This window comes from Sebastes umbrosus, chromosome 20, assembly GCF_015220745.1.
Source record: "Sebastes umbrosus isolate fSebUmb1 chromosome 20, fSebUmb1.pri, whole genome shotgun sequence".
NCBI lineage: Eukaryota > Metazoa > Chordata > Actinopteri > Perciformes > Sebastidae > Sebastes > Sebastes umbrosus.
This window is the reverse complement of record NC_051288.1, coordinates 12,623,898-12,845,500: the sequence shown is the minus strand read 5'-3', so window position 1 is coordinate 12,845,500 and position 221,603 is coordinate 12,623,898. Positions and strand designations below refer to the sequence as shown.

Genomic DNA, 221,603 nt, shown 5'->3' with positions numbered 1-221,603 from the left:
TTTAGAATATTTTAAAATCTGTCTGGAGCAACAAAACATTTGATCATTGTGATGAAGATAACACAGTTTATAGTCTAAGTATGTAGTATATAAGTCTAATGCAGTGAGGGACCATGTGCAAATGTACTAACGAATATTAGGGCCACATTGAGGGAAAAAAAGTCATATTACGAGAAAAAGTCGTAATAATACGAGAATAAAAGCGTTATAATACGAGAATAAAGTCATAACTTTACGAGGAAAAAAAGTCACATGAGAATAAAGTCGTAATATTACGAGAAAAAGGTCGTAAAATTACGAGAAAAAAAGAAAATAGGTCAAATTACTACCTTATATTACTATGACATTGTTCTCATAATATTACAACTTTTTTTATTGTAAACCTATGTTTTTATTCTCGTAATATTACGACTTTATTCTCGAAATCTCAGATTTATTTTTTTTCTCAATGTGGCCCTAATTCTCCGTCGTACCATAGACCTACAACAATGATAAATAAAAATAAAAATGTAAACAAAAAAAGCAGTTATTCATTTCCATGTGTATAAATCCACAAGGAACTACTGGAGAGGAGCTAAAGAGCCTCATGTAGTCTCATGTAGCTGACTGATTGCTCTCTGTGCAGCCAGGTGTGACGTCAGTGCGCAGGTGCGTCCAGGTGCGCAGGGACCGTCTACAAAGTGCAACCCGGAAGAGATGCTCCAAAAATATTCAATAACTTCACTGGTTATACTACAACACTTATTTTGGGAAAAAAATGTTTTTTTTTTTTGCATAATTTTGGTGATTTTTCTTTGGAAAAATATTCAATAATTTCACTGTTATACAATGTAGTGCCACCAAAATCACTTCCCACACAAGGGTCTTATACTACAACACTTATTTTGGAAAAAAAATGTGCTTTTGAATAATTTTGGTTATTTTTCTTTGGAAAAAATCCTTGAAACTGTTGTACCAGATTGTTTATCTCAAAATAATCTTTTAAAATCTTATGTTGTTGCATAATATCCAAGTAGATCCAATCCTAGAAAATGTGTTGCAGAATGCAACTTTTGTTGTAATACACAACACCACATGGTTTGCATGTCCAAAGTCCTACACAAGGTTATGAACAAGCCTTTCTTTTTTCAAAATAAGTGCTGCAATATAACAAAGAGGAGACCCTTGATGTGTGAAGTGGTTTTGGTAGTATTACATTATATAACAGTGAAGTTATTGAATATCTTTTCCTATAAATTCCCCCGAAATTATGCAAAAGGCCAAACTTATTAGTGTTGTAGTATAACCAACAGGAGACCCTTGATGCGTGAAGTGGTTTTGGTTGTATTAAACTATATAACAGTGGAGTTATTAAATATTTTTTTTAAAAATCACCAAAATTATGCAAAAGAATTTTTTTTCCAAAATAAGTGTTGAAGTATAACCAGGAAGAGACCATTGATATGTGAAATGATTTTGGTGAGACTACACTGTATCATTTTTACCTGTTGAAATACCTTTAAAGGGCCAATACAACGCATAACATGCAGATTCAACTTACCAAAAAGTGATTACAGCTCCTATGGTGTCACTTAAAGGTTATTTATTTATAAAAAATTACTTAAATTTCATTCATGAGGCCTATATTTGACAGATTAAAGCCCATCCCAGTCCTTCATAAGGCCAGCTGTTGTTGCTGTTTTCTATGGCTAGCTATCTTGAAGACGTTTACAAAATGATATGGATATTCCCAACTTGATCTCACTATGAATATCCGTAACTTTACGTTGGTTAACTTATAGATTGTGTCTGAAGACATATTATGTCCTCTGTCTTCTGACAGTACAAGAGGAGAGAGGAAATGGGTTGGGACTGGGAATCACGCCCCTTTCTGCAGAGTTTAACTGTAACGCGTCCAAGCTGAAGTTAAACTGAGCATCTGCATTTCAACGGTTCACACTCTGAAAGACGACTGCCTGCCCTGTTTCAGCCACTTCTCTTCTGTCAGTGTGAGGGGAAAATACAAATAACTCCTTCAGTAGCATTTTTACAGGTATGTTTTTTAATTACAGCTTTTACAATCATTATCATTATTATCATATTATATTCAATTATCATCACTACTCTCCAATAATATGAATTTAAATCATAACACAATTTTTTTTCAAAATGTACACATACAAGTAGCATATCTTAAATGTCCATAATTTAAAACATATTTCCTTTTTCAACCTTAAATTAAATTACAGTCAGTCTTAAAACTAGGTATGAAATGAACGTACAGTTTAATACACACACACACACACATACATACTGTACATACATACATACATACATACAATAGCAGTATCATAAAAAAATGATAAAAAATAAAATACACACATTTTACAAAGTCCTGACCCAAGCTTTCACATCATTAGATGATTGATATCATGACGTTCACTCTAAAATGGTTGATTTTGGCATGCATATTAACACAAATGCTTAACTCTTTTTTTTCCCACTTTGAACAGGATTTTGTCATAAAGCACTTTGCTAATTGTCTCATTGTCTGTCCTATTCACATTTGTGCATCTCATGTCTGTTATGGCTTAAGAACATATATTTCATTTCCCCCGTGTGTGCACTCATATTCTCCCTTTTGAACCTCCCTCTCCCCAAACTCTACTGTATTGTGATGTTACTAGCCAGAGTATGTTCTATTATCAGTCTAAATCATAGATAGTAAGATCACCTGAAAGGATGTGTGACGGGGTATCTGTCTCTCCATCTGAACAGGAATGCAGTTTCCAATTTTAAAAACTATAAATTCATTGTGTCAATATCGCAATCTCACACTCAAAAAACAGAAGATGTATTCACAATAGGCGATGGTCACTTTCTACAGGCCACTTTCTACAGAATCAAACAGCATCATGCCACAACTATGGATCAAGATGGGGTGAGAGAGATAGAGAGATAGAGAGAGAGAGAACAAGAGAGAAACAGATGGATAAACAAACATTCACTCATTATTTTATCATCTTTTCAGAAATCATTCACTCAGTGTCTTTGATTCTTCGAGACATCTCGCTCGAATGTTGTTGGTCATCTTCTAGTGTCCATTTTTGATTTTGATCCTTAGATTTTTTTTTTTTCTTCAAAAATGTGTTTTTCTTTTTCCTCCCCGTGGGTTAGGATAGAGGTGGGGCTCTACAAAATGGAATAAAACACAAAAGAATCGTGAAAGCTCCCGCTGAGATGAGATGTTTGATTTGGTGTTCACACGATCTATATTTAGCTACAGATATAACCGTCAGCGAGGGCGCTTTTTTCTCACCTGGTGTGCTTATGTTTTAGCAGGAATATGTTCTCACGGACCCCGACTCTCCTCTCGGACCTACTGACAGAGAGAAGAAGGTAATTAGTAAATATAAACTGTGCAACTATGAGACAAGCAGACCTAGAATGCAGTAGTACAAAACAAACACTGGATTCAAAAAAGCCACTAAAACATTTATTGTAGATATTTTGCTATTAATCCAAAAGGCTTATTTAGCTCTAACTATTGTGGGGAACAGTGTTGGTATTTGCTTCTGAAAGGCCATAATATGCGTGCTGAAGAAATAAATTTCAGCGACATGTTTGTAGGAAAACAAATAACACTATTCTATCTTTGAACTCAGATAGTGTTACTGGAGAATCACCTCTAATGTGCACACTGGACACCAATGAGTGACCGTCTGGTCTAAAATACTGCATGGTTATTTGTGTTGCCATGCAGATTCCCCCCCCCCCCATTTTTTTTGTTGCTCTTTTGGCATTATTTATTCTCCATGCTACATCTCAACATCAGCTCTTAAACTCAGTCTTTAAAACGCTTTCGACCTTGGATTTGGAGACCCCTAAGAAATCAAATGGCTGCTAAATCTCCATATTTTTAATGACCACCGTTGTCACTTTTTTCACTTGTGTGAAGTGTAAATAAACAGATAACATCAAGTAACACTAATTAATGTGCATGCAGTACCATCTTCTGCTGCGTTTCTGCATCACACATTTTTACTTTAAGTATGTTTTGATGTAGTTTGTTAGTATACAGTATGACTAGTTTAACATTTCATAATGCACATTGTTGTTTTCTCTCACAAATGTATAAAGGTGCTAAATGCGAGATTGGGAGCATTTCTATTGCCTCTGCATGGCTGTCAACATGGCAATGGCTGAAGCGTGATTTCCGCACGAGGAGTCTGCACGGCCAAAGTGACGTCACAGCATCAGACACGGCCCCTTCGCCTGTCCATGCACATTACAATTTGAGAAAAAACCCACAGAGTACAAAAGATCCAAATGTTTCCTCGTCAAGATTCCACGCCAGCTCATGTCCGTGCGACCGTCCTTGCAGTTTATTATTATTATCATTACACTTCTGCAGCGGCGCTGTAGGTCGGGACGGCGTTATCAGCTGTAACCGGTGCCAGTGGGGCGCGCTCAAATGCACGAACATGCACTAAAAGCACGCACAGCCGGCCTGGCTATGTCAACAAAGCACAAAGAAGCTCGGATTACAACACAGACAGAGGGAGAGACTTCATTCTCTGCTCAGGTAGACATTGCTACTCTATATCTTTAAATAGCAAATTGTTGTTTGCTGTTATATTAATGCTCTGGATGTCGTATAGAGCCCCTTTAAACAGGAAAAAAACACAATATAATGCGTGAACCCGGCAGTGCTGCTTTCATGTTCATTCAGCCGCTGTGAGCTGCATCTCCTCACCTTCACTCTGAACTTTTCTCAGGGTGACGGAGGGGGTCGAGATGGCGGAGGCACGGAAGTTGGCAGGTAACGTTTCTGAGGAGTCGGAGGTCACGCCGCGGAGGTCCTTCTCTCGGAACATCTTCCTCCATGACGGTGACCGTGTAAATGTTTTCGTGCCGTCCTGTGGAGGCAATGAAATAACACCGGTGATTAAAAAGAACAGTGTTCAGGATTTTATTCATTATGCATTAGTGGGGTTTAGCAGAGTAGTATTTGACAAAGCAGGTTTTGTTGTGACAATACACCACAGTTGCACAGTTTTTTAGTCCTATGAGCTGTAACTAAGCAATTAGCAGTGGTGTAAACACAGCTGAACCACTTTGACATGCCAACAATTTGCCAGCAGTGGTACATGCACTGATGTCATAAAGGCTCTCTTTATAAGGAAGAGAGATATTTCAGTCTGCTATTTTACCAGTGAAAGGAAATTATCCTGTCATGACACATGTTTAACAAAGTGCAAAAAATTGAAAAGTTTGGATCAAAGGCCCTTTCGTCAAGTAAAATAGTCTTAGCCAGGGTGGTTACAATCAACACACACTCCCGCCTCCTGGCAGGAGTGATTATCTTGATTGATTTTCTACTGACAGTCTGCTTTGTCGCACCTCATCTGGCCTCCTATCTGTTCCCATGACGATGAGAGCGTTGTACTCCTTGTCTAGGAGCTGCCTCGCCTGCAAAAAGATAGACAAAGGGAGTTTTAAGATCATAATTAAGATCATCTAAGAGTTAAAGATTAGGATTATCTTGGCATTAGGCAAACAGGAGGTGTGGCAATGAGAATTTCTGACGACAGTTGTGAGATAAGCGCTCCGTGTCTACAATAAAGGTGGTGTGCTGTGGGGTACCTGTGTGTTCTGATTGGGTATCTGGAGGAGGAGGCCCAAGTCGGTGAAGTCAAAGGTGTCATCTAGCGCCAGAAGGGCCCCGTGCACCCCGCTTTCTAATAGGTTGTCAGCAAACTCTTTCAGACCGATAGCCTGCACCCAGCACATCACTCGCTCATTGGACCACACCATTACATCTTTGGAGAAGGACACAGAAAGGCAGTTATCACCGGTTTACTACAGACCAAAATGCATGTGTAAATGCTCTGATATTATGTCTGAAGGGTAGATTTGGCTATTAAAGGTACAGGCCTCACCTTGGTTCTGGTGTTGACTCTCATCCCTCCTCCTCTCCAGCTCCTTCCTGTCATAGTTCAAGCGCTTTAAGCACATGATACCATAGTGAAGACTCACCCTGTAAGAGAGAAGGAACACATTGCTCTAGTTTTCATCAAAGCCTAAGAAGAGGGTGCAAAGAAGACAGATAATGTGTATAAACATCAGACCTGTGGAAACTGTCCACCATCTTCAGCTGGCCCCTCAGTTCTTTCTTGGTGAGGTGATCGAGCATTCGGGCATCCACCAGTGACTCCATGAAGTAGGAGCGGTACTGTGGCAGACCCAGGCTGGGCAGCCATTCGTTTCCCACCCACTCGTGGTTCATGTCTCCATAGGCCAGGATCTGGAGGACGGAGGTGGCATCAGTAGGGTTGAATAGAGTCAAGAAAACACAAAGTTCCTCTGCCGGCATCTGTCTCTACCTCCTTTGCAACACTGCAGGGCTGTATATACACTGCTGGCCAGCAAGCAATCATGCAAAACATCCCTCAGTTGTGCCAGTTAATGCATCACAGGTAACAGGAAACATGGGAATTGTAGGCGAAATTGGCAAAGATCTGTGGTGGTACCTTCTCAGGGATGTGCATTATTTCTATACTGTATGTTAGAGTTAGACTGGAATGCATTGTGATAGATTGGTACCACTTTCTAACAAGGCAGCCTTTACAAAGGGGTTATAAGTTGTCACTAATTACTTTATTAATGGTTAATAAATGTTATGATATGTTTCTTTATTTGAACAGGGACGATGCACAAAGAACATTAACCTTATATAAACCAAGGAGAGGTATGATGTACCGGGTTTTCGCCGTAGTTCCTGGGCAGGTAGGTAGAAATCATTTACTTATTCTTTACAGATTAATTATAAATTATAAATAAGAACAATTTGGGATTTGCCAGATTGTGGAAAATCCTCCTTCAGCCTGACACTTTTTGTCATTATAGCTAGGTTTTTAAGGGTTTGAACACCCAGTCTTAAATGGACTGTTTAACCACTTACAAACTGGAAAAGAGCTACAGGGTGTATGGACCAGGAATACATTTACTAAGAACTTATTAGCTTTAGCTTTTTAACATTGACCAATTAAACCTGCAGTAGGCAGGATATTTTTTGGCATCACTGGGCAAAAAATCCATAATAATCTTTCAGCATATTGTAATTCAAGTGTTCTGATAGAAAACTAGACTTCTGCACCTCCTCATGAATCTGTTTTCAGGCTTTAGAAAATCTAGCCCGTGGCTCTGACTGGTTATTTTCCTCCGGTCTGTGAAATCTTGCAGTTGCCACTAGGAGCACCGGAGGACACAGAGGCACATGATTTTTTTTTGTTTTTTTTTAGATTACCTGTTTTATGCACTACAGTCAGGATATAGTGACTGTTTTATAACTGTAAAATTGTTTTAATCATATTTGCTCCAATTCTACCCACTGCAGCTTAAAGTTCAGTCAATTAGAGGGACTTCCTGATGCATTAAAGTGCTAGCTAAAAAAGAGGGACATTTTATACAGACTGGCGACCCTAAAGTTGCTATAAAGCATGAGCGACTTTTGGGTTAGCAGGGACACAATGCCAGCCTGAATAAAAGTCTTATAATCGAAATGTTGGTAATTTTCGCTGCTGGTCCCAGAGCCCTTCTGGTTTCTAATATAGCCATCTGATGAGGAACAGTTTCACCTTCAACTGACAGACAACAGAATCAGCTAAAGTGTGTAACCCTCTGCTCTCCTCATGTGATCACACATGGGGGTGTGTTTGGCATAAATAGTGTTCATTACTCAATAAGTTATGTCTGTGGTTAAAAAACTATTGAGTCTTAATATTTCGTCATATCCCAAAGTGTTATCCTGAGTAATACATCTGTTCCTCTTGACGTAACACCAGACTCAAATTAACCCAGCTGCCAGAAACTCACCTGGTCCCAGCTGAACTCCTTCTGCTCCTTTTGTTTCAGGCAGAGAAGAAATGGGAGAGAAAAGGGACAGAGAGTTGCAAAGAGAGGGAAAGATCACCAGGGCAGGGGGGGGGGGGGGAGTGTGTTTTTGTTTGTGTGTGTGTGTGTGTTATGGTGAATCAGAGTCAGAGGGAAGGCAGAGGGAGGAAAAGTTTTGTTAGTGAGTGAGAATTAGTTGGAAAAACACTACATCAAAACAGATTTTGAGGGAATAGTAAGGGGAAGGTGTAGCCAAACATGCCTAATCAGAGACAAAGAAAAAGAAAAAAGCAATGTGAGACCTTTGGTCATATGGCTAAATATTTAGAAACCAAAACATAAACATTTAGTTATATTAGATGCCTAAATACAGAAAATATAGTGTTTGTATCAGAAGTATTAAGTGCAACATCCATAGACAGAGTAAATCGATATCCTAAAATATTGAATTCTCTTTTGAGATTTGATATGAAATGTAATATTCTTACTGGCTTGGTGGCAGCAGTGAGAGACTCCATCTCAGCATGTGTCATCCAGATATTACTGGTCGACTGTAATGACAGTAAACAAATGCAACATCAGCCTTCTTCCTTACTGTGTGAACACGTGATTTTATGTGCAGATGTTTATGGTCACATCATGCTTTTTTTTTTTACGGAGCCTTACAGAGCGAGTGCTTGCAGGTGCAGATGGACTAGTGAGGGAGACCATTTCCTGGATGGCCAGGCGGAGTTTGAGCCGGTGTAGAGGGTTGCTGATGCCGATCTCCCTCTGGATCTCCGTGTCCGACAGGTTAGCCATGATGGCGCCGCTCTTCACGTTGGCACGACATGCTGCCACATACCATGCTGGCATCCCAACCCACAGCTGGATGAACAGAGAGAAGATGTGAACGGCAACACTTGGAATGATGAGACAAAAAAGCAATGTTTAAGTGTCACTTTTCTATTTGTTGCACACAGATTGTGAAGCCCTAACCAATTAGATTTATCCTAGTGAAGACACTGAATATCTATATAAGCTTATTAATGACATGTCATGACGTACCTCAAGCCACGTAACAACAGTCGGGCCATCCCAAGAGGCAAAAGGTAGACCCTGACGACAGGCTTCCTCTAACAGGTCGTGCCTGGCAAGGAGAGTGGAAAACAAAAGTTTTGTAAAGATACTTTTCTTCATATCTCACTTTAGACTTAACGTTGTGAACACGGGACACAAACCAACAGCTGATTGTAAAGTGAAAGTGAAACTTAACGCACGGGACACGATACAGAGGTCTCCTGGATGAAAGCCTTGTGTTTGTTTGGCACATCCATCTCCTCCCGCCCGCCTGGTGTGTGTCTTTTCACTCTTTAAACTACGTCACCAGACTCACTGAGCACTTTCTCTAAGCGTTTAATATTGCCACGGATGAGTTTACATTGTAGTTAATTGAAAGCCCGGTGCGTTTCATACAGGTGCTGAAGGGTGCGACAAAGCATCTGTGATTTACGCCTTGGGAATAAATAGACTGACTACAGGAGCGTTCAAAGATCTGTGAATAACATAAGAAGCGTGTGGAAAGATGACTGATCTCACTTCTTTTTGCTGCGGCGGTCTTTCTCCACCGTTCCAGTCCCAAGTTTAGCCAGGCCTAACGGGTCAGCTGAACCTAGGTCATCAGAGGGTGTGGAGGCTGGAAAGGTCAAAGGTTAAATATAATAATTACTTTATGTTTCAGCGTCAATGTTGATGATGCTCTAACTGTAAACAGAAATATCTGACAACAAAACGTTGTTGTGAATGACTAGTTTCCAATCTGTTCACGTACCCAGTGAAGAAGATTCGCGCCCAGGTGCGCCGATCCTCCCCTTTTCCTTTTTGCCAAAGAGGCGACCAATAGATGACTTGATGCTTTTCTTTTTGCTGGCCTTGTGGAGGGAATCCTGGCTAGCAGTGGTGGAACCATCAGCAGAGAGACTAGAGGGACGGAGAAAGAAAAAAACAGGAAGTTAAGTCAACACAGACACGGAGCGTATCTGGGAGCTAGCCAAATAAACTATTTATGAGTAAACCTTCTCGAGAGTACCTGCGAAATTCACGGAGGTCATCGAGGCCTGCCCCCGGGTGAGTGTGTGTCATTCTGTCCAATCGTAGGGCTCGAGGAACAGGAGGAGGGGTGGAGTCAATCAAGGCGAGTGCTCTGCATTCTTCACCATCTTTGCTATTCTGCAGGGGGGGAAAGAGATGAGGTGAATTTACACATAAATGATCCTCATCTGAAGCACATTTGTGGCTCATATCTCAACCTCGACACACTACCTGTCTGTCAGTCTCCCTGGCGGGGGAATGTGGCAGGCGGGGGGTGGAATGTCCAGAACTGGGCGGCGAAGGAGACGCCAACGTGGAGGAGGTAATGGAGGGTGTCATGTATCCCCTCCCGACGCTGTCCCGTCCTCCCAGCGAGGAGGGTGGAAGAGGCGGGGCATCGAGGGCCACGCTGCTGACCCGGCTCTCGATCTCTTCGGCCCTCAGCTCTGTGCTCTCCTTTTCCTCCTGAATCAGCCTGAGAGGAGAGGAGGAACGATTTTTTTAAATTTCAGATCTTTATTCTATCAGAAAGCCCACATCATTTTGAATGTAGGCTAAAATATTGGCTGCGCAAAACTGTAATAATACTCACTTAATCTCCTTGTTGATGGCCTCCAGTTGCTCCTGTAGCATGATGGCCAAAGTCTGTACATCTGTCTGTCCGCTGGGGGAGAGCAGCTCCGATCCGAACAGAGTCTCCCTGTCGTCCTCGTCGTCAGAGCAGCCTCCGTCACCACCTTCGTACCCGGGACCAAGCATACTGCCGCTGTCCCACTCTCCATACTGGAAAGAGGAAGAAATGCAGGAAATTATCCTCCTAATAAATTATAATTATAATATATCATCATCATCATTATCTCATTAGCGTGAGATCAGCACCTTGCTACTTTCGTCTCTAGGAGCCCCCCACCGTCCTCGGTGTGTCCGCCGAACCACCACCCCGGTAGAGGAGTTGCTATAGCCGGACGGGAGCGAGCCTCCGCCCTGGGGGTATCGCAGCTCCGAGGCGCTCCCTGGAAGGGATCTTCGAAAAAGGGTGGAGGGAAGTGAGCTCACGCTGCCCGCCCTGTGGTGAGATACAGAATTCATTTGTTATTTTATTGAAGATAACAATGTTCCCATTTCATGGGTGTGAAATCATGACGTTATCACACAGAAAGGTATTCCTGGAAATAAAAAAATGTATCCATATGAATAAAGCATATATATATATATAGGTTATTTGAATATTTGTTAGGCAGAACAACACCCTCTAGGTACAGTATAAATAATTACATTTTAAAATAGATTTTAGTGAAAGTTCATTACGACTCAACAGGGGAGTAAACACTAATTTGTGCTCAGTAAGGGCTGTGTACATACAGCATCCCTTGGGAGACTTTGTTTTTATTTGGGTATTCAAATAATGTAGGACATATTGTATAAATAAAGTCCTTTAAAGGTTCATTGTGGCTAACCTGGAATAAGAAGAGCCGGGCCTGCCTCTCAGCTGATCCAGCTCCAGCTGGATTCGCTCCAGCTCAGCAAGGAGCTGTTCCTAAAGCACAGAGGAAACAAGACTATAACTTGCTTTTTTTTTCCCCCAAGGAAAAAATATTTGTAAAACATCACATCTCTTGTTTGTAGGGATAAGTGCAATTCTTTAGAACTTTTGATATTTAACAATTAAAGGTCAACGTCCTCAGCAAAAGTATAGAAGAGAATATTCAGTACAGTAATAACAGTGCATAACAGTAATATATAATATATATATATATATATATATATATATATATATAATATAACAGTTCTGTTGAAAGTTGGATCATGCACAATATTTAAAAAATGATAACACAGCTGAAAAAGTGAATACCTTATTAGCTATAAGATCATCTTGGATTTTCTTCATATTGGACAGTTCCTCTGAAAGAGCGTTCTAGCAGAGCAGAAGAATGAATATGTAACTTTTTTCTTATTTTCCATTATTATCACAAAATATTCCGCACCACTAATTAGTCTCCTCGTTACCTTCTCCTCTAGCGCTGCCATCCTCTCTTTGAGGTGGAGCTGCAGTCTCTCATTGGACTCAGACAGAAGCTTGTCCACCGTATCTGAGAGGCGTTTGTTGTGTTCGTCATTCATCTTCTCCCTCTGCCTCGCCTAAAATGAAACGGCCATAAAAGAGGAGCTTAAGATAACGAAAAAAGTGGACGGCAAATTAAAATTTTGCTTAAAATGTGAAGTGTAGCCAAATAAAAAAAAAAAGAGTTTACCCTCTGTAGCTCTTGGTTCTTCTCCTCGAGTTGAGCTTCCATTTGTCGTAGTCGCTCCTCAAAGTTTCCATGGCGCTCCTCTGCCTAAATTAGAAGAAACATAATTTCCAGATGCCAGTTCTGATGCATGAGTGGACTGAAAATAGATCCAAATAAAAGCTTGAGGATTTTTGCTCAAAAGAGGCATGATGATCTGATTATTTGATCAACTGATAGAGGCAATGGCAGCATAGTATACAGTAAATAGTATACTTTAAATGTAACTATCAGCACTGAATCTGATGGCAGGTTATCTGGTCAGACAGGTAGAGTATGTGATTGACTACCTTGTTGAGAGCAGCAACCCTTTGGGCGAGCTGGGCCTCGATCTCAGGCAGCGTCTCGGCCCTCTGCAGGGTCTGCTGGAGCTTCTGCTTGGCTTCATCCAGACGTTCCTGCAGCTGTCTGTTCTTCTCTTCACTCTGGACACACACACCACAACACAAATGTACGGTATGTGTGATTGAAGGTCAGTTACATAATGAGTCTTGCACCTTATATAATCGTTAAAGATAATGGCACTCGCATACCAGATCCATTTTTAGATTTTTAAATACTTCAATATAACTCCATCAAACACAGCTATTTTTATTGGATACTGTATTATATGAGCCATCCTTACCTGTCTGTGCAGTGATTCCTTGCTGGCCAGCTCATTTTCCAGCTTGTCTTTGATATCATGGAGAGAAGTCGCCTCCCTCTGGGCGCTGAGGTACCTGCATTCAACACCAAGACACCATCGAATTATTAGAGCTGCACTTCTGGGCCAACATAACATGATACAGTATATGTGATTATACGCAAGGGCGTTCCACTGGGAATTGATTAATTCACTAAAATACCACAGAACCGTGTCTTCTTACTGTCAAACGGCTAAAATCCAGATGGGAGAAGCTCTAAGTTGATCATAATGTTAAAATGCTCATCTGAGTTGCCTTCAGGTATTACTGTGCGCTCACAGCTTTAAGCTTTACAAACAGTAGCGAGTTTTTTTGCCCCTCAGGCAGCATAGAAGCTGCCCTACCCTTCTTGCCTGCAGACACATTTTCAGGTAAAAAATGATTTAGCTGTTTTTATTTACAGATAATTCTCCTGAATAGATGCTAGAAACGGATCATCAATCAAAGATAATGCAGTAAAAATGTTGCTCTTTGTAGTAAAGATAGAAATAAAACATAATTTATTGATTTTAGATGTTCATTGTTGACATTGGAAGTAGTGAGACTTTCTAATTGTGTACATTTTTAAAGGAAAAGTAACTTTCCGCCATTATATATTGCATCAGTTAATAAAAGATACAAATGTAACAGACTCAAACTACTCATTTATGATCTCAAATCCTTGCTTTCAAATAAACTGTGTGCTATAAAAGTCCGCTTTTCTTTGCTTTTCACTCACAGCCGCACTCTTAATAAGAATGTGATGCAAATGTTATCATGTAAAACAGCTTTAGACTGCATAAAGAGGTGTCAGGACACATTTGCAACACATTTCCAGCCAACAGGTGAACCATATGGTCCTTCTGCTGTGTTCATTACAGCTGATGTATGAAATTCTGGTTCCTAAAGAAAAAAAAAAAGGCGCGAGTCCTCACTAAAACTTAGAATAGGTTCCTCAAACACAGCGAAGGTTACCTGCGTTCTAGTGTTGTAATCCTTTCCTCCATGTCCTCCCGTTGGCAAAGGGCCTAGAGGACGTAAAAATGTATCATGAAACAAGATAATGTGCAGTTCAGGCTTTCAAGATATGCATAGGAAAACAGTTTTTATTACACATTTATGTGATAACTAATGGTCATGTAAGTAATACCTAACAGGAGGAGAACGTTTTAATGTGTGGATGGCCTGCATAGATAGTACACTTATGCAGAAGTAGACTTCTGTATCTGCAGTAACACCAATAAGCAAAAATCAACCTCATAACTGTTTAATTTCTCTTAATTTCCCTTTCAAAATAATGCATATTAATACTACTCCAACATATGCCCATTGTGTTCAAATATACATTTGGAACCCCGGGAATCGAGGGAGCTCAGGGTCTTGGCCGGGAAGAGGCAGATTGGCCCTACAGACCTCTTTCACTTCCCTTTGGAGCTTCTGATTGGCCTCCTCCGACTTCGTCACCTCCCTCCTGGCGGCCGCAAGCTGTTCCTCTATTTCCCCAACCTGACGTGACACCACAAAGGGACACAAGATGACACAGATTGAACCTACGTGAGTCAGTGTTAACCGCCACAGCACCAAGTGTAAATAGACACGACAAGTGATTCATTACACATGTCTGTCTGGTCAATGTCAGACCCTTTAAAAAGCATCACTTACATAAGTGTGACATGCTGAGAGTCTGACGCAGTAAACCGGAGACAGAACGGGCTTCTTGTCAGTCTTCTCTTAAATCCTTTTATCCTCTGACCAGACAGTCAAACGTTTTGTAAGTTAGGTATCTAAATACTTTTGATTACACATGTCGGACAGTGCTACATATAGTACGTCTATGATCAAATTCACATGGCGTCTTATTGTGCACTATACAGTATAAGTATGGCTTCTCGAAGCAGCTGCAATAGTCTGACTGGCCACAAGAGGGAAGAGGGAGACTAGTAGACGTACTGTACATAGATCCCCTCCTTCTTGGTATATACTGTTGGAAATACTTGTGTAATAGCTTGTCTCTACTTAATGGAGTACACTAAACTAATAAAACAAATGCACCGTTACAGTACAAATGTGCACACATACACTTGTATTTCTATCTTGTGAAGACCCTTATTGACTACATCTATCTAGACGCTATTCTGTCTTTCAGAGGTTGTAGCATAGCTTGTCGTTAAGAACGCTAAATAACGCTCCAAAGTTATGCAAAATTTTGGCGAAGAAAAACTCAATTTTCAAAGGGGTCCCTTGACCTCTGACCTCAAGATATGTGAATGAAAACTCTGAGATGAACAGAGAGAAAACTGTATATTATTAGATAAAACTGCATAATTTGCAGAAGTAAAAAAGTATTGAATCGCAATATATCTTATCGCAATACTTAGCATATCGCAAAATGTTTAAAATCACAATAAGATCGTATCGTGACTTAACTATCGTGATAATATCATATTGTGGGGCCTCTGGTGATTCCCACCACTACTACATCTAGTCCTCAGTGCTAACCAAACACTAACCTTAAAGGAATAGTTCGACATGTTGGTAAATGCTTTTATTTTCTTTCTTGCCGAAACTTATATGATGTCTGTACAGTAAATATAAAGCTACAGCCAGCAGCCGGTTAGTTTAGCTTAGCATGACGACTGGAAACAGGGGGAAACAGCTAGCCTGGCTTTGTACAAAAGCCGAAATGTAATTACACGTTGTGGTTCTGAAAATGCTGAACTATTCCTTTAACACTCAGCCCTTACTTTACTGCTAATCTTAACTATAACCTATTAGTTATTTTTACCTTAAAACAGAAATTTTCTGATTACAACAAAGATGATGGCATATCTAGAGTAAATTAGAAGTTGATTGTGTTGTTGGTATAAAGTGAAAACATCATCAAGCTAACATGATTGCAAACACAGCATATACCCAGCAAACTATTTCTCAATTTCATTACACTCCATCATACAGATGGATACAATCGTTATATATTAACTGAAACATTTCAGCTTAGATTTCACATTTAACCCTGATGCCACATGCAAACGGTGAAATATCCCCTTGAAGATGTGAAGATGTATCCGCATACCACCTCACCATGACAGATATACAGAAACATGCACTCACCTGCCGGCACATGAGGGCCAGCCTCTCCCTCAGCTGGGAGAGTTCAGCTCTCTGCCGCTCGATCTCTGATTCTCGCTGTCTCTCCAGCTCGCTATCCTCCAGACCAGTGGAGGGACCATTGGGTAGTCGCTGGAATGATGACAATATAGAACAAAAATGAGAGTGATGAAGAGAAATAACCCGTTAGAATCAGTTGAGGTTGTAGCTGAAATAAATGACATGTGGATGAAGTAAGACTTTACATTAAAATCACACTGACACACACGTTGGTACCCATACATCTACTTTTCTACGGACTTTCTGGACGCTAACACATACACAAAAACAACTGGAACCAACATGCATAAAACCCTCCCTTACATCTTTCCCGCCGTCCACCCCTTGTTGACGTCTTTTAATTTGGTCTCTTAAAGAGATTACCTGGAAAAAGGGGAGACAAAGTGGACAAACAGGCGATGCAAATGAATGTTTCTTTCTTAACACCAAGCTCAAGCATAACCTTGAGACACAGAAAAATCATTCGCTCTGGACTTTACCTCTGTAGAAGATGCTGCAAGTTGGTCCTCTAACGCGGACACCCTCTCAAGGGCCACACGGAGCCTCTCTCGGACCTGTGGGGCAGAGCAATGACTGACCATCATGGCGTTTGCAAATTAGGATTTGCTTAAACAGATTTGCTCTTTTACTCTCCCAAAGTAATTACATCCTCTTGACCTTCCTCATAACCTTGATAGAAAGCGCAAGAAAGAAAGAGCAGTTCATAAGAGGCCAAAACACTGACATCACTACAGAAGTTCTTGAAAACAGGTGTATAAGGTATTTCCGTGTACTCCATTGTCATCCAGTTGATCCCACTCCAGCATTTTGGTTGTGATCATCCTGATGAGACAATAAATGAGGCTGATAGAATTTATTCACCGATGCCTGTGTTTATCAAACTGCTATGAATACTCTAAAGAGCTTACTTCTTCAGTAAGAGTGAAAAATAATTTAACAAGTAACTTACTCTTACTTGCAACGAAGTGTCGGAGGAACCTTTCAGAGTACCACATGATCAAATTAATGCTCAGAGCAGGAGTAGGATTTACCCTTCTTGAGAAAGCAATGTCTGCATCTGGTGAGCTAAATTATCCTTTTCTGATATATATTACTTAACCATAACCAATGATATATATACATACGATACATTCAATCCAAAACATATGCTAAAAGGTGCGTGTCAGTGTCTGTACTACAGCCGTCTAAGACCCCAATAGGCAGTGGTGGAAGAAGTATTAACAATTCTTTAGTAAAAGTAGAAATACCATGGTCTAAAAATACTCCATTACAAGTAAAGGTCATGAATTCAAAATGTTACTTAAGTAAAAGAACAGAGGTGTTATCAGCAAAATGTACTTAAAGTATCATCATGCAGAATGGCTCCTTCCACTAGCATGTAAGAGCATTTTAATGTTGTAGTTCGCTAATTTGGAGTTGATATTACATACTTTGTATATTACTGCATTAAATCATATGAGCATATTATTATGTGTTTTTTTATGTAAAAAGTAACTATTAGTGGAGTGTGGTGGAGTAAAAAGTACAATATGTTCCTCTGACATATAATTGGAGGAAGTATAAAGTAGCATAAAGTAAGTAACTGAGTAAAGTACGGTATGTCCAAATTGTGCTCAAGTACAGTACTTGAGTAAAAGCACAAATGCATATTCTAGCCCTGCTGACAGACTACAAAAGACATTTGGATCTTTCTTAAATTTAAGAGTATTTCCAAGTCAAAAGCAATGGCATCAATAGTTTTTATTCTTAAACCTGCAATAACAGATTTTTTTTGGTCCACCTGATGGCAGCAGAAACAAGAAAAGAAACAATACTGACATACTGTATCGCCTTTTAAGCTAATGTGACATGTTAGCAAACAGCCTATTTATTTACACATCCAGCAGATATTGAGCAATATTAGCATGAATTAAACATTGTGTTTTCTGGTCACCTGATGAATGTCAATCTAATATTCACTCTCCTTTTTGCTCTGTTTTTGGTCCCTACCAACTCCTAAGGGAAACATGTGGCTCTTAAGCTGTTAAATGCTCCACTACGTTCCCTACCTAGCCGATAACTTTATCTGTCCGGCGTTTAAAAGTCTGTTTTTGAAGCTTTTTTTGTGGTTTATGACCATGTGACCCTTTAACATATAAGTAGTCATGTTAATATAAATACACTGATCTTAACTGCTTTAAGTTTGTGGGTAGGAAGTAAAAGTGAAGGATTTTTACTTTCACTTTTAACAGTTTGATAAGGCCCTGATCTACAATTCAAAGGCCACCAGTTGGACCAACCTTCTCATCCAGAGCCTTGTGGTGCTCAAACAGAGACTTGAGGGCCTTGAGGACTTCCACCTCACTGGAGACCCCCGCCGGGGACTGGGCTTGTCTTTTCACCACCGTCATCCTCAGACTGCGCTCATGGCGAGACACCAGACACTCCAGGTGTTCCAGCAACAACTACAGGAGCGAGCGGGTTGAAGGGAGAAGGAGACAGTGACGGAGGTGGCAGGAGAACGCAAAGAGGTGAACAGAGAGAGGTAAGGAAAAGGGAGTTTTGAAGGACGGGGAACACAGAGGATGAGGACGGAAAGAGAATAAGAGACAGGGAAAGGCTCAGAGAAGATGCAGAGGAGTGAAGGGTTTTAAGAGTGACAATGAGAGAGGAGCACCGGGTAGTAGAAAGGGACAAGGAGTGAGTGGGAGAGATAAGGAAAGCAGATATGGACACAAAAAGGAGTCACAAAGGGAATATGTGGAGGAGAAAGAGGGAGAGAAGGAGGGGGAAAAAACCCCCCAGAAGCAAATGAAACAGTGTCACACCCACACAACCACAATGGGTGAGGAAGATAACACAGAGGCTGTTACAGTGCTAATAAGCAAAATGGCCGCTAAACATCTTACACGTGTGTTGTTTCTCTCCGCCTTGAGCTCAGAAATCTCCTCCTCCCTCTCCAGAAGCTGCTCCCGGCAAACGTTCAGCTCTTTAGTCAACACAGCAAACTCCTGTGGAACACACAAGCTGCGTTCAGGGGCAAAGAAAACAAACTGTTTAAATGTATGGTTTTAATAGTTTAACGTCGGTGGTGGCGTCTGCTCAGCCGGCTCGAGCTGCGATGAGAGTTTGAAAGGAGCAAATGATAATTCAGGCCAGGCAAATCTAGTGAAAATCAAATGGAGTTGGCTGCGCCCAGCACATATAAATGGACACATAGCACTAAAAATATGCATAACCCTCCAGAAACACACTGCGTTGAACACCTGAGACCAGGAACGTAGGGAGACGTACGTGATGTAAACCTACATAACAATCATGTAAATCACATGACACAGTTTCCAGCACCTTCCTCTCTCGCGCTCATCCTCCTCTGTGAACTCGCATTCATGGATGGATTACATCACACTGTTACACAATGGCTCTGCACCGGAATGCACAAGAGAGACCCCCAAAAACACAGCATCGATATGTCATTCACAACACCGCTGGGAATACGTTTGCAACTCCTGCATAGCGCTTAAAGAGGAGTGCAAACAGGAGAGCGTATGTGATCTTCTTAAACAACACTGGTACAATCTATGGTGGATTTCTTTACGTCTATAAAACACCTTCGAAGCCTTTAGTTTAGAGGAAATTGCGGTTTATGAGAAAGACAGTGGTGTGCAGATGTTTACAGTCAGGATTACCTGCATTATGAATCAAAAGCAGTTAAAAAAGCAGACATGAAATTAGTCTGTGTTTGCGTGGAGGATGGAAACGAGAAAGAGCCAGAAACAGATCTATACAGATGGTGACACAGTGGGTCCATTGGCTCTTGGCCTTATGGGATTGTTTCTTGTTTGGATAGAGGTCAGCTTCTCAGTTGGCTTCCCTTATCCACTTATTGTTTCTATTTCATCTCACTCTCTCTCTATTGGCCTCTGTTTATTTAAATGAATTTGCAGCCCCTGCTCTATGATGTAAGGAAACTAGGTGTTGTAAAAATAGGAAATACAATTTTGAAAGGCTTTTGACTAGAGCTGAAACGATTAATCGATTTGTTGTCAACTATTAAATTAATCTACAAATATTTTAATAATCGATTAATCTGTTTGTGTAATTTTTTTAAGAACAAATTTGAAAAATTCTCTGATTCCAGTTTCTTAAATGTGAATATTTTCTGGTTTCTTTACTCCTCTATGACAGCAAACTGAATATCTTTAAGCTGTGGACAAAACGAGACATTTGAAGACGTCATCTTGGGCTTTGGGAAACACTGATTTTCTGACATTTTATAGACCAAACAACTAATCGATTAATCGAGAAAAAATAATCGACAGATTAATCAACAGTGAAAATAATACTAAATATCTAAATGTTAGTTGCAGCCTTACTTTTGAATGGTGTGTTAGCTGCAAATTGATAACAAAATACAGGTTTGGTACACAACGTCATAAACACCTGTACATTCAAATGCAATTCAGTAATGTAGGCCTTTAAAAAAACTAACATCACAGAGTTTATAATGTTTATTTGTTTGTTGAAATAGCATTGGTATTTAGGGCTTCAACTAGGGATGGGACGATATAGGATTTTATCGCAGATCGTGATAAAAAACACTCACAATAAGTAGATTGTGGTGAATTTCTATTAACGGGATAATCGTGAATATCCTCATTTGAAAAGCGGTCTATCATGGTAGAGAAGTGAAAAATAGAGCCTGATTTAAAACATATTATCATGCTTAAATATATCCTTTATGAAAGCAGGGGAAACTTGATGATTTAAGATTACCTTATTTAAGATTGTTTGATTGTGTATTTTCACTAAAAAGGATGTAAATTTAAAAAAAAGATGTGTGTCCCATCTGTGATGCAATAAAAAATATTTGTTTCTTAGCAAAATGTAAGGTAAAGTGATTCCATTTGAAGAGTTTTAAGCATATTTTGATGATTATCAGGATAATATCGTGAATTTGTTTAGCCAGGATAATCATGACATGAATTTTTCATATCGCCCCATGCCTAGCTGCAACTAATGATTATTTTCATTATTGATTGAGTAAATAAATAACTTGTTAGTCTATCAAATGTCAAAAAATTGTCATAGATACCCATTGCAATTTCTTAAGTTGACAGCTTCATATTACTTGTTTTGTTGGACCAACAGTCCAAAACACAAATATATTCAATTTACTATCACATTAGACAAAGAAATGTAGCAAATCATCACAACTAAGAAGCCAGAACAAAGGAATGTGTGGCATGTTTGCTTGAAAATTGACTTAAACAATGAATCAATTATCAAAATAGTTACTGACTATTTTTCTGTCAATCATCTTATTGATTAATTGTCTCAGCTCTAGAGGTGATAATAGAAAAGTTAGTTTGGGTGTTGTTTTGTCATTATCTTGTAATTTGTACGGAGAAATGGGAGAGCAATATACTAAATCATATTGTACTTGATTCCATATGTTTTTACGAATGTGTATCCACTTCTTGTAAACAAGCACATGTGAAAATGTTATGTGTTGTGTGAGGAATAATGAGACGTGACTCAATATGCTCCATGTTCAGCGCAAGTCTGAAAACCTCTAGTCCCTTTTCTGTCTCAACGTCAAAATTAGATCTAAAAACTTGGTAAAAATACCTCTCTGACTTGAAATAATGACAATGACAATATCTCTTGATATTGGATTAATACGGGATCAGTCGAGTCACAGACGGCGTTTATCACAAAGCACAACGTGCACAACGTGCACAAGGAATCTGACTGAATTGGATTTGGTCATTTGTGCTGACATATTTTAAAAGCTGGAGAAAACATAAAGGGACCTCACACATAGTGCCTGAAAAGACAGCGACAAACTACACATACTGTAAACACAGTACACACATTCAGAGCCGGTGGGTTTGAGAAAGCTGTTCATGCATTCCAGATATTATTAATAAGCAATTTCACCCAATAAACTAAAGAGAATTGCTAGAAAATATTAATTTAAGTTAAGCTGAATCCATTAACATATTATCTCCCAGCATCATTAATCATCCACTAACAACACGGTCAACAAACATAATGAAAGCTGATTACACAATAAGAGGAGAAATTGCGGATGCAACTTAGACTAAACAGCCAGAAGATGATAGGAACATAAACCCTCTGCATTAGTAGGAACGACATTAGTGAGGAAAACTCTCAAGATGCAGTGGGGGAAGTATTTAACAGCCACTTTCTAGCGTCTCTCTGCATGAACTGTCACTGCAAAGGCTTACTGTCTCATGAGCTCGCTTCATGATGACACAACGCACTCGTACATAACTAGACACTGATAGCACAGAGGATAAACAATGTTACCTCACAAGGAGGACACACTTCTATCAGCCAAACTTTCACTTCCAAACTAGGCTGACTGCTCCACACGCATAGGCACAGATTGTAAACACACACATACACACAGGTGTACCTGTGGAAGAGCGATGGATAGCTGCCTCTGGAGTGACTCCTTCTCGTGGCCGAGCTCGCGGAGGCGGAGCTGAGCCGTGCCCAGGCAGTCCTGTGTCTCCCTCAGGTTCTCCAGCAGCCTCTCCCTCTCTGTCAGCATGTTGACCATTAACGACTCCAGGTTCCCCGTGCTGCCTCCTTCGTCTCCTCCGCTTCTGGCCTCCCTCCCGCTGAAGCCTGCTCCTCCTATCGCACCTCCGGGGCCTCCGACTCCGGTCCCGGCAGGTGAGGAGGGGCCCCCACCAGTCCCACTTCGCCCATCCTCAGAAATGGTGGGCATCACTTCACACATCATCATGAGACCGTGGCGTGTGTGTCAAGTTAATAAAGAAAACTAAACGGGGGGATTGTGCGTGCAAAATGTCTCTGTTAATGCCTTGGTGTTTAATGAGGTTGTACTAAAAGTTTAAAGTACAAAATATAAATCTCTACATCTTCAGTTTTCCAAAAAATATCATTCCTTTGGTCTGCATATCTTCCTTTGTTTATTGCCTCTGTACGTCTTTGCTCACTCGTCTTTCCTTCACAAAGTCCAAACCTGCATGGTGTATGATCAGAATGCTTATGTGTTCCTGTGTTATGCAAGAGGAAGGAGTATCTACGGGGAAGCCGTGCTGTGGGTGGCTGGGATTGGCGGAGGGTGAGGAAGGGAAGGGGTTACGGGGAAGGAAGGGATAAAAGAGGGCCGAGGCTCCTAAATTGTGTCCACGAGGCAGAGCTCCTCACAGCACCGGGGGTGAGAGCTGAAAAAAAAGAGAGCAAGCACTGCATTAGATCTCCCTCAATAAACTTCACTGTGCATATAACAAATGAGAAAGGACGTTGCAAAGAGTGAGCTGGTAGTTTGAGACTACTGAAGTAAATGTGACAGTAATGCCAACTGATGGTTTGCAATTAGCATTTCTGACAAAATAAGGAATATGTTGACTTAGTACATAATAATGCGATCACACTTACAATAAATTAGGAATTCTGGATGGATCCTCTGTGAACCGTTAGGATCTCAGGTTACAGTGAATTAAATGAAAGATGCATTTGAGTAGCATGCACACAGAGTCGTGCGACTTGAAGAATAAAACTGTTCAATGCTGCATGAAATTCTCTGTGTTAAAGGAATAGTATGCCTTTTGGAAAAACTCACTACGAGTTAGACAACAAGGTTGATACCACTCTCATGTCTGTCCGTTAAATATGAGGCTACAGCCAGGAGCGGGTTAGCTTAGCTTAGCACAAGGACTGGAAACAGCTAGCCTGGCTCTGTCAAAAGTTAACAAAATCTGCCTACCATCGCCTCTAAAGCTCAGTAATTACATGTAACATGTAATATCTTGCTTGTTTAATCCGTAAAAAAATGTGAAGTGTGGACCTTTAAGTTGTGGTTTTACGTTTGGCTATGTGCCGGACTGTTTCTTGGCCGGGAGCAGTGACTTCCTGAAGTCAGGCTATCTCAAAGTGACGATACTTCAGGCACAAAACCCCAGGTGTTCTAAAACCTGTAACTTTTACACTTTGTTATTGTTTTCTTTTCTCCAAAGCCAGGTTAGCAGTTTTTATGCTAAGCTAAGCTAATCGACTGCTGGCTGTAGAGTATATTCAATGGACAGATTAAAGAATGGTATTGATCTTCCCATCTAACTCATGGCAAGAAAGTGAAAAAGCGAATTTCCCAAACTGCTGCTTTAAGGCAGGCCTATTCAATTGGCGGCCCGTGGGCTGAATCCAGCCCTTTAACAACCTCAATCCGGCCCTTCGATAATTTATGAATATGAAAGAAGCAGGGCTGTCAAAATTAACGCGATAATAGCATTTTAATGCAAAATCGTTTTAACGCCACTAATTTCTTTAACGCATTAACGCAATCGATCTTTCAGAGGTTGTAGCGGGCTCAATTTTAAAGCTAGATAGATCCTGGCATCATATGAAACTACAAAACCTAAGAAATCCACTGGTACCAACCATGTCATACTAGCTTGTTGGGAAGGAGGCTAAATAACGCTCTAAACATAAACTAAATTTTGGCGAGGAAAAATTACCATGGCCATTTTCAAAGGGTTCCCTTGACCTCGACCTCAAGATCTGTGAATGAAAATGGGTTCTCTGGGTACCCACGAGTCTCCCCTTTACAGACATGCCCACTTTATGATAATCACATGCAGTTTGGGGCAAGTCATAGTCAAGTCAGCACACTGACACACTGACAGCTGTTGTTGCCTGTTGGGCTTGAGTTTGCCATGTTATGATTTGAGCATAGTTTTTATGCTAAATGCAGTACCTGTGAGGGATTCTGGACAATATTTGTCATTGTTTTGTGTTGTTAATTGATTTCCAATAATAAATATATACATACATTTGCATAGAGCAAGCACAATTGCCCACTCCCATTATGATGAGTATTAAATACTTGACAAATCGCCATTTAGGGTACACAGAAATGTGCTATTAATTGCGTTTAAATATTTTAATCAATTGATAGCCTTAGAAAAAAGTATTTTAAATAATAATTATAAGAATTTCTGCCAATAAAAGTTTATTCCTGTTCATCAACATTACCACACACGCTATTGACGCTGTTACAGACTGTTAAAAGCAACATCATTTTGTTTTTATTTGAGTAACCTGCTGACATTTTAAGTTTATGGGTGTTTATTAGTTTGATTATTAGACGATCATTATTTAATTAGTAGGCTAATTAGTCCATTAGTTATGCCTTGTTAAGCACAGAAATGCTTATTTTTCTTAAAAAGTTTTAACCCAGGCTGTTCAAGCAGAGAACATTTAGGAGAGTCAAACTGAATACAAAAACATGTTAAATGCAACATTGTGTTTATTAAAACAAAAACCTACCAAGATTAAATATTGTTTTCACATTTAAATTCCTAGCTTTGCAGATCAGACAGGAAATGTAAATGTCCGGCCCCTTGGCACTTTTTATTGATCTGGCCCTTCTAAAAAAACTAATTGAATAGGTCTGCTTTAAGGCATCAGTCACTATGATCTTGGTGAGATCTGTGTGTCTTTAGCAATGATGAAAGTGTTAAAATGCTAATCTTAATGATTTAAGCAGGATAACAACATCTTCAATTTGTTCTCATTCTCAGTTTTTCGAACAAACAAAGTATGTGATTGTGATTCAGATATGTGGTTTCTCTCCACCAAGCTTCCTTTTAGGGATGCACCGATACCGGATAGGTGAAAATGGAGCCGATCTATTCAATTCAATTCTATGTTTATACACTATATACATTATATACTGGAATTTTAATATCCGTTTAAGCTTTGACCAATTTGTTGCAGCATTAACAAGGATTTTACTTGATTTACTGTATATTCCTGTTCATTTTGAAGATTTTTTACCAAGTTGCTGGTGTACGATTATTCATTTAATGATAAATTACAATTCAGTAAATGCATATCTATGTATTTATTTGGTACATTTTGTTTTACAAAGTTAGGAAAGCAATGTCTAAGTCAAGCCTGATGTCACCTTACACATAAAAGAACAATCCCAGTCACTTCCACACGCTGAGGTATACAGCTTATCAATTAAACACTGGTATTGGATCGGTACTCAGTATCAGCCGATACCCGACGCCCAGGTATCGTTATCGGGACTGAAAAAGTCAGATCGGTGCATCCCCAACTTCCTTTATTGTAAATTGTCTGCGCAACTTAAATTACCTTTAGGCCTCTGTCTCATGCTGCAAACTGTGGGCCAAAATGGTATGGATTCAAGCAATCAGCATTATTATAGCGCCTCGTGTCCCTCTCTTCTCTCCTACCATATTCTTCACTGTCTAGTCTACAATACTCAGGGGCTTGCACTGGCCTTTATACTTTTAAGTGGTTTGGACTGATTTAGTGCCCCATGCAGGCTTCTGTACGTCAGTGAGACCGGGCAGTGCAATAAAGAATCTCTTTGTCCAACTAAAATCATCCATTTTGTGAATCAAACGTATTTAGCGCACGGGGCCGAGCAGCAGCGAAAACAAGTCGTGTCAGTGGTCGTATTATTATTATTATATGGACATCCAAAACCAAAGATGGGGACTGCTTGCTGGTAATTGGAGGCCTGATACAGCTCTAAATTAGCTCCTCATGCTGGTGAGCTGGCTCGAGTACTTGGCAACCTCACCGTATGTCCCACTAAAAACCAACTTCCTTCCTTCCCCGCGCCACTGACGGATAATCGCTGATGCACGACTGAACCGGCATTTCCTTAAAAATACAGTTTAAGAGTTCAAAATGAAATTAGATTCGAGACATGTTTCAGCTTCTGATTGCTACTTTGTGATCCCAAATATCCTCCTGAAATCCATTTGGATCAAGATCTTGAAACACCTGAAATACTCCCGCTGAAGTATACAAGGTGGACTGTAAAAAAAACTTCCAGCCACTCATCTTGGGATAATTACTCATCGTCATTACCAGCAGCTCTTCATTAGCTCAGCAGGGGCAACAGAAAACAGGATAATGTAATTACTGCAGTGCAGACTAACTGTATATATTGTACAGTAATAGTTCACTGTATTCCTACTGTGTCACACGAGGAGAGACAAAAGCATTCGTCGCTGGAGTCCTGATTCAGTAAACATAACTGTGCAGCCTGCAGTTTTGACTGAAGCGTCAGCTGTGAGGTCACTGGGCTTCAGGACCCAGTGTGTGTTTATGAGTGTGTGTGTGTGGAAGAGAGAGAGACAAACTAGAAAACAAATACAGGTCTAGTGCATCAAAATGACACTGTAGGCTTGTTATCGTGCCATAACGTTACAGCTTTACGAGCATTATCGAGACCTTTTCGTTGAATAGTTGCCATTGTGGCTGCCATAGAAATGAGTGAAACGAGCATGGGGGGACTGGCAGAGAGGCGGCTTGAAAACAATGAGCCGGTGATAATAAGAATGTAGAGCTAACAGTACATTATCAAGCAGCAGCATTAGAGTCATTGGGGGGGTGAGCTCATGTCACAGTGTCACCACAATGAAATCGATTATGTGTGTGTGTGTGCACATGGGGGTGTTTTCATATATTACGATTGCCCACATCATTATCATCATCATCACCATCATTATCATACACAGTCACACTGAATCCAGCTCGCCCACCCTGTGAGTGGACAGACTTGGCTTTACAGTATCTGGTTGTGTCCAATTAGGACAAGGCCCCCCCAATTAGGCGTAGTGTATCATGTTACTAAATATTCCCTGCCTCCAAAAAAAAAAAAAAAAAAATGGGAAAATGCCATATAGCCTTGTGTGTGTGTGTGTGTGTGTGAGAGAGAGAGAGAGAGAGAGGGAGCAGTAAAAACAGCTCTCCTCCACCAGACACTGGGGCGGTGGAGAGAGGTTTGCAGGCTCCCACAGCACCACAATTAGAACTGGCTTTTTTTTTTTTACATCCTGTTACATGTTAAAGCACAGTGAGAGAACATTTTGCATTTCTATAAAAGCTTATAATAATGCCCTACATCATCCCTCCATCCTAATACCATGAAACAGTTACCCCCCTGGCCAAGAAACGCATCATTGGAATCGATAAGTGATTGTCAGACAGCTGGGTATTGAGGGGAGAAGAAAAAAGCACCAGGGTCTGGACTAATAACGCGCTTTAATTTGGCATGGCACGGCACGGCACACATACTGGGCTAATGGGGAAATGACGAGGCTCTCTCTCTCTCTCTCTCTCCCTTCCTTCCTCTCCAGATGACAGGTCTGTGAGGCTGTACCTCCATTTCTGGATGTATGTATGTATGGAGGAGGAAAGACCAGTCGATGATGATGAGAGGCAGCACGCGAGCGCGCACGCACGCGCAGATCTACATTCTTATAGTAGAAAAAAAAAAAAAAAAGCTTACAGGAGTGGGATCTCTAAAATTGTGGCACTTCTTCGCGCGTAAAAACGCATTATAGGATGAATCTTTTTCGAGATCCGACTGTGTGGAAAGAAGCATCACGTCAGGCAGGAGGAGGATGGGCCAAAAAAAAAAAAAAATTCACATCTCACATTTTCAGTAAAGGGCCTTCTTCATCTTCTTCTCTATAGAATTATTATTATAAGCAACTCCATATAGATATAGGCCCTAGTACTGTGACAGCAGGGAGGCGAGCTGAAGGGGGGGTTTGGACTACAAAGCTCCCAGAGCTTAGTTACAGCCATGATTAATTACAAGCAACACATAGTAAGGCCAATATACAGTGATCATCATCTTCATCATCTTCCCTACACTGTATGCAAGCGAGCAAGCGCGCCCTGAATAAATCGTGCTGCCAACACACCTGTCAATGCCTGACACTGACACAGGCACCGAGCGATGCATAGTCTACCTCACATATATAAGCATCTATAGTCAAATAGCACCCTTCATCCATCCTCTTCCACATGCAAACCCTCCTCAATCCTGCACAACACAATGTTGTTATGCATTTATCACATTAGTGCATGCATCTTCCATTATTCCCCCCATCTCTCTCTCTCTCTCTCTCTCAATGGAAACTGGGTTGCGATGGGGCGGTGTGTGAAGTTGCATCCCTTACCACAGCAGTCATCATCGCGGGTTAGCCTGTAGTGTCCATGTTTGATGTTAAATATCCCTTATAGGTCCATCACCTCGTAGGATCGCACCTCGGTGTCCGTGCCACTCATCCAAAACTGGACTATTTTTCTCTTTTTTTCTCTCCACATGTAAACGGCGAGGAGAGGAGAGGAGAGGAAAGAGGAGAGGAGAGAGGAGAGGAGAGAGACGATACGCCACCTTACCACAGACTCCCCCTTCTGTCGGATTGGGAGGTAATGGGTCTTAAAGAAACATTCTCTCAGCATTCTCCGCATCTCTCTGTGTGATTTACGCGCAATCAAACACCTGATTAATTATACAGTGTGTGTACATATCAGAGGCAAACTAAAAGACAAGATATTTTACATGCATCTAGTCCATGTGTTGCCTTTTCAGCTGCAGCTTGAGTAAAAAAAAACACTCATTTAATAGAAATACAGTAAATATTCATATGCATTCTTTTGTGCATCATAAAGCAGTGCTATATCTGCAAAATAATGTATATGTGAGGTGATGCTCTGCAGGCCCCAACTTCCAGACCATGAGGAAAAACCTCATGTGGATATTCATATATAATATTCTGCTCCATTCTGATCCAAAATGTCACTCAAACTTTTATCAGCAATCATTTTGTGGAAGTAGTTTTTCATATATCACCTATTTTTTGGGGGTCATATTTTTCTGCTGCATGCAGTTTGAGATGTGAATACTCAAACTGCATATGCAGATATGAAAAAAAAGGACAAGCTTTTGTTTAAAATGTAATCAGGAATGTCTGTAGTGTGGTAGGAAACGCTTTCCAGTAATATTCAATCATAAAGTGAATGTTATTACATGTAAATGTAAAAAAAATTATAGCTTTTTTTAATAAGGAATTGGTCACATCTATGGATGCTGATTGAATTAATATGCATATTGCATTTGTAAACAGATAAGCAGGTCTCTCTCTCTCTGTGTGTGTATGTGTGCATATGTGTGTGCAGCCCAGTAAACATAAGGTGGTGCTGTCTTTAAGAGAGAGAGAGCCTGGGAAGGGGTGATGTAATGTGTTCTCAGACAATGATGTCATCGACTGAGACACGGCAAGGATTTAAAGTGACAAAGGCATTTTCACCGGCTCTCTGTGTAGTTCTGCATCAGGGCATGTCGGAGAGAGCAGCACCTCAGCACCCGGGGGGGGACTTTCATTGAGCAAAAAAAGAAAGAAAAAAGAAAAGGATGTATGAAACATATGAGCGAGTCGGTGTCTCGATGTAGCACACAACATGTTTATTAATCAGGATATTTGAGATGCAAAACACATTGTGTTACAGGGGCAATAACAGGGTTATGTTGCCATCCACGAGCAGCGATCATCTCTTAATTTCTGTCATGTTAGATGCATGTTTTGAGAGGAATGAAAGAGTTAACCCTCAAATACTGGGCATGTATTCGACTATACATAAGGTATTTGGTGTTTCCCATCAACTGCAAGAACAATACTAGATTTGCATTTTTTGTTTCCATGAAATATTGTAAGACTATTTTATTTATTTGCATCCATTTCAAACCACGTTATGAATAATGGAAATGTTCAAGTTAACCAAAGATTGTGACTATTTCTGACATTCTATGTTCCCATTGTACCATTTCTAATCCAAAAGTTAGGTCCAAAAAATTACTTCAATCACTCAAAGTCCTCTTCTTCAGTTGTTTTCCTTCACCATAAATCACTTAGCTGTGTTCTTGTCCTTCCCAAGTTCGTTCATTTGAGCTCCTTTAAGCCTTCGCTCTTCTTGCCTCTACAAACTTGTCCTCAATACTGTTACCCGTGCCTTCCCGAAAGAGGCGCTCCGAATCACACTCCCGCCCTCGTACACGGAGCTGGATGGAGCGTTCTCCTCACTTAAACTACGACCTTTCCTCGGCTCTTCATCTCTCTCTTGGTCCACCTTCCCGTCTTTGGACTCTTTCGCCCCACTTTGTTCTTCTCTCGTCTTTGCATGTTCATCATCCGGGGCCTGATCTGAAGGAGCTCCACGGACAGTTTCTCTAACTTCCAACTGGCTGTCTCGCCTTGATGTGTCTTCACACGCTGCTTTGTCCTGGGTTGAATCTTGGAGTTCATTATTAATTGAGAGACTATTTTCATTAACATCTGAAGGAGAATGTAAGCTGGGATCCTTGCTCCGTCGGATAGAAAATCTCCCAACATTATGGGTTGTTTCATCCGGCACAGATTCAGTGATCATCAGTTCTTCTTCTTCTTCTTCTGGCCTGGATGACGTTTGGGCGTTTGAATTCCCGCCATCGTTCTTTGCAATATCTGTGTCGGAGATACTAATGTCACATGCGATCTTGTAGAAGAGTGAATGGTTCTCTTTCATTTTCTCTAAGCTTTCGCTGACTGCGGATGACATTTCATTGGAATCGATTGCGTCGTCACTGCCCGCTGGTTGGTTCTCGATGTCCGATATCTCCTCGTTGCACGAGTCTACGCCAGGGACCTGCAGAGGTATGAACCCTTGCCACTGGTTGGTGGAGAGGAACCACTTGGCTCTCAGATCGGAGGATGAAAAATCACTTTCATTATCATCAGCGGCAGGTTCTTCAAGCTTCTGCTCCTCTCCATCCTTGCAACTAGTAAATCCCTTGGCTCCCTCCTTCTGGTAGACGGTCATAGAGGAGATGTGATAGGGTGAAGCTGGACGTTTTATTTTTGTTTTGGCAACCCCTGTTCTGCCACTGGGATCTTTCTGTTGTGTTTTGTTCCCAAATTTCACTTGACATTTAGATTTTTTCACATGTCCGTCTCTTTCATCTTCATCCTGAGATGTTCCACTAGAAAGCTGAAGTTCTGCAGGACCTCTGATGTGATCACAGCTCCCAAAGCCATCGTAGAATCTATGGTCTGAAAACAGAGCAGGGTGTGCATAGGTAGTGTGCTTTCAGCTGATACTTCTATTGCCAGCCCTGTCGCCTACAAATTACGTTCCCATACAACTAAATTGCATTCTCAATTACGTTTGGAACATATTTTGTCTCGGATTACATTTGTTTTGACGTATCAGAAATACTTTTGTCTCTGCAGATCGCCGCAGCAAGTGACGTAGTACAACATGCTACACGCAGAGCAGGTGACGTAGTATATCGAGCGACCGTGAATGAAAATACATTGAACATAAATGTTATTGAATAATAACGGGTTTAACAAGCAAGAAAGTCCACTACTGGCAGGTGAAAGGGGAGGTGGATGGGTCCAACAAACATCGGACTTTCCCCCCAGGAGACCTGTGTTCGTGTCCTGTGTGAAATGTAGTAATTTCTTGCGTTTTCGTTTTGTTTAGAAGTAATTTTAAGCCAAATTATGATGTTATTTTACTAAACCTAATCCAGTAGTTTTGTTGTCTGAACCTAACTAAGTAGTTTTGTTGCATTTTCATTTAGTTTTGTTTCCATTTGTGTTAACGTTAATCACGTGTTTAAAACAGTTTAAAACTGCGACCATAATCCAGGAGAAAATACGGTTCCCTCAAAACGTATTTTTGTTATGCAGTTTAGTTGTATGGAAATGTAATTTTGTGGAAGACAGGGTTGCTATTGCTATATCAGATTTGCAATAGCTAATGTATAGCAACTTACTTACAATCCTTAACTTATTGATTGTGTGTTGTAAAATACATACCTGATTTCAGCCTTTGTTTTCTAGCTGTGTCAGGGGGCACCTGATGAACTTCCTGCCCCTCCCCCCTGATGGGCAGTTGATCGTGTGTAGTAGCATTTAGTCTGACTGCGCTGATAGACGGACAGAAAGAAGAACCAATTTATGGTGACTTTCATACTGTATACGTAAAGCGCACGTACATGCATTTAAAATATAAAAAATGACAAAAAAACATCCCACCTTCTTATGACTCTTTCACGTATCCGTTCAACACGACGAAGTTTGGCCTCTCGCTGCTCAGTGGTCAGACAGAGTTCAGGGTCCATGTCAGAGGTCAGGAGGGCAGAAGGCCGTTCATCCATCTGTTGAAGCAGTGTCACATTAAAATGCACCCCAGGCTCTATTTAACAGCTAAAAAAAACAGACCTAATATTGTATTATTAGCTTAGTACTTCATGACTTTCCCTACATAAAGTATAGAATTGCTTATAAACATGTTTTTTAACTGATTGATTTCACAGAAAATGTCAAATCACTTCTGCTTGGGCTGTCAGAGGCCTCAGCTGTAAAACATGGTTAAAGCTTAGTAATCTTAAGAAACTAGCAAGAGTAAGCTAGATTTTAAAAATGATCCAACCAAAAAACCCAGTCCAGTGTTGCTAACTTTTCTCCAATGAAAGTAGCTAGAAGCACTAGCTCCAAAAGTCGTTATCAACGTTAACAACAAACATGGATTGTTAGTACTCACAGCTGTCAAGCTGGATGCTTGCGGAAGACTCCGATGATGTGCAATGAGTGCACGGGCGGGTGCAGAGTGTGTGCATGCAGGCTGGCAGGCAGGTTAGGTAGACAGACAGGTAGGCAGGTAGGTAGGTAGGTAGGTAAGTAGACATGCAGGTAGCCCTTCCAATCGTTACATTCGGCTGGCCTATTACAGTCCTGCGACGGCCACGGATACCAGAGTTTTTTTCTTTTCCGTTTGGTCAGAGCATTTGATTTATTGATTGCTGTCAGGATGTAATGAGAATTTCAACAAATATAACAAAAAATGTATTTGAAGATTACCAACTCAAACTTTAAATAGTAAATCACAAATTTATGCCTATTTGAATTTCTCTAATTTGAGTTTTGCATTAATTTTTCATTGGAGGCCTAAGAAGGAGTTAGACAAGTCTGGAGTCTGATTGACCCAAAACATACTGTAATGTCACTATGTTGGATAACATACCTAACATAACATATCGGAACGAACGAACGAAATGTACTGTATTGTATATATTTCCTGTGCAAGCTCAGTTTGTGTTATGGGGAAGGGTTACCACTTCAATACCTTTCTACATATTAGGGTTTAATGAGGTCAAAAGAAAAGCAACAAATATATTTAAAGAAATGCAATTAATATTATTGTAATTTTTTGCACACAGTAGTGGTATCTAGGAGATGCCAAACAATGAGGAAGTAAAGCCAATGTCAACAAAACACTAGAATTTTAGTTTATTAATTAGCATATGAATTCTTGAGTTATGGCCAAAAACGTGTTTTGAGGGATCACAGTGACCTTTGACCACTAAAATCTAATCAGTTCCTTCTTGAGTCCAAATGGATGTTTGGGTCAAATTTGAAAAAATTCCTCAGGGCGCTCCTGAGATATCACATTCACAAAAAATGATACAGACGGATGTACAGATGGATGGAAAACCCGAAAACATAAAAACATCTTATTTTGACATTGTATCAGAATACGATGAGATGATATCAACTATAATGGACAAGAGAATTTAAAATGCATTTATATAGCTCCTTTCTAGTCTTCCAACCAATCAAAGCACTTTACACAACATGTTAGCATTCGCCCATTCACAAATACATTCATACACTGATGGCTGAGGCTTCGGGAGCAATTTGGGGTTGAGTATCTTGCTCAAGGACACTTTGACATGTGACTGGAGGAACCGGGGATCGAATCGCCGACCTTCCAATTAGTGGGCGACCCGCTCCACCTCTGAGCCACAGCCACCACAACACGTATGGTGTGGTATGATCTTTCTGAATACGCTGTGCTTTAATCAAGTATTTGATTATATTTTTCATTCTTTCTTACCCTGACGTCCAAGCTCTCACTTCCATTCCCCACACCCGCCTGGTCTCGAACTTGACTCCTCAAGGCCTCTGTGGGCTCGGCTGCTCTGCTGGCCTCTGAACGTGACTCCTTCTTGGAGGACCTCAATACTCCCTGATGCTGCTGCTGCTGCCTGCTTGTCTTTTTAAGGGGTTGATCTTGGTGCATCTCTGCCGAGGACCAGTTTTGATCAGGACCCTCCAGCACCAGACGCCTGGGCAGCTTGTTCAACATTTTTTTGCTCTGCTCGACCAACCTTTGCTGCATCTCAAGCGGGATCTGCTCGGGCAGTGGGTTGTTGAGCTCAGGTGGGGGATCCTCAACAGAAACCCGCCTGGCCACAAGAGAGGACGGCAGCACAGCTGTAACAACTCGTGTCACCCTTAGAGGAAAGGGGGCCTGAGGAAATACCAAGATAGATTAGTATATTGGTATATAATAATGTATTGATTCAGTCTGTCATACCGATTAATGATTTGTCTAACCTCCTCTCTTGTCTCTGAACTTTGACCTGGAGTGGGTATGGGCGGTTTCTTCCTATTAGTCAACCTCTCCTGATTCCTTTTTATCCGCTCAAGCTGCTCTTCTTCAGTCATCTTCATCTTCTAGAAAAGATATAGGCCGTTTAGAATGAGTCATTTATGAACCCTGCACCTCAGCAATATGCATGTATAAAGCAAGAACCAGAATCCATGTATTTGCATATCAAAAACACTATTATTACAGCGGTGTGTTTGTGCAGAGGTGTATGCGTGCATACGGCTGCTTGCATCTGCATGTTCATATATATGTATGTATGTGTGTGTCTGTGTGTGTGTGTGTGTGTGTGAGCATGAGAAAGGGGGGTTGGGTGGCAAATGTGAGAAGACTGAGCTGCTGCACTGAGACACGTGCCTCTGCCTCCCCCTCTCGCCTACAACAGGCACTGCAACATGCCCTAATTGCAAGCAAGATGAGAGAATCAAAGAATTGGAATTTGGCTGTGATTGCAATGAGGGAAAATCTGCTCTGACTGCTTCTATATTTGGAGCGTTTGGGACCACATTGCATACATCCAGATATAGTTCTAACCAGCAAACAAGACATTATGAATAATCAAACCTTGATTGATTGGTTCGTTGTATCTGGTGGGATCCACTTTGAACCAGATTCTACAGATGAAATAGAAAGAGAGGGAAGAGGAGGAGAAAGAGGGAGAGAGAGAGAGGATGGGTGGGAGGAGAGATAGGAAATATGAGGGTGGGAGACAAAACAAATCTGGGCTCTGAAAAAACACCTATTAAAGCTCTTTAATATTAGATATGTCAGGAAATACGAATCTACAGGCTAGTGTATTATCACTCTTTCCATGTGCTCCATTTGTATTGAGTATATCTGCACCAACCGCATGTGTCTTTCTGTGCTTTCACATTAAGGAGGTCAGGCTGGCTGTTTCCTCTTCTCTGTACAGGATCAACAGTGTGACTGTAGATTCCCTGAAACATAAGCAGAGAAACACATGTAAAACATTTTTAAAGGGAAAATTTATGCGGATGTCCTATCAGTGCTGATGGTAAATGTAGTCCACTGAAGAGAGTGTGCGTGCTATATTGATCGAGAAAACTGTTTTCCCCTGCTGCAGAGCCTTGCCAGCTGTGCCTACATGAACCAAGATGCATTACGTGCGCGTGGTAAGTTCGCTACATCTGATAAATGAATGATTTAAACACACAAAATGTCAGTGAAGGAGATATTCTTACTACTAATTGCAAATTAATCGCACAGGTACTGCATTTAGCATAAAGAAATATGCTCAAATCATAACGTGGCAAACTGCAGCCCAACAGGATACAACAGCTGTCAGTGTGCTGACTTGACTAGGACTTGCCCTAAACTGCATGTGATTATCATATAGTGGGCATGTCTGTAAAAGGGGAGACTCGTGGGTACCCATAGAACCCATTATCATTCACATATCTTGAGGTCAGAGGTCAAGGGACCCCTTTAAAGATGGCCATGTCAGTTTTTCCTCGCCAAATTTTGAGTGCAAGTTTGGAGCGTTATTTAGCCTCTTTCGTGACAAGCTAGTATGACATGGTTGATACCAATGTATTCGTTAGGTTTTTTTAGTTTTATATGATACCAGTATCTTCTAGCTTTAAAACTGAGTCCGCTACGATCTAAAAATCGCAAGTTGCATTGATGCGTTAAAGAAATTAATGGCGTTAAAACAAATTTGCATTAACGTGTTATCGCATTAATACCACACATAATACCCACAGCTACCAAAGCTAAAGTAGCACTGTAATTCTTCCGTATACGTATAAGTACGTCACTGCCACGCCACTAGTACACAGAAGAATAACAGATTTTGCAGCTGTAGAACTGCACCTTTCTCAGTCAATATACTGTAGCACGCACTGAGGAATTTATTGCGACATTTACCATCAACACTGATTAGACATCCACATAAAAAGTGACATATCTCCTTTTAACGTGATAATATTTGTCATTGATACTGTCTTTATTTCCCACCTCATATGGGGACTCTGTCCAGCCATGGCCTTGATCCTGTAGTTCCTGGGGTAACGGCGGGCGTAGTGGTGGCTCTTGTTCCACATCCTGCAGGGATAATTGTCACAAGGGATATCATGGAAGATCTTGCTCTATAACGATTGATACTGCATGCCTCGACATATTTTAGGGATGTAGCATCAATCCTTGACATGGTAGACAACACAACTGGTCATTCCAGCAGTCAAACCGTATTTTTAGAGTCACTAATAATATCTGGATGAAGGCTGGCTTGCAAATGCTGCTGTTCTGTTGATCCACTATGGTACATTTTCACTGAGCAAAGTAGCCTTACATCATGACAACCTCCACGGAGGAGAGCAGAGCAGATAAAGCCAATACATCACAAATAAATTAGCTGTAATTATGTTGTAGAATTTAAAGCAATGAAAAACCAAATGCTGAGGCCATACAGTAAGAAAACACCTGTAGGACTCAAAGATCTAGTCAGCACATGCCAGCAGATGGATTTAACCTTTGCATTGAGTGGACAACAATTCCATGTTTGTTCATAAGAAGAGAGTAAGCGTCAGGGTTCGCTGACAAAGGAACAATGGACAGGAATCGTACTGTACCATTGGCAGTCCACTCTGCAGCCTCTCTGTGGGAGAGCCAGGGGATCCAGGATGTGGAGACGTCGGCTGGAACACTGAGGGGGAGACAGAAAAGGTCACGGTGTTGACACTGTTCATCTTATTGTCAGGTCTCATGTGCATAATCCAGATGAACCAGGTTACTTTGCGTATTGGTGGCCCCAAATGGAAGCAAGAAGTAATTGTTTGGACTTTCAAGACTTAAAAAACGTTTTAATTTTTTTTTTTTTTTTAATATCATTATTAGTAATAATTGTATTGTTTTTTATTTATTTTTTATTATTATTATTATTTATTACTATTATTATGTTATATATTTTTTCAATTAATGTTTTGTTTTTAATTATAATAAATAATAATGTTTGCTTTGTCTCCTTGTTTGTTTTTGTTTGTTATTTGTTTTTCTTTGTATAATATCTCTTGGTTTTTTATATGTCCTTGTACTTTTCTTCACCTGTTTTATAATCACTTTATCACACAATAAAATTAAAATTAAAAAGAAATCCCATCCATATCTTTAAAACCAATAAAATTTGATTACCAAAAACAAAAGACTTTAAAACCAAACCCACCACCGCCACCACAAAACATTGTAACAACACCTTATTTTTGAAACCCGTTACACTCCACATGCATAATTATACAGTCTAAACTTCCACACGAGCCACAGCTTACTGTGGTGCCTCTGTAGACCCAGCAGGAAGCGGAAGTGATCCCTGTTGATCTTTAGTCCAGCCAGAATGTCCTCCATCATCCACAGCTCTCTCTGGGCCTGAGACTGGTCCTGATAAAACGAAACAAAAGACATTACACATTAAATATCTTCAGGTATGAGCCTTAATGATTTATAGAAATACATGTGACTTTAAGGTCAGCTGCTAAAAACTACAAACACACACCTGCGGCACTCCAAAGTTACAGATGTGCTGAAGGTGTGAACGGATAACCGACAGTTCACTCTCCATTCTCTCATATTGACTCCACACCCTCTCCATTTCCTGCATTAAAAGATAAGATTTGTAAAAAATAAAAAAAAATAAATCAACAGTATAATCTACAGTTTATGTACATCCAATAAACTACTAATGTAGTGCCATTGTTTGTCTCATTCTGGATCCCTGCCCCCGTGTTTAATACACACCAACGATACGTCACACATTCTGGCCCGGATTGTGACCAGCTCTTCCTGGAGCAAAGCCTTCTGGGTCAGTGCTTCTTCCTGGGCCCTGGGTCCCTGGCTTTTCCACTCCTCCAGCTGCAGTCTGGACACCTCTAACGCACACTGAACGCTGTCCTGTAACAGGGAAAAAATGTCTTTATTATTTTTTATTCTTAACCCAGTCACAATTATACTGTTGGTTATTTATTATTTTAAATAACCACAAATTTGTATTCTTATGGAGTAATTACTCACCTTATCCATTTGTAGCTGAGCCAGTTCTATAGACAGAGACTGGAGCAGCTTGTCACACCCACATAACCTCGTCAACACAACCTGAAGAGGGAAAATCAAAACTGATTAATGATCAATGATGATGATGATTAATAACCACACCATACTCTGGTGACCGTTAAGAGCCATATGACAACAATGTGAATACTCACGTCTGCATCACTTTCAAGAGGCCTGATTGGTGGAATTTCCCTCGGGTCAGGCTTCGGGCCCTGAAACGCATCAAGGTTATTATTTTGTTAAACAGTACTTCTTTAAAACAGTGCTTATTTATATTGCTTCTTCCCGTTCACCTGCTTTTGTCAGTATGTGATTGCAAATGGAATTTTTATGAAATAACATTTGAATATGTTTTTATGAAATCCTTTGTGCCGACTAATGGTTTAATGTGGGTTAATGCTTCAATGTTAAGACTGAGCGGTTGTCTTTCAAAAGAGCACAGCAGAAGCTTCAGCCCTCTGGATGAGACAAACAGAGGCCACAGCCATTGGACATGTTTTTTTAAGAACATTAAATATACATTTGTAATTTAGCAAACAGCTGCGTCATGTTAAAACTCATTTCATGTAGCATAATCATGGCAGAACTCATTACAATTAGACAAATACACAGATATAACTGCAGTTAAACAATAAAAACAATGAGCACAATATATGATTTATCAGTCACAAATAAAAAAATGGACACAATAAGCATTAGTGAAAAACATTGTTACTCTTTAGAGACAACAACACAAAACATTGTTGAGGAGACATACTGTACATACACGAACAACACATCACAGGTTTAAAGTTGTACCACACAAGACGCCATAAGAACACAGAGCGCAGCGTGATGGGACTGTACCATAGCTGGCGGTAGCACACAAACAGACAAATTGCTGCGGTGATGGTGATGATGGTGGTGGTGGTGGTGGTGTGGGTGGTGGGGAGCGTGTGCGCCTCTCGTTGAGGGGGGCAACGGGGGCAGTAAGTCTGCATGTGCCCCTGTGGAGTAGCTCTGAAGGAAGAGACAGTATGTAGATGATAAGGACAGAGAACATTATAGAAAACATACCATGCTACTGTACACCGCTGCACACTAGCCTGGATGTTTAAATGTATTGTTCACACTATAATCACCTTTCCTAAAGGTCGTCTCCCACTCGCGATGTGATGGACAGACCCGTAGGTAGGTGTAGGCTGTAAACAATGAAAAAGATAAGGTATGAGTAACGTGAGCTGTTTGGTGATACAAAACTATTTTAAAAGGGCAACTCCAGTGATTAAGTATTTATACCTTGCATAGGTTTTGCCACCTCTCCGTGACCGGAGTGTTGGGAGTGGATTTGAACTCTTGAAGCTTAGGGGAGGCAGGTGCGTAGTACAGAGTTTGCGGCGCCATGCCCGAGTCATCGTGAGGTCGAATGTCAACCCTTCCCACTGGTGTGTGAGGTCGTGAACCCAGTTGACCTCTTGAGGTCAAAGAACCTGTTCCCATGATGTCTGTCTGCATGGGTGGTGTGTTTTGGCCGGGAAGCGAGTCTTCCTCTTGGTACGGACCACAAGCTCTTCTTCTGCTTAAATCAGGAGGGCTGGGTGTTCTGTTTGAAGAGAAAAACAGAGCAGAAATGCCAAAGCTAGGACTTTCCTTGTGATGATTTAGTAAACCTCTAGGACTTAAATATGTGCCATTCACACACATGGATGATTTTGACAACCTGCTGTGTCTCTGATGCACGCTCCGCCTCCCCCTCTGCTCCGAGCGCGATGTCCCCATCCTCCCGCTAGTGAGATGACTCGGTTCGCTCACAGTCCTGCTGACGTTCCTGTGTCTTTGGGAGGGATCCTCTCCATCAGACGGGGGTTTAGGGAAGTCCACTGATTCACTGCTGCCACCTATCTGTGTGAAATCCTGATAACTTGAGCAACGCCTGAAAGGATCAGAGATGAAGCAAATCATGAAAAATGTTTAATTTTCGCTGTATTACACCTCATGTCTGCAGTGAGCAGTGCCGTACCTGTTCAGGGAGCTGTTTGGCTCCATTGCAGCAGACTGACTGAGGGCTCGGACCCATCCCAACATGTCCTCCTGAGTGTCGGCGCTGAAGAAATAAGAGCGCATTCCCTGGTGCACCACCTAGTTTTACAGAAATCATTCACAATGTTACACTGCTAGGATTCCCCTCATAAAGGATCAATGATCCATGGTTGAGTTGAAGTTAATGAATGAATTAAAACTAAGTGACCACAATACTGAAGCCCAATTAAAATTCTTGCTTTAAATGCCTTAAAAAATGCTTTAAGTCAGTGGTTCCCAACCTTTTTCCTGACGACCCCTGACTAAGTGTAATTTTATGCTTATTTCATACTATATTTAATGCATAACAATAACAGTACAGAAAAACTCATAAATTGTACAATCAACCCAAATAGTAAAGGCAATAACTGCAGGAAGTTTGCCTAAAACAAGCCATTTGGATGAATTTTGAGCAGTGAATATTGTGTGAATATTGCAACATTCCATTATTTTTAGGAATTTATAATGACATGAGGCATTATCTTATTAAATATGTGCTAATTTACATACATTTCCATAGCAGAAATCTGAACATTAAATAAAGCCAGGTACAAAATTCTTGTCTAATTTTGTTGGCATATTATATTCAGAGGTTTTTACAGTGGGAATTTTGGATGTCTTTTTTTATCACTTCATAAATCATAAAATACTGCCATAAAACAGCTATAAAAAATCCATGTTTAAAGGAATAAAATGTTGCAAATCCCATTATAAATGATATATGAACAAGCCCCTCAGTAAAAACCTTCAGAATATAGATAGGAATGAAACTGGAAAGTTTGGTGAATGTAAGTGCTACTGAAGTGGGGATTTCTGGCTCAGAGAAAAAACTCATTTTGAGAAAATGGCCTTTAAAAAGGTATTGTAAAATTTTAATTCAATACATTTTGCAGGACACTACAGGGGAATAGGGTAAAAAATGATAGATATCACCATTAAATGTCCCCAGTTTATTACTTAGAATAAGGCAATTATGTTTTGTATTACACGTTTTCTGAAATGTTATGTTTCAATATCCAAATGAGGCATCATGTAATGCTAACTTTTGGTGAATATAGGAGAAATGTACAGACGCAAATAGACGAAGTGAAGTAAAATAAACACCTAAATGTGTATTTTGGATTTTTGGTCTGAAAGAAAACATGTTATGGAAGCAAAATAGCCCAAAAACTCAAAACTGATCAGTGCATGAAAAACCATGTTTTTCCTGTATTGTCTTGCCTTAATTTGCACTGATTGAATATTCCTGTATAAAAGTTTATTTTGGTGATAAACAGCAGCTTTAAAAAGTAAGACTTCAAATCAAATGTTAATGCATTCATTGATGGAATGAGTAACCGAACGGTGATACCTTGAAGGTGAACTTTCTGTTCTTGCATTCTCGTGGTGTGCAGAACAGGATTTTGTAGCTCGGGAGTGGGATGCTGCCCAGCACAGATTCTTCTCTACTGTCTGCCGGGGGACAGAAAAGAAGTGAACAAAAGAAGAGATGCATTGTTGTGCAGTCTGAGCACATGAAAGGGTTTCATTCCAGACTGCTGCATGCTGGGCTACACGCTGTGTACCTTTATAGTAAAACACACAGTAGTTGGAGAGGACGAACCACCTTCTCTTCCATAACTTCAACCCAGCGCTGTCCTGCAGAAGATACATTCATTAGGAGCTGCTCTTTGCTTAACTCAAACACTCTTCTACATGCAATAATGAGGTTATGAATTGTTGAGCAGATCGTGTTTGGAAATTACTTTTTTGTTGAGCCATCCTCTGATGACTACAGGACAGTTGGGGTCTCTCTTGGCAGCCTGACATCTTTTCCCAAACGTTTGCACCCTTCCATCTTCCTGTTACACAAAGAGGGAATAATACATTTATATGCATTAACAGTTTCACAGTAAGCCGTCCACATGTGCACATTATGATAAGATAGAAAAGGCGAACTTAAAACAAACCTTGACAGGAAAGTAGGAAATGGTGGCCACGCTGGACGTTTGGCTTACTCTGTCCTGGTCATCCATTCTGCAGTGGAAACACAAATATTCATATGGAGACTGCAGTTGAAAACAGCGAGATAGAATCCCATAGAAAGGAAAGGAAGATGAGATAATTACAAGAGGATCACAGTCACAATCTTTTGTCAGTATTGTCAGAGCTGAATGCTAAAGTCACATCATAACCCCCTAACTAAGGCCTAACGTGAACTTTAACCAGGGTATTTCATATACAGTGTGTTTATAAGAAAGCATTGCTTCATTCAAGGTCATACAGTATTTTATGAGGACAGAACATGTCAAAATAAAAAATGAATGAATAAATAAATAAATATTATATTAAATGTACCAAAAATATAATAATATATATAATATAATAATAATATTAAATAAGTGTAGGCATTAATTAATTAATAACATGTTTCTTTATTTATTTACCTTTGTATTAATTCCCCTACCATCTACTCTTCTATTTTATTTTCCCTTTTATTGATTTTGTATTAACTTTTAGATTGATTCATTTATTTTATTTTATTTTTTGCATTTATTTTTTTATTTAAAATTAATTTTAAAATATATTTAGTCATTATTAAATTGTATATATTTATTCTTTTCTGCATGATTTTCCCCCTTATTTATGAAGAAGCAAATTAAAACAGAAATATCAATTTAGGTCACATTTTATCAATTAATTAATGCCTACATTTATTATTAATATTATTTTTGGTACATTTAATGGCATATTTATTTATTCATTTTTCATTTTGCAGGTTCTGTCCTCCATAGTATTTACTTAGTGGTACAAACACACAAAAAAATACACAAAATATCTAAATTGTAATGGATTTTTGAATGAAAGCTCCTCAATCAAATAAATAAACCACATAATAAAAAGATCCACATACAGAATGTAAAGTTACAGTTTACCACAACCTCTTAACAAACACTTAGTTTCTGTAATACCATTCAAATTCAAAAAATATGACAACACATGTTACGTGACCAGCACTGAACAACACTTCTCTATCGAAGCTCTGCTTACACATTTGAATGAACTGGTTGCTCTGAATGAGGCCTTACCAATACAATCTGAACCAGAGGCTCCCTTTGTAGAAGCAGTCAGTCACTCCCATGAACAGCACCCTGTAACCTCCCGGCACACATTTGCCACATTCCCATATAGTTGAGATTTTTTCCCCAGTCAACTGTTCATCCTCTCAGAGACTTGGTGTTGTGACTCTCCCACTTCCAGCATGAAACTCTCCCACAATTCTATTCTGAGCCACAACAGGCCAAAGCGCATCCCCACCACGCAACTGACAGGTGACAGCTGCATCGCCATGGTAGCAGGGAGGGGCCCCGGGACTGTGTGAAAACCAATCTGGCAGCAGGGACGGGCTGGTATGAGAGACGAGATTTGGAATGTGTCCCGAATTGGGACAGTGGACTGCTGAGGACAGAAAACCAAAATAAAAAGATCGCGGAGCCGGGGAAGTAAAGTGGCCTGTTGAAGACAAATGTGTAGGGAGGGGTGGGAATCACTGTGTCAAAGGTTTGTGTGTTTCTGTAGAGGCACTTGACCACAAGGTTTTATCAGCAGATTTGTTTCTGTACCTCAGGTCACATGATAGCATGTTTCTTGCACCTGCACCTACTCTACAACCCAGAATTATTTTTTTATATAATAAACTTTGTTGCCATATGTTATTCAATTTTTCGCATTTTCTGTCATTTAACTTACAAATTACTCACATGCTTGGCCAAAATGTTTCTACATTTTGTGTTTTTTATTGCTTTGCCAGATCCTAAAAATGAAATATACTGAAATAATATAATATATGAAATTAAATCTTATCTATCTTCTTAAAGTCCTTATTTTTATGTCTCAAATAGTATATAAAGTACCATTTTTCTACCAAGTACCATATGAATTACAGCAAACATCTATTCCTCTACTACTTTCTTACTGTATTTATGTATATATGTATGTAGAAAAGATAAGTATGTCTTAAATTTCAATATGTATTTTTTTTTAAATGTCTACTTTATGCCAAACTGCCTGCTGTACGTGTATACTATTTCTTAAATTTAAATTTGTATGTTTTGAACACTACATAGTCTTTAAACATTTTGTATGCTAAACTACTTTGTGTGTGTATGTATTTGCTGTATTTGTAGTTTTTGTATGTATGTATACACTCACCGGCCACTTTATTAGGTACAAGGTGTACCTAATAAAGTGGCCGGTGCTAGTACCGGGTGGTCTTCTGCTGCTGTAGCCCATCTGCTTCAAGGTTGGACGTGTTGTGCGTTCAGAGATGGTATTCTGCATACCTTGGTTGTAATGAGTGGTTATTTGAGTTACTGTTGCCTTTCTATCATCTCGAACCACTCTGCCCATTCTCCTCTGACCTCTGACATCAACAAGGCATTTTCGTCCACACAACTGCCGCTCACTGGATATTTTCTCTTTTTCGGACCATTCTCTGTAAACCCTAGAGATGGTTGTGCGTGAAAATCCCAGTAGATCAGCAGTTTTTGAAATACTCAGACCAGCCCGTCTGGCACCAACAACCATGCCACGTTCAAAGTCACTTAAATCCCCTTTCTTCCCCATTTTGATGCTCGGTTTGAACTTCAGCAAGTCGTCTTCACCACCTCTAGATGCCTAAATGCATTGAGTTGCTGCCATGTGATTGGCTGATTAGCTATTTGTGTTAACAAGCAATTGAACAGGTGTGCCTAATAAAGTGGCCGGTGAGTGTATATGTATAATGTAATCACATAATTTACTATTCTTATTTAGATTTAAAACTGGTTCTCAGCTACTGTAAGTTACACCTGCTGCCTTAGCAAAGCTTCATTTTACAGTTTATCTAAACTGTTATTGTTGATCCTCATAAAACAGCAGTACAGATGAACTTGAAGATAAAAAATCGTGAGAAAGATCTCACATCGAGCCTCCACGAGCACTCGTGGGTGACCCAGAGGTTTGATGAAATGGAATAGCTGCCGCAGTCTGTGTCGGCGTCAACCACAATCCTCTACAAGTGAGACGCGGAGTAAACGAGAGAAAACAATCAAGTCTTTGTAGGAGATGAGAGCAGAGACTAACAACCTCATAGCCGCTGGGAGGGTTACGTGGGTGTTGTGAAATATTTGGAAAATCTCCTTCTTAATCAGCGGGGGTCACTTGCTCGGGGAGGAGAAGACTTAAAATGCTAAAGAGGGATGGAGGGGAGGACAAATGGTGGGTCTGTGTACCACACAGAGTGCGCTTTGTGGCGCCCAAGGACTCTGGAGCATCATGTGAAGTCGTAACACAGAGAATGTTGAATCAAATATCCTCCCTCTCCATCAACATAAACATTTGCATGTCTCCTACATTCTCATGTCTTTTAATGTCAATGAAATCATCACTATACGTTTGACCTTGATAAGTAAAGTAGTGACGTAAAGTGCTGTAACAACTACTTATTTGACTGCCTGAGAAGATTGCTCCAAGAGGATACTGGATTATTGTACACAGCATATTTAGACAGTAACGTTGGGCTATAGGAGGCCCACAAGTAGCTGGTTTAAATACAGCTTGGGATATCACAGCTTGGCAAAGCTGAGATGTCCCCCAGTGGGCCTGTAATAGTTCAGCCAAAGATGACACATCACACCGCTGCTTCACAATACTGTTAACCTTGAGCAACAGCAGTCTATTTGTTCAATGTAGAGCTGCAACGATTAATCGATTGGTTGTCAACTATTACATTAATCACCAACTATTTTGATAATCGATTAATTGCTTTTAAGAAAAAAAAGTCTCTGATTTCAGCTTCTTAAATGTGAATAATTTCTGGTTTCTTTACTCCTCTTTGACAGTAAACTGAATATCTTTGAGCTGTGGACAAAACAAGACATTTGAAGACGTCATCTTGGGCTTTGAGAAAAACTGATCGACATTTTCTGACATTCTATAGACCAAACAGCTAATCAAGAAAATAACCAACAGTTCAATCAACAATGAAAATAATGGTTAGTTGCAGCCCTGGTTCAGTGTTTAAACTGTACTGTAAACTTATCAAATTAATGGAAATACAGGATTAATACAGCAATGCTGAAATTCACTCAAATATATTTCTGTAGGGATAGTTTAACTATTCAAATACTACTCAGAATTGCACAAGACATAAATCATAATAAAGATGCCACATTGCTGTACCTGACTAAGTGTGCCCGCCTGGCGGCTGCTTCAAGCTCCATCACTTGGCATCTCCTCAGGCTTGGCTGCCCTCTTCCTGGCTATCAAAATCTCCTGTTGCCCAAACAATCAAAACCCTCTCCCGCTGTACTCCGCTTCTCTCGTTCTCACGTGTGAACCTCTCTATCCGTTTCTCACTCCTTCCCTCCGCTCTGACTTGAAGCTGCAGTGTTTGTCCGGTGATCTACCTACGCTGACTGTTAACACTCTTCTGTCCTCTAACAGTGCACTCTCTGTGAGCCCCTTCTGCCCCCCCTTCTTCCACTTCAGTGTCCCTCCCTCTCACCCGTCCCCTTGACAGCCTTTCTGTCTTTTGCTGAGTGGGTTTGTGACTTAGGAATTTACAAAAAAAACAGCTGTTCTCCCATTCTACTTCTCTGTCCCTTTGCATTAATCTAATTTCATTTCTCGGCTATTTGGATCTAACTTCAAGACGATTAAAGATCTGGATGCTAGCCTTGTATCATCACCCTTGATAAAGGCCTGACCATTCAGAGTATGAAGGTGTAACCCACTCCTGGGTAAGTGCACCTCGCTTTAAGTTCGTTGGGAGCTAATTTTTGGAGTGCAATAACCATAAACACGACAACAAAAGTTAATTCAGTTAACGGCAACTTTAGTTAATAGAATAGCAAAACAAATGCAACATTTACATGGATATGAAAAATACAAAAACTGGGCTTTAAACCAAAAAGTGTCCTTTAAGGAAGCTTGGTTTGGTGATCACCTAAAGTCATTATGCGTATTTATCCTTATGTGGGATTCCCCCTCAGTTTCAATTAACCCTCTAAGTCAGTGTCTGATGACCATATGGGGAACATTGGTCAAGGTCAATTTTGTTTGAGTTCAGATCAGAAGGACGTCTGATCTGTCAGATTCTGATGAGTCAGAGTGCACTCTCTATAAGGCCCTGTTCACACCTGACATTAATATGCGTCCTGAGTGATCAGAGGACAGCTTTAAGTACGTCTGTTCACACCTGGCATTAGAATGCGTCTCCACATGTGTCTCCAGTGACCACTTGTGATCAGATGCACATAAACACGTAGTAAACACACGGCTAATACAGCAGACGTTGTGACAAAATATTACAGGAATGTCAGTAGCAATATCCTATATATTCGTGAATTTTGTGTACAATTTATTAACATCAAAATAAAAGGTTATTGTACCGGCGGGACCTCAATAACGCCGACATCGCTGACCTTTACCAGGCAACAGCGGGGTACAGAGCTTCAGAGTTGTGGATGAGAGCGAGCGGGCGGGCGGGTATAAGCTCCGTGCAAAGCACCGGAACAAAAACACAGACACATCTCCAACAGTATGATAATAATGCACTTTGCGTGCCTCGTCTGATAGTCTGTAGATAAGACATATTTTAATAAAATACAGTTGTAGCGACAGAATACAGTAGAGCACAGAAGCTGTTTCCATGCTGCGAGGCAGACAAGCACTCGCATCTGCCTGTCTATTCACACGAGGCGCGCAGAGACCCGCGGATCCCAGCGGGACGTCAGTTGAGTAGGCGGTCCTTCAATGTGGCTCAGGACACATTCACGTACACACTGCTTAAGAATGTGGCCATATGTGGCCCAGACCACCTCTGAATGTGGTCTGAAAGATCGAATTACAATGCATCCTTGAGTGCGTTCACACCTGTACTTAGAGCTGGCCACTTGTGATCGGATCACGGATGTTAATAACAGGTCTGAACAGGGCCTAAGTATATTGTATGTTCGAGTTGGTACCAGTTCAGGTGACTGGCACGATCCTACCACAAAGCAGATAATTCATCTCGCTGTTTCAGCGGCGATGTAGATCTGGGTTCCTGGAAACCAAGCTAGGAGGCTCGTCATCTTGTGGAAGCGTTGGATCTTCTTCCCTGGATCTCCTGACCTGCAATTAAAAAACATTGTTATAGTCTCTGCTCTGCTTTCCTTCATATTTCATAAATGTTTCTCTTATGTTGTACAGCATCATACTAAATCATAACAATATCAGTGTAGGCGCTGACTGAAAATTATCTGTTACTCAAGTTCAAATTCTCATATGACATTAGAATTATTTTGTTCTAACAAATTATGCTGTAGAGCAGGTTGTCCACCAATCGGAAGGTCGTGGTTCGATCCCAGCTGCTCCGGGTCACATGTCGATGTGTCCTTGAGCAAGACAATTAACCCCAAATAGCATAGCCATCGGTGTGTGAATGAGTATTTAGATTAGATCCTGATGGGCAAAGTTGGCACCTTTAGCAGCCTCTGCCATCAGTGTATGAATGTGTGTGTGAATGGGTGAATGCTGACATGTAGTGTAAAGCGCTTTGAGTGGTCGGAAGACTAGAAAAGCGCTATATAAATGCAAGAAATATATTGACACAATACAAATATCAGGCATGAAAATAGAATTGACTGTTTCAGCTTAAAAGTAATAAAACACGTCTTACACATTAAACCTACAAACCTCTCTGTGAAAGCTAAATTGTATTTTTCTGTATAAACACAGTTGACAAATACTCTTAGCAGTAAAACTAAATTTCGTAGTTCACTATTTCATATCAAAAATACTGCTCGTACACCACATTATAAGAATTTACCATTTTTTCTCTTTAATAACATAGTGAATTTTACGTCACTTACACTTTAATCGTAAAATATGTTTCCCTTAAAGACACTTGATATTCACAAATCACAGTAAAATGCTAGAATAGGCTTTATACATGGAAATAACTTTGTAGCTAACACACAACAAACCTAGCATAACAGCAATGAGAAGCAAAACGTTAGTTTACCTGAGGCAGGTGAAGTGCTGCTGATTGAGAGGAAACCTGCACTCCTGGTGGTGTCGTGGCTTCTGCAGGGAGACCGTCTCACTGTTATTTTGATAACTGCTCGATTTCAACAACCAGCTCGACATAGTTCCTGTGTTTCTTAATGTTTGTGAAGCTCATGGAGCAACACCTGTAGCTCCACATGGCCACTGAGAGGGACTCTCTCGCGCCATCGCGGACTTCCGGTTTGTGCTCGCAATGAGGCGAAACTCCTGTTGTTGTTTTACATAAGAGGCTAGATGGCGCCATTTTGGACTGAAAACCCCAGTAAGTCCATGGATGTATAAAGAGACGGCTGCAAATCAGAGGATCTTTTTATTTTTAGGTAAATCAATTTCCAAGTAAGAACACTTAAAGGGACTGTTTGTAAGAATCAGAAATGCTTAACAGCTACACCTGTGGCCTTTAAGTCAACGAAAGTCAATGTTGGGCTCGAGTTTGAAACAAGCCTATTATAGCCTTTTTCCTAACAAGTGCCTTTAATTGTATTTAGTGTGACTATTCCTATGTCTGTAACCTGTTAAGTCTATTCATCTAGGCAAAAAATAATGTTTATTAAAATGTATGTAAAAAATACAACCTAAATAGTGCATTAAAACAAATCAGTAAGATAATGGAAAAGAAAGGTGGAAAAACAGCTATATAATGTATCTTTAAACAGTAAATTAACTGTAAAATACTGTGAAATTAATAATTTAAAAAAAACAGTTCAAACTGTATTTTTCATTAACAGTACAAAGCTGTGAATTTCAGCGACAGTATAATAATGTTAATTTTAAAGTGACATAAAGGCAACCCTGCTGCCAGTTCTTTACTGTTATTTTACTGGGAAATTCTTAACAGTGTAGTTGTCACGGAAACGGAATGATGAGCCAATAAGGGCTGCAGACTTTCTGATTTCTCACTTTGCACTTGGACTTCGACACGAGTTAAAAACCTTTTGCATTGTAACCTGTGGAAAGTGAACTCTTGGAGTTTTAATCTGCTGTAAAACTACTGGATCTTGTTGGAAAACAACTACTGGATATCTCTTAACTACTGTGGACAACCAAAGAGCTGGACAATGTCCCCCTACTGTCCACTGGTCGGAGAGGAAGAGCTGCTGCTGCTGCTGCTGCTGGTGGGAGCCACTCTGGACATCAACCGAGCTGACAACTTTTATATTTATTATAATATGTTTAATTATGTCTGATTCGTTGATTCATCTCCTGGAAGTCATTAAAAGTGTTATCAGTATAGAAATCTAAATGTAACTTTGAGAATTTAAATGTTGACAGATATTAGGCTGTTAGTACAGATTTGGTGAAAACAAACACTTATTGATGATTTCTCCTCAAATATTGTGCAAATTATGATTTAGTGTGTTCTGATTTATATTTCAGCATTACTGTTACAAGGGTAACTTTCAACTGTGTCTCAGTATTATCATTATTATTGTTATTTTTTTATTATTTGGTAAGTATACAACAAGTATTATGTATAATACTCATAATATTACACGTTGATATAAATAAAATAGGTAAAATTCTGAACTAAAGAATCTTTGACAAACATGCAGGTTATTTTAACGTACAAACACAAAATCTATAGTCAATATATCTAATGCAGCATTTCAATATCAGACATAATCCTGTTGTCTCAATAAGTCTAGACTTTAAAGGTTTCCACATTGAGGCAAAAGCATTTTCCCAGATGGTAGGCTCTTATTTAAGTTTTCTGCCGCACTGAGTCAGCGTCTTGTGGAGTTCTTCTTCAAATATTCCCAAGATAGAAACTGAAGTGCCTCGACTTACATGTAGTACACAAGAAAGATGGTGCTTCACTAATCCAGCTGTAAGAAAACAGGTGTAGGGGTGCTTTAAGGTGAGAAGAGTGTGATTGTTTCTCAGTCGTGAATATTATCAAAAAACCTAGACAGGGAGGAAAGCTCTCAAAGGAACAGTGAAAGCTGATGCTCGGCGGCGGGGCCACTACTGATGCCTCAGGAGAGCTGGCATTATTGCTGTACAAGAGGAAGATATGAAAGGCATTTTAAGAGCTATGATAAGAACAAGGGGATCGGAGGAAAGTCAAGTCTAAATATACTCTCACAGGGAAGCAGCCTTAAGGTCTGGCTGGTTGCTGGGAGCATGCTATTGTTCAACATCGACACGTGCTGGAACTACGGCGTAAAACACTCAAACCACTGCTCAACACTCAAATAGTAATCTTGCCATCTTATAATTAGTATCTCACATGTCCAGGCCATTTGGTTTTCACCCGGAAGGTTGTGACCTCCGAAGCCCAGGATGTCCAGTTCTCACAGGGGGACGGATCAGTCTGCCTACAGATATTTACAACCCGTCCCATTTAGCACACTACACAATCAGCCCTGTTGACTGGCAGCTGTGTGGCTACTTATCGTCTCCTGTTACTGAACAACCTTTGGGGAGAGACAGTGGTTTCAATACTCATGGGAAATGTAGTTCTTGACAAAAGACAGTTAGATAGAGTCCATATTAACCTTTAATATACAGTATATGGAGCCCCAAAAGTGTTCAATATTAAATAAAGACAAAAAAGATTTTGAAATAAATAATTTATGAATAAATAAAGGGAACTCTTTAAATGAACAAATAAATTGTGAAATAATTTAATAAATTGTTAAAATTCAACCAAATTCTATGAAAGTTCATTAAAGTAAAAAAAATAAAATCTATAGGAGATAACAAAATATAATGCAATATTATAGAAAGTCATAAGATTTTTAATATTTCATTTTAATATTCAGGAAATGAATGATGTATGTGTACAGGAAGGGAAGCATATTACATATAGAGTTAGTATAAATCCATTTAAGCATGCAGTCATTTCATACTATGAATAAAATGTTTTACCTTTTGTTGTGTCCAAACAACAAGAATCCAGCAGGTGGAGCTATTGGATAATTAAGAGATTTTGATATAAATAATCTAGGAATAAATAAAGGGAACTCTTTAAATGAACCAATAAACTGTGAAATAATTTAATAAATTGTTAAAATTCAACCAAATTCTATGAAAGCTCATTAAAGTCAAAAATACTCTATGGAAGATATCAAAATATAATGAAATATTACAGAAAGTCATAAGATTTTTACTATTTAATTTTAAAATTCAGGAAATTAATGATGTATGTCTACGCGAAGGGAAGCATATTACATATAGAGTTGGTAAAAATCCATTTAAGCATGCAGTCAGATCATAATGTGAATAAAATGCTTTACCTTTTGTTGTGTACAAACAACAAGAATCCAGCAGGTAGAGCTATTGGATAATTTTCTACATCACTTATTGCTTTTACTGACAGATTTACAAAAAGTACTCAAATTAATACGTTATGTAGGTATAAAATGTGGCTAAAATACATAGAAATTCTTTATGAGGTTACAAGACAACTATGTTATAGCAGAATATACACAGTACATAGCCAACAGAAGCCAACATGTCTGGCTTGTAATGACTCACTTCTAACAGAAGATGATGCTGTTGTCTTCAGTATAAATGTAATGAAATGTATAAAGTATTAAAAGTAAAAATAATAATGACATAATATGGCTCCTACTGTATGGTCAGTAATTTTATAATAGGATTAATGTTACTGATACATCATATTTCAATGTTTTGGGTGAGATCATTTTAATTACTTTATATACTGCTGTGTGGTTTAATCTATAAGAATGGTATCGTATTGTATACAGTAAACTCATCACAGGTTTTGTGTAATCAAAGTAAATGTAGTAGAGTAGCAAGTCAAATATTTCCCTGAAATGTGGTGGAGTAAAACTATAAAGTAGCATTAAATGCAAATACTAAAGTACTGTAAACGTGCCTCAAAATTCAGTACTTGAGTAAATGTACATGGTTGCAAATTAGTGCATTAATACATAGAAACAATAAAGAAATTAAGTATTACGGGAATCCGCATGTATTAGTGTTTTTGAATATTGTCTTCATGGATTAAAAGGCACATTATGTGATAGAAAATAAACAAAACAGTAGCTGGGCTGACTAAATTTGAACTTTTTTTGATCATGTTAAACATACAGTGTGTTTACATCAGTAACGTTTGTTGTGGGGTTTCATGATTTGTTGGGGTTAACGCTTAGCAAACAAACTTATATTTTTAACCATGATGATAAAGAAAAAACATGCGAGTTAACTCTATCACAAATTATTCAATACAATGTGTATGAGCAAATCTGAAGTTTATATTTGGGGTTACAAATACAGTAGAGGCCCAATCACCAAATGTTTTGTCGTATGGTGAGAAAACACTGTAATTTTACGAGTTCTACCGGCTCATGAAGAAAACTGGTAAAAAAAAGTCACCTGTTGAAATGTAAATGTGGTTACAGTGATACATTGCAATGGAAAATTGTTGTGCAATTCTCTATGTAAATGTATTTGTATTCCCTATAAAATAAAACTCTCCTTTCAATACAGCCAGTTTTAAACTATACTGGTGGTGTCAAAACCCCCAAACAGTTGCAGCAGTAAACCATAAACAGACCGTGACCCAGTATCCCAGTGTTATGTACAGTATGGACTACAGTGGCACCACATGTCCAACTTTAGATTGGCATCTGTAATTACATGCAGAACAGAAAACAGAAACAGAGAAGGTGAATGAGAGGGATGTGTCAGTGAGTCTATATATACTGTATATGTGTGTGTACGTGTTTGCATGTGACATAGAATAGAGAGAGAGCAATATGAAGCTCCCACCAGGCCATGACAGACTGTAGACTTTTTGAACGCTGGCCAGGAGCAACATGACAGTAAATCTGCTGGGACCAATAGTGCAAGAATAAATGAGTGCTGCATATCATCGATGAGGGGGTGTTGGACCAGTTGGGAATAATAACATGGGAGCACATTAAGCAAAAGTTATTTAGAACCAGCTACTGAACGCTGCTACTTATCGAGCTGCTGCACAAGTGTTATAAATGTCAGAATTGTGTCATAAATTCTGGAAGAAGTGAGGACACCATCTTTGAATGCTGTTAATGAATTATTAATACTTTCATGTGGATGCACCATAAAGATCAGAAATTAGGGGGGGGCGGGTGGGGAGCAGTAGTGTGTGTGTGAGGGAGAGACATTCACAGGGGGGCGGATGGGCTGTTGGAGAGCCCCACTGCCATGGGGAAAAAACTGTTTTTGTGGCGTGAGGTTTTGGTCCTGATGGACTTTAACCTCCTGCCAGATGGCAGAGTCTGAAATAGATGGTGTCCAGGATGGGAGGGGTCGGCCACAATCTTCCCTACCCTCCTTAAGGTCCTGGAGGTGTACAGCTCCTGGAGGGAAGGAAGGTTGCAGCCGATCGCCTTCTCTGCAGCACGAATGACCCGCTGCAGCCTGGCCTTGTCCCTGGCGGTGGCAGCGGCGAACCAGACGGTGATGGAGGAGGTGAGGATGGACTCGATGATGGCGGCCGAGTAGAAGTGCACCATCATGGTCTGTGGCAGGTTGAATTTCTTCAACTGCCGCAGGAAGTACATCCTCTGCTGGGCCTTACTGGTGAGGGAGCTAATGTTTAGCTCCCACTTGAGGTCCTGGGCGATGGTCGTGCCCAGGAAACGGAACGACTCCACCGTGTCGACTGGGGTCCACTGCCATCTCCACTGTCTTCAGAGCGTTCAGCTCCATGTGGTTCTAGTGTTCTAGTAGAAACACAAAATACAAGTATGAACCTGAAAATGAGCATGATATGGGACCTTTAAACTTCTATTTGAAGGTACCCAGGTATTAGAGTATGTATTGTGTGCATAGCAGTGTACAGCAGCATGAAATGTGGGTCACTCTCTCCCCTCCTAACCTATATGTCATGCTATATGTGTCACTTATATATCATATACCTCTCTGCTCATGACACAAGCTTAGAGTTACCACTCACTCACACACACGATACATCACATCCACATACTTACATGAAGGGCATTGGCACTCTGGGTGTGATTATTCTTGGATCATGGTCTCCAGTTGTGTTTTCTTCGGTCATGGATGGATGTTAATACCTGTCATGTGGTTTAGCTGTCGCGCCTGCAACCGTAAATTTTCACTTATACTCATCACAGGAATTGCTGCATAAATCATGCTTAGATGTCTATATAATCGCAGGTGTGCTTCAGCAGTTAAACATAGTTCTGTAACGGTATCTTATCGTATAACTATTTATGTGGTTTGACAACCTCTATCTACTATGTCAACATATTTATTTAACTATTAATGGTGTTGCTACATGCAAGATTGGGCCTCAAATTCCTCACATGCATGGTTCACATGAACTTTCAAATACGTTTTGATGCAAATAAAATGGCATAACTTGTTTTTTCATAACAAAAATCTTCTTGATTTCCACCCATTACATTTTTTATACCTCATTTAATTTTTATAAAAATTAAGTTTTTGTATTATTACCTACATTTTCAAAGAGTAGGTCTAAAATGACCCGTATGCACTTCCTATGTAAATTTAGGGATCTTTCCTCCTGATCAGGTACTTTTACATGTTACATACATGTACAGTGAGTGTTATTTATATATTTAAACCTCAGGACAATTCATATTACCATATTGGTATGTTTTACAAAACATTTACACTTTGATTACATATACAGTATGTGTAAAAGTATCTACTACATTATTATAATCAAATTACCCTACAGCCTTACAACCCAGTTAATGGTTCATAGCTAACATTACTGTAGCTGTGGACAAACTTTTCCCATAATTAAGCACTTTAGTAGCCAAGTAGAATAACCTGCAGTCTATGATCAGGACTGACAGACTCTAATATTTGCAGGTTTGATCATTTCATGATAAATGACAATCGAACATTACAAACTTTAAATAAAAAAAGCTGGTGGGGTATTCAAATAATTATTTTTGAGCAAAATACAATAGCATATATTTATTAATAAACCTGCAATAACTTGTTAGCAAAAAGTTGCTTATTTACTCCTCCAGCAGTTACAGAGCATTCATTGTTTCCGGTCGTGTTTCTGTTCACTTGATGTATTTAAGTCTAATAAACACTCTGTTTTAGCTCTGATTTTGGTCTCAACCAACTCCTGACACTGCATGAAAAAACTTATTTTCAGCCCTGTGAACGCCCGGAAACATGTCATGAGGGAAACATCTGTCTCTTTAGCTCCTAAATTCTCCACTACGCTCACCAGCTACTGTAGTCTCTAACTGTGTCTGTCTGTAGTTTGGTGCCGAGCAGATTAGTGTACTGTAGGTTTTTACAGCTTTTTGGCTGAAAACAGCTGCCTGCTACTGTATGTCCGATACTGTCGCTATGAGAGCAGTGAGACTGAACCAGAACAGTTAATCTGAGGGCCGTACAGCTAAACAATGAATTAAACTCACTATAAAGCTCTGTAAAGCCAAAGGGAGCTGCAGATTCAGATGATAATTCTCTGTAAGTACATCACTATGAGCGACATTGTTTGTACAAACATGCCACAGAATTGACGGATATGTTTGGCGCCTCGTATAAATCATTGATAGTTGACTATGCAGGAGTGCAAAATGGACATCCAGTGAATGATGAGACCAAAGATGACTCCTTCCAGGAGCTGGAGTGGAACAACAAGGAGATTGAAACTGTAAGGCACGAGGTGGAGTAGGAGCACAGGCGACTGTCACATTACCAGACTGTACAAGGAAGTACGTGTTTGACAACTCAAAACCAAGGACTGATTTGGAGAATGACCCTGTTTTCACATTCTCATTTGAGTCACTGTTATTTTAAACATGTAGATTATAGCCACAAAAAAACATTCATGTAAATTCAGATCCGTTTTGACCCACTTCTGGAAGAGTGTTTCTTCAACTGACCTATGCATAAGGTTTCATATGTCTCTATAAATGTCCTATGGCTTTTCCCAAGTTGTCTCAGCCACACACGACCTTCATTGTACAGTAGGTGATAGAAGTGACAGCAGTTAAAGAGCATGAAATACTGGCATGTATTGTGGTCACTCACTGGGGCTCCTCTAACCACTTCTTATTAAATGAGATGAGAATGAGGATGCGACGCATAGGGCCTCCAGGGGTGGGAATGTTCTGTGTTTGACGGCGTGCCCCACTTTTAGTTCCCGTTAAAGCTCATGCTTTAGGTGTGAAGGCGGCCAGAGCTGAGGCCCACCTGTCAAAGTAGGAAAGTGATCTTCAGGCTGGAGCCTCTCACATATCAAAGTGAGCCCGTTTAGTCCATATGGGGAGCGATTTCGCACTCCTTCTCCTTTACTCAGCTAAATCCAGAGGGGATCGATGCAGTGAGCACTTAACACTGTGCGCAACCTATATCTGAGCAACACACAAAGGCTTTCAGCCATTAGGGAATAAATGAGAAGTGAGGTCAAGTGCTTTTTTCCATTTGAAATGGATAACTGTAGAAAATTTGCATGAAATTAAGTGGCTTTTGTTGCTTTCATCTCTCTCTAAATTAAAGTTTTGCAGTGTCACTGAGGTATTAAACTTAAATTATGTCAAAATTGAATCTTTGAAGTCATACATACATGCCAGTATTTCATTTCATCAGGTTATTTTGTTGTTTCTTTTGTTGCTGCCGTGATACAATGTTGTCTTGTTATGTGTTGCATGCTGCTATTTGACTCTATCTTGGCTATGTCTCACTTGTAAAAGAGGTTTTAATCTCAATGTGACTTCCCAGTTAAAGAAAGGTTATATCAATTATAAACATGACCAGGGATAAGAATATTTTGATTAAAAAAGTAATTGTCTAAAAGCATTCATTTATAGTAATACATTCTTTATTTCAGATTTCAGGTACTCAAAATTCATGAATATCATAATCACTACATAAATATCCAATATGATGTAACAGAACCAGACACACAGTATACTGTACAATCAAGGGCAAAAAAAGTACACAAAAATAGAAATATATTTCTCAAAGTTAGATTAACTGTGGTTAAAAACATTTGTAGGTATTAAATAAGAACTACAGGAATATGTTAACACACAGATTTTATCAGTTTTAGCTTCAGCAGTTCATTCTGGTCTCTTCAGTATTGTGCATGAGGACTGAATTCCCATCCAGAAACCTGGAAGAATCTTTTTGTCAATAGTCGTGTTAACTTTTTGCAACAGCTTAACCTCTCTCTCTGCCCCCTCACCGGTCACAGCATAAAAGCTAATAATCCCTGCGGGCTGGTCGATGTAAACCCCAATTGTGGAGGAATACGGGACATCGTGTATGTCTTTGTCCATACCGTTGAACCAGATCTGGTAACGTGTTCCTGACCAACACAGACCCCAGGACTCCTCGTTTTCTCCGAGGCCGCTCGGCCCAGAGTGTGCCCTCCGTCCTGCTCCTTCATAGGCGGCTCCGATTACCGCCCACCCCGAGTACTCCACTTCCCAGTAAGCCCTCGTGTTCCAGATGCCCTCTTTGCACACCACCTTTGAAGAAATGAAAAAAGGAAGACAAATGAAAAAAAACATGTTTCTTTGTAACATAGCCTGTAACTGTGTTTGTGTTATTTTCTGACTTACCTGTGGAGAGTACTCGTATCTCTCAGGTCTATCCAGGACAGGACAAACCTCCTCAGTCCTACGACACACCTTGGAGCCGCTGTCAGAAATCCAGAGCATCTTGTTGGCGGTCTTATCATCCAAAGACAAATTCATCCAGTCTGCAGGAGAAAATTAAACAATGTTTTTGTTATGACATCCTGTAAAATATTGCTGAACATTGAATGATTTGAGAAAAAAATATCTGAATCTACTCGTACACTTCATGAGCTCAGCTCTGCATGTTGGCTCTGGGATGTCCGGCACATAAACGGACACTTTTTCTGTAAGGAGAGGAAATTGTCTTAAATACAAACTAAATGCTCACATCACGAGGAGTATGAATGCATGCAACGAGTCCATTACCTGCATTTGTTTTCTTGTTCTTGCTGGATTTCATTTTCTTTCCTAAAAAGATTAAGGTCAAAGGTTAAACTGCGATAATGTGAAGAGTTGTTCACCGTTTGTTGACATATGAACGATAAATACTAAATGCTGACATGAAACACTGTACTATACACTGACTATACTATATAGTATCTAAGTTATTCATAAACTGACGCACAAATACATTTTTAATTTTGTAAATCTATGGAGAGTTTGACAAATTGTAGTTTACAATCGATGTCTTATTCTGAAAAGCTTGCACAATCATTTTCCAGTCATTAGAATCCCAGCAATGGGTCAAGGTATAATCATCCCTAAGATACTGCTTCTTTAATACTTGAGTTTCTCATACCAAAAATATTACACTGTGTATCCATTATGGAAACCAATCAGAACAACCATCCAAGAAAGAGAATGAGAGAAGTTGAAAATAATATAGTATAAAGTATAAAATATTCAGTAACTGTCCCAGCAGATTGGCAATTTACTCATTCGTCATTTGTTAAAATGCAAATGTATTTAATGTAAATAGAACAAAACACGTACCTGGTTTGTTGCTCTCCGTGATTATTATTGCAGAATTGGGTGTAGTGGGCATATTGAGGCTGCGCGCTAATAATCCAGATCCAGACTCTTCAAAATCCTTCTATTCATCCGAAAGTGAAAGTGGAAAAATCTTTGTCTCCCACTTGACTTATATACCCAGAGTAAAGATGAGGCAGGGGGGCTTGAGGATTCTCTGAAAGAGGAGTTAAGGTCAGCGGAGAGAGTGCTCACCATGGGTCAAGTGGGAGTATGCACTTGTCTTTGACATATGGATATAAGTGAGGCTAGCAGAGACATTTGACACCCCTGAAACTGTAGGAGTCTGTCAAGCAGGAAGAAGGTTGCAAACATGAGTTGAAAGTAAGATTAAGAAACTAGTCTTGTCAGTGTTGTCAACACACATAAAGGAAGACGCCTCAGTCAAACTTGACAAAATGTCATACTATGGCCACATAATCCATATTTGTTCGTCACTTACAATATTACATTGACTAAGAGGTCACCTTAGGGAAATGTAATCTTATACGCCACAGTAAATCAAAGAAACACCTGTTTACGCCATAGGCCCTTTTCATCGCAGCCCTTTTGACATGTGATAGCAGGGTGAACACAGGTGTAATCGATCGGTAATACTGAGAAACTTGCAACAGCACACTAGATTTTAGAAATGATTCAACCAAAAGGATTCAGTTCTTCTCTCACTAGATGCAGAGAAGGCCTTTGATAGGGTTGAGTGGCCCTTATCTTTTTGATTTTATTGCCAGGTTTGGATTTGGAAACACCTTTTGTAATTGGATTAAATCACTACATCTCAACCCTATAGCTGAAGTACTAACTAATGAAGTGGTGTCTGACTCCTTCAATAACACAAGAGGCTGCCCCCAAGGTTCACCCTTGTCACCGCTTCTTTTTATTCTAGCTATTGAATAGCAATTAGAGCTAACAGGCAAATACAGGGGATCCAAATTGGTAACAGGGATCATAGAATAGCTCTCTATGCAGATGATGTCATTCTGTTCCTAAAACAACTAAACACCTCCATACCGGCACTGTTAGATCTGATCGACCTGTTCGGTAAAATCTCCGGATATAAATTGAACGATTCACTTATGTTGCTTAATGAAAATGAGAGACAAGATCCTGACCAACATATATCTATTTTTAAGTTTTCAACCAGTTTTACTAATTTGGGCATCAAAATAGTACCTCAAGTAGAAAATGTAGTGCCCCAATCTTTATTGGTATTATCTGGCAGAACAGCTGAGAACTATAATGTTCTATTTCTCTATTGCAGATACTCCATCATGGATGGATATAGAGTTATGTGCCGTTCAGATACCATTAAATTTGTACCTGTACTCAGCCACTCCAAAACATCTAAGAGCTCAAACTACCCACCCGATAGTGCTTAATATGATTAATGTCTGGTACGAGGTAAAGAAATATATGAATATAGCTAACTCCTTGTCACAATAAAGTCCCATTTGGGGCAATGTTTCGTTTAAACCAGGCAAGCTGGATGCTGGATTCCAGCTATGGGCAAAGAAAGGGCTAAGTAAAATATCTGACCTTTATAAAGATGAGGTTCTAATGACCTTTGAGGAAATCTTTCTAGTACATAACATCCCAAAGAAGCATTTCTTTAAATATTTGCAATTGAGAAGTTTTATCTCCTCTATGCAGAACCAGTCGTTGGTAATTCCTGCACTTTCATCCTCAGAAGAAATTATTACCAAAAACTGTAATAGCAATGGTTTCATTTCATTAATATACAACTGGCTGTCATCTGGCTCTAAGGAGACATCAATGTCCAAACTTGACACATGGAGGGTGGATTTAAAGGAGGACATCTCAGATAATAATTGGAACATAGTCCGCAAGGAGGCTCAGACACAAACAGCTAACACTAATTTGAAGCTACTTCCAATACAACTGGTTGATGCAGACTTATGTAACCCCTGTCAAATTGAAAAAATATAACAATAATATACCTGACACTTGCTTTAAATGTAATGAGGCTCAAGGAACACTTATACGTACATTGCATTTGGGAGTGCGACAAAATTAAGAAATTCTGGAGGTAGGTGATCAATAAAATCATGGTCATTTTGTCTGTAATGTAAATTAAATTGTAATGTAAATGTAATATAACTTATTATTTTAATGGAGCTTCCCAGCAAAAAGTATTTCACACATTTGTACCTGTACAACCGGCGGGACAATAAACATCGTGAATCTTGAATCTTGAATCTTGTAAACATTCCACTAGACCCCAAAATGATATTGCTACATTTGTACCCATCAGATCTCAATCTGAGAACCAAAGAATGTAAATTTATTGATTTTGCTATATTGCAGGCAAAACGAATGATTGCTTTTAACTGGAAGAAATCCGATGCACCTACAATGGGCGCTTGGATTAAAAATATGGCACAATGTATGTCAATGGAGAGAATAAAGTATACCTTGAAGAACCAACTAGGTGTTTATGAGGAAATATGGAATTCATTTAATGATTTCATAAAAAGTAGTGATATTGGAGAGCTTCTACAGGAGGAATAATTAAGATAGGATAAAAATTCACAATAGTGGTAGACCCTCAGAAGGGAATGGATTCTTGTTTTTGAAAATCTTTTTATTTTATTTATTATTTATTTTCTATATATTTATTTTCTGTTTATGTATCTTCATTTTGTTAGAGGTGCCATTTAACTGATAAGTTGTATGATTGATACTGTGAAGCTGTATATTGATTTTGGCCCTGTAAGAAAGGGAAAAGTTAAGCGAGAACGGGTGGGTGTGTGGGGTATGTTATGTTTGTTAAAGTAAATCCTGTTTTGAAAATATTGCATAATAATGCTGATGTTTGTATAGCAAAAAAAACAATAAAGACATTGTTAAAAAAAAATAAAAATGATTCAACCGAAAAACCAAGCCCAGTGTTGCCAACTCTTTTCCAATGAAAGTAGCTAGCAGCACTAGCTCCAAAAGTTGCTAAATCTAGCGAGAAAGTCGTCAAGTCGGCAACACTGACAGCCTGACGCTTCAGGCCTCTCTCCAAAGCCACTCCGCCAAAATTATCTTGAGTGTACGGGCAGAATGTGCGCAGGGAGACAGGCCATTCAATCATTTCATTTGACGGGCTTATTGCAGTCCTGCGACAGCCACAGATACCAAACTTTTTTCTTTTTTTCGTAAGGAGCAGGTGCTTTATTGATTGCCGTCAGGATGTAAAGAGAATTTCAACAAATTTAACAAAAAATGTTTTAGAAAAGCACCATCAACCCTACCTTTAATCACGGTCCCGTTGTATTTAGTTTGTCACAGCCATTCCAGTGAGCCAGCATGCACATTACCAGGACCCTGACACACCTAAATGGAACAAGGCCATAATTAATGTTATTAATTACACCAGTGTTTACCCTGCAATGAGACATGTCAAAAGCTGCTGTGAAAAGGGTCTATTACCAGTAAAATTTAATTAATTAATCTAATAAAGGAAGTCAATTCAGTACATGCGCAGCAATACTTTTTGCATATTTCAGTCTTGTGTTGACATTCTGATTAACAAACCAGGACAAAATGTTTCTCAGTCAGTGTTTTATCATTTATTTAAACTTTACATTCTGCATACATACCAAACAAGGTAGCCCTGTACATTAGCAAACAATGGAGGAATAAAAATACATATAAATATATCAGTATAAACCTTGAGTGGTCCAGTGGTTTCAGGAAAGTCCATACAGGAGCGGAAGGTCAAAAGGTGATTGCCAGCTGAACCCATACCTGATTGCCTTTATTGAAATGCAGAAATGTATATACTGTATATCTGCCTCAGCTATACTGTATATAAGGAATATATCTCATGTGCGCTAATATCGTAATTATGATGTAATGTACGTTGGATTTATGTAAGTTAATGGAAGAGAAATGTTAAAGAGGACCTATTATACTTTTGTGCTTTTTCCCTTTCCTTTAGTTTGTTATATAGTTTTTTTCGTGCATGTAAAAGATCTGCAAAGTTACAAAGCCCAAAGTCCACGGCAAAGGGAGTTATTCTCCCCCACAGAAACGGTTCACTCCTCTTTCAACCAGAGTTCTGCTCATAATCGCTAACTTTTAGATATGATATTGTAATGATTCAGTCCTTTATTCCTCCTTCTTCATGATCAAACAGTATGACTGCGGCCCCAACCAGAAACCTGGTCTCATTTTCTCCACAAAGGGGCACCTAATCTGCTGCAAAGGATAAACCTCCTTTACTCCCGTGCTCTCCTCTCCCTCCTTCACCTCCTCCACACCATAGAAATTTAGGATACCAGCAGGCTGGTCAAGGTACACACCAATTGTGGAGTACTTAGGAATGTCTATGATATCTACATTGTGGCCTTTGTGCCAGGCATTATAGCTGGTACCGCTCCAGCCAAGACACCAGGACTCCTCGTTCTCTCCCAGGCCGCAGAATCCGTCGGTGTTCCTTCTCCCCGCTCCTTCGTACGCGACCCCGACCACGACCCACCCCGAGTACTCCACCTCCCAGTAGCCACGGAAGCCCAGGATGCCTTCTTTGCAAAGAACCTGGATGGGAATGACAGTGTGATTTAGAGGTAATCCAACATAACCTGTGATTTATTACCGCTGCCACAGCGGAGAATTTAGAGCGGCATCACTTTCTCCGACTTGCAACGCCACACCAGTTGCCTCAGGATTTAAATAAACGCAGGGGGGACAGCCCTCTGTTACAATCAAATTCATGACAATTTTATGGCACTCTCATCTCACTTCATATTGAACATCAAGAACATTAGAAATAGTATAATTTCAGTAAAAAATAATGCAACTGCATCTCCACACTGTACCTGTGGAGAATACTCATATCGCTTCGGGCTATCAAAGACGGGACAAGTGACATCGTCGGTCATACGGGCCACCTTAGCACCACCCTCTCCGATCCAAAGCATCTTATTGGCTGTCTTGTCATCCATGGAAAGGTTGAACCAGTCTGGAAAAACAACAACAAAAAGAAAGCATGAAAAATCTTTTTTTGGACCAAATTGTTAAAGGATAAAAAAAAGTAAAAATCTTACGTTTGATGAGATCAGCTCTGCATTTTGGTTCAGGGATATTTGGCTCGTAGTCTGGGATCTTCTCTGAGGAGTGAGTGACAGAACAACAAGGTCAGACAAGGTCAGGGGAACTGGGGACAGGCAAGATTTTGAATTCGTATTTAAGAAACATTTAAAAAAGCGAAAGCCTGTAATAAGGTGACTGTCTTACCTGTGAGTGCGTTGCCAACGGCTTTTTTTGCTGTAAAAAAAAAATAAACAAAATGTGTTTTCACGAGAACAACCTATATTAAGATCAACATACTCAGCTGTTATAAATACTATAGGCAGACGTTTGTGCCAGGTGTGTCTCTCAACAGGTGATGATGAAGAGCAAAATGGTATATAATTAGAAAACCATCTGTCTCCGTCAGATCATCACATCAGCAAAACCGCATTGCTTCCTGGAGCCAGCGGTTGTTTCATGCCAGACAGTTGGAATTAACAAGACACCTCACATGCTGTGAGGGTTGGCTTTAGTAAGAGCAGTTTAAGAGATATAAAAAGAAACATGATCTGCTCACACACGTCAGATGAGTTGGGGATGTCCATTACAACATTTGCTTATTGAGGTAAATAAACAAGAGAGTTGAGTTAAGGTATCCAAAAAGTGACACATTGCATTTCAATTTAGTCTCAATTGAAAAAGCAGCTGTTTCCAAATAGAGTTAATGTGAAGATAATGAATTGTAACATGCTTTATCCCTAAATTTAATAATGTAAGGGACTCTCTAATGAAAGGAGCTTATAATGGAGACAGAAAATAATTAAGTCTGCTAGCATTTAGATGTCAAATTAAACTTGATTACAGGCAGCAGTATTGTGTCAGTAATAATTCATAAATTACTATTGCATAACAGGCTCAGTCACGATGCCAATTTTTGTAACTAATACTCATGTAAGCACGCAGTCCCCAGTTTGTTCATAAGGACGGGGATTAAAAAGAGGAGACACTCGATCCCTCAGCATTAACGTGTCAGCATCAACTAACATAAGTAATGTGGTTTCTATTCATATCAACGAGCAGCATCATCTCCAAAATAAACTATCTTTTCAATTCACACATCAGCTCACAACATCAGGGAACGTCATCTTGGCGAGCGGGAAAAACAGCAAAAGGTGTGGACGTTAGGAAACCTGAGTAAAGAGAGAGTTGGGACAAAGAGTTCCAAGGCGAAGCCCCTGGTTGTGTCATCCACATTTTTCAAACCTAACGGTTATTTTTAACGCCGTGAAGTATGCGTGTCACGTCTAAATGAGCTGATATTTATCTCTCTGTTGACTGGAGGCTGAGAGGGACCATGCAAGAATGCTAAGCCACCTGTCTGGATATAGCACAAGATGATGAAAAGAACCGCTTTGTCTGGCCTCATTACAACGTGACACCACGGAACACAAACTATTTAAGCTCAAAAGCAGCCTCGGACCCCGTTCTATGGCAATCTGTGCAGGGCTTGTTATTCAGGTGACAAGTTTTTAAAGAATGTTTTTGATTATATGATTAAGACCTCGCTGCATCTGTTTCCATGGTGATATTGTCAAATTTAAGTACATTTTTATTTAATGTTCTGTTCCATAACAGCAAGATGCTGGATTCATCTTCAATCATTAAAAAGCTAGCAATTATACTATTTTAAACAAAATCTACTGCAAACTAGTTGAGATTCTATTCTTCTGAAAGTTATGTTGCAGGTCTATATGAGTCTGTTTTCTTTGTTGTCATGATAATACAGTCTCTAGAGGCTGACATCAATGAGTTACAATCCTGCTGAATGTCACCCATTTTCTATTATACTACCCATTTACAGCATTTTACTACATGTGAAATCTGTTTTAATGCAGATGATGTTGACGCTCGCAGGCCTTTGCTCCCAGGCAGTAAAACCCATTAAACGGCCCTCATTTCAACGACAAGCATGAAATCGGCCAGTGAATTATTGCGCTTTTTTACGCACTTCCAACTCTAGTGACCCGATCGCTCAGGATCTGCCTCAGCGGATAAGAAAAACTGCTGCAGACACAGACAGGCTGGGGCCATTGAATCAGTACATTTTAAAGCGTTGCTGATAATGATTATTCGATGCGACGTTTAATATACGCTGCAATATTATTTAAAGGCTTAATTTGACAGAAAAAGGAAATGAACCCTGTAATTTTCTCAAAAAATGTGATGGGTGGTGTTCACAAATTAAACAAAACGTCCTGTATTTAAACCAATGATTCTAAATGGTGTGAAATGTAAAAAAAATAAAGTTCACCTTTGTCCGCCATCCGGGTATCTGAAATGATTCTGTTGGTGGCGGGCATCTTAGTACCGGCTGTTTATAAGCTGCTGCAGTGAGCCTGTCTCGGCCCTGATGTCAGCGGTCTCTCTTCAGTATGATGAGTCTCTCTGTTGGCTTTGCTGGGTGACAGCTTAATACCACTCTTTATATACCTATAATGCAGGACAGAGATTAAGATATGAGAGCCGGTGGCGTGGACAGGAGCGTGAGATCAAACTTTCCAATAGAAAGGAGGGGGAGGCGGGAGGCATGTAATCGGAGCTGTTTGTATGTTTTACCTTAAAAAGGTTAGATGATGGTTAGATGTCTTTAGGACACCCCCTAGTACCAAGTAAACCACACCTCTTCCCCCCCTCCCTCTAAATCACTACCACGGATCTCTCTACATTGCACAGTGGACAGCATCGATTGGTCGATGCAAACACACACATGCAAATGCATAAACTAATTCTGAGTATGCAGCTACAAAGATTTAAATCTGCAGGAGTTCCTGGTGTTTGACGTCAAGCAGGGTGAACTCCAACAGGTGCAAATGTGTAACACATTGAAGTATAAATATAAATATCTATAGTATAAGTAGTGTATAAGTACAAATAAGTCACTTTGTTCTATATTAAAGTATTATTAATGTGATGTGAGAAAGTATTAGTACTCTTGCAGCAACATATTTAAAGAAACCTCTCATTTTACTGCAGCAGGATCTGACAGTCTGCCCCGTGCAGTCCTGGTTCTGGTTCTCCCGTGCTTCCTTTCCCTCCAGTGGGTCCAGCAATACGGCTTGGGCCTCCAGCAGCGTGGTGTCGGTGTTGGCTCCCAGCTGGGACAGGCGGAGCAGCGAGGCGAAGCTCTGCTCCCGGCTGGAGGAGCCTCTGCTGCCTGGCGTGGAGCTCCCGCCGGAGCCCCAACTGCAGGTCGAGGGCGGCAGTGAAGCCAGATCTGGGCCTTTCCACGGCGGGATGGTCGCTGCTGGAGTCTGAGCTGAAGGAGTTTCTGGTGAACCTGCATGATTTTGTTGGAATTCGAACCTGTGGAACAGATGCCAAGCATTAACTATATAGAAATAGCAAATCTTCACGCTGATGTTCTTGTTTACTTCTGTAGGTCATATGAGGGCATCAGTATGAAATTGAGACCGTTTCATTACTACTTAAAAGTTCCTCATAGTAACTTTAAGTGTCCACATTCAAGTACAATCTTTGTACACATATAAACTCTTAAAGAGAATATATTACTTTAATTTGGCAGTTTTTTAATTAATTTCACAATAAAACTGTGCATATTTGTACACACACAAAATTCAATAAATTAATTTGAATTTAGTGATGTAAAAAGTACAAACAGGACATTAACATGAGGATATTATAGGCATATATCATCTGATAATCATCAATTGGAAAATAGATTTAGGTTATGCAACAAGCAGAGATACTGTATATACACATATAACCCAGTATAACCTAAAGACTATAACCTAATGACCTGAGACGACTGCAAGTCTCGAGGCACCTCAGTTCATCATACCAGGCTTAGTTACGCAATTGACCTCCATTATCACATGAACCATTTACCATCACAAGTGCCTTCATGCCCGTGGCCAGATTATGAGGAAAAGCCTGTCACTGGTCGTAAACCCCTCCCTGAGATATGCTCTCCAATGTGAGTTTGCGTGTCTCAGGTGTTTACTGCTCTGGCACAATGCCAAACCTCTAGCCAAGGCTGTCCCGACCTTCTTGTGTTCCTGCCTGCCCAAGCAGATGACTGACTGGGGCGGTGATTGCGGTGCAACCGACATACTAAACAGTAAATACCCGGAGCTGTGGTGACGGAACTGTCCCGGTCTGCCCAATGGGATTTATTGAAAATACAGGAGTGGGTGGGTGTGGGTGACAGGTTCGCGTGTGGTCATCTGAGTTCCTCCAATCTCCTCTCACGGGACGATCAGAAACCAGGGGCAACGGACTTTCAAAACACTGCTGACTAACAAGTGGCCTCTGCCATAAAGGCCAGGGTGGAGCTCTGACCCTGCACAGTGGCTCTGCATGGACAAGGTCATGACCTCAGTTTTCTGTCCAGAGAGTCAATAGGTCTGAATGTCTTTAATAAGGGTGGAACTAGAGCTGCAACAATTGATCGATTATTGTCAACTATTAAATTAATCACCAACTATTTTGATAATCGATTAATCGGTTTTAGTCATTTTTTTATTAAAAAAAAAGTTTAAATTCTCTGATTCCAGCTTCTCAAATGTGAATATTTTCTGGTTTCTTTATTCCTCTATGATAGTAAACTGAATATTTTTGAGTTTTGTACAAAACAAAACATTTGAGGACGTCATTTTGGGCTTTGGGAAAGATTGATTGACATTATTTCACTGTTATCTGACGTGTTACAGACCAAACAACTCATCCATTAATCAAGAAAATAATCAACAGATTAATCAACAATGAAAAGAAGTGCAAGTTGCAGCCCTAGGTGGAACTACCTTTTCATGAATTGTACCAATGTGCTTCTTCTAAATGGTCATAACACAGAATTCAAAGTCAAATGCAAAAAAAATAAATCTCTTATGATTTCATTATGTACTTGTCACCAATCAATACACATTGATGGGTTGCTTATAAATGAGTCATTAACTTTTCAAAGCAAAGGTGATGTCTACAGAACAGTATATTGCAGCATATTGATATGCTAAGGGAACACAGAAGCATCTCAAGTGTCTAAACATAGACATTAGGGATTCAAAATCTACCACAAAAAAAAAGAATTAAAAGGACAAAACAGAGAAAATCAGGTACATTAGTAAAAGTATATATGTTTACCTTGAAGTGCACAGATGAGCTCTTCTCCGAATGAAACTCCACCGAGCCAGGCTTCTCTTCTCTCCATCACCAAAGGTCTCAAAGTGATCTTCCCGTCTCGCAGTACGTGACCCCTCTGTTCTGTATAGGATGACCTCATTCCTGTTCAAATATCAACTTCCACGAAGTCTCTGTGATGACAAAGAGATGACAGGCTAAGTGTAAAAGCACATTCAGGACTCCTTAAGATAAATATGGGTTAGCGGAAGAGGCGTTGGCACTGATCTGAATATCCTGGTTTGGTTTGGCTGGCTCCGTGGCACGCCCATTAGAGAGCTCATTATCTCCACATACCTTACCAAAAATTCTCATCGAGACTCCCAGGGGCCCCCCAAAACCTTCAGGGCCTACCCCCCGTCAGGAGGGTATATAAAGAAGCCGTTTGCATCGCTGCAGCAGTACGCCGCTGACAGACGTTGACATTCAGGAAACCTAGACACGCCAAGAAGCAATAACGATGCCAACCAGTCCTCCCAATATGAGAATCCTACCTGCAACCGGCAGACCTGGTGAGTGGGCTCCCTTCCTCTGCATGATAATGCTGCAGTTTTATCAGCCAGGGTAATTAATTTGTTACTGGATGACAATGTGTCTCTGAAGATTATAGTTTAGACTAGAGCGGATTACTTTGACAGCTTGAGTGAAGTCACTTAGACTATCTGAGCAGATACTGTCTATTGTTAGTATGAAGTTTTCTTACATTGAAACCCAAGTATCCAATAAGTACAGCTGGCAGTCATGCTTGTTTTACACTTGCAGGGCCAAAATCTAAAGATCAGGCTTCTCCAACAGGTAAGATTTTAAAGTAAACCATGGAACATACCGTATATGACTAAGTTTTTCTAAGACAATGCCTCTGCTTGTACCCACAATGTTAACTTTTTTCATCACTCAGAAAATATCCCAGACTACGAGCCCAACCTCCCTGAGCCCACATGCAGAGCCGATCTTCTGAAACGTAAGAGAGTTCGCTTAAAACCTTTTTCCCCTCACTCTCGTATTATGTAGATTCTATTTTTCTGACGTTCTGTCGTGGCTGCACATTTTCCACATCCCACAGACTTGTTCAAGCTTTCCCTGGATGACAAGACCGCAAATAAGATGCTGTGGATCACCGAGGGTGGGTCCAAGGTGTCGCGCATGACTGATGATGTCACTTGTCCCGTCCTGGACAGACCGGAGAGATATGAGCATGTCCCACAGGTAGGTTGTATTTACTTTTTGTAGGTCACAAATCCAGACGTAAAAATACTTTTTTCCGTTGCTCAACTAATTTAATCATCTTCTTTTCCTCTTTAAGGTTCTTTGCAAAGAAGGTATCCTCGGCTTCCGAGCTTACTGGGAAGTGAAATATTCAGGATGGGTGGTCGTCGGAGTCGCCTTTGAAAGTGCAGGGAGGAGAGGAAGCGACGGTCAGTGTGGCCTGGGAGAGAACGAGCAGTCCTGGGGTCTTGGGTGGGGCGGATCCCACTACCAGGTGTGGTTCAATGGCATTAACACAGAAATCTGGGATGTTCCCCAGAGCAGCACCATCGGGGTATACCTCGACCATCCAGCTGGGGTCATCAATTTCTATGCAGTAGAAGAATCGGAGGAAGGAGAGGGGAGCGAAGCCAGAAGGGAGATCAAGCTGCTGCAGCAGATTAAGAGCTCCTTTAAGGGGAGGATGATGCCAGGTTTCTGGGTGGGACAGAAGTCCTCATGTTCCTTTGTGAAACCAGAGGAGTAAAGTAAAGAGTGTGTCTTTTTCCATTTTCTTACATTTCCATTTAAACTGCATTTACAATACATATCTAAAACATATAAAATATATTTATCTGCAACGCATATACTGGGATAATGCAAGACAAAGACTGTTCTAAATCAAAAGCTCTGTATATAGAATCATATTTATCAAGAAGCTGCTATTTGTTTATGTGTTTGTGTATCTTTAACATGTTAATTTTGTCAAAACTGAATATTGTATATTGTTGGTGTCATATATTGTGACATATGTAGCATTGTGTACTGAGTATTCCGCACTCCCTAAATCAAAAATATGATTTTGTGTGACTTTAAATAAACACTGAATATCATCAAGGTGTCAATACTTCTTCTAATCAACAGTCAAGGTGATAAGATCGAATGTATACTTGCTTACGGTCATATTATTTTGAGTCAGTGCTTTGCACAACTTTAATTTCTACCCACCTCTATTTTACACATTAATGTGTAAATTCAAACTGATTTTATTTAGAAAACATCTATCAGAATAAACCAGTGTGGTCCGTGGAACCTCATTGCAAACAGTTTTGCATACAAATAAATATGCATACAAATCAGCACATGCACCTAAAAATCCAGAATACCTAAACATCTACAAAATCGTTAGGCTTTCAGCAGCGCTGAGTGGCGCGGGAACTGCAGTAAGCCTTTCTCACAGCAGACATTTTGACTTGTCATGGTAGGAAAAGCACAGGTGTTAATGAAAAACACTTATTATGGCTCTGTTACATTTAAGTGTTCCAGTGAGAGTGACAATGAGCCAGCACGCACAATACCAGGAACCTGATATCAAGGCAGCTACATGGAATTCAGACATCATTAAATTGCATTATTTACACGTCTGCTTTTCCTACTGTGAGAAGTCTAAATGTGTTCTGTGAAAAAAGGGCTGTTACAGCTTCCCAAATATATATATAAAAAAGGAACACAAAAGAGTATTTGATGCTATATCTGGACGTTAACTGCATATAAGAGAACAGAGTAAAATGAACAGAATGTTTGGATCTAAATATTTTTTTACAATAGGACAAATAAAGCAAAGCTGCATTGCTTTGTGGTATAATCGTCAGGCAATAACTCATGATTTATAAATACAAGCTTACAGTGCAGGGAAATGAATCCGTCAGTGTCATGTGAAGCATTCTACCGCCACCATACCTTCAGCTGCTCTGGATCTTTCATTCTTCGACCTGCCCTGTTAACGCTGAGCAGGGGGTCCAGTGGATTAAGGCTGGTGACATGAAAGCAGATCCTGCGAAGCAATAAACAAGATCGTATGTGAGCACACATACAAAAAGGCCAGCGAGGGTGCAAGGAGGCAGGAACGTTGATGGATACGGCAGATGGAGGACTAAACTCAATTCAGACTCCATCATATTAGAGTGAAGAGATCGGCAATGACAGTTTTCCCAGTATTCCAATGCAAATTGCAAACAAATATTATTTTTTGCATATGTTAGGTATGATAGTGCTCTCAGTGAGCAGATAAACTGTCTCCAGTCAGAGTATTTCTTCAAGACGTTACATGTTGTCATGATGGCAACCTGAAAGTCTCTCTAATGATGTGGAATAAAGTTCGTTAGCATTTTACCAACATCAAACACATTGATGTTGAATATAATAAACAGCAGCCAACATAGTAGACTCAAAAAACACAACAAAGACGGTACTGCAGAAGACACTGTGAACAGCCCACACAATAATTTAATAATAATACTCAGGCATGATTTCTACTGTACTGTATATTTTTTCATAATCCATACTAGTGTGTACCAACAACTGTAAAAAGACTTAAAGGGACTGTTTGTAAGAATCAGAAATGCTGATCCTAGTGTCGGCTTTTCCTGCTTCAGCATCCCGACCGCGGCCGGAGGAAACAGGGGAGACACCGGCACCCGGTCGGAGATGATAACGTTTCTCGCTGCAGAGCTCCGTCACTTCACAAGACAAGGGAAACCTCTGTTGGTCTGGAGGAGCTGCAGCATTTATTTCTGCACAAACGTCCACTGTACATTCATTAGATATTCTCAGAGCTAAACTAACTCTTTTGTGTAGTGTGCGCGCATGCACGTGAGGTGGAGCGAGCTGAGTGAAGGCAAGCAGGCAGGCAGAGGAGCAGAGTAACAGAGTACAGCAGAGACTCCGGCCCTGGAGACCAAAGCTACGGTCTCCTCAGCTTCCTGGGACCGCGGCCAACACTGTTTAACAGACGGGCTTCACTAGATAGAATTTTGCGTTTTTGGTGCTTCCGTGTAGTTTGTGTTGGAGTCTTGTCTGAACAGTGTAGCCACACGCAAGCGTGCATGGGACACCGACCCGGATTGATTTATACGTGTAAGAAGAACAGTACCTTTAATTAAAAAAAAAGTATTTCTTCCATTCCTATAATTCATATTGTGGCAAAATTACATTATTCATTTATTTATTGTTGAAGACAAGACTGCAATTGAGAGTCACTCCCCTGACATTTTGTAGTCCTCTGGTTGAGATGAGCCACACTCATCCTCTGGGTAAAGAAACCATTATCTTTGTCTCCCCCCAGTGATGGTCACCAGTATAACAACAAGCTGTGGCTCCCTAAAAGATGCAGTGGCACTTTCTCTCAGAAACCAAGGCAAGCCATGGCTGCGGTCAAATAGTTAAACTAAAAATATGTCCTAAATGTCTTTTCCTAAACACTTTTCCTTGACCTCGATGGAAAAACGTCATGAGGTCAAGGAAAGATGTGAAGGAGAATTCATAAGGACTTAGGAAAAGACAATGCTCCTTATCTCTTTCAGTGACGGGCTGCTTCACCCCGCAGGTGTGTGAAAGAGAGATACCGCAGGTCCTTCTGCTGCTGGAACACTTCACATCAAAATATAATAAAGGATCTAATTATCTGACCTAACGTGGACAACCAATGAAAAATATGACTTCATTACCAAGGTTGGAATTGAAACAAAAAGGAATACATAGTGAGTTAATGTTTGAGTTATGGAGAAGGTGTAGAACCATTAAATGTTTATTTCTTCCTACTCCTTTTTGGACGTACTATTTATTCATGTTTATTATTTGTTTATTGACAGTTTGATATATGTTCATTATATTTGTTATTCTTGTTTTGTTTTTTTACTTATTTATTACTGGTTCGACATATATAGAAATAAAGTGAAACAAAATGGTTGTCACTGTCCACTCATATTTATCAACATGAATCTCAATATGTGTATGACTGTCTGAAAATAATATGCAAAATAAGCATATTGTTTGTTTTCATTAACGGCTGAATGGTGCGTCTCTTTAAAAGTTGCGGCCGCTAGGAATTCTGGGGCGGCATTATCTCCTTTCCTTCGGTAAAGGATGGTCCAGTGTATCCTTTGCTAAAGGAGATAATAAAGGAAGCATTGAAGCTCCTTTCCTTAGCATTTAGAGAATTCAAACAGCTCTTATCATGGCTGCTAATTAGATACTTCCGGGTCATTTCACTCAGTTAGGAACGTTCCTAAGTAAAAAAAACTTTTCGACCGCAGCCTGTGACTCCCTCGCCATTCAAAATGTCTATCGCTGTCATTTTAATAAAAGATTTAAGAATGTTCTTTGTCACACAGTCGACATTTCTTACTTTGCTGTTGCAGCCATGTCTTCCCCAGTGAGTCTACTGAAATGAGTGAAACAATGCCCCCACCTGGGTTGTAACTACTGTTCAATCAGTCAGTCTTTGTGGTCAACAGTGGCATTGAACCCTTACCGAAGCAAGCAAACATGTGGTCACTGCCTGTTATTCCACTGCAAAACTGTGATGATATTCTGGGACAAAAAACAACAACGTGAAATGAATTGTGAAGCAGTCTGGCCTCATAATTAACAATGCAGAGTGAACAACATAATTAACATGAACCAAAAGAGATTTAAGCTGCCTTCACGTGATAAGAAATTTGCCCTTCACTCACTACCTTCACGCGGTAGGGCGCAGAGGCAAAGTGTGGCCCTGGAGACAACTACTGTAGCAGGAACTACCACAGAAGCGGTTTTGACTACTTTGCCAGGTGTTTGTATGTCTGTCTGTCTGTTGACAGATTTTTTCACAGAGATAGCGTCATACCCGTGCAAGATGTAGTCACAAAAATGTACAGGTGTGTAGTTGAGATCTAAACGAAGGCCGAATTCAAAAAAGTGTGTGGACCGAGTAAGGGCACCGGAAATAAGGGGGTATGAAATGGAGAAGGGGCCATTGGCCTCACCACATTGGTAGATGCTAGAATGTCCCCACCGAACGCAGGTAACTCTCGCAAGTCTCGCTGCCCGATGACCAATCCTAACCTTAAACATTCGAGGTCAATGCCTATTCTTAACCATCTCGCAAGAGTTTTGCACACAAACTACGCTCGGTGGGTACATTCTAGCACATACCCCCAATTTACACCCCGATTTGGCGTCGTGACTGGTGTGATTCATACAGGCTAATCACATTAATGTCTGATACACTCTGTCTCTGTGCTTTCTGTTTTGTGTCTTTCACTGAGGGTTAACGGTCTCTTTATGCTGCCTGTGTGTATTTAACACCTTTCTGTATATTTGCGGATGTTATAGAGGCCATATTATGTACTGTGAATGAAATGTACCTTGTGTGTCTTGCCATCTACATAGACACAGTTGCATATACAGAGCTTGCCAATTGGCTTTGAATTTGTAATTCCTTAATAATTGCATTTGTTGCTTATACATTCACCTGTTGGCTGTGTGTGATTTATGAATGAGTCATGTGCAGAATGTCTGCACAGTTGCTTGTGAGAATTTCTTCATTCTTGTTTTGTTTTTAAGCTGTGCTGTGTAATGAGTGATTCGCTTTAATAAGTAACTACAGTGGTTAGCCCTGCTGCCTCACAGCAAGAGGGTCGCAGGTTCAAACCCGGCTTGGGGCCTTTCTGTGTGGAGTTTGCATGTTCTCCCCGTGTTAGCGTGGGTTTTCTCCAGGTTCTTTGGCTTCCTCCCAGAGACAATGCAGGTTAGGTTAATTGTTTGTGTGAATGTGAGCGTGACTGGTTGTCTGTCTCTATGTTCTTCAGTTATTTCAGTATTAGTACTGATCTGTACCTTTGTAGTATTGCTTATATGTTTATATGCTAAAAAGATACATACAAAAACATGTGCATATCGATGGTATTATTTTGATTTTATGTGAACATAAAGCTATCTAAAAGTTGAACCGATGTATTACACCACAGTGGAAGACTACAGTTCTGAATTTGTTAACTTAGTGAAAATGACCCATTGTTGAACTCTATACACTTAATATACTTTATTATTCTTTGGATGACCGGTCTGACTTGGCTTCTGGACCTCTCCACTGCTAAAATCAGTGCTTCGTTTCAGAGTTAATATAGCTGGCCCCTCTACAGGAACTGCTGGCTCTAGTCTGACCCTGTGGTAATGGACCAGAACCACCACTGGGTATACCGTATACAGTTTATTATACATTTTGGAGTCTGGTAGAGCCAAGTTTATGAATTCTTTTTTAGAGGCAGCATGTCTTCCTATTGCTTCAGTACAGACCTAAAATTAGAAATGGCTCGATACCACTCTTTAATGTCCGATACCGATACTGCAACCTTGAGTATCTGCCAATACCGATACCAATCCGATACCGTCTTTTTCCCTCTCTTAAACAACTAAGTTTAATAAATGTAATAACATTAGTTACTTTGCAGATTCAGGTTATTAATACAAAATATAATGAACTAATAAATGATGATGTATTATTATAGATTAAACTACCCAGCAGTATATAAATTAAAATGACCTCCACATTTACCAACTGCAATATTAAAGTGATGAACACTTTAATGCATCAATAATAAGAATACAATAATATAATATAGATTATTCTGCATAATGAGTACTTTTCCTTTTGTTACTTTAAGTATATGTTGATGTTAATACTTGTGTACTTTTACTTAGTAAGTAGAGATCTGAGCTTTTCTTTCATCTCTGTATGTTAATATTAGTTTATTGAAATATTAAAAGGGTTTCCTTTCACTCACATGCACACAATTTTCAGACACAGTTAATGCAGTGTAGTGCGTGCAGTGTTTACCTCTCCATCATCTACCGCTGCTGCCTGTCTGTCTGTCAGTCTGTCTTTCTCTCTCCAAAGTGCATTTGTGCACTGAGTTTTCACCTCTATTAAAATGAGTCGTTTACTGTCTTAGTATGTTTTGGAGCGATGCCGTAACCTAATATCATGCAAAGGGAGGTTTGTAAAATAAAATGGTATCTACTAACATGAAGAAGACAAAACACTGTGCCATTTCTCCTCTACTCTACCCCCACTCACAGCTGGTTTAGAGACCTGCATTTACATTGACAGTCGGTTCTGTGATGAACACTATCACACATTCACATACATTACATTTTCTGTCTGGACTACACTCAAAGCATTCGGGTCTTTAGTCCCGGCAAAATGACCTGGTAACGCAGACTTAGAAAATTGCAGGTGCCAGACTGAGCCCCCGCACAGATACTGACATAGAAGAACGTATGTGACGGAAATGGATTGGATGATAGTTTTTTTTTTTCATGATAACATACATTACTTTTCTATTTAGGTTTCCCAGTGGATATCTTACCCTATCTTGATACTCTGTTGGAATTATGTTTTATTTTACTTTTGGTTTGACGAATAAAAACAAGTTAAGAATCATCACCACGCATGCAATACTTTCTAGAAGCTTGAAGACGGACAGAAAAAGTGCTGCCAAGTCAATCTGCATAATGTGCTACTGAGGTGATGCGCTGCATGTTCCTGTCTCGAATTGTTGTAAATGAAATCATCCTGTAGCTCAACAAACTGTCAGTAATGATGAAAGTGAATAATCAGTCTTGTCTGATTGATATTTAGTGTAATTGTGTTATCCATTTTCCCCCATATAATCAAATGTAGTTAAAATATACAGTAAAAAGTAGTATGAAATATTGTTGTTGACAATTTTTCTCACACTGTTTGTCACCATTACCTAGGCCTGTTGACAAAAGTAAAATTCTTCCTCAATAATTAAATTGAACCTCCTGATATTTCCACAAGATGGAGCCATGGTGTCATACATTAATTAAGGACATGTATACTGAGAACCATACACAATAACTGTGCTTAAAAAAAACATTGACTTGCTCTAACTACAATTTTATTCACCATTATATTCATTTGCTCATCAAAACAGAATTGATTACAATAACTTTTCCTCAAGCCGTACTACAAAACAGTCCTACTTTTCAAAATGCTGCGACACAGGTCTGACAACAACAAGTGGTGAGTCAAATAATATTGGTATCAATTATAAACGCATTTCAAGCAGAAAATCTAATATAAAAAAAGTATGTATTAAATGTCGAAGTGGTGGAATCTCCCTTTAGTTATGGCGTTTTTTGTTGGTATACTTATAATGTAAATCTACAGTAACACCATTATAGCTAACATAAATAATTCTAGCTAAGGGAAATATAGTCTGTATAGAGAATTTACAAGTGAAACCACCCAATAAACTATTAATATAAAACATAAAACCAAGCACTATAATACACAAATCAACTTGATACACCTATATTGCCCACCAGACAGTGCAATAATTGGTTAGTCTGTGATGTAAATGACCAAGCTGTTGCAGTGTACAGGCAAACACTGCTGCTGAATTTCATGTTTAAATTAAGCCATCTAATTGCAGAAGGAATAAATAAGACGCTGGTCCCTCTGCTCTGAAGTTTATCCAGTGTGAAGGAGCCAGAGAGTATCAGTTCCTCTGCAAGTCAAAAAAGATGTTCGTCTTTCACCATAAGACTCTCGCGGATTTCAGTTATTTGTGTGCAGCTCAGAGCAGTAACCATACTGGGGTTACTCACAAAGCCCTCCCTCAACAACTACAGTACGCACAGCTAAGGCAATAAAATCTGGTAAAACAAGATCATAATTTTAGCAGATGTTAAAAAAGATTTTGTTTTCTCTGGGGAAAACGGCTGTGCTTCCCCGCAAATTATCTCTGTGGCTGTCTCTGAAGTTTGCCATCAGTAGAAGTCCCCAGATATTTATAGTTGCCCTCCAATTCAATTCCCTTATCAGATTGTGAGTGGGTTTGGGAGCAGCCTGTAAACTTCGCAAATTTATTGCACCATGACACAAAGTCACCCAACAACACAGTCAAGTCTCCTCCTGGAGAATACTACGAAATGCCAGAATCATCTGCAAACTTGATAAAAATGTCTGTCTACATATTTGCAGTCATGAATATGAATGGCGAGATCGCAGGAGTGGAGGAATACAACCCAACGGAGTGACAGTAGATAAAAAAGAGGAACTTTGGGGACCAAAATCTGTCACTTACAAATGCTTGTGACACAGCCTACGGTCTCTAGATCAACATTGTGAAATATGAAAGGAAGGAAATATGATAAGAAAGTGAAGAAAAGTTACCAGGACTAATGAGAATCAATGCAAGTGAGCATCCCTAAGCTCCTAATGCAGTATGCATACTGTACCTCTGCCATTGTCTTCTGGGTTTTGTCAGCTTTCAGCTGCTAGGGCCTGAAATGGACATGTCTGCATTTCTTTGGAAAATACTGCAACAGCTAGGATTCTTCCCACGAAAAGCAAATTTTCAGTTAAATTAAATTAAAATTTGTACTTGCAGATACTTCATTAAAGCGTAACTTCACAGATTCTGGACTAATCACTGACGAATCACATTAGATACACAGGATGCTGACTGGGGAAGAGTTATTTTCATGTTGGCAATTTATCCTTATCTCATCACTATCCAAAACATTTTCTCAGAAGCTAAACTGCTCAAAGTATTCTCCAAGAAACTTAATACACACACTGCCCTTCCCCATCTGTCTCTCATGCGCACACACTCATGCACAAATTATACTGTGCACACACACACACCCACACACACACACACACGCTATTGACTTCCTTTGTGATTCTATTTTCTGCATCAGGGCTATTTTAAGTTACTCTCTCACTTGTCATTTATGTTGTTGTTCAACACTTCACTGCTCTGTCACCATCATTGTGCAAATAAATAAATGCACTAAACTATACTAGCTTTGGATATCCTGCAGTAATGTTTCAAAAGAATATTCTATAACTTTATGGATAGTAATAGGTTAAAAAAGGAATTAGTCCAACATTTTAGGAAAGCTTATTCGCTCTCTTTCCGAGAGAGAGATGAAAAGATCGATACCACTCTTCATAAAGTGTCTGATATCAATCTTCTCATCTAAATCTCGACAACAAAGCGAATAAGTGTTTTTCCTTAAAAGTCAGCCCAGTCTTTTCCTGTATTACAGTACATTCTTGCAGTGGTAAAAGAAGCAATACCCAACTAAAAAAATACTCCAACATGTAAAATTCCTGCATGCAAAATGTTATTTTACACTACACAACTTTAGCCCTAATTTTCTGCGGTATTGCGGTTTTGTGACAAAACATAGTTTGGAGACCAGACATACTTCTTGGAGATTCCCCCTGGTGAAAGATCTTGTAGTGTTTGACTCCCTGTCGCCGGTCAGTCATGTAGTGTGAAACCAACAATGACTTCAAGACTCGTGATTACTTAAGAGAGCAAGTTGTGGAGTGTGAACAGTACAGCGATCTGATGACTTTGAAAGTTGTGTCGTGTGAACTTTGCTTAAGCAGCTTCAGTGTAAATGCACCTCGTTACACTTCACTACTGCATTATTTTGTGTGTATAGTATTAGCATGAGAGGTTACAGTCATGTTAGGTTGGATAAGAAAAGTTGGTAGTTAAAGCAACAACTAAAACTTGTGATGATCATAATAAGCTGATAACAGCCTGTATGTTTCCTGATGAACAGTGTCATCAAAGTCCCACCCACAATCCCCTGCACTGTCAATTTTGCTCTTTGTTTCACTGTTCTTTTTCCTAGAGACAGTTCAACCCCTGCTACTATAGATACACCCACCGGGTGGTCCCTGTAGACTGACAGGTCTGCCTCTTTCACAGATTCACACTTTGACCCCCAGCAGCGGGAGACTTGTCTCCACAGTGGCTCCCGCTGTTGACGCAAGCACATTTCTGTTAAATGAAGGAGGAGATGACTAACCGTAATGAAGACGTGCCTAAGCCTTGACTCTTCACCCTAATATGCCAGGGAAAAGGAGGCAGACATTGCTGCATAGGGTAACATTATAAAAGTACACTGTTAATCGCTGTGGCCAGCTGGCCACATACAGTAGTCTGGCTGTCAATCATCTTTGTGCTACAAATAGGACCTAAGAAGCATTAGGGTTACATTTGGGAAACCATCCGGGAGTGGTCGGATGTAATGAAGCACATTTACTCAAGTACTGTACTGAAGTACAATTTTGAGCTACTTGTGCTTTATACTTAAATAAAGCACAAGGACAGTTACACTAAACTTAAATAAGGTATAAATCACTCCATTACATCTATTTGACAGCTAAGGTTACTAGTTGCTTACAAACATATTGTATACTAATCATTTCATCAGCCTCTAAAATGTGATTCATTCTTACAGATTAAACTACCAAATACTGTGTAACGTAGTTAAAATGAGTTCCAGCTCGATCAACTGTAAAATACTACTTCAGAATTAATGCACCAATAATCCAATAACAAAATATATACTGTAACGATATAACAATCACAGGGGTCATTTATCCACGATCAGTTACGATAACCTGTCATGAACTGAAAACACGCTGTGAAAGGGTTAAAGTTATAAGACGAAAACACGGACAACTCCAAGACCGTACACCGCCGTGGTAGCGACCTGTCAATCACAAGGTAGCCACGCCCTAAAGCATTTCCTGCTTTATCATCTATTTTACTCTAAATGGAACCATAATAGAGTGCTGCAGGAATGAGTCCTAAAACCCAGAAATGAGTTTGCATTTTAGTATTTACGGTCCCCTCGTCTGGAAGTCAATGGGTTTTCTGAATGGGTTTTTAGTTAGATGCCTGGAATAAGGTCCGTAGTTAACACAAGTTTAAGAGATTGTAGCATTTTGTTCTACAACATAAACCATCTCTAATACCCCACTCGTGAATTTTGAAGCCTTTATGTGTCTCAAAAAAGGCGGTTGCTAACAAGTGTCTAAATGAGACTACTAAATGTCATCACGCCAACTTGTCCGCCACAGAGCTTATTTTCTGCAATAATCCAAAACCCAATGGTAAAATCCCATTGGCTTTTGTCGACGGAACCCAGGGTGATGTTAACTTCCTGGTTGGCCTACAAAAATACGTCATCCTGGAGCACTTTATTTACTAAATGAACATCATGCTGTATTGAAGAAGACTTGAAACTAGCGATTGAGACCATAAACTCATGTTTACAATGTTTACTGAAGTAATAAATCAAGTGAGAAGTAGGGTCATTTTCTCATAGACTTCGAAACAATCAGACTTCTTTTTGCAACCAGAGGAGTCGCCCCCTGCTGGCTGTTAGATAGAATGCAAGTTTAAGGGCACTCCTGCATTGGCTTCACTTTTCAGACCAGGAGGTAGCCCACTGACTGTGCCCAACATCTTATAGTGAAATTAACATCATTCTACAGGAGACCTGAGGCAAGTGAGAAAAAAAATCAATTCATGTTTTCTTCCAGATTAATTTTAGTTTATCCATGCACTCTAAACAAAAGGTACATATATTGTGTGTTAGCAAGTTATGTAAATCAGAAGTCACCTGGAAGAAAACATTAATACTTTTAGTCCCATTTAGAACATGGCGTAGTGGTGCACAAACTTGATCCTGACAAAAAAAAAAAAAATTCACCTGTTTTCACAGATTGAAAAATGGTCCTGGCAAAACTTTTTTCCACCTATTCTCAAGTTATAAACACAGGCCGGAAAACTATATAGTACAGACTTGAAAATGGATCACCAGAATTTTTTTTTCTCACTTGCCTCTCAGGCCTTCCATAGAATTCACAGTGTAATAAAAACATGCAATGTGGTATTTGGGCCATCACTTTGACTGATTCATTATTAAAATAATGGATGCGAATAATATGCAATGTTTGATAACCTGACCCATGTTTGATCAGATAATGCTGTTGTCAAATAGGCTTGTGCCGATTGGAGATCAGATCGTATAGCAATGATTAAAGGGATGATCGACGATTGTTTTTTCCCACACGGATTTTAATAAACTTACTATCAGAAGTAAGATGTTATAAAAAACATCTATAGAATCATTTAGAGATGTTTCTGGTGTCCGCTGAGCCCCATTAATCAGCACAAGTAACAAGTGAATTTTAAATCCTTGATTACAAATCAGTTTGCCTTTGTCAATTTTCCATGGCTCTCCATATGCCTGCTCACCAAAACTTTGCTCTGCGCTCCATAAGAGTAGTTAACGTTATGGATATGATTTGGAGTGTGATATTAAAGATGAGATAATAATGTTAAGCAGAACATGATGCTGTGATATTGTCGCACCAAGCACAGATACGCAGACTTTTAAAAGAGAGCCGTTGTTTGTTTTAATGTTTCAATATTTCAAATAAAATGTTCACACTCTTTTAGAAATGTTTATTCAAGTAATTTTAACTGTATTGCTGGCAGAAAGCTTAAACCTGCAGTAGGCAGAATGTTTTTGGCATCACTGAGCAAAAATTCCATAATAACCTTTCAGCATATTGTAATTCAAGTGTTCTGAGAGATAACTAGACTTCTGCACCTCCGCATGGCTCCGTTTTCAGGCTTCAGAAAATCTAGCCTGTGACGGGAGACTTTGGCGAATCACAGGTCATTTCAGAGCGAGCGTTCCTATTGGCTGTGCTCCGGCTGGCGGGCGGTGCTTGGTATTTCCTCAACTGATCTCAATATGCCTGCCAGGTCACAAACTTTCTCATTTTACAGCTAAACAGTACACTACCAGATGTTTCTGAAAACATTTTATGGGAGAAATAGGCATTAAAGTAACAGAATATTGATCCATATATGATCAGCTCTGCCTAGTTTGACCGTCGCGAGTTGTTGACAGCTGCTCAGAGATGGCAAGACTCCAGCTTGGCTCTGACTGGTTGTTTTCCTTGGGTCTGTGAAATCTTGCAGATGCCATTAGGAGCACCGGAGGACACCAGAAGACACCGGAGGACACCGGAGAACACAGAGGCACATGATTTTTTTCAGATTATTAGATTGTCTGAAGCACTACTGTCAGGATATAGTAACCGTTTTATAAAAATAACTTTTTTAAATCGTATTTGCTCCAATTCTACCCACTGCAGTTTAAATGTTTGATTATTTCAAAGATCCATCGGCCGCTGAGCCACGCCGCTGCCCCCTGGCGATCAAAACGCTTATCGGCGATCTCGAGTACCTACGATTGGACGATATGAAAATAGAAACGATCGCCCAACCCTATTGTCAAAAGGTGTCAGGTGTGTAGAACATCAGTAACAGACAGTATTATAAGTTGCCTTTCAAATACTTGTCTGTGTCTACCTAATTTTGGATTCACTTCTACAGCCATTGCAGCACATCTAGAGTAGTATCAAGTGAAAGAAACCACAAAGACCACTTGCAAATCCTGCTCTTAATGTGGGTCATAAGAGGTGATGATCAAAACATTAGTGTAAGTAGGCGTTACATTGTAGGCACTAGATAAAGTGTCAAAATTGAGGTACCTGTTGATCATCTCAGTGTATTCTGTATTTCTGCAGCAAACATTAGAGCTCAACAGGTTTAGTCAGTTCATTAATCTAAACATAAATGTGTAATATCCCTTTCGCCACCACGTAACCCTCTAGTCTCTCTACTGTATCACGCTCTCTCTCTGAGTGCATCCCTTTTTGAACTCCTTAAGGGTGTCCCCTGTGCTCCTCACTCACTGGAAGGGGTGTGGGTGACTTGAGTGCCAGGAGAGCTTTGAATAACAGAGAGAGAGAGAGGGGAGAAATAAAAGGAATAAGCACCACCAGCCCTCAGTCTTCTAGCAGCAAAGCGAAGACACAGGAATAACCATGCCTGAGCCAGTCCCTGCAGGTATGCAGATACTTTTTGTGAAAGCATAATTCATTGTAATTAGTTTGGAGATTGGGTTTGCAGTGGTAGTGTTGATGCTTGGGTTGCCTGGTTTGGTTGGCGGTGTATTTGCTTGCAATTGTTATATATTACTTATATATCTGAGGATGTGGCAGAAATTGATGGATTGTATAAAATGTTTGTGTTTTGGTATATGTCTAAGATCAATTCATTATACTTATGCATTTATATTAAGTAAAGTGTGTGATAAAAAAAAGAATAAGACGATCTGATTAAAAAAGTACATATATATTTGGTTTTTAAGAGATTAGATGTACTTGGAGAAGAGCATGATGCCTGCTGTTATGGTATAAGATACAAATAGATGACAAAATGTGGTCAAGATGAAAGTGGATTAGTTTAATGTTCAGCTTAATGTACTGGGGAGGCAAGATGAGCTTCAGGTCATCAAGTTAAACTCCATGCGACCCACATTAGTTGTTTACTGCAAAGGAAAACAAAAAATATCAGATGACCTAATCGCGACGCTTACAGTAACTGAAACGTGTTCAATTTCATTTTGCAGACAGTTTCGCATAAGACTTCCTAATTTGGGAGCAGACTTCTTGCACAGTGTGACAAAAGCTAGACATAATAAAATGCTTTAAAGTAAAATTCGATTTTTTTCCCCCGACATAACATTAAGTTAAAAAGTATGTATCAAAATGACAATGAACCAAAATATTTAAAATATGATCTAAAAATATCCAAAAGCGTTATTTTAGAATTCTTATAAGACTGTTTTACTTGTCCCTTGCTGCTAAAGAGTCACCTAGAGGCATTTAAATTAGTTGCTAAACAGATTGGGCATCTTGTGAAGATACACATTCTGCCTCTTTGGCTCCTTGTTGTTATCCGTCCAAAAAGGAATATTCGAAAGGTCATAAATAATCACATAAGCGGCTGCTATGACATCATCAGTATGTTATTGACATCAGCCCAGAGAGAGCGCCATCTCGCTGACTGAACTGGAAAGCTTCCACAAACAGTTGTGGTAAAGTTAACTACAGCAGGTACAGCAGGTTCGTAGGTGAACACGGCTGCCTGCAGCGATATCATGTGTATCAGTCTGCGCTGTGTGGAGGGCCAGCTTATGTTTCATGCTAGCTCCTGTCACTGACTTGCTTCATGTACTTTACAGTCGTTAAGATTATAATCACTTTTAATACGATATTCACAGTGGAACTTTTTTTATTAGGTTACTATGACTTTCTTTCCTTCATCTTTCCTGAATTACCACATGGAAGTGTTTGACACTTTTTTAGCAAAAGCCAACATCAGTAAGCAAATAAACATTTAAACAATTACATTAACCCTGACCCTAAAACCTGTATTATCATAGAAATATAAAAATGTAATATTAATAATTAAAAAAAGAATACTGGCACACAATACAAAGTCAAAGTTTGATTTCATATTATTTTTGCATTTTCTTTTTAAGATAAAAAAATATATATATATATAAAATAAAGCTTGCTGCTGAAAATCATTTTAAATATATTTTGATCCCCGACAAAACTCCCATTTGGCACCCTAGGGTGAATGCTACTTTCTCATAAATAGTTGGCTGTCCTTTGTGGAGCCGCCCGTCCTCCACCTTGACCCTGTCTGGCTCTAAATCACTGCAGTGGCAGAAACCTAAGATAAGTCACTGTCACGGTGGAGGGGTCCGTAAGAGGAGTTGAGTTTTACAGTCTAAGATTGTGGGAAGAGTGTCAAGCCTTTTTCAAACCCATCCATCTAATTTCTACACCGGCCGTGCTGTGACAGTGAATATAACAGGCTTTGCTGGACTTGGTAGCACATTGATCCTAATTCTACTGGGCACTATTTGGTTCTTTTTCTCTGTATCCGTCCCTGGGATAATCTTTTTACAGATCTAAGCTAGGCCCTTTTTTATTTTTATCCCAGCAACATAGCCAGGCACTACATTTATTCACCATATACAGCCGCGGAGTTAATCCGTGTAATATGGATACGATCACACTTTCCTTAGTGTATGTCTGCACCTCCCACTGCTCTGTCATTCCAAGCCTGCAAAGCTTTGCACATGGGGGTCAAATAACCAGCCGCTGGGACGACTCTGTGCGTCTTACTACAATCCTATGAAATACAAGTGGCATAATTTTTCCGCCTTAACTTACAGTCTAACACCACTTATTTTCCCACTCTATGAATTATTTCTGTATTTACGCACCAGATGATTTGAAAAACGTTTTCTGTGATGCTTCACTGAAAAGACAGACCCCCCCCCCCTCAGCTAACAGCTAAAAATACTCCGCAATAACCCCTGACCTATTCCACAGTTTTTTTATTCCTCATAGAGTTTCACGCACCCGAGCGTATCAGATTGTGTTATAAGCCTTGTGCAGTTCCATCTTAGATAAATCATTACATGTATGTGATCTAACACTTCCAACCAGAAAGTTCTCTCATGGTCAGCAGACCTGATGCCCCCTCCTGAATGTGATGTTGCCCTAACTCAATCAAGCTCATGACAGTTTACTAGCCAGTGGTTAGAAGTGACGGTATGAATCATGGTCAGAATATCTTTCATCATTGTGACCTGATGAAACACTATATAGAACCAAAGTTGAACCAAGACTGCTCTGTGAAGTTTATCCAATGCCCTAAATAACGCTGTTCATGTTTCTGAGGATACAAAACTCATGACATGAAATGATGAAATAATGAAGCTTCTCTAGGATAATAAACCAAGGTACAATCTGAGATGTAAAATATATACAGAAAAGCCCATCACCAAAAATCAAACAATACTGGAAGCTAGTTCCTACCTGCTGTCACCGCGACATTGATTGACACGTCTTTTACTACTTTTTGAATAATGGGTGGTTGAGACACACAAAATACCAGTTTTACATCTGTAACTCACACCTATCAATACCTTAATTAAGGTGCCTTAAAAACACTTTTTAAAACTGATAAGCCATCGCGACCCACTTCACAAAAGGCCTTACCTTTAAATCGCAACAATTTGTATTATCAGGTGATTATACACTAAAGAAAACATACTTATTAATATTATATTCCATTTCTGCAAATAGATCCCCCTAACTGTTACACACTGGTACTTTAAAAGACTATGGAAGAAATTCTGCAAATTTATTTGGCGACCTTAATAAAACCTCCTGCGACCCACCTGTTGGTCCCAAACCATCTTTGGGAACGACTGCCTTAAAATACTTTCAGTTTACAAGGTAAAGAAAAAATGGATTGGCCCTTAAAACCTCCTATCATTAGTAAATAAATATCAAGATGTAATTTTAAATACAAAGATTGTGTTAATTTGTTATTAAATATATCCCACAGCTGAGCCTACATTATCACTTTCTTTATTCAAATCGGAGACAATAGTGCATGAAAATTAAATAATTGGTCTATAAAAACATAATGCCAGTTTTACGTCAATAGGAGGTTCACACTCAGTATTGTCCTGTGTATCAATTAAAACCACACACTACAAACAGTTTCTTATGGCGGATCAAAACTATGAAATCGTGTCCTGCTTAGACATCTTCATAAACTTTGTTGTCTAAGGACACCCAGACATCTTCAAAGGTCTGATAAGGTCAGGTTGCCCCATATTGTTTTTTATGTCTGGGTCATTACACACACTGTAAATCACGCTGTCAGTGGTAAACACGGAGAGGTAAACAGTGTGAGGTGAAGACCCGCAGTACCTAAACTGACCTCGATAAAAATATTAAAGATAGAGGAACCACAAACACTACAAACATATGCTTAACTCATTATGCTTCCATAAATAAACCAATGGTAACTGTAGACAAATACAGTATATAATACTACAGAGAGCCTGTTTACATACACTAGCAACAAATTAAGGGACAAAATAAAAGAAAGAAATCTCCCCGAAGGAAACAAACAAACAAAAAACAAGCATATCTACTATTTATACAGCTACAACAAATCTGACAACTTTGCCAATACATGAAACTACAGACAATCTCTGTAGGGGACATTTAAGCAGCTGTTCAGAAGTTGATTACCCCACTTTATCACAAACTTGTTGAAGATAATCAAGCTCCTCACCCCAAGTGGATTGAGTTAGCAGATGCTGATGCAGATTTACGCTCGATGCAGGTGTTAAATCCTCTCACGGGAAGTGTGAATTATTTGCACCAAAGTCTTAGAGTTTGCAAATTTTCTCTTTTTGTACAGACAAAGTAGCAAGCTTTGTTAATCTTTTGTTACTTAGAGCTCGGAGATATATTCTAACTGTTATGTAAGAAGTCATATGGGTTAAACGCAGCTGTACAAAAATGCGTTTAGCCCATTTTGCTAATGCAAACAGCTGATATCTTTTTAGCATTGTATTTAATGCTAATAAGATATCAGCTGTTTGCATGACGGACCCGGGTGAGCCAAGTCTTTCTACACTGCTGTATGAGAAAGGATAAATAATACGTTATGTGCATTACGACAGAACAGAGACAAAATACTAATTATAATTCTCTAACAGCCAAGTCAATACAATGTAACTTTGTGACAGCTATTTTAGCACGTAATTTAAGACAAACCCTAAGTGACCAGTAAAGCAAGCAAGGTCAAGTGGGTCGACTATTCAAGGAAACTGTGCACAACTTTAAAGAACGTGGCATGACTTCAGGAAGGTCACAAGACACCGTCCGTGGCCTTTAGCAGCAACTGGCCCCAAGGGAGACACTTGAGGAGTCGGGTAAATTATATGTCTCTATTTCCGTTGAGAATTTCCTTTTACCAGATTTAGGCCTCAACAATTACACCCACAGCGCTCTGCACTTCAATCAAATTGACTGTTTGTCATCCTCTGCAGCTCCACTTTGGCCTTAGAAACATCTCTCGCCAATCGGCAAAGATGGTGCCGTAAATTTATAAAAATAAGATGGTGATGATATGATCCTCAAGTTACAGAAATCTAGGTCAAGATATCAGTTTTAAAGATTTGTGCCAGATGTTACGCCGCTTAAAAGAAATTTTGAAGATGGTCATTTTACAGAATGTATCCCCTTACGTGGTAGGTAGTATTTTATATTCATGGTCCAGGATTAATAGCTTCGCCATAAAATCAGATATACTCGTAACATACCTGAAACATCCATTTTATATAAAGCCATCAGTTTCAGACAAACATTCAGTTAGATATCATAAATCAACAAAGAGAAAATATGGTTCAGGATCCATCATCGCTCAAAATTATTTAAGATATAAGGGTCAACCCAAATTACGTTAAATGGATATATTGTTATTATGTCTAATGTATGTGCACATGTATACAAACAAAGTTTCTAATCATCTTCTTTTTCTGTTTAATTCTCAGATAAGCCGGAGGGGCAGGGTAAGTCGGATGCATCACACTGACTCGATTATAGCTCTCACATTTCCACTTTTGCTCACATATCATATCAACTGGTCGTGTCAAGCAAACGCAGGCTCTGACTTCTGAGGGAGTGTAATCAACCTGTTCTCACTCGCAACACGTAAAATATAATCTGTAATCAAATACAGACACTTGGCCAGTGCCATCGGCGTCTGATGCCGACGCACCGAGGCACCCTTTAACGTCTGTATGAGACGCACCGGGCTTTCAACTACATCCAATGTAAACCCATTCGTGTAATCATTAGATGATCAGAGCATATGATGTAATATGAAAAGCGAGAAAAAACATTTAGGGAGGAGGTCGGGGTGGTCAAACAAACACAGACTTTCACCTAGGAGACCACGGTGTGAAACCAGGTCAACGTTGACATATTTTACCATAATTTTAAGCGAACTTAAGATTTAATCGCGATTAATCGCATTATTGTCCATGATTAATCGCAAATTAATCGTACATTTGTATCTGTTCAAAATGTACCTTAAAGGGAGATTTGGCAAGTATTTAATACTCTTATCAACATGGGAGTGGGCAAATACGCTTGCTTCATACAAATGTATATATATAATTATTATTGGAAATCAATTAACACAAAATAATGACAAATATTGTCCAGAAACCCTCACAGGTACTGCATTTAGCATAAAATGATGCTCAAATCATAACATGTCAAACTCAAGCCCAACAGGCAACAACAGCTGTCAGTTTGTCAGTGTGCTGACTTGACTATGACTTGCCACAAACTGCATGTGATTATCATAAAATGGGCATGTCTAAAAAGGGGAGACTTGTAGGTACCCATAGAACCCATTTTCATTTACATATCTTGAGGTCAGAGGTCAAGGGACCACTTTGAAAATGGCTATGCCAGTTTTTCCTTGCCAAAATTTTGCGTAAATTTGGAGCGTTATTTAGCCTCCTTCACGACAAGCTAGTATGACATTATTGGTAACAGTGATTTCCCTAGGTTTTTTTTGTTTCATATGATGTCAGTATCTTCACTCTAGCTTTAAAACTGAGCCCGCTACAACCTAAAAATCTAAATCTAAAAAATGAATGCGATAAAGAAATTAGTGGCATTAAAACAAATTTGCGTTAACGCATTATTATCGCATTAACTTTGACAGCCCTAGAAAAAGACACTATGCATGTAATGAGCGTAAACTGTACATTTCCTGTGACACTTAATGAGCTGAAATTGACATGCTGCCCCTGACATGCCAAAACCGATGCTAGAGGGGTACCTAGAGCGGTATAGTTTGAGCCAGCCACTGATCAAGCTGCTGTATTTGATGAGTTGGGAGTGAGAATATGTTGATGTAATCAGCATGCACCAATTCTTTATTTATGAACTTTGAATTTTATTCATGTATGCCAGCATGCTATGTATGTTTCTATGTTTGTACCTTCAGGCATTTTCACTGAGAATATGTTGCACTGTACATTATCAGATTACTGAAGCTGTTTACTCAACTGTCTTCAAATGATGTAACATCACAGACCGCACTATGAGAAAAATGCTTTGGTTTTCGCAAGCCATTTTTGAGTGTGGTCGTGTGATACAGGTCTGGATTTAATGTGTGATACAATCAGTTTGATGTATTAAATGTGTTTTCCAAATGAGCTACCACGGTATTACTGTTATGTCTAACAACAATCCACTAATTTTAGCCCCAGAGGAGCCGACTGAAGTGGGTGAGGGACAATGATCTTCTTTTCTCACCCCTTTTTTGCGACTTTGAGTGATTCAGTGCATTCAAACAGTGTTAATGTGAGACATGGAGTGGGTTTGAGTTGAGTGTTTTGCATTTGAGCTAATCAGTCAGGGTAATTATCTGAATAATACAGAACAAGTGGTTTTGCTATACATAATAAGTTGAGCAATTATGGAGTCAAGACGATAGGCCTATAAGTCAATCACATCATATGAGACAACATGAAGCCGCTGAAGGGGGGTAATGCAATTATTATGCCACTTTGATTCAGCCTGTTTGCATTTCAGCTAGCCCCCAGCATGCGTCACACGTGAAACTACATCTCGATTGTGTGGTAACAGATTTTATTTCCTCGATTGTATTGTAATACGCCAAGTGATGTCATGCACTCTGCACACTCTGTACGTCATGTGTATCCCAGCATCATGTGAATCCATTTCTTTCTGTTTTGTTGTCGTGTGTTGATGACCAGTCTAATGGGAATTAATGTTCTTGTTTCCTTTTTGGTGTTGTTGAACCTGATTTGGAGTTGTTTAGCATGTTGGACTACAGAAACGATCCATATGTATGAGGCAGACAAGACGAGCCATCTGCTTGGATTTTAATATACACTGACTGACTGCAACTGGATGCATTTTCCACATCTGTGAACTCTCACAATGACCTCTGGGTTACATTTCGCTGCAGGCATGTGAAGTGTGAGCAAATATCTGCAAGTGTTCTCCCCGTTTATGTGTTTTGGTTGAGGTTATTCGGAGATGTTCCCAAACTGAATGTTGTCCAGGTCTCATCATCTTTCTGTTTCCAATCACCTAACCATGATTTTTATTTGCCAGCTGAGCCGCAGCCAGAGATAGATGGTAGGCACCTCTTAGTGTTGGGAAATAATATACACTTTCAATTGACTTTCTCCTCAGCTTCCTCAATTATGACTAGAACTAGTGAATAATTACAGTATATATATTGGTAGCTAACTTTTATTCATTTCCCTTAGATGAACTCCCTGCAGACGGAGGTAAGATAGAATCCTGTGCATCGAATTTTCAGGTTTAATATGTCCGTCTACATAATCCATCTAATGTATTCACATATACGTGCATAGATGTGCCACTCAGTGTGAAAATTAGAGTATCTGCATGAGGGTTGTATCTTTCAGGTTGGTCTCCAGGTGACTTGAGTAACGTGTCGTTATGTATTTTTGAACACCCAAAAAATACATGAATTCATATGCAAATTTAATGTCTTTTATTCAAATTAAAAATAATAAATATTCTAATCAATGATTGCTATGCTGCTATGTCATAAATAACAGACTATAGTTCACATTGAATGACCTACGTAGTGTGTCATCACAGGACTGATATATACATATACTGTAAAGTATATGGTGAGGTATGTGTGAATTTAGCTTTTGGTTTGGTTTTACAGTAGGTGCAATAGGCTTGTAGTGCATTGTTGTATTTCCAGGTACAGTAAACGAGCATATAATGTATTTTAAGTTTTGGTTTCTGTGTTTCTACTGTAAGTGTTGTATGTGTGTTCTTGTTATCTATGTATATATTTATTATTGCATGCAGTAACACTAAAAGGAAAACACTTCCATTGCAACTGTACGTCATCTCTTGTGCAACAAGAAGCATTTGCTTCCTAGCTGCTTTTTTTCAGTTAAGTTTGCTTCCTTGTCTGCAACAGATTCAGAAGCTGATGGGGATGGTAAGGAAAGAGCGACATTTTAGTGGCGTGTCCCTTGATAATTTACTTTTGCCCTTCCAAAAGTATGGTTTGAGTGTTTATAACATTATGTATATTTTTTTGTATTATGTGCTAGTCGAGACGTCACATAATATATGGAGTGTTACGTGGACCTGGGTCTATCTTATTATTTGAAATCTTTTGGACTACTTCAATTTGGACTGAAATTACGGCATGAAAAGTTGTTCAAATGGCTTTTTACTTTTTTGCTTTTTTAATTAGCTGGTTTCCATAGTTGAAAGCCTTCTTTGGCTTTTGTGAAAACACGGTTCCTACTTTGCTCTGTAGAGAACTATTACATTTTCTTTAAATTGTTGACTTACTATTACCGAAGACAAGTTGTATTGTTTAAAAAAAATCTTTCTCTGCTGTGGTTTGCCACAGAGCTGCTAGCGAGATCCTAAATGTAAAATGTAACATAAGTATGCAGGGTGGCTGCGCTGGCTTCAGCCCTCATATCTTACAGATCCCACGAAAATCCTTGCTAAAAATCCCCCTCAGAGCTTGCAGCTTCTTGCAGCTCTGCAGTAGTTGCCCTCAGAATAAGCCACACCTCAGGCCTATAACTCACCAGATCCTTGGCTGTGTTAAAGAGGAAAAAAAGAAGCTCTCATTTACAGTTTAGAGCGTGATGCTATCCTTGTCACATTCACATGTGTCCTCTACCGCTGGTACACCTCACTGACAAATTATGCTGTTTATGTTCTTTTAAAAATTCAACATTTGTTTCCCCGCGTGAAGAGTGCTGCCAATGCCATACCATCTGTGAGCTATGATACCAGCTCTCTTTTGCCTCTGTCCCTCTGGCAATTTAAACAATGAGAGTGGAAACACAGCTGTGCTTTCTGTGTGTAACAGTCATCGTGAAACAATGGCAGCTGTTGCTGTTAACATACCAAGTGTCATCTGATTAGATGACACTTTTATTAACATTATGCCATACTGGGCAAGCAGTGAGGTCATCCAAGATATCATAGTCAGCACATCAAAGTCGATGCCGCCAAACTGCACAAGGAAAAGACATACTGGGTCATGTCTCATCCTGAAGGCCAAAGGCCTGTAGATGGTTTACTAACTAAACCATGGTTGTGTATCACAGCCATGCAGTGTGATTCATAAGTCAGCTGTCCAAAAATGTTGGGATTGCACCACAACAAATTCAAGAGCTTTTATTCATGTTACAAAGCTGTCCTTGTCTGCCATGGTCTTTCAGGGACACAGCTCCCAAAGCGATGTATTGGATGCTCTATCTGGACTGATTAAGGCTAGATCAGATTGGAGAAAGGGTTAAGCCACCCGCACATGATCAGCGGTAAAATCGCTCTGCGCCTGACTGTGCCATTGTTTTCCTGTGGGAAGGGCAGTGCCGCCCGACTGGAAGCGCTAACTTGGCGCTTTCCACCGAGCGCTGCGCTCAAAGTTCTAATTATTTCAACTTTTACCTCGGTTGACGCTGACCTTTCAAAGCGCAACCGATGTGATAACAGCTGCAACTCTTGTTGTTGCCTGGAATCTGTGAATGGCGTTCCTTGCACTCTTTTTTGGTGACATATTATACTTGCTTTTCCCCACTTTGGACACCTGAGATTTGACCAGAGGCGGTAGTGCCAATTGACAAGTTGCAGTCGCTGAAATATGGCCTGCCGAGCGAACAGAGAGGTCAAGCAGCCGGGGTGGGTAAGGTCAGTAAATGTTAAGTTTGATTACTGCCCTGGATGTCACGTCATCCATAAATTCCCCTTTGGAATGAGTCCTGTGATGTTGCCCAGAAAGGGAAGAAAGGTATACTGTTCTGCAGATGTTCCTGACGGAGCTCAGCATAAGCTGCGACACATATAGTGGCAAGAAAAGACAAGCACGGTGGCAGAGCATGATTAGAGGAAAACTGGAGCATGAAACAAAGAAGGAAAAGAGCTCAGCAAGTGGAAACTCTGCACAATAGAAACACCTTGTGGTTGTCACTATCAGCCATGTGCCTCCCACAGCGGGAGCAGGGTTTCTCTTTTGGCAAGCTAGGTTTAGCAAAATGCTAATTTTACATGGTGAGGAGATTTAATTCAACATTTTAGCAAGTTGGTAGCAGCATGGCTAGCACGCTAGGTTTAATCCAAAAACGGCAGCTGAGGAAAGTTCAGAGGGAAACCTGAGGAGACTTTTCTTTGGTCAGCCTGGTCTAGATGGCACGCCATCCATGTCCAATTTTAGCTGTGAGAACAGATACACAAACTAAACTACCATTTACCTTAGTTCAATGAAATCATGGTGAGTTACTCTTGGGATATGATTTGAATGACAAAAAATCATATATACACCGTGTGGGAGGACATTTTTACTTTACAGTATACACAGAAGCCATTGGTGCTGGTTTGATTTTTCATGTTTACAGAGTGGGAATGGCACCACACTGAGATTGCCGACTGTGCGTCTATTGGAGTAGAATTTCTGTGTGGGAAGTGCTTATCATTCCAATGCTGTTTTTAAGGCCATACCCATGGGGGTATAGTGTGTGTGGGGAGGGATTATCATCACTTGGCCAACTGCGACTGTTTTTGGGGCACTTCTTGCACCAGTATTTGAAACGTTTTGAATGTTATAAGAGCATAAATGTACAGTTTGCCTAGAGTCGCATTAGTTTTAGGGTATCTTGAGAGGGAAATGCGGCAAACTTTGATACAAATTATTATATTCATAACATGTTGATGCCCTAAATAAAATTTAGTCACACTTCAGTGGTTTATTTAGGCGGCCTGGGGTGCACATCTGTATGGGGTAAAGTAATTGCCTCCTTTGAGACAAGCAGCCTTGCAATATCAGTCCAAAAGAAGTAATCATGGTGATTTCAATCTATCACGAGTTTGGTGATTAAAAGTGCAGTAATCAATGCACTTGATTACTTTCAGTTTTGATTGATAACAGTCACGATTTTGATTCTGTTTTGGTTTGTATTCACGGTGTGATGTATTAATGTAATAATCATTCTGTAATTGCTGTTCACTTGCCTTGTTTTACCTCAAAGAGTTTACACCTACTTATGGTACAGTATAAACGCAAATGATTATACTTCCATCTGTTCAAAATGGGAATGTTTGTCTTTCCCAGCCGAAGCAAACCCCGCAGAGGAGGGTAAGGGCAAGCTGGAGGCACAGTGTGGGACTGTGACTATCTACTGCATGCTAATGTGACGTTTTGAAATGCAGATGTATGCGTCCTATGTGTTGTTATGTATCATCACGTCAAGTGAAGATGTCAACTGCTTGGATTTGTTAAGCCAAGTATAAACCGAGGGATTTTTCGAGTTTCTAAAACTAAACAGGGACTTGCACTGTATAGTATGACTTCAATTAGATGCTAATGTTAAGTGGGAGTATGCATTGTTTACTGGTTTGCACCTTGAATGCTAAATCTTTGACATGGATAGCAAGTGCTGATGTATTAAGGTCAACAGGTGCTCTTGATCTTGCTAGAAGATTTATACTTAGCACAGTGAGAGTTCATTAAGACATTCTGGACCTTATAATTGGTTAGGAAACTTTGCTGAAGCGATTATGTGTCACTGGAACTTTTGCTTGCCTGAAAACATGAAAGACATCCACATTGCATTCTTGTTCTTGTATGTGTTTGGATCTGTGGACATGGAGTGTTTTACTGGTCAGATGACTTTGTGTTCTGAAGCATTATATATGTTCAATGTCTCGTGTGCTGCAATTATTTTTGCTACTGTACATACAGGACAACAATGGGATAAAAAAAACTTAAAACAGAGTCCATATAAAAACTTGTGATTTTGGACCTTTTTTTCCATGTGAATGACTTACAAAGTAAAAACAAATAAATAAGATAAATATCGCTGCTCTACTGGCAATTTCCATACAGTACAGCACAGTAACTTATTATACAGTCATTTATCTTTTACTGTTATGCAAAAGCCACAAAACAATAGAGAGAAAAAGCCAGAACATGGCTAATTGTGCTTAAAATCAAGTGTAAAACTGCAGGAAGTAATTACATTTGTGGTAAGAAAAACACTAAACACATTTGTTAGGAAGATAAGCCAAACAAACCCTAACTCTACAATGATACAACTGCTTTTGTTATATAGTTATTATATAGCTTTAACAAAATGCTAATTTGTGATTTGACTGAACACAGAGCGCTACAGGAATGAGTCCTAAAACTCGGAAATTAGTTAGCATTTTAGCACTTCAGGTTCCCTCGTCTCGAAGTCAATGGGTTTTTTGAATGTTTTTTTAAGTTAGATGCCTGAAATAAGGTCTGTGGTTTACACAAGCTTAAGAGGTTTTACTGTTTTGTTCTACGATATATACGTGAATTTTGAAGCCTTAGTGTTTTAAAAAAGGAGGTTGCTAACAAGTGGCTAAATGAGACTACTAAATTTCATCACGCCGGCACGTCCGCCTTTACAGTCTCGTTGTGTATACTCACGCTCATGCGACCGTGGTGTAGTTAGTTTTTAGCCTAACGTTAGCTTTTTACTTCAAGTGATTGCATTTACGATGCAGTGGTGTACATTTGTGGAGATTATCTTACGGAACAAAACGTGTAAATATCATAAACGTTTGTTTGCCAAAGTGCTTATTTTCTCCAATATTCCAAAACCCAATGGAAAAATCCCATTGGCTTTTTGTCGAGGGAACCCAGGGCGATGCTAACCTCAGGGTTGGCCTACAAAAATACGTCATCCCTGCACCACTCTATTTGGTAATGATAATAACTTACAGTTAGAGTTACAATGCCACATTGTTTTTTTATGTCAATATGTTGTACATATAAGCTGTTTACTTGTCATACTTCCTCTTGTCTTTTAGTCCTTTTAGCCAAAATGGCTGGTGTTGGTTTCTAATTTAGTGTTTGCTGTGTTTTTTTATATTTAGGCCTACTGTATGTGCACAGTCTGTGTGATTCAGAATTTTTTATGGTTATTGGTAGAAACGTCTGAGCATTTCACTGCCCTTTGCACTTCGGTTTGTTGCACACTGTGGATGTTACCAATGCCGTTGAAGGGCTTTTTTCCAGAGTAAGTGAACTAATTTCTTTCTCCTTCTTTTCAGAGCCCGGGTCGACCGAGCTCAGTGGGCTTTTCGTCGAGAAGCCACCAGAAAGTATAGTCGCTGTTGCAGGTGAGAAACGTTGTGAATAGATGGATGACAGAAAACGGTTGCAATCCATAACGTGTAACCTGATTACATAATTGCTGTTTGTGAATGGCAGGAGCGGATCTCATCATCATAGCCAAGGTTGACTCGACCACCCTGACAAGAAAACCCACCATGAAATGGCTGAAGGGCAAGTGGCTGGACCTTGGCAGCAAGGCTGGAAAACACATGCAGTTCAAAGAAACTTATGACAGGAATACTAAGGTTTGTGTTACACAGAGAATCTGATCCCCTTCCTTCAGAAATAATTAAGTAACTAAGAAGTAATTTACCCTTATCTCCCCTCCAGATCTATACTTATGAAATGAAGGTCATCAAAGCGGTCGCTGGAGATGCCGGTGGCTACAGGTGCGAGGTGACAGCAAAAGACAAGTGTGACAGCTCCCAATTTGAAATCTCTGTTGAGGGTGAGTGAAAATGGACCCTGGCTTGCTTAGGCTGCCACAGATTCCATACATGCTGATGTTTTGATCTGATCCAGCCCTAATGTGCGGTCTCTGCAACTTCTCTCGTTACAGCTGCACACCAGGAGGAGCAGCAGGCAGATATTTTGTCCTCCTTCAAGAGAGCGTAAGGGCACCTGGGCTTGCATTTCGGCCTGTCTCAGTAGTACATGAACGCGTGTGTGAATACACAAGAGGGAAAAAGCATGCATTAGACTATTTATAATGTCCGCGTGTGAATGTGTCTTTCAGCACAAGTGGTATATGACGTGGTATATAGCATGTCATGTCGGAAGGTATGCCTGATCTGGATTACACTGTATAGTTTGTATACTGTTTGTCTGTTTCCATGCACACAGGGATGCTGGAGAGGACGACGGAAGTCTGGATTTCAGTGCTCTGCTGAAAGCCGCTAAGAAGTGAGAAGCTGAGCGTTATTTGGTTTGCACACAATATAATTGTTTCCTTAAAAAAACATTTTGCTTCTCCAGTACCGATTACATACATTTCCCTTGACTGACAGGCCAAAGAAAAAAGTGGAACCAGAGATCGACGTGTGGGAATTGCTTAAGAGTGCCCATCCGAGCGAATATGAGAAAATCGCCTTTGAGTATGGCATCACTGACCTGAGGGGCATGCTGAAACGACTGAAAAAGATGAAGGTCGTCGAGCCCAAGCATAGCGAGGGTAAGTCGGGTCAAGTAAATTAAGGGAGGGGGAGAAGTGGAGGTGCGTTGAAGGCAATGAGTTAGGAGGTGAGATTTAACCTCTTGTCAACCTCAGGGGAGGTGGAGAGGGAAGCACAATAGGGGAGGGAAGTAGGCGAGAGAAAGGGCACCATGAAACCGGATACAGAAAATAAGAGGTTTTCATTAACTAATGAGTTGCTAATTCTTAATTTTTCTCTTTATGCCCGCAACCCAGCTTTCCTGACGAGGCTCGACTCTTGCTACTCAGTGGAAAAAGGCAAAAAGATTGTCCTGAGGTGTGAGGTGGTCGATCCTGACGTCCAGGTCAAATGGTTGAAGAACGGCCAGGAGATCAAACCCTCAGCCAAGTACATGCTTAAACGCATAACCACATGCACACACACTAATTATCCTTAGTTCACATAGACAATTTAAGGGTGTTTTTTTTTCACCGTGCTAAGCTCCATGCAAGACATTTACTTATTAGTCTGTGTTGGGCTGGATCAAATTAATCACCAAGCCTAGATGGACTTGACGGGCAGTGTTTTAAAAATACCAAGCTAAAATTATCTGTACCACAAACTCATGCTCAGAAACCATGCTGCCATCAACATGTTTTATTTTTAGGTGGTCATAAGGAGCTTCCCAGAGAGTTAAAGGACCAGTGTGTAAGATTTAGTGGCATCAAGTGGTGAGGTTGCAGATTGCAGCCAAATGAATACCCCTTTCCTCAACCCCTGCCTTTGGACATGGCAAGGGCTCATTCTAAGCAAATGAAAACACAAAGATTATTAGTTTTTCAAGTGATTATACACTAATGAAAATGTAACCACCTACACCCGTCACTCTAAAGATAGTTCAGAGCATCTAAGTAGGAAATAGAGGTTGAAATCAGTGAAAACAATGCTTAAATGTATTAAGTACCAAACTACCTGTCAAGTGCAGTAAGCAGTGTTACAACCAATTTCTGATTCTTACAAACAGTCCCTTTAACAGGTGAACCACCAAAAAAAAAAAAAAAAAGTAAAAATAAAAATAGAGACAAAAACAAGCAAATAAATTAATAAAATTAAAGTAAAATAAAATGAGTGAACTCAAAAGTCCTACCGTGCTCTTTTGATGACGGAGATGCTGGTTGAGTGGAGATGGAGATATTTCTGGGATGAAGCTGAAAAGCTGCAACTTGTGGATGAATTGCGGCAAATGAGACAAAAACCAGCCTGCAGACATGCAGGAGGACAGTTATTCAACACAAGTCCATCATAAATGTCCATTTGAGATATTGTTTAATAATTGCTGCTCAACAATGTCCTCGTTAGCTGCATGATATAGTATAGCAGGGGTCAGCAACCTTTACTATCAAAAGAGACATTTTAAGCACAAAAAAAAAAGAAAAATCCTTCTGGAGGCGCAAAACATTTGAGCATTGTGATGAAGGTAACACAGTTTATAGTCTAAGTATATAGTATATAAGTCTAATGCAGTGAGGGCCCAAATGCAAATGTATCAATTAGTAAAAGTATTAGGGCCACATTGAGGGGAAAAAAATAGAGATTTTGAGAATAAAGATAAGAAAGTCATAATATTAAGATAATAAAGTCATAACTTTACAAGAAAAAAGTCGTAATATTATGAGAATAAAGTCATAACTTTATGAGAAAAAACAAAATAAAACGTAAAATTATTATTTTATAATATTATGACTTTATCCTCATAATATTATGACTTTTTTCTTGTAAACTAATAACTTTATTCTCATAATATTATAACTTTATTCTCATAATATTATGACTTTATTCTCTAAATCTCAATTTATTTATTTTCCTCAATGTGGCCCTGATACTCCGTCGTACCGTCGTACCATAGACCTACAACAATGATAGATAAAAATGAAAATGTGAACAAAAAAAACAGTTATTCATTTCCACTAATTTTTTTATAAATCCACAGGGAGCCACTGGAGAGGAGCTATAGAGACTCATGTGGCTCCGGAGTTCTTAAAATCTCTGGGCGAAGTCGCAGCTCCTCGATCAACTCTTGTTGTTCAGTGTTAAACTTTAACTCATAAACTTATAGTTATTATCAGGCTGTTGTTACACCTGAACTCCTACAGGTCTAAACCGGAAGAAAAGATAGTGTAACAGAAGAAAGATGACCACTCCTGACAATTTTTGCGCGCTGAGGCAGAGTGCAGCAAAACTATCGACCTATTTAAAGGGACAGTAACATAATACCAATCTAGGCTTAAAGGGACTGTTTGTAACGTACACGTATAAATCAATATCCCATGTGCGCTCGCTTGTGGCTACGCTGTTCAGACTCACACTCCAACACAAACTACACGGAAGCACCAAAACCTCAAAGTTATATTTAGTGAAGCCCGTCTGTTAAACAGTGTTGGCCGCGGTCGGAGGATGCGGGGGAGACCTTAGCTTTGGTCTCCAGGGCCGGAGTCTCTGCTGTACTCTGTTCCTCTGCTCCACTGCCTGCCTGCCTTCCTTCATTCACACAGCGCGCTCGTTACTCGCTCAGCTCACTCCCCCTCTACACGTGCATGCGCGCACACTACACACTGCCGAAGAGTTAGTTTAGCTCTGAGAATATCTAGTGAATGTACAGTGGACGTTTGTGCAGAAATAAATGCTGCAGCTCCTCCAGAGCAACATAGGTTTCCCGTGTCTTGTGAAGTGATGGGGCTCCGCAGCGAGTAACTTTATCGTCTCCGACCGGCTGCCGGTGTCTCCCTCCGGCCGCGGTTGGGAGTCTGAGGCAGCAAAACTAGGATCAGCAGTGATTCATGGAGAGACCTTCGTCTGGTCAGCTAACATTACTGCCAAGCAGGTGAAATAGAGTGATATTGTGGTTTTAGCGGACGTGTTTCGCCTCACTTTTTTGAACGATGCTCGTTCACATTCAGTTAGCGCGTGCACACGGGCGAGCGCGAGCAACAGGACGCTGACTTTTGTTGACTTAACGGTCACAGGTGTCGCTGTTACAACCAATTTCTGATTCTTACAAACAGTCCCTTTAAACTACCCTGTTTACACAAACAGAAAAATTAATATAATATTCCTTTTCTTACCAATAGATCCGCTTAAATCCGACACACTGGTCTTTTAAGCAAGTCTCTGCCAAGGCATCTTATGCCTCATGTAAACCAATGCAAACGCCCCTTCAGGAAAAGGCACATCATTTCTTTAAGCACATAAGTTTGAAGGTCTGAATGTGAGAAAAATCGATGTCTCAGGTGAAAATGCATAAAAAAAATCCAATATTTCAAAAATAATTGGCAACATCACCTTAAAGGTGCTAAATGCGAAATTGGGGAGCATTGCCATTGCTTCCGCACGGCTCTCAACATGGCTACGGCAGCTAACGTGCTGACAGAGCTAACAGTGTTTAACTGAGAGGGAACTGGAGGGTAGGTGCTATGCAACGGCGCCGTTGGTCGGGAAGGTGTTATCAGCTGTAAAGCAGCCATGAGCTAGCCAGTGGGGCACGATCACATGCACGAACGTGCACAAACATGCACTAAAAGCAAGCGTGGTCGGCTCGGCTATGTCAACAAAGCAGAAAAGCTCGGATTACAACACACACAGAAGGAGAGCGACTTCATTCTCTGCTCAGGCAGACATTACTCTTCTTTATCTTTACATAGCAAATAGTTGTATTGTATAGAGAATCTTTAATTTAAGTTTTTCATGATCATTTGAGGACGTTTGTACTAAAACATGTCACTGAATTGATAAAGGAATACTTTTAATCTATTTGTCACTTTTCAAGGTACATTATGGAGTCTCTCGGGAATGTCAGAACACTTACCATCAATAGGGCGACCCTGGCTGATGATGCTGCGTATGAGTGCGTGGTTGGTGAAGACAAGTGTTTCACAGAGGTGTTTGTCAAAGGTGCAGCATCTTTTATTTTTGACAGTTCGTCAGCAATAAAACTCTGACTATAATTCATGTGACTTTGTAAAATATCCAGCTGAATTCATGAATGTTAACGTCCCTCTCTGCTCTGCCCAGAGCCCCCTGTGACCATCACCAAGCTTATGGATGACTACCACGTGGTTGTTGGAGAGAGAGTGGAGTTTGAGATCGAGGTTTCGGAGGAGGGCGCCCACGTCATGTGGTCAGTATATCTGTAATTTAGCAATATATAGGCTTAATCAAGTTGGGGATGATTTCAGGCTTTAATTCAATGCAGAATTAAAGCAGACATTTGTACAACTCAACTAGTTCTAGAGAAAGTCTGTCTTTGTCACATAAAAATGTTTCATAGAAATTTAGACTCTTTTCATTGTGAAACTTTGCACACTGTGGCTTTGCAAATAGATTATACATAAAGGTCGAAAGAACAAATAGATTAGTGAATGAATCAGTTAGCGTGTGTTAGGGAAACCCTTTCAAATTATTACAAGAGTCTCTCTGAATGTGCCTGTGTGGATTTTATTGGCCCATTGGAGATGTTTATCAGTTAGTGTGTGTGATTTCATTTCACAGATGAAAACATACAGTAGTATCTTTTATATAGTTCACCAAGCACAGACTTTTATTAATTTCCCATTGATGAATGCATTCATATTTCCCAAAACATTTATTTTAGCAGCCACTGAATATTCACATCAGACTCATGCTCACTGTTACTATATTTAGTATTAAACATTTAGCAGTGATGTGTTTCAAAGAGATGTGTTCATTTTTCTTTTATTGTCCAGGTACTTTGAGGACATAGAGCTTCACAAAGACAAGGAATCCGAGAAGTTTCGCTTCAAGAAGGATGGAATAAAGCACACGCTCATCATCCTGGAGGCCACGCTGGATGACATTGGAATGTACCATGCCTGGACAAATGGGGGGCATACCAAAGGAGAGCTGGAGGTGGAAGGTACCACTGGAAAATATTGTATTCTAATTTGTTTTTTTAATTAATTTTCCCTCTTTTTTCATTTCTTTTGTAAAGAATCAGATTACAGATTTTATTTTATATAGATTTATTATATTTAGTCTGGATTTTCTGTCATTTAAATGCAGTGCTGACGATGCAGCTGAATTTAACTGCTAGCCCGAGGGCTTAACGCCTCTCTTTACAAACAAACTAACAACTCATGGCAGTGGGTGTCAAGATGTTGCCGTCATGAACCTTATCCTCCCTTTCCTCCCCCTACCTTCACACGCTCTTCTCTCCCGCCTGAACTGCTCTCTTGTGGTTTACAATGTCTTATTCAGAAAAACAGCTGGAGGTGTTGCAGGACATTGCTGATCTGACAGTCAGGGCAACAGACCAGGCTTTGTTCAAGTGTGAGGTCTCTGATGAGAAGGTCACAGGAAAGTGGTACAAAGACGGCGTGGAGGTCTTGCCATCCGAACGCATCAAAATTACTCACATCGGAAGGTACAAGGACGTGAATGTATTCAAAAGCCTTTATAGGATATGTGTCATAACTGAGAAACACGCATCCTGCGTTTATCTAGTCTTTTTTCATCCGTCCCTTGCGTCACATCCTCTCTGTTGCTTGTTTCAGGTTTCATCGGCTGCTTATTGATGATGTGAAGCCAGAGGATGCTGGAGACTACACATTTATTCCAGATGGATACGCTCTGTCAATTTCTGCCAAACTCAACTTCTTGGGTGAGAATGAAAGAATGATTACAAAGGTGCTATCATGGATGCATTAATCATCAGCAGCCTATATAACATTGTCAACTCTTTTTTTCTCTCTCAATACAGAAATTAAGGTCGACTATGTGCCGAGACAAGGTAGGTATAGCCTTGAATTACCTCAGTTCACAAATACTCTTTTTAATCTTCATATCTCAAACCTAATTTTACACGCACTCGCTCTTTGTACATTAACCAGATCCTCCAAAGATCCACCTGGACACCACCGGAAACATGGTCTCTCAAAACACCATCATTGTGGTGGCCGGCAACAAGCTCCGTCTGGATGTGGAGATCACAGGAGAGCCAGCACCCACCTGTGTTTGGTCGAAAGGCGATCAAGTAAGGATGTGACAAGTTAAGGGTCACTATAGCGATGCAGCCACCCAGAGTTTCCCCTCCCAGCCGGCTGCCAGCCAACCTCCAGCCGCTGGGAGTCTCCCCCCTTTCTCCTCGTCCTGATAGGACTTTTCTAGATTCCACTGTAAACACGCTCATTCATTCAATTGCAGGGTGTCACCATGAGATGGCACTTCCTTCACAAAAACACACGCGTATTTATCAGAGACAAGTCATCCAGCAGACATAACTTATGCCTATAGTTCACAGACTTTAGCCCTGTATTTCTGCTCCCCAACAAAGCCCCAGATCAGTGGCAATTTGGAGTTGGCTCGCTGCTCGCACATCGGCATGTCTGAACTGCTCAAAGACACGAGCCAAGAGGCTCGCCGACATATTCCAGATATCTAGCATGCTAAATATCTGGACCTGTCAGGACTCCGGCCACGAGCTACAGCCAATGAGAGCGCGAGACATGGGTTGAGGGGAAACCTGGGGGAGGAGGGGTCGCCTGTAAAAACAGGAACTTACTGTATGTGTTGCATTTGCAACATGGAGCAAAGTTGTTACACCTTGAGGAATAAATAGTAAAAAAGAGTGTGGAAACAGGCTATTTAGTGAACACGGGCCAAAAACAACAACATCAGCAATGTGTCTCGCATATGGTATCACGTAATTTACCGTGTATTTCTCACGTGTGTTTTTGGGACAAAACGCAGTTTGGAGACCTCACCGGGGATTCCTCCAAGTGTCAGATCTTGTAGTGTGTGACCTAACGCCGTTCAGTCATGTAGTGTGAAAACCATAACGACTAAAGACGATTAAAGACTCCCGATTACAAGACAGCAAGTTGTGTAATATGAACAGTAGGCCACAGCGATCTGATGACTTTAAAAGTCATGTAGTGTGAACCTGGCTTTAGCTAACAAAACAGCCAACTTCAGTATGAAAGGAGAAAATCATGTTGACCACTTATTTATTCATGATGACCATGGCATCCATGATGTTGGAAGGTCAGCCTAACCTGTTTGTGGCCTGTTTTTTGTGCTCACTATCTCCTCTCCCTCTTTGTCTCTTTCACTGGGCTTCAGCTAAATGCCACCTCACCAGAAAACAAAACTGCTGTTCTGTTGAGATTTGACCCAACCAATGGTTTTTTTTGTGCCCTGAGGCAGTTAGGGGCACAGCGGTGCAAAGGAAAAAGACTATCCCTGATGTTTTTGGCGCCCTTTTTTGGAAACAGGATATGTCTATGCCCTAGTAGTGGATTAACTCCATGCTTCCTATTTTGCCTCAATGTCACATCGGTGAAATGCTTTGGTGACCACTGGTAAGTTGCCAAACTCTTCCTCTTGTCAAATGGCCCATAAATGCCCTTCTGATTGGCCCGAATGCCTCTGTGATTTGCCTCTCTGTGCTCCTCTGGGGTAGATTTAGGATGAAGCCTGTTTTTAACCTTGCTCATGGTACAGGTGCCCCTTTGTAATTTTCACCTTTCCACCCCAGAGATTCTTTGCCCAACCCTTGCTAAAGAAAAATGTGTGTGCATTTTAGTGTCACGTTTAACGCCACCCACATTTTGTGAAATTAAATGTCGTTCTTAATCACCCACTGACCCATTTAGTTAGGTCCCAGTGTTGTTTCCTCAAGGTGAAATCGCGGATTGCATCTTTAGCACATCAGACGTACTGTGACGATTTGAATTACTAGTGCAAAGCTTTCCCTTCATGGTGTTTAGAACACTGCTTTTCCTGTTTGTTAGGCAATTTCAAACACTGAGGGGCGCGTACGGGTGGAGGCCAGGAAAGACCTGAGCTGCTTTGTCATAGAGGGGGCTGAGAGGGAGGATGAGGGCAACTACACCATCTGTGTTACCAACCCAGCTGGAGAAGACAAGGCCATGCTGTTTGTGAAGATTGTGGGTGAGTGAAGATCTGAGTATAACGCAAGTATGATTTTAAAATTTTCCGATGGACGCACTAACTATAACCTTAAATTAGATGTGCCCGACCCCCCTGAGAATGTCAGATGTGAATCAGTGGGAGAGGACTGCGCCAGCATCCTTTGGGATGTTCCCGTATTCGATGGCGGTGCACCACTCAAAGGTAAAGGATGGATTTTGTCTTAACCTTTTCATATTTAATGGGCTGGGCATATATTCAGGACATTTATAGGGTTTCTGTGAGTCTTAAATTCTGTTTTTCCTCCATTAGGTTATCTCATGGAGAGGAAGAAGAAAGGCTCCACCAGATGGACAAAGCTCAACTTTGATGTATACGAAGCGACTACATACGAGGCTAAGAGGATGATTGAAGGCGTTATGTATGAGATGAGGGTGTTTGCCATCAACAGCATTGGCATGTCTCCGCCGAGTCTCACCTCCAAACCCTTCATGCCTATTGGTACGCATCACAGCTATGTTTTACTCAGTCATCCTCAGCTTCCTCCCTTGGTGCATCCCTCATCCTCACTCAACCCAGTGATTCTCTTGAGTCTCTCTTTCTGTCACCCTCAGCCCCAACTAGCGAGCCAATACGTCTGTCAGTGCACGACGTGACGGACAGCACATGCACCCTGAAGTGGCAAGCCCCGGAGAAGATTGGAGCCGGGGGCCTGGATGGCTACGTTATTGAATACTGCAAGGAAGGAGGTGACGAAACCAAAAACATTTGAGCATTCATGGACCAACATTCTCAAATTGTAACTTAAGGACATACAGTGTATTTGATAGCTGAAGTCAGTTTAAAAAATGCCACAAGTCATAAGAGAATTAATGTCTACAGTATAATACTGTAATAAGAGAACGAAAACATGACAAGTAACAAGATTCAAATCCCACTCACTGTGATTTACTGCATCTTAATTCTCTTTTATTTCAGAAACTGAGTGGGTGGTGGCAAACCAGGAACTTTGTGAGAGGCAAGGATTCATGGTGCGTGGCCTCCCCACGGGAGAGAAGATCAACTTCAGGGTGACGGCGGTAAACATTGCTGGACGCAGCCCTCCAGCGGTGCTGTCACAGCCCGTCACCATCCGTGAGATCATGGGTGAGTCAGTCAGGATTAGTTGTGAACAGACACCCGTCAAAGAGCACCTCATATTCAGTTAGGGCATTTTAGTGCTTGTGGACAGATGCTTAATAATACCATCTTAGTATAATGCAGTGTATTTTAATAAGATGTCTTTTCCTGCTTTAGAGTATCCTAAGATCCGCCTCCCTCGCGACCTGAGAACAAAGTACATCAGGAAAGTAGGAGAAAAGATCAACCTGACCATCCCCTTCCAGGTTAGAGACCTACTGGATCTGTTGCGTGTTTTGCATGAAGAGCTATTTTAACATCTACTGAAATATACAATATGATAATACTGTAAATACCAGTTGGAAACTGTTACATACTTAAACTATAACATATAAAGCCATTATATCTTAAAAGGGAGTCTGTTTACAGGTGTTGGGCAGCACTACTGCATATGTGAAAACATTTTATAAAGCCTTTTGAGGCTCCAGAGGGAGCTGCATTGAATAAAAAAACGACATCTCTGGTTCTGCTGCATCGGTTTTCATTATTTTTTTTTAACTTTCCATTTTGTCAGCTAACACATTAGAAGTTACCATCTACCACTTCAAAATAAAAGAGATTTTGTGCTATCATTTATCCATTTTGTGTGTTTTATTGTGTCGTATAGGGTAAGCCACGCCCTGTCGCAACCTGGTACAAGGATGGTCAACCCCTGGACGAAAAGATGGTCAACGTCCGTAACTCAAACGTGGACAGCATCCTCTTCATCCGCGCCGCAGAGAGAGAGCACTCTGGTACATACGAGCTGGTGCTAAAGATCGAGAACATGGAGGACAGAGCCAGCCTTGTCATCAGGATTGTGGGTAAGATTGTCAGGTCTCTGCAACTGGGGACGTCTGTTTCTACTTTATCTCTCAAGGTCTGCATTTCAGTGGAAACTGTTCATTTAAGAAATCGTTTCATTTGAAGAAAAACACACCTTGGACTATGTGAAATTCATCACAACTGAATTTATAAACTTCAGATAAACCTGGACCTCCTCTGAAGCTGCATGTGACAGAAGTCTGGGGCTTCAATGCAGCGCTGGAGTGGCAGCCCCCCAAGGATGACGGCAACTGTGACATTACTGGATACACCATCCAGAAGGCAGACATGAAGACTAAGGTGAGAGAGGAAGGTCTATAGGTCATCCCTATAGTAATGCTGAGATTACCTCCGGCCAGTGTGACTTATTCTATATGCTCAATTTGTGGTCTTAAATGTGACAATATCACATTTCTTCCCTCTCCAGGATTGGTTCACTATTTATGAGCACAACAGACGAACAAACTGCACATCTTCAGATCTCATCATGGGCAACGAATACATGTTCCGTGTCTTAAGTGAAAACCTCTGCGGCCTGAGCGAGGACGCGTGCTTAAGCAAGAACACGGCTGTCATTGCCAAAACAGGTGTGTGCGCGTACAGTAGAGAATGTGTGTGTTTGTAGAATGCATTTACACTATCATTGTTGAGCTGTCAGGTCAAATGTGCCACATTTCTGCTCTGATTTATGGGGGTTGACTAAGTTTGTCTGCCCTCCCACCCCTCTCCATAGGCCTGGAGCTCAAGTCAAACCCCTATAAGGAGAAAGACATGTGCTGTGTGCCCAAGTTTACTCAGCCCCTGATTGACAGATCTGTAGTGGCCGGTTACAGTACCGCCATCAGTTGCTCCGTCAAAGGCTTCCCCAAGGTACATACGCATGTTTAAAATAGCCTGTGGAGAGTGAGTCACAGGACAAGGCTGCCAGCGCCGGTTCTCATAAGCAAAGTAAAGAGGACCTATTGTGCTTTTGTGCTTTTTTTCTTTCCTTTAGTGTGTCATATCGTTTTTTGTGCATGTAAAAGGTCTGCAAAGTTACAAAGAGTCCACGCCAAAGGGAGTTACTCTCCTCCACAGAAACACTGCTCCTGAACTGTCTGAAATGCCTTGATTGAAGTCCGACCTTTTCTTCTGTAACGTGGTGATGTTGCCAAGTAACACATTTGCATAATACCTGCCTAAAGGCTAGTTTGGCACGCCCTCAAGCAAAGCTAGTTAGAGCGGAGCTGGAGCGGAGTCCGAAAAGTTTGTTTCAATTGACCAATCACTACAGAGTGGGCCAGCTGACCAATCAGAGCAGATTTTCGGGATGGGGGTGGTGGAAGAGGCTCAAACAGTGCGTTTCAGACAGAGGGTGAAAAAAGGTGCTGCAGCACAGCCGGTATGAGAAAAATAAAGTGTTTTTTTGAACATTAAAGCATGTAAACATGTTCTAGTAGAAAGCCAAAATACAAGTATGCACCTGAAAATGAGCATAATAGGTCCTCTTTAAAGTCTGGAGTTCGCTGTAAGAGGGACCAACAGTCTCCTTTCATATCAAACGATGTTGCAAAAAAAAAAAAAAACGTCTTTCTGTATTCTAAGAATTTGATTTGTTGCACCTGATTATTTATTAATTTGGCTCTTTCACGTCTCAGCCTAAGATCACCTGGAGGAAGAACAATATTATCATCAGTGATGATCCCAAGTTCTTGATGCGGAACAACCAGGGAGTGCTGACCCTGAACATTCGCAAGCCAGGCACCTTTGACGGAGGAAAATACTCCTGCGTGGCCGTCAACGAGCTCGGCACCGATGAAGTGGAGTGCAAGCTGGACGTCCGACGTAAGAACGGAGGGGATGAGAAAGGATGAGAGGGTGGAGGCAGATGGGAGGGGGAGAGATGACGGAGGAGGGGGGGGAGCGTTGGTAATTTGAGGGCAAGATGAGTTTCCTTTTCATGTGTGGAGTACAGACGATTATCACGTGGTTAGTTTTGATGATGTGATACACACTCGAAGCTAAAAGCTCTCTGTGTTTACAATGACAGCTGCAACAGAATTGAATTGTTTGAGCGTGGATATGAAACACAGCCATTCGATTCGGGCAACAAAATCTAACTCTCATCATCTGCCCTGTCATCCCACAGTTCCCTTGGCCATAGACGCGCAGAAGAAGTGAGACACCGAACAGCAAAGAATGTGAAATGATATGAGCCAATGGACAGTGAATATCAGTATGTAGAGCACACACTGTCAAGATAATAAAATATATGCCTGCTAGAAATAATTATTTATTTTGAATATGTTTTCTTAACACACAAACATAATTCATAAAAGAAGAAGAAGAAGAAGTAAAGAGCTCACAAAACCCCTCCACACACACCCAATAAGGATCTAAAATATTAAAATACATGGCACATTATTATTAGAGGAGCACCTTTCTGTACTTTTGGCACATGCGTGACAGTCGTCTGCACTACACCTCCCTGGAGTAGTGCGCTCTCCTCCTGTGGATCGCCACTCCTATGCTGAACAACAGCGCCACTGCCAGGAGACCCACGGCCACTGCAAGAACTGTTATGACACCTGTGGGAGACAACAATCCTGTGCTTTAGGTATATGCGAATATGGAACATTTGGAGGGTTTCCAAAAAGCCTTGATATTTTTAAATCAGACAGTCTGTGCTGAAAATCCCCCACACTGCGGTCCCTGAAGTGAACACACAGGAATAAACATATTGCAGCGAAGCGTTTTTTAACGATGCCAAAATGTGTGTCGAAATAGAAGTCGGTGCAAGAATGTAAGAAATCTTCACCTGTGCTTGACAATCTCGTCCTAAAGCCGCACTCGGCCTCCAGTCGTCCGCCAGCACATCCCGCACCAGCTCGGTGAACATGGACAAAGGGCAGGGGTTCAACCCGTTGCATCCTGGCACAGCGTTGGGGTAGGGGTCGCGCCAGGAATCATTGCGGTAATACAGCTCCAGAGTGTAAGAACTGGGGGATTAACACAATGAGACGACACACACTTGTGGTAAGTGTTATGTAAATTGTATCATGTGCTAATTTGGCCGACGCAGGCCTGAATGCCTGCCATCGAATTGAAAAGGAAAAACAGAATGGTGCGGCTAAACAGTGCTCAAAATGTGGCGCGTTTTGGCCATCTGACCTAGATAAAGCGTGTTAATTATGCAAAGAGAGCAGGCAGGGGACGTCATTACCCATCATACTCCTGGTAGAACTCAAAGAGCTGACAGGAAGCGTATGGAGGGAGAAGGCCGTTGTACACGTCCAGAGCCGCCTGCAGGGTGATGAGGGTCGAGTCATGCTGGAACGAGAAACATCAAGGAGGTGAGGAGATACAATAAACGACGATAGATTCTGAATGTGTGCAAGCGTTTGAACTCACAGCTGAGTACATAATGAATCTGAGAGAGCTCCCTTGCTCGACAGCCCTGGAGAAATTCCTCAGGATGGCGTTCAGCAGCACCCCTGATAAATTAACACATCAGTGTCAACAGTGCAAATGGAATTTTCCCAGACACCAATCGTTTTGACCTTACTGAGCGTCTTGTAATCATCTTTGTTCCATTAGCTCATATGTGCTAATGTGCTTTTGGGGAGCCCGGCCCAGCACTTTACCCTGCAGTCGGTGGCATAAACAAAGCCTCCGCCAGCAGTCACAACATTAGACACACTGAGCTTTTTTTACTCTTTTCTCACAACAGCGCTTTAAATTAATTGCCTCTAATGTGAATCCCTCACCTCCCGAGAGCCTGGCCTTTTCTTTCCGCTTGTGACTGAGGATGCTGTACATGACCTCGAATGATGCAATTCTCTTCAGGGTGTCCAGGACGTCTTGGGTGGCCCAGCGTGGGAGAGTCAAGTTATGGATCCTCTGCACAAGAAAATAGCATTCATTACCCCCGCACCACGCTAATAATCACATTACACAACACATGAATCTAGACAAAGGGGGTTTAAATGGCTGCATTTCATCGTTTCCATTATCCCGGCTATTTTTAGAGGCGGTCTGAAGATAACAGATGCTCATTTCTGCAAGTGTGAATGAGCGTATTCAACCTGGCCTAGAATCCACCCATCTCACAATGCTTTAATTATCATTTCAATATGTTGTCCTATTCATGTCTTACTGTATGTATAAAAATGGTTTCCCCACGCTTCCCCACGCCCCCTCCCCATCCCCATCTCTCTGCAGACGTGTTGAAGGAAACAGATCCCTTCTCTTTGTTTGTCTCACTGCTCTGCAGCTGCTGTTGGTTCACATCAGTAATTGAAGAATTTATAAAAATACAGGTAGTATAATTGGGTTTATGTGTGCAACATCAAGTATACCTGGCAGGTAAGAGTGTCGTAGACCCTCCATATTTTTTTGCCAACCAGTTTGGAGACGGGGTAGCCAGTGTAGTTGGAAAGTCCCTCCACAAAGTACTGCAATGTGCAGAAAAGAGTTAGAACATAATATTCAACCAGTGGTGGAAGAGATATTCAGACCCTTTACTCATGTAAAAGTGTCAATACATTTATCTACAATTACTCCATTATAAGTAAAAGTTCTGCATTCAAAGTCACAGCGAGTATTTAGCTGTTGAAGATGGCCCTACTGGGTGGAGCTTGTTTTTATACAGTTTAGTCCAGCGTTGAGCTGCAACTATTTATTGATAAGCTGACGGCTATTAAATTAATGTCATGAGATAATGAATGATTTTTATTTTTTTATTCATATTTGGGACTTTAAGTTTTGTTTTTCAGTAAAATATTGGATACTTCTTTAAAGGTACAGTGTTTAGGATTTGGCGGCATCTAGCGTAGAGGTTGCAGATTGCAACCAACTGAAACTTCTCCCGTGTGCCAAGCGTGTAGGAGAACTACGATGGCCGACACGAAAACACGAAAATGCAAAAAAATGCGAATGGCCCTATCTAGAGCCAAGAGTTTGATTCGTCTATTCTGGGCTCCGTATGTAGATATAAACGGCTCATTATAAGCTAACGAAAACACTTTCTTTTCTTATTTTCAGGTGCAGAAAACCTACTTACTAATATTCATCCATAGATCCATTTCTGCCAATAGATCCCCCCTAAATGCAACACACTGTTCATTTAAGTCATTTAAATGAAAAGCTGTCAGAAAATTAGAGGGGAACATCTGAAACTTGAAGGGCCCAAACTAGACAATGTTTTTTTTTTAGGGGGTCATGAAGCCAAAAAGGCTGGAAACCACTGGTTTAATCTTTAACAATACATAATATTCTATACATTTATCATGTGATTTTCATCTGTTAAAATCTTAATCTGATGAGTAAGTAGTAACTCCTACTGTCAAATAAACATAGTGGACTAAAATGTGCAATATTTCCCACTGAAATGCTGTGGGGTATAAGAATAAAGTAACATATAATGAAAATTCAATCAAAATTGCACTCAAGTACAGCACTTATTACTCTCCATCACAACACTGAACTCATCCTTTCCGGTGATAATGTTCGAAGAAAAATAACACTTAAATTGCCATTTTTATGGGAATAAACTTTTTGGGGGTTTCATTTTGCAGATGCACTGATAAAATAACTAAAACATTGCTGAAATTAGTTGGTTAATTGTATGGATTAGTGTTGTATATTGATTCAGTGACTGTTGAGAAATGGCACCATTTCGGGTCTTGCAGGTAGGTACTGTGCCTCCAGCAGAGGGTGTGAAAATTCAACGCAGGAGGGCTCCGTCCTGATCACCTTAATAGGCAGCACATGGGACTCTGTTTAATTAAAACCTTTTCATTGTAATTCTTAATCTAATTCAATCCAACCGTTAATTAGCGTCTCTGAGAATGTGAGAGAAATTGCGCTGTGCAGCTTTTTCGAGGCACTGGAGTCACCGTGCCTGAGAAAAATCACTGAGAGGACACAATGTCTACAGCAGAACTAACACATCCACCGGAGGTGCCGATAACGTTGGCACCGGCAACTGTGAAGTATATGTTTCACTGTTTTACACAAATGTGCATTTCGCAGTGTTTGTTAATTTACAAATGGAGGCACGGATAAGCAGAAAAGAAGGTGAGGAAAAAGTATTATTCACAGCAGTTCTGATTATATAATTCAAGAGTTACAAACAAGTTTTTAGTGGTTAACAGGCACATGACTCATGGAAAAGTGATGTTTAACACAAACTGAGCTGCGAGTAGAACGTCATTGAATAGATACTGAGGATGAGTTATAGTACAGTACAATCTTCTTCTGTGGTTTGTCTCACCTGGTGAGCCCTGAGGAACCTCTGGTAGTGCTCGCTCTCAAAGGTCTCCGTCATCAGCGCTCTGAACCTTGGACAGTCTTTGCCCGGAGACTTCAACAGCTTGAGAAAATCGAAAACAACAGCATCAGTGGAAATAATGCACATTTACTGCGGGTACTGCAAGTCTTCTGGGCACAATTATATGTTCGTTTCACACTTTAAAACAGTGGGGAATTTCAGCGCAGCAGGTTCACAGCTGAGGTGAACACAGGCAGCCACATGGAGCGTTACAGAGGGAGACTCAAATGAACTTGTACAAGTTTCTATTTGGAGTGCGGCTGCCGTGTGAAAGGAAATATTTATGTGGCTCAGCAGCCCACCTTGTCCTGGGCCCTGGGGATGGTGTGCACTGGAATAGGCCGCCACAGTAACTGGGGCATGATGGGAGGCGGGCGTCTGGTTGGGGGGAACATCCCAGCAAGGCAGGCCTGGGCGCTCATCAGCGTGCGGTCGTAGTCAGTGCTCCTCACGTAGAACTGTTGGAAACACGGAAAGAACGAAATGCATCCATATGTTGGTACTACATGGCTTGGCGCTGATTTCTGTTCTTCCAAATGGGACAATCAGGTTTACTTTTTATAGAAAGTGGAAATGCATTTCTGTTTCTATTTTTATACAATACAGATGTAAAAATAAGTGCACCCAGCAAAGCAGCGGTGTATCATGAGCGAGCTGTAAATCAACTGAGGTATTCCCTTAACATGAAGAGGAGGGTAGTCAGAAGAGATCCAAATGGATGAGAGAGGGAGGGAGGGGAAAAAAGATCCGTCTTACTGTGATCTCTTCTGACATCAGCCTTCGCTCGTCTATATCTCTCTGTCACCCCGTGTCAGGTTTTTGCACACAGTAAATCACACTGATAAGGTTGGATGTTCCTGTGATGCCGAGAACGCTTCTTTTTTTTCCCCCTCCCTTTTTTGTCAAATTAAAACAGACATGGCAGCGCGGGGAAAGGTACGGTGCAAGTTGACAGAGACTTGGGCGACAAATCGCCAGTGACAGGTACTGAGAAGAGCTGTTATTTTTGTGGTAATTGCGTGTTATTTAAGAGGGAGGAGAGGACTGAATGCAAGGATGGAGATGGAGATGGAGATGGAGATGGAGATGGAGAGAGGGGGGGATGGGTAAGAGAGAAAAAAGAGTGTTAAGTGTTAAGAAAACAGAGACAGGAAAAGAAAGCAGAAATCAGATCATAATGACAGTATTGCTGAGCATGCATGTTTACATGGAGCCCAGGGGTAAAATTACCACACATGTTGTGGCACATTATAAGGTCGTGGCAGTGATATCACCAACATGAGTCACGCTCATTAACTTAGCGTACGGTGTTACAGCCAATACAGACACATGATTTCACATGTTAGGCCAAGGGCACACATGACAATCGCATTAAGTGACAATGAGCACACAGGCTCACAGGGGACGTCTGAAAAAAAAAAAAAAAAAAATTCACACACACATGTCTGCACACATATACCTCTTTGTTGTTGTAGTCCTCGCTGAGAAAGTTGCCATACCGCCTCCTTAGAAACCTGCCCAGCTCAAACTGTTGTTTCATGCCCAGCTGAAAGGAAAATTGCGAGCACCGTTAATCTTTGTCGAATCTGACCTTTTGCTGTAGATTTGGCAGATTTAAGGTCAAATTCAACTTATTTACATAAAATAACACATTTTCACCCGTTCTACGGGGCCTCCTAGAGCCAGGAGTGATAAGTTTATTCACCGTAAACCGGCTAATTGCCCGAGAGCAGAACAATGTCACAGTAGGAAGGAATTTAATTAAAATTCTACAGCAAGCTTTTCCTCCATCTCAAGACTTAAACTGATTTTACAGATCACAAGTGAAATATAGTCTGATTTTTGACCCCACATCTAAAGCTACTGCTCCTATATAAAGTTACAAAAGAGCTTAGACTTGTGCCTTTTTTGTACTTACTCTGTACGTGAATTTCTTGTCAAATTTTATATGAAGTTTTATTTAAATTTTTTTAATTTTAAACTAGTGAAGTCATTGTGTCACCCTGCTTTATGGTCTATTTGACTCTAAATGGGACCATAATTTACTAAATGAACATCATGCTGTATTGAAGAAGAGTTGCAATTGAGCTCATAAACTCATATTTACAATGTTTACTGAGGTAATAAATCAAGTGAGAAGTAGGGTCATTTTCTCATAGACTTCTATACAATCAGACTTCTTTTTGCAACCAGAGGAGTCGCCCCCTGCTGGCTATTAGAGAGAATGCAAGTTTAAGGCACTTCTGCATTGGCTTCACTTATCAGAGCCCACTGGTGTCACCCCAGTTGATGCTGGGATAGGCTCCAGTATGGTGGCCCCGAGGTGCAAAACAAAACAACATTTTACAAAATACAACTGTTTTCTGACATATTTTTGTGTTTTGGATTTTTTAAATTGGTTTTATTGTTGTGGTTTTGGTTTTGCTGCTGTGTTTTCTGTAATGTTATTGTGTTTTGCACCTCTGGGCCACCATACTCCAGCCCCCCACGACAGGAAAAGTAGGGGAAAATTGAGATTGGTGGAATTTTTACACTATTTAAAACTAAAAGCTCTACATATTTGGTTATTTTGTTTGCCAAAACCTGTTTGCCAAAATGATAATGATGACACACACACACACACACACACACACACACACACACACACACACAAACACATACTCACAATACCTCAGTCAGCTGTCCGAAGCCCTGAGCCCACACTTCCTCCCCATGAGGATCCCTGGGATACGACTCGATAGGCGATCGATCGCCATGTCGGAACACCTTAAAAAGTCATAACAGATAATGTCACATGGATTCAGATGCCACGCTGCTGTGCCAGCCATTACACTGTGTACTCTAGGGGAAAAATCCACCCTGAGACAGAAGTCAGAAATAGAAACCTGTGATCTTGGACAGTTCAGCCTGGATTTGAGACACAGAAGAGTCATTCTGATGACTGCTCCGTTAGTATTATTAACCAGAGGACTCACTTTCTGAGCAGTGGCATGACACACAGGTTGATTAAACTGGATTATGGACACATCTGAGTCACTCTTGTTAGCACCACAGTGATTTGAACTTCAGATATAATTTGGATGTGAAACCTCAAGAAAAAGCCAACCACAGAGTCAAGTCAACAAAGTCATGGGTTGCTTTTAGAGATAATTGTTATTTTCCAACACCCACTGACTTTTTTGATGCAAAACACCTTCAAACTGAACTAAGCCAAAATGGAATAGGACAGTTGAATTAAAACACATTTAAAGGAACAGTGTGTAACATTTCGGGTGATCTATTAGCAGAAATGGAATATAATATTCAATATTGTTTTCATTAGTGTGTAATCACCTGAAACTAAGAATTGTTGTGTTTTCGTTAGCTTAGAATGAGCCCTTCATATCTACATAGGGAGCGGGTCCTTTTCACGGATTCAGCCGTGTTGCTCCGTCATGTTTCTACAGTAGCCCAGAACGGACAAACCAAACACTGGATCTAGAGAGAGCCTTTCATGTTTTTACGTTACCTGAAGGTCACCGTAGTTCTCCGACAAGCTTGTGAAACTGCCGTAATGTGAGCCACAGAGTGCAAAACTGTGGTACCGCTAGTCGCCGTCTGACTTCCGTTGCTCCTAATGTAGTGTTATTATGGTGAGGATGACCTCTGAGCGAGGCGAACGGCGTTACCACGGTTTTGCACTCAGTGGCTCACGTTACGGCAGTCTTGGAAAGGGAGGAGTGAGTGGAGGGGTACTCAGTTGGTTGCAATCTGCAATCCTACACACTGTCCCTTTAAACAATTAATTATTAGCAAATAATGGCGCAATAAAAATTTAATTCAATCAACACACATAATAAACAGACTAATGAGGCAGTTAACAAAATTGAATTACTAGATAGCACGTAGCAAATCTAACCATTACTTTAGCTAAAGTAATAACTGTCAAGCTACATTAAATTATAAACTAACAGAAAATAGACATTTGTAATTGACAAACACACTAGTATAACATACAAGAGGACATCATAGGAAAAACATTTGTGATTTTCACTTAAATCCCTCAATTGTCTTTTTCTATCACGGAACTATGGTGTTAAAGAAAGATATGCAAAGAGGTTTATGAAGGGAGCAGTAGTGTCTGGGAGAGATACGCCCGACACTGTTGGAGTTTAGGCTCAAAGTAATCCTTTGTCACAATAAATGTGTAAATATAATAACGCTCACTGAGCAGAAAAATACAGTGTAATCAGCAACAAATGCACAGTCATATCAGTCTTATGTGATCTCAAATGTTGTAAGACAGCTTAATATGAAATGTCATCATTGTTAATCATGCACACAGGAAGAAAAGGAAACTTACAGCCACGACAAACTTCAGCACCCGGCACTCAGTGAAGCAGACGCAACAGAGGAGGAACAAACAGCCCGAACTTTTCTGGAACTTCCACATCTTTTTGACTAGTTGATGTCTTTCTCCTTCACAGAGTTCCCTGCTTACAGGAGGGGAAACAATTTTAATTGTAAAAGGCCATTAAGGAGCAGAATATGATGAACACTTGTATTTAATTTCAGGCAATGGCTGTGCAAAATGTGTCTTTTAGATTAGTCATATAACGTGTAAAATGTGTATCTTTAACTACTACAACCCTGTAGTAGTATTTATGTCAACTTGATTTACACATTCATTAAGAATACATGGATGTACAGTATGTAGAGCACAACAAAATGCCTTGTCAGGAGAGATTTGGCGGATCACGTAAACAAACACTTACCTCAGCACACTCGTTCACACATTCTGCTGCTTCAGTCAAACGAGTTACAGAACAGAGGAAGGACTGCTGTGCATCCCAAATCTTCAGTCACACTCGGGTTGACATTAAGTGCATGTTCGAGTAAAAGAGGGAGTGCTTTTATAGCCCTCCTACCTGACCTCGTCTCTCTCTCTCTCCCTCTCTCTCACTCTCTCTCTCTCTCCCCAAGGATTTCTGATCCCAATCTACTTCATCGTGGACTGAAGTCCAAATCACTGTCTCTCCCAATTCCCTGCTGTGCAGCGACATGACAACCCCCCCTCGGCACACATATATTTGAGTCATCTTTTCAACTTAAGGAAACATATTTGACCCCTCAATGTGAATAAACCCACAGTCATATATTCTTAAGGACACTCTGGCTTTAGAGTAACAATATGACAAAGAAAATGGGTTAAGACGCGCCCACCTGGCTTCTCAAATTGTACTCCTACCAGCATAAGCACACACATACACACTTACACACTGGCCCGGGGCCACAAACACTCATTATAACTTGCTATGTCATCCGCCGTGGGTTTGGCCCCAAAATTACAGGGCCTGGAGTGTTTTCCATGACTCGACACACATGTAAGTATCTGTTAGTATCAAAGCAGCTTTATGGGATACAATGGGATTAGTGAGTGTGAAGATTTAGAGCCATATAGCATTGACATCATGCTTGATACGTGCAAGATAAGATCTGTTGTACTAAGTGATGCACAGTACAGTATTCACAGGGGGGGCTTGTCAGTGTAACATGAATGTTCGACGCATTCAATTAATTGACGTTAATTTGAAAAGAGCACATGTGGTAACACACATGGCAAGAATTCACTTTAAGTTAAAATAACAATACCACAATGTAAAAACACTCAATTGCATCCACATTTACATCAAGCATAAGTCTGGTGATATTTCATATTTTTCTTATTGTCACCAAATCCCATTTTCCCCGATACAGCTTATTCTTCAATCTGAGCCATCGTCATCCAAAAACTATTAAAAACACAGGATTAATCACACCACTGCACTGGGTGACATCCTTTATTACAACAAACATTGTAGTTTATTTTGAGTCAATCCCACACACACGTCCTGGTGCTGTAAATACTCATAGCGCACCAAATCTGTGGCTGAAAATAGTCCCCAACAACAAACACAATATTGTCTCCTGTTTGAGTGATGTTTGGTAAAAACTACAGTGCCCGGCTGATAAAGGAAATCATTTAGCCTTTTAATACTATATATTTATAACCAATTTTTTTAAAGATTTACATTTTTCGCAATGGGCTAAAAGCCACAATTCTGGTCTTTTCGTGGGATTTGTTTACAATAACAAAAATATAGAATATCACTAGCCTTCAAAAATGTAATTGAACAACACTGACGACCATACCTTTAAGCAGAAGTACAATACTGTGTAGTATTAAAGGTGCTAAATGACAGATTAGGAGCATTTCTTTTGCCTCTGAACAGCTCTCAACATGGTGACGGCAGAGCAGACCAAGCCTCCAGGAGGAGCGCCGGTTGTTGATCCCAATTTTTGTAGAGGCCGAACAATGGTACTTCAACTTCTGTGTCCGTCACGTGATGCCATTGAAACACGTCTGTAACTCAGCGGATAATTTTTTTTTTAGGTATGAGCGCAGTGCAGAGTGATGGCTGTGAGCTAGCCAGTTGGGCACCCTCATGTGCATGAACTCGGCTATGTCAACGATGCACAGAGAAGCTCTGATTACAACACAGACGGAGGGAGAGTGACTTCATTCTCTGCTCAAGTAGACATTACTCCTCTATATCTTTACATAGCAAATAGTTGTTTGCTGCAATATTAATGTTCTAGAGCACCTTTAAAGACTTACATCTTCACTAGGAACTAATGGACATGAGGCTGAGTGACACAATTTTGGTCTTTTTGTGGGAATTGTTTACAATAATAGAATTATAGAATATCACCAGCCTTGTGCTTTCAGCAGAAGTAACAGCACTGTACAGTATTAACAACAGAAAATTCTACTGTAAGAGTATATATAATGCAAACTGTCTGCTTTTGAAACATACTCATGCATTCACTTTCAGCACACGTTATCGGAACTAATTTCAAATACGGTGTTCAGCATGAAATGTAACGTATAAAAGTATCGAGTAGCATACAGTGGAAATAATCAAGTACAAGTACATCAAAGTACAGTCCTTGAGGAGATATGTAAACTTTCCACCGTTGTGCAGATGTCTCTCTGCCCATCTGTTTTACTCTTTCTCTCTATATCACAGCCCTGCACAGTAATGCTCTCACTGTCTATGGCACACACACGCACACACACAACACACACGTGTCGTACTGTAGCTGGTATGGTTGGCTTTGAAAAAACATACACGTGTTACAAATGGGTCAGTGAGTCCACCCGCACTGTTCTACACAACAACATATACATTCTCAAGGGTCTGAGTGGCGGAAAAGAAAGGAGTTTCACCATATGAGGGCAAGAGACACACACACACACACACACACGTACTGTACACACACACACACACACACACCGTCATACTGTATGCACATTTGCGCCGCAGTTGATACACACCAGTTCATTGAAGGGTCACTAAACACGCATGCACAGACTCACAACTCTGCATCAGTCACACAAACATAAAAAACACACACACACACACACACATCCTTTTTCCTCGCTCTCCCCCGAGTGGCTGTAGTGTTTTTGTCTTTGTTGAAATAATTGCAGTGATTTTCAAGACCGTTGTCATGGCAACACAGAGGTTGATGCATGTTGACAGAATCTGTTGCAGGGCGACCGAGAGACTGAAAATGGGAGATAAGAGGTGGGAGGAGAAGTGATGCTTGTGTACGCGTGCGCGCATGTGTGTGTGTGTGTGTGTGTGTGTGTGTGTGAAGGCGATGATGGTGACGGTCGGTTAAAGGGGGTTGGTGGGGGGGATGTGCGGGGGCCTTCATATGCTTCAATCCATATGATGAATTGAGATGAGCAGTATGGGACATCTCAACATGATAGAACGAGGCCCAAGATCAGGAATGAACAGTTATGAGTGTATTGTGAGCGGACGAGAGAGAGAGAGAGGGGGAGAGAGGGAGAGAGGGAGAGAGGGAGAGAGGGAGGAAACCGGGGTGCTATTTCAGGCCGGGCGTTGTCATGGAAACTGCAGCCTCACTACAAATGGAGACATCCAGAACACATGGATCGTCAAACAAATGGCGTGCGTAGGGCCCAGCGTGAAGCTACGCCATGGCTGTGCGACACCGTGCCATCTCAGTCGAACCCACCCCCACCCACACCCACGCTGGCACCCACCACCCCCTCCAGTCAGATAACAGTGGCGTCTTCTCCATCACAGAGACTGAATATCAATGGGAGGGTGGCTTTTAGGGAGGAGGGGGGGGGGGGACAAAATGCTCGGAGTCAGGGGCTAAGTGACAGGCAATGGTGTCCATTCAGGCAGTGAGTCACAGCCACTCGCTCTCTGTCTTTTAATTAACAGTCTTTTCCACACTTCCTTCCCTTCCCTCCTCTTCTCCTCTCCTCTTGTCTCTTCTTCTGTCTACCCCTTCACTCCTCTGTCTGTCTCCCTCTTCCTCTCTGCCTGCCTCTATCTCTCTCCCCCTCTCTCTCTCTCCTCTCTCCTGCGCTCTGAAGGACGGAGGTATTCCCACATTTCTCCGTTGCTATAGCAACACCGCAGCGAGAACAGGAAAGAGAGGACGCAGGCAGGGAGGAGGAGGAGGAGGATGGGAGGATGGAGACGTGGTGGAGGGTGGGAGGGGGGAGGGGTGTGGAAGCGGCCTGAGATGAGAGGATGTGTGAACAATGCTAATGCTAATGGTAGCAGTATAGCAGCAGCGACAGAGCAGCCAAGTGTTGGTGGTGAATTCCCCTCTCGTCGCATCACGCTCACATGTCACATCCACATTTGCATAATTGCCGGTGGGGATCTATTTGCTCTGTACGTTGCTATGGCCGTTGACATCCTCCACAAAATGATACACTAGAAACTGTCTCCGCGTCAGACGTTTGACTCTTTTTGACATTGGACCAATTCTGCAGAGCTTTGCATCCAATTTCTTGAGCATCATTTTGGAATAAAAGGCCTCTAGTTTGTGGCTGAGCTCCTTGGGTGCTTATTTTCCAATGATTCAATCAGCGCAAAACCAATGCCAGGTCAAATGCCAGAGAAGACAGATTCCATCTATGTGGAATACAGCGCAGAAAGCCGAGGGAGGACCACAGCTATTTCATATCGATGTCATCATCATCCCATTCAATCAGGAAACAACGCAATCTCATTATCTCCACATATATATATCGTAAGGCGTTGGAACAAAGCGGTGTTGCATCAATTTCCCCAACATGTTAAGATAATGTAGCGAGCAGAGAAAGCTCATGAGGCCCGCAGAGGAGACAAACACCCACATCCTCCTCCTCCCTCACTACACGTGTTTGTCATGTTGTACAAAACTCAATAGATACATATCAGCTGAGACTGAAATGAATATTCCTTCATACATGTACACATACGTACAGGTATGAATGCTTAAGCTCGGTATACCTGGAGTAATCTGCCGCATGTCAACGCTGTCCTCTCCTCTCAATCAATAACTCATCTCTCGACGTCAATATCGTTATCCCCCATGAGACAAAAATGTCCTTCTTTGGGACAAAAGGAGAATAAGCAAGATGGGAGGAAGAGGGGATATGAGAAACGGAAAGATGAGTTTGTTCTGCCTTTATACGTCATTGTGTAATCCCTGCAAGGAATCTCCATGCCTTTCCTTTTTCTTGGTCGATGTCCATTGGAAATTGGACAGAGTGACAGGGCATATTGGTGTATTGTGAAGCCATATATTCCCACCTGTAAAAGGTAAAAGAAGAGATAGAGTAAAAGTGATTAAAAAACAGGAAATCTACCTTTTTTGCTTTTTTTGTTAAGCATTTTCCTCTCAATTCAGCACTCGTCTAATCTACTTGATTAAGCAGTATAAAAATGTATTTTAATGCCACAAAACACAGTTGAAGATTGAAGCATTTAGTAGATTTTGTCAGGGAGTTAGATGTGAAGACTGATACCAATCTCATGTCTAGCTAAATATTTAGCCACAAATAGTGAAATGGTTTGAAGTTAACAAAATACACCTCCCAACACCTCTAAAGCTAAACAAATTAACACATTATATTTCATTTGTTTAATCCTTACTGGACAAAAACTAAAACGTAATTATGGTTTTAAAGGGGGGTTATGTGTCAGACTATTAATGTTATATACCAGCAACTTATTGGAGTCTTGTCGTCACCGTGAGGTTGCAACCAGTGGAGACTCCACACAGCTTCATATTTATTATACATAAGAGTGGTTTCAATCTTCTCATCTAACTCTCAGCAAGAAAGCAAATTACTATATTTCCCCAAATGACAATTTAACAATTAGTGCCAGAACTGACTATGTGAATATCAGTGATGCATCAACGGGGTAAGTAAAAGCCACTATATAATTCAGAGTGCCATAAAATGAGAACACCATTATCAAAACACACAACATCAACCAAGCACAGAATAAACCTCAGCCCTATCTGCAGTTATGGTAAATCAATACTCAAGTACGTGTAGTAATCTAATAACAACACCAGCACAGTGCTTGAAAAAAGTGTGTTTGTGTGTGGGAGTGCATGCACTGGGGAACAATTTGCCACATACAGTACCGTCCTCCAGTAATTACACAGGAAGTGTCTGTTCATAATGTATGCTGGAAACACAATATTCATAGGGAAGTGATTACTTTTAATCTCGTCTTCTACCGTAGGCCAAACAAGCATTGCTGGTGACATTTTCATGCACAAACTGCTTTCTTTTTTTGTTTTTGTCATTTCTGTTAACATGATTAAAACCTATTATAAAGTGGCTCATTGTGTTTTTATTTATTTTATTTTTTTTATTTTTTTTTTTACAGTATTTCAGCATCAAGAGGGATATTTTTTTTTATCTCTGACCCATTGCAGCAAATTAGAGTCTGTGAAACAATCAGAATAATTTCACCAAAATTTGCCACATTTTTAACATTTTGAATTAACTTTTGGGGTGAAAATATAATTTCTTATGTCATATTAAAGGGGACCTATTATACTTTTGAGCCTTTTCCTTTTCCTTTAGTGTGTTATATAGTTGTTGGGTTTTTTTGCATGTAAAAGGTCTGCAAAGTTGCAAAGAGTCCACCCCACAGAGACACTGCTCCTGAACAGCCTGAAACACCTCGCTTGAAGTCCCGCCTTTTCTTCCGTAATGTGGTGATGTCACCAAGTAACACGTTTGCATAATACCTGCTTGGCGGCTAGTTTGGTACGCCCTCAAAAACAAAGCTAGTTAGTTGGAGCGGAGTCGGAAGAGTTTGTTTCGTTTGACCAATCACAACAGTTGGCTAGCTGACCAATCAGAGCAGACTGGGCTCTTTTAGGGGAAGAGGCTCAAACAGAGCGTTTCAGACAGAGGGTGAGAAGAGGTGCTGCAGCACAGACGGTATGAGAAAAGTAAAATGTTTTTGACCATTAAAGCATGTAAACCTGTTCAGGTAGAAACCCAAAATACAAGTATGCACCTGAAAATAACCACCATAGGTCCTCTTTAAACTATGTGCATAAATACACACATTAATAAATAAAACTATAAGCTCTTACAGTACTTGGGAATTACAAAAAACAATCTATGTCCATACATACATATACAACAGCAGCTCTACATCCACGCCCACTTCAGCAGCATTTAGTGGGAAGAGAAACAAACAGAGCTTTTTTTTCCGGGTGACATGCCTTGTTGGTCAGGTTGAGTGTTTTATCCCCAGAAGAGGTGAAGAACTGTCTGGGGTTACAAGGGCTCCTGAGTGCTTGCTAAGTATACTAGATACATATAGCCTCCCTAAGGTATGTTTGTGTGCATCTTCTCTCTCTCTGGATTATTAATTGAGATCTATGGGTGAGGAACAATATTCCTAAATCCAAAGGATCTGCTGCACGGCTCTTAATGATATTGGGAGAAGAGAGGGAATCTAAATATAGACTGAAACAAAAGCAAAGTATGTTCAGTACAGTGTGAGAGAAGTCCTCTGAGAACGGCGGTAGTAAGCTCATAATTCACCAACATAGTTTCATGTAATAACAGTCAAAGACTGAATCTTTGAACAAAGAGCAGACTTTAAATCAAAAGGCTTCTGCTTTCCTTTTTATCCATTCGCACAAAGTAGGTCCAACTGGGTCACTGTCATCTTTTCCTCACACTCCCCATAATACTTTGGATCCTCAGTCCGAGCTAAGCCCGCTAACGGTTCTGTGTAGTCCATCCTCACATAAACAATATCTAAATAGGCCACAGAATCTATACTTAGTTTTTTTTTGCTATGACTGCAGCCCACGCCGCCGCCGCCGCACCGAACACACTACGCTCGTGTTAACCACATGTGTTTTTATTTTTTTGCTGCAGCCTTTAAAGTGAGAAGAAATAATAAAAATGATAATAAAAAAAAAAGGCTGTCACATTTTCATGGCTGCTCGATCAGCGGAGATGCAGCCCATAGACTCTGACACCTTTGCTTCACAGTGGAGTTTATGTTGTGTCAGGTTCCCCACAGACTCTGCAGTCTGTCTGTGGGCCAGGGGAGCTGCTGGGGAATCCCTGGAGAAACACACAGCTGGGAGGTTATTGAATTTGAAGGGAACAGACAGCATAGGGAAAAGGAGAGGAGAGTGCGGGCACAAGTGGGTTTTCTAGACGATGACTGCAGCATAGGCGTCGATGCACTGTTGCATTTCCAAACAGAAATCAGGTTTTTCTTTTTAATACATTGTGGAGCTCATGTTGATAAACGCACCTCCTGTGGTTGCTTTATGCTGCATTTTTAAACTCCACCTTTTCTAATTAAAAAATTACACTTCTCCATCAAATTGTATTCATTCCTCCATTACAGAAAGCTCTAAATGTATTTGAGCATTTCTCTTTCATCTCTTGTGCATATTAATATATTGTTTTGCTTCACACACTTACACACACACACTCTTTGCTCACACTTCACACCCCCACTTCATATTACCCTTTTCAAACACAGCATTCATTGTATGTTTGCTCACTATTACCACAAGCCGAGGAACAGCAAAAAAAAAGCTGCAAAACACAGATATTAATAATCGGCTGGAAAATTAGACACCTCAAGGTGTTACAGAACATTTAGTTTTATATGAATTCGTCGCTTTGGTTTCGAAAATACTACGATGTAACCATAGTGTACTGTCTTTTCTATTGCCGTTTGAGCATACAGGCCTTTAATGCTATTTCGAAGAAGTCTCATGGGGACTGAGCTCTCTGGAGAGCGGAGTACAAGCCAAGTACAATTACATTCAAGAAAATGACTTTACATAGTGCCCCCTAAGACATTTCCGCAAACACAATCCCTCTGCTGTAAGGCCAAAACATTTTATCTAAACATATCATTCAGATTCGCTGTCATGGTTCGTGGCTGATGCATTTGTTGTTACATGAATCCCTCGAGGTTGCTGTTTCGTAACGTGGGATGGACTTGAGCTGCGCAGTGGACTATCTGCGATAGTCTATACAGTTTCAGCTCACCTCAGGGGTCCAAAATCAGTTTAAAAATATCAAATATCTGGAACACTGAAGAACAGAACACAACACAGCGAAGCAAAGCTCGATTTTGTCGACCCTTTCGAGATAAGAACTGGTGATAATGATGTGTTAATGAAGCCCTGCACATTCATAGCCGGCATAAAGATGAGTTAGTGCACTTCATCTGCAACATAACCCAAATCCACTGCTCTCACGCCAGCCTTGTATAGGAAATGTCAAAACTATACACTAAAAGGATCTGATTTGTTTCCATTTACCTATTTGTTAGATTTGCAAAATTCCCAACATGTGCTAATAGTGCGGGTTTATGTACAATTACACTAATGTAACATGATGGACCACTTGATTTATTAAAGCGGTTGCCACGCTGCAGTGATTACAGGATGTAATAGTGTTGCGTTCAATGTCTGTACTTCTACAGCTGCCCCTCTTAATTAATTTGTTATTAGGATTTCAATCAGCTAGATCAGATGTTATCGCTAGAATATTATCAGACCACCTCTGACGTTATAACACAATTGTAGAAGTTTGTTAATTTTTCATGATTACAGATGTTTACAGATTTATGTATTAACAACATCTGAAAATAGTTTGACAGTTTGTTAATTCCCTATACTGTGGCTACGTTTGCTGTAATAGGCTGTAACATTTGCATGGACCTTTATATAACAAAGCTACCAGCTGTTACAATAGCAGGAGTACAAGGGGCCATATAGAGTGTTGCAGGAATGAGTCCTAAAACCCGGAAATGAATTTGCATTTTAGTACTTCCCGTTCCCTCGTCTGGAAGTCAATGGGTTTTTTTAATAGGTTTTTAGATGTCTGAAATAAGGTCTGTGGTTAACACAAGCTTAAGAGATTTCAACGTTTTGTTCTACGATATAAAATACGTCAGTAAATATCCAACTCGTGAATTTTGAAGCTTTTACATGACTTAAAAAAGGCGGTTGCTAAAAAGTGAGACTACTAACGACATCACGCTGACTGTTCCGCCTTTACAGCCTCGTTGTGTATACTCGCGCTCATGTGACAGTGTTGTAGTTCGTTTATAGCCTAACGTTAGCTTTTTACTTCGGGCGATTGCATTAAAAAATCTTACAAGTGGTGTTCATTTGTGAAGATTGGAAGTTTGTTTGCCACAGAGCTTATTTTCTGCAATAATCCAAAACCCAATGGAAAAATCCCATTGGCTTTTTGTCGAGGGAACGGGAAGAACTAAAATGCAAATTAATTTCCGGGTTTTAGGACTCATTCCTGCAACATTCTATATGGCCCCTTGTACTCCTGCTATGTGCACAATTATATTGTAACAGCTGGTAGCTTGTTATATAAAGGTCCATGCAAATGTTAACTTCTGGGTTGACCTACAAAAATACCTCATCCATGTAGCACTCTATTGTGTCCAACCATAACCTTATTTTGAAAGTGTGTTTCCTGGTCCTGATTCAATAAATAAGTGCAAAAAAATACAAAAAAAATAAAGTAACAAAATACAGTGTAAACACAGTAATTGTTAGGACTTTTTCCATTTTGTTTTATAAAATTTCACGCAATAACTTATTTGAAACATCATCATGTTAAACGTGTTAACTCATTTCTCATTTAGTTAGTTGTGGTGCTCCGTAGGATGAAATCACAGCAAAGAATGAAAGTGGCACACGTTTTCTAATAGCAGAATAGCTCCTTACTGCAGTCACAGAAGTAGCAAACAGTGAAATAATATACCTCTCAGTCATTGCATGACAGTCATTGAAGTGCAAGTACAGCACATGTTGATTTTGCTATAATCGAAGAAATACACTCTTCTGCCACACTGTGTACCTGAATGAACGCGTGAAAAGAAATGACATTTAATGACAATACATAAAGACCCAAATTGATAATATCACATACCGAGATACAACCAACAACTGGAAAATAAAAAAGGAAAAATAAAAAAAACACAGAATTACTGTTTTTTAATCATTATTTTGTATTAAAGAAATCTAAATTTTTCTAGAGCTTAACACTGTTCTCTCTCTCTCTCTTTTTAAAAAGCTTTCAAAACAGACCCAGGTCTTTTTCTTTTTTTTTTACATTGTTTTATCAAACTGAACAGCTTACCTTTAAAAGACCAAAAGGTCAGTCCATTTTCTTGTCTTGCAATTTGGTGTCTCGGATATGATAATCCTTTTCATTAAGGAGCTTTGCTTCCGACAAACCAAGAAATGTCATCTGGGCTGAAGCATCCATTCATTGCGAGCAACGGATGGTGAAGAGAATACACATATGCCAGCACTCCATCCATCTGTAGCCAAACTGCATCAATTCACCACCATATACTATATAATACAGTGAGGTACAGTTGCCCAATATGCACATATTCAGATTCCAGTCTCAAGCTTGTGATCTTCATTAAAAGGGCTCATACGTTACTGACTGAGCCTCCTTTTAAATCAATATGTACAACGGCAGCCACTATACTAAGATGTAATCTGCATTTCCTCCAAATGTTAATAATAATGATGATAATCGTGCATGTTGCGGATGTCCAGAGGTATGAAAGGAACATTTCTGTGCTGATTAGGTGAGTCACCATCGTAATAAAACACTGCTACAGTAGCGCTCAGGTAAGAAGATTTTGTTCCACGGTTAACATGCAGGAATGCACCCTCACACACACAGCACAGCACACAAGGAGGTATCTAGTATGCTCTTTGAAATCCGACGGCAGAGCCACCGAATGTAGCACATCAAGGGAGCGTGCCCATATGTTGTGTCTTTAGCCTTCATTTATATTCCATTTGTGTCTCTGTGGGGCTACGGTTGAACCCTGCCCACTAGAGCCGTCTGTGGGGTCGCAATGCATTTACATTTTTACTATGCTTTTGAATGAGATCCGCGGCCAAACATTGGAGAAAATACACGGCTGTAATTTAGACAATCTGAGTTGTTTGATCGATCGGTTTACATGTGGTGTTGCAGGTATAACCAGAAACATTTTAAAAGATGGATTAGATGTTTTAAAACAGGATGAACGTGGTGCGCATCGACGCAGAAGATGTTCCTTTCATGGATTAACCTCTGTGACAGTGCAATCTGGGTGGGTTTTCATCACTCATATTATCACCATTATTATTACTATTCCCCAGTGTTCCTTTTCTCTCAATAAGTGTGGGCTCGTTGCTGATAAGAAACCATCATCGCTCATATAAAACAGCTCCTATATATATATATAAGCAATGCAGGTCTGAAAGAGGATAAGCAGCAGAAAAAAACCCGGCAAAATCACATACAGAGCTGCATTAAAACCTTGTTGATATGATTTTGGCGATACTACTATCTCAGGTACATTTATCTGGAATAACTGGTCCAGTTTGTGCTCAATTGCAACAAACATTTTTAGGTCCCTGCTTGTTCAATACAAAAAAAAGAGATAATTTAATTATTCTTTCCTCAATTCTTCTTCCCATTTCCAAACTAACATGAAAGAATCACCATGGGAGAAGCATACTGAGGGCTAATTTCAGACAAAAGCACCTTCATTAAGAATAAGTTGTCATCTGTTAAAAACACTCATTTTGCAAAACCAGTAGTGTCTGTGGAACATCTACGGTATGGGAGAGTGCTTAAAAGCCCGTCTGAACGTGTCGATAGAGCAGATGGCACCTATCATTACCAGGATGACTAATGGCTGAACCACAAACCATACATTCAATTGGGGTTTAGCACAGAGGCCTGCATAACGTCTCACTCTTTACTTATGTGGTCGCCATATTGACCCGCCACAACCCAATATATGATTGATTTATTTCACACGTAATGATACATGGCTAGACAACTGTACACATTATATCAAACTAACAAAAATAAAGAAATACATAGTTGAAACGCGAGAAGCGTAAATGGCATTTAACATATGAAAGTTACACTGTAAAAATGTGGATCTTACAATTGTCATACAACCAGACATTATTATTATTAATATACTGTACATTTTCATTCATTCCAATCATCCCAAGATGGATGTTTAATCCCTTCTTGAATGCTGCTGCAGATAGATGTCTAATCATCCTTATGACAGCATTTTATGGCATGATTATGGTAACCATGAGCAAGGAGGTCATATCAAATTCCTGTCTAAAAGCAAGTATCTGGCTACTGATCTGATTCAAATAACACATTGTCAACACTTTATTTTACCCATACAGGTCTTTGCAATGGATCACCTTTCCGCGTTTGTGGAACATCGTTTTAACCATTGTTTGATGCTGGCATTTAAGTATCAGAATTGTCAATTCAAATACCAAGTAGCTGGCTTTTACAAAATACATAATACACTCTCAGAACACAAAAGTTTGTAATGATTATTACTGAAGCAACAGAAAAAAATTTGTCAAACAGAGATCTGCGTTTACTGTTCTACAACCTAAATGGACTTCATGTCACAAAGCCAATTCAAAGATTCACAATGAGTGTTGCAATTGAGCCCTTATGTTTCTGAGAAGTAGCCAAACTTAAAACATGTATCATATAACCAACCTCCACTATCGCCGCCCCTGATTATCCACAAAGAAACAAACTATACCAGCTTATACATCCGTCCCAAAATATCTCTGCATCGGAGTCTGCAATGATACATATTTAAATGAAAATATATTTATATAATTTGTGGATTTTTCACAGTAGTTTGTACTGCACTGTACCTTTTTGTCCATCTATTTATGCCTACATAATTGTCACCTTGAGGGAGTCTATTGAGTCACTTGAGAGAGAGTGTGGCTTGTGTTTTTGTGTGGAAGAAAAATGTCTCTTGGATTTTGTTCTGTAATATCTCCGATCTTCAGTGTTGTAAGTGCTGTGCATGTCTTTCATCTCTGCTGGCCAACAACGATTTGGGGACTGATTACTCGGAAAGGCTAGTTTTTCCCTATGAGAACACAGCTTGTAGAAACTGCAAAAAACATTTGCTTTGGCACAGATTTACATTGTAGCAATGTCCATTCCTTGATCTCCATGGCCATGATCGTTACTACAAACACAAGTGGCCCATTGTGGTAATCCTTGGCTCAGTACACTGTCACGGATAAGTCTATGTGTTTGTGTATTGCCGTGTCAGTCTATCCTCTCTCCTGGTGTAATGTCAATGCACTCTAGTGTCTAATCATTCCGCGCATAAACCCAACATCAATCCCCTCTCTGTCTCCGACTCTTGCTCACTCTCTCTCTCTATACTCTCGCTTTTGTTTCTAGATCTGAGTCTCTTGGACGTTTTCCTTCGAGCTCCCCTTGAAGAGAAGAGGCTCCATTTGGGGATTCTGGTTTTGGCCCATGAAACCCTTGATCGATCCATGTAAGCCCATGGTAGGCATGGGGAGGGACATCGGCAGCGGTGGGGACATAGAACAGGGGTTCATGTTGGTGCCGTTGCCTGATGAGCCGAGCAAATTAGATGTGGAGATCGGGACTGAGGTACAGGAGATGGGCATATCCTGGAGTTGCTGGTTCTTGCTATTGAGGATCATTCCTGGTCCCATCCCTTCGGAGCCGATACTAAGACCCATCACATTGTTGTTGAAATGATGGGTCTTGTAGTAATGGTTGAGAGTATCCGAACGGCCAATGTTGGGGAGGTTAACTATTTCTGGATGATGTATCCTTAGGGTTCCTTCTCCGCTGCCAGAATTCATCGTTGAACCACCCGAGATGCCACTCCCGGCCCCGGCTCCGATCTCATCTTCTACATTGACAATCTCGATGGCTCTGGCAGGGCCGTGGTGCTTGTGTAGCTGGTGCTGCTTCCGGAGTTTATAGAATACTACCAACATAACAGCTGCCATGAAGGTAATGGCCACGAAGCAACCAATGATGATCTTAGTTGTTTTCATTACATCATCCAAGCCTGGAATGTTAGTTACAACCATTATGGACACAGTCACTGCGTTTTCAGTATCTTTGTTGGATCGTGGTGGCAGTGCGATAGAAGGCGTTGTAGTGATGCCAGGTCGGCCCTCTAACACCCCTCTTTGAACAGTAGGATTATTAAATTCTATGAAGGTCTCGTTAATATACTGTCTTGCTGACTCCCCGTCTCCTTTCACTGTCTCTACTGTTTCCACAGTGACAGTGGTGAAATAGCTGTAGGCGTTGCTGGGGTCCGAAGCAGACACATTGAGCACGGCGGTCGCAGTGGTGTTTCCAGCGGAGTTGGTCACCATGCAAGTGTACTGCCCGGTGTCTTGCACGGTCACGTTTGTGAAGTTCAGTGTTCCGTCATGAAGCACTGAGATCCTAACTCGGTACGATCCGTGGGTCATCAGAGTGCCATTTGGGGTGAACCAATTCACGGAGGTCATCGAGGTTCCTGTGCGACATTTCAGCTCAGCAGCCATGCCCTCAGTGACATTGAGGTCAGTGGGCGGCTCAACAATCACTGGGGCATAGCAGGTGAAGTGGCTCTGGTCTAGTTCCCCAATGTATTTGCCTTTTATACCTGGGGGCGCGTGGCATCGAGCACAACATGTGGTGTTGCTGGGAACAGTTTCTTTCAGCCACCAGCTGAGCCACAGAACATCACAGTTGCACACCCAAGGGTTGTGATTGAGATGTACTCTCTCCAACTGGTGCAAAGGGGTGAAGAGGTCATGGGGCAGCGAATGCAGGGAGTTGTGGGAGAGGTTGAGCTCCTCCAAGTTTTTGAGGTCATCAAAAGCATTGCGTTCAATGACCGACACTCTGGAGTGCATTAGCCACAGCTTGCGAAGTGACACTAGGCCCTGGAAGGACCCAGGTCTGACTATTCCCAGCTGGTTCCCTGACAGCTCCAACTCCTCTAGTCGTACTAGCGGGGTGAGGTTGGGGATGTCCTTCAAGCCGCACATGCCAAGATTCAAGAAGCGCAAGTTGACCAGACCTTCGAAGGCGGCCTCTGAGATGAAATCCAGCTTCCTGAGTTCCCCTAGATCGAGACGGCGTAAAGAGGGAACCCGGTGAAAGGCAAATGCCGGCAGTGTCTCGATGGGGTTGTTCCGGAGCCATAGTTCCCTTAGCTTGCTGAGGTACTCAAAGGCTTGTGACGGTACCACCGTGAGACGGTTGTCAAAAAGCTCCAGCGTGTTGAGGTTGGGAAGGCCATTGAAAGCTCCCACCTCAATTTGCCGGATGTGGTTCTTGGAGAGCTGAAGGATTTCCAAATGCCGCAGGTGCTTGAATGTGTCAGACTTGATCACCTGGTGTGGAGACAAAAACATGGAGGCATGTTGGAGCAACATCAGAATTACTGCTGTCAACATGTATTAATTCAGTCTGAAGGTGTAATCTGTTTGAAGGTGAAGCCATATTTACCTGAATTGTGTTCTCTTGTAGATTGAGGTATCTTGTGTTCTCTGAAATACTGTCTGGGACTTGATCTAAACTCTTCCTTGTACAGATGACACGGCTCGCCTGATTGGAGCAGGTACAGGGGGTGGGGCAGGGGGGTGCTGCCTCTGTCAGCTGTGGTCCATAGTTGTGAAACCACAACAAGAGCTGGACCAACCAGAGGAGGGGGGAAGGGGAACAGGGGCTGGTCACCATGACAACACGCATGGCAACTGAGTCATGACCCACCCCTATTGCTATGATGTTGATAAGTCACCTCCAAACAGGGGAACTTAAGTGCTTATCTTGATCATATTGTATTATCTTATTCAGTTTTTCTCCTTCAAGCAGTCACTTTAAAAATGGAAAGGGAAAAGTGTAATGTTATATTAAAAGACTCTATTTATCATTAATAGATTCTTATTTTACTTTGCTCATGCTTTTTTTTTGACTATCAAAGTCCTTGTTCTTTTCAACAAGTCATTTTAGGGGAACTCAGTATTGTTTGTTCCCATGACAATTTATCAGAATAGAAGATTTTGGGGAGGGTTTGCTCTTGAACGTGTTATCTCTGTGGAGTCTTCTCACTGTAGGGGGAAGAGAGAAAAAGCAGAGAGAAGAAGGAGGTCAGGTAAGTGCAGTAACTTTAAGATATTAGCCTAGCACATACATGCATGTATTCCCAGAACTGAATTTAAATCTCAAAATATTACAATGTCCGGTCACCACAGAGTTTGACAAGCTGGGTCAGGCTTTTTTTTTTTTCCTAAAGAGGTGGCTCTCAAATTGTGGCCTGTAGTCTAACTGGTGAGTCAGCTGCCATTTTCTTCATCGGTTGAACTTAACATCTGGGTCAGGGTCTGAAATGGCCACAAAAATCTTAAGCTGGGTCAAAAAGTGCTGCAGCAGACCCATTAGGACGGCAGTCTCGTCGTCCACTTTCTGATACTGTTAGGCTATGCTTCTAGTCAGATACATACTGACATAAGCAGAATCTCACATTTAAAATTAGGCCAAGTTGTTGAACGCAATTACAACTGCTGTCGGGCTTCATCTAGACCTGAGGTTAATGCAGACATTCGTGCAATCCATCATGAGGCAGCGGCAGTAATTTAGCAATTAAGATATGAAGGAATGAATTGACTCCTGAAATGTTACTGCAATGCACATGCTGTATACAATAAGCAATGCACGATCAGACAAAATCCCCAGCCACTAAAGTTGATGAACCAAAATGACAACTAGATTGTGAATAAAGAAGAAAAAAAAAAGATGGTGCAAATTACTTTTGTAATGTAGAAATGTGTATCTGTGTGTCTTCGGTTAAGAGGGAAATGGCCGCGAGCATCAGCAGACTCACTATATTTAGTGAAAAGGTTGTGCTGTTTCCCTTTAAATGATCAGAACAGAAAAGAAAGTGTTCATTGTTTTCTCAAGCACGTCATGTTCGACACGGTGACTCTCGCAGTCACAAGCCTGCGCTGAAAACAAATACGATCTCTGTTACCTGTCACTTCTATGACCGCTGTGTTATCGTTATTGATATTTTACATCAGATAACTGTCGGGTACATTTTCAAAATGTTTTTTACTCTCCCATAAACAAGTTAATTTTTTTAAAAGCCTCCATGGCAGTCCTCAGCATCTCTCCTCTCCTATGCAGCGACGATGCATGCGCTCCTAGAAACACGGTTGCTGTGGCAACCTGCTCACTCACCATCTTGTGTTTTTACTGTCCAGTGCCCTATTCCACATTACTGTGTTTAGCTGAGCCTGATGAGCGTTTGCCGTTCGAAACTGATCGGCAGCACCTTTGTGGTCTAAATCAACTCATATCAGACTTAAAGCTTAATGTTTATTCCCTTCACAGCATTTGGTATACAATAAACAGTATATACCTTCATCTAAAGGAATAAGAACTGAAAATATACTTTTACATAAGTGCAGGGAGACGTGAGAAAGCACACGGTTCAACCTTGGCCTTCAATATCACAACAGAGGGAGCACATAAGCCATGAATCTCAATATCTACAAGGTCTGATGATTAGGTCAACGTCAGTCTTTATTAAAAACGCAGCTCTGAGAACTCTTAAAGCAGCTATTAAGAAAGCTCATAAGGGAGTGTATGCTAAAAATAGACTTTTTAGATGCTCTGCTCACCCCACAGTCTCTCTCTCCAACACACACACAGATTTTCACACATCCATATTTACAACCATCCGAACTGTAACTGCCACAGAGAAATAACAACACATTAAGAATCCTAAATGTTACCGTATGCAGCCCCCTTTGCAGCACTCCTCATTATGGTGTTCTTAACAGAGGAACAGTCTCCTTCTCATCCCCATCCAGCAGGTATAATTATGCATTTCATTAATTTGACTGAAATAAATAAAAAATGAAATGTTTCTCCCAGGCGTCAGAATTGTATGTGATCCAGGATGACGGTTTGATCGTCGCAATGTTTAGCTCAACAGAAAAATGATTCATGGAGGCATCAAAACACAGCGTCATTAATGTTTATCTGGTCATAGAATGGCTATCAGAACAGAATGTGTTTATACACACTCTGTTCTTTTTCCTTTTTCGGATTGGGATGTCTTGTAAATATTAGCGAGGGAATGTGATTTCAAGAACGCCATTCCCCAATGTCTCCTGCTACTTCCACCGTTCTTGAAATGTACAAATATGGAGGTAATGGAGAAGTTTGTTTTCTACACACGTAAATATACAATATGAACATTCTGATGTAACTTTTTTCCCTCGTTGCATCCATACAAGGAAGAATGATTTCCAAATCAGACCAATAGCCTTTGGCAGTTGACCACAATTAGATGTTTTATGTATTTTTTGATCAACATTGAAAGACAACAAAAGGTGCATTGAAGGAATTGAACTACACCTTTTCTTTGTGGCAAAAAGTCACTGGAGAGAGACAGTAAAAACAATCTATGTAAAGCACCACACGGGGTAAAACTGTATGGAGGGAGAGACCTTGACTGTGCCAGCAGGACGCCTGTTGCCTTGACCTCCCATCTTCAAGTTCTCCAAGAAACAACAGCATGCAACAGCTTTATTTTTAGCTTATTGCACCTTGACTCATCCGAGGGCCAGTTCCCTCCCCAGCGGGCCTTCATCCTTGTGTTTCGTTTAAGGTTCATGACATGCTCAAGACTATCGGCTATACTGTATTTTTCTTTTTCTTTCCAACCAATTTCACTGAAAGGTATTTGTATTTCCTCGATCTTGAGCCGTTTCTTCCATGTCAAGAGCAGATTGCGACCATGTAGATATTGATTATTCGATCAGGCCTGAGAAAGCTGCTCAGTCGTGAAAAGACAAATTAGCTGCAAGCTGCTGACCAATTGCTACAAACCAATCACATCATCGTAAGCGCCTGATTGTATCAATGCCTTCCACAACGGAGTCGTTAAGGTTTATGAAGAGGCAAAAAACCGTGGTGGGTTGTTTTCAATAAACAGAGAGACACACTGGTCTGTGGGATGCTTCCTCTGTGTGAGAGGCCCCAATTAGACCTCATGTATTTACAGATGGTGGAGATGAACACAAAGCGACACAGGTGCAGCAGGGCCAACATCATCCTGCTGTAACTATGACAACACTAGATTGATTCAGGACGTGGGAATCAGGGGGTAGGATGGGACTGCATTTCATCAGTGTGGTAACAGATTGCAAGGTTCATGCTAAAAAAAAATATATTTCTCCAACTTTCAACATGATTTCTCTTGACATCAACTCATGAGAAATATCCATAACATGACTATTTTTTTTTCTCCTGCAGTCTGCAACCTCCTAATCTGCAATCCCTCTCCTCATCATATAGCCCTCTGGCATAATAATATCTGCCTACAATTCAACAGAATGGCCTTATTCATCTATGCAGCTGCGCTTCTTCACTACAGGCGCACCTTCCAATTGAAATTCTGAATAGGCCTAATTCTGCACATGCTGCATTACAAAATGGCTTGCATCCATTCTCTCTCTCTCTCTCTCTCTCTCTCTCTCTCTCCTCTCTCTTCAGGGGTAATGACAACATGACTGCACCCACAAAAAAAAACAATCCATATAGGCTCAGGTTTTTTTTTGGTGTGAAAATATGACATGACATGTGAAACGCACAGGCTTACATAAGGAATTATTTCAATACATTTCCAAAACAGCTTTATCCCACTGACATCGAGTGTATCTTATTAAATTATAATGAATCTGTGCATCCTTTTTTGTTTCATTATCCCAATTTTTGTCGACTGCATCCCATGCGCATTAGGTAACATGTATGCAATTCGGCCATTTCAGTCTCCATCTATACCTGTCCAACCAATATATCTCCACGTACCTTTCTTAATGTTTCCACGGCTGCAGCGTCAGGTCGATGTTTTCTCTCTTTCCCCTTCGTTCGTCCCTTTATTCTCCACCGATCCAGCCAGTTTTTTCCCCAACCTCGCCTCGTCTATCTCTCCTTTTTTTTCCTCTTCCTTCCCTTAAATTGATTCGCTTGTTTCCACGGCTGTGAAGCTGCCTCTTGTTCTCTCTCTCTCTCGTATAGGCTGCTATTCCGCAGCGCCAACGCAACGCGGGGGGCTACAGTGATGGCAGGTTTAAAGATGAACACAATCCACACACACACACACAGGAGGAAGGGATGGAGGGGTGGAGGGGGGGGGGTGGGGAGAGGAGAGGAAAAAAAAAAAAGATCAGATTAAGGGTCGTTGGTAAGAAAATGATGTTAGTATTATCACATTTAAGGGAACGAGGTCTGGGGCGAGTGCATCCATGCGCCTTATCATCATCCTTTGGAGGAGGAGAGCGTTTTTTTGCGTCCAGCCGGAGCGACTCTTTTTACGCACATTCCGTATGTCCCAGTCTGAATCCCACTAAGGCAGCGTTTAGGAGACTAAATGAAGGTGCCTAGACTTATGGATGCATGCGTTCTTTTAGATGATTTATTATCTATAGCTCTGAACGTTGCAAGAGTTTTTTTTTTTTTTTTATATATATAGGTTTGTTTTTAGTCTGCAGGTTTTTGGATTCAGATCCCCTGGTGCAACATGCATGCATGTAAATGAATATATCATATGTCATTAATATGACTCAGCAGCACTTGATCAGCATGCATGCCTTCTATTGTGACATTTCATGCATTTTTGGGGGGTTTTCAGTGTTTACCACCACGTAACGTAAAGACACCTGTTTACTGTCAAACCAATGGGCCAAAACATCTGCAGTAAGAAACTAAATACAGATACTATAATGTCTTTTATAGTCTGGTTTGTTTTTAGTCTGCATGGTTTTTTGGATTCAGATCCCCTGGTGCAACATATGCATGCATGTAAATGAATATAGCCACATATTCATTAATAATATGACTCAGCAGCACTTGATCAGTGCATTTCATGCATTTTTTTGGGGGTCAGTTTTCCGTGTTTACCACCACGCCATGTAAAGACACCTGTTGACTGTCAAACCAACGGGCCAAAACATCTGCAGTAAGAAACATTCACCCTCCGCTGAGTCTTAAAGAGTATAGGCCTATATAATGTCTTTTATAGTCTGGTTTGTTTTTAGTCGGCAGGTTTTTTATTCAGATCCCTGGTGCAACATGCATGCATGCATGTAAATGAATATAGCCACATTATGCATTAATAATATGACTCAGCAGCGCTTGATCAGCATGCATGCCTTCTATTGTGACATTTCATGCATTTTTTTTGGGGTCGGTTTTCAGAGTTTACCACCGCCTGACAGACACCTGTTTACTGTCAGGCCAAAAACATCTGCAGTAAGAAACATTCTTTTAACAGTCTTTTATAGTCTGGTTTGTTTTTAGTCGGCAGATTTTTGGATTCAGATCCCCTGGTGCAACATCCATGCATGTAAATGAATATAGCCACATATTCATTAATAATATGACTCAGCAGCACTTGGATCAGCATTCATGCCTTCTATTGGGACATTTAATGCGTTTTTTTTTCAGGTCAGTTTTCAGTGTTTACCACCACGTAACTTAAAGACACCTGTTTCCTGTCAAACCAACAGGCCAAAAAACATCTGCAGTAAGAAACATTCACGCTCTGCTGAGTCTTAAAGAGTTTTGGTACAGTACAGGCCTATATTATAATGTCCATGTTCATAAGGAATGTGCAGTGCCAGCACATGCGTGCATTTCAGCAATGGCCAGCTAAGATTAAATCTAGCACACTAATGAGGTCTGTTTTCTGCAGTCTTTGCATATAAGTATTTATTATTATTTGAAAGCAGTTCTCAGTGGTGGAATTTAAAGCTGTACATGAGGAAGCCATCACCACTATTACTGGCTGTCAGTCACACGCTGCAGCCCTGCAGGCTGGTCTCATACACTGTTCGTAGCTATACCTACAGAAAGTAATGCACCATAATTTATGTGTATCCCACGAAAGCAATTTGTGTGTAATTAACGTAATCGAGAACCATGAAATATAAAAGCGGAGAACGCCGCGTAGGGAGGAGGTCGGGGTGGATGGGTGGGCAAAAAAATTACTAGACTTTCGCCCAGGAGACCGGCGTTTGTACCCCATGTGAAACCAGAATTCAATTTAATTTATTTGTCAAGTAGTAAGTAGTTTTGTTGCCTTAACCTAACCAAGTCGATCTTTTCCTAAACTTATCAAAGTGGCTTTCTTGCCAAACTTAAGGAAGTTGTTTCCTGTGAAGAAATTGACACGTGTTGCTGGACATTTGTAGAAAAATGAACGAAAAAAGAGGAATCACTTTTTCGTAAGATATCATACACACCGTTATATGAGAGTACGTTATAAAAACACAAACCTTCAGATACTTCTGCAGCCTGAAAATGTGCATATGAAGTATTTTGTGAGCAGGTACCAGTTCAGTGAGCTGCTGCGTGTTTCAATTAGTGAATTGAGAAAGACGCCAGCTAGTTATTAGCCAATAAAGAAAGCTTTAGTCTCTCTGAGTGGCCTCCCCATATCGATTTTTGTCATGTGAAACGTCCACATGTGTCAAGCGCTTTAGCTCCTATATCATCATCCCCTTCACCAGCGTTTATTTCTCAGAATGTGTGCAGAGAAAGAGAAGCATTCCTTGTAGCTGTGTATCCACTACTAGTTTATAGGTATAAATAAATCCCTGCACATCTTTGCTCCGTCTCAGCTCACACTAAAGGTCAAAGGACAGAGAAGGCCAGTTATGCTTCAGAAAGACCCCCAAGATATATACTCTCTCTCTCTCCGCTCCTCCCCTCCCCTCTCTGTGAATGCCGTAGTGAGCATTGTTCACGACCACTAGCTTTTGCTGAAAGCTGCACAGCAATGAGGTCTCTGTGCCTTTTGCCTCTCTCTTCCTCTCTCCCCTCCCCCTCCTCTGCCTCTCTCCCACCCATTTACCTCTCTCTCCTTCCCTCTCTTTCTCCCTCTATCTCGCCGCCTCTATTAAATTTCCAGTCACACAGTGGTGCAGAGGATATTCCTCCTTTCCCCCTCTTTTTCTCCCTCTTCCCTCATTCCCTATATCACTCATGCTGAAATCTTAGCCCACATCCAGTCTCTCGCCCCGACCCTGCTTGCCTTTTTTCCTGCCACTCTCGCCGTCTCCTCTCTCTCTGTACATCTTTTTGCCTTCCAACCCCCGCGCCATTTAAAATGAGTCCACGCCAAACCCACCCCTGTGCCTCTCCTCTCCTCCCCCCCTCCCCTCTTTCCACTCTATGTCCTCACTGTGTCATTGTACATTGAATCTGATATTCCCCTTATGGTATGTGTGTGTGCAGGCACCCTTGAGCGTGTGTGTGTGTGTGTAGGGAGGGAGAGGGGACACGCGTTTGTGCACAGTAAATGAACAAACACTCATCGCTGTATTGCTTGTGTCATCAGTACAGGAAGGCTCTCGGTGTAGAAATACAGCGGAGAGAGCTAATCCCGCCATCCAGAGGACGAGTGCGTGGCATTTCCAATACAAACCCCAAACCCCCATAAACTCTTAATGCTGTGTTAGGAGCCACGGGGGAAAGAGGAAGGGGAGGGCGGCGAGGATTTGGCAGCAACATGCTAGTGCCAAGACATATGTGGCATGCTGATAGCGCCAGAGAGGTGCCGCTCACGCTGCGAAGAAGCTTTAGAGGGGCGCTGATACACATCCATCACTTCCATCGTTTCGGGGATACTAGCTACAGGCCTCGCCGCTCTGGAAGTGGGTGGTTGAGTAATTGCACACAGTTCAAAGCAAAGATTAAGAATCATTTTTGTTGCAGCAACGCTGATGTTAGATTTTGGGCGAAGAGCATAATAGTGATCCGTTTAATGGCCCCGGGTGTCCAATTGGGATTGTGAACAAAGTGATATTTTTTTTTGGCGGTTATTTTTAGAAATGTAACAGAAAAAGTTGGATTGGTGCTCATTGCCATCTGTGCAAGAGAATAAGAGAGATGCAAAGGGAGAGTTTCGAGTTATCCGTGGTGACATCCCTGTGTGTGTGTATCTGTGTGTGTGTGTGTGTGTGTGTGTGTGTGTGTGATGTGTGCGCGCGTTAGAGAGACAGAGAGGGAGAGAAAATAGAGAGAAAAATCCTAGTGTCACAGTATCTTAGCAACTGCCTCCATCTCCTTGGAGACAAGAGCTGACATCATTTCCTGTCTGAGAGAACTCACTTTTGGTTTGTACACAGTGTGTTTGTGCGTACGTACGAGTGTGAGGGCATGTGTGTGTGTGTGTGTCTGTTTGTGTGTGTGTGTGTGTTGGCGTGTGTCCACGTTCATATGCAGATGTGGGCCTGCAGTGTGTGCACCGATGCAAACAGGATGTATTCCAGTGGGTTCAGGGGTGCGTTCAAGAATGTCGCTCTGTTTGAAGTTAAAAAAAAAGCCAAAAAAATTCTATTATTTTTGGCCAAAAAAATTATACTGATATGGATTTATATTTTTAAAACTATTATTTTATAAAATATGATTTTAAAATGGATCTTTGAAATCATATCAAGACCTACACTAAGAGAATTTTCAGTCCTAAATGGTTATTTTTTTCTTATAAACAATTTGGAGGGCCATTTTTATAGCTTAAAGTTAAGTCCAAAAACATTATAGTACATGTTTTGCTGTAGACATAATGTCACTAATATGGAGTAGTGTTTTATTTTCCGTCCTTTCACAGCCAAGTTTGTGGATGTTTGTCAGTAATGGAGAAACTGCTGTTCATGTAGGCCTACCAAGCAAGCCTCTGTGTTTTAATGCAGAGAAAATGTCATCTTCAACTGCCATCTTGTGAGCAATGGAGTGAAGTGCAATCAGAAATAAATTCTCTCTCAGCTGTTTAAGTCACTGTTATTTCATGTTAGATACAAAACATTTTTAGCTCATATAACCATCAGGTATTTCTTTGAATAATATTCCACAAATTTGGAAAAGATAAACACCAAACAACATTAAAGGGGAACCTACTGAAACTAAGATTTCCAATATATTATGTCCATGGCCTAGGAAAGTTCAATCAATATTTGTGAACATTAGTGACTCTCTCTCTCTCAAAGAAACCAGAAAAGTAAGTCTCAAACTTGTGATGTCACAGGGTATAAAGTAGGGCTGTCAATAACGTATAATAACACATTAACAAATTAGTTTTAATGCCACTAATTTCAATTAACGCATTAACGCAATCTTTCGGAGATTGTAGCTCTAATTTAAAGCTAGTGGAGATACTGGCATCATATGAAACTAAAAAACCTAAGGAATTCATTGGTACCAACCATGTCATACTAGCTCGTCAGAGGAGGTTAAATAACGCTCCAAACTTACGCTAAATTTTGGCGAGGAAAAACTGTCATGACCCAAGGGGTCCCTTGACATCTGACCTCAAGATATGTGAATGAAAATAGGTTCTATGGGTACCCACGAGTCTCCCCTTTACAGACATGCCCACTTTATGATGATCACATGCAGTTTAGGGCAAGTCATAGTCAAGTCAGCACACTGACACACTGACAGTTGTTGTTGTCTGTTGGGCTGCAGTTGCCATGTTATAATTTGATATTTTTTATGCTGAATGCAGTACCTGTGAGGGTTTCTGGACAATATTTGTCATTTTTTTGTGTTGTTAATTGATTTCTAATAATAATTATATACATACATTTGCATAAAGCAACCATATTTGCCCCCTCCCATGTTGATAAGAGTATTAAATACTTGACAAATCTCCCTTTAAGGTCCATTTTGAACAGATGAAAAACGTGTAATTAATTTGCGATTAATCATGGACAATCATGCGATTAATAAATATTTTAATCAATTGACAGCCCTACTGTAAAGTCCGGAGCTGCGAATAAAGGCATCGACCAATCACATTGCGCTGAATGGGTTGAGATGCGCCTATATTTCTGAAACAACAACACAAGGCTCCATAGTGAACCAAGATGGCAAACTTTATTACTCCTGTCAACCTTGACAAAGGAAGCACAGACCAGATCCACTCCTTCCATTATTACCTTTCACAATAAAAGCCCTAGACATATAATATTCGCTGGCGAGTATTTTGCATTTTCTTGTTGTTTATTTATCACGCCTCCGGTGTGTAAAGGCCTTCATTCTATTGTAGTGTTGTCAGTTGTGAAACAGAAAATGTTCCCATATACTCAGATCATTCCCCTGGGTGCTCTCAGTGTCATCTAGAGCATCTCTCCCAATTCACAAGGCTTTCATCTAGGAGACCGCTGTTCATGTCCCGCGAGTCACGTTACAATCAGCTGTTCGTTCGTGTCCCGTTTTCACAATGTTAAGTGTCCTTTTCACTGTACAAACATAGTAGTTTTAAACCCAACCATGCAGCTCTTTCCTAAATCTAACTATAGTGGTTTATTTGCCTACTCCTAAAGTGACACCAAGAGTAAATATAATGGTTTTGATGCCAAAAATAAAGTGACGCCAAGGGGCGTGACGAAGCGGCGAGTTGGGATGAGAACAGCTTGAAACAACATGACACACGGAAGCATGTAAAGTTGAGTGTCCTTTGATCAAGAGTGCAACTACAACACGACGGCCCCATAGCATTTGCCTCAGAAGTATTCACTGACATTCAAAAGCTGCTCCCGCATAGAAACAGCGTTGGCTCCGAATGCATTTGAAAAGTAATGATTTTGTTTTGCAGATGCATTGAGCGGGAAGCTACCAAAAAACACAGAGAGATTGATGACACTATTAAAGTGTGTGGCCATTCTTGTGTTTACCAGCTACAGAAACAGAAAAAAACTCCATAACCTCAAGGAGAAGAAAAAAGAAAACTAAAAAGCCTCAATATCAAAGACCAGCAACAATGTGTTCTGCAGAAAGAACGTCTCTACTGGGATTACAGTGAATTTATAGCAAAGATGAACCGACTGGTGACTCCAAACAGTCAGACGCTTGATGTTACAGGAAGTATATTCCAGTGAACACAGCATATAAAAGCCAAGGGGTGCACCAGGCATCATAATCTAACAATGTATGTCAGGACATGAGTGTCTTGATTGTAAGATGCTAAAGATGCACAGAATAAAAATGGCAAAGAAAGGTTTTAACTCGCGAAAAAATCTGGGTCAATACATGAGAGAATACAGAGCGTTAAACCTTGTAGGCCTACTAGATTACTATTCCAGTCTCGTATGAATCAACAAAGTCAGCAGCACAAAGAGTCAGACCATCATACGATTTACAAGATATCCCGGGGGAATCAGTGTCCAACATTGTGCCGAGCTGATGCTTCAGCAGAATTTCGTACACGTCAGCAAAGCATTCTTATTCAAGCACACAATTTCATCATTAAAGTAGCCTCGATCAAATGGAGGAGCAGAGGGGAAGTAGAGGCAGCTGCTGCAAAACCCAAAGGCCGACCATTACGACACACGTATTGCCGACACGTTCTCATCCCAACTCGTCACGCCTCTTGGTGTCATGCCCCTTGGTGTCACTTTATTTTTGGCATCAATACCACTATAGTTTCCCTTGGTGTCACTTTAAGATTAGGCAACAAAACCACGATAGTTATGTTTAGGAAAGAACTACATGGTTTGGCTTAAAACTACTACGTTCGTACTGTGAGAATGACGCTGAACGTTGTAAACAAATGAACAGCTGATTGTTACGTGACTCACGGGACACGAACAGCGGTCTCCTGGATGAAAGCCTTGTGTTTGTTGGCTAAGTGACTGAGCCTAACCGGTAAAAACCTGAGATAAATATGGCCTCCCAGTCATTTCAGAAGGGGAGACTTTGGTAGACACTGATAATCGTCAGATGACTGAAACATTTGTCTCATCACCTTTTCACTTGAGCATGTTTGGATCACAGACTGTATATAAGAAGTGAACGTAGTCACCGTGACGTCACCCATTGGTTTGTGGACTGCCGCTTTGAAGCCTCGAGTACGGAATGTTGGCCGTCAACATCTTGTTTTTTTTTCTTGACACGAGAGGGTGGAGCTAAGCACAACTGAACGCTTTTTAGGCAACCAAAATGATACAATTAACTTCCATTCGCTGAAAACACACTGTGAAAGGGTTAAAGTTCTAAGACGAACACGGACAACTGGCAGACCCAACAATGCCGCGGTAGCGACCTGTCAATCACAAGGTAGCAATGCCCTAAAGAGTACCCTTCTTTATGGTCTATTTGCCTCTAAATGGGACCATAATTTACTAAATGAACATCATGCTGTATTAAAGAGGACTTGAAACTAGCAATTGAGACCATAAACTCATGTTTACAATGTTTACTGAGGTAATAAATCAAGTGAGAAGTAGGCTCATTTTCTCATAGACTTCTATACAATCTGAGGAGTCGCCCCCTGCTGGCTATTAGAAAGAATGCAAGTTTAAGGCACTTCAGTATTTTTAGGCACTGCTAGTGTTGTGGCTCCACATATGGCAATGCCGGTCTGTCGGTCAGCCACTTTGGTGAGATTCAAATTACCCTCATTATCAGGTTACATTTAAATTAGTCTAATACTGCAGTTTATCACCAATTACCTGCAAAACTAATGACATTGACATCAGCGTCATCTGTACTTTGTATTTAGCTAATATTAGCATGCTGATAGGCACTTGTGAACATGGTTATACCCAGTAAACATCAGCATGTTAATATTGTCACTGCGGACATGTTAGCATGTTGATGTTAGCATTTAACTCAAAGCATCACTGTGCTTTAGTCCAGCGTCACAGAGCCGTTAACGTTGCTATAGACACTTGTTAACTCTTTTCTCTTGATAGCATTTTATATGTGCAGGCCATTGGCATTGGTGCTAATAACCTACTCACAGCTCCAACGTTTCACAGTGACCAGCAGAGGAAGAGTCAGATGAAGGATAATGGGATCAATGTAACTGCAGGAGCTTGGACTCTGCGGCTCCACCTCGATCCTCCTGGTTTCCTGTGGGCCATTGTGCAAAGGTATCAAACCACAGTGTCAACGTCTTAATACAATGTCTTAATGGCAACTTCAGTGAGGAGGTGTTGCTGATCACAAAGACCAGGATACGTGTGTTTGCATGAGATTGCTTTTATTTTTTGGATCTACAAGCCTACATTTATTCTACATTCTTATAAGTGTATATTGATTTGAAACTAAACAGTGAAATGATGCAGGGTATACTTTAGCAAACAGAGAAGCACATGGTTGTTCAACCATGAAAAAGAAAAAAGAGAATTAATAAGCAATCACATTCATGTACATGCATCAAAATCAAACTGAGTGAAGTGAAAGAGCGGTTGGATTAGACTTCTGTGAGAGTCGCTTGAGTTGTTCTCTTCAGTCCAACAAAGGCCATCTGAGGAATCCTTGATTTTTCAGATCATTTTTATTTTTGATCTCCCTCTTCTCCCGATTCATTTGGTTCAACTTGATTTTTACTCTTCTTTTCTTTTTTCACTTTTTCCTCCAACTACGAAGAAACTTTTTAAGACCCAGCTGCAAAAAAGAAAAGAAAAAAAGCATTAAACTCTATAATTGATACATAAGGTAGTAAATAAATATAGGGGGATGGGGATGTTCTCAAACCAAAAAGATACAGGAAAATGTTCATAATTATTTTTGATGAAAATATGCTTTTAGAATATACAAAATTGTTATAGAGCTCCATCGCTCCAGCTGTTCTTGTTAACAAGGTTACAATAATAATTTATGTTTTAATGTACAGCAAAATATATGTGAGAGTGGTCCAAGAACCTTAACTGAAATGCAACATTTCATTGAAGTAAAACAACTGCCACATGAAAATTACACAAATATATATTGTGTGGTTACCGTATTGCGGACCATCTCGATTGCCTTTTTATTGCGAGGGCACCTCAAAAGTCCCTTTGACTCAAAAAACAGGCAGTCTACAAGGAGTTCGACTGCACGGCTGTCCTGCTCTCTGTGGTTTGGTAATGTGTAGTCTTCATCAAAAGTGGGATGCATCGCCACCAGAATCAGTCTCTTACCATGTGAGGATTCTTTGGTAGAGACAGAAAACACAGATCATAGTTTGGAGCTAAAAGACAAAACATAATATAACATTTTCAGATGCATTTTCTGCATGTTTACCTGCAGGGAGGCTGGACAGCGCTGCCTTTACGTCGGTCTCAAAACGACTGACGATGGGGCAGAAGACAATGATAGCCTCACTATTCTCGATTGAGTTCACTTCCCTTGCTCCTTGTTTGGTGAGTTTTTTAATAAATCTCCGTTCACAATCCAGAGTGTTTCCGGCTTTAAATGAGAAAATCTTCATTTTTCCTGAAAAAGAACAAATGAATAGTCAAATTTTAAGTTTTATTTTACCCTAAAATACATTAGCTTGATACTTTTGATTACTTTTCCTTATTTCATGACAAGATCATCACTGATGCCATGTTTCTGACATCTGCTACAATAAAGACCACGCTGCAATAAAATATGTTCTCACATGCTCCTTATCTGTGACTTTTTACGCAGCTTTCTTCATAAGAGGTCTAACAAGGGGTCTAATTTCTCCAAATATACTGTAAATGCAGGATAATGTACTGTAGCTACATTTCCTTATCAACTTTTTTGGCAAGCTTAAGGAGTATGTGTTTATTCACACATAGTTCATATAAAATAAAACATGAAATATCTCCTTATTTGCTGCAATAACAAAGCTTTATGGTCAATTCTGTATTTGTCCCCTCAGGGTTACCACTTCAATACACTTCCGATATTTGAGGAAATGATTGACTGACGCACATACAGCAGTGTCTTCTGCAAGACCCCTAAGAAAGCCAATGTAAGCACACAAGGGTTAACTTTTCTTGTCAAGATCATCATCAACTTTTCCAACAACCCATAGTGGCCTGAAAAGTGTTTTTACAAAAGGCAATAGAATATATATTTTGAGTTAACTTACTGTTGTTGTTGTGCCGTGTCCCACCAGCGTCTTGCAGCTACAGGAAATCCAAAGTTTAGGCCTCAAGAGCTTTCACTTTCACTTCAGATCAACTTTGAAATAAGGCATTGTGGGTGCATTGCTATTATCTGACCAGAAGATGTCAGTGTTGTGACACTATTGGGATGGATTTGCTGTTATTAGGCCTACAGTACACTCTAGCCTGTATATTTAATTCAGAACTTCAGAAATTAAAAAATGATAACACACACGATTTTTAGAGGCGTCTTCTTAATTCAAACATAATGTGTGGTGACACTTTATAGCAGCTCTTTACCTCAGATTGTTACAGGATATACAATCTTGTTTTCACCGTTAATAGAGCAGCTACAGGCCTATACTATACTATGTACTTGCTTATAATATTATACATAATATCTGTTCATACTGTAAACATCTGGGCTACTAGATCACTTGACTGCCTGAGGTCAGGAATAAATCATGCATTTGTCTCTTTTCAAGCTACATTCATATTATAACACTGACACACAAACATCACTGCATCTGCATGTTTGTCACTAAACAAAAAACATTGCAGTGTTTCTACGAGGGGGGTGTTTAAACCGTATCCTTGGGAGTGATTCTTCACCCGTCTGTAATGTAAAGTTGGTGCGGATCATCTGTATCTGCAGCGCTGTCAGGACGAGCTGACGCGTCCTCCTCCTCCTCCTCAGGCTTCACTTCTCTGACAAATGAGCAGAGCTGCTGATGGAGCGGTCAGTGCTCAAACTACGGCCTTTATTCAGTGAGATCCAAAAAGACCAGCAATAATAACGCTTTCATAGAAACGTAGCTTGTTTTTGATTTGTTTTCCTTAAAACTTGCATCATATCTCGGCTCGATTGCAAGACTTCCTGGTTGTCTGCTAAAACCAAACTTCTTGTTTTTCAAAATGTAATATTGCCCTGAACACAAAGGCTTCAATCTTTTGCTCTCTTCACAGTTTAACAATTGTCTTCTACAGGGGGTTGCGTGTCCTTATGTGATCTGTATAACACGGCATTGAAATAAATTGTACTTCTGTCGCAGTACATCAGCCTTTGACACTCTATTCTGTAATAACCCAAAACAAGACATATGTTCTGTAAATTAAACCGAGGTTAAACTGATTTAAGGTTTCAGCATCCCCGATGAAAAACAAGCGGCGGAAACAAGCCGCACACTCAGCAGCGGTGATTATAACATTTAATCACTGAGCCCTGTATCGCCGAGCTTCTCGCCCCGAGGTTTGATTTACCCGCCCTCTTGCTGAGGAAAAATCTCATTCACGAGACGGATTGCTGAGCGGGCCTCTCCGACCGGCCCCTATAAATCATTCTTTAATCAGAGGCCTCCGAGATTGGGCGCAGACACCCGCGGGAGCACCGCTGTGACACCTCAACTCCTCCCCGCGCGTCTCTGCAGTCCGGGGAGTTTTTATCCTCTTCTGTTTTCCTCCTCGGGCTTGTCTGCATTTGTATCAGTCACGAGGAAACTAAGAGGGATGACCCGCCCTGCACTCTGTGCTCACACCAAACACCCCAAACACTTCCTTTCAAAGAAGACCTGGGACTAGATTACTGGTTGGAGGCTGCAGGAGAACGCAGGCTCTGGGTCAGGCTTGGTTTACTTACACAGAGTGGGAGGAACAGGGGGGTTAACAGGGGCCCATTTAGCCCCAGGGTCCCTTAAGAAGGTTACTCTGGCCATGCTTTTGGTTTCCTAAATGGGGGGTCTCCAAGAAACTCCTGGCAATTCTGTTGACTTTATAAATCACTAATAAAGGAAGAGGGCGGAAAACTCTGCTCAGTTTTTTTTTGTTATCTGCAAACTCAAGACAGACAACAAAAAATATTACATAACGGAAATGATGGGTGTTCCTGAAACAAAACCTTCATCACAAGAAGTTGATCTATTTGCTGGTCACTGACATGATTTAGTTGTTTGCTATTGATTCTGTTGAGGATTGAGAGTATAGTTCTTCTGTCAAGTCATGAGTGGGAATCAAGCGAAAATAGTTTTAAAGTTCTATATTAGTGCAATAACTCACATATTGACCAAAAAAAATTGATAATACTGATTAAAGATGCTGCGTATTAGGGATGCAACTAACACATATTTTGCATTATCAATTAATCTGATGATTATTTTCTCAATAAATACATTTGGTTTGGATGATATAATGTCAGAAAACAAGTGAAAAATATCTTAGTTTGTATAAATATTTGTCAAAAACTCAAAGATATACAGTTAACTTTTATCATATACAGCAGGACTACAAAAACGTGCATGGAACCAGTGAATTTTGGGCTTTTTTCCTTAAAAAAAATGTCTTTAACGATTAATCGATTATCAAAATAGTGGCAGTGACTTGTTGCTCGACTAACTGATTAATCAACAATGACTCAATTTCAGCAGATAGTGGAATATCAACATTGGACAACCTGAGTGCTATTCTGAAGTTCAAGGTTTGAATTTGAACCAGCAGTTGAGAAATAAATATCACCTCAAGTATTGACATAGCTATAATGGAGCTTTTGATCATATTTCATGATCTTCATCAGCAGATGGAGTTCGCCCAGTTGTCACTAAATTAGATATTTTTAATTACTTGTTATTAGCATTCAACTGACAGCTAGTTGATACAAGGTTAACACTGGACATTTGTGGACATCCCATAAAATAAAACCATTTTAATATCCGTAAATTTCATTTACTTTTTCTCATTATAATTATAATTTTTTTCAGCATATACAGTAGATATGATAAAGAAAAAACAGAAAGAGATCTTGATCCCTGATAATAGCAGCCACATCCATACTTAAACTAGGTACAAGGCAGTTTTGCATTAAAAGGTCGACAGATGAAAAACCGGGTACCAACAAAGGGCAGATATACAGTACGCAGCAAAATAGTTCACGTCAGACACCTTAACATTAGTCTTTACCATGAAGAAATCTCAGTAAAAGGTCCCAGATTTTTATCAATATCTGTAAATTTAACCTGCATGGGGTCACATAAACACTCTGGGTGGATTGCTGTATAGGTTACGGTCATGGAAGTATTACATTATGAATGTGTTTTCATCCTGAAGTTTTGATTTCTCATGTGCCGTTGGTTTTTCTGAACCAATCTTTAGATGAAAAGGTCACAACTCTGGTGTGTTCATCCTTTGCCACATACATCAGCCACATTTAATCAAATTCTATACTGAATCTCATCTTGCTGACAAAAAAAAAACAACCTTCACATAGGGTATGAGGATGCATTCAACTGGCAAAAATTAAGCTTCCATGTTTACTATGCAGCAGCAGCAGCTATACATCCTATCTGCCAAAAAGCGTTACCCGCATGCTGAGAAGTGAGTAAAGTCAGATGAATGAGAGAGGAGAGCTGGATACATTTTTTTTTTCAGACATCTTTAGATAAAAGGTCAAAACTCTGGTGTGTTCATCCTTTGCCACATACATCAGCCACATTTAAACTTATTCAAATTCTATACTGAATCTCATCTTGCTGGAATAAAAAAACCTTCACATAGGGTATAAGATAAGATAAGATAAGATGAACCTTTATTAATCCCCAGAGGGAAATTCAGGTGTCAAAGCAGCAACATCAGCAAACAGAGTGAAAGAGAGGAGATAGTAAAGCTATACAAAAATTATAAAAAACAATAATAGAGATATAAAAGATACAGAGTGAATGGGTGAACATAGTGTACGCAGTCCATCAATAAATAAATGTAGTTCGTGCAATAAATAAATGTAATATGTGCATATGTGCAGACTATAAATTGGTATATAGGTATGAGGATGCATTCAACTGCCAAAAATTAAGCTTCCATGTTTCCTATGCAGCAGCAGCAGCAGCAGCTATACATCCTATACTACATATGTGCCAAAAAACGTTACCAGCATGCTGAGAAGTGAGTAAAGTCAGATTAATGAGAGGGAGAGCTGGATACTTTTTTTTTTTTTTTTTTTTAAATGCAAAGATTAAAAAAAAAAATCAGACACCTTTAGATAAAAGGTCACATCTCTGGTGTGTTCATCCTTTGCCACATACACCAGCCACATTTATTCAAATTCTATACTGAATCTCATCTTGCTGGAAAAAAAAACCTTCACATAGGGTATGCATTCAACTGGCAAAAAATTAAGCTTCCATGTTTCCTATGCAGCAGCAGCAGCAGCAGCTATACATCCTATACTATATATGTGCCAAAACCGTTGCTGGGAAGTGAGTAAAGTCAGATGAATGAGAGAGGGAGGGCTGGATACTTTTTTTAAATGCAAAGATTAAAAAAAAAATCAGACATCTTTAGATAAAAGGTCACAACTCTGGTGTGCCACATACATCAGGCACATTTAAACATATTCAAATTCTATACTGAATCTCATCTTGCTGGAAAAAAAATACCTTCACATAGGGTATGAGGATGCATTCAACTGGCAAAAATTAAGCTTACATTTTTCCTATGCAGCAGCAGCAGCCTCAGCATCAGCATCAGCAGCAGCTATACATGCTATACTACGTATGTGCCAAAACCGTTGCTGAGAAGTGAGTAAAGTCAGATGAATGAGAGAGGAGAGCTGCATACTTTTCTTTTTTTTTTTTTTTTTTGAATGCAAAGATGCTGTGACGTCACCGTGTTGTAATATCTCTCTGTATCTCAGCTGGGTTTGGAGCTGCCTGTCAGAGCGCGCACTCACTCCTCCACTGCTCCTCTCACTCGTGCGCGGTGACCATGGAGACGTCCAGGAGTTTTACAGCAGCATCATCTCCAAACTCAGTACGCAGCAGCAGAGGATGCTTCTTCAATGAACCAAGGTTGGATTGTGTTAAAATGCTCCGGGGATGAAGTGGTGGAAGTGTTGACTACCATCTGACAAAGACGCAGAAGTTGTCTTCTATTTTTTCCTGCTTTTTTGGAGACAGTTCAAAAACAACATCAGAGAGGACGAATCCATTAGAAAACCATGCACTGTTCATATCCATGGAGAGATGGCATGCGTGCTCCTCTTCACTCGACTTCTTCCCTTCTCACACCGGCTCACAAGAACATCCATCTGCTTGTTATCAGTTTTCCTTTCTTATCTGTGCTACTGCGCACTATTCCCAGCCGACACCACCACCACCACCTCCATCATCATGCAGAAGCCAGGTGATCCGACGCCCAGCTGCCATCAGCGCGTAATCCTGGCTGATGGAGCCAAGAGGCGCATCCAGAAATCAGCCTCCTCCTGCGGCTCTGCGAGGCCGAGCAGCGTGGAGGCATCCCGGCTGAAAAGCGACCACCAAAACCCTCCTTCTTCAGTCGACACGCCCAGTCCTCCCATGGGGAATTTAAAGTTTGGGAATAAAAAGTTGCCCAACGCCATCATAGTCGGTGTGAAGAAAGGAGGCACCAGAGCTGTGCTGGAGTTCATCAGGATCCATCCGGACGTGAGAGCTGCTGGTACTGAGACACACTTCTTCGATAGGAACTATGACAGAGGCCTGGAGTGGTACAGGTGAGGAGGAGCATGTGTCTCACCTGCACAGGTGTTATAATCTATAATCTGTGGCACCAGGATTTTACAGTTTAATCAGGTTTTGTGCCAAGAAATCAAAAGATGTGGTGAAAGTTTCTACACTTGGAGAGTTATAAGTGACACTACACTGTAAACAATTGGTGTTAATTTACAGCAGGATTTAAACAGTATTAACCTGTTATTGCTAAAAACAGTGCTTTACTGTTAATAACAAAGATAATGTTTATTAAAATGTATGTAAAAAATACAACCTAAATAGTGCATTAAAACAAATCAGTAAGATAATGTAAAAGAAATGTGGAAAAACAGCTACATAATGTATCTTTAAACAGTAAATTAACTGTAAAATACTGTGAAATTAATAAAAAAAAAACAGTTCAAACTGTATTTTTCATTTACAGTTTAAAGCTGTAAATTAATAATAATAATGTTAATTTTACAGAAACATAAAGGCAACCCTGCTGCCAGTTCTTTACTGTTATTTTACTGGGAAATTCTTAACAGTGAGGTTTTGTGCCAAGGTAAGGCAAAGCAGCTTTATTTGTAGAGCACATTTCAGCAACAGGGCAATTCAAAGTGCTTTACATAAACATTCAAGAACAATGCAACAAAGTGCAAAAGAAAATTAAGACATAATTAAAACAGTTATAAAAACATTAAATATTAGAAAATAGAAACAAGCTAAAAAAGCTATAGGATAGAAGCTAAAATAGAATATAACACACAAGAGTAAAAGCTCTAGTGCAGTGTAAGATCATTATCTGGTTTAATAAAAGGCAGCAGCAAACAGGAAAGTTTGAAGCTTTGATTTAAAGAACTCAGAGTTGGAGTTGGTCTTGCAGGTTTCTGGGAGCTTGTTCCAAATATTTGGTGCATAAAAACTGAACTCTGCTTCTTCTGCATGTTTAGTTGTGACTCTGGGGACACTAAGCAGACTTGATCCAGATGAACCTGAGAGGTCTGGATGGTTCATAACATAGCAGAAGATCAGATATGCCAAGAAATCAAAGATGTGGTGAAAGTTTCTACACTTGGAGAGTTATAACTGACACTAGTTCTACTTTATTAATTAAAAGTGAAGCTTTTCATTATAGGCTGGAGGCCCCCAAAGACAGGTCTCTGGACAGGTAAGGCTGATGGTCAGCTGTGGGGTAACTTAAGTATTTTTCAACCTGAACCCTATTTTCCCATGTTTTTGTGTCTAATGGGGACAACAATTTTTGAAATAGGTCCAGTATTGTGCAGGGCAGGGTCTGAAATGAACCTTTTTCCTCACATGCCACTGTGGCAGGTCATTAAACATTTCTACCGGCCACTCAATGTTTTTGTCTGCCACTTCTGAAATCTAGGTAGAATGCGTCAGTGGTACCAGACTGTAGAATTATGGAATATATCATGTAACCTTAATCCATGACTATATTTGTTTACACTTCATTTTACAGGTCTACAAATTTCATGGTAACTAGGTGATAATTAGCAAGTAACCTATTTGAAATTCTTTGGAATTACTGCCAAATTACCCCAATTTTTACCAAATATTTACCTCCAAATCCAAAACTAAGAGGACACTTCTGATCAGCACAAATCTCACCATTAATGGGACTTATTGTTTACACAAATGTAACCTGGTAGCTGATGTAATGATTCAGGGAGTTTTTTAAAGAAATTTCAAAGAATTTATTTACCAATTATTATCTATTTACCAGCAGACATGGAAATAAAGCATATCAATTAACTTTGTATTCTTTTTCCTGGAAATATATTAATTAAATTACCAGCTATTGGGGAAATAGCAGAATATAATTATTAAATGATATTTATAGTAAAGTAATTTTCATTAAATTTATAGGTAAATATTGGGGTAATTTCGCAGTAATTCTAAAGAAATTTCAAATACTTGCTAATTATCACCTAATTACAGTGACATTTGTGGATTTGTGTTACCATATATTTAATTTAGGCTTTAGAATTGCTTTGTAAAAATAATATTTCTTAATATAAAGAAAATTTGTCTGCCAATGTTTGCAGGTGACCTGAAATTTGCAATGTCTGACAACATTATGGAAAGAACCCTGCAGAGAAATAACACGTTGTTCTCTTACCTGTCACTTGATCCAGTCAGTTACTGCGTCCAAATCCCGTTCAACGAGAAGTCTCGTTGTGAAATCTCGTTGTGAAATCTGAATATCCGGCTCAAATAACGTTAAATACGGGCTGCCCGTCGAATTTCAAAGACCTCATACACATTGTAGAAATTATCTAAATATTCAGCCATGACATTGAACATCTTTTAGATAACACTAAGATACGCTTTCTGTACTAAAACACGACAAACTGTCCGGCTTTTCACTCGCGTTTCCACCATGCATGTGTTTCACCTGTTATCTTCCGGCAACACGACATCTCGCGATATTTCAGAACGAGACTTCTCCCAGTTTTTCTTCTTTCAAAATAAAAATCTATTCCTGAGGGACAAAATACTTCAAATAATTAAAAAGAAAGGCAAAAGCATTGGTGTAATGTAACTAAGTACATTTACTCAAGTACTGTAGGCCTTCTTAGGTAGATTTTGTAGGTACTTGTAGGTTACTTTTAAGTGAGTAAATTATGCTACTTTATACTCCACTACTTCTCAGAGGGAAATGTTGTACTTGTTACTCCATTGCATTAATTTGACACTTACAGTTACTAGTTACTTTTTACATTAAAAAAACATATATGATGCAGTGGCCTACTATACTGCTAATCTACCCAGTAGTATACAAAGCATCTAAAATTGGCTCCACATTGACGAACTACAACATTAAAATGCTCTTAAAAGTATTTGTTGGTGATAAAAAATTCTATAATAATATAACACTGTGAAAGGAGCCGCTCTGCATCATGAGTACTATTTACCTTTGGTACTTTAAGTAATTTTTGCCGATAATACTTTCATACTTTTATTTAACCAACATTTTGAATGCAGGACTTTTACTTTTAGTATTTTCACAGTTTAGTACTTTTACTTCAGTCAATTATCTGAATACTTCCTCCACCACTGGGTAAAAGCTGAGACAAATGGTGGCCTCTGCCTCAAGCCAGTTTCTAGTAGTACAAGTGAAAAGCACATTAAATCAGCTGCTTACTGTCAAAAATGTGATTTGTCCCCTTTCCTCCCCTCGGTGCCTCTCTGTGTACATTATGTTTTGAGGCGGGTAAACATGCTGGATGGGTTTTTCTGCAGTCTCTCGACTCATTTCACGTTCTTATTGCAGGAAACTTTTGAGGCCAGAGCACTGTTTACATCGGCAGAAAAGTGGCCCTCTTGTTTTGATGTACTGTAGAGCAATTCATCAGATTTCTCATAAAACCCAACCTCTCGGGGCAAACAGCATAAACTGCAGCGTGCGGGCCGGCTGTCGCTGGCACGCCTCTGAGCTATTGTCCTGTTTGTATATATGGCAATTAAACTCATCTCAAAAATGAATGTTTAAGTATAGGATTTATTTCTAAAATGAAACATGACGCATCTTTAACTAGGTGCAACTAACAAAGAGAGTTTAAAACATCCACATCATTATTTAATTACAGCTTTAGATCAGAAATGTTCTGGTTTAGTCATGAAATATCATGCACGCATACAGACAACCCATCATGCACACACGCACTCACACTCATGTTAATGATTGGCTGTCATGCAGCCTGCAGGGGGGATGAGTATCAGTGGTATTATAGAATAATTATAAACTGAAGGTATTGCCACTAATTGGCACTTTTCAGGGCGATTAGCGACTGAAGCCCTTTTCATCTCAGCGATGTGTCTTGGAGATGTTAAACAGGAGTGAACCCTCGCCTATTACCGTGGTTTGATTGTCAGCTGTCAATGCTGGTGAGGAAAGGTCAAATGCCGACTCAGTGACTTTTGATCGCTTTCAAAACAAACTCTCAGGAAACTTTCCTGTAAACACTCATCAATAAGGGCCAAATTATTGAATAGTCGTAGTCTAATTCTCGATATGCAAATGAGAAGAAATGCAATAATGAGTCAGCGTTAGCGGAGCTAAAAGCAACAGGGGGCTGTGTCTATTTTGATGCTCCAGTGTTCATTTCCCAGCTGTTTCAGTCAACTTTATGCAACAGTGAACACTCCAGCTAAATCACCAGCTAGTTAAGACATGACATGATGCATCGCTCGCTTGTATTCGTCAGTCAAGTAACCATCCAATGCATCATTCAAATTCACAAGTTAAAGCCACTGTGTGTAGGATCGAAACATTTCTGAAATGGTGCCCCCTAGTGGTAGTATCGATACAATGGGGATAAGTTGAAAACAACACATCGACTGCACCAATCTTTTTCTATAAACAGCCTGTTCTCATTCCCAGTGCGTAAATTACAGAGACTTTGTCATGCCCCTCGGTGTGTAATACCGACACACAAGGCACCCTTTATCACTTGAATGAAAGGCTTTCATCCAGGAGACTGCTGTTGGTGTCCCGTGCGTCACGTTACAATCAGCTGATTGTTTGTGTCCCGTGTTCACAGCGCTCTGTTTCTTTTTCACTTTACAAACGTAGTAATTTTAAGCCCAACCATGTTGCTTTTTTCCTGAACCTAACTAGGTGGTTTTGTTGCCTAAACTTAAGCAAACGTTTTTGTTTAATTAACAAGGTTAACCACGTGTTTACTGTGACCGAAAGGTCACGCCAAGGGGTCTGACAAAGCGCGAGTATGTGACGAGTTGGGATGAGAACGTGTTGCTGTAAACAAAAAACCCTCAGAATCATTTGGAAGATGCTATAGTATTCATCACATACAGTAGGGGCTTTAATTTACAGGTAGAGCTGCAACGGTAGTTGATTAAATGATTAGTCGATCGACAGAAAATTAATCGGCAATTATTTGATTAATCGTTCAAGTGATTTTCAAGTACAAAATCCAAACAATATCTTGTTTAAGGTTTTGAAATGTGGACATTTTTCCTTGTCATAACATTATCGTAAATTGAATATTTTTAGGTTTTGGAGTGCTGGTCGGACTAAACAAGAAACCAGCTTGGGACCTAGGAAATTGTAATGGACATTTTTAACAGTTTTCTGATGATATATAGACCAAATGATATATCGATTAGTTAAGAAAATACTCAGCAGATTAATCAATTATAAAAATAATTGTTAATTGCAGCTCCAGGTACTTGTTCTTGTTCAAACTTCAAACTTTTACTCTGTGAAGAAATACCTGTCCAGTTCATTTCTTTCAAAGACAACAATGGCCTAGTTTGAAGACCCAGAAGTAACCTAACAGAGTCACTCTGCTATATGGGTTCTGTTTGCATTCACAGTGATTTATTACTCTTGAACACGCCGGGCTGATGCACGGGAGGGCTGTCTGCGAGACAAGTCTCCTGTGACAACAGTCTACTATGACTTTGCATCCTATTATCATTTACATCAAGAAACTGGGTTCATGTCCAAACTGGAGCTTCTCAGTTATAGGGTGCTTTTGTGCCTTTGAAAAGCCACTTGTGTAATCCTGCCCTAAATAGACGTCTAATACACACTTTTTCCTTTCGACAGAGTGAAACGCAAGGGCGTCGTGTCCCCTGTGCGTCAATTCAAAAAAGCAAGAAAATGTCATAAAAATACTCTTAAAGTAATGTGAATGTAAATGAGGAAACCTTTCTCTTACTTTGTGTTTTTCGTCTTTTATTCAGAGGTTTAATGCCAAGGACTCTTGAAAGCCAAATCACAATGGAGAAGACGCCGAGCTACTTTGTGACAAAAGAGACGCCGCACCGGATCTCCGCCATGTCCCGAGACACCAAGCTCATCGTGGTGGTGCGTGACCCCGTCACTCGTGCAATATCAGATTACACCCAGACTTTATCCAAGACCCCCGACCTGCCGAGCTTCCAGGATCTGGCCTTCAGAAACCAGAGTCTGGGCATCGTGGACACGTCGTGGAACGCCATTCGCATCGGCCTGTACGCTCTGCACCTTGAAAACTGGCTTCGCTACTTCCCCCTGGCTCAGATCCACTTTGTGAGCGGAGAGCGTCTTATCACAGACCCGGCAGGGGAGTTGGCTCGGGTGCAAGACTTCCTTGGGCTAAAGCGCATTGTCACAGACAAACACTTCTATTTCAACCGCACCAAAGGCTTCCCTTGCCTTAAGAAGCCGGAGAGCAGCGGCTCGCCTCGCTGCCTGGGCAAATCCAAGGGCAGAACTCACGTGCAGATAGACACAGACGCTATTGAGCAACTGCGAGACTTCTATAGACCGTACAATGTCAAGTTTTATGAAATGGTGGGTCACGATTTCAAGTGGGAGTAGAGGTTTCACAGATATTTTTAAACGGCACAAGAAAGATTTATGTATTCCACAAATTCAAAAAAAGGTTTGCCTGCATTAATATGACACGGCGAGGGCGGATAGCCAACTATCAGCAGACGATTTTCAGATGGCAAAAGCAGTATTATTTTTTTGAAGTGACACTAATGAACAGAGCAAAATCTAAGATGAGTTACCAGCCAGCATCAGCATCCTGTTTGTTGCCGATATAGCCGTCATTTCAGCTTCAGGATCACATCGTTTCTGTTCCTGTTACTGCATATAATTGCTGACTAGATTCCCCACCTGCTGACTGGTTTATATATAAATAATAAAAAAAGCGAAATTCCAGGGAATGGGATTAGTTCCTCTTAAAACCTGCTTCACTAATCACGGCAGGGCTTGAAAGCAAGACCTTGGAAAATGTCAGTGAAGTCTTCAGGGAGAGCGGGATTAAGCTGCAGCACTGTGGTGGTAAATCTGAAAATGTAAAGCCATAAGTGTGAACCACCTAATATCACTTACTGTTGGTCTCATCAGTTTCTATACAGGGCGGAAGGTTTTCTGTCTCATTCTGTCCAGCATGAATCAGGTAGAGTAAGTTAATATATACGCTGCAATATGCAGCACTTCACTTTGTTCTCTGTGCTTTCTTTGCAAAAACCATGTTTATATTTTTGTTACAGAAGTATTTAATCACTACCTTCGCCACAATGCTTGTCCATGAACGTCATTAAACGAAACAGAAGCACAAATACCTTTATGACATTTTTTAATTCTGTCTCATCTGAAACCTTGACCTTGATGTTGAATCCCTTTTTTTAATCCCTGAATCTGCACTGTACCTCCCTTTTCATATCTAGCCAGTAAAAATTCAGCATATTAGACCACTTACAGTTCTCGCATCCGTCGCCAGAGCTGCTACTGAAAACATACCCTTTGAGGTTTTTATTGCATTCTGTAAGGTTTGTTGTGTGTGCCCCGGCGGTGGTATAGGTGGATGAGTGGGCGTAGGTGTGAGGAATTTCAATCACTTTTCAAAGACAAAGCAGCGAACACCTCGTTGTGGCAGGTTATCAAATAGATTCTGGGACTGCGTGTCACATGATTGCAGTGAAAAGTTTGGATTTGGCTACATGGGATGAATACTAAAGCCGCACTGTCTGAGCTTGAGCCAGAATGATAGAGTACTATAAAAACAAAGGGGGAAACTACTTTGTGATGCATGAATAGGGGATATAAGAGATTATCTTATCATAAGAGCAGTTCATTGAAAATGATTCAATTTCCACATCACACATTATGATGTTACAGCTAACACTTTAAATTGCACTTTAAATTTACGCTTGAAATTAAAGTATTTTTTTAAGTATACATTACATACATGGTACCATTAACTATATGTAGGAATACTTGTGTTTAAGAGGAACTTAGAAATAAAATTCACCAAAGACACAGGACACCGGGAGGCCGAAGTCCATGTCCCGTGTGAAAGCAAAACAATAACTTACGTAACGTTACATAACAATCTTTTCCTAAACCTAATCAAGTTGTTTTGTTGCCTAAACCTAACCGAGTTCTTTCCTGTGAAGTTTATTTTGAAAAGACAATGTATGCATGTGACGAGCGAAAAATTTACAGTGCAAAACTGACGCTAGAGGTCATAGTTTGAAGCTTAGTGCCACTGACCAAGCTGCCATATTTGACGAGTCTGGAGTGAGAATGTGATGTAATAACAGCGTAGTTAAAGAGTAGCCTATGAGGGCTATAAAATAAAATGGCCCTGCTGTCGGCCTAATGGGCTGCCTGTACTCCTGCACTTGCATTCAATAGAATAATTTAGTTCTAGGTCCCCTATAAATGCAAATTTATGACCTCCTTATTCTCTGTAGGCTACTTTTTCTCTAGTACATATACCAGTAAGTATTTCATCAGAACCCTGTATGAGCTCAGCAATGATTATATCAACATCATAAAATTTATATCCACCAGAGTAACCAGACACATTAACGGTGAGATTGCGAGGGTTCACCGAAGTACAGAAATACAGAACAGCAGAGACTTACTCAGCATTTTAATGTGTATCTTTCAATATCACAAGTACCAGACGTTGGAACATTGAACTCTGAGAATCTGTTTCCTTAACTAATAATACTCATTAATAATGATTTGGCTCCCAGTGAAAATGTAGGACACGTTGGTCCTCTCTGTTATCTACATACCTCAGAAGTCTAGTACTTTTATCTGTTTGAATACTACTTCATCTGAGGCCCGATTGAAATTCGCATGTAACAGAGTATCCTTTGAAGATTTCTTGGTGTCTGACATAGAAATACAGAAAGTGGAGCTCAGGAAGCCTAAAATCTGCTCTTGTTTTCATGTTCAGACTCTCTCCTCGGTCTTTGCATCTAGTGCTCACATTGTTAAGAGTAAAAAAATCATGAAAGATGCTCCACTCTTTGTGGCTCTCTCTCAGCCCTAGACGTCTGCCTTTCCTCTCTCTCAGCTTCTCATTCACTCTCTCTCCTTGTCCTCACATTCATTAAACTCATACGACCTCCAGGTGAGGTGGGGGCGTATATATAGGCGGTGAGGCTGCACCACCTCCGATGCCCTCCTTGTCATCATGCTCGCTGGCTGCAGCTCATTTCAGTGGCTTTCTGAGCGCACACAGGTGAGCGTCTATCCGGTCGTCACAGGCGAGCTGCAACTCTCTATATGGTACACATGGGTCCTAATTAGGCCTGAGGGCTGGAGAGGAGCGATCCCCTAGAACAAGCAGCAGCCACAGTCTGATTAGACTCTGCTAGTGAACAGCTCTCCAGAGATTGTGTGCAGGTCAAAACTCTCTCTTTCTCTCTCTCTCACTCTCTCTCTCTCACACACTCAGCTTTCTTTTCAAATATGAATTCCCTCAGGAACCAGCCAATGCAAATCACGAAACCCTTTGCATTTCGGAGCACTACGACGTGACCTATTTGCACTCCAGCTAATGAGGCACTTGTTAAGCTTAATGAGTATTTGTTAAAACTGATGTGTGATTAATATTTTTTTTATTTTTCTTGCTGATATGAAACATCATGACTAAATGAACTATTTCCCTATAGGTTATGTTGTGGATTTGTCCTATATTCCACATCGTTTCATCCCTATGGAGCAGCCTGGTCATTATTTAATGCCTGAAAGGATCAGTGTTGAAGAGTGCGAGTTATTGCTGAGACTAATAATACGACTTTAAGGACAAGAGCAGCCACGTATTGTTCTTTTTTAGAGTTTTAGAAAGAGGTTTAAAGCTTTTTTGATCATAATTTTTGAACGTTGTGATCTATCGATTAAAGCTTGAAGGCAGCAATATTGTTTTTTACCGTATAGGGGTGAAAATCAAAATAGAAAAGGTCTGCTTTTCTCTAAAGCATCAAGTACAATTAAGCACAGTAGCTGACTTTAAATGTTTAAATGTCACACTGATGTTCCTTGTGCACATACTGTAATGTAGTTCATCTGCAGAGTCCCTGTTGGTTAATGTAGCTTCAAACATTCACTCTTTTGGATTTTTAATGAGCTCAGAAGTGAGATAGAAGCAGCGGCAAAGGATTTTTTCAAAAGGAATCCTTCCCTGAAACGTTAATATTGCTCTCATTTTTGTTGTTCACAATACAATACAAATGTTACATGCACGCTCTATTTAAGCGGCACCGAATTAAAATAGTACACATCGGCACAGAGTTCCTCGTTCCTTTGCTATGAGATAGAATGAGGTTCCCGGGTATCCGAGTGAGACAGCAGTTGACACTGCAGAGGCAGAGATTCAGCAGCAGTGCACCTCGCTCAGTCCTAATGCTTCAGAATAGTTTAACTTGTGCAGCCGACAGGATGTCCCAGTGGTCGAGATCACCAGTGGCTTAGGAGCCAAATTAAAATGAAGCGCTGACAACTGTGGCACACAGTCTCAAGTACGTAATGATACATGTTCTACAACTATTTGCAGACCAGTGTTGGAACTCCAGTCTGTAGGGATGACTCTTAATAAGCGCGTGCATGTGCTCCATTAAAGCTCTTATTGATGACATTTTATGTAAAAGAATATTTTTTGGAAAAATAAAACATCCACAGAGCCTTTAGAGATGTGCTGAATAAAAGTAGGGCTTTTCCTGGAAAAAAAAATATTATGATTGTGAATTAATCATTTTAAAAATGTTGGCAGGTCCAAAATTAACATTTTGTTTATCTCTGTGGAAGATTGTCAGGCTGTTAAATAGGCGTTATCAGTCGCTATAAGCCCCATAGATGTGGGTCAATAGGGGCCTACTACACCTATTTGTAGGTTTTATCATCTATTCACACGGTAGATAATCGAAAGAAGTTATAAAAGAACACAACAGTGACTTCTAGTGGCCGTAGTAATTATGACAGGAGCAGAAGCGGAAGTCACGAGTTGAGTATAGACCGAATATAGGGTGTAGGGTGGGGGTTGGGGACGAAGGGTTGGACACAAAAAAACACCTTTCACCCCGGAGACCGGAATTTTCATCCCGTGTGAAACCAACAATGTATTCATAGTTATTCTAACCCAAAACACGGTGTTTAACTGTTTTTTTGCCTAAACCTACAGTAACTGTTGTTGTTTTTTTTGCCTAAACCCAAAGAAGTTGTAGTTGTATTGCCTAAACCTAAAAAAAAAGTTTCAACTGAAATGTAGATTTAAATGTAGGCCATGCTACCGTGTCATATTTTGACAAATCAATGTTTCCCATTTGCATTCAGATCTTTGCATCTCCAAATCATCAGCCACCCCTTTTTAACTCGTCTCCAGCTGAGATTGAGAGGACGGTGACAAAGATGTGAGATATTGTTGGGCGGGTGCCCTTTCAAGATTGAGATCTGTGAAATCCTGCAAAGTCCTCCAAATTAGAAACAGTTGTTCAGTGCCGTCTCCTTGTTGTTGCATCCGTTTGTCAGACGAGCGGGAAGCCTGTTTTTTTTTCAGTGGAGCAGCTAAAGTGAGGTGGAAAGCTGATTAGATTGGAGGAGTAGTCAGACCTCGGCGTCTCTCTCACCAGGAGATGTGTTCTAATTAGAGTGCGTGCCTCGTGTCTCGCTGAGGAGAATAACAAGCCTCATCCCTGCTGCATCCACATGAACCTCGCATCCACGGCGAACCAAAACACATCTGATGCATCAGCAAGACCTGGACTCCACACCACACCTGAGTCAGTCGACACGCGGTGCATTAGGATTTTTGATGGGGGTTTACATCATGTGGCGGCGCTCTCTAAGCAGGAGACCGTTCAAAGCTGGAGCAACAATGAGGGGGAGCCAGGTACAGAGTTGCTCTGCTTCCAAACAGTTCTTCCAGGTAATGAACACTGAAACAAACCCCAATCATTAGCAAACTAATGGAAATTACATCAGTAGAGCAGAAATTTCTATGCTGCATTCATTCCTCTAAGAGGGTTTGTGTTTCTTCAACATATGGAGCATCTAAAAGGAGGGACAAACTGAAACCTGGCTGACATTGTGGGGGCTGTGATTATGGGATGATCCTACATAAGCCTTCTCCAATGTGTGAAGCTATTTTAAATTACATGTCAGTCTTGGTTTGTTGTGCAAACGCTTTGACACATATTTTAAATACAAAAGGAGGTTAGAGGAACAGTGTGTAGCATTTCAGGGGATCTATTAGCAGAAACGGAATAAAATATTCATAACTATGTTAGCCCAGAACGGACAAACCAAACTCTGGCTCTAGAGAGGGAGGATTTTACATTACCTAAAGGCCACCGTAGTTCTCCGACACGCTTGTGAAACTGCGCTAATGTGAGCCGCAGAGTGCAAAACCAGCCGCCGTCTGACTTCTGTTGCTCTTAAAGTAGTGTTATTATTATAAGAATACCACGGTTTTGCACACGTCGGCTCACGTTACTGCAGTCTTGGAAAGGGAGGAGTGAGCAGAGGGGTGCTCTGTTGGTTGCAATCTGCAACCACACCGCTAGATGTCGCCAAATCCTACACACTGTACCTTTAAGACAAATTGTCGTACGGCAGAATAATTCCAATTTGAAATGGGAAGTTTTGTTTGAATTGGTACCAAAATTTGGTGAGAAAGACTACATTTAAACCAATTTCTGATCAGTAGAAGATTTTGTATTTGTTCTAGGGTTGAATTATAAGCATCAGTGATTTTAAATTTACCACCTTAAAGGTGCTCGATACGATAACCAAAGCATTAATATAACAGCTAACAACTATTTGAGATATAGAGGAGTAATGTCTACCTGAGCAGTTCTCCCTCGGTGTTAGCACCGTTAGCTATGAGCCGCCGGCACTATAGAAATGCTCCCAATCTCACATTTAGCATCTTTGAAATGATATTATGCAAGAGTTTTATGCACATCAATATATAAAATAAATAGCATATATTAAAGCAACATTTGATATCGATAGGTCTACATTCATTAATCTACTTATATCTTGACTGGCCATTTTTAATAATCATCCCTATGGAAAATTGCAGATTCATTCAAATATTGATATGCCATTAACTATCGATGTGCTTAATAGTCAATCTAAGTTATGAAGGCAATATAAGATCATCTTTAGGACTCATAGAAATAATCCTGCAGTGCTTTCCTTCACAGAAATTTAAATTATACTCTATCAGACAATAAATTCTTTGTTGTGCCCGTAAACATCAATGCACACATGCACACTCACACTCACACAGCGGAGGATGGTCCAACCTCCCCGGGCGGCTTGTCTCAGATTGGATGTCAGATGCTGGAGACAGCTGCACTCATCACAGCTTTTATGAATACATTACCTTTTATGTTCATCCAAACACTGATTTATCTTCCTCCCAAAATCAAACAGGATGGATATTCACTCACCGGTTTCAGAAACTAAGACAAATATCTGCGGCTAAAATAACTGCAAATCTTTCAGCCCGGTGGTAATTCAAAACCTCATCTTTGACAGAGTGTGTGTGCAGATGTTTGTGTGTGTTTTTTTGAGCAGAGATGGCTTATGAAATATCAAAGTGTGTTATTTGCCTCCGTGAAACTCCACAACATCAAAGACTCCCCCCCCCCTCTCCCACAAGATCCCAAGAATCCTCGAGTTTTGTTTTTTTTTCGTTTTTTTTTACCCATGCAGCCTTGCCTGTCTTCCATCTCAGCATTGCTCAAAAGGCAAAATCCTCTAATGATACAAGATACAAGATGGAGAGACTGCTGCCAACAAAATGGGGAGAAAAAGAAAAAAAAAAACATTTTGGGTGATGATTGACATCCCTGCATCTTTTTATTATTCCTGTGATGTTCGTCCAGACACACTGATGCCAGAAACTGTGGCCTCACACTTTGGCTGATGCAGCAATCTGGTGATATGCGTCTGTCTGTCTGCCAACCACCTGGCTGGAAGAAGCATAATCAACCTCGCAGTCAATCACTCCTCGCGCAGCCAATGGTGTAGGATGAGTGTCAGAGGAAGCGTGGCAGACGTGCGCTGGCTGTGTGTCCAACTTTGACACTTCACACCTTGCTCTCTAGCATCCTGATGAGTCCTCTGTATTGGCAAGGCCTTGGGATTCCAGCTACTGTGCATTATGTATCGGAGAAATGACGAGTGGGAGGAATATGGCTGCTGGGTCTCAGGCATTGTAGGTTTTAAGTATATCCTCTGCTATCTTAAGCAGAAATAGCACTTAGTTTTTTAAAATGTCAGGGAATTAATTAATCAACGCACTAAAGTTAAGCTGCAAGTTTTGTGGTTGTATCCTGAATGATGAAAAAAGGCTTTTGTGACCACAAATGCCTCCTGAAATTCACTCCGAGGACTACTACACACACTAACATGGGAGTTGTCTCTGGTCCACAAACAGCAGCACAGTCTCCTTGGGTGTTAAAGTTGTTTTCAAGGCACCACCCGGGGTTACGTAATTCAACCGTTGATGTCCCACATGACACGTCATGTATATTGTATTGCCTAAGAGCAGCTCTCTCTCCGACTGCACTCAAGGCTCACTAGATATTTCATCTCCAATTAAAAGGGAACTAAAGTACTGCATCACTGGACTCAAGAGAAGAGAAATAATTGACATGCTCGCTCCTGAAACAAGTGAATAATAGAATTTTTTTTAATTCGGCTGAGAGAAAAAAAAAAAAAGGTCACACATGTAGAATACATTTCGTTATGTGTAGGTTGTTGCTTGAAAATTCTCTATACGAAATATTAAGAGAAATTTGGTACATTTTCAGAATAATTTTCTCCAACTCTGAGAGTGGACCAACCAGAGGAAAATGAAATGTGATGAAAATAATCTGGAGATCCCGAGAGGAAGCTATTTATGAGATTTTTTTCGTTTTATTTCAGTTTCTCCGGTGCACTTAAGTGGACAGGGAGGCTCATGCACTCTAAGGTAACTAGAAATAGCAGCTGGACAGCAAGCAACTGAACCACAACTACTGAGGAAGACAAAAAAACGACAACAAAAAAAGATTTTCGGATGCTCAAATGACTTCTTTCTGAAACATCCATTCGTCCATTTGTAGGATCCAGGAAGTTAGCATCGCCCCTGGTTCCCTCGACAAAAAGCCAATGGGATTTTTGCATTGGGTTTTGGATTATATCAGAAAATAAGCTCTGCGGCAAACACAAGTTTCTGATACATTCACGTATTGTTCAGCAAGATAATCTTCACAAATGAACACAACTTTTATGATTTGTGAAGCGTAAATGCAATCTGCAGAAGTAAAAAGCTAACGTTAGGCTGTAAACAAACTACACCACGGTCACATCAGCGCAATTATAAACAACGAGGCTTTAAAGGCGGACATGTCAGCGTTATGACGTTTAGTAGTCTCATTCAGTCACTTGTTAGCAATCGCCTTTTTTAACACATGTAAAAGCTTCAAAATTCACAAGCTTGTGTTAGCCACAGACCTTATTTCAAATATATAACCAAAAACCCATTAAAAAAAAACATTGACTTCAAGATGAGCGAACTGGAAATGCTAAAATGCTAACTCATTTCCAGGTTTTGGGACTCATTCCTGTAGCACTCTATAGCCTACATCTAAATATGAGTTTACTATTATTTTAGAATATCATCGCTTCCAAAGCAAATAAATGTCTCCTGAATAGTTTTCAGTGATGAAACAGTGTGAATTGGCAGTAATTTAAAGCTAGTTTGTGTAGCTAACTTTTGCTGAACAGCGGCCACTTTGGCCTAAAAGTAGCAATTACTGTATGGAATAATGTTAAATGCTGAAATGTCGCATAACTGTACATGTATAGCACAAGAGGAGAAGGGTTACAAAGTCTAAAATCATACTCGGTAATGTCTGTTATAACAATAGGCTATCTATCAAAAGTTAGCTAACGTTAGCTAACATTAGCCGCCATAAGCTAGTGGTCAAACACAGCCTGTTTTCATTCCCAAGGCGTCAATGCTTTGTCACGGCAATCGGCGTTCGATACCGCCGCACATGGCACCCTTCAGCGCCAGTATGCGCTGACCCATAAACGCACAGGGAAAGGGGTGACTTTTAGCGTCGGTATGAAACGTACAGCTTCCATTAACTACAATGTAAACCCATTCGGTAAACATTCAGTAAATGCTCCGGGAGTGTGGTGACGTAGTTTAAAGAGTGAAAGAGACACATATGGGTCCAACAAACACAAGGCTTTCATCCGACCGTTGTTCGTGTTAGGTGTATTACATTTCGCTTTCACTTTACAATCAGCTAATCGTTTGTGTGCCATGTTCAACGTCAAGTCACATTTTCACTGTAAAAAGGTTGTAATCTTAAAGCCCAACCATATTGTTTATTCCAAAACCTAACTAAGTTAGTTAAGATATTGTCATTTAAACAATTCTCATTTTAAGAAAATGATTGAATGAAACTGGATGACAGCATCTCAACACATCGGCAGATTCTTATGCATTTGTTCTAAGAAAAGCTGAGAGTTATGAAACTACTTAAAAGGATTTATTCGCTGTAAAATCACTTCAGAAGGCTCTCTGATGATTTATAAATACCAGCATCACCAATATCGTCAACTCAGCTGCTACCACCTGTAAAGTTTTCCACTTCGTCTGTTAGTCTCACATCTTTTTTCTTTTTGGCTGTACTGTAGGTTGGTGTATTCATTGCACCGAAGTATGCAAGATATACATATGGCATTACATTATGTAATAATTTTGATATAAAACAATGTCATATAAAAGTCACCATAAATATGGGTGAAGGAAAAGGGTGAAACTAAAACAGTTTGTTGCATAATTGTGAGGTTCACAGTGTTGCAGCGCTATTGAATAGGATTATATTGCATACGTGTTATATTATAGTGGTGTTTGTGACATTGTGGCTACCCTCTGTGCGTTGCCTTCACCCCAGTAGTCGTTGCATCAAACAGCAGTGAAAACGTGAAAGCTAATCACGAAGGTCCTGCTCGTCCTCTCCTTCCATCCAGGGACCGAGTGTCTCAAAATGGAGACCTTGCAGGCAGCAGCACTAAGGATTGAATTTGGCCACAGGAGATACCAAGATTGGATTGATCAATAAGATTAGATTGCCTCTCTAGAATCCATCAAGCACATGGCAAAAGCAAAAACATGCAAACCAATTCAGCGTGACGCATTATGCTCAGGAGTCAAGAAGGGTAATGTCACAGTTTGCGAGTTAAATTCAGATAAAAGTTGCTGAATTCTCCACTGAGGTCTCACTAATGATGCTCTCTTGGAACTGATACAATTGGCAAATGATTATTGATTTCAGCACCAGAGGAAGCTGGCTCCTTTACAGAATGATCTTGCGCCGGGTTGCAGTCTGTGAGTTTTCTAATTACATTCATACATGCATATTAATTAAGCAACCTCACGCTTTTTTTCTGTAGAATACGAGACAAAATGTTCATTTCTGATGCGACGACGCAGAGCACTTCCACGAGGAGAAGCATGTTGCAGCCCCATCGCACCACAGGCCATTTTTAAAAATTTCATCACTTCTCAGACTGCTCAAGAGGTGAGAAGTGAGAGAGGGGTGAAAATGAAATTTCCAAAACTGATGACTGTTATACAAAATTACAAGAATAGAAAGACAAAGAGGTAGCATTAACTCTTAATATGACCAGCCTTGGGCCAAACTAATAAAACTACAATTGGATCAGCTCTAAATAAATGATGGTGCTGTAGTTTAATAGCATATCATCTCCCTCGCTGACAGCATTGGATTTGACAATATACTATTTATCTTAGTGATCCCACAAGTTGAAATTGAAGGGCATTTCTCGGGGACAAATTCTCACTTAGTGTTGCTTTATTTCCCCTCACTCATTATTTTGGTGTCTACTGAGGTTTTTATGCAAATGCTGAGCTCCCCTCAGTGGACAAAATGAGAATTGTAAAAAGAAGATAAACCTGCACATCTAAAACAAATCATCCAAAGCTACAGATGTCAACAAAATGTTACTTAATGACATGATTTTATTTTTATTTAGCATTGTTAAATCAATGCTAACACACACTGCAACTGCCCCAAAAAAGATGAACCCAGTACATGTCAAATATTACATTATATCACAGAATATGAATGGAAAAATAAAAATCATTATCATGCACTGGTGAAAATAAATCAATCCTCGCAGCATCTCATTATAATTATGCATCCCTTTCATTCAACATTAATGTTATTGTGGCATACATATGTCAGTTTATATACTACATTATATATATCCTGCACAGTATCAACACACTGCAGCCACCAGGCACTAAAGATAGTACTTTTATTTTATTCTGCACCATGTGCCAGAAAATAAAATGGGCTACTGATGAACACGCCTCCTCAACTGTGACACTGACATTCAGTAAATCTATAATTCTGATGTATATTATTACAACTTTCATTATTAAATTTGTATGTGGGTGGGACTCCTGTCACAAAATCAATATTTCACAGTGAAAAATGTACATTTGTTGTAGGTTTTTTGAGACAGCTTTGAGGTTTGATCATACAAGAATTTAATTAGAAACAATATAAAATATTAGAGAACATACTGCACATTATTATTATTATTATTATTATTAGACAAAAGCAGAAGACAGCGGGGTTATAAAGGCTGAGTCTTGTCTTGAATGGTCCCGGCCTAACCTGTCAAAATGTTTATACATTTAGAAGCAGACAACAAGCCGGTCGTTAGTTCTTGTATAAAACACTACCGTCTTTGAACCAGTGCCATTTTAAAGAGAACCTTTTATAGTTTTGTGCTTTTTCCCTTTTCCTTTAGTCTGTTATATAATGTTTTTGTGCATGTAAAAGGTCTGCAAAGTAACAAAAAGTCCAAGCCAAAGGGAGTTACTCTCCGCCACAGAAACACTGCGTCTGAACTGCATGAAACGCCTTGCATGAAAGTCCCGCCTTTTCTTCCGTAACGTGGTGATGTCACCAAGTAATACATTTGCATAATACCTGCCTAACAGCTAGTTTGGTATGCCCTCAAACAAAGATAATTAGAGCGGAGCTGGAGTGGAGTCCGAAGAGTTTGGTTCGGTTGACCAATCACAACAGAGTGGGCCAGCTGACCAATCAGAGATCAGATCTTGTTTTTGTGGGGGTGGGGGGGGGCTCAATCAGAGCGTTTCAGACAGAGGGTGAAAAGAGGTGCTACAGCACAGCCGGTATGAGAAAAATAAAGTGTTTTTTGAACATTAAAGCATGTAAACATGTTCTAGTAGAAATCCAAAATACAAGTATGAACCTGAAAATAAGTATAATAAGTCCTCTTTAATGTTAGGTAAGGTTTCTAACTATAAATCTTGTGAACTGCAGCATCGTTTTATTGCTTTTAACTCTCCAGTTAAAAGTCACTAAAAGTAGGTAATTGTGAGGAAAAACGTGAGACAAATGAATACAATACAGAAAACATTAATTTGCAAGTGAGATGATTTACTTTGAGAGGGTGAATGAGCAATACTTATCATTCATACAAAAATGTCTATTACTTTGAAGAAATGTGCAAACAAAGCTTTAATAAAGGATGCCTTAACATGCTCTCCGATGCTGGCATTTTGGAAAAATATACAGTTAGAAATATATACACATCCAAGAGTAGCACTTCTACATACTCAGTGTGGGCAATTAGCAAGAGTCTGCTTGCATAGTTAAGTGCATGCATAAGCAATTTGTCATGCAACAACGTGTCGTATACTTCATGAATGGGTGATCGCTTTTTCTCAGTCGGTGCGCTCGGTGTTGATCTACTCTGCGATGCAAGCTAAAGATGTGCACAAGCTGTGATGTCACATGTGAAGACAGACTTACTCAAACATACCATAATGCTCTATATGTACATGTATGGTGTTTTCAAATGAAGGCAACACATCTGTCTTTTAATGTGTGTGCGGATAGTTTCTTTTTTTCTTTTTACATTAACCCTGTGTTCATCTGAGAGGAATGTTTGTAGATGTCTGGCAGTCTGAAGGGGCTGATCGCCACGAGGAACATGGGCGCCGCGGTTTAAGTGTTGGCATCAGCAGCTGGAGGGCAGCGGGAGGTTTGTCTGAGGGGTCATTTACTGGTAAATAAAACACAAAACATTTAAGAACCATTACAAACCGACGTCTCCAGACATTTAACACCAACGACACATGCTTCATTCCTGCACTTCCCCCCCCCCTCATCGGGCCTCTCGTCTCGATTCTGGCTGCACAAAAAGACTTCTTAAAGGCTGTTTAAGAAAGTTTATGACTACATCGAGGAGCATATGTAAACAGCGGTTCAGGTTAAATAGGCTTAATCGTGTTTGACTTGAAATTACATTTTCAGTGTTTAATAAATATTAAAATCAAGTTATAAATTTACCAACACCTGCAGTTATACAATTCAGATTAAATACTTTGATTATCTGAGGCACTGATGTTTCTTGACGCTCTCAACATTCGACGGAGAGCTAAGTGTACATAAAGATTTTGGAAATAATTCAGTGTTTCACTGCATCAGCATGTTAAAAATTGCCAGTAAACTTGCTTTGGTGACTTCAGTAGTCCGTGTATCTCAAAAGTTTCTTTCCACCATTATATCTTTCCATCTTGTGCAAAGTCACTTTTATTTTCACCTCCTCCTACTGAGATGCACTTCTCCCAACTATGCTACAGACAGAACAAGGCAATAATTTCAATACATGTGCAGTCCATGCTTATTTACAATACGGTATAATATTTCCTCAAAATCAATGCAATCCATACAAAGTGCTTCGTTAAAATCCATTCCTAAATAACTATTTAACAACGGGGACAGTTGAGTGTCCGGTATGGCAGCTGGTATTCAGTAACCACTGAAAAGCTACAGGTGCTTTAAAGATGTTTGTCAATGGTTAAAACACCTCAGAGCTGCACTAGAGAGATTGTTATCGGGCCTTTTTAAATAATGTCACTTGGCCCTCTGGCTAGTTTGTGTAGAGCTGATGGGGATCTTCCTGGACTGCATTGTCTTTTTAGCAGGCTCTTTCTTCGGAGGGTCTTTTGCGTTGGCGGAGGACTGGGTGGTCGTTTCTGCTCCGGAGAGCTTGGACTTTGTGGAGGGCAGCAGTGAGTGCTTAGCTGCGGCGGACGCCTTAGAGGACTCCTTGTCTTTGGCTGTGGTCCCGTTAGTCTGGGCCTCTGGAGCCGCATTCTGGGCTTTCTTGCTCGCTCCGTGTGGGATTCCCTCTCTAGCTGCGTCCCCGCCACCGTCCTCTGGACTCGCTTTAGCCTCTGCTTTCCCGCCCTCGGCTGACTTACGAGTGTCTTTGGGCCTCAGAGCGGTTTTGAAGAAGGATAAACCTTTGTCCTCTGTCTTACTGTTCCTTCGAGGTCCCCTTGTTGGCGGCGGGGCCGCGCTCGCAGAGGAAACACCAACGCTCGAGGATCGGAGACTAGCCATTGAGGAGCTACTGCTCGAGCTCCGGCCCGCTGCCCTGTTGTCTGCAGCTCGGCCCGGCCTGCCCTCCTCCCTACTCGCACCACTCGACCTGGAGGGAGGCCCTCCGTGGTTCACCTTCTTCTCTGAGACCACGTTAGTCCGTGAGGATTCGCGGCTAGTGCTCCTGTCTGCTGCTTTAGTCCTTGCTGAAGCTGAGCTTTTCTCGCCTCCCCCTCTGGGTGACGTCCTCCTTTGAGGGTGCGAGCTTTGTGATCCCGGAGAACCACTCTTCCTCTGCTGGGCAGAGTCAGGATGTAACACCTCCGGGGTTTGGGATGACCCTTTCTTGGAGGGGGTTGCTGTTCTCGAGGAGCCAGCCTTGCTGGTTTTAGGCGGTCCGTCGCTTTTGTCCTTGGGGGATGATGCTGACGCTGCACCCTTGGTCTGCGTTCGAGACTGTAACCTGTCGACAGCGGGGGAAGCAGGAGACAGAGAGCTGGAGGATGTTGAGGAGGTGGCAGGACGCTTCTTGGGACTTGCTGAGATCCTTTTAACACCGGCGCTATCTGCGGCCCCGTTTCTTTGTTTCGGGTCCTTTGCAGCCGCCCCGTGTCGAGGGCTGACCTGTTCAGCAGCGGTGACTGCATTGTTGTTGTCCCCAGCCTGGGTGGAGCTCTTCTGCTCCGCCTGTGCCACAGCCTTGGAGTGAACCTGCTCTATCAGCCTCTTACTGCCTGCGTTACCATCCAAAGGTGCAAGGGCCGACTTGCCCCCCGACGCTCTGTCGGGCTTCGGCGACAGCTTGGTGTCGACCACCTCTCCTATCCTCTCCAGCGTCGGGGAGGATGAGTGGGATTCCAGGGAAAAGCGTGAGGGAGAGTTGGAACGGAGTTGGAGCTTAGCGGAGTGGGACCAGGATGGTTTAGTGCCATTTTCACTGAGCACCAGCGGGCTGGCGATGGAAGATCTGGAGGAGAATGTTTGTCTTTGCATGCCTCTTACTGCTGGCCGACTCGATAAGCCTGTATGGTAGAAAGATACGCATCAAAATAAGATTCTTTAAGAAAATATTCACATTTCTCACCTTTAAAATTGTGTGTATTTGGATGAGTCTATATCACCATCATCCTCGCTCCGTTCAGCAGCAAACTCAGCCGACTCAGAGAGGGAGGCCAGTGAGGTGCGTCTGGAGGAACCGGATGAAGCTTGGCTGGGTGGACGGCTGCCCATCAACCGACTGATCCAGTGCTCACACAAAGAGGAACTGGTGGATCCTAAAGTTCCAAACAGACAGCAGTTGAACATGTACAGTATAATATATTTAAGCATGTACATTGTACAAGCTGATATCAATAAAGATTACCTCCCACAGAACTGTTGGCAGACCAAGAGGGAATTGTGGCACGTCTTTGATAAAACAAAATGTAGCCAGTCTGCTTGCAGACCTCATCTTCAGATATAGGCTGAACATCGCTATCATCAAAGCAATACCACTGTCCATCTATGGAGTTCTTACAGTGAGCTGCAAGACAAGAAAATATTATAAATATATGGGACACCTTTTATAAAAAGAAGAGAAATGTTGTTGTTATTTTTAAACGGTTACCTGTGTAATGTCCTCCCTGCATGGTCCCATGATGGTTACACACTGCGTACAGGTCATAAAGGTAGTCCTCTGGGTCACGGCCCATCCCATAAGGCCGTCTCCACGGTGACCAGTGGGAGGGGAGACTCCAGCTGCTCTGGCTCCTCTTTACCATATGGGGCGCCATGTCCATGCCCGTGAGCGGGAACTTCACCATGTTCTGCATCTTCATCCGTCGATCCCCGTCCTGAAGTTAGCAACACATATGGTATTTAATTTAATTTAATTTGACAGCAAGTTGTTCTATAAGTTCCCACACAGTAATATGAAAATCTCTCTCTCATCTATACATTTCTTTCTTTTGGAAATCTGAGCGTTTTGGCACCTATATTTACAAGATGTCTATATGAGTACCTGTCTAAAGCGTTTCAGGTGGAGGATGAGGATGTCCGGCAGGGTCCACAGACTGAGCTTGATGCTGCCCTGCTGGAGCTGCTTACAGTGGGGACAACGCCACGCATCATCAGGAGCGAGCTGAAATGAATGTGAAGAAAAATCTGTTATTAAAGAGCAACTAAACACTAATTTGTGTTATATTGTTTTGTTTTTTTATGCCTCCGCACCAGCAATAGCTGGAGCGGGAGGCATTGTGTTTTTGAGTTGCCCATCCGTCCGTCCCATTTTCGTGAACGCGATATCTCAGGAACGCCTTGAGATCATTTCTTCAAATTTGGCATTAACGTCCAATTGGACTCAAGGATAAACTGATTTTAGAGGTCAAAGGTCAAAGAACAAGGTCACTGTGACCTCACATCTCTCCCATTTTCATGATATCTCAGGAACTTCTGGAGGGAATGTCTTCAAATCTGGCACAAACACCCACAGCTGATCAGAATTTGGAGGTCAGAGGTCAAAGTCACTGTGACCTTATAAAACACATGTTTGGCCATAACTCAAGAATTCATATACTAATTATTTGTAAAACAGTTTTACACAAATGTCTAACAGGATCAAATTATGACATTTTGGACAGAAATGGATGTAAAGTGCAACTTGAAGCACAAGCCAGAATTCTAGCCAGTTTTTACCTGTTAACTTATGTTTTCTTTATAATAAAGGTATGAACTGATAGCATTTTTTAAACATTTTGTAAACAGTAATATTACGGCTGTCCCGAATACCATTTTTTGGGCTTTGAAGCTTTGGTGAGAAATATTCTAAGGTATTCAAAGCTTTGTGACAGTGCCGCTGCCGTACCTCTGTACAGACACGCACCTCTACTCACAACAAACTATACTTTATTATTACATACTTGTATATATATAAAAATAAAAAAAATTAAAAATGAAGCATTCGAATACTGATTTGGAGGTCGAATAATTTCAAAGCTTTGAAGCATTCGGGTCAGCCCTAAATAATATACCACAAAAAACGATGGTTAAAAAAGTGTAATTGTACTGCCATCTAGTGTTTGTCATTGTCACTTGTCTGACCACATCACCACTGCGCTCAAATGATTAGAAATATTACCCAACAACTCATCCCTTACTCACTCGAACCAGCATTTTTAAAAAGACAGTCACTGAAATTTAGTATGCAGCAAAGAATAAAACACTTATTATTGATATTATCAGCACTACTGCAGCTTACATGACCCCACGTCTCAGCCTACCTGTTCCTCTTTGGTGTAGAGTTGAAAGCACTGGGCGAGCGAGCAGGTCTGAGGCTGCAGGTGCTGCTCCTTTACTTGACGCACGCTCTCAGCATCTGGGATGTATTCATCCTCGGTTCTTTTGAACAGACTGCGGGCGTAACACGGCACAAGTCACAGAGGGATCACACGGAGACTTCAAAAGACATCAACTACATGTATTAGTGTTAAAACGCAGAGCTCCGAAAGGAGACGTCACACATCTGGCCCGAGCTTAATAAAGTGCGTGTTATTGTTGCTTCAGATCTCACTTACTAGTCTTTCGTCTCCTTGTCCCATTCGACAACAATTTTGACGTGAGGCGGCCCTCCAGGACCGCAAGACTTGAATGCCCTGTTGAAAATTAGATTAAGAACACATTATATTTTTCATTTTAGTTATTTAGCTGATATTCAATATAGTGCAAACAAGCACTACATATATTAAACATTAACTTAAATGAAGTCAAGGTGTTTATTTTCTGCTTGTTTGTTTGTTTTCATGTGGCAGCAGTGAATCAAATGTCATTTTTTCTCATTCCCCTCATTTTTAAAACTCCATGCATCAACCACAGAGGTCGACACATCCTTAGAAGAACATCTATAACGCCAGAGGAGCTATCATTAATCTCAGGAGATATTTTAACATCAATATACCGCTGAAGAGTCGGCCTACATACTGTAGCTCTTCAATCAACTTCAAGTGGATTGAACTCACTGCAGGTTTTATATAATGACTATTCAAGTGTTGTAACACTCCCCCCTGGTGGCGATAGGTGACATTACCTCTCCACAGAGGGATGGCAGAGCGGCTGCTCCTCCTGAGGCAAGAGATATGTGATTCCAACCACTCCTACCACACGCAGAGTGAAGGGCCCTACCTACAGACCATCAAGGATGAGACATTAACAAACATAACACATGAACATAATTAAAGAGGATGTATTATGCTCATTTTCAGGTGCATACGTGCATTTTGGGTTTCTACTAAAACATGTTTACATGCTTTAATGTTCAAAGAACACCTCTTTTCACCCTGTCTGAAACACTCTGTTTGAGCTCCTGAGCGGCTCGTACCGAAAAGCCCAGTCTGCTCTGATTGGTCAGCTGACCCACTGTGTTGTGATTGGTCAACCGAACCAAACTCTTCGGGCTCCGCTCCAGCTCCGCTCTAACTAGCTTTGTTTGAGGGCGTGCCAAACTAACGGCAAGGCAGGTATTATGCAAATTAGGGATGTCACGATACAAGAAATTTAGTAGTCAATACCAATACCAGGGAAATTCCACAATACTTGATACCAGTTCCACAGTAAAAAACAAAAGTAAAATAAATCCCATATACTTCAACATACACTCCTTTGTTACTGTTTGCATACTGTTTTTTGTTAGGAAGTTAAACAGGTCATAATTCCCTCTCTATTATCTATTTTATATTGCTGTGAAAACATCTTCAAACAAATGGATTTATTCAAGTTTCTCAACAAAACTACATTTTACAAGATTACCTTTGAACACATCATGATGTGTCATGATATGAACGCTAGAATTTCTCTTCGCCTAATGCTCACTTTACTGAATAGAGCCTGAACACATCATAATGTAAATCAATGGCACCTCCCAAGATGACGAGAGCCAGTTAACGTTAGCAGTTAGCAGCCGTTAAGCAGCACAGTCCTACACAACGTTAACTAGCTCTAGTCTTGCCAAATTCGCATCAACATTTGTTGATCACAATGTAGCATTATCAGGAAAAAATAGAGTGTGTCCCCTGGACGCTTCGATAGTGAGTTTACTGCGTCCCAAACACATTTTCTATCGTCTCAAGCCCTAACGGAAAAACGAGTAACGTCACGTTTTCTGAATTTTGGCATCAACTTGGTACCAAAGTATCGGTTCTCGTGACATCCCTAATGCAAATGTGTTACTTGGTGACATCGCCACGTTACAGAAGAAGAAGGCGGGACTTCAAGCAAGGTGTTTCAGGCAGTTTAGGAGCAGTGTTTCTGTAGGGGAGAGTCACTCCCTTTGGCGTGGACTTTAGGTTTTTTAACTTTGCACACCTTTTACACACAAAAAAAAATTACATAACACACTAAAGTAAAGGGGAAAAGCACAAAAGCATAATAGGTCCTCTTTAAAATATTATTCCCATCAAAAAGTATGTAATGAGTATGTACCTGCACAAGGACTCCAGGGCGCAAAAGATGCCTCATTTTCTCCAAGATCTCTTTCTGAAGTACATCCCATGTCACTGTGCGCTCCAAATACAGAATAAATGGATTACCAAACCTGGAGGAATCACAAAAAACAAAAACATCAGTTTGAAAGCTTTCTTTGGGATAATGATTGAAACCTTTACAAGTGTTGTTCAGTACCTGCGTCCCTGCTGTCCGGCGCAGGCTCTGTTACACACCAGCAGGACAATCTTCTCAACCTGTCCACTGTTCTTATTGGGACTCTGAGGCGGGGTTGTCGGCTCTTGTATTTGCGTGGATATCCTGTTATTATCTGTGCTGTACTTTAGGTTGTTCTGGTTGAGATTTGCATGTGGGCTCCCTGTAATAAACACAAAATGTGAAGATGAAATTAAAAAGAATTAAAAGGATACATAAAAATCAATCCAACTTTCCTCCCAGAGGAAAGCATTTCTCCGATATTAGTCCATTTCTAATCTAATCTCCACTCCTACAAGTGTATTAAGAGCTAAACTAATTTGTGGGGAACAAACAGGATGTTGTACCGCCTCGCTTGGAGCGGATCTGCTCCGGTCTGAATAGCTCAGGTGTCTCGAAAGCGAAGATGGAGTCGCTCTCCTGAATGATCTCAAGGTCGTCGTCGTCGTCACAGAAGGAGCGATGAAAGCCGTCAAAGTACATTTCAGTGAGGACGATCTGAGCAGAGACGGGGGAACAAAAGCAGGCTTTATGTTCTGAAATACAGCACAGATATTTATAAAGCACTGATGATAAAATGCTTGTCTTCCACTTAAATAAAAGACAAACTATTCTCATGGCTCACTGAACACACTCCTTCACCATCCAGTTTCCTCACCCCATCTTTAATCCTCTTAATTGTGATACATTAATGGCTTTAAAAGGAAGACGTGTCTAATGAGACAGCACCTGTTGGGCAGGGATTTTGGTCTCTTGGGCCACAGCTTGTCTCAGCCTGGACACGGTGCCAGAAAGAGGCACCGCCACCCCGACTCTCATGCAGTGGGAACACTTTCCTTGGTACACCACTGTCACGTACAGCGGCCTGCAACACAGACAGACTGGAATTAATTGGCTGTTTCATAACCGCGGCTGGACTGACATTTCAAAGACAGACGGCATCTTCTAATTTTAACTTTTCCTGTCAGATCTTTCTTGGTGTTTGTCTAGGCTGGGTTTGACACTTCTTTTTAATGCTGGGTTCAGAATGGGTCTCGTCTCGTTGCATTTTGGGATGCAGGGACTTTTTTTTTTTCTGTCTGATAGATATTGTGTTACTCATATAAACTAGATGCAGAGTCACCTTACCGTGTGTGAGGTACCGGTATTGGCAGTGAGATGCAGAGGAAAGGATCAAAGGTGTTGCTCTGTTTCTGGCAGTGAGGGCAGGTCAGGGAAGACCTGCACAGGGACATGATGAGAATAATAATACAGTGCAGGTGGAATATTGTCAGTGTATCATTTTTAAAGGATGGTTCAAAGTTTTGGGAGATACGCTTATTCACTTTCTTGCCGAGAGTTGGATGAGATGAATGATTCCACTCTCATTTAAGCAGCAGCTTAGCTTAGCTTAACACAAAAGCTTGAAACAGGGGTGAAACAGTGAGCCTGCCTCCGTCCAAATAGCAACTTTAAAGCTCATCCAATAACACTTCATGTATCTCATTTGTTTAATCATTACAAAAAATGTGTAAGTGTAAAAACAACATATTGTATTTTTAAGGGGCTTTGTGAGTGGTATCGATCTTCTCATCTAATGTCAAAATCACACCAAAGCAGCAGCAAAGAGTGGCCCGCGGCAAGCCGCCACGCAATGTCTGTGAAAAGTCGCAGTGGCAGCTCCCGAGCTCAGCAAGCTGCAGCCGTTTGATTCTGCGGCGAAGTGCGACCAAACTAAAAGTTGTGAAAAGTTTAACTTTTAGTGGCGAAGTGCAGCCAGAGAGGACCCGCAGGCAATCAGTAAACAGAGTCCTGTGACATGCTGACCTATGTTTCAAAGAATTTCTTCCCGTCTGAAACACATTAACACGGCTCGCGTCGCTGCCTTGTGTGAATTCCGCGTTGTCACGGCAAAACAGCGAAAAAAGTGTTTTTTACTAAAATGTCTAACTATTACTTTGAAATTAGTGGAATACATGAATATCCCTGGAGATTAAACTTGCGATTAGGGGTGCAACTAACAATTATTTTCATTGTCGATTAATGTTGATTATTTTCTCGATTAATCGATTAGTTGTTTGGTCTATAAAATGTCAGAAAATGGTGAAAAATGACGATCAGTGTTTCCCAAAGCTCACAATGACTTCCTCAAATGTCTTATTTTGTCCACAACTCAAAGATATTCAGTTTACTGTCATAGAGGAGTAAAGAAACCAGAAAATATTCACACTCAAGAAGCTGGAATCAGAGAATTTTTACTTTTTTTTTCTTTAAAAATTACTCAAACCAATCAATCGGTTATCAAAATATTCTGCAATTAATTTAATAGTTGACAACTAATCGATTAATCGCTGCAGCTCTACTTGCAATCACCGTTTTTTTTTTGTCAACAGGATCACTTCAAGTTCTGTACTTAGGTCACGCAATGACACCAGAGCAAGTTCTGTTATCTGAAGAAGGCTGTGGGATATGGTCAAAAGCTCTGGAAAAAGCTAGTGAGTGAACCTTGAGTTTAGAATATTTTATCACAAAGTTGTGTGTTACGTGTTTGGCATATGTCAGACAGGTGACATAGAAGATTCAGTGCATTATGGACTTTGTTTTATTACTTATGAATGTTCCTCATTGTTTGTCAGATAGTTAATATTAATGTGAGCTGCTAGTAAATCATTATTTACAGCTGTTAATACACTAAGCCAAATCATATACCAGCAAATGAAGGTTTCACCTGTATTGTGCCTGAAACAACTCCTGTACAAAAGAGCCAGGTGCTGGTAGTGGAGATCCTTCAGGGGCATTTTCCTCTTCTACTGGAGGCTGGGAAAACAAGATGGACATTATTTGGCAAATAAATACAATATAATGCATGTTATATAACGGCGGCAGTCACCAGTAGTACATTTTATAGCATCGCAACATTCAGTTTATTACAGTATTGATCAGTTAGGAAACACAAAAGGGGGCAACATCCTGTCAAATCATCAAATCCTTGTTCAGATAATCACATTATACCGGTCTATTAGCTGAGTACTCTATACCGTTTACCTTCCTGGGAGGTCTGATGTCAGGGTGGATGATATGGTTGAGGTCTTCATGAACTCTATCCAGCAACCAGAGGAGGAATTCCTGGGCGTCGTGCTGGGAGTTCCCCTTGAACTGAAGGGCACTCTTGGACACCACATTCTGCAGAAAAGGACAAACAAAACGTTTGGTTCAAGTGGAGTGCTCTTGAAAACAGAAAGTATTTTGTTGACGACATCGGCTCATCATAAAATATTCAGCGCGTTTGACCAGGATGATGATCAGCACAATCCCAAAAGGTCAGCAGAGGTGCGGGGGACGGTGAGAGACACAGGCGCGGAGAAGCTTTTTAAAACCAGGACACAGACGGAAAATCGACAGCTTAACCTCACCGACAATTAGCTATCGGAGATGACAACAGTGTGTGCTCTACAGAGGCAGAGGCACCCAGGCTGGCAGCCATAAAGTCACCTCTACTGGCTATCAAATGTCACGCAAGGTCAAAGATATGTGGGGGACTGTGTGCCGCGAGCCTCCCTAGCCTGTCCCCATGGGACGTTCTTCCTCATTTTGAAGGCATTACTAATGCAGCCTCAGCATTTTCTACAAGAAAATAAAGAGCAAGGCTTCCTTCTGTGGCTACAGAGGTTGTCTTTAAGTGAAGGTCTCTCAAGCTCGCCTTAGTATACTCCTCTGGTTATGAGTCAATTCTGAGGCGAATAAACAATTTAAAGATTTAGACAGTGAGTGAAATGGGGACTGAATATTAATGATGCATTGTTTTGAATATCTGTATCTCTTTTTAGCAACCATTGATTTCAGTTACCTTGCATTGTTTACGGACTATACCACCATTTGTTGGATTTGTTTCACCATCAATTAAGTTGTCAAATCAAGTATCGCTTTTCAAAAATGGTGAATGTGTCTTGCGATCGTCGATTATGAGAGTTTGTGTATAGATTGTGCTCTTAAAGGCAGTTTGGATGGTGTAAAACAACATAATCTTCCTCAAACCAATTGCTTCTGGGAGAAAGTGGACTCCAATTCCCCTGTGTTGTTATTATTATTACTACTACGGATGTCTTCCTAATGATCTTTAAGTGCTCTCAGTTTAAGCTCAGATTGTGGTCTGAGGGGAAAGAGGCGCAATACCGTCACATGTGCGCGCGCGCTGTGCTGTAATGCATACTAACCACAAAAGTAACATGTTTCGCTAAAGTTCAGTTAGCTGCATTTAAAGGAACAGTGTGTAACATTTCAGGGGATCTGATTCTGAATTAGTGTAAAACCATCACGGAGGAGTGAACGGAGGAGTGAGCGGAGAGGTACTCAGTTGGTTGCAATCTGCAACCACACCACTAGATGCAACCAAATCCTACACACTGTCCCTTTAAGTTTGTGATGTAGAAGTTGAAGACCAACATTTTTGAGATATTAGAAGAGAAACTTTTCTACTGCATGAACATATAAGGAATGACAGTATTAAAAAGCAACAGCTTGGGATGTTTCTAGCCAAAATAATTAGCATAAAAAAAAAAAACTAACAAAAAAAGATGAATCACCATGAACTTTTGGATATACTGACAGGACTCATAGTTTATCCCACATTAGATACTATATTATATTGTTTATATAAAGTGCCTGATAGTCTGGGTTTGCACTCCATTTCCCTACTGAGTGAAACAGATTCAAGGCCTCTCACTAGTGAGAGAATAATCTATATCCAATCAGACAGTTTGTACTTTGGCCGGCAACCGATGTAGAAAAAAAGTGGACAGAAATAGTAACACTGTCAAGAATAAGCAAAGTGTTGTACAGCCCTGTTCTATTTAGTTCCTCTCTGTTGTGTGTTTTGAACTTTTGAAAGACGAAAAAAGTCAAGTAAAAATAAAGTATCCCTGTTTGTGAAAGAACAAACCTTTGTGATCGTGACAGGCAAACTTTCCAGGTTTATGAGGTGAAACGATGAAAAAGCAGACAAGGCTGTAACAAAAGCTGATAAGTGTGGGACAGACAATAAAGCAGTTCCAAAAACAGATGAGTATTATTACAGCTCAGATCTAAGACTCAGCTGACCGGCTAAAACAGCATTTTAAAGAAAGGAACACTGTCTTCACCTGTTTTATTAGGATGTATTCTCCTATAAAAAGCTGATTTTAAGCACAAATATTATATAAACTGTAATCAGAACTGTGAGTTGTGCTGGAATCTGTTTATTGTCCAAAGACAGAAACTACCTTGTTTTTCCATATAGCATTCACATATGCATTAGAAAAGAGACTAAACACTAATGCAATATGAAGGATGCTGCTCCAGAGGCTTGTTGACAAGCAAAGCAGTCAGTCAAGGCCAGACCATAATCACTGCGTCTGACCCTGTCTGCAATTATTGTGATAAATGAAAGAATTTCATGATAATAAATAGACTGAAATTCAGATATTCTGTACTAACCAGTGGGACCAAAGCATCTGCATCTGGTGTTATAGATGTCAGTATTGACAGACCACAGAAAATATGTATTTTTTAAGTTACCACTGATGATTTAAAAAGTACGAGAAGTTCTCTTAGATGCTACTGGTCCCACTTGTCATGTATTATCTTTAAAGTGGCAGTAGGCAGAAGTTTTTTGGCATCATTGGGCAAAAATTCCATAATAACCTTTCAGCATATTGTAATTCAGGTGTTCTGAGAGAAAACTACACTTCTGCACCTCCTCATGGCTCTGTTTTCAGGCTTTAGAAAATCGACTTTGGACAATCACAGGTCATTTCAGAGAGAGAGAGTGTTCCTATTGGCTGTTCAATCAACGGAGGCAGCTGTCAATCACTCGCAAACTCCAATTAAACGGTCAAACTAGGCAGCGCTGATCAAATATGAATCAATATTCTGTTACTGTAATGCCTGTTTCTCGCCTCAAATGTTTTCAGAAACATCTTGTAGTGTACTGTTTAGCTGTAAAATGAGAAAGTGTGCTCCGGCTGGTGAGCGGTGCTTGGTATTTCCTCAACTGTTCTCAACATGGCTGCTGGGTCACAAATTTCTCATTTTACAGCTAAACAGTACACTACAAGATGTTTCTGAAAACATTTGAGGGAGAAATAGGCATTACAGTAACAGAATATTGATTCATATTTGTTTTGACCGTTTGATCGGGGTTTGCGAGTGATTGACAGCTGCTCATAGATTCCAGCTCGACTCTGATTGGTTGTTTTCTTCTGGAATGGGAAATCTTGCAGATACCATTAGGAACACCGGAGGACACAGATATTTTTTTTCAGATTACCTGTCTCGTGCACTACTGTCAGAATATAGTGACCATTTTATAAAAATAACTTTTTAAAATCACATTTGCTCCATTTCTACCCACTGCAGCTTATAGAGCACACGCACAAACTGCTATCCAATTAGGCCATTTGTAATCGTAACACTAGTGACTTTACTCTTCTTTTAGACTTAAGCTGCTCACATGGACCAAATGAAAAAAATATATACAAACAAATAAACAAAACTATCAGCTGAAGAAGATCATATCATCAACCTACATGTTGTATCAGTTTGTTCCTCTGTGAGTATCAAAACAGATCAGGGGCACTGAAGGTATCTGGAAACTTTATTCTATAGTGCATCATTTTGGGGCGGCAGTAGCTCAGGTGGGGACTTGGTACGGGAACCGGTGTGTTGCGGATTCAAGTCCCAGCACAGACCAAGTATGTACTGTGAACAGGTACCTCCTGGGCACTGACGAGATGCCCTTGAGCAAGGCACCGGACCCCCAAACTGCTCTCCGGGCGCTGTATAGTATCTGTTCCCTGCTCCAAATACTAGGATGGGTTAAAAAGACTATTTGTAACTTTTTACACGTATAAATCTACCGGGTCGGTGTCCCATGCGCGCGCATTGTGTGAGTCTTAACTCACACAACGCGCGCACTCTCGCTCCACCTCACATTCATGCACGCACACTACACACTGCAGAAGAGTTAGTGTAGCTCTGAGAATATCTAGTGAATGTACAGTGGATGTTTGTGCAGAAAAAAAATGCTGCAGCTCCTCAGGACCAACAAAGGTTTCCCGTGTCTTGTGAATTGACAGGGCTCCGCAGCGAGAAACGTTATCGTCTCTGACCGGGTGCCGGTGTCTCCCCTGTTCACTCCGGCCGCGGTCGGAGACGATAACGTTACTCTTCCTGCTTCAGCCTCCGGGGCTGAAGCAGCGGGGCTGAAGCAGGACTAGGCCAACACTAGGATCAGCATTGATTCACGGAGAGCCCTTCGTCTGGTCAGCTGACATTACTGCCAAGCAGGTGAAATATAGAGTGATATTGTGGTTTTAGCTGACGTGTGTCGCCTCACTGTTTTGAGCGATGCTCATTCATGTATATTTAGAGCGAGCGCCAGCCCGATGCTGACTTTCGTTGACTTAACGGCCACAGGTGTCGCTGTTAACAAGCATTTCTGAAAGTTACAAACAGTCCCTTTAAGTAAAGAGACTAAATATCACTGTGTGCTGTGCTGTGTACGATAATGTGTGACAATGAAATCTGATTTACATTAATAAAAAAATAGGGTCAATATGCACTAAATAGCCAGCCCCTCTATGCAGAGTGTGTCTTTTTCATTGTTGTGAGAATAATCATACTTTTGCACCAGTTTCATCCAATAACAACCTCACAGGTATAGGATCCCAACATGATGCACATCCTACCTTGAAGTCTCTGCTGTGCTGAGGTGTATACTCGAAGGTCCACAGAGCTCGAACCAGTCCGGACAGCTGCTCGGTGACCTCTCCTCCATCCTGCTGCTGCTGCTGCTGCTGGAGCTGCTGCTGCTGCTGCTGCTGCTGCTGGCTGCTCTTCTTCTGCACCAGCACCCCGTTGTTGGCGTGGGACTTGGCCTTGTCCTTGTCGTTGTTGCTGCTGCTGCTCGTCGTCGTCTCTGCGCCTTTGAACTGCTCCAGAGCCAGGTACTCTGCGAACAGCTCCGTGTTGCTCAGGCACTGCAGGATAGCGTTCATGAAGCAGGTGTTGCCGTGGTTCTTCAGTCCGGCGACACCGGGCACCTTGTCGCCGAAGGGAAACCCTCCGCAGTCGCTGTCGTCGGACGGAACCGAGCCTCCTCCTCCGGTAGTGGTGGAAGTCGGCACGGAGCTGGCGTCGTCCTTCTCGTCCTCGTTGGCCTGCTCGTCGGTACCGAAATGAGACAGAGTGGACAAGGTCCGGAGGACTCTGTTCATAAAGCTCCCAACAGATCGCACCGAGCTCCTCCGGAACAGCTTCTTACTGAAGGATTTCTTCTCCTTGCTACTCACAACTTTCGACATGATGCCTTTCTCCAAATTTGTACGCCTTTTTTATAATCAGAGCATCACCTCCTCTTCATCATCCCCCCATGCATATTTCACAGAAACACCAAAAAAAAAAAAGGCCATCACATCACATCACATGGAGAGTGTATAGCATCCCAAAAAAAAAATCACTAGCAACACTGCGTCGGATTGCGTAAACAAGCCTCATATCCATGGAGAGCATGGCGACCAGCAGGGCGCTTCACATGAGGAGGTTAGTCTCCATCTCGGTGTCTTATCTGTGGCTCCTCCGGTGACATAACATCACCTGTGTCATTGTTCAAGACACGACAAAACAGCAAGGCGAGTATCAGCGTCTGTCAGACATCAACATCACAATTCTAAATTCTATATTCTATATTCTATTAGATGCTGACGCGCGCGCGTATTCCTCATCATTTATTATTAAAGAAACCGCAGCTCCACCCTTTGAAAAAAAAGGCACCCCTGGGCGTCACATCCAACGGTGGAAAAACTGGTGGTGTTATTTTACCCAGTGGATGTGTTCCCTAGATCGCAGGAGCTCCAACAAGCTGAGGAACACCCGGACCGGAGCAGCGGCACAGCGCGCCGCTCCCAGCAAGCGTTTGGCCGCAGCATCAGCATCATCTTCTTCTTCTTCTTCAGTGTGCCAGATGTGAAAGGAGCATCCGAAAGTTTTCTGGGTTTTTTTTTTCCTTCTCAATCTCTCAGTGTCCGTGTTGTGCTTTAATTCCTCCTCCTGGGATTGATGGCGAGGCCGCTTCTCCCATCGTCTCCTCCATCATCCTCATCATCATCATCTGTAGGCAGCGATGGTGCAGGCAGGCAGGCAGGCAGGCAGGCAGGCAGGCAGCAGGCAGCAGGCAGGGCGGTAACGGCTGACGTCAGAGGGCCAAACACTGGTCCATGTTGGAGGAGAGAGAGCAGGTACAGCGGCATGTGATGCTGCTGGAGGAGGAGGAGGAGGAGGAGGATGGTGATGGTGATGCTCCATCCTCGTCTCTGGACAGCATGCTCACTGATGATGGCAGGATGTTATCACATCATTTACAGAAAATAAAAATATCTGATATATTTAGGGGGTCGCTATTGAAATAACAAGTCTCACAGGAACATACCATTGGTCAAAGTGTTATGTCCCTTTAAGGGTATTACAATGAGTTTAATTTTATTTAATTTTTAATTTCTGGTCAACCATTGTAGATTGTTTGTCTCGAAAAATATCTCATATATTATTATCATTATAGTCACCATTAATATATCTTTTATTATTAGTAGTATTATCATCATTATTATTATTATTATTATTATTATTATCTTATTGCAATTTTCTTTAAATCTGCTGGGAATTTATACATTTGTGTTTGATTTAATTTACAAATTACTAATCATTTTAATTATTAATCAACAAGCTGATTATTTAAAGGTCTTTTTTTATAACATTTGTATTTAGACAAATATATAAAAAAAAGAATACATCCACAGAGTTTTTAGAATTATCTGATATATTTAGGGGATCGCTAAAGAAATAACAAGTCTCACAGGAACATATACCATTTATAGTCTGTTCATTAATAGTAATTACTCTGTTTACTTTTGTTTTGCTTTTTGCACTGTGTTGTATCTTGACTTTTGTTTTTTGCACTATCCCCTTTGATGCTGTATGTGGCAAATTTCCCCACTGTGGGACTAATAAAGGAATATCTTATGTTATTAGTCCCTTTAGGGGTATTACAATGAGTTTAATTACGTTTTTGTAAAATTTTATTGTCAACCATTATACAATGCTCATCCACACCAAAAATATATATTTAGTATCTTTTTATTATTATCATTTTATTTTTAATTTTCTTTAAATCTGTTAAAAAATGTATGCCCTTGTTTGTTTTTGTATCTACAAATTGCTATTTTAATTATTAATCAACCTGCTGATTGTTTAAAAATACAACCTGACCTGAAAACGTTTAATGAAAAGGTGAAACAGTGGCTGAAACTAAACCAAACCTGTGATCACTGATTACTGATTGGGAACATACATATGTAAGTTGATTGTAATGTACGGTGTTGTATTATGTGATTTTATGTATGATGTGGTATTTTGTATTTTTATTTTTTCTTAAAAGCCTAATCGGACAAATAAATAAATTTAAAGGTCGTATTGATAACATTTTTATAGACATATTTGACATTTGGTTCCCACTTCTAACAAGGCTTGTGAGCAAAGAGTAAAACGACGTTGGTATCACGTGGTATCTCTGGGTCGTCAGTCTGTGTGGAAAAAAACTGAGATGGATGGCAAGTGCCTGGCAACGACTTGTTGTGAAGTGAATGCAATGGAACGGGGGAGGCAGAATGTGACATCTAGTGGCTGAATGTTATCCATGTTATCAATAGCACCTTTAACATGTCAGAAAATAGTGAAAATGCCCTTCACCATTACCTACAGCCCAAGGTGACGTCTTCAAATTGTTTTAGTCCGGCAAAATCTAAAAATATTCAATCTTCACAGACAGAAAAGCAGCAACACTGGAAAAGCTGGAGCATCAGTCTAATCATTTTAGCGCTACTTCAAATATAAGATTTTAGGCATTTTAAACAAAATCTTAAAAGACCCACGGTGTCTTACCTTTGTGTTACAGTGAAGTCTTCTATTTTCTGCATGTATTCCCCCCAGACAGTTGACGGTGACAGACGTGCCAATTTTCATGACTTGAAGGTGCAAATACGTTTAACATCAGTAAAGAATAAAAAAAAGTGGCACATTGGACACACAGACAGTTGGACCAACGTGGGATTACAAAAGAAAGGATTTAGCAGAAAAGGCCATACATTTATTAAACTAGATTGATTACACAACAAACTCATTCAACCCTCCTATTTTATTTGATGGATAAAAATAGTTTGATCAAAAGTAACACAATAGGCTCCATTTTTTTTAGTGTTTATGTCAATGTATTATGTACAGATTTTTATGATACTGCATGGAAAAATATGGAAAAATATCCACATGGGAGACTATTCATATTACTTGTCCAGCCCCTACTACAACCGGAGAGAAAGAGAGAGCTCACCTTTCCCTTTACTGCTGAAGTCAACTGAATGTGAAGCTCCGTTAACAGAAAACAATACAGCTCATATCAGAAATATTACCTTAATATAATTTAATATCATAGAGGAGTTATATTAGTATGACAAATAATCAATCAACAAACAGTCATGTAGACTTCAAATTGCTCTCACACATCCCCTGATGAATTCCTTAGATGCTTTAGCAACGTAAAAAAAAAAAATGCAGAAATTAAAGATGTATAATCAAGACACTTCCACCTTTTGGCTTGTCTGAAGGCATTATAACCGTTGATCATTCAAAGTCACACTTTATTTCAACAATAATCAGTATAAAAAAAGTCTGAACCACCCTGATTTCAATCTTATAACATTCCCATAAATGCCATTTGGACAGGACTAGAATCCTAAAATGCTGCAGCCCCAAATGTGAGATTAAAGGGACTCAATGACAAGTAAACCAACTACTACTGATATCACATTCTTCTTCATTTTCCAAACATGCCTGCGAGTCCCCCAGTGTTGCTCTGAGAGCCGCTATACCTACAGTCCAATCCTCTCCCTCACTGTTAGTAGTCGATGCAGCGGACAGCGGCGATGGTGGAGGCCAGCCGGCGGGGCAGCAGCTTGGTGGTCTGTCTGTAGTCTTCTGGTTTGGCCCTCAGCAGGGTGACGATGTGCTGCAGGGCGCGGGACGGCTGCAGGCCCAGAGCGTCCATCACGTTGCTCAGATAGTCTGTGGAGGAGCAGGAACAGGATAAGTCATCGATACATCATCAATAACAACGTCATTGTTTTGCTTATAGCCATCATAAGGAATCGCTATCTGCGCGCGTCCGTCCGGTTACCGTACCGATATCCGTGGCCAGCTGTTTAGTGGAACGGGTGCTCAGTTGGGGAATGAGCATGATGGCGTCGCAGTAGGTCTGCATGGTTGCCCGAGCGATGGAGCCCAGCCAGTAGTCTGCGGTGTTGTCCAGCTCGGGAAGGTCATCGCCTGAGACAGAAGGAAGGTGATGTTTCATAAAGTGCACAAGGTGTAAAGGGAACAAGAGTCAGTGATGTTAATACTTTTTTTTAGACAGGTGGGGATTTAATATAGCTGGAGATGGAGGATAAAGGTCAACATTATGTGGGAAAGAAAAGGTTGTAGAAAAGTAGTGGAGTAGTCTTATGGCATTTGTGCTCTTTGGCTTCACGATAGATCAGTTGTCTTATTTAATACTGTAATGTTCGGTCACTTTTGTCATGTTACTCTGTATCTCTGGGCGTTTTCTTCTGCTTCAATCATTATTTGCTCTAAATACTCTACCAAAAAACTGAAAACTTTCTGTTTTAATGCTGCATCCTGCACTTGGGAGTGTATAGAAACGTTTAATAATAAACACAATAACAGATTTCTGCCTGACCCAACCACCCTTCCTATCAAATAATAATAACTGCATGCCAACCAAGCTAATAAGGATATGGGTCAGTGGTGTGTTATTTGGGTATCAAATTACAAATTGTTGTTTCCATTTTCCATTGCCATGATTGCAGTCCAAGAGGTTTGATTTTTACCTTTTAACTTGTCCATTTTCAAATATTTATATTAAAGCTAGAGTTGGTAATCTTTTTGAAAAACATTTTTGTTATATTGGTTGAAATTCTCATTACATCCTGACTGACAGACTGTCAGTGTTGCTGACTTGGCGACTTTCTCGCTAGATTTAGTGACTTTTGGAGCCAGAGCTGCTTGCTACCGTCTTTGGAAAAGAGTTGGCAACACATTGGCTCGGTTTTTCGGTACTCTTGCTAGTTTCTCAAGATTACCAACCCTAGCTTTAAGCAGGGACTGCCTTTAATTTAAAAACAAATTGAAACAGAACCACACATCACTGTGTAATGAAAAAGAAACACCTATATTCACAGAAATGATTTACATATTATGGGGATTTTGTTAAAAACTGCACTTGAGACTGAGGAATCAAAGTTAAATTTCTCTGTATAAATACATTTTTATAAAAGCAAATATATAATGTTATTCTATGACAATGAATTCATTGTGTTAAATGACTTTTTCTCACTTTGAATATTAAAGACCACAGTAAAAATCAATGGATAAAAAGAAAGTGAAGATGTTTTCAGACTTAAGATATACAGTATACAGGAAAGAAAGAAAGGATGCAGAAACAGGAGGAAAGGGAAGAGAGAAGGAATATCATTAGATTGAGGAGAGAATCAGGGTTGATGGCCAGAAACCTTGCTCTGGAGGGAAAGGCAGCTTCCCAGCATGCAGGGCCATCTCTAGCGCCGGGTCCTCCTGAGTCACAAACGGCTCCAAGTGGAGAGGCAGAGACATCAGGTACTGCCCTATCTGGAAGGGAAGGACAGAAATCTAGCTTGATGTATCCGCTGTCTGGGAGCTACAGTATAATATGTATTGTACTCGTTTTAGCTGTGATCATGTACAAAACGACTGCTAGTTTGACTTCGTCTTATGAAACAAGTCCTGTTGTTTTTTGTATTCATCTGCACTGCACATTTTAATTATGATTTAGGAATTGTTTTAATTGAATGTCATGACGTATATTGAAGCCAAACCTGACTAACATTTGTAATGTATTCTTGTGGAGACAGGCTGAAAGTAGGCAGGTCCTCTGTGTAGCGCTCTCCCAAACCAGGTTCCTCTTGTCTCTGAAACACAAACAGCACGAGGCGAGATTAAAATAGACACTCCAACACTCAAATGCGCGCACACACACACACACACACAAAGGAAGTCCAAAAGCTCTCAGCAATGCACTCAAATCAGACTTTCAAATCAAATTATGCAGTAACTTGACACTTAATCACCTCCATCTTGGATACGAGGCAGAGCTGGTGTTTGATTTGCAGGAAGACGGAGTCGAAAGCCAGCTGGTTGGCCTGCTGGTTGAGTCTGATCAGAGCTGCTCTGGGCTCTGTTAGCAGGCTGGAGTTACCGGTGCCCTTCTCCTGGAAAACAAAGGGATAAACAGCTGTAGAGGGTCCTTGATAAACAACCTGATAGAGTCGGTTCTCTTCACAGAACATCAACATCCTCATTCCGACACCATGCCCTGCTCCATACCTTCAGGGAGTAGAGGACTTCCATCAGGCTGTTGTATTCAGTCATATTTCCCCTCTGAAGGTAGTTGTATTCCTGCCACGGGTTCTTGGTGGCGCTCTTCCTCTCTGTGGAGCTGGCCTCCTGGATGCCTGCCAGGCTGCGTGGGCTGTACGATTCTGACAAGTACTTACCTGCCGTGCCCAGGATCCTACGGGAAGGATTGATTGTATTCAGAGAGCGCACGCAATTCCCTAAAATCTGACATTGTGCCTTGTTGACAGGGTGCCCCCATGAGTTATCTCCATGTCAAAGAGATGAATGATTTAGGGTGAAACAACTAGAACATTATGACAAATGCAGTATCTCTCTTACTTGTTTGACAGCTGCTGCTCAAAGGCTCCACACTGTCTGAGCAGTTCTCCACAAGTGGCGATAATCCTGTAAAACACAAAACCATATAAAACCGTTTAGACATCCATCCAATTCCAGCTCCTCCTCTGGGATCCCGCTGCGTTTCCAAGCCAGATAAGATATATAATCTTTCCAGTGTGTTCTGGGTCTACCCCGAGGTGTCCTACTAGTTGGATGTTCCCTGGAAAACCTCCAAAGGGGAGGAGGCATCCAGATCAGCCACCTCAACTGGCTTCTTTCAAAGCTCTAGTGGTCCTGGCCCAAACGAGCCCGAAAGGCCTCCTTCACAGCTAGTGTCCACCAGCAGGTTCTTAGGTTGCTGCCACAACAAGCACCGAAGACCTTCCAACAACAACTTCTAGTTTGCGTAAGAAATTCCTATACTAACGTGCTATTTAGTACGCTAAAACAGTATGCGTGATATTTTAGTATGTCCAAAACCTTAGTATGAAACCCATAGTCCGTGAATTGCATACTATTTCTGGTGAAATATTACAGTATGCAACGCTGGACAATACGGCCGCATAAATATCCCACAATGCAATGCAGTAATTACGAAAATGTTCATAACAGACGTTGGCGGACAGCTCTATAACATCACGTTTCAATTCAAGTATAAGATTTCACTTTGCTATAGGCGTAATAACGTTTTCAAATAAGTTCAAATTTTGTATTTCTCATTAATCATTGTTTGGTCACATGAGGTTGGCACTGGTTACCATGGTTACGCATCTCAAACTGGCAAGGAGGATCTCAGGAAGTGACGACGTAAGTTAGTTCAGTGCCTCCGAAAAGATACATACTACTGTTTATTCACACAAAAGCATGTTGAACACATATTGGGTATGGAGTAGCAGCCGCCTCCACAATAGAGGCTTTGAAAGTGGCCCACTCGTATTCTACGTTCCCAACCTCCACCTGGAATTCTCCCAGAGGTGGGACTTAAAGACCTCATGGACAGACGTTCCCAGGTCATCCTCTCTACACGTTTGGTCTTGGCAAGTCTTTCCAGTAGTTTCCCCCCGCCATCTGATCAAACTCACCACCAGGTGGTGATCAGTTTACAGCTCTGTTCCTCTGAGTGTTCAAGACACACAGCCACAGATCTGATTAGAAGACCACAAAGTTGTTTTCTGTGATCTGTACATCTACTTATTGGTTATTTAGATAAGGTTGTTTATGATGTTCATTTAGAGCTGAACTTTTACTATATGTATATATACATTAGAAATCAAAATATTTGTGTATTTTTACATTTGAAATATAACCACACAAATGTAGCGTATGAGACATAAAGGCTCTTGTCATTTTGTTTGAAGTTATTTGAAGTAATTGGTTGGGCTGTAGCCCTAGTCAATGTTTGTTCTTTATTGACTGAAGGCCTCTTCATTGTTTTTTCTCCCCCCTATGATGGAACATGATTGTCTAATCACTGTCAGCTGTGTGACTGGGGTGTGGCCTATATAACTAATCAGAGCCTGTGTCTTAATATTGTTGATCTAGAAGAACGTCTGAGGGCCGAAAACATCATCAGAATAAAAGAAATGCATATTGAGCCAGAGTGTGCAACATTTTTTTTCTACTTTCAAGTCTACTTTCGGTGATCAGCGCCTCATCACAACCCTTGGTGTGCCTTACTTTTTGAGTACTTTACAACCAAAAGCTCGATGAGCTTGTCTTTGGTCCACTGTGTTCTGGTTACTTACTTACTCACCCTATGCTCTAACGTGGTGTTTGTTTGAGGTCAATCCATGACTAGCACAGAAGTCCAATAACAAAGCACCACTCGGGTTTAGATCAGGCAGGCTGTTCCTCCCAATCCCCTTCCAGGTTTTCTCCATCGTCGCCCAAAAATCTGCATTCTAATAAAATTGTCTAAAATGTAAAAATAAAACATTAACCTGACAGAGTTCTGGAAGGCCGTCCAGTCCTCCTGGAAAACAGATGCACTCGGCGTATCCTCCAGTTTACACTTCTTCCTGATTGACTGCAGTGTTGTGGAGAAGTCCGACACATACCTAGAACAAGCACGATGTTAAAGCTGGCTACAGAGATCAAATAAAAAAAAGGTCAACATATACTTAAAAAAATAGGTAAATTATTTCTATCAATAAAGCATAGTAAGTGGCGTATGACTGTTGTGACAATAAAGGATATTTACTTGGTGAAGAGAGCTTTGAGGGCTTTGAGGAGGCCACACACGGCCAGTCCGTCAGTCAGTTTGACGCAGCGGTCCACGGCAGCGCCGGCCAGGCCAAACAACTTGCCAACAGAGTGGCTCAACTCTTCCACACAATCAATGACCTCTCCGTGTTCCTAAAGGGAGGAGAGAATATGGAGTGAGTGAAACAAGGGGCGACACAAACAGAGAAAAAACTGAAAATAGTGTATGTGTGTATGTGTGCAATGGTGTCTAACCAAAGGTACAGCACTGATCTGGATGAGGAGGTGAGCTTCCTCCAGATCTCCGTACTGTAGCTGATAAGGTTTGTAGGGGTCATACAGCGCGCACACCAGCTCGTTCACCTTCAGCAGATTATTCTCACCTGGAGAGGAAACACAACAGACAGAACATTAGGACTTAAGTACTCCACCCACATCTGAAGTATCTACAGTCGTGTCTCGTCTGTGCACGGACCCAGATGCGGCAGCATGGCGGCCTCCAGGCTGTGTCCGAAGGTGGACGTGGTGTTGTGGAGTTCGAGCAGCGTGTCGAGGCGCTGCTCCTGGGCTGCCCGCTCCACGGCTGAGCTCAAGCACACGGGGATGGATGGGACCATGGCGCCCAGAGTTTGGATCAGCAACACGGTCACCACCTCGTATGGGTTCTTGAACACCTGTTTCAGTACAAGTGCAAACAATTAAAAAAGGAGCATTCTGACTCACTGTATTTATCTACTGCAAAGAACATACTACCCATCATTTGGTGTCTCCTACTGATCACTATCCAGCTCTTTCAAATAGTGTGTTAAGTGTCTTTCTTGGTACTACAGGAGTGTCTCACCTGGCTGCTCCACTGGAGTTGAGAGTGCCACGAGGAGAGCAAGGTGTCGTAGAATTCAGAAAGCTGCTGATTCAGACTGAGCTCACTCTGAGAGAGATCCTGCCACATGCTCACCAACTGGCCCTGGAGATGTCAAAACAGACATTTCATTTAAAAAAAAAAAAAATGGAGGTAAAACATACGAGAATCTGACTTTGTGACGGCTTATTTATCAATTAATTATTAAGGTAAGGGAGAGGCTTACCTTGTGACACTTGTAGTAGTAGGCAAGGAGCTGTGGCATTCTGTCTATCTCTGTGAAGACTTTGACAAACAGCTTGGCTTGGTCTGCAGAGAAAACACAGGGAAACATATTCTTAGTTTTACACTGAAAGTCAGTGAAAAAAAAAGAAATTGAAGTTGGAATAAATATGAGAAATAAAAAGAACTTCTCACCCATAGACATGGAATTAAAGGTTGCTACTATTTGAGGGCTGGCCAGGGCCTCCAGTCTGTTCTTCAGAGCCTCCAGGTGGACACACTTTTCAGAGTAGTCTGGTGTGTCCACCAGCATGGCCAGGCTGTTCTGCATGCTGGTCAGCTTGGAGGAAATCACTGCAAAGTCCTGGAAGAGAAGTAATATCTTAATTATTATATTATCAGTTGTTAGTTGCTAAATATGCTGTTACTTTTTCAGAAATATTAATATTTCAAAGCCCTTTTTTGGTATGCAGAGTCCTAATACTGTACATTAAAAGGTTAAATTCCATTCCAACAGTCTGGTCTATATGGAAGTGGGCCAGGATGAGTAGCAAAGGTTCATGACAAAACCATAACAAGTGAAGTCCTGTGGTAACGTCTTGCACTTATACCTGTGTTTTGAAGGTCTCCTCAATGTCTGCACTCAGTGTGCTCCATTTGTCTGCCTCCTGCAGAGCTTCAGCTGCCAACTGCATGCGGCTCTTCACTTGATCTATCTCCACCAGGACCTGGTGAGTAGGAACCACACAATATAAAAGCCGAAATATCCTTAGAGCACCGTGCACATTTTATGCCACTGTCGGGCTTTGACTATTACAGAGCTTATTATCTTAGAAATTACTTCAATGACATAACATCGGGTTAACACTTTAAGAGTCTATGTTGATTTGTATGTAGCACGCATATGCTGTTTACAGTATGTAGTAATGACATAGTGATTGAACTTGTGCACACCTGCATAGACTGCACAGTGTCTTGCTCAAACTTCTTGATGTCCTCTTTGACGAGAACCATTTGCTCCTTGAGGAAGAAGGCTTCCTGTTTCAAAGCCTCCACGTCTCGCAGCACTCTGGGCATATTTTGGAGGGCCTGGTTACTGCTCTCTGCACACGGAAACACAGCAGTCTTTCAGTTAATGAAGGTCACAACAGGAAGAAATGATTACCAGCAGCCAGTACATGCAGTTCTCTTTGGTATGAGTTTCAACAGTAGTAAAAAAACAAAGATCAACCTTAACCAAACACCGATTTATTGCTCAGCCTTGTACAGATTAGTGTGATTTTGCACAATGCTCTCTACATCTGAGATTTTTCACTGTCACTATGTTTCAAGTAAAGGCTGAACAGCTTTCCACTTATTAGTCAACATACAACCAGTTGCCCATTTACTAGGTACACCTAGTTAAAACTAATGCAGTTTAATATGACAGTCCTGCAATATATCCTGCCTTCATGAATGTTATAATGTTTTGTTTCTGTTGAAACTGTTTTCGAGAGATGTTGATTCAACTCGACAGGTTGCACACGTTGCTGTGGGATGGCGTTCCATTCCTCAACCAGGATTCGTTGCAGGTCAGCCAGCGTGGTTGTGTTGGTCACTCTAACACGTACAAGCTGATCCCACACGTGTTGAATTGGGTTGAGGTGTGGACTCTTGGCAGGCCGTTCCATTCTCTCTACTCCCACATTGTGGAGGTAGACTGTGATAACCCTGGCTCTGTGGGGGCGAGCGTTGTCATCTTGGAGGATGAAGTTAGGTCCCAGATTGTGGAGATATGGGATCGCCACTGGCTGCAGAATCTCATCCCGATATCTCACTGCATTGAGATGGCCTTCAATGATGACAAGCCTTGTTTTGCCAGTGACATCATTGAGTGACCAACACAACCACACTGGCTGACCTGCAATGAATCCTGGTTGAGGAATGGAACGGCCTGCCAAGAGTCCACACCTCAACCCAATTCAACACTTGTGGGATCAGCTTGGGCGTGCTGTACATGTTAGAGTGACCAACACAACCACGCTGGCTGACCTGCAACCAATCCTGGTTGAGGAATGGAACGCCATCCCACAGCAACGTGTGACCAGGTTGGTGACCAGCATGAGGAGGAGGTGCCAGGCTGTTGTGGCTGCGTATGGATCTTCCACCCGCTACTGAGGCTCCTGACGGTGTATTAAATGAATAAAGTGTAAAATAGCCAATATGTCTTGTTTGTTCCTTGTTACTGAAAGAGAGTTCAATCATCCTCATCATGTGGGGTTGCATGTGGCTCAGAGGGTAGAGCAGGTTGTCCACCAATCGGAAGGTCGGTGGTTCTATCCCCGGCTGCTCCGGGTCACATGTCGATGTGTCCTTGAGCAAGACACTTAACCCCAAATTGCTCCCGGAGGCATAGCCATCGGTGTGTGAATGAGTATTTAGATTAAATCCTGATGGGCAAAGTTGGCACCTTAGTAGCCTCTGCCATCAGTGTATGAATGTGTGTGTGAATGGGTGAATGCTGACATGTAGTGTAAAGCGCTTTTAGTGGTCGGAAGACTAGAAAAGCGCTTTACAAGTCCAAGTCCATTTACCATTTACCATCCAATCCACCAAACAACTTAAAATAAGAGTCAACACCAACAGGAGAATACACTGTTTACCAATGGCAGAGCATTTTGGCAAATTGTTTCTTTGGCTCTCCCCACATAATCAGCTGTGCTGCTCATCCCACAAATGCATGATCCTCACAAGTTGGACATCATTGTGAAGGTAAATAAACAGGCTTTCCAACAATGTATAATACAATGCCAATCAGCATTGGAACAACAGAGAAATAATCCACCAAACACAGATTTCCAAACTTTTTTTCCCCCACTTTCCTCACCCTCTATTGAGTTGTTGACTTCCTGGATGAAGAGCTGCAGCTTCATCACCAGAGTGGCGGCGTGTGTGTCCGCCTTGCCCGGCGCGTCCTTCTGCACCACCTTGAAGGCTCCGTTCACCCAGTCCTTCACATCGAAATCATCATCCAGGAACTTAGAGAAATCCATTGTGTTGTTCTTCACCTCTTGAAGCAGAAGCAGCTGGGCGGTGTGTTGACTCAGCCCGTCCTGTGGTGCAGTGCAGGCTGCGTGTCATCGACCCATCGCTAACAGCGGCTTCGACACGAATATAAAATAGATAGCCCACGAGAATGAGATTATCATGACAACTAGGTAGAGTTCCAGCAAGGCGACAGCTTCCTCCAGAGTTGTTTTGTAAATGTCTACGGCTTTAAGAGGAGAAAAGTAAAGACATGTTCTTCTAAATGTGTTTAGCTAACGGCTGGCAGCTACTGACACTTGACAACAACGTCCGCTTTGTGCTTTCTATTTACCTTCCGACTAGAAACAAGCGACCTCTTCTTCTTCTTTGGTGTTTATTGGCTTATAGGTGCATTACCGCCACCTACTGGACTGGAGTGTGGAGCAGTAGATTGGCAGGAAACAAATAAAATAATAATAATAATAAAATAAATAAATAAAAAACTAAAACAATAAAATAAAATAAAATTAATAATTATTAATAATAATAACAATAATAATTATACTAATAATATTTTATTTTTTTATTTAAAGGGACTATTTGTAAGATTCAGAAATGCTGCTTAAAGTGGCAGTAGGCAACAATATTTTGGCATAATTTGGCAAAAATTCCATAATAACCTTTCAGCATATTGTAATTCAAGTGATCTGAGAGAAAACTACACCTCTGCACCTCCTCATGGCTCTGTTTACAGGCTTTAGAAAATCTTGCCCGTGACGGCAGACTTTGACCAATCACAGGGCATTTCAGAGAGAGCGTTCCTATTGGCTGTTCCACAAAAGGAGATGCGCGTTCACGTCTGGTCTCTGCAGATAGTGAAAGCCTCGGTCAATGGCGGAACAACCTACTGGAAAGCTTGCTATTCCAGCATTGGCAGCAACTGCCTACACCTCAAAACAACCCAAAAAAAGAAAGACAGACTTTCAAAAAGACAGTCCAAACTGTTGATGTCGTTAGAAGGTAATGTGTAGCTCGCTGCGGTAGCCTCCTCAGATGTAGCGAGCACGTATGAAGCGCGTGCATATGCCCGTTCTCGTGTGGGGGGAGGGGCTTCGGACAGAGAGGGGAGAGCGGAGAGAGGAGAGAGAGGAGAGAGCAGCTCGAGGGGATGCAGGATTTTGCGTTTTCCGGATTTCTACGCACTGCAGCTTTAACAGCGACACCGGGGGCCTTGAAATCAACAAAAGTCAGCGTCGAGCTCGCGCTTGCTCGCTCTAAATAGACATGAACGAGCAACGCTCAAAACAGTGAGGCGACACACGTCAGCTAAAACCACAATATCACTCTATATTTCAGCTGCTTGGCAGTAATGTTATCAGACCAGACGAAGGTCTCTCCATGAAACAATGCTGATCCTAGTGTTGGCTTTTCCTGCTCAGCGCAGGTTTCAGCAGCGGGGCTCCTCAACGAGTTACATTATCGCCTCCCGACCGCAGCCGGCAGCCGAAGACACCGGCACCCGGTCGGTAACGAGACGATAACGTAACTCGTTGAGGAGCCCCGTCACTTCACAAGACACGGAAAACCTCTGCTGGTCTGGGGGAGCTGCAGCATTTATTTCTGCACAAACGTCCACTCTACATTCACTAGATATTCTCAGAGCTAAACTAACTCTTCTGCAGTGTGGAGTGAGCGCGCGTTCACGTCTAGAGGTGGAGCGAGACAGCGAGGACATGCGCGCTGTCTGAGTGAAGGTAAGCAGGCAGCGGAGACGAGGCTCCGGCCACACGCGAGTGCGCATATGCGAACGTGCATATGTGCCGACCCGCTACATTTATACGCTTAAAAAGTTACAAACAGTCCCTTTAACCTTTATTTAACCAGGTTAGTCCCATTGAGATTAAGAACCCCTTTTCCAAGGGAGACCTGGCCAAGACGGTCAGCAGCAAGAACACAAAGTTGCAGACACAGACATAAATAAAGATAAAATACAATTCACAAACACTAAAAGCACTACAATTTGCATTACAAGAGAACTATCTAAAGACAAATGGGGGGACAAAAAGGAACTTTTCTGGGAAACAGCTGTACAACAAGGGGGCTAAAAACATTGGCATGCCATAGAGTCTGCTTCTAAAGCCTTCATTTGAGATTTAAACATGTTTAATGATACCAGCTCCTTGATTTTTAGGTCATTTTGGAGCAAATTCCAGGCTGAGGGTGCAGAATATGCAAAAGTCCTTTCACCAATTTTTGTCCGAGCTTTTGGGACAGAGAGCACAAAGAGGTCCTGTGAACGCAGTGAATACTGTCCACAATTTTTTTGTGTAATAAAAACACTTAAGTACTGTGGGAGCAGACCCAGAATCACCTTATACGTATATAAGGATGTACCAATGGGAGAGCCTACGGGTTGCCAGTGCAGGCCATCCAACCCGAGAGTACAATTCACAGTGGTGAGTCAGAGCTTTACAATTTGTGATGAACCTTAAGGATGCATGGTAAGCTACATCAAGCATATGAAGGCACTGAGCAGAGGCGTGCATGTACAAATTAAATTCTCTCCATTATTCCTGTTGCCCTTAAGTAATTAATTAGAAGATTGTGTACTTTCTTAGATGAATAAAATATAACAAAATAATGTAAATAAACATTTCGTCAACAAAATTGGACATTTTTATGTTTTTTTAAATGAAGACGTATCATATTTGGTTAAAAAAGAGGAGAACAGACCAAACTTTTTTAATCTATATAGAAAAAATGGATACCACTGACATTGAAGTTTTAAACTGCTGACCTCATATTACATATAATTCACAACTTATACTTCGATGTTTTTTTGGTTTGTTTTTATTATGATTTATTATGATTATTTTTAATTTACTTATCTTTTTGTGTTTTTGGTCCTTTCCTTTTTCTTTTTTTGTATATATTTCTATCGGATTTAATTCATTTATATGTATAAATGTAATTGTTTATGAAATTAATTCTGCTTATTTAAAGGTGCAGTAATATTGTTATAGGGATGGGGGGGGGGGGGGTATAATTTGTTTATACAATTATTTCTGTGATTTATTGGATTTTGTACAGAATACCAATAAAAAGACTTTGAACCAAAAAAAAAGAGGAGAACAGACCAAACATATTGGGGTTAGCTTGAAGCAGTGTCACAAAAAAGTACATCCGTGCAGAAATGTGATTCTGTGTTGGCATTTGCAGGTCTGCAGCATGAAATGTATGGACTCTGCTTCCCTCTTGAGGCAAACAATCATATAAACCAGTCTTGATACATAGCTAATGGAGCTCAAAATGACTGCTTTTATTTATTATGACTATAATCTGCTGCTGCAACAATAAAAACAGCATTGGTGAGTAATAGGATAGCAGAGAAATTGAATATTATTGTCATTGCACAAAGCACAACAAAAGTAAGTAGCAATCCTAACGGTGCATACACAATTTACACATATATCAAACAGTAATGAAAATAAAGAAGAATAAATATATATATATATATATTATAATAGAAAAATATGTATTTGCTGTGACCTATAAAAACAGTAAGATATTGCACCTTTGCTGAGTTGTATTGGCTCTATACAAGTAATAAATAATTACGGGAATAAATATGTACAAAGGAATAAACCAAAGTGCAGATGAAATGTAAAAAAAAAAAATGCAGTGTACAGTAATTCTCAATGTGCCGCAAGATAGTTTGTTCCTCACTTTAAAGTTTTGGCAACAAGTACTGTACTATTAAACAGAATGTAGTAAGTAGGGGAAATAGTTTATTGTGGAGATTTTGCATAGTGTCGGGATACCTTAGGAAAAAGGAGCACATGATTTGAGTTTGAAATGTTAATAATGCTGCTCAGGATCAACAGGAAGTCATATTTCAGTATAGTTAACCAACACACAATAGTGTATATTTATGTATTTGTAAAATGGACACACAGCAGAGGTCACTCAGGGAGCCATTAAAAGATCTGCTTTTGCTGTAACCATGCCTCACTGATGCCTAGGTTACTTTCACGTCCTAGGCACAACCAGGGATCTCATTTGGGTTATTTTATATCAGCTGCAGCAGACATTTAATCACTACGCACTGTCAGTTTCGTGAACAATATGCAAACCAGAAAGATAGTAAAGGACTATGTGGGAAGTGGAACTGGAAGGCACTAAAGCGACGGGAAACACACCTCGACCAGCTATCTGTGAGGACATAGAAGGCATTTCAACTGCTCTCCAGCTCATTTAAAGACATGGGAATAATTGGTGATATTAAGGACACTTTGTCCCAGGCGGTGTTTTCTCCTTCTACTCTGTTATCTGGCCGAGGCGGCCTGCACATGGCTCAGATGCTCCTGTGTGTGGTCACCTTTGTCCTGGGTGCCTTGAGAGGAGGGAGCAGCCATACCTACTGGATCTACGCCATGTTCACCTGGGCCTTCTGCCCCATCATGACCCTCGTCATCACCATCATTGAGCTGTTCAAGCTCGATATCGTACTCAACTTGTTTTGCATGGACTGGCCTGACTTCGCCACAGGGATGGCCATGTCCTCCACGCTCATGACCGTGTCTGTCGCCATCATCTACGTCAACTTCTACGCCTGCCTGAAATGCCTGTACGGCTGGATAGTGAGTATATTTGCTATCTTGTGTGGCTTTCTCTACACACTTGAAGTGGTGAAGGACAAATGCCTGGACGGGAAGAAAGGGAGCTACCTGGCTGCTCTGCCTGGATTCTGGAAGGTCATGGAGGCCTTTGTGAGCTGCATGATTTTTGTATCACTGACTGGTTACAGAGACAAGCCAGCTCTGATCATGTGCGTCATAGCGTACATCATTCCTTTCCCTATCCTCCCTCTAATCATAGCCACCAACATCCTGAAGAAACTGAGGATGTGTTTGCCCTTTAACCTGGACAGGTTTGTGTTTATATTTCTGGTGATCTCCGTCGTGCTGTATATATTTGCTGCTATCATGTGGCCCATTTTTATGTTCAGAAACAACCCTCGACCCAGTCCCTGTCCACCCAGCTACTGTATCTGGGCCATTCAGTTCATGGTTGCATTTCTGACTTATGTGAATCTCATTCTTTTCACAGTGGACCTCGTTTTTAGCCTGCTTGGTATCTGTGGCTTTAAACGCACTTAGTGGTGACTTTCCTATCATCTTTTTTAAAGTGTGTGCAAGTTAAGTTGTCTAGCTAATTAGAGGTTTCTAGTTTAATGGAGACATATGTTCATTTTCAGGTTCATACTTGTATTTTGGGTTTCTACTGGAACAGGTTTGCATGCTTTGATGTAAAAAAAAACACATTATCTTTGTCTGTTTATAGCACTTATGTCTTATTTGTATCTCATTAAATCAGTCGTACACACAGTACTGTCTAACTTCTATCTGTGGACATGTTGCTACAATGTTTGTATGCACAAAATACCCGTGTAATGCATTATCAACTGTTTTTTGCTAACCATAGCTAATGATTAATCTGGCTGGAGCAAACCACATTAAGTTCTCCGAGTTCCCGAGTTAAATGGAACACAGCATGACATAGGAAGGGGAGCCATATCTGAATGGCTTGTTGAATCACATTTTCTAATCTAGATAGCCCACAAAACACTGACTGGGTTGTCTTATTTCACAGTTTGTGGGTTGGTAGGCACTCCAGATACCCAAATGTATATGCAGACACACGCACTGCAAAAGTGAGTTTTTCATATGTCTTATGCTTTTAAAGCCTTGTTTCAAGTTGGCGAACAGTGCCATTTCTGCCATTTCACAATTGCAATTTCAGTCAAAATAATTGCAATTAGATATTTTTTCAAAATCGTGCAGCCCTACTTTCAACATCCATTTCTGATCACACTCAAAAAACCTAATATGTCATTTGCATTTTTGAAACCACAAATTTCATCATTAATCTGTTGGGTATTTTATTTACCAGTTTATTTATGATTCAATGTGAAGTTTAATGTATGATGTGTATTTAAACCTAAAATTACAATTCAGCTATATATGGTTTTTTTACTGCCAGTTTTCATATTGCCTAATACGCTGCTTTGAAATATGAACTGTATATGGCACTGCCAATGAATATTTAAAGGTGTAAGATGTGTTGCATTAAGTCTGTTTGAAAATGAAATCACACATGAATGAACACACCTGTGTTTCTCGGGATCTGTCAGCAACAGACAGACAAGGGCCAGAATACCAAAATGGGAATAAATTGACGCTCTGATAAAAAAGACATATCTGTGACCTCATTTTTTGCAATACTAGATGAAGAGGCTGAAAATGACACAAGAAATATGTTTTTATGTGAAAGAGACAGATTGTCAGTTTGCAATTGAAGGTAAAGCTAAAAATAACAACACATCTTAATCTGGTTAAGGTAATAATAAATCAATTAATTAAGTATAAGATCCTTAGAAGACAAAGGTAACAGAGTTACGAGGATGTTCATTCTAACACATGAGGGAGTTTGCCTGCTGGGTAAATGACTGAATAAGCAAAATTAGACATGAATTGCAGAAAAACTCCATAGATGGTGCATCTGTCAGCATCGGTCGAGAGTTGAGAGTGCAAAAGCAGTCTCCTTCCACTTCAGACATTCATCGATCACACACCAGCACACTGAGCAATTCATAAATCAGGAAATTTGAATAAAAGGAAATGAGTATATGATGCCTGCCTGTAAGGTCATATAAGACGTGGCTCTACAGTATGAGAATTGAACAGCAGTAGAACAAGGATTGGACCTGAAGTCAAGTACATCTGACAGAGTGCTGGTAGACTTTTGCATCCTATACTTTTTGCCTTCAAGATCTGGAGTTCCTATAATTTGAGCATCATGTGTGGCCCGTTCAAGGGCTGTCAGGGCATTTTGCGCCTCCTGGAAATAATCTTCAGCGCTTTATCCTTCATCATCGTCCTCTTTAGAGGCAGGATGGTGAGTCCGTGGGGTGTCTGGTGTGAGTTTGTGTGGGTTTTCTGCATCATTGTGCCCGTAGTGCTGAGCGTGGTTGAGCACAAAATGTGGCACATCCTCCTGGTCGCCTTCCTCCCCAACTGGGCTGACCTGACCTGCGGGCTGACCTCCCTGTGCGCCATGATGATCACCTCTGCCACGGTCATCTTTGCGGCCGTTTTCGTCTGCCTCTCCTGCATCGGCAACATCCTGTGTTTCATCTTCTCTCTGGTTGCCACCCTTTTCTTCCTGATTGACCTTGCAATGCAAAAAATGAAGTTTCCGATAGGCTACCTGTCCAGCCTGAGAGGAGGACTCCGCACAGCAGAGGCCTTTACAGCGTGTATTATTCTCTCCGCTGCCGCTGACCACTTTGTTAACGGTGAATTGGCCTTTCGCCCTCTCGGGATGATATGCAGCATCGTTTTGTTCGCCGTTTGCCTCCTGGTCACCGTGGTCATCATGGTTCTCCACCTGCTCAAGCTGCTGCAGTGTCTGCTCTCATTCGGGCTGAGTACGATGGAGCTGGTGTTTAACATCGTGGCGGTGCTGTTGTACCTGCTCGCCGTCATTCTCTGGTCCGTTTTCGGTTACAAACGCCACAATTACAATCCTTACATCTGTCAGAAGTGTTCCTTCGTAGACATGAATACTGTTACCATTGGAGCCATCGTCAATATTGTCTTTTACATCGTGGACCTGGTTTTATCTGTCAAATCTTGCTAGAAATGTACACATGATGACATGGATTTAGAGATGGAGATTTGCTTGTGTATAATTTCTTCAGATGTTAATTTTTCTAATGAGGAAAAATATGTATTGGTAGCTATTTATATGTACTGTATGTTGCCTAAACTCATGTGAAATATTAGTCTTAGTTTTTTAAACTTATTATCTTATTTTCAAAATATATCATAAATCCTGCATTGCAGTATATAAGTGTTCAGCTGGTGACAATATGATATTAAAAAGGTTGTTTTGGCGATGTCATATTGTTTGGCGTATAATTCTCATACCTAATTAACAGATAAATGTTTTATTTTTGAGTATTTCTTGTCAAATTAAAATGACTAGAGGTATACACTGTAAGAAATGGATTTAAAATTAGAAGAAGCAAAGCTGTGTTAAACCAGAGTGGATAATGCAGTCTCCCTCGTATTTAATAATTCAACCATTTCATTTAATATAAGTAGACATTTGACTGCTTCTGCAAAGTTTTATTGCCTCTCTGATAACACAACAATAGTTCAGAGACAGAATATTAAAATCTCACAACTCTGCAGTTGCAAGATGAAGATGAGATAGTGAATGCAAATGTCATAGCACTCTCATAGCTGTCACCAAAGTAACGTTTCAACAATAATATGTATTCACACACCATTTTATAAAACATTATTACATGATTTAATTGTAAGAATAAATAGGCATATACAGACAATACTTCATAGTCCAAAAATATCAGAGTTCCAGTTGTGAGACAGCAGTTTGTGTGTGTGTGTTAAGCACTTAGCTCCTTCAGGCCTCCTTCAGGCCTCCTCTGGGTCCTCAAGCTCCGCCGTCTCCAGCAGACCCTGGAAACAGAAGTAGTGGGAGTTGCAGTAGTCGGGAGGCTTGTTGGGAGAGGAGCCAACCACTTCTGGTTTCAGGGACGCGAAGGGGCTGGCTCCGCTTCCCTTCATGTCCATCTCCAGCTCCAACAGGATCTGCAGGGAGTAGGTCATCTCCGTCTCACTGCGGGCGGAGGACGAGAAGCATCAGCAGCCATTAAACATTATATACGACGTTATGGATGAATTCATATGGATGATATGAGAGCAGGGAGACTGTGGTTGACTTTGGAGACAGCACATTTAGTCATAGTCATAGTCAAGTCAGCACACTGACACACTGACAGCTGTTGTTGCCTGTTGGGCTGCAGTTTGCCATGTTATGATTTGAGCATACTTTTTATGCTAAATGCAGTACCTGTGAGGGTTTCTGGACAATATTTGTCATTGTTTTGTGTTGTTAATTGATTTCTAATAATTAATAAATACATACATTTGCATAAAGCGAACTTATTTGCCCAAGTTAAAGTAGCTATACCATGCTATAAAAATACTCCCAAATGTACTTTAAGTATTAAAAGTAAAAGTACTCATCATGCAGACTGGCTCCTGTCAGTGTTATATTGTTATAGGCTATTACTGGATCAATATTATCACTACTTTATATACTTATGGGTAGTTTCATCTATTACAATGCTTTATTTTGTAGCCTGATGATACGTTGTTTATGCAAAATCTTAATCTTGTTGTAAAATAAATGTGGTGAAGTAGATGTATGAAGTAGCATTAAATGGAAATATTCAAGTAAAGTAAAAGTACATTTCAAATTGTACTGAAGCAAAGTATTTGAGTAAATGTACTTGGGTACTTTCAAATATTGCAATTCTGTGAAGTATTCCACAATATGTGTGTGGCTGTTTTCCTGTAACACTCACTTGAGAGCAGTGAAAAGGGAAGGAATCTCATAATCTCTGAGGAGCAGCAGTGTTGGAAGCCAACCCTCCTCCAGACCCTGACTGGCGTCAAATCCTTCACACAGAAAGGAAAACAAATGAAAAAGAGTTCAGAGTAGCTAGCGGTTTACTGTCAAACACACTCAAAATCAGATTTCACAGTTTAAAAATGTTATATTTTTGTGTAATGGGAGAATGATGTTCTCACCAGGGTGAAATCCAACCACCAGGTCTGGTTTGGCTGCTTCCTCTGTCTCCACCAGCTCCTCCCAGAACTGGTGGTAGAGGCCCTTGTAGGCGCTGACGTAGACCCTCTGCCTGGGTCCGGCCCCGCTGAGAGGAGGTCTCACGATGGGGCCGTTCACCACCTCCGGTCCCACCAGGACTATCCCGATACCCTGGTGTTCAGGGAACATGTTGTTCAGCTCGTCATAGTCGGTCAGTCTGGCTCCCAGTGTCTCACTTTGGCCCGCTCCCACCACGTGAACGGTGAGAGGTTTGGAGTGAGGGTTGAGGCCGTACAGCCTCATCGCCAAGGCGATGGTCATTGGCCTGGAGAAGAACTCGCTGCAGACCCTCCACAGCGACTGCCTCAGGTCCTCGTCGTCAGGCTGAGATCTACCAGCGTTGGTCCACAATTCTTTCATGTTCGCTCCGTTTAAAATGGGATTGAGGCGAGCTGTGAGATCTCCCTGCATCCCAAGCCAGTCATCCCAGCCTTTAACCTCTGAGTGGGGCTTTGACCATTTCTCTGTAGGGAATGGAAGGCATCCTGAAGATAGAGAAAAAAGAATGATATTAGTTTAGTAGTTTAAAGGTCCCATATCGTGCTCATTTTAAGGTTCTTACTTGTATTTTGTGTTTCTATTAGAACATGTTTACATGCTGTAATGTTAAAAAAAAAAATTATTTTCCTCATACTGCCTACCTGAATATACCTGTAAGTACTCTCTGTCAGAAATGCTCCGTTTTAGTGCATTTAAACTGAACTGCAACAGAATTGCGTTGCCTGGCAACAGTTTGGGTCCATGTTTACTTCCTGTCAGCTGATGTCATTAACATACACTGCAACCAGGAAATAAACTGGGACACATTTAGAATGTTTACATTTAAAACTGTGTAATGGTCTAAATATTGTATATTTATGACATCACAAATGGACAGAAATCCTAACGGCTTTTTTCAAACGCACAATTGCTGAATACGGGCTGTGTGTATTTCTCTGTATATCAAGCGCTTCGATATTTTCACAGTATTTATATAGCACTTAAATCTGCTTTATAATATAAAAGACATGAAACTCTTACTTTTTACAATACGGGACCTTTAATAGATGTAGTTCATGAGTTTTGGTAACTATCATCTCTTGCATACTCGTACCTTGGAAGAAGACTGATAGTATTTTTCTGCTTTTGTGGACTGTCTTTCATACATGTTTTACCTTTGAATAAAAGCCATTCCACAACTCTGTCAATGGCAGCCAGACGCAGCTGTGAGCAGAACTTCTTGTGTTTGGGCCAGTCCTCCTTCTGACAGTCTTTACAGCAGTAGTAAACATTTAGACATCTGTGCAAAGACGGGAGAAAAGAGAGAGATCTTTGATTGTGATTGTTAAATGACTCACTTTGATGAAGGAATATCTCGGCTGCACAGGCCTGCGGGGGGATATCTTGTTATTTTGGGTTTTTTTACCTGGCACAACGCTTCAGGCTCTGTGGGTTTGAAAGTTGATTCGGCTGCTTCTCGCAACAGGCACAGATTTTAAAAGATTCCTCCATCTTCTCAAACATCTCTTTTGGAGACTGGAAGGCCATGGCTTTACCCCCCTTGGTCTCCAGACCAGCTCTGGAGAGACACATAGAAGAAGAACAGAATACAATACAATTATTGACCAGTTACTCATTAGTAATTAACAGTTAGGTTATAAACACCACAAGTTAATATACTGTAACTATGGCTGTCACAATATCAGATTTTCACTACAAGATCATCTTGGCCAAAATAATTCACGTTAACGATATTATCGCGATATCTATAGAAAATTTGAAGAAAAAAAATGGTATCAGTCAAATTCATCTTTATTATTATTTATTGTGCTTTTGGTCTCTTTTTTTGCAAATGAATTACACTCAAAATACGAGTGTAGGGAGGTGTAGAGAGATTCTGTAACCATAACTGTATATATAAAATGATTTAAGAGGTGTTGGATTATTTATACAATATTATTATATGTGTATTATTAACATGATATCAATATTTAATTTTTTAAATATCAAGGTTATTGTCAGTGTATCGTGGCACCCCTACCTGTAACGTCCCTTACCAAAATGACGTTTATTTAAATGTGCTATTAGTATAATTCTTCTGAACTTAAAATAAGAGAGTATACTTTCAGTTTACTTTTTATGTACTTATCAGTAATATACTTAACAAAAGTATACTTAAGCATACTTGGCTCACTGACAAGTATACTTAAAAGTCTAAGTATACTTGGCTTATACTGACAAGTGTACAGAAAAGTCTAAGTATACTTGGCTTATAGGCCTACTTACTTAATCTTTTGATCAAGATACATAGCAAAAGGAACAAGTCTTTTTATGTAATACATGAATCATTGACTAAGTAAGTTTACAAAGTATACTTTCATGAACTAAAAAGCAGAGACACGTCATTTTTTGCAAGTCCAAGTCAAGTTTCAAGTCAATTTTAGACAACGACATATAGCTTGTCTATTTCCATGTCATAGCAGGGTAACCAACCACAGGTGTGATTGATCAAATTAATTATGGTCCCATTCCATTTAGTGTCAGAGCCATCCCAGTGAGCCAGCATGCACACTACCAGAGCCCTGGCACACCTTAACGGAACAGGGTCATCATTAATGTTATTAATTACACCTATGTTCAAACCCTGCAGTGACAATGTGAAAATGGCAGCTGTGAAAAGCGCCTACATTTTCTATTATTAGCCTGGAACATTTGCTCCTGTATGAAGAGTGTATAGTGACTACATACATGCACAGATTCATAATGAGTTAACATATGAAACATGTTGCCTGAAGCTACCCTTACCTCTTAGTTTCCGTCATTTGTAAATGAGTCTCTCTTGCTGTTTCTTCTTCTTCTGCTGCTGTGGTTTGTTATGTGAGCGGCCTGCTGGTTCTGGTTGGGGGGCTGCTAGAGCCACATATATATAACACCTGTTCTCTCCCTTCTAGAAACATCTGACAGCTCCAGATCCTTCCTGACTGGCCATATGACAACATTCACATCTCTGCATAGTTTTCATGGCAAGAAAACACCACTAACCACTCCATTACTGTTGGATAATATCCCAACACAGAATTATTTTTAATCAAAATATATAACTTAAGTCATTTTTATGCTAACTCACCATGATAAAGCCCACTTAAAAAGCCCCACTATTACAACTACACTATTCCACTTTCATCCACTAGAGGACAGAGTCACACTGTAAACAGACTGCAAGACATTTCCCCTCCTTATGAAGCAAATAAAAGAAACACAACGGTGTAGTGGTATTAACTAGTCAATCGATTAAAATATTTAATCGTGATTAATCGCATAATTGTCCATGATTAATCACAATTAATTGCAAGTTAATTGCACATTTTTTTTATCTGCTCAAAATGCACCTTAAAGGGACATTTGTTAAGTATTTAATACTCTTATCAACATGGGAGTGGGCAAATATGCTTGCTTTATACAAATAGATGTATATTTTTATTATTGGAAATCAATTAACAACACAAAACAATGACAACTATGGTCAGAAACCCTCACAGGTACTGCATTTAGCATAAAAAAATATGCTAAAATCATAACAAACTGCAGTCCAACAGGCAACAACAGCTGTCAGTGTGTCAGTGTGCTGACTTGACTATGACTTGCCCTAAACTGCATGTGATTATCATAAAGTGGGCATGTCTG

General features: G+C 40.6%; 14 protein-coding genes and 1 long non-coding RNA gene across 36 annotated transcripts; 6 read left to right on the top strand and 9 right to left on the bottom strand.

Moving 5' to 3' along the window:
- Positions 1–3,037: 3,037 nt before the first annotated feature.
- Positions 3,038–29,305, bottom strand: LOC119479342 (liprin-alpha-3-like). Of its 4 annotated transcripts, none has more exons than XM_037754812.1 (32): positions 29,056–29,303; positions 22,488–23,268; positions 18,952–19,053; positions 18,343–18,507; positions 16,543–16,617; positions 16,367–16,426; positions 16,007–16,135; positions 14,309–14,401; positions 13,871–13,923; positions 12,859–12,952; positions 12,524–12,658; positions 12,198–12,281; positions 11,953–12,084; positions 11,798–11,860; positions 11,403–11,482; positions 10,825–11,011; positions 10,538–10,728; positions 10,177–10,420; positions 9,944–10,083; positions 9,686–9,834; positions 9,454–9,550; positions 8,923–9,004; positions 8,542–8,742; positions 8,364–8,426; positions 7,858–7,884; positions 6,111–6,286; positions 5,922–6,019; positions 5,626–5,801; positions 5,383–5,451; positions 4,736–4,898; positions 3,299–3,361; positions 3,038–3,171 (listed from the first exon to the last, which is right to left on the bottom strand). In XM_037754812.1, the coding sequence occupies exons 2-31, from the start codon at positions 22,821–22,823 to the stop codon at positions 3,315–3,317; spliced, it is 3,711 nt and encodes a 1,236-aa protein (XP_037610740.1). In that variant the 5' UTR covers positions 22,824–23,268; positions 29,056–29,303; the 3' UTR covers positions 3,038–3,171; positions 3,299–3,314. The 4 variants fall into 4 exon arrangements, with proteins under 4 accessions (XP_037610740.1, XP_037610741.1, XP_037610742.1 ...); XM_037754813.1 differs by having other exon boundaries at positions 3,299–3,358; XM_037754814.1 differs by lacking the exon at positions 16,367–16,426.
- A 1,002-nt stretch (positions 29,306–30,307) lies between these two features.
- On the bottom strand, positions 30,308–47,938 carry si:ch211-234p6.5 (pleckstrin homology domain-containing family A member 4). Of its 4 annotated transcripts, none has more exons than XM_037754808.1 (24): positions 47,696–47,935; positions 43,444–43,510; positions 43,240–43,335; positions 43,060–43,132; positions 42,846–42,946; positions 41,436–41,554; positions 41,136–41,348; positions 40,715–41,018; positions 40,558–40,617; positions 40,283–40,435; positions 39,589–39,648; positions 39,398–39,478; positions 39,125–39,277; positions 38,883–38,981; positions 38,659–38,767; positions 37,966–38,039; positions 37,352–37,438; positions 36,222–36,312; positions 35,939–35,988; positions 35,323–35,442; positions 34,820–35,236; positions 32,959–33,080; positions 32,740–32,849; positions 30,308–31,965 (listed from the first exon to the last, which is right to left on the bottom strand). In XM_037754808.1, exons 1-24 carry the CDS (start codon positions 47,734–47,736, stop codon positions 30,857–30,859), a joined length of 3,909 nt encoding a protein of 1,302 aa, XP_037610736.1. In that variant the 5' UTR covers positions 47,737–47,935; the 3' UTR covers positions 30,308–30,856. The 4 variants fall into 4 exon arrangements, with proteins under 4 accessions (XP_037610736.1, XP_037610737.1, XP_037610738.1 ...); XM_037754809.1 differs by lacking the exon at positions 47,696–47,935 and adding an exon at positions 44,563–44,773; XM_037754811.1 differs by having other exon boundaries at positions 31,831–31,965; positions 32,740–32,844; positions 47,696–47,938.
- Positions 47,939–59,341: 11,403 nt separating this feature from the next.
- On the bottom strand, positions 59,342–61,732 carry LOC119479050 (tripartite motif-containing protein 16-like protein). The gene is made up of 5 exons (XM_037754236.1): positions 61,060–61,732; positions 60,493–60,534; positions 60,348–60,410; positions 60,109–60,248; positions 59,342–60,015 (listed from the first exon to the last, which is right to left on the bottom strand). The coding sequence occupies exons 1-5, from the start codon at positions 61,109–61,111 to the stop codon at positions 59,605–59,607; spliced, it is 708 nt and encodes a 235-aa protein (XP_037610164.1). The 5' UTR covers positions 61,112–61,732; the 3' UTR covers positions 59,342–59,604.
- A 2,912-nt stretch (positions 61,733–64,644) lies between these two features.
- LOC119479868 (stonustoxin subunit beta-like) lies at positions 64,645–68,616 on the bottom strand. The gene is made up of 5 exons (XM_037755840.1): positions 68,423–68,616; positions 66,337–66,366; positions 66,147–66,209; positions 65,919–66,061; positions 64,645–65,637 (listed from the first exon to the last, which is right to left on the bottom strand). Exons 1-5 carry the CDS (start codon positions 68,469–68,471, stop codon positions 65,209–65,211), a joined length of 714 nt encoding a protein of 237 aa, XP_037611768.1. The 5' UTR covers positions 68,472–68,616; the 3' UTR covers positions 64,645–65,208.
- Positions 68,617–71,698: 3,082 nt separating this feature from the next.
- On the top strand, positions 71,699–73,382 carry LOC119479867 (tripartite motif-containing protein 16-like protein). Its single transcript, XM_037755839.1, has 5 exons — positions 71,699–71,816; positions 72,067–72,099; positions 72,203–72,265; positions 72,368–72,510; positions 72,608–73,382. The coding sequence occupies exons 1-5, from the start codon at positions 71,765–71,767 to the stop codon at positions 73,034–73,036; spliced, it is 720 nt and encodes a 239-aa protein (XP_037611767.1). The 5' UTR covers positions 71,699–71,764; the 3' UTR covers positions 73,037–73,382.
- A 13,558-nt stretch (positions 73,383–86,940) lies between these two features.
- Positions 86,941–114,448, top strand: mybpc2b (myosin binding protein Cb). 13 transcript variants are annotated; one of them, XM_037754285.1, is made up of 33 exons: positions 86,946–87,083; positions 92,461–92,478; positions 94,192–94,215; positions 95,072–95,095; positions 95,230–95,250; positions 95,928–95,948; positions 99,087–99,110; positions 101,057–101,125; positions 101,217–101,365; positions 101,451–101,568; positions 101,680–101,731; positions 101,964–102,023; positions 102,128–102,291; positions 102,529–102,661; positions 106,077–106,201; positions 106,322–106,427; positions 107,014–107,183; positions 107,525–107,690; positions 107,821–107,927; positions 108,027–108,056; positions 108,157–108,299; positions 110,059–110,218; positions 110,297–110,401; positions 110,510–110,698; positions 110,812–110,946; positions 111,176–111,343; positions 111,494–111,582; positions 111,984–112,179; positions 112,341–112,480; positions 112,608–112,767; positions 112,914–113,050; positions 113,818–114,004; positions 114,309–114,448. In XM_037754285.1, exons 1-33 carry the CDS (start codon positions 87,062–87,064, stop codon positions 114,338–114,340), a joined length of 3,444 nt encoding a protein of 1,147 aa, XP_037610213.1. In that variant the 5' UTR covers positions 86,946–87,061; the 3' UTR covers positions 114,341–114,448. The 13 variants fall into 13 exon arrangements, with proteins under 13 accessions (XP_037610226.1, XP_037610218.1, XP_037610223.1 ...); XM_037754288.1 differs by lacking the exon at positions 94,192–94,215 and having other exon boundaries at positions 86,947–87,083; XM_037754287.1 differs by lacking the exon at positions 95,072–95,095 and having other exon boundaries at positions 86,947–87,083.
- An 80-nt stretch (positions 114,449–114,528) lies between these two features.
- On the bottom strand, positions 114,529–123,439 carry LOC119479076 (testicular acid phosphatase homolog). Of its 2 annotated transcripts, none has more exons than XM_037754300.1 (12): positions 123,245–123,439; positions 122,833–122,965; positions 121,161–121,256; positions 119,950–120,036; positions 118,793–118,948; positions 118,434–118,532; positions 116,518–116,613; positions 115,927–116,059; positions 115,571–115,653; positions 115,383–115,489; positions 114,978–115,158; positions 114,529–114,747 (listed from the first exon to the last, which is right to left on the bottom strand). In XM_037754300.1, exons 2-12 carry the CDS (start codon positions 122,920–122,922, stop codon positions 114,739–114,741), a joined length of 1,137 nt encoding a protein of 378 aa, XP_037610228.1. In that variant the 5' UTR covers positions 122,923–122,965; positions 123,245–123,439; the 3' UTR covers positions 114,529–114,738. The 2 variants fall into 2 exon arrangements, with proteins under 2 accessions (XP_037610228.1, XP_037610227.1); XM_037754299.1 differs by having other exon boundaries at positions 114,530–114,747; positions 122,833–122,962; positions 123,245–123,437.
- Positions 123,440–133,964: 10,525 nt separating this feature from the next.
- lrrc4bb (leucine rich repeat containing 4Bb) lies at positions 133,965–144,368 on the bottom strand. 2 transcript variants are annotated; one of them, XM_037755647.1, is made up of 3 exons: positions 143,608–144,368; positions 139,237–139,838; positions 133,965–139,121 (listed from the first exon to the last, which is right to left on the bottom strand). In XM_037755647.1, exons 2-3 carry the CDS (start codon positions 139,477–139,479, stop codon positions 137,142–137,144), a joined length of 2,223 nt encoding a protein of 740 aa, XP_037611575.1. In that variant the 5' UTR covers positions 139,480–139,838; positions 143,608–144,368; the 3' UTR covers positions 133,965–137,141. The 2 variants fall into 2 exon arrangements, with proteins under 2 accessions (XP_037611575.1, XP_037611576.1); XM_037755648.1 differs by lacking the exon at positions 143,608–144,368 and adding an exon at positions 141,525–141,740.
- LOC119479734 lies at positions 141,925–143,430 on the top strand. The gene is made up of 2 exons (XR_005204743.1): positions 141,925–142,947; positions 143,053–143,430. It is a non-coding gene; the product is annotated as an uncharacterized LOC119479734 (long non-coding RNA).
- A 14,438-nt stretch (positions 144,369–158,806) lies between the features above and the next one.
- On the top strand, positions 158,807–167,248 carry LOC119480039 (heparan sulfate glucosamine 3-O-sulfotransferase 2-like). The gene is made up of 2 exons (XM_037756108.1): positions 158,807–160,161; positions 165,878–167,248. The coding sequence occupies exons 1-2, from the start codon at positions 159,653–159,655 to the stop codon at positions 166,494–166,496; spliced, it is 1,128 nt and encodes a 375-aa protein (XP_037612036.1). The 5' UTR covers positions 158,807–159,652; the 3' UTR covers positions 166,497–167,248.
- Positions 167,249–179,416: 12,168 nt separating this feature from the next.
- Positions 179,417–196,550, bottom strand: LOC119479378 (ubiquitin carboxyl-terminal hydrolase 31-like). The gene is made up of 16 exons (XM_037754898.1): positions 194,761–196,550; positions 190,082–190,219; positions 189,765–189,853; positions 188,186–188,278; positions 187,787–187,922; positions 187,405–187,555; positions 187,040–187,220; positions 186,842–186,953; positions 185,451–185,545; positions 184,942–185,019; positions 184,648–184,777; positions 183,390–183,509; positions 182,997–183,222; positions 182,754–182,912; positions 182,512–182,664; positions 179,417–182,412 (listed from the first exon to the last, which is right to left on the bottom strand). Exons 1-16 carry the CDS (start codon positions 195,373–195,375, stop codon positions 180,920–180,922), a joined length of 3,969 nt encoding a protein of 1,322 aa, XP_037610826.1. The 5' UTR covers positions 195,376–196,550; the 3' UTR covers positions 179,417–180,919.
- Positions 196,551–198,190: 1,640 nt separating this feature from the next.
- Positions 198,191–208,534, bottom strand: cog7 (component of oligomeric golgi complex 7). Of its 2 annotated transcripts, XM_037754900.1 has the most exons (18): positions 208,266–208,534; positions 208,039–208,235; positions 206,127–206,275; positions 205,784–205,900; positions 205,368–205,536; positions 205,177–205,259; positions 204,933–205,055; positions 204,567–204,765; positions 204,347–204,474; positions 204,090–204,244; positions 203,830–203,946; positions 201,890–201,955; positions 201,539–201,725; positions 201,283–201,423; positions 201,040–201,123; positions 200,689–200,803; positions 199,301–199,444; positions 198,191–199,183 (listed from the first exon to the last, which is right to left on the bottom strand). In XM_037754900.1, the coding sequence occupies exons 2-18, from the start codon at positions 208,202–208,204 to the stop codon at positions 199,017–199,019; spliced, it is 2,310 nt and encodes a 769-aa protein (XP_037610828.1). In that variant the 5' UTR covers positions 208,205–208,235; positions 208,266–208,534; the 3' UTR covers positions 198,191–199,016. The 2 variants fall into 2 exon arrangements, with proteins under 2 accessions (XP_037610828.1, XP_037610827.1); XM_037754899.1 differs by having other exon boundaries at positions 208,039–208,534.
- Positions 208,535–212,440: 3,906 nt separating this feature from the next.
- Positions 212,441–213,337, top strand: LOC119479838 (myeloid-associated differentiation marker-like protein 2). Its single transcript, XM_037755805.1, has one exon. It carries the CDS (start codon positions 212,441–212,443, stop codon positions 213,335–213,337), a length of 897 nt encoding a protein of 298 aa, XP_037611733.1.
- Positions 213,338–215,036: 1,699 nt separating this feature from the next.
- On the top strand, positions 215,037–215,879 carry LOC119479837 (myeloid-associated differentiation marker homolog). The gene has a single exon (XM_037755804.1). It carries the CDS (start codon positions 215,037–215,039, stop codon positions 215,877–215,879), a length of 843 nt encoding a protein of 280 aa, XP_037611732.1.
- A 394-nt stretch (positions 215,880–216,273) lies between these two features.
- LOC119479975 (putative protein MSS51 homolog, mitochondrial) lies at positions 216,274–221,243 on the bottom strand. Its single transcript, XM_037756016.1, has 6 exons — positions 220,725–221,243; positions 219,346–219,498; positions 219,095–219,219; positions 217,862–218,425; positions 217,636–217,729; positions 216,274–216,884 (listed from the first exon to the last, which is right to left on the bottom strand). Exons 1-6 carry the CDS (start codon positions 220,739–220,741, stop codon positions 216,680–216,682), a joined length of 1,158 nt encoding a protein of 385 aa, XP_037611944.1. The 5' UTR covers positions 220,742–221,243; the 3' UTR covers positions 216,274–216,679.
- Positions 221,244–221,603: the final 360 nt, after the last annotated feature.

Excerpts from the sequence above, each read along its gene's own strand:
- LOC119479342 (XM_037754812.1), bottom strand. The coding sequence starts at position 22,823 with ATGATGATGTGTGAAGTGATGCCCACCATTTCTGAGGATGGGCGAAGT. Across the intron at positions 12,085-12,197 it reads AGAACCAAGAGCTACAGAGG|GCGAGGCAGAGGGAGAAGAT; the intron begins GTAAACTCTTTT and ends GTTTCATTTTAG. Across the intron at positions 6,287-7,857 it reads AGGAGTTCAGCTGGGACCAG|ATCCTGGCCTATGGAGACAT; the intron begins GTGAGTTTCTGG and ends TCCGTCCTCCAG.
- si:ch211-234p6.5 (XM_037754808.1), bottom strand. The coding sequence starts at position 47,736 with ATGGAGCTTGAAGCAGCCGCCAGGCGGGCACACTTAGTCAG. Across the intron at positions 38,982-39,124 it reads GAATGTGTGACGTATCGTTG|GAAATGGAGAGGGTGTGGAG; the intron begins GTGTGTATTAAA and ends CTTTTAATGCAG. Across the intron at positions 38,040-38,658 it reads GGGTCTACAGAGGCACCACA|TGTTCCAGCCGACGTCTCCA; the intron begins GTAAGCTGTGGC and ends TCTCCCCCTCAG.
- LOC119479050 (XM_037754236.1), bottom strand. The coding sequence starts at position 61,111 with ATGCCCACTACACCCAATTCTGCAATAATAATCACGGAGAGCAACAAA. Across the intron at positions 60,535-61,059 it reads CACGGAGAGCAACAAACCAG|GAAAGAAAATGAAATCCAGC; the intron begins GTACGTGTTTTG and ends TAATCTTTTTAG. Across the intron at positions 60,016-60,108 it reads GATACGAGTACTCTCCACAG|GTGGTGTGCAAAGAGGGCAT; the intron begins GTAAGTCAGAAA and ends ATTTCTTCAAAG.
- LOC119479868 (XM_037755840.1), bottom strand. The coding sequence starts at position 68,471 with ATGCCCGCCACCAACAGAATCATTTCAGATACCCGGATGGCGGACAAA. Across the intron at positions 66,367-68,422 it reads TACCCGGATGGCGGACAAAG|CAAAAAAAGCCGTTGGCAAC; the intron begins GTGAACTTTATT and ends TTTTTTTTACAG. Across the intron at positions 66,210-66,336 it reads CGTTGGCAACGCACTCACAG|AGAAGATCCCAGACTACGAG; the intron begins GTAAGACAGTCA and ends CTCACTCCTCAG.
- LOC119479867 (XM_037755839.1), top strand. The coding sequence starts at position 71,765 with ATGCCAACCAGTCCTCCCAATATGAGAATCCTACCTGCAACCGGCAGA. Across the intron at positions 72,100-72,202 it reads AGATCAGGCTTCTCCAACAG|AAAATATCCCAGACTACGAG; the intron begins GTAAGATTTTAA and ends TTCATCACTCAG. Across the intron at positions 72,511-72,607 it reads GATATGAGCATGTCCCACAG|GTTCTTTGCAAAGAAGGTAT; the intron begins GTAGGTTGTATT and ends TTCCTCTTTAAG.
- mybpc2b (XM_037754285.1), top strand. The coding sequence starts at position 87,062 with ATGCCTGAGCCAGTCCCTGCAG. Across the intron at positions 107,928-108,026 it reads TGCCAAACTCAACTTCTTGG|AAATTAAGGTCGACTATGTG; the intron begins GTGAGAATGAAA and ends CTCTCAATACAG. Across the intron at positions 111,344-111,493 it reads CACCATCCGTGAGATCATGG|AGTATCCTAAGATCCGCCTC; the intron begins GTGAGTCAGTCA and ends TTCCTGCTTTAG.
- LOC119479076 (XM_037754300.1), bottom strand. The coding sequence starts at position 122,922 with ATGTGGAAGTTCCAGAAAAGTTCGGGCTGTTTGTTCCTCCTCTGTTGC. Across the intron at positions 115,654-115,926 it reads AAAGGCCAGGCTCTCGGGAG|GGGTGCTGCTGAACGCCATC; the intron begins GTGAGGGATTCA and ends TTAATTTATCAG. Across the intron at positions 115,490-115,570 it reads GATTCATTATGTACTCAGCT|CATGACTCGACCCTCATCAC; the intron begins GTGAGTTCAAAC and ends TTCTCGTTCCAG.
- lrrc4bb (XM_037755647.1), bottom strand. The coding sequence starts at position 139,479 with ATGCGTGTTGTCATGGTGACCAGCCCCTGTTCCCCTTCCCCCCTCCTC. Across the intron at positions 139,122-139,236 it reads TACAAGAGAACACAATTCAG|GTGATCAAGTCTGACACATT; the intron begins GTAAATATGGCT and ends TCTCCACACCAG.
- LOC119480039 (XM_037756108.1), top strand. The coding sequence starts at position 159,653 with ATGGCATGCGTGCTCCTCTTCACTCGACTTCTTCCCTTCTCACACCGG. Across the intron at positions 160,162-165,877 it reads AGAGGCCTGGAGTGGTACAG|AGGTTTAATGCCAAGGACTC; the intron begins GTGAGGAGGAGC and ends TCTTTTATTCAG.
- LOC119479378 (XM_037754898.1), bottom strand. The coding sequence starts at position 195,375 with ATGTCGAAAGTTGTGAGTAGCAAGGAGAAGAAATCCTTCAGTAAGAAG. Across the intron at positions 187,221-187,404 it reads GATCCGCTCCAAGCGAGGCG|GGAGCCCACATGCAAATCTC; the intron begins GTACAACATCCT and ends TGTTTATTACAG. Across the intron at positions 182,913-182,996 it reads GCAGGGAGGACATTACACAG|CTCACTGTAAGAACTCCATA; the intron begins GTAACCGTTTAA and ends CTTGTCTTGCAG.
- cog7 (XM_037754899.1), bottom strand. The coding sequence starts at position 208,204 with ATGGATTTCTCTAAGTTCCTGGATGATGATTTCGATGTGAAGGACTGG. Across the intron at positions 204,766-204,932 it reads AACTCCAGTGGAGCAGCCAG|GTGTTCAAGAACCCATACGA; the intron begins GTGAGACACTCC and ends GTACTGAAACAG. Across the intron at positions 201,956-203,829 it reads GCCTTCCAGAACTCTGTCAG|GATTATCGCCACTTGTGGAG; the intron begins GTTAATGTTTTA and ends TGTGTTTTACAG.
- LOC119479838 (XM_037755805.1), top strand. The coding sequence starts at position 212,441 with ATGGGAATAATTGGTGATATTAAGGACACTTTGTCCCAGGCGGTGTTT.
- LOC119479837 (XM_037755804.1), top strand. The coding sequence starts at position 215,037 with ATGTGTGGCCCGTTCAAGGGCTGTCAGGGCATTTTGCGCCTCCTGGAA.
- LOC119479975 (XM_037756016.1), bottom strand. Across the intron at positions 217,730-217,861 it reads GGTGGTTGGATTTCACCCTG|GATTTGACGCCAGTCAGGGT; the intron begins GTGAGAACATCA and ends TTCTGTGTGAAG. Across the intron at positions 216,885-217,635 it reads TCCCTTTTCACTGCTCTCAA|TGAGACGGAGATGACCTACT; the intron begins GTGAGTGTTACA and ends CTCCGCCCGCAG.